Below are 258,655 nucleotides of genomic sequence, written 5' to 3' on the forward strand. Positions count from 1 at the left end.
AGTGCAGTTTAGAAAAATCTCAGGTTGATTCCTTATGCAAACAAACTTAATACTTGAAAATCTCATGGCCATGGCAGTATATGTATTGGGTTCTGTCTAGATTCTTTATCTGAGTCTAAAAGCATTACAGGGGGCAAGTCTTTTGCTAACTGACATACATATTTTGTCACTGACATAGTGCAGTTAGATTTGATTTTTGTTTGAGCATAAATATGTTTCCTAGACAGTTTTCTAAAACAACTTAAGTGATGGGTAAAAGTAGTACGTTCATTGTTAAAAGACAGACCTAAGCTCCTGTCTGGTTTTAGCTGAGAATGGGAAGTAGTGTTTGGCATATACGCTCTAGAGCATAAGACAGTACCTATTACTTGATGGTGTTTGATTGTGAGAATAGGTGGGGCTCTGCCCCATGGGGTTTGGATAAATCTTTTGGCAGAAGAGGGAATGAAAGGTTTCCTGTCAAAGTCAGACCTTCCAACCTCTTATGTCTTTTTTTTAAGTAGAGGAGAAATGGATGAGGATGTAGTTATGATACAGCACCATTTTTAAATTGTTTTCTTGGGAGCATTGTAAAGTCTTATAAACATTATTAAAATCCATAAATGTGTAGCAGCTGTGAACACCTTGATTTGATTTCATTGGAGCTCAATTCTCTTTAAGAACTTTTAGACATCCCTCCTCCCCCGGACTAGAAGTTACCCTACAGTGCTACTGTCCTCCTACAAGGGCCTGGGAATGCAGTCTTCTTCACTCTCCATTCAGAAATTGTCCTCACAGTAGTTGCTTTGGCAATGTGGGATTTTTTCTCTTCTATTGCTGTGATTCTAGCCCTCTGTTGAATTAAAATCCAGGGTTTGACTGCTCCGCAAGTAGTAAATGCCCTAGTAACTCAGGGACAGCTATTTCTGAATTTATATGTGCCACGGTATTGTATTTACCTTGGGATAACCGTGTGGTTCTTTGCTAGATCAAGGACTACTGGAGAGCTAAGAGTGACTGTCTTTCTCCTGAAGGTCTTCCCCTTATGGTGCCCTGACCGTGTTTTACACATGAAACAGAAGCCTAAATGTTATGGCTTACTTTCCTATCAGAGATGTCATCTGTGCCTTTCCTAGTGTTCATCTGACAATGTGGATTTAAATGCCTCTACATTTGATTTAAAACTCACACTCAGGTGGCTTTTGTCCCACTAATGCATCATCATTAGTCTGAGGCAATTCTGTTTTAGAGAAAGTCCCATCACTACCCCAACCCCTGCCACCTATATCAGCCATCAGCTACACCTATAAAGTCCTTTAGATTATAGAACTGTTGGCTGTCACTTAATTTTTTTCAAGTTCTTATAGAGGCTTGCGAATTTCACTCTGTGTTTGTAATGGGATGATATTGGTGGTTTTATGGCCTTATGTGTTTAAAATCCACACAGTGATTTCTTTGTCAATAGAAGGTAATGCTTAAACATTTGGTTTTTTTAATTAGTTTTGTGATGCCTGGGTGTCATAGTATCATTTAATGGCCTTTCTTCCCAGTAGTGAAGTTTTATTTATATGCTCATTCACTCTCTACAAACCTGCCCACCTTGGGTCTTGGTGCCTGTGTATCTTTGTCTGGTCTCTAGTTGGTGGAATTACCTTTTTTTTGTACTGCCACTTCTCAACATTTTTGAAGTTTGACATAATGTTTTGCTTCATTCCAGTTTTTTTTTTTTTTTTTTTTAGTTCTGTAATTTGTTGACTGTATTTAACTATGTGAGTTTTGTTGTGATGTTTACTGTATTGTAAAGCACCTTAATCATGTGATGGGTGCTCTATAAATCAATAAATGATGACTTAGAGGCTGTATTATGAGCTATTTTGGTTTTAGGTGCAGGTCTCAAGCAAGTTACGGGATGCTTTCTATATAAACAGCATATCATACCAAATGATACACACAGAAACCTTGATGGATTTCACAAGCTTTATTTAAAGAAGAAATTTGAAAGCAGGAGTTGACTTACAGTCTGGTAAAATGCTCTTTAAATTTACAATATATGGCCAAACATTTCATCAGAGTTTCTGTTCATGGTGACTTAGAAGCTTAAAGTGAACATATGGCAGAACATTATTTGGGATCTGTCTTGTTTAAACTAGACTGGCTCTACTTTAGATATCAGTTAATCTATGAGGAACCTAAACTCAAAAGTGAACTGGATGAGACCACCTATCCTCTAAGCAGATTGTCATCCCTACTCGATGTGACTTAGTGGCAAAAGAGATAAGACTGAACACCTTTCTTTCTCTTAAAGATAACAGTATCTAGCTTCTTGTCTTGAGTCCTCAGTTTATATGCATTTAGTGTTAGAACTGATAACTGACTTGATGTATTGATGATGATGCTCATAAATTCCTAGTGGCTGTTTGGCCTCTTCTTTACAAACTGAAAAATGTGGAGCCAGATACCATAGAGCTGAATTAGAAACAAGAAGAAAATTCTAACCCTGATAAAAATATTGGAGTGAAATTGCTATAGAAGGGTTTAGATGTTACACATCTGTGAACTCAATTTTACAGTTACTCATCACTAGGTAAATAGAAAGTAGTTCTATTTGCATGTTGCTTCAAATGCAAATGAACAGGTTGTTCATTAGTATGATCTATGTGCTAGGCACTAGGCTTCCAAGGAATTTTTTCTCCCTTGCCCTCAAGAAGATACAGAAGTAACTTCCTTACCCTATTTACATTTTCTGGAAGCCTGCAGAACTCAACAGAATTTAGTTTGCAGAGAAAATTACTTTCTGCCTATGGTATTTTTGGGTGTTTGATTTCAGGTGTGCAGTCTGGCTGCCAAGGTAGGATTAGACTTTTTGCCTTGATGAATTAGTACCTCTACACTGACCTTTAGTGACATGATCACAGACTTTTGAATCCTGTTCACATATGAATCAAACAGCTTTAGACAGCCAGGCACATGTTGCACAGAAAGTCCTAGGCAAGAAAAATGACTCTTTCTGAAGCAGTATATAATAAAAATAATTGTAGGGCTGAGGGTGTTATCCAGTGTCAAAGGACTTGCTTAATGTCCAAAGCCCTGGGTTTAATTTCTAGCATCACAAACACACAGAGTTGGGGAGATGGCTCAGTTTGGTAAAGTGTTTACCATGCAAGCATTAGGACCAGAGTTCAGATCTCCAGCACAGCAGTCCCTAAAATTCCAGTGCCAGGGAGGTGGAGTCAGGAGGTCTCTCCTTGGTCTGTCAGTCCAGTCAAATAAGTCAGTGAGATTTAAAACATGTGAGCTGGGTGTGTTGAGGTACACCTTTAATCCCAGTATTCTGGAGGCAAAGGCCTCCAGTTTGAGGCTAGCCTGGTCTACAGCGAGAGTTCAAGGACAATCAGGGATACATAGACCCTCTCTCAACAAATAAGGTGAAGAGCAAATGAATAAAGTACCTTGAGCTCTGGTCTTCGCAAACAGATGCTACACCTTCACACAAATCCTATAAAAGAAATACAACACTTGAATGCTCACAATACCTCATTCCTAACAACAGTAGAAACCATGTTTCTGTTAATCAGTCTACTCCTTGATAGCAGATTTTGTTATTTGTGCATCTTGGAGGATCTGGTCAAATTCTTAAAAGGATCATCCAAGGTAATAGTATCTTAAGAAGAAACTAATTTGAGCCAGATGTGGTGGATACCTCTGATTCTAGCACTTGGGAAGGCAGGAGGGTCAGGAGCTCTTGGCCAGTCTGGACTACATGAGAACTTTTGTCAGAAAAAGTGAAAAATGAAACAGACTCAGGTTAATTTACGAGGGTTGCAGAGTAAGGCAAAGAAAATATGCTGTAAAGAGATGTCCACTATGACGGCACTTTGCAACCACTTAAGTCATTTTAGTGTTAGGATCTTGAGTTTTTTTAGGGGACTCCCTGTAGAGGAAGGAGTCTGTTTATGCCTGAGGCTGGCTCACCTAGCCACCTGAAGGTCTGACAAGCTCAATATTTGGTGCACCTATGAACTATCCTCAACAGACAGAAGCTTTGAGCTCTGGCAGTTCTATTGAAATTGACAAATACTGCACTGTGTTGTTCTTTACCCACATGCCGCTTACACAGTGCCACTACCCAAACATTGCTCTGCCCATGTTCTCTTCACTTCTGTAGTCTCCTGCTACACCTGGAACATAGTTTTTAGCACATAATTTTTCTTAATGTATTTCAGTGCCCTTCCATCTTCAATTTTCTAGGTGTTTATCAGTCAGGGTTGCCCCCCTTTCAAAATTTTAACCCTCGGCCCTATGTTTTTATGATTTAAATTCCAAATTCCTTCACTCCATTTCACTACCCATCCCAAAATGCTTCAGTTGTGGCAGATCTTCCTAAAATCTGGCTGTCCTCTATAGCATACTTCCTTAACTGTTGATGCATTATTTTTAATTCTCCTGAATTAAATTTTTTCATTGAACCGAAGGCCTCATGTGTTCTAATTATACATGCTAGTTCAGCAAGCCAAGAAAAAAATTTTTAAACCAGGTGTAGTGGTGCTTGCCTTTAATCCCAGCCCTGGAGGCAGAGGCAGGTGGATGTTTATTAGTTCAAGGCCAGCCTGGTCTACATAGTGAGTTCCAGGACAAAGTTATGTGAAGAGACCCTGTCTTAATTCGCCACCCCACCACACCTCCAAAAAAAAAGTTGAGAGGATGTTATCTAGGTTTATTTCTCCTCTATTTTGCTATTATCAAATTATATAATCATTCTCACATTCACCAAAAGTATTACAATCTTCCTTTCCTGTGTTTAATCTCCCAGTATCTAATTACCCTTACTTCTCATTTCTACTCCATGGCCCTGTCCTGGGCGTTTTTTAATAAGCTCCTAATGTTATTTGGCTTTGCCACTTTGACCTCAGGGATCTCACAATTTTCCTCGCACGGCGTTGGTCTTTAATAATTATAGAGCCTTACAGTTACCGCAACCCCTACTTCAGTAGCCAGTGTGCGTGTCATGATTGATGACCTGAGTTGTAGTCTGGTTTTGGCCATAAAATCCCCAAGCCCAGGACCAATGCTGTCATTCAAGATTTCTGACAGCGTCTCATGGTTACAAAGTAACCATGCATCAGAGTAGTCCACGTTCGCTGTTCCCTGACGACCGCCTGGAATATGGGAGATCAGTCAGTGCCTGGCAATAACCCCAAATGTCTAGTGTGTAGAGGGGGGAAGCTCGGTTTCCCCGGGGGTATAGCTTCCCGCTCCACTTTCATTCACTTCTTGTGTGCTCAGGCTCCTCCCTTTGCCGCGCCTCCACCCAGGTCTCGCGAGACTTGTTGACTCCGTTCCGCAGGCACATCTCGCGAGGCTGCAGGCAGGGCAGGGCCCGACATGGCGGAAGGTAGGGTTTTTTGTGGACCGGCGCGGGAAGGCACAGAGGTGTGAGGGCACCATTGGCCTGGCACAGAAGCCCCGAGAGGGGTTGGTCGGGTGTGGTTGCACGGGGCACCGCGTGTCTCGCGAGCCTTCCTGTCTAGCGTCTCGGGGCTTCCCGGGCCGGGGGTTCCTCTGCGCCGTTCCTATGGCAACGCCCCTCCCGCGGTCTGGCCCCTCGGGTCCTAGGTGGGCTGAGAACGCCAGGGGTGGTGATCAGGTGCTAGGAGCAGCCGCAGCAGCGAAGCTCGGCAAGGCTGTCCAGGAAGCTCCTTGTAGTGCCAGCGATGCTGGAACGGCGAGGGAAGTGTCCATCTCCTTAGGAAATCGAAACTGCTGTCATGGCAGGTCCTGCATCCGGAAGGGGTGCATCCCTTGCTTGCGGAAGAGCTTGAGACTCTTCCTTGCAGGAGGTTGGGAGGAATCGGGGCTGCAACTGGGCAACGGGTTTCTTGGGCCAGAGCTGTAGTCTCTGGGCTCTTTCACAGCCCCGGCATGCGGGCGCGCCGAGAGTCTCTGAGGTTTGCAATGGGGGCAGGAGGAGGGCTTTGCTTAGTAAGGGAGTTGACCAAGGCCACACTGCTGGTGAGAGGTGTACTAAAGCCAGACCTGCGTTCCTTTACCTCTTGGTTCCTTACCCTCTTTTGTAGTGTACTCTCTACGACACTGCAGGTAAAGGCATCTGATTTCTCACGTTCAGCTTCCCTTAATGTAGGATCTCTGCTTGTCAAAACTTTACAAGTGGGGAAGGCCAGAGATGGTCAGTTACCTGCCAGGGATCATAGAGTGATATTGGACCTGGCCTGTGTGTTTCTCGAGTGTACCCCATTGTTGGAGAAAAACACTTCTTGTTGGACATTATTGAGTGTTGAAGGGTGCTTGATCAAGACCTTCCCTATTTTGGTTTGTTTGTTTGCTAAGCCTTGGCGGAACCCATCATTTCTTGTTCTGAGATTTGGGTAGCATGACAGTTTGTGTAGGCTTCTCTGATTTGGATTAGGTTTAAGAGTAATAATACGAAGTAGGCCTGCTAGGTATGTTATTTGCCCTTAATAGCTAAGTGAATTGAGGCTAGAGTTATGGCTGGGAACTGGATCCAGTTTTCCTTTTTCCTTTTTCTACCACGTTAAACACCTTGGAGGTGGAACCTCAGGCGAATATTGTCCCAAAGAAGACGAGGAAGCAAAGGGACTTCTGAAAGGGCTGAGTGTGGTGGTACATGCTTGTAGTTCATTCAGAACTTGGAGGTTGGAGGCAGAAGGATCAAGAATTTAAGGTCATTCACAGCTGACCTGGGATACACAAAAGCCTATACAAAAAAGGAGCTAGATCTGTAAACCACAGAAATATTGTATACTGGAGGCAGCCAGTGAATTCTCAGCAGTGAGGTGTGGGAGGAAGGTTCAGGAAGACACTGTGAGATTGTGAGTAGTATAGTGATTTTAGGAAGGGAATTTGAATGTTGGGGAAATACATTACCAAGTTTCAGGGTGTAGTTTTTCTTTTCTTTTTTCATTCAGTAGTTTTAGTGAGCACTTACTGTGTTTGTGCTCCCGGTCCAGTTGTGGGGAGTTCATATGGGCTGAGATCAGTCACTGATTGTTTACTTGTGATTGCCTTGAGGTGATTAGAAACATCTATCTAGCCAGTGGACCATACACCTTAACCACAGACAAGACATACAGGATTAAATTGGTTGGAGGGGTTAAGTGATGGGGGGATGATAGGTAGATACTCTTAGGCTCTGACCTCACAGTTTGCCCTATTTACATTCCAGTTTCCTAAGTTCCAGTTAAGGCTGTTTAAAAATGATGTTGTAAAGTTCAGGTAGGAAAATTTGAGGAAAGCATTCTGGGTCAGTTAGCTCATTAAATGGAAGGCATTTCCTATGCAAGGAAAAACAAAGTCATCTAAAGATATTTTGTGAGATGTTTCTTACGTTGCTTGTATTTTTGTTCTGTTTGTTTTTGCTGCTGCTTGAACTTTAATCGGATTGTCAGAACTGGCTGCTGTTCAGACTAATAGCAGATTTTTGTGAGATGTCACAGTTCAGTTGTCAGCATACTCTGGAGGCTTTCCTAGTAGTTGATCATTTGGTGGTGGTTTGTGTGTGGTTCATTAGTTTCCAGGAATAGTAAGCAGAGTCTTGAGAAACCATATATACTTGCCATACAGTAACTTATCTGCTTATATAGAAAACTTTCTTTTTTCTATGGCTGTTCACTTGACTAAATACAGATCCTTAACTCAGGTCCACTCTAAAAGCAATTTTTTTTTTCTTTTTAATTTTTTAATTTTTTTGAGACTAAAGTCCTGGTTAGCCTGGAACTTGCTGGGTAAATCAGGCTGGCTTAGAACTCACAGAGATCTGCCTGCTTGTGTCTCCTGAATTCTGGGATTAATGAGAGGGGTGTGATACCACACCCAGCCTCTAAAAGCGATTTCTGTTTCCGTTTTGTACACCTTTGCAGCTGTTCTGATTTGTGTTTTCTTGAAACTCAAATGAGCTACTTTAAAGGTGTTCATGTGGTCTTCCTGCTGTTACTTTTTCTCTCCTTTAGTTTGCTCGCCCACAGCCTCTTTTCAGTTTCTTTTGTTCTCTTTAAAACAAATCTGATTTATGCCAGACATGGTGGCTCCCACACTTTGGAGGCAGAAGCAGGAGAAACAACAGTTCAAGGCTATCCTTAGCTATATGGCAGGTTTAAGGCCAGCCAGGGCTACATGAGAGATTGTCTCAAAAAGAATATAAAATTAGTGCCAGGGTAATGGCTCAGTGACTACAGGCTTGCCACCAAGCCTGACTACCTGAATTTGTTATCTGTGACCAGTGCAGTGAAAGTGAGAAATGACTCTCATTACTTGTCACATTAGCCCCACTTCAAGTGCTAACAACCATATGACAGTCCCCCTCCAAATAAATGATTAAATGTAATAAAATGTTAAACGCAAAATCAGATCTTAACTCTCCTTTCAAAAAATTTTATATTTTTAATTTATGTGAATGGATGTTTTGCTTGCCTGTATGTTTTGTACACTACATGCATGCCTGATGGGGGGAAGAGGCCAAAAGAGGGGATCAGATCCTCTGAACTGAACTTAAAATGGTTGTGAGCCTCTCTACAGGGGTTGGGAATTGAACCTAGGTCCTGGGAGAGCAACCTGTGCTCTTAATCACTGATCCATCTCTCCAGCCCCACCTTTCCTGTTCTTAACACTCTCCCCCTCCAACTCCTGTGGTATATTCCAAATAACCTTGAAGTCTCAAAAGAGATCTGGTCCTAGTTCACAATGAAACTTGTTTCTGGCCTCTCGCTTACTGTGCCTCTGTCATACGAACTGTTCTTATATGTTTCCAACATGCTTTTACCTCTGCCTTTGTCCCCGCAAAGCCATTTCTCTGTATGGCTGATGAGCTTTTCTTCCAATAGCTGTTCAGTTGTGACCTAGAGGGTTTTCCTGAATGGAGATCCTGTGAAGCAGGAGCTTTGCTTGTTTCGTTCAGTGCTGTCACTCAACCTAGAATCATGCTTACGCTTGAAGGCCTGGCATTTTGATCATCCCTTAAGTTGCTTGGTGCCTGAGGGTATCACTCCATGGTTGAGCATGTATTGTGTATGCTCTTGACATAGATGAAATACTTAGCACCCAAACAGTTTGCTTGTTATGTCTTTAGTCTCTTGTCACATGTGCTGGTTTGTTTTTGTCAATGTTATACAAATTTACTTTAGACATATCTGGGAAGAGGGAATCTCAATTGAGTAATTGCCTCCATCATACTGACCCGTAGGCAAGTCTGTTGTGTATTTTTTTGATTAATGGTTGATTTGGAAGGGGCCAGATCACTGTGGGCAGTGCCACTTCTGGGCAAATAGTCTTGGGTTGTATAAAAAAGCAGGCTGAGCAAGCCATGGGGAGCAAGCCAGTAAGTAGTGTTCCTGCATGTCTTTCTCCCTCCAGGGGCCCGCTTTGGCTTTCCTCAATAAACTGTGATAGGGAATATGGAAGCCAAATAAATGCTTTGCTTCCCAAATTGCTTTTGGTCACATTGTTTTTTATCTCAGCAATAGAAAGCAAACTAAGACATCATGTAAACTGGTGGGTTTCTACTACATTACTCTGAAAAACATCAGTTTTCTAGGAGTGCCCTAATCAACACCTAGTACTTGGTTTTTAAGATAGTGCCTCCCTTTGTGGCCCATACCTTGAATTCATGATCCTTTTGCCTTTCAGGTATGCAAACCATACCTGGCTTCTTTAAACTACTGTCTTAGTGGCTGTTCTTGCTGTGAAGAGACACCATGACCAAGGCATTTAGTTGGGGCTTGTAGCTGGAGTTTTTTCTAGTCCTGCCCAGCCCGACGGACCCCGCAGCTGCTTATAAAATAATCACTCAGAAGTTTGTATTAATTAAAACTGCTTGGCCATTAGCTCAGGCCTACCACTGACTAGATCTTACACTTAAACTCAGCCCATTTCTGTTAATCTATGTGTTGCCACGTGTTCCGAGGCTTTATGTGGTGCTCCCTGGACAATGGGCTGGCATCTACTGACTCCGCCTTCCTCTCCTAGAATTCTCCTTCTCTGCTTATCCTGCCTATACTTCCTGCCTGGCTACTGGCCAGTCAACATTTTATTTGTCAACCAATCAGCATACAGAGCATATCACATTCACAGCATACAGAGAGAGCAACATCACCCATCAGGGGCTTGCTTACAGTTTCAGAGGCTTAGTCTATTACCATGGACTGCATGGTGGTATGCAGACAGGTGCTGGTGTAGTAGCTGAGAACGCTACATCCTGATCTGCACAGAGAGAGAGCCTGTACCTGGTGTGGGCTTTTGAAACCTCAAAGCCCACCCTCAGCGACACACTGTCTTTAACAAGGCCACACTTCCTAATCCTTGTAATCCTTTCAAACAGTTCCATTCCCGGTGACTAAGCGTTCAGATGTTGTAAGCCTGTGGGGCCATCCTTACTCAAACCGCCACAGCTCCTGTTTTTTCTAGCACATTTAAGTCTTAGCAAATAAAGTGTAGTTCTTGAGCTGGAGATGTAGAGTGCTTGCCTTGGGTCTATTCCCAGCACTTTTTTTTTTTTTTTTGAGATTGTAATTACAACATTTACCCTTTCCTCCTTGTAAAGCCTCCCATATACCCCTTTCTGCTCTGTCTCCAAATTCATGACTATTTTTTCATTAGTTGATACTGTGTGCATATATGTGTACACACATGTACACGCATGTACACACACATACACATTCCTAAATATAGCCTGTTCAGTTTTTATAGTGTTACTTGTATGTATGTTTTTTCTGGGCTGACTGGCACTAGATAATTGGTGTGTTCTTCCTTAGAGAAGACCCTCTCTCCCAGCTTTCCTCAGTTGCCTATAGTTCTTTGTGTAGGGTTGAGGCCTTACAGGCTTTTCCCAGTTTACTTGGGCGTATCCATTGATGTTATCCTTGTTCAGGTCACATTTGGGCAGTCTGTTCATGAGACTTTGTGGGTGTAACTTCTGATAATTACTAGGAGACACAGTCTCACAGCAAACTTACTGATCCTGTGGCTCTTAGAATTCTCTCTGCTCCCCTCTTCCAAAATGTTCTCTGAGCCTTAGATGCAGGAGTGTTTTGTAGATGTATCTATTAGGACTGGGCTCCACAACTCTGCATTTTGATTGTTTGTGATTTTCTGTAGTGGTCTCTTGTTGCAAAGCGGTTTCCTTGATGGTTGTGGAGACTACACTTGTCTGTGGGTATAAGGACAAATGTTCATGCATTCTTAGGAATTATGCTGGGTTAGTAACTTAATGATTGTTGATTCTCCTCCAATAACCATGCCCTAACTAGCACTGAGTGAGTAGTTAGCTAGGTTCCAGTACCCAGCATGGTTTACCTTATATTGAGTGTCTTAAATCCAATTAGAGAGCCGTTGGTTAATGCCAAGGTATTCGTGCCACTGCTGCACCCTTAAGGTTATCTTGCCATGTTGGTGGCTGATGTGATTCATAGATGTCATCATAGTGGGGAGAATTTTTTTTTATTCTTACGTCTGTAGTGTTTTGCCTTCATGTACATATGTGTGTCATGTGCTTGTCTGGTGCCTGAGGACGTTGGAAGAGGGAATTGGATGCCCTGGAACTGCAGTTACAGATACTTGTGAGCTATCATGTAGGTGCTACAGTTGAACCTGGGTTCTCTGTAAGACTGGCCAGTGCGGGGCTGGAAAGATGGCTCAGCAGTTATGAGCACTGGCTGCTCTCCCAGAGGACCTGGGTTCAATTCCCAGCACCACATGACAGCTCACAACTGTCTATAACTCCAGTTCCAGGGCATCTGACATCTTCACGCCAATGCACATGAAATAAAATTAAATAATTTGTGGGCTGGAGAGATGGCTCAGAAGCACTGACTGATCTTTCAGAAGACTTGGGTTCAATCCTCAGCACCCACATGGCATCTAACAGCTGTCTCTAACTCCAAGAACTGAACCCTCACACAGATGTACATGCAGGCTGTTGGTTATGCGGCGGCGCTCGTGGCTGGCTGCCGCCATGCCGACAGAGGAGAAATCACGAGCCATGGTAACCTTTCTAGAGCTTTATTGAGAGAGAGAGAGAGAGAGAGAGAGAGAGAGAGAGAGAGAGAGAGAGAGAGAAACTGCGCAGAGGGGGAGGACAGATGGAAGGAGAGAGAGTGTGGAAAGAGAGAATGCACAGAGGGCACGCCCGCTTTTTAGGCTGGTGATGTAATTAAGGACATAATCCTTACACAGGCAAAATACCAATACAAATAAAATAAAAGTAAATAAATTATTTTTTAAAAAAAAGACTAGCCAATGCTCTTAACCATGAGTCATTGCTCCAGACCCCACAAAATGAAATCAAAATATATATAAGTGGCTTGTTACATAGTTGATTATAGGCTTTTACTAATTTAGTGGAATTTGGTCAGGAAAGTACTTGGGACAATTGAATAACAAGGTGAAGACATTTTTACACTGTCTCTTCACTGGTCAGAACAATAACTGCTAACCACATACGGCCACTTGAACTTAAAATTAAATGCTATTAAACAGTTAGTTCCTGGCCACATTAATCACATTCCAAGTGCTCAGCTGCAGTGTGGCTAATGACTCCCTGGGATAGGCAGATCAGTAGAATATTGTACCACATAGAAAATTCTGCCTGGCGGTGGTGGCGCATGCCTTTAATCCCAGCACTCGGGAGGCAGAGGCAAGCGGATCTTTGTGAGTTCAAGGCCAGCTTGGTCTACAAAGTGAGATCCAGGAAAGGCGCAAAGCTACACAGAGAAACCCTGTCTCGAAAAAAAAAAAAAAAAGAAAGTTCTGTTGGAGAGCACTCTTCTAGAAAGTGTTTTGTTAACATAGGCTGGTAAAACGGGGAGCAAAGAAACTCTCCAAGTTTGAAGTAAAGCTCTACTCATTCAACAAAGGTCCCAGGCCATTATTAATTAATTCATCTAGTCTGTTGATGTGTGGGGCAGTCTTCCTTCCATACTCTCTCCTGTTCTCTGCTGGGACCCTGTCTCGAGAAAGAAAAGAAAAGAAAAGAAAAGAAAGGGTGGGTGGGGAGTGGTGGCACACCTTTAGTTCTAGCACCCTGGAGGCAGAGGCCAGCCTGCTCTCTATATAGCATCTCAGGGCAGGCAGAGTGATAATGGTGATGTGGTGGAAGCCTAGCTCAAGAAAAATTAAATTTAAAAAATATTAATAAAGGTTTATTTTAAGGAAGAATATATGAGTTTGTTTACTTACTTAAAGGATTTCCTTTAGTAAATGGAATTGTAAGGTGGTTTTATAAGGCGTATTTTTTGGGTTTAGGGATAAAAGCATTCATAGGGTTAAACTCAAGGTCACATTCTGGCTGTAAGTAAACAGAATATGGTGTTTTTAGCATCCTTGTTGAAATATCTTGACAAGAAGTATCTGTAGGCCAAAAAAAAAATTTTAGTTTTGTCTTTTGAGACAGGGTTTCTCTGTGTAGCCCTAGCTGTCCTGGAACTCACTCAGCAGGCTGGTTTCAAACTCAGAGATCTGCCTGCCTCTGCCCCTGGAGTGCTGGAATTAAAGGTGTGCAGCACCACTGCCCAGCTTTAAAATTTGGTTTTATTGCTTGTGTGGAATGTAAACTAGATTCTGGTGTGATGGGCCTCTAAATTTTCTCTTTCTGCCCTGCTTCAGTACCTACTCATTCTGTGACGTGGAGTCTGTATTTCCCGTGCTGGTGTTGAGTTCTCTTGCTCAGTATTTCCCTCTCCGAGGTGGAGAGTTGTACTTTCTTGGTTCTTTAGTCTTGAGTCACTAAGAGCTCTTCAGAGTCAGTGACCTGAGTCTAACTCAAGGTGCTTGGTGTAATTTTAAGTTCAACTCCTCTGTTGTTTTCAAAACCAGGTTAATTGTGAGTATTGTTTTCGTCTGTAGGTGGTGGTGGCACACACCTTTAATCCCAGCACTCAGGTTGATCTCTGAGTTGGAGGCCAGCTTGGTCTACAGATAAAGTTCCAGGACAGCTAAGGCTACACAGAGAAACCTGTCTCAAAAAACAACAAACAAAATAAAACAAAAAGTATGTTTTCCTTTAGCCAGCATTTTAAGAGAAATGTTGTTTGGGAGGCTGGAAAGATGGCTCATCAGTAAGAGCAAAATAAATACATGTTTTTTGATTTTTTTGTTTGTTTGTTTTTGTTTTTCGAGACAGGGTTTCTCTGTAGCTTTGGAGCCTGTCATGGACTAGCTCTGTAGAGCAGGCTGGCCTCGAACTCACAGAGATACACCTGCCTCTGCCTCCCCAGTGCTGGGATTACAGGCGTGCGCCACCACCGCCCGGCTTGTTTTGTTTTTTAAAGAAATGTTTGGTTTCAATATTTGTAAGACAAATAATTGCAGAATTAGAGAAAAAAAGTTACTCTTGTCATCTTGTAAGTGCTTTTCAAGTTTATTTTCCTGGGAATATTGATTTCTACCTGAGGCTGGGTGGGCATCCAGTTCTTCACTGCAGGCATTTATTGAATGCCTAGAAGAGGAGAAAAAACAGCCACATATATACATACATGTGTGTATATGTGTGATGATCATAGTACATTAGCATTTAAAGATTTATTTATTTATTATGTATACAGAAGAGGTTGCCAGATCTTATTACAGATGGTTGTGAGCCACCATGTGGTTGCTGGGAATTGAACTCAGGACCTCTGGAAGAGCAGTTGGTGCTCTTAACCTCTGAGCCATCTCTCCAGCCCTACATTAGCATTTAAACACATCTTTTGAAAACCTTTTTCTAATTATGAAAGCAGTACATATTTGTTATAAAATAACAATCAAAGTGCAAAGAAAAATCCTTTTCAGCAAGACTTGCTATTTAGTAGTATTTAATTTGCCTTTTATTTTGCACATATGTGAGTATGTACATTAAATTTGAATTGTAACACATATAGTTTTATATTCTGCTTATTTTTTTTAATATTTTGTGTGCGCACGCGCGTGCAAATGTCCAAGTCCGTGCCACATGAGAAAGTGGAGGTCAGAGGACAACCCAAGGGAATTGGTTCTTTCCTTCTACCGTGTGAGTCCTGGGGATCAAACCCAAGTTGTCAAGTTCAGCGGCAAGCACCTTTATCCGATGAGCCATCTTACTGGGTCTCTTCTTTTCAGTTGTGTTTTTTCTTATTATTTTGTACATGTGTATGTATACGTGTAGGCACATGCATGTCACAATGTGTGTGATGGAGGTCAGAGGACAACTTACAGGAGTAGGTTCTCTCCTTCCGTTATGTCGGTCTAGGAACTGAACTCAGGTCCTCAGGTTTGACAGTAAATACCTTTATATGCTGATCCTTCTTGCCAGCCCACAAAGTCATATTTGAGTCTCTCAGATTATACAGAAATAGTAGATCATATGGCTAGAGAGTGGTGAATGAGATTTGCCTTGCAACTGCCATGTAAACATTCTTTGTTTGCCTTGCAGAGGAGGTGGCCAAGTTGGAGAAGCATTTGATGCTTCTTCGACAAGAGTATGTCAAGCTGCAGAAGAAACTGGCAGAGACAGAGAAAAGATGCACGCTTTTGGCTGCACAGGCAAACAAGGAGAGCAGCAGTGAGTCCTTCATCAGCCGCTTGCTGGCAATAGTGGCAGGTCTCTATGAGCAGGAGCAGTACAGGTAAGCTCCTGGAACCAGAACTGGACCTCTTGCTTCATCCCTAGCCACTTCACACACGTTAGAGTGTCTTCTCATTCTCTCTTATTTTGTACTCCTTGGGGTTGAAACAGGGACTTTGCATATCTAGACAAGTGCTAAGCTGCATCCTCATCCTCAGCTCTTGTTGACCTTGTTCTGAGACAGTCTCACTAGGTTGGCCAGGTTGCCATTGAACTTGTGATTCTCCTGTTTGAGCCTCTCAGGTAGACGGGATTAGACCTATCTGCTCTACTAGGCCTGGCTTCTCTTTCATTTTCTTGTCAAATTTATTTTTCTATAATCCACATTACCAGCACTGAGCCATGTGTGGAAGCTCAGCTTGTAATCTCAGTACTAGGGAGACTGAGAGGAAGGTTATCATGAGTCTGAGGCCAGCCTCAGCTATATAGTGAGGTCCAGTCCAGTGTGGGCTAGGTTAGACGGAGTCCTTATCTATAAAACAAAAGTAAGAGCTAGGCTGATGTCAATAAGGTACATGAGGACCTGAATTTGATCCCAAGAACCCATGTGAAAAAATTTGGGCCTCATGGCAGGCACTTAAAATCCCACTACTAGGAGGACAGAGACTGGCAGTTTCTGGGGCTCCCTGTCCAGCAAGCCTAGCCTAAGTGGTTGTGTTTCAGGCCAATGAGAGACCCAATAACAGGTAGATGGCACCTGAGGAATGGCACCAAAGGTTGTCCTCTGGCTTCCACATGCACACTATCCGTGTGCTCATCTGTGCCCTCAAACCAACACCAAACCAATGAAAAAGATGAGCAATGTGCCTTTGTTACTCAAAATGTCATTCTTTGTTAGAGACCTGTATGCTACTTGCTAGCCCTTTTCCTCAAGCTATGACATTAGGTTCCTGATCTGTAACAAAGGAGGATATATTAGTACTACTCAATTTAGGGTTGGAGTAAAGATTAAGTCATAGATGTTAAGACACTTAGAATAGTGGGCACATACCAAGGATTGATTATTAGCAGTAGTATTTATTTATTTGTTTGTTTGTTTGAGATATGGTTTTACTGTGAAGCCCTGGCTGACTTGGAACCTGCTGTGTAGACCAGGCTGGCCTTGAACTCAGTAGTCCATCTCTTTCCTGAATATTGGAATTAAAGGCATGTGCTACTATACCTAGCTATTTATTTATTTTTGCAACAAGGTGTTCTATAGCCCAGGATGGCCTAGTACTTGGTTGTGGTCAAGGATAACCTTGAATTTTTGATCCTCTTCCCACTGCTTCTCCAATGCTACAGTTTTGCTAAGTGCCACACATTGGCACTTTTCTCTGTTGCCAGCATGGCTGGCCATATGGCCCAATCCTATCGGCACAGAGGGTCATCATTGATGTTTCAGTTAATTGCCTAGAAGCCTTTTTTTCTTAGCATTTGACATTTCAGAGTTAATGTACCTATCTTTTTTGGGGGAATTTTTTAAAATATAATAGTATGTAGGAAATATCCTTACCTCTCTTTCTTGTTTGCTTTTTTGAGACAGTGTCTTGCTATGTACCCCAGATTGATTTCAAACTTGTGATCCCAATATGCTGAGGTTATATGAAAGTGCCACCCAGCCCCAACCTCTTCTCTTGATAAATGGTTGGATATTAAATGATTAATTTAGATATAAATGTTTCTGATGGAGACAGGAGTCCAGGTATTAGGTTTTGTGTTCTTTACTGCTTTGTGTGAACTTATGTGTTCATAGTCTCTCCATTTCACATTGCTTGACATTATTATTATGGAGCAAAGCAATAGCACAGTCTGAGTTTTGTGCTATCCACATTTCTTACTCTGGTGGTTTATTTGATGCATTGTGCATAAGACATCCTATATTTTATGTATGACTTAGTCATCCTGCTTAGCTTGTAAGTTCACCACAAGAATCCTGTTAGATGTCTTTGAGACTAGATCATCCCATGGAATTGAGGTAGAAGTTAAAATATTCCCAGCAACATGTAAGCATGGTCCACCATGTAGAAATGCCATTGTGGTTTATTTTTTTCTTTTGCAGATTCATGTTGATAATCATTATCCATGTATTTGTCAGGTAGAACTCCTAGCTTACCTAGTTATGATGACATTTTTCTTTCTGTATCTCTGGATATTTTCTTCATCAGCGATTTGAAGATCAAGGTTGGGGGCAGGCACATCAATGCTCACAAGTTTGTCCTGGCAGCTCGCAGTGATAGCTGGAGTCTGGCCAACTTGTCTTCCACAGAAGAGCTAGACTTGTCAGGTGAGTCTGACTTCATCAGAACACAGAACTAATGCATAAGACCTCTTGGCAGAAAGTTATAATGCATCACTGTACAACATATGTGGTATGGTAAAAGTAAAATACTTATCAATTGATGGGAACATGAACTATTGAAATAAGATATCACCCTAAGTTGGTTGTTCCATTTTCTTTTAATTTTTTTTTTAATTTTAATTTATATGTGTGGGTGTTTTGCATGCATTTCTGTCTTTGCACCGTATGCATGCAGTGCCCAAGGAGGTCTGAAAAGGATGTCAGATACCTTGGAACTGGAGTTACAGATGGTGGTGCATCATGTGGGTGCTGGTAATGGAATCCAGGTCCTCTGGAAGAGCTGACAGTGCTCTTAACCATTGAGTCATCTCTCCAGCCTCAGGTTGTTCCTTATGATTATATTTAATCCATGGATAACAAATTAAATATTTTGGTATCTATTATGTTCTTATATTTAGAAAGTACAAGAATCTTTCAATAAGCTTATTTCTTTAAAACAAATTATTACTATATGTATGCTTAGCTTGGGAGATCAGAGAACTTTGTGGAGTTCTGGGGATTGAACTGTGGTTGATAGGTTTGTGTGGCAAATGTCTTTATCTGCTTAGTCATCTCTCCAGGCCTGCTTATTTTAGCTTTTGCATGTAGTATATGTACATGTCCTTGTAGATGTGTGTGCTGTGTGTGGAATCCAGAGGCTGATAACTCAGTCATTCTTCCTATTGATTGACTGATTGAAGACAAGAACTCATCATGTAGCCCTAGCTGGCCTGTAACTCAAGATGTAGACCAGGCTGGCCTTGAACTCAGATATGCCTGCCTCTGCTTCTTAAAAGCTAGAATTAAAGGGATATAGCCACCTTTAGTATCTTTTCCTAAAAATATTTTGCATGTATTTTGTGTGTGTGTGTGTGTGTGTGTGTGTATGTACATGAGACTACAAATGCCCTTGGAGCCATTAGATTTCCCTGGAGCTGGAGTAACGGGATTGTTAGTAACTTGATATGGCTTCTGGAAACCTAACTTGGGCCCTCTACAGTAATAATATGTGCTCTTAACACTGATATATCTCTCCAGCTCTATAGCTCTATTTATTTTTTGTGTGTCTGTGTGTTGGTGTGTGTCTATATGCATGGTACCTAAAGAGGCAGATCTCCCTGAAGTTGGAATTAACATGTGGTTGTGAGTCTTTCAATGTGAGTACTGAAAACTAAACTCAGGTGGTCTACAAGAGCAGTATATGCTCTTACCTGCTGAGCCCCACTATATAGTAATTTTTGTATGTGCATCTCTTTATTTATTTGCTTGTTTGTTTGAGATAACATCTTACTGTGTGAATTAGGCTAACCTGGAATTTACAGAGGTCTATCTGCTCTGCCTCCCAAGGGCTAGGATAAGGCATGTGCCATCATGCCCAGCTATATGTGTGTCTCCTAATAACATGTTATATACTTAAACATATGTAGTAAATTTCTTTCAAAACAATTTTAATAGGACTGTGGAGATGGCTCAGTGAGTAAAGGCATTTGCCACCAAGCCTGATGATCTGAATTTGATCCCCAGAATTCACATGTTAGAAGAAAGAAAAATAAATAACTCACCTCCTCAAGTTGTCCTCTAATCTCTACATAGGCATCATGATATGTATGCTCATTACACACACACACACACACACACACACACACACACACACGTAATTTTAAGAAAGGTTTTTAGTAGATACACTAAATTATTTATATTATTGTCTTATGTATATTTGTAGCTTATGACTAAATGGAAGTTTTCAAAAGTTCATTTAAAAATCGTATTGTGTTAGTATTTGCTTAACTACTCTTGAAAACAAGGCATGAAGCAAAATTTTCATTGAACTGTGCTCTTAGTGACTATTGCAAAAAGTATAAAATGGAGACTGTCAGGATATTAAAATAGGACATTGGACTGGGAGTGTAGCTCAGTGGTAGAGTGCTTGCTTAGCATGTATCAATCCCTTGGTTTGATCCTGAAGACTGGGAGAGAGAATGGGGGTGGAGAGTGATTTTCAGAAGTGACTGACTGTGAAAGCTCTACTGAGCTGTCTGTTCAGAGGCTCTCCTGTTTAGAAGGTCTATTTCTGTGTGCTGAGGACTGAGTGATTATGGTGGGTCTCTGCCTCAGAGCTCATGCTCTGGGAGAAGTAATGGACTGTTACTAAATCAGTTCAAACCCGAGCCATGAATGTAACAAAGTAGCAGCTCTATGTGCTGCTGCAGAAGAGATTTGAATGGGGCTGTAAGGAAGATGCCAGGGGTGGCTAACACTTGAGCAGTATTGTACCAGAAGAATAGGTGTTGATCTCCTAGATTTCGGAGAACAGACCTTTCATGTTTTTCTGTTGTGAGTGAACTCTCTTTATGATAATTCCAAAGGTTTAACTTGAAGCCCTCACTTCTTCTTGTAAGCACAAATAAACATACATAAAAGCAGATTCATGTGGACGTGTCATTCATACCTAGGATGAAAATACCTGTATGGAAGGTCTTTACCAGAAAGGCTCCAGTCCATGTGAGTACACTCAGAGCTGTGGCTTCTCTTTTTAAAATGTATCTTTTGAAGCCACATATCTCTGACCACCTGTAGAATAAAATTAGGATAGTTTCTGAGAACCATTTGATTATGAAATGTTCTTCACAAAATGTATGGTAGTATCTTGATTCCACGGTCACATATTTTACAAGGCTAGAAAAGATAATAAAAACAGGAATTATTCAAATTCATTAGAAAGATGTTAAGAGTAGGCTATGATCTTTTGATACTTCCATTATAAAAAATTGGTGATTCCAGCAGTTGTGAGACTTAGGAAATGTACTTTGTTGTACTGTCAGTGACATTTTGGTCAGGGCTGCATGAGACCCTGTTGTTTTATGGCTCAGTGTATATCTGTCTCAGTGAATATACTGTGTGCACATGGAAAGAGAATGTACCGCAGTTGCTGGATATAGTGCTTTGGTTATTTACAGTATTGGTGTTTGAACTCAGGGCCTCTTACATGTTAGGCAAGCACTCCACCACCACCCCACATACACTTCCACCCTACTTATTTTTTATTATGAGGTAGACTCTTGCTATGTTACCCAGGCTGGCTTGGAGCTCACTGTACAGTTCAGGCTGATCGTCTGCTTGCCTTCCTCCTGACTATATTTTGAGTTTATATTATATGATTCAGCACTGTTCCAAGTGCGGGATTACCTATATTCACCAAGACTGGGTGGATGTAGTCTTCTTTAAATACCATATGTCAAGGAGACTGTTCAGTATGTATGTATGTATGTATGTATGTAATCTGTATATATATATGTATTTTCCTTTATGTCTAGTTTATCAATTCTTTAAAATTCAGTGTTACTATTTACTGCAATCTTGAGATAGAAATTTTATCTGGATACGGAGAAAATGGGTGCTAGGGAAGTTCCCAGGAATCCCCAAGGATGACCCCAGCTTAGACTACTAGCAGTAGTGGAGAGGGTGCCTGAACTGCCTTACCCTAGTAATCAGATTGGTGAATACTCTGTCATCATAGAGCCTTCATCCAGTAACTGATGGAAGCAGATGCAGAGATCCAGGAGTCTAGTCGAAGAGAAAGAAGAAAGATTCTATGAGCAAGGGGTATCAAGATCATTATGGGGAACAACAACCAAACCAAACTAGTGGGCACTCATGAAATTTAGATCAACAGCTATGGAGCCTCCATGGGACTGGACTAGGCCCTCTGCATAAGCAAGACAGTCGTGTAGCTTGACCTGCTTAAGAGGCCAAGGGGGCAGTAGGATCAGGATCCATCCTGGGTGCATGAGCTGGCTTTTTGGAGCCCACTACCTATGTTGGGACACCTCACACAGCCTTAAGGCAAGGGGAGAGGCTTGGACCTGCCTCAACTGAATGTGCCAGGCTCTGCTGACTCTCCATGGGAGGCCTTACCTTCTTGTAGGAGGGATTGGGGGTGTGTGGGGGGGGGGGGAAGAGGGGTGGGAGGAGAGAAGAGGGGGATCTGTGGTATGTAAAATGAGTAAAATAATTTCTTTTTTTTTAATACATGAAAACAGGTTATAATTCAAAAGTCCAGGGTTATTTGAAACTGGAAAATATTTTCTCTGTAGAAAGTAGTAAAAATTATAACATTTCCCAATAAACCCTTTTAAGCCAAATAATAGCTGAATTATACATATAAATATTGATTAGGTTCTGGGATACAGAAGAAACCTATCTTCATCTGTTCAGTGAGCTGTGTTTTACTTAAGTTGTGTAAGTGAGATTCCTATTCATCTTCCCCTGCACTGTTTGATTTACGGCAGACATTTTTCTATAGGCTAATCCATAATCTAAAAAGATTTTAGCCTTCCCTCCTGAAAGTACAACCAGCATATTCTTTCATCAGCTTGATATGGTACAAATTCTTATCCTAATAGTGAAATGTTTCACTAAATCTTGCCCAATGATTGGGCAAAACCAAAACTTATTATAAGCCACAGTCATCCTAGGGTCCCCCCTGCTAGGTAGCCTCCCTGGATGTGTGGGCTGTAGTCTGATTGTCCTTTGCTTTATATCCAGTATCCACTTATGAGCGAGTACATAGCATGTTTGTCCTTCTGAGTCTGGGTTACTTCACTCAGGATGATATTTTCTAGTTCCATCCATTTGCCTGCAAATTTCATGATGTCATTGTTTTTCTCTGCTGAGTAGTACTCCATTGTGCATGTAAAATGAATGAAAAATTTCTTAATAATTAAAAAAAAGAAAAAAAAAGTTGTATCCACAAGCCTTAAAATTTTTTTTTTAGCTGGACTGGTGGCATGTTCATGCAATCCTAGGATTTAGGAGACTGAGGTAGGAGGGTTAGGAGCTCCAGGCCATCCTGGATTACCTTGTCATGACCTTGTCTCAGAAAATCAAAAACAAAGCAAAATGAAAACTTTCCACCATTACTATGTTACTCAGGAAGGAAGACAAAGGAAAAAAGAAAAGCCACTGTTTGTTTTTGCCCCACCCTTGTTTGTTTGTTGTTTAGTAGACAACAGTGAATCAGTCTGCTTTGCAAACATCAGGTTTTCAGTTCCACTCAACATCACTCCCTTCAAACCCATCCTCCTCACTGCGGGTAGTTGGAATAGAGGGTTAATCAGAGCTAATCTGTTGTTGCCGCGTTACTAATAATATATTACTGGTCCTTACTGTACTTTTCCTTGATAATTAAGAATTGAATATAGTCTCCTAACCTTAGTGAGCATCACAGTAACATCATGGAATTGTTAAGGTGCAGATGCTGGGTCCATCCCCAGTTCTCTTCGGTTGTCTGGGTGGGCTTGAGAGTTAAACTCTGTTAGGAGTCTGCTTGCTCAGGATTACTCCTAGAGAACTGTTATGCAAACTGTGCCTTTAACTTTTCCTCTGGACATCACTTTCTGTGTTCTGACTAATCGAAAGCTGATTTAATCAGAATAACAGTTTAGGTTTGTTTGTTTGTTTGCTAGTTTGTGTTTTGAGACAGGATCTCAAGTAGTCCAGCTTGGCCTGGAACTCACAGTATGAAGTCAAAGATGACCTTGAACATTGGATCCTTCTGCTTCCCAAATTGCTGGTATTAAAGATACATGCCACCACACCTGGTTTATATCATCTGGGAATTAGCTCAAGGCTTCTTGCAAGTTAGGCAATCAATACTAACTGAGCCTAATCCTCAGCATTAGTTTAGATATTTTATTTATTTATTTTGGTTTTTCAAGACAGGGTTTCTCTATGTAGCACTGGCTGTCCTGTAACTCACTTTGTAGACCAGGCTGGCCTCGAACTCACAGAGATCAGCCTGCCTCTGCCTCCTGAGTGGTGGGATTAAAGGCTTGTACTACCACTGCCCACACCCGGCTAGTTCAGATATTTTAAATGATGATTTTTATAGTAAACATTTCCTTCAAGTAGTTGTATAGTCTTTAAAAATTATATAAATAATATATTTATTAACTAAAAATCAAGGTGCCGATTAGCTAAAAGAAAAATTAATCATGAATAAGTTCTTGAGTTGATATTTTAGTATATATCTTTTCAGGTTCTTGATTAATTGTTAGATGATAGATAGAGCTGTCTATTTAGATATATATGCATATACACAATGGTACATTTATACTCATACATATAGCAAAAATGAGATTATATAAAATATATTCTTAGTTTTTTAAACTTCTGTAAATATATTGTCATGAATGTATCTATATAGTCTTAATTGCTGCAGATTTGCCATTGTGTGTGTGTATATATATATTATATATACATATACATAATATATATTGTTTTTATTAACTTTCTGTTGTACTCTGAAGATTTTGTAAGCAAAATGTGGTGGCTCATACCTTTAGTCCCACAATTTTGGGAGACTGAGGCAAGAGTATTGCTGTTAGTTCTGGGCCAGCCTGGGCTGTAAGAGTGAGAGATCTTATTTCAGAATAAACCAACATTTTATCTCAGTTCTTCATTATTAAAATAACACATTTCTCTGTATTTACCTTATTGTTTGTTTAAGAGTAATTGCTGTGTAAAAATTTATTCAGTCTTTAAAAATCTTGGCTACAGCCGGGCGGTGGTGGCGCACGCCTTTAATCCCAGCACTCGGGAGGCAGAGCCAGGCGGATCTCTGTGAGTTCGAGGCCAGCCTGGACTACCAAGTGAGTCCCAAGAAAGGCGCAAAGCTACACAGAGAAACCCTGTCTCGAAAAACCAAAAAAAAAAAAAAAAAAAAAAAATCTTGGCTACAGACTGGAGAGATGGCTCAGTGGAGCTCTGGCTGCTTTTCTAGAGAATCTGGCTTTTATTCCCAGTACCCATACGGTGGGATGCAACAACCATCTGTAACTCAAGTTCAAAGGATTCAACACCCTCTTCTGGTCTCCATGGGCACCAGGAACACAATTGGTGCATAGCCATACATGTAGGCAAAACATCCATACATAAAATAAAGCCTTTCTAATCTCCAGTACTCCAAATAAATGACTGAAAATAAATAAATAAAGCCTTGACTAGTCTGTATTAGAAATTCTGTTGAGTGTGGTGGTGCCTTTAATGCCTTTAATGAGGCAGAGACAGGCAGAACTCTGTGAGGGCTACGTAGAGAGACCCTGTTTCAAAAGGAAAAAAATAAAAGAATGAAAGATATTCTGAAATTATCTTATGTCTCAGTATTTTCCCAATGAATTTGACCCTATGTTTTCCTCATACAAAATTGTAACATTTTTTTGAGTCAGATGCTGTCCAGACATTGTCACCTTTTTTTTTTTTTTTTTTTTGGTTTTTTGAGACAGGGTTTCTCTGTGTAGCTTTGCACCTTTCCTAGAACTCACTCTGTAGCCCAGGCTGGCCTCGAACTCACAGAGATCCGCCTGGCTCTGCCTCCTGAGTGCTGGGATTAAAGGCGCGCACCATCACCGCCCGGCCTGTCACCATTTTTAATGGCTGTATTGTTAGAAGTATCCACCAGAGAAGACTACTTGGGCACGGGTGTAAACAAATAAAAAGTCTTTCATTAGCTGTCCTGCAGCTACACTGGGTGTTTGGGACCCAAGTGCTGTTCTAAGCCTTTCTCAAGGTGGGATTTTAAACACAAGAAAACATATACTGGGATGACATATCTCAGTTAGCAAGAGTAGTTAGTCAGAAGCGGAATTACAGAAGCCAAAAAGCAAGATTAATAAATTTAGGGACTTTAGCAGAACTATAGATCTTTGTTCTCTTTTTGCAGGTGCTGGTTGCCTAGGTGCTAGGTTCCAAGGCCTGAATGATAGTTGTATCATGGTGTCAATTGTGCTAAGGTCTGGGGACCTACTGAGGGTGGGGGCCTGTTACAGTATATTTGAGTTAGGTGTACTGTAGTTGACTTTTTTAACCACGGGTTTTAGGGTGACTTCTAGAAGGCCTAAGTGTGTCATCTACTTCCTTTTCCTCACTAGATGCGAATCCTGAGGTGACAATGACCATGCTTCGCTGGATCTATACCGATGAGTTAGAGTTCAGAGAGGATGATGTGTTCCTGACTGAGTTGATGAAACTGGCTAATCGCTTTCAACTCCAGCTCCTTAGGGAGAGGCAAGTCACAACAGATGTGCTCAAGCCCCTGCAAGGTGGTGGTGGCTAAGCTTAATTGTGCCAAGCTGTGTGAACAGCTGCTGACATGTGAAGAACTGCAGGGTTCTGTAAAGGTGGTGGGGCAGAGGCTGACTTCTCTCTTGCTTTGTGTCACTGGGAAGCTAATGGAGCCAGTGCTAGTTTGTTGGTCTTCCTTCTCCTGGTTGTTACCTGAGGTCCTGTGTAAACTGACAACTCAATATGGAAAAATAGAATCCAGGGTCCGGAGTCTTGACTTTGCCTTCCATTCTGTGTTCTTCAACAGTTTATTCTGCCTTTGGATAGATCTAGCAAAGGAAGTCTTTGGTTATATACTCCTTTTTGGAAGCACTCTAATGCTTACATTAATCCAGAGAGCTTATGGTTCAGTAGGTTTTGTAGCCAGTATCAGTAAGGGCTTACTTCATTGAAGTTAATTGCCCTTTAGGTCCCAAGGAGCTGGCACAATATGTTTTTATAGTGCGTTTTCTCTGTTCCTCTCCCAAGCTGGTAGAATTATAGGAGACAAAGTGCTCATCAAAGGGTCAGGCAGAATGCGTTGTGCACCTGTTGTAGCCGTGGCTGTTGATGGCCAGCTTGTTTTTTTTTTTAAAGATAGTTATTCTTTTTTTTTTTTTTTTTTTAAGATTTATTTATTTATTAGGTATACAGTGTCCTGTCTGCATGCATGTGTGCATGCCTGAAGAGGGCACCAGAATTCATTATAGATGGTTGTGAGCACCATGTGGTTGCTGGGAATTGAACTCAGGACCTCTGGAAGAACAGCCAGTGCTCTTAACCTCTGAGCCACCTCTCCAGCCCAATGTAGTCTTTTAATAGTACTTCATAATCTCTTTATTCTTATGGGTGCATGAGAAAAAACTGGCTTCTCTCGGGTGATTGAAGGGCTAGTTTCAGCCATCAAGATGGTCTGTTTGTTGCTCTGTTGCTCTCACCCAGGAGATCCAAGAGACTCAGCTACCAGGAGCTGCTTGCTCTGTTTTTACTGTGAGAGGGCTTTTCCTCTTGGATGGCCCCACAGCCCCACAGGAATCCATAGACAGAATCTTCTCAACTATCAGTCAGTGATGTGGGCCTGAGAACTGTTTTAATATCTAAATCTAATTTAAACATAAACAAGTCCAAGGTGTATAGAGCTAGATTATTATTAACACAACTAACTTTAATATTGAGGCCCTCTAATTAACTATTGTGTTTGTTTAGTAAGTTTCTGAACTATGTAGGAGTAAACTCATACTCACTTTAATTAGATTGTTTATATCTTTTCCCCCAGATATCCTGAGCTTTCTCATTGACCATATCAGACTTGCTTATAAATTAAATTGCTTTAATAAAAATGTTCTGGGGTTTGTATGGATTATTTAATTGGTATAATGGATTCTTTAATTAAAATGTTCGTTGTTTATTGATTCATTAGGCCTCATTACGATCAGCATTACCAGATACTCAAATCTGTACTGTTGGATGTGGCTATTAAGTTGTCTGTCACAGCTTTCTTTTTTTTTTTTTTTCAATACAATTCAGTTCTACATATCAGCCACGGATTCCCTTGTTCTCCCCCCCTCCTGCCCCCCTCACCTTCCCCCTAGCCCACTCCCCATTCCCACCTCCTCCAGGGCAAAGCCTCCCCCGAGGACTGAGATCAACCTGGTAGACTCAGTCCAGGCAGGTCGAGTCGCCTCTTCCCAGGCCGAGCCAAGCAATCCTGCATAGGCCCCAGGTTTCAAACAGCCAACTCATGCAATGAGCACAGGACCCGGTCCCATTGCCTGGATGCCTCCCAAACAGATCAAGCCAATCAACTGTCTCACCCATTCAGAGGGCCTGATCCAGTTGGGGACCCCTCAGCCATTGGTTCATAGTTCATATGTTTCCATTCATTTGGCTATTTGTCCCTTTCTTAAGAGCTGGGATGAGAGACCAGGACTAGCTTGAGTGCTGGCTCTTCAGGAAGTCACAAGAGTGCCCCCTGCTGTCAGGCCGAGAAATGGCACATCTAAGATAATAACCCAAGAGGCTTTAGCAAATGCAGGCAGTTCACTGTGAAGTCAGTGGCACCAATTTCTGTGAGAGAGGTCCTGATGATTTAGAAATGTTAATAATTAAATTGATGAAAAAGTAGGTATCTTAGTTACGGTTTCTATTGCTGTGAAGAGACATCATGACCACAGCAACTCTTACAAAGGAAAACATTTAATTGAGGTGGTGGCTCAGTTCAGAGGTTCAGTCGTTTATCATCATGGCAGGGAGCATGGTGGCCTGCAGGCAGACATGGTGCTGGAGAAGGAGCTGAGAGTCCTATATCTTGCAGCCACCAGGAAGTAAACTATGACACTGAGAGAAGCTTAAGCAAAGCCTGCCCCCACAGTGACACACTTCCTTCAACAAGGCCACACCCCCTAATAGTGCCACTTGCTATGAGCTTATGGGGCCCAATTGCATTCAAACTACCACAGAAGGTTTTTATTTTTAATAATATCAGAAAATCTTTTACAAAAGAGTATTATAAAAATGAAAATATTTCTTCTAATTATAAATACACGTTCAGTGTATGTAATTTGGTTTGTTTGTTTGTTTGGTTGGTTGGTTGGTTTTTCGAGACAGGGTTTCTCTGTGTAGCTTTGCACCTTTCCTGGAACTCACGCTGTAGCCCAGGCTGGCCTCGAACTCACATGAGATCAGCCTGCCTCTGCCTCCTGAGTGCTGAGATTAAAGGCGTGCGTCCCCACTGCCCGGCTGAAACTTTTTCTTATTGTAACATGTCTACATATTGATTTTAACTTCTTTTAAAAATGATGTTGGAGGGTTGGTGAAATTGCTCCGCAGGCAAAAGTCCTTACTATACAAACCTGATAACTTGACTTTGGTGCCCAAAACTCACTTTGGAAGGAAAGAACTGACTTGAAATTGTCCTCTGGCCTTTACACCTTGGTGTGTTGTGGCCCGCACGCGCGCGCACACACACACACACACACACACACACACAAATGAATGAGTAAATGAATAAATTGGTGGGGAAGGGGTGGAGACAAGGTCTCACCACTAGCCTTTGCTTCTCAGGTGCTAGGATTAAAGGCATATGCTACCACAACCAGCCCTAAATTAATTCTTAAAGTGCCCTGGGAGAGGTGCTTCTTTGCACCAAGTCTGCAATGTTGATGGAAAATGGCTGTGTTCTTGTTTCTGGCCTAGTCTAACTATAAGGTTTGAAAATTTGCTCTTTGTTTTTCCCATGTCTGTCCTCCCTTCCCCTATCTCCACTCCACGGTCTGTCTCACTGCCTTCCTCCCCTCTTTCGCTACCTCTCTAAATCTTGTGGTCCTCCACTGTTACCTAGTAGCTCATCTGCTGAGATTGAGAATTACCTGCTACTCAGTTATTTACAGTAGTATTGAAGTCCATTAACATTAGCTGTTAAAATTTGCTATGTCCCTTTTCCATTGTCCTTCAGGACAGGAATATTGGGCCTTAGAAGGGAGTGGTGAGCAGAGAGGACATGTAAACTTAGGAGCGTACCTCCAAGTGTGTCTTGTGCTTTGCTGAGTACATCTAACTTTCTTTCATCTTGAAACCCACAGAGTCTCAACACCTCTAAGATCAAGTACCATCCTTATGTCATAGAAGGGGAGACAGGACTACAGAGACTTCATTTTTCTGTCACTACTAAGTTCTGCCATGTGATTAGAAAAGTTTTTGTTAGCGGGGGGTGGTGGTGGTGGTGGTGGTGGTGGTGGCATACACCTTTAATCCCAGCAGAGGCAGAGGCAGGTGGATCTCTTTGAGTTCGAGGCCAGCCTGGTCTATAGAGTGAGTTCTAGGACAGACAGGACTTTTTCACAGAGAAACCCTGTCTTGAAAACAAACAACAACAACAAAAAACACAAAAAAAGGTTTTTATTGAGGGTGAAGGAAAGGAGAAGCAGTGGTAGATTAGATGAGGGGGCTATGAGTACCATTGGGCCTCTGTGGCTCCCCTTGGAGGGGAATCTGATTGAAGGACCATGTCTTAGTCTCCTTTCTCCATAGGCCTCATTCTGCGAGAGGCACAATAAGGTTTCCAGGAATTCTGTCATAGAGTAAATTCTGTATCTTCTGTGCTAGGATGTGAAGACAAGTTTGTGCCACAGGGATGTAGTTGATACTCTCTTGTTAGTCCTTCATCAAGTCTTGTTGCCTGGCTTTGTGGAGATATACATTGTGCCCAATTTTCTCTTGACGTACTGTGGTCTGATTTGTGTGTGGCGCTCGAGATTGAATCCATAGCCTCTTGCACACTAGGTCTGACTCATAATTATTTCACTATCTTATCTATTTTGGGTGGTTCTTTAAAATGTAGTTTATTGAATTATATTTATTTTATTTGTAAAACTTTTATTTATGTGTACGTGTGTGTGTGTGTGTGTGTGTGTGTGTGTGTATTGGGCGGGTATCTGGGGAAACCAGAACAAAGCACCAGATCCCGTGCAACTGGAGTCACAGGCAGTTGGGAACATGTGTTGGGAACCAAACTTAGGTCCTTTGGAAGAACAACTGTTCTTAGCTGCTAAACTATCTATTCAGTCCACATACATCCCCTCTGCTCTCCCGCCACCCACACCCCAATGTTGCTAGGGATTGAACACAGGGCTTCCCAAATACAAATACATCCCAGACACTCTACCACTGTCTTTCTTTCCAGACCCTGAATTACAGTTTATTCACTTATTTTAATCATCATCATCATTATTATTATATATGTATAAGTGTTTTGGCTGCATATGTGTCTGCATACCATGTAAATTCAGTACCCATGAAGGCATTGGATCCCCTAGAACTGGAGTTACAGGTGATTGTCAGCTGCCATGTGGGTGCTGGGAACTGAACCTGGGTCTCTGGAAGAACAGCCAGTACTCTTAACCTCTGAGCCATCTCTCTAGCCATCTGAATTATAATTTATACAAAATAAAAATTTATGTTTTGGGAGGATTTTTAAAGAGGTATTTATTAAGCATAGACCCTCATATTTGAAACTTTGAGTAATAAAGTTAGTATAATAGAATTGTCTGGAATCTGCAGGCATGTTCCATATAATTCATTGCCAAAGAACTGAAGCCAATCTGTTTTGTGTTTGATTGCACAATGGCCTGTGCATGTGATTCAGAAGTTTCAAGTGATTACTTTTGAGGCTATTGAGGTTTTAAGCTTCATAATTTTCTTTTTGCAGGTTATTTTGATTCTACTCAGAACAGTGTGGTGTAATATACTATCTAGTACAAGACTGCAAAGCACAATGTAATCCCAGGCTGAGACAAGAGTAGTCTGACTTCAAAGCTAGCTTGGGCTACATAGTGAGACACCCTGTCTCAAAAATAAAATGTATATGATCAGTTTTAGTAAAATTATAATAAAAATTGAGTTTAGTAAGTAAAAATCTATACATACTTCCTTATGAAACAGTATTCAGTCTTATACCTTAGTTTTATTAGACATAGCTGGTGCCTTAATTATTTTTTGGTTTATTTATTTACGAATGTATTTGCCTTACTAATAGTATTCATCAATAATGAAAAATCTCTTACAGATGTGAGAAAGGTGTTATGTCTCTGGTGAATGTTAGGAACTGTATTCGCTTCTATCAGACTGCCGAGGAGTTAAATGCCAGCACACTGATGAACTACTGTGCAGAAATTATTGCAAGTCACTGGGTGAGTGAGAGATTGAGAGGTGTGGACAGAGCTTCCCCACTGGCAGCCAGAGATCCCAGTGTAAGCCCTGCTTTCTGCAGTCGCCTCTCTGACACATCATCTTTGCTGTTTGCAGTCTTGAAAAATAAGCAGTTGGATTAGATGACCTGTGAGGCTTTTTTTCTGTTCTGAAACTGTTCTGAGGGTTTAGAGTGGACCAGGCAGAAGATAGCTGAGGTTCCGGAGCAGATGTCAAGAAGGAACACCTGCCTTTAGCATCGTCCTTGAGAAGCTGAGACCCAGTGTGTGCTGCCCATGGTAGAGCTTCCTCCACTATAAGAGGCATTCTTAAACTTCAGTGTCTTTTCTTGGGTTTTTATTATAAATAATAGGCTTCACATTTCTTGTTATGGTTTGATTTTGTTTTTTTATGTGTATGCAGGTACACATACGTGCTTGTGGAGGCCAGAGGGACAGCCTCTGGTAGAGTTACTCAGGTAGTAGTCACCATATTTTGAGACAGGGTCCCTCACTGGCCTAGAGCTCACTGATTAGGTGAGTTCAGCTGGCCAGTGAGCCCCAGGGATCCTCCTGTCTCCTCCCAAGCACAGGGTTTACAAGCCGAGCTTTTGTTTTTTCACCCTATTAAATAATAAATAAAACAACAACCAATGTTGTTTTATGAATTAGCTTCTGTGATTGTTTTGTATACAACATTATTGGAAGAACCTTGGAATTTCTACAGAAAGATTTCTAACAACTGGTGCGTGTGTGCTTAGTGCCATGGACCTATAGCCCTAACAACTTGGGAGGCTAAGGCAGGAGGATGCTGAGTTCATGGTCTGAGCTGCAGAGCAAGTTCAAGACCAGCCTGAGGAACTAGCATGACCCTTTCTCACAAACATTTTGAAGTGCTGGGGATACAGTTCAGTGGTCCAGTGCTTCCACATGGCAGCTGACAATCACTGTACAGTGGTACAATGCCTGAAGCCCTCGATTTGATCCCAATAATACTAGAAAAGTGGGGTTATTGTTTTTTGCTTTGAGATAAGATCTCATTCTGTAGCCCAGACTGATCTGGAACCCACTGTGTAATTCAGACTGGCCTCAAACTTAGGGCAAACCTCCTGCCTCAGCCTCTTGAATGTTGGGATTAAAGGCATGTGCTGCTGCTATACCTGCTGAAAACCAGCTTTGAAGAACTGACAGAATGGTGACCTTCCCTTGCTGAGAGGGCTGCAGCTGTGGCTCAGAGAGTTGTTTGCTGCAGTTCCGATTTGTTTTGAAGTAGCCGTCTTCATAGACTTCGTAGGAAAAGGACTCTAAGCTCATGGTAGGGCTCCTACATGGCTTGTTCCTGTTGAAGGTCAGCACTGATAGTCGGCTGTCCAGTCTCTGAGGCCCAGCAGAGCTGTGATGAGTAGAGTGTGGTGGCAAGTGCTTCTTACTACAGATCCTGACTCAGTTGTTTTCTCAGTCAGACGTGTGGGAGCTCTCTAGCCTCCATGGGCTTCACTTTCTTCTGTAAAACAGGCAAAGATAGTTGGGAAATGTTAAGACCTTAAAGTAGGGCTTGACACATGCTTAGTAAATGACAACTAAAATTATTAACACTTTTCATTGTTTTTAATCCCTAGGATGACTTGCGAAAGGAGGACTTCAGTAGCCTGAGTGCTCAGTTGTTATACAAAATGATCAAATCCAAGACAGAGTACCCACTACATAAAGCTATCAAAGTGGAGAGAGAAGATGTAGTCTTCCTGTATCTTATTGAAATGGATTCCCAGGTGTTGTAGAAGCATTCCCATATTTTTCCTATCTCTCCCCAAACCTTAATGCTATCTAGACTCCCTGCTTCTGTCTGTACTGTCACTGGACATTCTAAGAAAGTACTGCTGACATGTTCATTTCGATTTTGAGCATTTTCTGTTCTGTTCGGTTTCTCAGAATTCGTCAGTCTTAGTACAATCTAAAGCCACATTCATATTTCCAGATGGTTGTCACAGCAGTACCTGACTTCAAGCCCCAATCTTTGTTTTTATTTCTTACTAAAACAAGTTTTCACAAATTCAGTGCCCGAAACCAACACATATTCTGGGTTGGTTGAGAGCACTTCTTGCTTTTGCAGAAGACACAGGTTTGGTTCCCAACACCCGCATGGCAGCTCAGAACCATCTGTAATTCCATTCCCAGGGAATCCAACACCCTCTTCTGACCTCTGGATGCACACATGGTCCACACACTACATTGAGACAAAACACTCATGCACATAAAATACTGTTTAAAATAGTAACAGCAACACATCAGTTTATTACCTATCAGCTTTGCCTATTGAGGTCCAAGCCAAAAGTCACAAGACTAAAATCAAGTTGTTTTGTAGACTGTGCTCTTTTATGGAGCTGTGGGCAAGAATCTGTTTCCTGCTCACATAAGTTGTTGGCAGAACTCTCTAGTGGTCCAAGGCCTCCATTTTCTTGTGAGCTGAAGACTGTTCTCAGCTTCCAGATGTTCCCACAGTCCTTAGCTTAAAAGAAGCATTGCTTCTATCTTTAAAGCCAGCAGAGACAGGTCAAGTCCTAATTTCACCCCTAATGGCCTACTCTTCCACTTTCCAGTTTCCCTCCCCCTCCCTCACCCCAGACAGGGTTTGTCTGTATAGCTTTGGAGCCTGTCTTGGAACTCACTGTGTAGACCAGGCTGGCCTCGAATTCACAGAGATCCACCTGCCTCTGTCTCCCGAGTGCTGGTATTAAAGGTGTGCACCACCGCCCGGCCTTCTGTTTCACTTTTAAGAATGAATATTGTTACAAAGTGGGCCCCTGTAGGCTGGTTCAGAATCCTCCCTAGCTCATGGTACTTAGCCTTAACACATCTGCAAAGGTACTTTTTGCCATGTAAGTTGACATGCTTACATCATCTGGTAATTAGGGCATGAACATCTGTGGAGTGGGGGTGGAGGGCATTATTCTACATACCACACTTCAAAGGAGTACAGATGGAAGTATGGTTTATCATTAGTGTCTGTGCTAAAGAGGACTCTGTTAAGCCACCTTTTATGAAAATCTTAACTTCTTCATAAAGTTTTCTATGCTGGCTTGTCTGTGGTGTCTATGTCCTGTGTTGTGTCTGGTGTCTGTCTCCCCCCCCCCCCCTCCCCCCGGTCTCCACTCCCCCAGTGATATCTGCATTTCTCCTGTGGTGGCCTTCAATCACCTTTGTCGCCCTTTGCTCGCTAATTACTATTGTTTTTCTGAGACTGAACGCATGTGCTCTCTGGAAGCCCGATCGGAAATGTGAGTTATGTTGAATCTGAGGACTAAGCAATGCCATTGTGCCAGAGCGTTAGAATTGGCACTTGCGTAGGAAGTGTGGTGACACACACATTTATGGGAGAAAGGCCATGTCTGTGAATTTGAGAGCAGCCTGGTCTACATACTGAGACCCTGTCTCAAAAAGGGTTTTCATCTGGGAACGATTAAAGTTGGTTGTATTTTCTGTCTGAGTGCTGATTTCCAGATTTCTCTGTGCAGCTCCCTGGGAAGCTGAACGAAATGGATCATAATGGAGATCTTGCATTAGATCTGGCTCTTTCACGGCGACTAGAGAGTATTGCTACCACTCTGGTTAGTCATAAAGCTGATGTGGACATGGTAGACAAGAATGGCTGGAGCTTGTTACATAAAGGAATCCAAAGAGGTAAGGAGAAATGAAATTTACATTTTTCTCTGTACACAATGTAACTCTCTGTAGTTATAGTTTTGAAGCTTCATAGACTCCATTCTAGGAATTCCCAAAAGACCTTGAATCTGCACACTTAGCCTGCATGGCTTAGAACTTGTGATTGTTGAGTCAGAGGGTCACTATTGAAACACTATTGGCCTTGTCAGTTTGTCTGTTCATAGTGCCACCAGGGCCTGAGTAAGAGAAGCTAGATAGATGATCTTTAAGAAGTAAGTACCATTGGAGCCAGGTGGTGTTTGTGCATGCCTTTCATCCCAGCACTCAGGAGGCAGAGGCAAGTGGATCTCTGTGAGTTCAAGGCCAGCCTGGTCTACAGAGTAAGTTCGAGGCCAGCCAGGGCTGTGTCTCGGGGGAAAAAAAAAAAAAAAAAAAAAAAGTACCTTTGGAGTAGTGTGGTGGTAATTTCTGTGAGTTCAAAGTCAGTTTAGTTTATATAGTTAGTTTTGGGACAGTCAGGACTACACAGAGAAACCCTGTCTCAACAACAAAAATATAACCAAAACCCAAAAAAAGAAATACCTTTGGGGGCTGAAGCAATAGTTAGTCATTTGAGAGCACTTGCTGCTCTTGCACAGTTCTGGGTTCCCAGTAAGTGGTTCGCAACTGCTTGTAACTCCAGCTCCTGAGGTTCTGACCCCATCTTCCTGTTCTACAGGTACACACCTGATGTTCACCCACACAGTCATTTACACGTTAGGTTTAAAAAAAATTAAAAAGTACCTTTGGCTCACATTGTGAGCAACACATGTCTACTTACTTCATTCCATTTTCTTCAGGAGTTGTGCCCAGAAGTCTGTTAAAATCTTAGGAAAGGCTTAAAGGGCCAGATAGCCAAAGTAATCCTCAGCAGAAAGAGCAGTGCTGAGGTACCAGCAGTCACGCCTGATCTCAGATTATGTTACAGAGACACAGGAACAAAAACAGCAAGTTACCGGCCCAGGAGCAGGCATGTAGACTGATGAAATAAAAAATTGAGAACCCAGAAATAAATGCATAGTTATAGCATCCCAATTTTGAGAAATCTGTCAAAACATACATTGGAGGGAGACTGGAGAGACAGTGCTGTGGTTAAGAGTTTCTCTTGCCAACACCCATTTGGCACCTCACAACTGCCTGTAACTCCAGCTCCAGAGATTCTAACACCTTCTGGACTTCTTGGGCACAGACATAGATGTGGTACACACTCACAAACACATATTAAAAAATAATAAAAGTTAAAAAAACACATTGGAGCAAAGACAACCTCTTTTTTTCTTTCTTTTTTTTTTTTTTGGTTTTTTGAAACAGTGTTTCTCTGTGTAGCCCTGGAGCCTGTCCTGGAACTGACTCTGTAGACTAGGCTGGCCTTGAACTCACAGAGATCCACCTGCCTCTGCCTCCTGAATGCTGAGATTAAAGGCAGGCGCCACCACTGCCAGGCTAGACAACCTCTTTAACCAAGAGTGAACCTAGATCTATACCTCTCACCTTCACAGAAATCATTTCAAAACGGATTAATGACCTTAAATGTAAGTCTAAAACTTAGAAACTGCTAGAGCAGCAGTTCTGAACCTGGGGGTTGGGGGGGTCACAACTCCTTTGAGGTTACATATCAGATATCCTGCATATCAGGTATTTACATTACAATTCATAATAGTAGCAAAATTACAGTTAAGAAGTAACAATGAAATAATTCTATGGTTGGGGTCACCACGACATCCGAGGAACTGTATTAAAGGGTCGCAGCATTAGGAAGACTGAGAACCAGTGTGCTAGAAGAAAGAGGCGTAAATAAAACACCTCAGGGTACAAGCACAGGCAAGAGCTTTCTGAACACTGTTCCAGCAGCAAGGAGATACATCCCAAAGTCAAAATGAAGAGGCTTCTGGACAACAGAGAAAACAGTCACCAGAGGGAAGAGACCTTTGCTGGTCACGTATCAGATGGGGAATATTCAAGGGATGTAAAGAACTGCAAAAATTAAACAGTTTTTTAAAAGCATCCAATCAATAAATGACCTAAACTGTCAGGTCCCAAAAAAGGATATACAGATGGTGAATAAAACCTGAAAGTGTACCACATCTTTAGCCACCAGGAAAATACACATTACAATTCCTTTGAGAGTCTATCTCATTCCAGTTCAGAATGGTTGTCGTCAGGAAAATAAATGACAGGATAAAGACATGATTCAGTAGGTAAAGGCACTTGCTGCCAAGCCTGTTCACCTGAGTTTGATTCCCACGACCTATGTGGTAGAAGGGGAGAATTGACTCTGGAAAGTTGTCTTCTGACCTCCACACTCAGGCCATGGCCATGTGCATGCCTACTTGTCTGCATACACATGAAATAAATACAAAATAAATAAATAAATAAATAAAGGACAAGTGGTTAAGAGTCAATTATGAGGTGTAGAGTTCTAATCCCAGCACACAGGTAACAAGCTGGGTGTTCTGTGTGTACACCTGAATTCCACCTCCAAGGTAGGCCCAAGACAGATCCTCCCAGCTTGCTGCCTCCAGCCTATCAGAGAAAGTGTAAGCCCCGAGGTTCAGGGAGAGACACTGCCTCAGAGGAATAGACAGAGTAGGAGGGGGACACCCAACAGCCTCTTCTGACTCCATGCATGCACACAGACAGGCATGTGCACCTGCACATACGTGCATGCACTCAAAATGGCACATACAAATAAATAACAAAAATATAAAAATCCTCAGATGCTAATGAGGATATGGAGAAAGAGGAATTCTGTTTTGTTTTAATTTTTGAGACAGAGCCTCACTATGTAGACCAGTTGTCTGTGAACTCACAGAGGCTGCCTTTGCCTCCTAAATTCTGGGATTATATTTACTGATAGGAATGTAAACTTGTACAGCCATTATGAAAAATCAGTGTGGAGATTTCTCAAAGTCAAAGTAAAGCTGCTGTGTGGCACAGCTCTTGTTTATACGGGTGAAGGCCTCTAAGTTGGCACACAGAGGTGTTTGCGTATGTTTGGGGTTGCGCTGTCTTAATAGCCAGAAAATGGCTGTTCATCAACAGATGACACTGCTGTCGCTCGGCTGGGGTTTTGTTCTTTAACAGAACGTACTGTGTGAATGTTGATGCTGCTGCTGCAGCTGCAGCTCTCTCCCCGGTCTGGGCAGAGTGTGTAGGGTTAGTGTCCTTCTGAGCTATGTAGAGTGTTGAGCTTGCTGGCTAGTAGAGAGGAAAGTTTTACTCATCACTGGGTAGGAAACCCTTAGAGCAGAGCACTGTGGAGAACAGATGCGTTGTCCCAAGCACACACAGCACTTGGCTCTGGGTTTGTACTCACTGGGGAAAGTTTCTACCACATAGGGAATTGTTCTCTTCCACTCTGTTTAGTATCTGAAGTGTTTATTTTGGAAACAGATTCACTTGTTACTAAAAAAACAATTAAGTTCCTTTCCTCTCTGGGAGCTGAATTCTTCTGTTTCATGAAAAACATCTCTGGTGAGTTATTAAATATTTGGGTGATTGCTTAGTTACAGGAATTGCCAAGACAGTTTTGATGTGTGTTCTAGAGTGATTTAATCTTTCATTCTGAATTTGTGAAATGTCTGGAAGTATGTGGATTCTAGTGTGTATATAGCAGACTTTCAAAGGGTGTGGCACGGGCAGAGCACTGACTTGGGCTTGAATCCTGGCTCACGTGTTGCTTTGACAGTCACTTGTCCACACTTATGTTGACTTTTCTCGTCTATAAAATGGGAAGGGATCTTTCTGCTTCACCAGGCTGTTAGCACAGTGAGACAGGATGGGGATGCACCCCAGTGACTGCCAGTTGACCAGTAGAGTAAACATGGTGGCCTTTATCTTGTCTGGGCATTGGAGTACTATAGCCAGACCCTATAGGAATTGTTTTCTTTTCATTGAGGTCCCACTGAAACACTGGGTGGCCTAGAACACTACATGGTAGAGCCTGGGCTCAGACCTGCAGTAGTCCTCCTGCCTCTGCCTCCTGTGTTCTGGGTTTTAGGTATGTGTCACCCCTTCTGAGGGATTGTTTGACTTTGCCTCCTCCTTCAACTTGCTGTTACTTGGTTAGCATTACCCAATGACTGAGTGCTGCCTTTAAGTTTGGCTATTGACCTTGCTTCTAATTTATTATGAGTGATGGGGTTCGTTAATAGATGAATGAAGTCTAGGTCTACTTGGAGATGCATATTAGAATCCACAAAACATAAGTGGTCATCTTACTAAGGAAATGCATCTGTCAGTCAGAAGAATTTGGTGGTGACAGGATCTGTGAGGCCATAGGAGACCCACATAGGGCATTGTTACCATCTCTTCCGATTAGCCTGACCTAAGCAAGATGATGTGTCCTTTCATAACAATTCTAGTTTTCTACTAACTTAAAAACCTGCAATAGCTGGATGGTGGTGGCGCACGCCTTTAATTTCAGCACTTGGGAGGCAGAGGCAAGCGGATCTCTGTGAGTTCGAGGCCAGCCTGATCTATAGAGCAAGATCCAGGACAGGCACCAAAACTACACAGAGAAACCCTGTCTCGGAAGGAAAAACAAAACAACAACAACAAAAAAAAAAACAACCTTACAATAACCTGGACTCTCCTGACCAATTATTTGTAGTAAATTTTAAAACAAGGACTATTAACTATGGTTTGTATTATCTTAATGATGAAGGTTACTGGCTGTTCCCTGAATAAAACTGTCATAAAACTGAAAGAAAAGTTGTATGTATTGTTTAACATTGATTAGGAATTTTTGTTTGTTTGTTTGTTTGTTTTGTTTTTCAAGACAGGGTTTTTCTGTGTAGCTTTGACACCTTTCCTGGAACTCACCCTGTAGCCCAGGCTGGCCTCTGCCTCCTGAGTGCTGGGATTAAGGGTGTGTGCCGCCACTGCCCAGCTGGTTAGGAATATTTTTATGTGGAAAAATGATGACAGTAATGCCTCGTGTAGCTGGCATTGTTGGTCAGTGAGGAAAGCAAGTGGCTAGAAGTCTTCAGCAGGAGATACTGTTTTTTCTGGTGCTGAGGCTTGAACTCAGGCCTTTAAGCATGCTGAGCAGTGGCTGAGTTCAAACCCCATCCTTGCCCTGTTAGATGGAATGTGTGGAGTGCTGTTTCCTTGTTGGTAAGAACCTTACTAGGGCCTAGCTTCCAGTTCCCTTCTTTGTCCTGTTCTCTGCATGTTTTTTCTTCTTGTTTATTTACCTTCTGGACTCTCTTCCCTTAATTCAGCTTCTAATAATTCCTAAAGAGTGCTTTTTTTTTGTCTAAAGTACATATAAATGAATGATTATAAATTATGAATTGATTTTTGGATCTAACCTTTAAGTAAATTTGACTTAAAGTCAGAAAATCCTTTCAAAAGACTCAAGTCATAAAAATGTTGGCTGGGAATGGTGGTTCCTGCCTGAAATCTCAGCAGTTGGGAGGCTGGACAGGAGAGTGCTGCCAGTTAGAAGCCAGCCTGGGCTACAGAGAAAGACCATTGTCTTTAAAGAAAAACAGGACAGAAGATGGTTTCTATTACACTTTCTGTCAGAGTGTAACCATGCGTAGGTTTTCCTGTGTCCGTGTCCTCATCACTCTCTTTAGAAGGAGACCTAGGACTCTGGTAAGAGAGTCAGTTATCTGAAATCAGAATTGATTGCAGTTAGAGCCTGTCTGTTAAAGTAAAACCCAGTAGCTCTGAAGTTCATCTGTTTTCTTCCCCAATATTTTCCTAAGGCCAATTTTTAAAGACATTGGTGGATGAGTACTAGGTAGAAGCTAATTGGTGCCACCTGGAGGTCACTGAGAAAAATAACTGCTTCCGTCCCCACCAAGTGCTTGCTCTCCTTCTCCTCCTTCTCCTTCTCCTTCTCCTCCTCCTCTTCCCCCCTCCCCCCTTTTCTCTCTCTCTCTCTGTATGAGACTTGATGCCACCTGGAGGTCACTGAGAAAAATAACTGCTTCCAGGCTGGAGAGATGGCTCAAAGGTTAAGAGCACTGGCTGTTCTTTCAGTGGTCCCGAGTTCAATTCCCAGCAACCACATGGTGGCTCACAACCATCTGTAATGAGATCTGCCCTCTTCTGGCCTGCAGGCATACATGTACACATAATAAATAAATAAATGAATCTACAAGGAAAAGAAAAAAAGTATTCAAAAGTCTCTCAAAAAATTAAAAAAAAATAACTGCTTCCACCCCACAGAGACAGAGAGCGGCGGGGGGGGGGGGGGGGGGGAGCGCCCCGGGGATAGGTATGTGTTAATTGGTGCCACCTGGGTATCACTGTGTGTGTGTGTGTGCGTGCGCGCGTGCGTGTGCGCGCACACATACATCCTTGGAATCCATAAGAGGATGTCAGATCCCAGGACCTGGAGTTGCAGGCAGTTGTGAGCCACCATGTTAGTGCTGAGACTCCAACTGGGGTCCTCTAGAAGAGCCACCATTGTACTGTCTTTCCTGCCCAAGTCTGTTACTGTTAGACAGTGAAAGCATCTTAAAGGAAGGAACCAGGGCAGGTCATTATGGGTAATCAAAAGGTGGACAAAAGAGCCTTTTGAAATAAAGTGTAACTTTGTGGACTGTCATGGATTTCCACCTCCAGCTGTCCAAGAGATTGCCTCAGACACCCCCAGATGTCCTTCTCCTATGTCTGCAGTTATCACTTGCTGCCTTCAGAGGAAGTATTGGCCACAGTAACTGGGTGTTGTCATGTCATTGTGTGTTCTGTTCTTTCTTTCAAGGAGATCTCTTTGCTTCTACATTCCTCATTAAGAACGGGGCCCTTGTCAATGCTGCCACATTGGGGGTCCAAGAGACCCCGTTACACCTTGTAGCATTGTATAGTTCAAAGAAATACTCAGCAGATGTGATGTCTGAGATGGCGCAGATTGCAGAGGCCCTCCTACAGGCTGGTGCCAACCCCAACATGCAGGACAGCAAGGGCAGGTGAGTATGCTGCCTCCAGAAGAGGGTTGGCATGGCAGCACATAATCGGCATGCCATAATGGGCATTCTTAAATCTGATGTCTACTGGAGCTGCACACATTTACCTGGCATGCAATTAAGTGTCATGACCAAGACTAGAAGCATTTGGGAAAACATTTGCAGCCTGGCTAAATAAGGTCTGAATTTCTAAGCAATTTATATCATTTTCCTGTTGAAAGTAACCAGAGTGATCATCTAGTCAGTGTTTACAAGGACTTTCTTTAGCATTTTTTAGGGTCACTTGAATAGTTTGAAGAGGAACTACTACCTCAAGACAACCTGTTTTATCTCTCTGAGATCTAATAGTTAGAAAATTCCCTATTTTAAACCCAATTCTGCCTTATACCTATCTTAACTTTTGACAACTCGTTATCTCTAGAGCGTGTCACCTTCGCTGCACAGCCCCTTCCTCTATTTGATAGTGTCTCTGGGTTATGTGTAGGGTTTTACAGTCTTACAAGTTTTTAGTTTTATTTGTTATTTTTTTTTGTTTTGTTGTTTTTTTAGATTTATTTATTTATTATGTATACAATGTTCTGCCTGCATGTATGTCTACAGGCCAGAAGAGGGCACCAGATCTCATTACAGATGGTTGTGAGCCACCATGTGGGTGCTGGGAATTGAACTCAGGACCTCTGGAAGAGCAGTCAGCGCTCTTAACCTCTGAGCCATCTCTCCAGCCCCTTATTTGTTATTTTCTGTGTATGGGAGTTTTGGCTGGATGTGTATCAGTGCTCCACATACATGCAGTGTCTGTAGACAAGAAGTGTGTAGGATTCCCTGGAACTGCAGTAACGGATATTTGTGAGACATCACGTGGGTGATAAGACTCAAACCCAGGTCCTCTAGAAGAGCAAGTAGTGCTCTTAACCACTGAACCATCTCCAGCCCAGTTTCTGTTGTTTTTTGCGTCTTCTCAGAAGGAGTTAGTTTAGGATTCCTTGTGGTTTAGAATTGTGGACAGGGTTGCCTGTCTTGAGGCAGAAGGGTGGGAGGCTCTGAAGTGCAGTTCAGCCCCTTGCCTCAGTTCAAGGCCCAGCAGCCTTGGGCAGGCTATAAGCACCACTCGCCATCAGCTCAGTTCAGGGTTTGAAACCCACCCAGGATGTCAGGAGAGGGTCTGTGCAGTGGGTCATGTGCAGAGATAAGATGGTCCAGGAACTCGGTGTTGCTAGTAATCAATCACTCATTCTGCCAAGCAGTTACATCCTTCCTCCCTCGTGCCGATTCTTTGGGTTTTTTCCCCCTCCAATTGCAGTAAACTTGGGCAGTCTGTCCATCTGAGGTAGAGGCCAGGCTCAGGCCCTGTGCTCCAGTGGCAGCCTTCTCTCAAGGCACTTGAGTACTAAATAAACGTGGTGAAGAACAGGTTCACTTGGACCAGTTCTGTCTTGTCGCTGCTGTGTGTTCCTGTGCTAGTAGAAGATGACAGCGAAGACCAGTTTCTTCTCAGAGTGGTGGGGGATGGGTGAGAAAGTGTGACAGAAGCTCTGTTTAACACACTCCTGCAGGAAGGGGTTAGAAATGGAGGAGAGCCATGGGCCATAAAGCAAATCCATTTTCATGTTTTGATTCTTGGCTGTGGTTTTGGAAAACAGAGTAATGGAATTGGTTGTAGATGGTGATTCTACCAAGGATTCTAGTTCCTGTCTGCTGTGAGTGTCTGGGTTGGTCTGTCTTGAATTGACACTTGTTTTAATTCATTTTATTCTGTTTTACCCTCAGGACTCCTTTACACTTGTCCATCATGGCCAGGAATGAATATGTGTTCAATCAGCTGCTGCAGTGTAAACAGTACGTAGGGCGGCCTGGAGAAATGAAAAGCGGTTTTGAGGGTGGGATTGTGAGTGAAAAATCTTTCCTTATTAAAATTAAAAAAAACAAAAACTATTGTTCATTTGTTTGTTTGACACGAGGTCTTATTATGTAGTCTAGGCAGGCCTAGAATTCAAAGTCCTGCTTTAGTCCCCCAGGTACTGGGATTACTGGCTATCACACCAAGCCTGAAGTTTTCTCTTAAGGTGCTTTACAGTTATAAACCTTAAGTAAAATAAAAATTTGTCCTTTAGAAAGTACAGGGAGAGAGTGAGCTGTTGGCAGCAAAGAGAGGCTTGATATTGTACCTGTCATTCACACGGCCTCTTTATTTTAGGTTAGACTTAGAGCTGAAGGATCATGAGGGCAGTACTGCGCTCTGGCTTGCCGTCCAGTACATCACCGTGTCTTCTGACCAGTCTGTCAACCCCTTTGAAGACCTTCCTGTGCTGAACGGAACGTCCTTCGATGAGAACAGCTTTGCAGCCAGGCTCATCCAACGTGGCAGCAACACCGATGCTCCGGATGCAGTGACAGGTAAACCATGGGCCCAGGGAGTGAGTTTCTTGTTGTGGTTTGATGGCAGGGCTGGGAATGCAATGCTGGCCTCAGACTTGCTAGCTCAGGCTAGCCTTGAATGTGTTGTCTTCCTCCCTTAGCCTGAGTGCTGGGATTACTAGCATGTGCCACCATGCCAGCTTGTAAATGTTTTTAATAATAATACAGAAATGGAATGGCTTACTATTATGAGAATTATTTGTTTTACATTTAATTTTAAGCTCAGTAAAATCCCATTGTGGTTGGTTTGTTTGTTTGTTTGTTTTAATCTCGTGTTCCAAATAATTTAACCAGACATTAGTTTAAGTCTTATAAGCTAAAACATACCTGGTAAGTTAAAACAACGATTCTTAGACTTTGTAGACTCATAATTCCTTTTGCCCTCTTAGAATTTACATTCAGTAAGTTTTTCTTTGGATAGTTATACCTTTAGTATTTACTAGAGTCAGAAAATCAAAATGAGAATTTTTTTTTTTTTTTTTTTTTGGTTTTGAGACAGGTATATGTAGGCCAGCCTGGACCTGAACTGGAGATTCTCCTGCTTCAGCCTCCCAAGTACTGAGATTACGGACACAACCTACAATATCCAGCCTCTAAAACCAAGAAACTTTCGTTTTTAGTTTGATTTTTTGGTTTATCTTCTTTTATGTGTATGAGTGTTTGATGCGTGTATCTTTGCCACGTGCTTGTTTGATGCCCTTGGAGGTTAGAAGAAGTCGTCAGATCTCTGGAAATGGGAATTAGAGATGGTTGTGAGCTGCTATGTAGATGCTGGGAACCTGGGTCCTCTGGAAGAACAGCAAGTGCTTCTAACTGCTAAGCATCTCTCCAGATCCCAAACTGAGAAACTTTGAAGAGCTGTATTAATCAGTTTATAGTATAGAGAATATACTCATTATGAAAATAACTTAAAACAAGTTAGTGAGAAGAGCTGGTAGTTTCTTGTATCTACATTTGTGTTCGGTCTTTCCAGACGTGCTGTTCTGGTTAAAGTGACTGAAGAATGCACATCCTTTGAGACACGTGGAAAGGGGAGGCACATTTTGAGTATCATAGGGAAGTCACACCAGCTTGTGCTTTGAATGGATTGTTTTTCTGTGCATGGTTCTAGAACATTATGCCTTAGTCATTGGAGAGTGTTGGTTCACTGTGTTGTAGATGTCCTGTGTTTCATATTTCAGAACTTCACTCACTGATATCGCTGTTCATCTCATCAGAAGTCTTTCACTGTAAAGAAATATCAAACTTGGGGTTGCAAAGTTTTCCAAGATTCAAATTTTCATATTAAAGTTTAATTTTTATCATTAGGTTAAAAATATTATCAATTATTTTTTCAGTTGTTTTTCTTACAGAGACAGGCTCCTTTTGCTCATTTTCAAGAGAATGTCTACTAAATGTTCAAGTTTGGATAACAGTAGTGTAATGGGAATCATTCTGAGTAAAAACCCTGGCCCATGACCCTGTGCTGAAATTGTTCAGCATGCACCTTAATGCATGTGTGCTTCCTCCAGACAGCATGCTTTGCTGTGGAATAGCGGCTTTGCCGTACTTCTCACGTAGCACACAGGCTCTTGCAAGCTCATGAGCACAACATGCTCAGTGTTGAGAGTTAGTAAAATTAGGTGGTTTTGGTTTTTTTGTTGTTGTTTTGTTTTGTTTTTCAAGACAGGGTTTCTCTGTGTAGTTTGGTGCCTGTCCTGGATCTCTCTCTGTAGGCCAGGCTGGCCTCGAACTCGCAGAGATCCTCCTGGCTCTGCTTCCCGAGTGCTGGGATTAAAGGCGTGCACCACCACCCAGCTAGGAGTTTTTTTGTTTTTTTGTTTTTTTTTTTTTTTGTTTTTTGTTTTTTGTTTTTGTAGCAAAAGTATAGGTTTGTTGACTATGAAAATGAAGGCACAAAGTGCACTCCACAGGAGTGCCCCAGCAGCTTGGCACTGCTGTGATCTGTTAGGCATTTGAATCCCCCTGACACTGATTCGGCAACATCAGTGCCAATGTCAGCACAGTGTAGGGAAAAGTAAAGATTCTGTAAAAATGTTTCTGACCTATTGATGCCCTGCAAGACTCCAGAAACCTACAGGAATCCATAGGCCACACTTAGGATGTCTCTGTTTTCATATATTTCACTGAACTGGCTAAAGAAAAAATGGTAGTGTTTTGTTTGTATTCTTTGTATGTTTTGGTTGTTGTTGTTGTTGTTAAGACAGGGTCTCTTAGCCCTGGCTAGCATGTGCTACCATTCCCAGATCAGCATGGGAGTATTTTAAGGACAAGGATTCCATATATAAGTAGCAAATACTCACAGAAAGCATGAGTTGGGGGCTTCTGAGATGGGTTAGTGGGTAAAGGTGCTTGCCAAGCCTGATGATCTGGTTTGATCCTCAGAGCGCACAGGGTAGGAGAGAACAGTCCCCCACAACTTGTACTCTGAACTCCAGACCTGTTTAATGCATTGTCTTATTCACCCTGTACACATACACTTAACACACACACATAGAATAAATGGATGTCAAGCATGGGTAGAAGCCATTAACAAAGACAGTTGATTCCTAGCTTCCCTTTTTTAAAAAAGATGAATAGTAAACAATACTTTTGTTAAAGTGATAATAACTTTTAATAAAGGTAAAAGGGCTGGGGGTGTAGCTCAGAACCACATACCTGTGACTTTGAATTTAGTTTTAACCCATGATACTAAAAAGAAAGAAAGAAAGAAAGAAAGAAAGAAAGGTCAGATAAAATCACCACTCTAGCTCTAGATGGCTGTCCATGTTTGTAATCCAAGCACAGACTAGGATCACTGCAAGTTCAAGGCCAGCCTGATTTATACAATGGCTTCCAGTCAGCTAGGACATAGCAAGATCTTGTCTGAAAAAAACAGAAGAAAGAGAAATCCCACAGTAGATAACAAAAGCTAAGTTCTACTACACTGTTTTAGACTAAACACCTGGAAATGCCATCATGACTACATAATAATCTATAAATTGTATTGGTTATTTACCATAATTTTTGCTGATTTCTGACTTTAATTACATTGTGTAAGAGTGTGGCATGCAAAAAAGACTGGTTCTTTGGTATTTAGGACTTGAATTTTGTTGTATTATCATTTTCTCTGTAAATTTCCCACCTGCTACCTCCATATCATTGAACTTGCACCCAGGAACTTGCATAAGCTGGCAAAAATATTACTGAGCTGCATTTTCAGCATTAGAACATGTTCTTTTTAGAATGTGATATATTATTTAAAATAACATTCATGGGAATGCAGCATTTTCTTTGTTATTAACTCACAGTTGTCCATTAACACTGTTCAAATCTTCATGTACTCTAATCAGCTTTGCACTACTCTGTCTTTTATCTCCTTGAACCTGTTTCCCATCCTCCCTCCTTCCATTGATAGGGATCAAACCCAGGGCCTTATGCAACTAATAAGTACGCTGCCAGTGAGCTATACCCTGTGCCCCTCCCCCACCATTGATTGGTCTCTTAAATTTTTCTTACTGTTGAGACAGTATTTTACACTATAGCCTAGATTTTTTTGGTTTTGAGGCAGGTTCTAATTTAGCCCAAACTGCTCTCAAATTTGATGTATAGGTAAAGATGACCTCAAACTCCTAAATCTTTCCCTCGTTTTTAGATTTATTTATTTTGTTTAGTCTCAGCTCTCTGAGTAGAACTTACTGCCTTTAGCTTTTGTTACCTATTAGGAGGATTTCTTTTCTTTTCTTTTTGAGTCGAGGTCTTGCTATGTTGTACTAGTTGACAGAGCTACCACACAGAGCTATAGGAACCAAACCTAGGTCCTCTTCAAGAGTATTCAGTGCTCTGAACTGCTAAGCCATCTGTCCGGCTCCCTCTTTATTTTGCCTTCCAATCTCCAAGCGGAGATTCTGGGCATGTATTATACTCAACAGAAGTTGAGATCAGAATGACTACAACTATAGATGAAGTCACTTTCTGTGAAGGGAAAGAAAAAAAATGATATAAAGACCAAGTAGTGTTTTGTCCATTTCCTTTTCTTTCTTTTTAATTGAGGGTGAGTGTTCGTTGGTGTATGTGTGTGCGTGTGTGTTGTGTATAAAACTGAGCATGTGGAAGTCAGGTGACAACTCTTGGTACTTGGTTCTCAAGGCAGAGTCTCTTTCTATGTATTCCAGACTAGCGAGCCCTAGAGTTTCCACTCCTAGCTTCTCCTTCCATCTCACTGTAGAAATGCTGGCATTACAGATGCTTCTCACTACTATTTACATTGTTCTTAATCCCAGCACTCAGGAGGCAAAGGCAGTCAGATCTCTGTGAGTTCATGTCATTCTGGTCTACAGCAAGTTCTGAGTCATCCAGGACTACAATAGTAAGGCCCATCTTAGAAAACTAGAAAAAATGAAACACAGCTCTGGAAATGGAGTGGGCTGTCAGGCAGTGTAGCAAGTATTTTGCCTGATGGAGCCTTCTCCCTGGCACTGCTTTGTCCTGTTTCTCTTATTTTTATTTTTCAGTCTTCATTTTATTCAGATTTTCAAGCACCACAGCTTCAGAATGTGAGATTTTTTAAAAAATATTTATTTTTAGTTTTAATTATGAATATGCCTGTGTGTTTGTATATGGGTATGTGCGAAAGTATGCAGGTGCCTGTTGAGGCCAGAAGAGAGAGAGCATCAGGTCCTGTGGAGCTGGAGTTACAGTGAGCTACCAGACTAAAGTCAGGTTCCCTGTAAGAGCAATACATGCTTTTAACCACCGAGCCAGCTCTGTAGTGCCCAGAACATGAGACTTGATGTTGTGTTTGGAAATGGAGTTGGAAACACTGTTCTGGAGCCAAAAACCATTTGGAGAAGATTTTATTTTCCTAAGTGTTTTATTCAGAAAATAGTTACAGTGCTAAGCAAAAATATTCCTGAGCCAACAAGCTTATAAGGCTGTAGGGCTAGAACTGAAGCATTTGATGGGCATTTTCTAGTATAGCCACAATGATGAGGCCAAGACATTGCTACTTGCACCCGTCTTCCGAAGAACATTTGAAAGCATCTCTAGACATTTTTTTTTTTTTTTTTTTTGATTTTGGTTTTTCAAGACAGGGTTTCTCTGTATAGCCCTGGCTGTCCTAGAACTCACTATGTAGACCAGGCTGGCCTTGAACTCACAGAGACCTGCCTGCCTCTGCCTCCTGAGTGCTGGAATTAAAGGCATGCGCCGCCACTGCCAGCTGTTTTTGCTTTTTTGTTTGTTTTAAACTTAAGATTTATTTGATGTGTTTTGGATGTTTTGCCTGTATGTATGTCTGTGCACCGTGTACATGCCTGGTGCCCATGGAGGCCATAAGAGAATTGGATCCCCTGGAACTGGAGCTATAGACAGTTGCCGTATAGACACGGAGCTGCTGTGAAGGATCTAGTACTGGAAGAGCAGCCAGTGCTCTTAACCTCTGAGCAATATATCTAGTCCCTAGACATTTTTGATTGTTACAGGTTCAGAGCTCCTGGCATCTGGTGGGTAGGAGCCAGGAATATTCAAATGTTATACAACTTACAGAGCAGGCCCTATGGCAAAAGGATTAATTATCTCAGGAAATGTGATCAGCACTGCTATGTGGGAGAAACCTTGCCCCTACTCAAGCCCTATAAGGAAGTACAGTGAGCTGCCAGCAAGGGTGATGTCTGGTGTGGGCTGGCCAGTAGGTGGTGAGGTAGGGCAGGGTGTTGTGCAGGGTGGAACTTAATTTCATGTCCATGTAAAAGGAAGAATGAATATGGCTTCTTTCTTGTAGGAAATTGTTTACTACAGCGGGCAGCCGGGGCAGGAAATGAGGCTGCAGCTCTTTTCCTGGCAACCAGTGGTGCCCATGCCAACCACAGGAACAAATGGGTAAGTTGGCAAGGGCAGCTGGGGGAATGGCTGTGGTCTGTGTAAGAAATGGCAATGCTGGGTATTCAGGAAAAATGAAATAGTCTCTTTTCTTCTTCATTTCTGTGAATGTACATTCATATGACCAGTGTAAAAGGGACTCTTGTGTGTCCTCAAAGATTGTCGGTCAGTAACCATTATCCAGATTTTCCTTGTATAGCCATGTCCTGAACTAGATCCTGTAGACTTTGTAATGGAGTGAAAATTAGCAAACAGGAATGTAAACAAGTGCTGTAATAGCTTCTTGAGTCTTTTGGTTTTGGGACAGTTTGATGTGACCCAGGCTGGACTTACCTTCTGATCCTGTCTTAGCCTCTCCAGTGCTGAGATACAGGCATGTGCTGACCTGTATTCTTCAGGTCTCCCATGTGGCTGCTGCTTCAGTCTGTCTCTAGGCAACAACACTGACCAGATCATGGCCTTCCCTCACCTGCACTTTTACCTTTAGGTTTCAGTTACCTGTGGTCAGTCATGGTCTGACAATAGTAAATGGAAAACTGAGAAATAGTCCATAAATTTTAGGTTGTCCACCAGAATAACATGATGAAATCTCACCCAGTCCTAGTTTGTGGCTCACCCCTCTATCCAGTGTGTGCCTGGTGCACATGCTGCCTGCCTGTCTGTCCCTTAGCAGTTCTCTCCTAAGAGGGACTGACTCAGTATCAGTGCTTATCCTCATTGTCACAGTGCCTGTCTCTTGTCATTACCTTCACACATCATAGACCGTGCATCCTCACAGGAAGAGGGAGTATGGAACAGAAGACATTTGGAAAGGCCGCATTCACATGACTTTATTTGAGTATATTTTTGTAATTGTTTTATCTTATTGTTGCTAATCCCCTTTCTGTGCCTAAATAATAAACTAAATGTTATCATAAGTACTTCATTAGGAAAAAATAGACATAGGGCTTGGTATTCCCCATGGTTTCAGACATCTCTGGAGTGTCAAAGATTCTCTTTCCTGTAATCAGGGCAGTCACTGTTAGGTCAGCAGTAGATCTTTGGGGTTGGATAGTCCTGAGTTTACCAGCTTTCTCACCTCCCGCCTTATTCTTAAGACAATGTACTTTCTGAGCTCCAGCATCAACAGCTGTAAAATGGAGTTCATTTTGATGTCATAGGGAATGTGTAAGATGAAAAGAAATAGGGACTGGAGAGACAACAACTCTGATTAATAGTGCCACCTGCTCTTCTAGAGGACTTGAGCTTGGTCTCCAGCACTCACTGGACAGGTTCACAACTACCTGTGACTCCAACTCTAGGGGCATCTTACACCTGGCCTCTGCAGACACCTGCACTCAATTGCATACACCCACACACAAGTGTGCACAATTAAATATAAAATCTATTTTAAAAAGGAATGCCGGGCTGGGCGGTGGTGGCGCACGCCTTTAATCCCAGCACTCGGGAGGCAGAGCCAAGCGGATCTCTGTGAGTCGAGGCCAGCCTGGTCTACAGAGCAAGATCTAGGACAAGCTCCAAAGCTACACAGAGAAACCCTGTCTTGAAAACAACAACAAAAAAAAGTAAAGGATCTTGGGGTTGGAGGGATGGCTCAGTGGTTAAGAGTACTGGCTGCTCTTCCAGAGGACCCAGGTTCAATTCTCAACACCCATATGGCAGCTCAGAACTCCATTCCCAGGGGACCTGATAACCCTGTTCTGGCCTCTCTGGGCTCTGTGCACCAGAGATATACCAGAATATATTGGGAGTCTAGGGGAGAGGGCAGTGCCATCTTTCTGCCCATGAAATCTACCCATGTATATGCACATGTGGCCAAAGATTTTTTAAAATGATTTTTAATCATGTGTGTGTTTTGTATCTCATGTGGGTATATGCATATGTGTATAGATGCCCAAGGAAGTTAGCAGTGTTGGTTCCCCTGGATCTAGAATTACAAGAAGTTGTAAGTTGCCTGACGTGTGCCAGGATTAAATTCTGGTTCTTTGGAAGAGCTATCCATGCTCTAAACCACTAAGCCTTCTTTCCAGCCCTGCATTACTCATTCTTAGTAAGACAGGCACTCTGTCTCCTAACTTTCAACAGTCCTCCCAGGAGCCCACAGTGTATGGCAGCTCTTGAATGCAGTTCATGGCAAAACCTTAGGAAGCCTACCATGGAAAGGCACAGTGAACCTGACATGAGAGCAAGTGAAAGCAACACTGACGGGCCTGGGTGCTCACTTAGGTGTTTGGCCTTTATCTCGTCCAAGGATGATCCATAGTAGGAAAGGTTTGGGGTAGAAGAGTGGTACAATCATTAGAGACTCAGAAGAGCTACCTGGGTTGGCTAGCATGGTGCGCATTTCAGTGAGTCAAGGCTGGAGCCAGGCTGGAGTTGCCTAGATAATCAGTGACCTGTCCTGACCTCTCACTTGCAAGTCGACAGGTTTCAAAGGAGTAATACCAACGGGTTTATACCTTCTTAGGACTCTCAGGAAGAAGGCAAGAGAATTTAAAGTGTTTTTGATGGACCTATGAATAAAAGGGAGCTGACCAAGAGGAACAACTGGTGTGGGGGAATAAATTCCATTGCAACCATAATCTTTAAAGCCTTGGAGGCAAAGAGATAGGCTGAAGACCTGGTTGTAGGCCCTGGTGAAAGTCACAGGAGTAGAGGGATGTGGTTTAGTTGATAGAGTGCTTGCCTAGTATACATGAATCCTTAGGTTTGATTCTCGGCACTTCATAAACCAGATGTGGTTGTGCATGCCTGAAATATTAGACTCAGAAGTTGAAGACAGGAGGATCAGGAGTTCAGAGTCTTCCTCTGCTACATAATGAATTTGAAGTCAGTCTGGGATGCACAACACCATGTCTCAAAAACAAACAAACAAACAAAAAAGGAAAAGCAAAAGAAAAACCCAGGAATAGACAAGGCCACTGATGAACATGTGTAAGGAGAGGGGCTGAGCAGGAGGATAGGCCTGGTTGGTATATATGGGGCTAGGGAGTAAAAGCACCCGGTCCATCCTTTTGATGGTTCCACTTCTTTGGGTAAAACACATTCAGTCATGTGTTTACATATATCATAAACATACATATACACAGATATGAATAAGTATGTGTGTGTTTTCTTGTAATGTTTAGTCACTGAAGAAAAACATGAAATTCATATTAGCTCCTTTAGAGGAAGAGAATTGTGTGCTAGAGGTCAGGAGGGAGGCAAGACCTGAAGTGTTCTCATATCTTTTGAGTACCAAGTCTGGTATCTGTACCACCATTAAAACGTCGTTAGTGGTGCTCCTCCCTTGCAGCCCGCCCACTCTCAGGAGTTCTCTCTCACCTGTTCCTTCTTAATCCATGTCGGTTCTAAAGAAAATGCCTTTAGTTTTTAAAGTTGGGGAAGGAAGTCTTGATCAGAGTTCACAGTGAGGTTATGTGAGCAGATTAAAGCAACACGTGCTAGTCAAAGAGCTAGCCCTGCTTCCCTCTGGCCACGGGGCTGCTGTTTTCTGCCTGGTAGTTGTCGGCTATTGTTGTTTTATAGAGAAACAGATTCTTTGCATAATTAGGAAAAAATGTGAGAACAAAGTCAAGGGATAACCAAGGTGGTCCTGGGAGAAAAAAGACAGAAAGATGCTTGGGAAGACACTAAACAAACTGAAAGTTGATGGTGCTGAGGGAGTGGAGTCAGCCTCATGAGGTCAGCTGGTGACAGGAGAAACCCAGGGCTGGGGCTGGCAGTGTGGCCTGAGTTTTGGTACTTGTACTTTCCGTATCCCTTTGTGACAGGAACTCCCAACTCCCTTTCATGGTGATTTGGGTTTTTGTTTTATTCAGGGAGAAACTCCTTTGCATACAGCTTGTCGGCATGGCCTGGCCAACCTTACAGCAGAGCTCCTGCAGCAAGGTGCCAATCCAAACCTGCAGACAGAGGAGGCGCTGCCTGTGTCTAAAGAGACTCCGGTCCTAATGGGTTCTGCAGATGGCATCTACCTGCAGACACCGTTGCACATGGCAATTGCCTATAACCATCCAGATGTGGTGTCTGTCATCCTGGAGCAGAAAGGTAGGTGGTTGAGCAGATGCCCATTGTTGTGAGCTGTGGAAAGTAGTGGTTTGGGCAGCTGATTTCAGAGGTTGCTGTTTCCCTTTGTGAGTCTTATACAGCTGTTTCTGTAGTTCTCACAATGCAGTCTCTGCAGTGGAGTCTGTTTTCGTTGTATGGGTAATGTGGAAGTTTTAAGAAAATTAATTTACCTTTAAATTTTTGCTCCCTTTGAAAAGCAATTAATTCTGGCCAGCCAATTAGTTTATAACTGAGTCTTATCCTCTTGAATATCTTAAATGTAATCTCAGGAGCCAGGTGTGGTGGCTCATGCTCGTAATCCCAGCAGTCAGGAATCAGACAGGAAGATCGCCAGAAATTTGAGGCCAATCAGGGCTACCAGTGAGACCCCGTTTTCCTCCTCACCTCCACCTTGATCAAAAAAAAAAGAAAGAAACAAACAAACAAACAAAAAATGATTCTGTCATCCACAGGATGGTGAAATCAAGTTAAGTTTCTTTTCCTTTTAAAAATATTTAGCCAATGCTCTTCATGCCACCAACAACTTACAAATTATTCCGGACTTCAGCCTCAAGGATTCCAGAGACCAAACTGTGCTAGGCCTAGCGTTATGGACTGGTAAGTTATGTCAAAGGCTGTTGATTCTCAGATAGGAGATGAGTAGGTGGGTAGACTAGAGGAGGGCAGGAGGAAGTGGTGGGTAGACTAGAGGGGCAGGAGGAAGTGGTGGGTAGACTAGAGGGGCAGGAGGAAGTGGTGGGTAGACTAGAGGGAGCAGGAGGAAGTGGCAGGTAGACTAGAGGGGGCAGGAGGAAGTGGTGGGTAGACTAGAGGAGGGCAGGAGGAAGTGGTGGGTAGACTAGAGGAGGGCAGGAGGAAGTGGCGGGTAGACTAGAGGGGCAGGAGGAAGTGGCGGGTAGACTAGAGGAGGGCAGGAGGAAGTGGCGGGTAGACTAGAGGGGGCAGGAGGAAGTGGCGGGTAGACTAGAGGGGGCAGGAGGAAGTAGTGGGTAGACTAGAGGGGGCAGGAGGAAGTGGCAGGGCTAATGATTTTGTTGTAAAATAACTTTTTGCCTGTTATGTTCACTGAAAACTTACTGCCTTTGAGAAGCTTGTCTGTCTGTTATCAGGGCCGTGGGAAAAGCCAAGTGCATGACTTGGGCATGTTTATTTCCCAGGCATGCACACAATCGCTGCCCAGCTTCTGGGCTCTGGAGCATCTATCAATGACACCATGTCAGATGGGCAGACTTTGCTGCACATGGCCATACGGAGGCAGGACAGTAAGAGTGCACTCTTCCTCCTGGAGCACCAAGCCGATATAAACGTCAGGTGGGAGGAAGTAGCATGCTCTCTGTAACTCCAGGTCATTTGTAATTGAGATGCTTCAAAATCAGAGCCTGGCTTTTAGATTGGATTGTTTTGTTTTTTTAATTCCTTGTGGCTCTCAGAATGTGTAAATAGAGTCAGGCCTGGGTGGTGCATACCTATAATTCCAACTGCTTAGGAGACAAGGCAAGAGGCTAGTTTAAGGCCTACTTGAGCAAGTTAGAAAGACTGTCTCAAAATGAAAAATTTCAGAAGGGCTAGGAAGTAAGCATGTGGCACACACCCTTAATCCCAGTACTTGAGAGTACAAAGCAGGCAGATCTTAGTGACTTGAAGGCTAGCCTGGTCTCCCCAGTGAGACCCTGCTCCTAAAAACAAAACATAAAAGAGTAGAGTGCAGCACTCTGGTAGAGAGCTTGCCTAAAGTACTTGACTCCTATCCAGGATCTCCAAACAGTCTTGTGTATCCTAGGCTTCCAGCTCTCTGTAGCTGAGTATGACCTTAAATTTCTGATCCTCCTCCCCACCTCTCCCAAGTGCTAGGATTGCAGGCATGTGTGCTGGGAATCAAGGCCAGGGCTTCATGAATGCTGGACAAACATTCCTACAACCAAGTATATCTCCAGCCCTATTTGTTTGCTTTTTGACTACAATATCGAGAAGTGGCTGGGTTTTCTTTAAAGGTGGGAAAGAAAGATACAGCTATTTTAGAGTAAATGTAAGAGATCCAGTGGCAGCTAGGCTTTGGAAAACCTGGATAGTGATGTTTTCTTTGGCTGCCTTTACAAGCATTGGTTTTGATTGTGATGGTTATGTCTTGCTAGGACTCAGGATGGGGAGACTGCCCTTCAGCTGGCTATCAAAAATCAGCTTCCACTAGTAGTTGATGCCATATGTACTCGAGGAGCTGACATGTCTGTGCCAGATGAAAAAGGGAACCCACCACTGTGGCTTGCCTTGGCAAGTAATCTGGAAGACATCGCTTCCACTCTGGTGAGTCATGCATAACAGAGCCTGTGCTCACAGATGAGGATATGTTGTGTCGAAGATGGATTTGATGCCTGTCGTCATAGAAGCAAGAGGTCAGCCAAGTAACAAGCAGGTCAAGGACAAACAGTGGAAAATCACATGAACAAGTCCAAGATTATAGGTCTGGAGAGATGATTTAAGAGTATTTGTTCTCACAGAGGATCCAGATTTCACTTCCAGCACCCACATGATAGTTCACAATCATAACTCCAGTTCAGGGAATGTGATGCCCTCTTCTGACATCAGCAGGCACCAGGCATGCATGTGGTACACAATCATACATGTGGGGAAAAAAACCACTCATATGCATAAAAATAAAACAAGTTTAACAAGGTCTAAGGCTCAGCCAGGCATGGTTGCGTTCACTTTCTCAGCACTGGGTAGGTAAGGCTGTGCATCTCTGAGAGTACAAGGTCAGCCTCAGCTACAAAGCAGGTTCCAGACTATGCAGTGAGACCCTGTCTGGGGCGGGAGGGAGGGTAGTACTTGGTGCTGGCTAGTACTTCTATCTGGGCTGTCTTAAGAGACAACCACAAAGGAGTGCTCGAGTGGAAAGATTGCCTCAGGCATCTCCTGGTGGGGCTGATTTGATGCTGTGACTATCAGCATATTACTAAATTCCCAAATCTCAGGTTTGTCTATATGTTGACAAGACAGATCTAAGAAGTGAGGTAAGCCTGGAGTCTGAGGGCCTGCATAATGACATGGAGGTATGTTGTACCTGAGGATTTTATCAACTGTTTTGAGGGATTACCTATTAATTACAGGTGTGTGTTGCTAGGGGACTTTTTAATAGAACACAACTGTAGAGTACTAATGTGTACTTCTGAAAACATGCTCCTAGGACGCAGTTTAAGATTTTGCACAGAGCAGCTTATATTTAATTATAATTTTTTAATGTGTATGATGTTTTGCCTGCATATATGTCTGTGCACCATGTGCATGCCTAGTGCTCATGGAGGCCCGAAAAGGGCATCAGATCCCCTGGAATTGGAGTTACAGATGGTTGTAAGCCACTGTGTGGGGACTGGAAATCAAACCTGTATCCTCTAGAAGAGCATCCAGTGCTCCTAACCAATGAGCCAGCTCCCAAAGAGCAGATTTTAGTCAGTGTTTATAAGACTAATGAATGGTTATGATTGATAAAATCATCAGTTACTTGTTGACTATGTCTTATCTGAAAAGTAATACACATATTGCTCAGAGTTGAAATTAACATTTTTACTTTTGCTCGACAATGTGAGAAAACTGTGTTTCTCTGCAGGTCAGACATGGCTGTGATGCCACGTGCTGGGGCCCAGGACCCAGTGGGTGTCTTCAGACACTTCTGCACAGAGCCATTGATGAAAACAATGAGTCCACTGCCTGCTTTCTTATTCGAAGGTCTGAGAAGCCCAAGTCTCTCTCTCTCACTCTGCTTACTGCCAACCGCCTCTTCCTCATGTTAAGTCACGTGCATGTAGTTGGCCTTGACTTTCATAATTAAGATTATCAAGGGGCAACTGTTCTGTCATGTCAAGTCAGCTAAGAATCAAGCTAGCTGCGGAGGAGGGAGGGGCTCACATGCCTGGATCAAAACCATCTTCTGCTTTGTTGATTGCATTGACCCCTTTTACCTTCAGACCAGTTCCTGCTGTGGAGTCGAGGCTAGCTTGGAGGAGACCATATGGGCTCATCTGGGCCCCACCACAGCACAGGAACTGGAAAAGCTTGTAGCCCACCGGGCAGCAGTGGTGCATGCCTGTAATCCCAGCCCTCAGGAGGCAGAGGCAGATGGATCTCTATGAGTTCGAGGTCAGCCTGGTCTACAAAGCGAGATCCAGGGCAGGCACCAAAACTACATGAAGAAAACCCTGTCTCGAGAAAAAAAAAAAAAAAAAAAAAGCAAGGTTAATTTGGGAAACTTTGCAAATAGTGTTCCTCAACATTTAAATATGTGCATATCCTTAGGAAGTCTACAACAGTTCTGATTCCCAGGTTGTCCCTAAGACCAATTGCAAGAGAGGCTATGGCAGTGGCACCCAGGCTCTCGAACTTGATGCCAAGGATCAGGGCTAGCAGAATGTGGCAGCGATGGCTTTGTTGTTAGTGGGTAAAGCTGCTGCTCTCTAGCACATGCTGCTAGGCCAGGTGGATGGATGGTGACTCTCTATTTCCCTATTTTAGTGGCTGTGATGCGAATAGTCCCAGACAACCAGGTACTGATGGAGAAGGAGAAGAGGAGGCAAGAGATGGGCAGACCCCCCTGCATTTGGCAGCCTCATGGGGTCTGGAAGAGACAGTTCAGTGTCTTTTGGAATTCGGTGCCAATGTCAATGCACAGGTATATAGTTTTTCTTTTCTGGGGAGGTAAACTTAAAGGAATCTTCTCTTGTGACAAAGGACCTTGTACATTCTCCAATTCTAGACTTCTGTTTTACCAATTGGGCTTTATTATGACAGATAGTGACCTTGAGTCATGTAGGCTGTCTGGTAATTGAATTGATTTCAGGTTAATTCTCTGTGCCTTGCTTTTCAGCATAAAGAAGGTTGTTTGATCTGTCGTACCTTCTTCTTAGTTCCCTTAAAGATTTCCACACAAAATCGGGTTAGTCTCACACTGAGGACTAAGGACTGTATTTAAGACTGTGTCCCATTAATTAGCTCACTGATGCTCTTCAGCGTTCAGACCTGTGGAGAGAGTATCTTTGTGAGCTTCTGTCTGTCTGTCTGTCTGTTAGCAGACAAGAGGACAACCTTGGGTGTTTTTATTCAGGCACTGTCCAACTAATAGATTTTTTAAGATTATTTACTTTTATGTGTATGAGTGTTTTGCCTGCATGTATGTAAAAGTGTACTATGTGTGTGCCTGGTGCCAGAAGAGACCAGAAAAGGGCACTACACCCCCTGAAACTGGAGTTACAGGCAGTTGTAAGCCTTCATATAGGTACTGGAAGCTGGGGTCCTCTGAAAGAGCAGGAGCAGCCAGTGTTCTTAAATGCTGAGCCATCTCCCCAGCCCCAGCGTCCACCTTATTTTAAGACAGGGTCTCCAGTTGGTCTAAGACTGGACAGCTAGGCTGGCTGGCCAGTAAGCCACAGAATCTGCCTGTCTTCTCCAACACTGGAATTACAAGCCCATGCTCTGTACATGGGTCTGAGGATCAAGCCCCAGTTGTCACGTTTGTGAAGCAAATCCTTTACTGCCTGAGCCGGCTCCTCAGCTCTAGAACACTGTATATTTACAGCCGATGCTTCATCAGCAGAGAGTTGTGGAATGGAGAGCTGAGGATGAACCAATGTGTTAGTGCTGGGCTCTTGCTACCACTGGGGCAGTGTGGTCACTGGAACTGTGAGAAGTGTGGTGGAGAGAAGCTGCCAGTCATCTTTATGTTTTACCTCTTTAAAAACTGATTTCAAACACAGGGTCTCATAACTGAAATTTATTTTAAAAGTTGCCTCCCTTGATATTGTTCCTGAGTTTTATCTTTCCATTAGCCATGGGAGTTTGTCTCTTTATCTCCGTAGGATGCAGAAGGAAGAACACCTATCCATGTAGCCATCAGCAACCAGCATAGCGTCATCATTCAGCTGTTGATTTCTCACCCTAACATTGAGTTGAGTGTACGAGACAGACAAGGGCTGACCCCTTTCGCCTGCGCCATGACTTACAAGAACAATAAGGCAGCTGAGGCCATTCTAAAGCGAGAGTCTGGGGCTGCTGAGCAGGTCAGTGACTAGCCACCACCATTCGCCACAGCAGAACTTCTCATATGGAGACTAGCCAGAAGCCACTAACTAAGTAGGTCCCTTCTACACAAAGACACTTGTTTTAAAATTCACTTCCCCCTTTTCTGAAAATGTAGCTGTTCCAGTGTCTGTGTCTGGTGGCTGAGGGCTGACCTGGTGATATGGACAAGGCTGGGGAAGGGAGCTTACTTGAGGGCCTGGCATTAGAGTTCTGTGGGTATGCAGCTGAGCTCACTCTCTGCATTTGCTGGATGCTCTAATAATTAATGCCTCTAAAATACTAACAAACACTGAATATGAGGTACTTGTGTTGTTGGTCAACCTTTTGAGTGTTTTAAAGGCATTGTTACTGAGCGTATGCATTTCCCTGGTTCTTTGCCATTTCTTTATCATTTCCTAAATCCTGGTTACAACTTGTTTACCTACAACAGTGGGTGGGAAATGATAATATGATTTGATGTGTAGTGAAAGCTGGAATACGTTTGTCTGGTCAGTCCCACAGAAACCTGATTCCAGCCAGCTTGTAGAATTTTGCCAAGACTTAGAAGTAGCCATTTATGGCCAGGCGGCGGTGGCACACGCCTTTAATCCCAGCACTCAGGAGGCAGAGCCAGGTGGATCTCTGTAGTTCGAGGCCAGCCTGGTCTACAGACAGAGATCCAGGACAGGCACTAAAACTACACAGAGAAACCCTGTCTCGAAAAAACAAAACAAACAAAAAAAACAACAAAAAAGAAGTAGCCATTTATGATGATGAACAGAGACATGAGACCTGAATGAAATGCAGTCCTGGTACAAAGATGACTGCTTTCTTAGCACAAGCTTTGATACCTTGCCTTTATTATTTTCCTACGTGTGACTGGATATATAGCTTTTAACTTTGCCCATGCTCAGACTGAGTATAAGATAGTCATGAATGGGGTTCTCCATCTAGAATGAAACTGGTACTATTTATTGATCTGAGTCCTGTGCAGATTTTATTTACCCCAGCACACACAGTCGACATGTATGGGGTTGGGGGTGGGGGTAATGCAGAGTGTGGAGTGTGTTGTCCTCCCTTGAACACTTGTACTAATGTATTGATGATTTTCTCTAACTACAGTATATGGTAGGGTTTGATTTGAGGAAGGTGTTCTGGCTACTTCATATCAGCTTGTCTGGGATCTGCCTCCCATTGTGTGTTACTCTAAAGCTTAAGGAAATTTCTGATGCCTGTTTGGCTACTCAGGGAGTGAGATGGGTATCTGGTTTGGTCAAAGCAGAAGCCGTGCAGCTAATCATTAGCTCCTCAAGTGCCTGTCTTTCAGTTTGTCCAGCTCCTACTGTAAGGGTGCCAGGGCAGTGGCTCCCTTCTCTTGACCACATGCATGTGTGTACATGGTTGTGTTGGGGGTGGGGTGGCATTTTCTGTTGGAGCTCTGGAACTGAGGAAGGATGTTCCATGACCTCCCCAGTGACCCACTCAGCTTGTGGGCATGCAAGAGGATCCCACTCTTTAAGGGGAGCTGGCTAATAGTGTGGTTCTTACTTGTTTGTTGTTACAGGTAGATAATAAAGGTCGGAATTTTCTTCACGTGGCAGTTCAGAACTCTGACATCGAAAGTGTCTTGTTCCTGATCAGTGTCCAGGCCAATGTGAACTCCAGAGTCCAGGATGCTTCCAAGTTGACCCCACTGCACCTTGCTGTTCAAGCAGGCTCAGAGATCATTGTCCGAAATCTGGTAAGCAACAGAGCAACATGTGAAGCCAAGCATGCTTCAGGGTATGTGCAGAATTTGTCCTTGGAGCTGTTGTGAATGAAAGGCATAAATCTGGGCAACTAAACCAGGAAGACAGATGTATCAAGAGGTTGCAGGTCCCAAGTGCCCTAGTACACATGCTAGAAGTAGACGTAGAGATGCTGGACTCAGGCCTTGAGGGCCAAGGAGGATTTGACAGACAACAGAAAAAGACTAGAGGTCAGCAGTGTTGTCTGCCTACTATCAGGCTCTCAGCTAAGACTTTTCCCCTCCCTCCCTTACTTTCTGTGTTTGTCCTTTTTTTTTTTTCCCTCACCCTGCTAACCTGGATGACCTGGAACTCTATGCAGATCAATCTGACCTCAGACTAACAGAGATCCACCTGCCTCTGTCTCTGCCTGCCTCCCAAGTTCCACCATTCCCAGATTAGCTAAGACTTTTAAATGAGCTGTCTTTTAATTCTCAGAACTCCAGAAGGAAAACTTTATACATGTGCAATAAAGAGAGTAGGTTAAAAAGAATCCCCCCAGGCTCTTCTATAGTAATTAATGTAACTAGACTTGCACTTAACTCAAAAGCCTGACTTTCCAGCACAGCATAATGTCAGAAAGGGAACAGGCCTGAAAAAGAAAGTGTATGTGGTTAGACAGAATGTATGTGGATATTTTATATAGAGGAATTTGTTTGAAATTTGAGAATTGTAAGCAGTGTGGACATTCCTGTATAATACAGAGAGTTTAATTTGCAGTTTTAGTGTACTAAAGTCTTAGAATTACTGTGTCCTAAGGGACAGCCATTGAACATACTGGTGGATTATTTGCCTTTGCCGCTGGTGTTTGCTTCAGTAGGAATTTCTGCAAGATCCTCTTGCATTCAAGCTCTGCCAGGAGGGTAGATTGTCAGTTTCTATAGATAAGAGAAGACCTGTAGACTTGGCCCTACTAATGGGACCTTGAACTGTGGGAGAGGCTGGTTGAGTAATCAACTTTAACAGCTTCTTGCAGGAGCCAAGGTGAATGAATTAACCAAGCATCGTCAGACCGCCCTCCATCTTGCTGCCCAGCAGGACCTGCCCACCATCTGCTCTGTCCTTCTAGAGAATGGAGTGGACTTTGCTGCTGTGGATGAGAATGGAAATAATGGTAATTGCTAGGCATCACATTATGTGCAGTGCTGTGTGCTTGGGCAGTCCTGCTCTACAGTGGAGTTGCAATGCACCCTTGGGTCTGTTCCCCCTCAGGAAGGTTCACTTAAATACAGGAACAGAGCTCTGGACAGGTCCTGCCACTGAACAGCTTCCCAATTTGATCGTAACCCTGGTAGTCTAAACTATTTAGTTTTCAGTTGCATTTTTAAAAATCATTTAAAAGTAGGTCTGTGTAGGGGAATGTACACGTGAGTGCCAGTGTCCTCAGAGGCCAGAGGTGTTGGATCCTTAGGAACTGGAGTTATAAACTATTGTGAGCTGCCTGGCTTGGGTGCTAGGAATTGAACTAAGGTCCTCTGCAAGAGCAGTGCATGCTCTGAACCATCTCTACAGCCCAGTGACTTTATTTTGTTTTTTATGTACGTTTCTAGAGGATAATTTACAGGAGTCAGTTCTGTCATACATGTGGATCCTGGGGATTAAATTTAGGTCTTCAGGCTTGTTGGCAAGTACCCACTGGTCAGTCTGACTGTCTGAGTTACTTTTCTACTGCTCTGACAATGCGCCATGACTATCATGGTAGGGAGCATGGCAGCAGGTAGGCCAGCATGGTGCTGCAGCAGTAGCTGACAGCTTCTGTCTCAGCCACAATCATGAGGCAGAGAGAGCGCTAACTGAGAATGGCGTGGGCTTTTGAAACCTCAAATCCCACCCTCAGTGACACACCTCCTCCAATAAGACCATGCCTCCTAATCCTTCCCAAACAGCTACACCAAATATACCAAATAGGGAATCATCAAATATATGATCCTATGGGGCCATTCTCATTCAAACAGTGAGAGACGGAAAGCAAACACAGAGACAGAAGCCATTAAGTCTCATCGGTGAAACCACCAGCATAGGAAGCAGAGCTTAAGACATTGCACTGATGACTTAGGGTGGGGTAGGGAGAGGATATGAAAGGATGGCTCTGTACTTGGCTTAGTGCATTTAGATGGGGTCGGGAGGAGACAGAGCTTTCTCTGTGTGCTTCTGGACTCGCACAGTAAGAGGATTTGCTCCCCAGCTCTTCATCTTGCGGTCATGCATGGTCGACTCAACAACATTCGAGCTCTTCTGACAGAGTGCACAGTGGATGCTGAAGCCTTTAATCTGAGGTGAGTGTGACTGGTCCAGGCATAGACTGGGTACCTGGTGGCCTAGCCTATTGCCCCCCCAAGCCCCAGGTGCACTGGAGTAGCTTTTGGTTCATGGTAATTTTGATTTTGTAATGACTACTTTTTAGAAATCTACTTTTGTCTGTTATATGTCCTTTAGATTTAGTTAAGATCACAGAGTTCGGAGTTCACACCTTCTTTGGAGTGACAGTTAAGACAGATACATGTCTAACCTTTGCAACTCGTTTTATCAGAGGCCAGTCACCACTACACATTCTGGGACAATATGGCAAAGAGAATGCAGCAGCCATCTTTGATCTCTTCTTAGAGTGCATGCCTGAATATCCTCTGGACAAACCAGATGCAGAAGGGAACACAGGTATGCAAATAAGGTGTCTGAATCTCAGCAACTGTGGAATGTCTCTACCATGGAATCAGGTGTCTGACATCTGAAGTGCTTCAGGTACTCCAGAACCTCATACCTGTGACCAGGCAGGCCTTTACAGTTGTAATTACCCTTATCTGCCTTTTACTCGGTTAACCAGGCCCCTTCCATGCTTCTGTTTGAGCAGAAATAAGATATAACCAAGACTCAGGGGCTCCAGGAAATATGCCTCAGTACCTGTGACATGCTTTGAAGAAGTGGCAAGTTCTACCTAGGTGCTTTCTTGACAAGGATAATAAGCAGGCCTCTCTAGTGTCTTACTTTTATGTTTTTGACATGCTTTTGCAATCAGTCTACTTAAGCTACTTGCCCAGGTTGTAGCTTAAGAGGCATGTAGGAAGAGACTTTATGTCCAGGGTTCTGATTCATGGAGACTTAGTTTCAAGTGTCTCTTTGTGTTATATTTTAGTAAGGTGATTGAGTAAATTCTTAGCCTTGTACCCATGTCCTCATTTGATGCTAGGATTAAGAGCCCTCATGTTACTGCATCATTTTGAGTTAAAAATTTAATCAAGTGTCAGCTTAAGGGAAGCCAAGGGAGCTGCTGCTAGTTGTAACTGTAGAGAAGAACAGAATAGTTAGATCAGAGCTTAGCTTCCTGCTGGGACAGCATTTCACAAAGAGTGGCTCCTTTGGATGGAAGAACATTCTAGAACATGTTCCTATACTAATTTTACTTCTCTGTATGTACTGAAATCACAAGTCTTTATATTTAGTTACATGGCAAATAGCTTTGTCTTTAGTGGTAAAAGCAGTGATTTTTGACTGGGGAAGCCAACTGAGAAAACTTCTTTTTTTTTTTTTCTTTTTCCCCCGTGTTGGCTCTCTACATTAGTTTTTTATTACAGACCTCAACTCTAGTATCACCTGGTTTCTGGCTGAACCCTTTTTTGGAAGACATACCAGATTCTGCATGGAGTTCTCACTAGCACTTCAAACTCTTCCATGTCTACAGACGACTAACAGTGTCCTGTCAGTGCTCTGCTCTGCCTGCCCTTCGGCACTGGCCAGCTGGACTGGTGGGCAACAGCCTTCCTTACCTGTGGTTTTGTTTTCCAGTGCTGCTCTTAGCATACATGAAAGGGAATGCCAACTTGTGCCGTGCCATCGTTCGGTCTGGGGCTCGCCTTGGGGTGAATAATAACCAAGGAGTCAACATTTTCAATTACCAGGTTGCCACTAAGCAGCTTCTGTTTAGATTATTAGGTAAGCAGCATACTTTCTATACTCTTCTGCAAGCACAGTTATAATGTTGATGTGTAGAAGTACTGGTGATCTTTAAATCTCTGTCTTTTGGGGGGTGGGGTGGTTTTTGAGACAGGGTTTCTCTGTGTAATAGTTCTGGCTGTCCCTGAACTCAGTTTGTTAGCCTCAAACTCACAGAGATCTGCCTGCCTCTGCTTCCCTAGTGCTGGGATTAAAGGCGTGTGCTACCACCACCCGGCTCTAAATCTCGTAATTTTCTCTGAGATCTGAACCTGCTGCTTCCAGGCACCATGTAAGGCTCTTTCTATGAAAGGGGAAGGGCCTCTTTCCAGAGTGCTTGCTGTGACAGCCCTATCGTTTTCCCATTTCCCCTAAACTTTGATGAAGCCCACAAGCTCTCAGCTGGTCATACTGACTATGCCTTTTGGCTGGTTTTATTTATTTAATAATTTTTAAAGACTTATTTTTTTGTATGAGTGTTCTGCTTGAATATATGTCTGTGCACCACATGCATGCTTGGTGCCTGTGCAGATCAGAAGAAGGCATCGGGTCCCTGGAACTGGAGTTAGTTGTGAGCCCCAATGTGGTACCACGGACGAAACCTGGATCATTTGCAAGAAAAACAAATGCTCTTAACTATTGAGCCATTTCTCCAGCCCTCAACTCTTTTTTTCTTGTGTGTTTTTATGCCTTTCTTTTGAGATAGTAGCAAGAATTAGAATATCCTAAGCTGGGTGTGGTGATGGCAAACATGGATTATCCCAGCAAGAAGTTCAAGAGATGAAAGCCAGGGGATGGAGAGACCTGGGTTCTGTTCCCACATGGGAATCCAGTGCTCTCTTCTGGCCTCAAGGGGCACTGCACACATGGTGTACATACATACATGTAGGCGAAACACCCATACGGATAAAATTAAATGTAATTTCAATTAAAAAAATTTGAGGCCGGGCGGTGGTGGCGCACGCCTTTAATCCCAGCACTCGGGAGGCAGAGCCAGGAGGATCTCTGTGAGTTCGAGGCCAGCCTGGGCTACCAAGTGAGTTCCAGGAGAGGCGCAAAGCTACACAGAGAAACCCTGTCTCGAAAAACCAAAAAAAAAAACCAAAAAAAAAAAAAAAAAAAACCAAAAAAAAAAAAATTTTGAAAGCCAAGGGCCATCAAATGGCTGTGTGGGTAAAGGTGCTGAGTTTAGCCCCCAGAATCCATGTAAAGGTGGAGGAGGGACTGATTCTACACAGTTGGCTCTTGACCTCCACAGGCAAGCTGTACTTGTATCGTACCCCACAGCTCCACTAATAAACAACTTTGAAATCTTTCACGGCCAATCTGAGCTACAGAGCAAGTCAGTGGGTGACATGTAATGACAAAGAGAATGAAAATAGCACCAAGAAAGGAAGGAGAGGGGACAGAAGGATGCTGGATGCATCGCCAGCTACAGTTAGTAGAACTAAGGTCTGGTGTTCTCCAGCACATTAGTGCTGCTATGCTAACAATTCCATATTTTATAAAGAACTAGAAAAAGGAATGCATGTGTTTCCAGCACAAAGAATGATAAAGCTTAAAGGAAAGGGGAAGGCTAATTATCTTGATTTGATCATCACATATTGGTACATCATCAGATCTTCATACCATATCTCAGAAATAAAATTTATCAAGTGTCAAATTAAAACTTTTCAGAGGGTCAGCAAGATGGCTCAGCAGGTAAAGTGTGTGCTGCACAAGCCTGATGACCTGGGTTCTATTCCTGAAACCCACATAAAGGTAGGAGAGAAATGACACCGCAAAGTTGTCCTCTGGCTGTCACCTACACACATGCACCCACACATATACTTTATTTTTAAAGATTTTCTTTTCTTTTTCTTTTCAATGGGGCTGGAGAGATGCCTTAGTGCTGGCTTCTCTTTGAAGAACCAGGTTCAATTTCCAGCATCTACGTGGTAGAGCACAGCCATTTGTAACTTCATTCCAAGGGATCTGACACTCATCTTCTGCCACCCTCTATGTATGCATATGGCAAAGACGTATATGCAGACAGAATGCCCATACGTGGAAAAAATAAAATGAGAAGTTTTTTTTCCTTTTTTTTTTTTTTTTAAGAAAAATGCATTCATTTTTAAAGGATTTTTAAATTTCTGTGAATGTATGTGTACCTGTGTGAGTTTATATGTACCTCTTTCATGTAGGTGCCCTCAGAGACCAGAGGGTGTCATACCCCCTGGTATTGGAGTCCTTAACCATTGAGCTATCTCTCCAACCCTACTACTAATACTTACTTACGTATTTACGTTATAAAGAAAGCTTTGTGTTGTTATATATAGTCTTAGTTGTCCCTATGGTATGCACTTGGTCAGCCTTTTCAGCACTCAGTAGGTGCCTGTGGCAATTCTAGCTCCCTGTGTTCAACCCATTTGCTGCCCCTCTCTGTACAGAGCAGCAGCACCCTGCCCAGGATACTTTGCCAATTTACAAAGTGCAACTACAACTTCTCTGCATTAGTTTGTTCTTCAGGCCATCTCTCTGTTGGTCCCACCAGACTGAATCCCGCTATCCAGAACCCCGAGATCCCTTTGTCTCTTTGTTGTTCTCACGTCCCACTTGTCTGTTCAAACAGCCCCTAAATTCAGATTCCTCTTCCTTGTTTCCTTTGTTGTGATTCCCTCTACTGTTTCCAACCCTTGAGCCCCTGGCAGTTTTTCTGTGGTGTGGTCTCTGCTCTCATAGTGTGTTACCCCACACATGCCGCTGATTCACACCTCCAGCTGGGTTTCCTTCTGTTCCAGCATGCCTGGCAAATGCTGATTCTCCAGGCTCCTCTGGGAAGCTTCCCCTGACCAGTTGGAATGTCCTGCTCCTCCTCTGCAGCCTAGTCTGTCCAGCACATCACTGGGTAACAAGTAGTCTTCTGTGTGTGTTACAGATATGCTCTCCAAGGAGCCTCCGTGGTGTGACGGCTCCAACTGCTATGAGTGCACTGCCAAGTTTGGAGTCACAACTCGCAAACATCACTGGTAAGAAAGGCCCCACCGCCATTTGCAGAGAAGCAGGAGCTTCAGCTGTGTCATCACTTCCGTACTTGTCCATGATGTGAGCCATGAGCCCGTCAGGGCCTGAGCCGCTCCTGGGCAGAAGTTAACCAGACAGAATGAGGAGATGGTAGAACTGAGCAGGATCCACTGTGAAGGGAGAATAGGGAAAGCAGGAGCACCCAGACTTGCAGCTTTCCTGGGTGCTAAGGTTCCATCACTGCCTCACAGGGTGCTAAGGACTAGACGGCAGTCTTAGCAAGGTGGGCAGCTTATAGTCTTGCTGTTTGCTTTAGCTTAGCTACTAGTTGGTATTTTGTTAAGAACTAAATATGATATGGGACTTGGTGTGATTTGGCTGGCAGTTGGCAGAGTTGGCCACAGATGCCAGTCAGAGACTGGCTTCGCTGGCCATTTGGGAACAATCTGCTTTTCAGTGCTCCTCACACTTCTTTCTTTGCCTCCACAGTCGTCACTGCGGCCGTCTTCTTTGCCATAAATGCTCAACCAAGGAGATTCCTATTATAAAGTTTGACCTGAACAAGCCTGTGCGGGTTTGCAACATTTGCTTTGATGTACTGACTCTGGGTGGAGTCTCCTAGTGAGCCCCAGGAGGGTCCAGGCCTGCATCCCCTGGTACCTCCCCAGCAGCTGCTCTACTCACCAGCCTGCCTCCTACCCAGAGCAAGAGCTGGCAGTTGTCTTCCTGTGGCAGAAGACTGGAACAATTACAGACCCTGGTGTGATCCCATTTCAGACGATTCTGTATGACTGTGTCAAACTGTGGTCTATTGCACTAGATGTCTCACTGGTTGGACCAGGCCAGTGTAGCCTGGGTGACCCATGTGATAGGCATCGGCTAGCAGCACATAAGGACACTTGGAGTCAATGTTCCCTTCTGATAGTATAGCGTCCATCTCGGAGAATTCAGTCTTCCTGCCTGGGCTGACTCAGAGGCAGAGCCTGACAGAGTAGAGAGCAGCTGCCAGACAGAGCTGATTACTCTAGGGTGGCGGCTCCTCTACGCGGCTGTGGCCTTTAATGCACAGTGTTTTCATAAAGATAATAGGAACCTCTTGCCCTCAAGTCTTTTCTTTCTTTTTTAAGCTAAGCTGTATTTTTTAGTGAGCTGCCCCCTTTAAAAAGGTGAAATCTTTCTAAACAGGGTTCAAAGATGAGAGCTGAAAAATTGTGGCCTTAACAACTGAAGCTTTACCAATGTTGATACTGCTGGGTGTCAGAGTGCAGTGGCAGCTTGACACCTAGCAGCTGTCTCATTCTCTCGTCTTGCTGCGTCCTGTCTGTGGAGTCCTCAGTCGCTGCCACTTGAGTGGTAGAAGAAATGCACTTTGACTGTGCTGCACTTTTTCTAAAGCTGCATCATTGGTGAATCCAACTCAAAAATCCCTTCACATCCCTTCTATAGTGACTCTGATGGCCAGCTCGGACTAAACCTCAGCACACACTGATCTTAAAGGGAAAACTGCCAAGAAGGAAGAAACTCATACTGATGAGAAAGATGAGTATGACTTCAGTCCAGGTCCTCTCTCCCTGACACATCCTTCCTGCTAAAAGCTTGCCGTGCATGCTGAGTGCTGCTGGGGCCAGTTCTGAGTAGTGCCCTGCCCATCAGAGCCAGCAGCCAAGGCCCGGCCAAACTATGAGCAGCCTGTTTTGGAAGTCTGGCTGAAATGTGGAGCAAGGCTCTGAAGCACAGGGCGTTGGTTCTTCCTGCTGCCTGTATTAACCCTGGGATGCTGGGCCTCTTTCTTTTTAATGTTTGGCCAGTGTTTTGGGTTGTTTCTGGCTTGGAATTTAATTTTTTTTCAATTTTATTATATTGCACACTGAAGGAGAAAGTTCTACCACTTTTTTTTTTTTTAAAGAAACAAAAACACAACTACTCTGAGATGAACACTAGTTACACTCAGAGATTAACAGTGTCCATCACACACACTGATCTTTTTGAGACAGTTGATAGCCCCCCATTATCTGCATTAATGGAGTACGGATGTATGAATAAAGGGACTTCTTTTGGCATTGCTCTCTTTCTTGGCTAGTGGGATGTCCTCCATTCTGTAGAGTTAGACTCTTTAACTGCCTACATACGTAGAAAATGTGCTGAGAAACCAGTGTGCTACTTCCTGAAAGTACTTGTGTGATTTATATGTTTAATATTAGCTGGTATGCAGGGGTTGAAAGGAAGAGTTACTTGGAGGAGTGCCACTGTCCCCCAGCCTGTGACTTACTTCATAGGGAATTTTTATGGAAATATTTAGCCAGTCTTGGCCAACAACTATATGAAGGAAGCATGTGGTCTGTTTCCAATTTATTGTTGCCTAAAAGGGATCACAGAGACCTAGAATTTAGTTGGTACCATGATTTTTTTTTAATGAGGAAGGTAATTATGGTTCTGCTATGAACCAAGGTGGTTGGTACACATAAACTTGTTTTTTTATGATCACAGTGGAGAGGGGAAAATAGGAAATCAGGATGAAGCTGACCATTTTGTCCTTGCCCTACAACACCAGTTTCAGTAACAATTTTGCCTATAACTGTACTTAAAACCTGAAGATCATGCCCCAAAATATGTGGGTTCAAGCTTCTGTTCCTTCAGAGGTCAACATAGTGACCAGCTATGGCGGAAAGAGGCTGTGTGACTTGGGCATCGGTACCCATGCTGTAGACATGGCTCAGGCATCCTTCCACAGCCCGACCATGCCATGCTCCCTGCCCTACACTCCTGCTGTGCACTGCCCTGGCCAGGACCAGACTTCCTGTGTCTCTCCTGTGCTCTCTCCATGCTGACCAGACTTCACCATGGAACTGCTTAGCTGTTCTTGTTCAGTCTTAATCAATACCTTGACAACTTGCAGCAAAACTTCATTTTATTAATTCAAAAAGTTGCCAGTTGTGAATGAGCAGAGCAGGAAGAATCAACGTCACTGAAACACAATTGCTGCATCAGTTAGCACTGCTGTGCTTGCCTAGCTGTTTAACTGCCTCTTATGCAGCTCCAGTCTTACTGTGTACTGCATCATTAGGGCTTTTTGTGTTTTTTTAAAGACAGGTACAAACCATGTGCTGAAACTAGTTTGCTATGACCCTCTAACAGCGATGTCCCACCAGCTTAAGTGCCTACACTGAGGACTCCCTTGTTTCCAGTTGTCTTTCACTGGTGTCTCACTCAGTGATGTGTTACAACACTAGTTCTGGGCCTATTCCACCCCAAAAACTAATTCAGTCAAGGCTGAATATTAGACTGCTCAGTTCACCTGCCATAGTCTCTCCAAGGAGTGGGGTCCACATGATGTTTTATCCTCTACCTCAGAGCCCTGAGTTGTTTGACTACCTGTCAGCTTCCTCCTTTTCCTTGAATGGGTCTTTCAGGGAACTGGGTGTGTGGTCTCACTGCCCTTCCCAAGTCGTGCCTGCCCCCCATACTCAACTGTTCCAGCCCTAGGCTTGTTCGCAGACAAGGGGTGGAGGGCAAAGCCTCCATCTAGGATTTCCTTACCTGGAGAAAAGAACTTGGCTGAACTGCCAAATACTTCGGCCTGAGAGGCAGCAATAGCATCATGTACAAGTAAATGTATGCCTCCCCCACAAACACTGGCTTCCTTCAGGTCCAGCCCCCTAGAGCCACCTGAAGCCAAAGAGTTCCCTTGCCAGCCCAACAGAGGAAGCAGCTCAGCAAAGGCCTCTGAGCCATGCTCACTACAGAACTGATCTAATGAAAACCTGAGTGTGTGACTGGTTAACTAAATAGTTAAATTCCCAATGTCAAAGATGCCTTAAAGCCTTTCTCTGGAGGATCACTGCCTATACAGTTCCTCTTTCGTGTGGCATAAATAATATATTAATTGTTACACCTGACAGCATTGGTTTTCTATAGCAAGGGAGTCTGGGGACAGCTGGACTTACTGACTTGCCTGTTTGGGAGCCGTGTGGAGCTGGGTGTTCTGTGACATCCTTGTAGGACCAAGGACAAGGCGGCAGCTGGGCCTTTAAAACTGCAGGCACATGTTTGGATAGATCACTTTGGCTTCCAAACCACTCTGGTGGTGCTCAGTGTGGGAATGACAGCATCATCTGGGACCATGGCGCTTAGCAGCATTGTTTCTTTGGAGTCTGTGTAATGGAATGTATTTTTCAAATATTGATATTTTCATTTTCTGTAATAATTCCTTATAATAAAAATGAGGCAAAATTGTGACTCTTAAGTGGAAGCTTTAATTAAAGATGTTTATGTTATAGCTACTTCTAACCCAGAGGTACCAATGAACATTAAAAAAAAAAATTCTAAAAAATTGAGCCAGGCAGTGGTGGTACACACTTGTTATCACAGAGGCAGGGGGATCTTTGTGAGTTTGTTTCTAGCCTGGTCTGCAGAGCTAGTTCCAGGACAGCCAGAGCTACATAGAGAAACCCTGTTTCAAAGAACTAAAGATATGAGGGCTGGAGAGTAGGCTCAGTAGTTAAAAGCAATTGTTACAAAAGACTTGGGTTCCGTTCCCAGCACCCACATGGAAACTCACAACCTCAAGGACCAGGCATACATGTGATACACAGATATACATGCAGGCAAAGTACTCAAAGTAATAAAAAAGAATATATTTAAAAACATTTAGAGCAGCTACCCTTTACATTTCAAATTCTCTATTTTATGTGACACATATTGGCAGCTGTCACAAAGTAAGTGTTTTGTGTAGAGTGAGCAGCTGCTGCACTCTCCCTGCCTCCCAAGTGCAAGTTTCCATGATGCATGTGAGTGCTGATGGAGTTTCAGCTGTCTGGCCCGTGGAAGTTGTCCAGAGAATCCTGGACTCCTTTATTCCATTATTTCATAAGGAATCACCCATGATGAGCTTACCACTGGCAAATATGAAGAAAAAGGTGGTGGGGGCTGGCACTGTGGGCTTCAGAGAATGTCAAGGAAGGTCTAGTGGCCTGCAGATTAAAATCTGGTCCATAAAGCTGTTCAACTCTAGCATGAAAAAGGAATAAAAATTCTGGTGAGCGGGTCTTCCAGATACTTCCTTGGACGAATGTGTTCTTTTCTCTAGCCCACTTTCCTTTTGCTTGCCCACCCAGACTCAGACTAGCTGTGTGATCTAGCTCATTCTGTGGGGGTTTCTTATGAACTTGGATGTCCCATCCCCTTTAATCCCAGCACTCAGGAACCAGGCTCAGGGCTGTCTAGAATTCAGAACAAGGTCCTTGATTAGTTCACTGTGAGTTCCTGCCCTGGGAGTGCAAACATCATGCTCATGGTCCACGAATGTATGAATCAGTCCAGTCCAGTATGTTCAGTGTGAGGCTGACAGGACTCATCATTCAAGCCCATGAGGGTAAAACTTTTTGTGGGGGTGGGGATGGGATGGTGCGGGGTCTCACTATAGCCCTGGACTGTAGGGAACTTGCTATTCAGATCAAGCTAGTCTCAAAGATCTGCCTGGCTCTGCCTCTAGGATTCAAGGGTTGCACCACCATGCCCACAAGAGTTGAGCAACCAAGTGCTGGTGGAGAGCTGGGCAAGAGTTGAAATCTACTCTGTGGGACTATGGCTAATGAAGGTACTCAGGCAGGGCCTCTGTAGACAGGACTGTTGAAAAATAAACAGGAGACTAATGGAGTGAGGGAGATAGATTCCCCAGAAGGAAGGGTTTGCATGTAGGGATTACATAGAGCAAGACCAGAGAGCATGCATGGCACATAGGGAAGGAATAGCTGCTAGACAGGCAATGCAGGGGACCCCTCTGCCACAGTGCTGCATGTGATCCTCAAAGATCCTCCCCATAGAGCCCCTCTGTACTGGGTGGTTTTGTGTGTCAGCCTGACACAAGCTAGAGTCAGTCCTCAGAGGGGAAGGAGCCTCAGCTGAGGAAATGCTTCCTTGAGATCCAGCTGTAAGGCATTTCCTCATTTAGTGATCAGTAGGGGAGGGTTCAGCCCATGGTGAGTGGTTCCACCCCTGGGCTTCTGGTCCTGGGTTCTATAAGAAAGTGAGCTGAGCAAGCCAGTAAGCAGCTCCCTTCCATGGCCTCTGCATCAGCTCCTGCCTCCAGGTTCTTGCTCTGTTTGAGTTCCTGTCCTGACTTCCTTCAGTGATAAAAAACAATACTGAAGTGTAAGCAAAATAAACCCTTTCCTCCCCAACTTGCCTTTTGGTCATGGTGTTTCTCACAGCAATAGAAACTCTAAGACACTCTGGGAGGTTTAAGTGGGGACTACCCTGATCATCATGAAGAAAGATGACCTACCACAGCAGGGAAGCCAGTGGAATAGCAAGATCTGCCAGCCTAAAAACAGACCAGAAGGAGGAGGGATAAAGAGGAAGAGCTAGCAGATAGGACTCAAGGGTACAGAGCTAGCAGATAGGACTCAAGGGTACAGACTGGCCGGGTGGCAGGAGTTCCGACCACCTGCCAGGCTTCTCCCCGGGAGGAGTAGGGATGGTGGTAGTGGTCATATGGTGTCCTGACCAAAACCAACTTGGGGAGGAAAGAATTTATTTTATCTTACACTTCTAGGTAACAGTTCACCACTGAGGGTGAAACTTCAGCAGAAACTATGGAGCAATGCTGCTAGCTGACTTGCTCAGCTGACATCTTTTTCTTGCTGTGTAGCCCTGGCTGTCCTGGAACTCATTCTTGTAGAACAGACTGGCCTCAAAGCCAGAGATCCACCTGCCTCTGCTGGGATTAAAAGTGTGAACCTCCATGCCTGGCTTCAGCTACCTTTCTTGTACAACCAGGCCCACCTGCTCAGGGGTGACACATCCCACAGCAGACTGGTGCGCACCCCTGCCATGTGCCTTCAATTAGCAATTTAAAAAAAAAACCTAGTCCCCATGTGCACCCACAGGGATATAAAGGGATTAGTCACGGTGCTTCTTCATACTTTTAATCCCAGCACTTGAGAGGCAGAGGCAGATGGAATCTCGATGAGTCTGAGGCCAGCCTGGTCACACAGCAAGTTCCAGGGCAGCCAGGGCTACATAGAGAAACATTGCTTTTTGTTTATTTGTTTTTTAAGAACAAATGAAAGAAAGAAAATGCCTCACAGACACGCCACAGGCTAATGTGATCTGGGCAATTCTTCAGTTGAGATTCTCTTTCCAGGTGACTCTTAAGTTTGTGTCAAGTTGACAGCTGAAGCTAACTATGACATCTGGTGACAGAGAGGATGAAGGCATTAGCAATGTGGGGTTTGTAGGGCTGGGGAGATGATTCAGTTGATAAAGTAGCAGAAGGCCTGGAGTTTGATCTCTGTAAAAAGCCAGTCATGATGATAAGACACCTGGAGCCTAGCACTGGGAAGGAAGTGACAGATTCCTGGAACTTGCTGGCCAACTAGTCTTGTCAAATAAGAGTTACAGGTTCAGTGAGAGACCTTGTCTTATAGAAGGTGGAGAGAAATACAGGAAGACATCTAACGTCACATTTCACCGATACATGCACATGTAGACATCATGTATGCTAAAGAAAAAGGCAATGTGGGATTTGCAGTGCCTCCAGAAAGAGCTCACAGACTTCTTTATTATCGAGCCCTTTGGACTGGGGATACTGCCTAGCAGTGTGCTGCCTGAAGTAGGAGAAAGAAAAGCCAAGGAGAAGGTTCCTGGGGATGAAGCTTTTAGAGACGTGGAGGAGCTTTGGTGGGATCAATGCAGTAAGTGAGGGCTTTATGGGGACCTTGCAGGACATCATGGTCAATAGTCAAGACAAATGAAGATCAAGGGCCTAGGGATGTAGCTCAGTTGGTAATGTGCTTGCCTAGCATGCATACAACTCTGGTTCAATCCCTAGTACTGTATAAACTGGGCATGGTACCACATGCCTACCTACCGAGTTCAAGGCTAGCCTGGATACATGAATCCTGTCTCAAAAAGCCAAGTAAATTTTTAAAAAGTAGCAGAGATCAAAATAGGTAAGAATTAGCAAGCACAGGCAGATGGATCCCTGTGAGTTCCATGTCAGGACAGCCAGAGCTCCAGAAGCAGGTGAGAACAGACCCCTGCCGAGCAGGCAGGGGAATTCTGCAGGGAATGAGCTGAGAAACCTGGGGCAGAAGCCCTTCAACATGTGGGGTAGTTACAGAAACTTCTGGGGGGCAGGGACAACATTTCACTAATGATAGGGAAGTGAGCTGTTTAATGCACACTCGGGCAGGGGGAATCTGCGTGTGCTCCATCTGTGTGAGCAAAAGCTTTCCTATTCCAGAATCAGCCCAAAATGTCTTTATTATCACATCTCACTGTACCAGCCCAGCTCTGATGGAGTCAGTAAATTCAAGTTTGCCAGCTGGGCGGTGGTGGCACACGCCTTTAATCCCAGCACTCAGGAGGCAGAGGCAGGCAGATCTCTGAGTATGAGGCCAGCCTGGGCTACAACGTGAGTTCCAGGACAGCTAGAGCTGTAACACAGAGAAACCCTGTCTTGAAAAACCAAAAAAATAAAATAATAAAAATAAAAATAAAAAAATTCAAGTTTGCCTTGGAGTAGAGGTTTTAGAAATGTCACAAAAGTCAGACATTGGGAACTTAAGTCAATTACCTTGTGACTTAGAACAGTTACCTTGATTCTGCAAGATCTGAGGCTTCTTGGGAAATGCCTGCTTCTCTGCTGAGAGCCACAGTCTTGTTCTGCTACTGCTCCAAGTCTCAGCAGGACTGGCATGATGGCAGAGCCCAAGCTCTGTTTAGGGCAGCAATGAGTCTGTGGGAAGTCCCTTGCTGGAGCTCACAGACTTTCTCCAGGCAGCTCTACGTTGATCACTGTGTTCATGAATGACTGCAGGCTCTGAAGGAAGATGACAGGGGACCAAGGTTCCAAACAGTGTCAAACAAACTGACCATACCAGGTAGGTTATCATGCTCCTGTCTCAGCCAACAGAATTGTGACACACATTTGCAGGGTGAGGGTGGAGTCCTTGACCCTCCTGTTTTCCTGCCAGGAGCCTCCTAGAGCATAAATATTAAGGGCTTTCTGGAGATCTAGGGAAGGTTCTCCATGTGTCATCAACATACAGGACACCATCTTAGGGTGGGAAGGAACACTCGATGGCCAGAGGTGAGCAGCCTGGGTATTCTTCCAAGTTGGGGTTGTCCAAGTCCCCACGATTTAGGTGTCTAGAGTTGTCTTGCTGGTCACTAGAGGGGCCAGTTGTTCTCACACACACACAGTGGGGCTCCTTGGCCCCTGGCTTATACAGCTTCCTGGGGACACCAGTCCAGTCTCTGTTCACACCTCCACTAGGAAAAAGAGAAAGAAGACTTCTTAAAAGCATGAATTCACAAGCCCCCGGGGCAAGAGGAGGGCTTGCAGGGTGTTATGAAAAGAAGCAGCCCTTCATTCTACTTCCTATCTCAAGCTGGCTACAAGCTCTCCTATTCCTCAGGCTTTCCACACACAATACTAATACTCCTGTCTCCAGGAGGAAGCCAGCATCCATGTCCCTTGCCCTGGGCCCTTGCCCCACCCCCTCTTCTTTGTCCCTGCCCTGGGCCCTTGCCCCACCCCCTCTTCTTTGTCCCTGCCCTGGGCCCTTGCCCCACCCCCTCTTCTTTCCCAAGCAGCAGCAGTGCCACTCCCCTGAGCTGGTGCTAGTGACTGAGAGGTCTTCCTGACAAGCCAGTGAGCAGCCCTGGTCCTCTGTCCTTCCCATCCATGCTGAGCAGCATCTTCATCTTTGGGCTTGAACTTGGGTGGGTGGGCTTTGGTATTAGTGTGGCAGCAAGCTGTGCCGGCCCTGCATGGCTCCAACTCCTGAGACTGCTGGGTTGCAGGGAAGGATGATTCCACTCTGGCCCAGCATACCATGGCAACCTCCTATCTTGGGCAGAAGAACCTAACTTACTTCAGGGTACTGCATTTGATAGGTAGCAGACTCAGAGGCCTTGCTGAAGGAGAGTGACAGTTATGAAACTGACCCTGGGCTCCCGTGCTCGGGACCAGGATCACAGGTTGCTAGAGGAGCTGGCACTGTTAGAAACCATTTTACTTGTATCTTATCCATGAGCAGAGCTGCTTAGGCACCAAAATGACTCCTTTCTCAGTCCAGCTGTCCACCCCACCAGGAACCCTTGCTCTACACCTGGTCCCTGATCACAGGGCTCCTTTCAGAGGTACTCAAGTCACCGGGTGAGTCAAACTACACCGGGTGAGGCTGTGGGTGAGGCTCAGGAACAGCCGGAAGGACTCTGTGGGAGACAGGGCCTGAGCAACTCAGTCCTGAATGCAAGAAAGTTCATGAGACAGAAGCATCTGGGGGAGGGGAGGCTCTCAGGGGGTACAGGAGGCATCTAATTGAACACCACAGGCTTCTAGCTCCTCCTATGTCACCAGTGCCTTCTGAGTCTACCTATATCCAAGATTGTGTCGCAAGAAGGACAGCCAGGTCTCAGACTGTCCTATTAGGAGGGAGACCAGGCTCCAATGGTGCCATAAAAGCCATGTCTCTCAAAGTTTTCCTTCTTGAACCCTCACCTTACTGCCCGAAAGTAAAGCAGAGAGGATGGTGCAGTGGCTTCCCCCGGGGAAAGCCGGTGGCTTTGGCTGTTTGCTCTGTCTACTCAATGGATAGATAGATCCCTGGGGGAAGAAGGCAGCTCTACCTGGTGCTGGTGGCGGTGGCGGTGGTGGTGGTGGCGGTGGCACATGCCTTTAATCCCAGTACTGGTCTACAGAGTGTTCAAGGACAGTCAGGACTATTACAAAAAGAAATCCTATCTTCAACAAACAAACAAACAAACAAACAAACAAACAAAAAAAGGCAGCCCTACACAGCTTAGCACACAGGAGTGTGGCCCCTCTTCCCAGTCCTTCTCAGGAAGAGCTTGACTGTTGGTTTGATCCTTTGCATCTAGGAGCTTTGTCTAGTTCTGTTCTCCACTGTCACCTCAGCAGAGCTAAGGGAGATGTGAGAGAGCAGAGCTGAAGTCTGAGTGTGGCTGACCAGGCGGTTACAGCAGACAAAACCACGTCTGCAATCACTTCTATGGCACCACCATAGCAGCCCCTCTCACGGCGCTGTGCTCGTGCAGGAAGAGACTTCTATGCAGCCTGCGCTTCCCGGAAATGCTCAGGGTACTAGGGCTTTTATGTTTTGGTTTTTTATGGTTTGTTGCCTTGCTTGTAACAGTGCTAAGACTGAACCCAGGGCCATGTTCCAGCAAGCGCTCCACCATTAAGCTACACTCCAGCCACCACAGTGCTTTACAAACATCTGGGGATGTCGCTCAATTGGCAGAGCTTGCACAAAGCCCTGGGGTCAAGCCATCGCTAGCACTACATAAACCCAGCATGACGGTGGTGGATGCTGCTAATTCCTGGTCTCAGGAGAGACAGAAGGATCAGAAGGTCAAGGTTATCCTTGAACAGAGAGTTCGAGGTCGATCTAGGATCTCCACATGAGATTGTGTTGCAGAGAAAATACAAATAAAACAGTACCTGAGGGCACCAAAGAATGGGTCCACCTCCCACCCCACTCTCCTGCGGGCGGGCGGGCGGGTGGGAGTAATCTGTGCTGACAAACAGGAAACTGAAAATCATCTCTGGCTGAACAGGCAGAAGTAGTCAAGAAGTAGTACCCGAGCTAGAGAAAGCCCAGCTGTTAAGAGCACATATTGCTCCTCTGGAGTTTGGGTCCCTGCACGCACACTGATAGCTCACAACATTCTCTAACTCCAGTTCCAGGGGACCCAAGACCTTTGGACTCTTGGGCATTTACATTCACATGACTTTTTTAAAAATTTTATATGTATGAGTGCTTTATCTGTGTGTATATATGCGTACCATATGTGTTCCTGGTGCCTGCAGAAGTCCAAAGAGGGCATCAGATCCCCTGGAACTGGAGTTATAAATGGTTGTGAGCCACCAAGTGGGTACTGAATCTCTCTGTAAGAGACACAAGTGCCCTTGACCATTAAGCCATCTCTCCAACCCTGTATATACACACTTAAAAATAAAAATTAAAAAGAAAAGAAAATCATGAAACTTTATGGGCTGGAGAGATGGCTCAGCAGTTAAGAGCACTTGCTACTTTTGCAGAGCATTGGGTTAGGTTCTCAGTATCCACATGGCCATTCACAACTGCCTATAACTCTAGTCCCAGGAAATTCAATGTCCTCTTCTGACCTCTGCAGGCCCTACATATACATACATACACAAACACTCCCAATACACACAAAGTAAAATGAATTTTAAAAAAGAAATAGTACCTGTGCCATCGAATTCCCAGAGCAGTATTTCTCCTTTAGCAGGATCTCTGGGAGACTGAGAGGGGAGGAAGAAGCCCAGGTCTCAGGCCTTTCTCAACCCTAAGGTTTTCTTTCGGTTACTAAAGGTCTTACTATCAGGATTTTCCTTTAATGCCCATCTTGTGGTTTGAATATGACATGTCCCCAACAGGTCCGTATATTTGAAAAACTTGGTCCCTAGATGCTAGAGCAGTTTGGGGAGGTTGTAGAAGTACCCGAGTCCCAGCTAGAAGTAACTCACTGGGGCAGGCCTTAAAGGTTGTGTCTGCTGCTGGTTCTGGCACGACCTCAGCTTCCCCATCTGTAATGATATGAGAACTGGTAGCTACACACCTCCACGGCCACACACCAAGCTGCTCTACCATGCCTTTTCTGCTACGGTGGACTGTACCCTCTACAACCTTCAAATTGGTTAAATCTTTCCCCCCTTAAATTGCTTCATTCAGGTGTTTTCATTACAGTAAGGAAATGAATATAACTCAGAAGATCTAACATGTACAGCAGCACATGTAAGCTCCCTAGCTTAGCAGTCAGGTGTGGATTTCCTGAATAACAAATAAATAGATAATAAAAGGATGGCTTAGAAGCTGGATTCAGGAGAGGTGCGGAGGAGACGGGAAGGCTGCTTACCTCTTCTGGGAGCACCAGACCCGGCTCCCCTTAGCAGAGCTCCACTCGGCATTGCACGGAGGGAACCTACGCTTTTCTTTCTGTTGCTGTTCACTCGCCTCCGCGCCTTTGGCCACCATGGCCTCCACCTGGGTTAGTTCTGGAGTGGGCAGCCCATCCTCTCCGTAGAACCTTCCAACCAGTCTCCCTGAGATAACAAGGAAAAGGGCAGAGCAGCAGAGAGGGTAAGGCAAACCCTTTTCTCCCCAAGTTCCTTGTGGGCATGGTGTTTCGGCACCTCAATAGAAACCCTACAACAGAAACTGGCACCAAAATCACCAGATACTGCTGTGACACACCTGGCCAGTTGTTTTGGGGAGGATTGTAGAAGGACTTTGGAACTTTGGGCTAGAAAAGTCACGGAGTGTTCAAAGCTTGATAAGCTGTTCTATGGGAGGCGAACGGAAGATAAGAGTGTTCAGAGATGCAAATGATGGAGGCCTGGCTTGTGAAATTCCAGAGGATGTCTGAAATCACTTAAAGACTCTATCAGCGCCATTTGCTATTTTGAGTTTAGAATCTGTGATTCTGGTTAGCTGGGGCTAAAGAGTCAGCTAGCTGCCAACATGGAAATGATCACATTTTTATCACCTCCAGACAACATCAGTTCCCTGAAAACAGAATGTGTGTGACACATTTATCAATGCTCTGTAGTGCTTGGGGGAACACTGAGTATTTAGTAATGTTGAGTGAACATACAGTTTATTAGCCCACATTTTTTTGGGTCCATGTCCAATTACTTTGTCTTACAGAACTAGTTAGTTAGTTAGACCAGCTCAGAGCCCATGCTTTCTCCTCCACCACTTTCTTCTCAAGTCCTTGGTGGACATAAGAGAGTGGAGAATAGTTTTTAAAATGGCTTTCAAATTTTCTTAATATTTAAGCTATGAAAGCAACTACCAGTTGGTTGCAGCCTACAGGCCAGTACAAAAAAGGTTTAGTTCTTTAAGTACCACAGCTTGCTGTGTCCAAGGCCTGAGGTCTTAAAAGGTACCACCTTACTAGACGGAGAGGAAGCCCCAGAAAACACTTCAGGGAGGTGTGATCAACTAGGAGGTAGCGTGGGTCCAACCTCTCCAGTCAGTCTGAGAACTGAGCTGAATTTAGGTTCCAATGGAAAGTCTTAGACTTCGTTCATACTCTCAGGTCCCACTCCCTGGCCAACTTTCCTGTGGTTTTCAATTAGGAATGTCCTCTATAGGCTCAGGCACTTGAACACTTGATTCCTAGATGGTGGTGCCATTAGGGGGGTAGTGCAGACTCACTGAAGGAAGTAGGTCACTGAGGGCAGAGACTTGAGCATTTATAGCCTTGCTGCCCTTCCCTTCACATCCTCTCTGCTTTGTGATTATACTTAGAGAAGTGATCTCTCAGCTTCCTGATGAACTGCCTGCTGCCATGCTTCCCTTGACATTACAGACTTTCTTTCTGGAACCATTAAGCCCAAATAAAGCTGCCTTGGTCCTGGCAATTTATCTCAGCAACAGAAACTAGTACCTTCCTCAGGCCTTCTATGTCAAGAGCAGTGGATCTCTCCTGACTCCTTCACATTCAGGTAAGTACTTCCCTTCATTCATGGCTGATGGGTAAACCTTGTCAGTTCTGAAATATATTCTGATTGTCCATTCCTGTCCATTTCCACTGCTGCCACCTTATCCAACCTTGCAGTTGGCCTCTGCTGCAGCTCAGGCTTTCCTATAGTACTTCCTCCACAAAGCATCTGGGGCATTTCCATCCCCCCACCCCACCAGTGCTCAGAGCACAACTAGGGCTCCAAACATGGTGAGTGGGTGTTCTGCCACTAAGGTATGTCCTTACCTAGTAACCTTTAATTTATTTCGAGACAGGCCTCAGTATCTAGCCTGAGGCTTTTGATTCTCCTGTCTCAGTTTTGCAAGTTTTAGAATCATAGGCCTAATTTGGATGCTCTTTTTATTTTTATATTTTTTATGTGTATGAGTGTTTTGACTGGACCTATGTCTGTGCACCACATGTATGCAGTGCCCATGGAGCTCAGAAGGGACACTACATGTTAGAGCCCCTGGAACCAGAATTACAGATGATTGAGAGCTACCATGTGGTACTGGGAACTGAATCTGGTCCTCTGAAAGAGCAGCCAGTGCTTTTAACCACTGAGACATCTAGCTCTCCAGCCCCTTGTGTACTTTTTTTGTTTTTCGAGACAGGGTTTCTCTGTGTAGCTTTGGAGCCTGTCCTGGAACTCGCTCTGTAAAACCAGGCTGGCTTCAAACTTGCAGAGATCCGCCTGCCTCTGCCTCCCAAGTGCTGGGATTAAAGCCATGCAGCACCACCGCCCAGCTGAGTACTCTTTTCAACACGAATCCTACGTCACCTCTATGCCTGACTAAAACCTCCGGTAGCTACTCAAAGCACAAATAACACACAAACTTCCTCTCGAGGCGTCCAAGTCCCACCAGCCGTTCGGCTGTCTACTCTGCCTCTCCCTAAGCCACCTGCTCCTCCTTCCCATGCTCCAGCACAGGGTTTCTGTAGCACCTGAGCAGGCCTTGCTGATACCCACCTCAGGCACCACTCCTCCCTCAGCCTGCTACACTCTCCCCAGATCTCAGTATGGCCACCCTTCCTTCTGCTGGTCCGTTTTCCTGTCATCACAGCCCTGTGTGGAGATGCCTGCTTAGTCAGAAAGTGTCCCGTGAGGCCCAGTACTCAAAACAGCTTCATACAGAGCATCTGTTTTTGTTTTTGTTTTTTCCCAAGACAGGGTTTCTCTGTATTGTTTTGGTGCCTTTCCTGAATCTTGCTCTGTAGACCAGGCTGGCCTCGAACTCACAGAGATCCGCCTGCCTCTGCCTCCTGAGTGCTGGGATTAAAGGTGTGTGCTACTGCTGTCCAGCTCAGAGCATCTGTTTTAAATGTTTGTTAAATGAATAGATGACAGATCATGACCTTAGTGTCAGATTAGACATCTTTAGGTTGGCTTATAACCAAATTTTTGGTACAGAGGGCTTTGTATGGCATGGGATGATTCTATCTTGTTGAGACATAATATCCAAAAAGAGGCTAACAGGAGCAGAGGCAGAGTTTTAGATGCTGTATTATGAGAACAGGTTTACCATCTGGGTCTCTAAATGTGTATCCAGAGCACAACAAAATCTGCCTTATTTCCCCTGAGGTCCAGCTGTACAACTACAATGATAGCTTCTTAACTGTGTCCAAGTTAATACTATCCTTGGAAATTTGTCTTTATCCTCTGATGTCCCCCAAAGTCTTCGATGGTCCTCATGCCAAAGCTTTGGCAGGAATTGCACTGAACACACTCCTGTGTTGTGGAATATTTGTACACTGTGTGAAGATGTATTGTTATTGGTGTAATAAAAAGCCGAATGGCCAATAGCTAGGCATGAGGTATAGGCGGGACTTCTGGACAGAGAGAGAAACTGGGAGGAGGAATCTAGGTTTGAGATTTCAGCAGCAGACTCAGAGCAAGCTGGATGTGCCATAATAAGAACAGGTAACCAAGCCACGTGGCAAAATGTAGATTAAAAAAAAATGGGTTAATTAAGTTATAAGAGCTAGTTGGGGAAAATCCTCAACTAAGGCAAACATTTCATAATTAATAAAAAGTCTTCAGGTCATTATTTGCGGGCTGGAGGTCCAAAGATAGTCTGACAAGAATACTTGCTACACTAGGGGTATTAAAACAGAAGGATCAGGGGCTGGAGAGATGGCTCAGAGGTTAAGAGCACCGACTGCTCTTCCAGAGGTCCTGAGTTCAATTCCCAGCAACCACATGGCAGCTCACAACCATCTGTAATGAGATCTGGCACCCTCTTCTGTATACATAATAAATAAATAAATCTTAAAAAAAAAAAAAAAAAAAAGAAACAGAAGGATCAGGACTTCAATGTCAACATCAGTATGCAACAAGTTTGAGGCCAGCCTGGGTTCTATGAGACCTTGTTTCAAAAAATCAAGAAAAAAAAAAAAAATAAAACAAAACCTCACCATAAAGCACCAACTAGGCCTCAGAATAACTATGACCCATCTGAGCATAAGTGAAGCTGAATACGATCATTTCTGATAAAGACTGAAGTAGAAACAAAGTCTAACCCCAGCCAGTTACAAGCAGCCAACCAACTTAAGGCTCTGTGACCAGGGACTTTCCAACAAACTAACAGAATTTAAAAAGCTAGGGCTAGAGATGAAGCTTGGTCCGTAGGGCTGCTTGCCTAGCATGCAGGACTTCAGTAGATCAGCGACACTTCAACCGTCCCTTGGCAACATCCTGGAGAACAGGGAGAAACAAGTGCACTGAGTAGAGAGGACATATATGGTTGTGACCTTGGGGACATGTAGGGCAGACTAAGGGTATGCTAACTGTGGGAAAAGGAATGGATGTGGGATAAGGAAGGTCAACAATGGACGAAGATGATGAGCAAAGAGGAATGGAATGGAAAGGCACTCACTTCAGATCTTATAAAATCAGAGCTTGAACAAGTGGATGTTGAGTAGAAGAGTTAAGGAAAATATCATGGTTCTCAGAATAAGAAGCCCAAGCAATAAGGAAAGCAAGCCTTTAGAGGCATTAGGGGCAGGAAATTCCAATGGTAAAGGGACACTGGTATCCACAAGAAGCCAGTCAAGCCCACGTGGGGCTCCATGAGAGGTGGGGCTGCACATAGATGAAAGGACTGGCCTCAGCCATCTTAGATTTCAGTGCTCAGGAAAGACTGTAGTGATCACTGTCTGTCAGTTGTCTGCTCATTTAAGAGTTACATCCCTCATGTATCACCAGTAAGCAATAAGTGCAGGACCACACACAACTGGCATTAATACATGAGATGGAGGCAGTAGGATCAGGAATTCAAGGCTAGCCTCATCTACATAGTGAGTTTGAGACCAGTCAGGCTGCATGAAACCCTGAATGAATGAATACATGAATGTGTGATTGGCACATCTTCCATCTCAGAAACAGTTCACTCAAGATGTCTGCTTCATCAGAGAGCAATCAAAAGGAAGCCTCAGAACCACACACAAGTGGCTTCAAGCCTTCCTAACTGTACTGGAGCCACAGGGCGGATGCCTCTTGGAGCTGGCTGTTCATATCCAACGCAGATGATACTGACTGGGGGCCACTGACATCAAAGTACAAGGCCTGGCAATCCTCTCCCAGGACTATCCACAATTTCATCTTCTTCTGAGGATTACTGTGGAGACCCACAGAGGTTTCCTAGTGAGATCCGAGCTTGCTTTACCCAGCAGGTCTACATAGGGGAATGACTGGACCACGGGCATGGTTACCAGGTGTTTGGAAGGGTCTGCACTTGGCTTTGCAGTATGCTTTGATCTAGCAAGGGGGTCTTTTGCCCTGTCCCTTGGCATTGTTATAAAAAGCCCATTTGAAGAGACAGAAGGAGCCAGGTCCTCCAAAAGCTATCCTGTGTTTCTGTCTGTCTCATTTCTGCTATCTTTCTATATACAAATTCCTTTTTCCTGTCTCCTCTTCATAGGAACCCTGAAAAAGGTGGGAGCTGGCCTCCTACAGATTACTCCTACACTACCAGCAAGAACCTAATGTGAAAAACCTGGGGCTGGTTTCAAATTTTTACCTTGAGCCCAGTTCCTAAAGAATTCAGGTACCCTGAAAAACACGGCAAGATAAGCAACTGAAATCTACAGTCAAGGACTACATACCGACAAATACATAATTTTTCTCGTAGAATGAAATCCAATTTTGAAGTATCAGTATCTCAGAGGAGGACAAGCCAGTTACATCATCCACGAGTCCAGCTTCAGAAAAGTCTCCTGTCACAAACGCTCTAGATGCATCCCGGCCTTCAGGAAAGAAGTTGCCAAAGATTTGGTTATAAATCACATATTTTTTTTTAAAGATTTATTTGTTTATTTTGTATACAGCATGTATGACTACAGGTCAGAAGAGGGCACCAGATCTCATTACAGATGGTTGTGAGCCATCATGTGGTTGCTGGGAATTGAACTCAGGACCTCTGGAAGAGCAGTCAGTGCTCTTAACCTCTGAGCCATCTCTCCAGCCCAAATCATAGTATTTTACGAAGTAAAATTTCTTTCTTTCTTTTTTTTTTCAAGACAGGGTTTCTCTGTGTAGCCCTGGCTGTCCAGGAACTCACAGACTAGGCTGGCTTAACTCACAGAGATCTGCCTGTTTCTGCCTCCCAGGGACCTCTTGGACCAGGAACAAGAATTTTTGGTGTAACTGTCATCCACTTGGTTTTTTGAGATCTGCCTGCCTTCCAAGTTCTGGGAATAAAGGCATGAACCACCACACCTAGCCCGTCAGCTTTTATTTAACTTCAATAATATTCAATTGATAAATTTAAAATGGTAACTTCTGGCTTCCATGACACTCCACTCCTGGTTTTCCCAGCACCTGTCTACTTAGCCCTAGGGATCAGTTATTATCTGCACCTTCTCACTTGACCATCTTATCCACCTGTGTGGTTTCAGATCCTCCATCTAGGCTGTATGTTTAGCCCAGGCATTTCCTGAGCACTAGACCTGTATATCCAACTTCTACTCAATGTCACTTAGCTGTCTCACTGCCATCACAAGTTCAAAAGCCTATTTTGAGCTACTGGTCATCAGTCCCAGGAAATGGTCACTTAATCTCCTCTAGTGTTCCTTATCACCAGTTGCTCAATCTATAAATGCAGACTTGATACCTCTTTTATGCCCCCATCTAATTAGTGCCAGAGTATTTTCTTCCTAAATAGTTCCTGTATTCATTCACTTGTCTCTACCTGCTACCCAGTATGCCATCATCTCTCAGGTGAACTACCACAGAGGACCCCTAGTGGGACCACATTTCATTCTACCAAACTATTCTTCAGGTAACACTCAGACTAGCATTTTATTTTATTGCTATAAACTTTGTGTGCGTGTGTGTGTGTGTGTGTGTGTGTGTGTGTGTGTGTATGCCACATGTGTATGCATGTCTGTGTTTATGTGCATAAACACTTGAGGGGGCCATCCAACATCAGTGCTAAGATCTGAATTCAGGTGCTCTGGAACAGCAGCAAGCACTTTTAACTGATGAGTGAGTCTCTAGAACTACACTGTTTTTTATTGGTTTTGTTTTTTGAGACAGGATCTTACTATGTTATGTAGCTCTGACTGACCTATAACTTGCTATATAGACCAGGCTGGCCTAGAACTCAGATACTGGCCTATCTGTCTCTGAGTACTGGGATTAAAGGTGCATGGCATCATGCCCAGCTCCCTAGACTGATATTTTATATTTTGTTTTTTTCAAGACAGTATTTCTCTGTATAGTCCTGGCTGTCCTGGAACTTGCTCTGTAGACCAGAGTGGCTTTGAACACAGATCTGCTTGTTTCTGCCACCAGAGTGCTGGGATTAAAGGCATATGCCATCTTACCTGGCTCTAGACAAAAAAACCCAAAAAACAAAAAAAAAAAAACCTTGTTGCTGGACAGTGGTGGCACATGTTTTTAATCCTAGTAACTCAGCAGATGCAGGAGGATCTCTGTGAGTTCAAGACCAGCCTGATCTACAGAGCAAATTTCAGAACAGTCAACGCTACACAGAAAAACCCTGTTTCCAAAAACCAAAACCAAAACAAACAAAAAAGACAAATCACCATGTCATTTTCTGCCAAAATCCTCAGAGCCTCCCTTTGCCTTATGAGAATATCCAAAATCCTTACCTCAGTCGCATTTGCCACCAACCTTATCTAGTCACTTTCTCATGGTGCTGTCTTCCACTTTCCTCCTCCCTGACTAGGTTAGAGGCTTTGGTAAACTTACTTTTCCCCTTAAAAAACATATCACAAAACTGGGCTTTAGTAAGAGATGCTAGGTCAATGAAGTACTTGCTTTGCAAATTGGAGGGCCTGAGTTTGGATTCCTGGCACCCAGGGAGACACAAAGACACAGCAGGGCATGCTCGTCATCTCCGCATGGAGAGGCATACAGAGGAGACAGCGCTTTACACCCAGGAGGATCACTACAATAAAAAGACATTAAGAGCCAGGATTGCTGTGGATTCATGGACTGCCTGGGCTATAGGAGACTTCACCTAAAAAATGAAGTAGGAGGAGAAACTGGGGATGTATTTTAGCAATAAAATGCTCACCTAGCTGTTGGAGAATATTACTTTAAGATGTGTTACATTTGTTTACGCTCTGGAACACTTGTTTAATGATGCAAAGATATGTCGTACTTGTTTATGTTGCATTTGTTTAACTCTGTGAAGCTGTGTTACTGTGCCTGTCTAAAACACCTGATGGTCTAATAAAGAGCTGAACAGCCAACAGTGAAGCAGGAGAAAGGATGGGTGGGGTTGGCAGGCAGAGAGAATAAATAGAAGGAGAATCTGGGAAGAAGAGAGATCAAGGAGGAGCAAGAGAAGAAGGAACAAGAGAACAAGGAGAGCAGAACTTCAGGGGCCAGCCACCCAGCTACACAGCCAGGCACAGAGTAAGAAGGAAAGGAAAGGTGTACAGGAGTAGAGAAATATAAAAGCCCCAAGGCCAAAGACAGATGGGATAATTTAAGAAAACCTGGCAAGAAACAAGCCAAGCTAAGGCCGGGCATTTATTACTAAGAACAAGCCTCCGTGTGTGATTTATTTGGGAGCTGCCAAAGAACAGAAAGGTCAAAAACACCCAGCATGTATGACGCTCTGCATCCAATCCCTAACATTAGAAAACAAAACTTTTAACAAGTTTAACAAATCAGATGTGTGGAGAAACTGAAACTCACATGCATTCCTTGTGGGGATATACAGTGGTACAGAGACATGAAAGGGTAACAATCACCATATGAGTCAGCAGATCCACATCCAGATGAATACTAGGGGAACGGACATCATATTCACCAATTTAATACTAGAGATCTCTATAAGAGGTGGAAATAGGGCCAGCAAGATGGTGAAGTGGATACAAATGCTGGTTGTAGGAGCCTGACAACTGGAGTCTAATCAGTGGAACAAAGGTATCAAAGCCAAAAGCAGTGGTGTGCATCTGTAATCCCTACACTCCCACAGCAAGGGCAGAGGCAGAAGAATCAGCTTAGACGCTTGCAGGCCAGCCAGCCTCAGATACACAGCTAGGGAGAGACAAGAACAAGGAGGGAACTGACTCCAAATTTTCTCCCCATCTCCGTATGTCCAAGCTGTGGCACACACACTGTGAGCATATACACTGACCAAATAAAAATTTTAAAGTGGAAATAACCCAAAAGTCTATCAAATGCAGTTTAGTATTTAAACATGCAATTATTATTTGGTCATAAAAAAGAATAAATGCAGAGTGTGGTGGCAAGCCTTTAATCTTTATGAGTTCCAGGCCAACCAGGGCAATGTAGTAAGACCTGATCCTTTAAAAAAAAAAAAAAAAAACTATCGGCCACATGCTGATACACTACGGATGAGTAAAAGCCAGACCAAAAAAGAACGTGTGTGAGGTGTGTGATTCTACTTACAGAAGGCGCAATCAGTAGGAACAGAATGTACACAGGAATTGCCAGGGGCTGTGGGGAGGTAGAGAATGGAGAGGGGCTGCTAATGGGTAGTTTCCTTTGGGGATGGGCAAAATGTTCTGAAATTCGATGGTGGTAATGTTTGCATACATAAAAACACTTGTACACTTTAAAATAAGTTTTCTGTGAATTATATCTCAATAAAAATAAATACTGACTGCATAAATGAACAAATCTGCTTCTCTAGTAGCCTGTGTGGGCAGTCAGAGACATCTGGGATTTCTCAGCACCTGGCCGAGGTAGGACCCACAGTAGCAGTCAATCAATGGAGGTCAAATATTGTATACACAGAACTCAACAGACACCAGCACATATTGTGTAAGGATCCTCCCTGAAGTGGAAGTGTTCATGCCAAAACCTGTTCGTACATCCATGACAGAGGTTATCAGATGTTGGTAAGACAGTGTCCTAAAGTGCAGTCAACTGGCAAGAAGAAAAAGAAAAAAAGCCTGGATTCCAGTCCAGCTTTGCTTCTGACTCTCTATGTCCCTGAGTAGGTCCCTTCCTCTTCTGGACTGTTTGAAGTTTGGAGAGAAGGAAGTGATTTGCATTTAAATGCAGCTTCCTAATTCTCCTAAATGACCAGTGGAAAGTTTGAAATTTTTGTCAACCTAGTCACCAGCCTTAGGCTCGCCCTGCATTTTTCTTCCCCAAACAGTGAGAGGTAGTCTCCTCGGCTAGAAAAGCAACATTTTTTAAATTACTAGCTTGGGAGCTGGAGAGTTGGCTCAGTGGTCAAGAGGAGGGGTTGCTCCCCGAGAGGACCCAGGTTCCCAGCACCCTATTGCACATCACAACCATCCACACCTCCAGATACAGGGGATTCGAAAGCCTCTCCTGGCTTCCCTGGGCACCAGGCACACAGGTGGTTCCGAGATGTACAAGCAGGTAAAACACTCACACATAAAATAAAATTTAAAGACCATAAAAATTACTAGGCTGGACATTATACCCATATCTTGTAAGGACTTTAGTCAAATGACATCTTTCTGTCCCCTCAGTTGTTAAAAGGGGGAGGGTGGGCAGCAGAATAAAGTTAATTTGATAAATGTTCTTAGGAGGGCAAACATACCCCATTTTATTCTAAGATTTGTTTCGTCTTGTTTTTGAGCCAGCCTGGCCACAAATTCCTGGCCCAATGGATCTTCCTAGCTCAAAGAATCTCAGCCACTCCAATAGCTGGGACCACAAAACACCACCACTTCTGGCTTATCGTAGGTATTAAAAAAGACGGTTAAGAGTTACTTGCTTCCCTGTGTTCTAACTTCATTCTCCCCGTTCTTTTTCACTATCTTTTCAGAAAAGCAGACAAGTGCATCTACTAGAACCAAAGTGGGGGGAGGGGAAACCGACTCAAATACTGTTTTTTTAGGGGAAACGGGATGGGCGAAGCAAAGGTTAGCTCGGATCAGTCTAAAGTGACGGAAAGCACCGTAGCTATATTGACCAGGTAGACTTCTGAATGAATGTAAGCAGTAGCTAGCGAGACACATCTTTCTCCAAATCAGTCACACACAGCGGCGGACAGAAAGCGTGCGGCTATATTAACTAGCATAGCTGCGCCCGGGGCGCAAACCAGGATCGTGCAGCCGTGTCCTTCCTGCCACAGCAGTCAGGAACGTGGGGTGACGGGGCGCGGATGAATAAACCAATGGACGAACGCATGCCGCTCGGGTGGCTACGGCCCCGCGCGGGAGGAAAAGGTGTGAGAGCCTCGCTGATACCTGCGAAGCCGCTATAGTGCGCCCCAGGCTCGTAGTGCCTCCGGCCAGAGGACACGTCGTAGACGCGGCCGAGCAACGCCAAGTACAGACCCGGGTCTCCCGGGCCGCCGCGATAGCGGGCTAGCTCCTCGGGTACGAAGAGGCGAAGGCCAGGGCGGGGACCCCACCAGTCCATCAACCACATGGCCACGACCGCCGCCGCCGCCGCGACCAGGCTCAGCACCACGCCAAGCCCACATAGTCTCAGCATCTACACAGCAGCACACACGCCGCACTTCCGAAATCGCCACCTCTTTAAGCCACAACTAAGATGGCGGAGACGCCGGTCGTGACGTCAGCGGCGCGACGCTCGACAAGCTTCAGCGTAAAGTTCACCCTTCGGCTCCGTCTCTTTCTCATACTTTTCCAGCATAGCTTGAGAACGTGAAGCGTGGAGGAGAAAGTGGAATTGCACCGAAAGACCATCTGGGCTTACACGTTGTGTGCCCTCAACAAAGATGGCGGCAAAGGAGGCTGGACGTTGACTTACACATAACAGGCGTGCTCTTAGGCCTTCACCTACCTGTCGTGAGCTGGTAAAAATCCGCTTGACGGCTCCGTTGCGACATCAGGCCTCGCTCCACGGCCAGGAAGCCGGAAGTGGCTGCCGCCGCCGTCGTCCCCACCCCGTCCCCGCCCGCCTGGAGCTGTCGGAGGTTGACAGGTCGTGGCTGGGAGGCGGCGGCGGCAGCACCTCCTAGCACCCAAGACGGAGTCCCCATGGGGAACGCTCCGAGTAACAGCAGCGAAGACGAAGCGGCGGCCGCCGGGGGTGAGGGCTGGAGCCCACATCAGGACTGGGCTGCCGACTCTGGCACGACCCCCAGCCCCGGCCCGGCGGCCGCGGTGCTGCCGTCCGCCGCTGCACTGCTGGAACCCGCCCGGCTGCGAGAGGCTGCGGCTGCGTTGCGGCCCGCACCTCCCTGCGAATCCCTGGTGTCGAGGCACCACGGCGCGCTATTGCGCTGGCTGGAAGAGCGGCTGGGCCGCGGCGAAGAGTCCGTCACCCTGGAGCAGTTCCGGGAGTTGCTGGAAGCTCGTGGCGCTGGCTGTTCGGGCGAGCAGTTCGAGGAGGTCAGGGTGGGCTGGCGACTGCCGGCCGGGGGCAGGGTGGTGGCCGATAAAGTCGTGAAGAGGTGGGCGGTTGCTTTGCGGATGTCAGCCAGGAAGCCATTGGGTCCTCGGGTTCTTAGAATGGAAGCATGGGGTTACCGGAACCCATTCGGAGTGCATCACTCCAGACTTTTGCTACGGCTCTCACCTTTACTAGAGGTGTGGAAAGTCCAGGCTACATGGCTTTGCTCCAAAAAGAGGAACAAGCCGAAATGTCTCTGCATGTGGTAGTAGGCAGACATTTGTGCAGTTGACAGGCAGGCTTAGTTGCTTGATGGAGCTTATCAGGGTATAAGACAATTATGAGAAAGGATGTGCAAAGATCAAGGGAGTGGCCGTAAAGACCATTCTGTTTTACTGACCTATGCAGATCTTGCAGAGAACCATTGGAGTACAATGTGGCAGGAGGGTAGCATTACACTGAAGAGACTCTACAAGCTATCCTCACCTATAGCATACTAGTTTTTCCAAAGTACACACTTGATTTTAGATCATTGAAGAACTTGCTCCAGACTCATTTAAACCGTTATAAGACCTGAAGTTGATAGGGAAGTATTAGTTTTCTTCACTTACACAATTTCTCCTTATATCTGTACCGAACTCTTCAGTTTAGAGTTTGGAGAAAAACTGACCCAGAATTACCATGTAAATAATTTCATTGGCAAAATTGAGAGTATCACACAAACCTCTTGATTTTTTTTCTTGTATCTTTATTACCCTGCTCCCCGAAGCCTTATTGATTCCACAATGTTAGGACAAAAGGATGTTTAATGAGTAAGCCATACAAAATTGTCAGTCATTGAATGGTTAATTCATAAAACAAGAAACCAACAATCACTTGTAGCATCATTATAAGTTCTGTTTCCCCTAAAGCTTTTGAAATATTTCAAAGATGTTGCCTGCAAATGATGAAATTGTGTACCTAATATGTTTGGTAAGTTTCCCTCTAAAAACTGCCTCTAATGTGTTCTAACTCTCAAGACATGGTGGTACAAACCTGTTACATCAGAATTTGAAAGGTAGTAGCAGGAGAATCAATTCAAGGTCATCTTTGGCTACATAGTCAGTTTGAGTACAGCCTGGGCTACATAGAGTAGCACTGTCTCAAAAGTGTGAAACATGTATGCATTCATATTGTATATACACATACAGTCAATTAATTAGTAAAAATGTCTCCATTAAAATAAAATTCTCCAAGCTGTTCATGGTAAGCACACACATGATTCTAGTACTTGAGAGGTTGAGGCAGGCAAGTCCCTGGCTCAAAAAAAAAAACCAACCAAACCTAGAATATTCATAATACTTTCACTCTAGTGCCTACATCTTTTATGAAAATATGAAGCCTTGGTAGAAAGAACTATGCAGATTTTATTAAGAAGGTGACACTTTTCAGGTTTGTTTAAAGGCAAATGACAAGAAACAGCTTTTATGTGGTGAGACCAACAGGAACAGAATTATCCATTGGATTTATAGAAATCATGTAATAGAAGGCCAAGAAATCCAGAGAGCCGCCCTAGAAAGATCTCTCAAGGGTTGTGGCACTATTCATTGTTTTCAGGGCCTAACTGAACACCAGCCTTCTAGATGGTGGTTCAAAAAGCAGATAGAGTATGTAGTATAGCAGAACAGCTAGATTGTAATTTACCAGTGAAAGGTGTGGGGACTGTCAGCCAAAAGAAAGCATAAAGAATAAGTAGGAAGTGTATTTAACTCATCTAAGGTCTTAAGTTGGAGGTTCCTAACAGAGATAACATTTCAGTGGAGGTCTGAAAGTGCAAGAAGACAAGGAGCAGGAAGAAGAGCAGTACTTTCAGGCAGAGAGGTAGTTACACCTTCAGATGTCTACTAAATGGAGAATCCAGTGGTACTGTGTGGTCAGTGAGCTAGAAAAAACTGCTGCTCTTTTAGAGGACTGGAAACACATGCTGCCTTGTAACTTCAGCTCCAGGGGATCCAAACACCCACTTCTGGCTTCCAAGGGCACCTCCACTCAGGTACACACACACACACACACACACACACACACACACACACACACACACACGTAAATAAATAAATAGCAAATCTCTTTTTAAAAACCCAAGGAGACAAAACCTAATGTATCAGTGGTTTAAATTATTTAAATATTATTTAAATTATTAAATTATTTAAATAATATAAAAAATTATATTATTTTATATGTATAGATGTTTTGACATCATGTATGTATGTCAGTACCCTAGTGCATGCCTAGTGACCTCGGAGGCCAGAAGAGAGTGTCAGAATCTCCTGGAACTGGAGTTACGGTGGTTTGTGAGCTGTCTTGTGGATGCTAGGAATATAATGTGGTTCCTAGCACTTAACTGTTGAGCTATCCCTCCAGCTCTCTATATTGGTACTTTAAACAAAATTTGATTTTGAGTCAGGGTCTCATTATAGCCACCACTGGCCTAAAACTCCCTGTGTAAGCCAAAGTGGCTTTAAACTCATTTTAATCCTCCTGCTTCAATTTTTTGAATTCTGAGACTACTGGTGTTCATCACTGCAACCAGCTAGGAAACTGCTTTCTTATGTAAAGGTCCAGGTGGGCAATCAAGGCAGATGTGGTATTTCCAAATTACTAGGGACCTGCCTGTATCCTTCTTTTGCTGTGCACTCCATAGGCAACTTCCATTTAGTGACCCAGTTTATTCCTTCCATTACTTTTCACTTCCCAACAAGTAGGAAAGAGAAAGGGGAAGGACATGACCTTGCCATTCTCTTAGGTAGAGCTTACCTCCCACAGGCTCAGACTTAGTCTAGTGGCCACACTTAGTTGTAAGGAAAGCTAGGAAGGATCTTCATTCCATGGCCTTATATTTAGCTAAATTTGAGGTTTAATTACCAAAGAAGAAAGCAAATGTAATACTAGTTTTGGCTAGATCATAAATGTAGAAGAATGGATGAGGATGAAGGAGAGGGGCCAAGAATCTGAGTCTTCAACAACCTAGCAAAGAGTTTGTAAATTGGAGTTTTGTTATTGTTTTTGTTTTTTGTTTGTTTGTTTTTGAGACAGGTTCTCTGTAGTCCTGGCTGTCTTGAACTCACAGAGATTTGCCTGCCTCTGCCTCCCAAATGCTGGAATCAAAGGAGTGTGCCACCACATGGGGCTGGTTATTAAGAAAGTCATAATCATGTTACATAGATGACAGAAATTAACACTAAAGAATCCTCAACCCAACACCAAGAACTGATGATTTATAAAATACTGGATATTGCTATTTTTATGTGTGTAAAAATCCCTATGATAATCTAGAGCTTTGTCACAGGCTCCTAAAAGTATGTGCACCACGCTCCCAAAGGGTGCTTGAGAGTCACGTTTTACAATCCTACCATTCATCAGCTCACCTCCTTCTTTATAACATGTTCAAATACATAGTATCTGATGACTGACACCAGTCAGCTCTGTGAGGCAGATGGATGACAGCCACCAAACGGAGAACTCAGCAAGATTCAGTGACTCACATAAAATAAATTCATTTTGGAGCTGGGCAGAGTGGTTCACACCTGTAATCCCAGCATTTGGGAAACTGAAACAGGTAGAATACTGCAAGTTTGAGGCCAGCCTGGGTTACAGAGTGAAACCCCACCTTGAGAGCTCCTTTGAACATTCTAGTAGGAGCCTTCAGCCACTGCTAAACCCTTAACTGAAGAACAGTCTTCCATTGCGGAAAGTGGTCCTCTTTGACCCAGTGGACAACTTCAGGAGGGACACGCATGGGCCCAGTCAGTTCAGTTGAGTCAACTCTAGCCATCAATGGGGTGACAGATGTCATAGCCAAGTCACCCTCCAAGAACCTGTCTTTAAAAAGGGGGTATTAGCCGGGCGTTGGTGGCGCATGCCTTTAATCCCAGTACTCGGGAGGCAGAGCCAGGTGGATCAATGTGAGTTCGAGGCCAGCCTGGGCTACCAAGTGAGTTCCAGGAAAGGCGCAAAGCTACACAGAGAAACCCTGTCTCGAAAAACCAAAAAAAAAAAGGGGGGGGGTATTAAAATTCAGTTTCAGTACTAGCTCTCAAGTGTGGGTCTTCTCACCCCAGAACTATTGCCCTTTTCCCATAAGGATCTGTTTCTCTGGGATTAATCTTTTAACTCCAAGGATAAGTAATAAAGTCTTTAAGTTTCCCTTCATTCTATAGAAAGCCAGGATGTTGTAGTCCCAGGAGGATAAAAAACAAAAAACCACAAAGTCTTTTTCTTGAAGCCTGTATACCTTTTTCAGATTTGAGAGGGAGGAGTTGTGATTTGGGTTGATAACCAAAATCTTGCGGGGGGCCGCCCCCCCCCCCCCCCCCCCCCCCCGTGATTAATTGAAGAGAGCAGTTCTAACTCAAAGTAAAAACAGAGCCAAAGTTTGAAAACAGGATGGTGACAATCTCATGTGGGTATCCTTTTATCCTGTCTAGAAATAAGGCATAATTATATTAAAGTTAATATTAGCTGTGTGGTTGATTCTGTGCCTTCAAAACAGTCCTGGCTTTAGACCTGAGGAAGTATATACTTGTGTGTGTATACTTAGGTATTTAATTCTCTATTTTATACCAAAGATTTGAAAATGTATTGTGACATTTAATATGTTGAAAGGTTTTATGAAATAATAATAAAATATCTTTGTAGGAACAATTAAGATGACAAATTATTTCCCTTCATTTCTTTTTACCGACGCAGGTCACCATGGCTGTGCGTGGTTCATCTTCTAATGTAGGAATCTCCAAGTACAGCTCATTTGTTCCTTGGCCGGCCTTTAACTTGTGTTGCTGGCCGTGCCCACCACCTGTCTTACTTCACTGCAGTGACTTTAGTGCTCTGAGGTGGTGTCATAAAGATGGCCTTAGAGTTGGACCATGGACCAAAGTCTTCGAGATTATCATTTTATAATACAACACACCTTTTCCTCTTACTGGGTGTGGTCTAGGCAAAGGACTCCTGGGTTTGTTTGAAAGAAGCAGTGTCTAATTATCTAATAGTCACCTATGTAGAAGGAAGAGAGAAAGAAGGGGGAGAGGGAGAAATGAAATTCTTATTTGACTTCAGAGGTTAGTTATTTCTGCTCTTAACATAAGCACACTTCTAGAAAGTCACATAAGCTTTAGGGCAGGACAAAGTGATCATTACAGGGAAGTGATACAGATGACTTGTTTGTTTGGTTTTGAAAACAGGATCTCATTATGTAGTCCTAGCTGGCCTAGAACTCGATATATAGTCCAGGCTGGCCTTATCTTATAGAGATTTACTTCCCTCTGTTTCCCCAAGTGCTAGGATTAAAGGCTTGTGCCACCACATGTAGCAGATAACTTTGAGGTGAGAAGTTAAGATGACTGGTTCTCATTTTTATTCATTTACCTTGTTGTGAAACTCTGAAGGGCCATTTTGGCTGTGTGATTTTGTTTTGTTTTGTTTTGAGACAGAGTCTGAAGCCCAGGTCAAACTCAAAACAATCCTCCTGCCTTAGTCTCTTCAGTACTAGCTACCATGCCTGCCTTTGGAAGGACTGTTTTGATTCATTTTCTGTTTGTGGTTCTGGCACATAGCTAGTGCCTGGTAACTGTTCCACCTGTGGCTTCAGTGTGCTTGAGCAAGCTAAGACACAGTCTTCACACGGCAACTTGGTGTTTCATACTTGGCTTGTGGCCTTTCATTAACTAGCTATTTCTTGGTGTTGGAGGGAACAATTGAATATAGTTTTAGTGGAAACTGAAAACAGTCACTGTTGGGTTTAGGAGAATCTGGAGAAAAAGTTCTAATGCCCACTTTGGTATTATCATATCAAAGCACTAGTTGACTGGCTTAGAGTGGCTTTGAGCCTAAGAACTATGTGCATAGAATCACGCACATGTTATTATCCACCCCTACACCAGATGTGTCTATGCACCATAACGTTGTAGCCAACTACAAATATTGTAACCCCGTTCAGCACCCTCAGCTCCCCACTGCCCAGGAGCTAGATATATGCTCTTCAAATGGGTAGGAGTCCACAGGCTAGCCTGTCTCCCTGACCTCATCTGTCTCTTCCCACTGCCTAAGCCAGTGGTTCTCAATCTGTGGGTTGTGACTCCTTTGACAAACCTATATCTCCAAAAATATTTATATTACAATTCATAACAGTAGCAAACTTATAGTTATAAAGTAGCAATGAAAATAATGTTATGGTGGGGATCATCACAACATGAGAAACTGTATTAAAGGATCACAGCATAAGGAAAGTGCTGTGCTCCTAGCTGGAGGGACAGCTACTTTGTCCTGTGCTAGCCTAGCTCTTCCAGGTTTCCCATCTTGGCATCATCCTGTGGTTAGCGCCAAGTCTTCCAGAGCAGGATTCAGATAGCTCTCTGCTCTGTTCCAAGCCCTGTCCACTTTCAAGTCCACAGAGCAGTACTTAATAGTAGCATGAAATCTGAGACTGCTTCACCAAACCTAAGACATGAGAGTTGAAAAGAATTTGCTTGGCAAAGGAAGAAAGAGATATTCCAGTTAAGGCAGAGCATGCGCAAATATAGAGAGAGCTTTGGCAAGTGGGCACAGAGAAGAGATTCTGAGCGGACTGACTCTCAGTGCAGTCTCACTGTGTAGTCTGTTAATGGCTTAACAAGTCTGTGCTTTATGAGACAGCACATTCTATTGCTCTTCTTTAGGCTAAGCAGGAAGTGAGCCTGGAGCCAGCCTGCTTCTGGGTAAAGCCAAGGTTCACTGTTCTCTAGACAGGTGATTTTTATTTTATTTTAGTTAATTAATTTGAGACAGAACCTCACTGTGAAGCCCTGGCTGACCTGGAATGTGGTAGTTTGATCACACTGGCCTCTAGCTCCGAGAGATCTGCCTGCCTCTGTTTTCTGAGTCCTGGGATTAAAGATACATGTAACCACCCTGGCATCTTGCCGGGTGATCTTTATCACCTCACTTGACCACTCAGTGTCTCAGCCTCCTCACTGGTTAAATAAGCAGAATAATGGCATCTGCCTTATGTGATGGTATGGTCATTAAATGAGTTCCTGTAAAGTGCCTGGAAGAGTCCCTAGAGTGCTAAATGCTCAGACAGGTAAGGAGTCATGTTATTCTTCATGTGGGTATTTTCTCCAACAGCTGTGCAGCAGCCACTTAAATACTTTGTTTAGACAAGGAATGTGAGATCATCTTACAGATGAGCAAACTGAGGCCTTCAGTGGGTAGGTAACCTGCCCAGGCAACCAGTGGCAGACGTGAGACGAGATTCAGACTTTTAAATGCCCCATGGAGGTTATCTGTGGAGGATGTCATGGAAGAGAAAGGAGAGTGAGAGGTCACACGATGCCACCTTCATATTTAAGCCAGTGTAATGTCTGCTGGGCTAAGTCCACAGTTCTGTTCTCTGATTATTTCAGCGTCCGTGTTCATGTGTACAGTGTCTGTTGTTGTTTGTTCTGTTTTGCAGTTCTGGAGGTTAAACCAAGGGCATGCTGGGCAAGCACTGTACCACTGAGCTCTATCTATGACTTTTGATGTGTCTTGATCACAGTGGCAGTAAAAGAGTTGAAAATGGATAAGGCTAAACACTTAAATCAGGTTTCCCTTCTTAGTCTGCTTCTGTTATACTTCTTCTCGTTGTTGCTGTTGTTTTGTTTGTTTGCTTGAGACAGGGTCTTACTAGGTAGCCTAGCTGGCCTTGAACTCATGATCCTACTGATTCAGCCTTCAGAGTGTAGGGATTATGGGCATGTGCCACTACACCTGCCTTTGATTCTGCTGTACTTATTATCTCCTGATTCTACTTCTTGTCTCCCACATGAAGCCGTCAAAGTGCCTTGCCCCTGCAACTGTGAATGGTTACCTTGTGGATGCAAGCGCATAGGAGAAATATTATAGAGAGAGACATCAGGGGCTGGGGAGATAGTTTAATTGGTAGAGCATTTGCCTTCCATGCGTGAGACCATGGATTAATTCTCAGCAAAAAAAAAAAAAAAAAAAAAAAAAAAGACAATTCAGGGCTGGAGAGATCACTCAGTGGTTAAGAATACTCTTGTGGAGAACCTGGATTCAGTTCCCAGAGCACATAGTAGCTCACTACTGTGAATAATTTCTGTTCCAGAGTACCTGGCATCCTCAGGCACAGACACATACACAGTACACTTACATACATGCAGGCAAAACCATCATACACATTAAAATATAAAATAAATTTTAAAAAGAGAATTCAGGAGGTTTTTCCAGGATAGTGGCACACACCTTTGATCCCAGCACTTCAGAGGCAGAGGCAGGTTACTCTATGAGTATGAGGCTAACTTGGTCTATATAGTTAAAGGCCAGCAAATGCTACATAATGAGACAATGGTCTCAAAACAAACAAAAAAGAGGCTTGAGTCAGGAAGAGAAGGTGTGGCAGACCAGGTTGCCATCTTTGTGGAGATGAGTTTTAGCCGAATTTGTTTGTTAGAGAGGCAAAAGGTGTAAGAAGCCCCGACGAGTCAAGTCCTGAGTGAATGTGTGCTGTTGACACGGGCACATCATGTCAAGGATCCTAGCCTCAGATCCATGGGGAAAAGCCTTCCCCACCCCTCTAAGGCTCAGAGGGCAAAGCCTTCCTCTGGGCCATGTGTGGATGCTGATAGTGTGTGCAGAAAATGTGCACCATAGCTGACCCCCTCCATTGTTTATGGCATGAAGACTGCTTGCCTACAAAGACTGCTCACACCCCACAGAGACTGCTCCTGCTGAGATTATCCAAACTTGACATCTTGATCCATCTATATATCATAAACCCTGCCACCTCTTTGTTTATCTGTATGTAATAACCCTACCTCCTTGTTAAGCTGGATATAATAACTCTACTGAGCTTCCTGAATGCTGAACTTCTCAATCAGAGAGCCCAGGCCACAGAGAGAGGTGGGAGGGATGTGGAGGAGAGGAGAATAGGAGAGGGAGGGAGGTTGGTGTGTGTGTGTGTGTGTGTGTGTGTGTGTGTGTGTGTGTGTGTGTGTGTGTGTCTGTGTCTGTGTGTCTTTTCTTAATTCCCTTCCAACCCCCAGTAGGGTCCATCCCTGAGGCCTTACACAGATGCAGCAGGCATGACATGCCATATTTTGGAATATGGACTAGAATATTGAGTTTCGGATGCCTCTTTTCAAGGCAATGTTTTTCAAATTGCCCCTCAGTATGTTAGAAATCTACTTAGAGTCTAATCTTGTTGTTTAAGAGAAACAGAATAGAAAATTCTCATAATACAACCTATCTGATGAAGGAAGGTGTTACATTATTTCATAAAATTTTCTACATCAGTTATATGTATCCTCAGTCTCTTAGAATGCAATTGAATGTTTCTGTTTTGGTGGATCAGCCAATAAAACTTGAACATTACTATGAATTTCACTGGCAAGCTACAGGGATACCAAAGGGAATGGGAATGAGACTAAGGCCTTCCCAAATAGAGAACTGGCTGAATGGAGGGGGACATAGGACTTAGAGGACCTGATCCCTGCTCTCTCTGATCTACAGGCTACCTTTGGACAGAAGGAACAAGAACAGGTGTGTTCTGAATGGCCTCCCCAAGGGGTTTTCTATTGACTATAGGAAAGAGACTGACTCAGAGGACATTAGCTGCTTCTCACTGATACTTGTATGAGAAAGTGGCTGACCACTCAGAGAAGCTGGAGAAGAGTTCAGATGGTATAAGTCACACCCTACCCCACCCCAAGTACTGGGGACTGAACCTTGGACCTAATACAAGGCAAGTGCTTTCTCACAGAACTGCAGCCCCAAGGCACATGCATTAAAACTTTGTAGGTCCTTTCAATATGAGGGCTCTCTAAACTTGGGATGGTCAGCTTCCTCTGCCCTTACTACTCTGCAGTGGCCTCATGTGCCCTTACGATAATACTTTAGCTTCAGTAGTTCTCTCATCTCTTTATTCTGACCTTTGTCCATCTCTTCATTTTCTGCCTTACTTCCTTCTCAGCTACACCAGTCTGCCATGCACTCTGTTTCTACACCCACATTCTGTCTCTTCTATCTGGAATAGCCTATACCTCTTCATAGGCTTTCCAACCCCCCTTAAAGTTCATATAAGAGTTACTTTCTGTGAGTATTTCCCTGTCTTCTCCTTGGTTTCTGATCTCTGCAGTGTTGGTTGGCTTGTGGGATAATGGTTGGTAGTGTAGAGGTCCAGAATATATAGACCAGAATTCAAATCTCAGCCATTATTTACCATTACTAACCTATGTGGCCTTGAACAAAATACTGTCTTTGCTCCTCACCACTGGAAAGATAGCATGGCCTGTAGGATTATTGTGACAAGTTGAGGTAGGTCTGTGTGAAGTGCTCAGAACTCTCTTGATGTATAGTAAAGGCTCTGTGTATATGAGCTGTTATGGGAGTTAATGCTGTCACTTCTCTTGTTCTTGTGATCATGTCTAAGACACTGCTGCTGTTAGTTATAGATCTGTCTTTTAGGCTGTGAGGGGTTTGGAGGGCAAGTCGTACCCTGTTCATCTTTATATCCACAGCTCCAAGCACAGGATCAGGCATGTGTATAATGGCTTCTTAAGAGCTAGCATTGAATGAGTGTGTGCATGGTTAGATGCTGCGTCCTGTAAAGCATGGAATGTGAACATTTTAAGAACAACTTGTAGGTGTTGGGAAATTAAGTATTAATTTGAAGAAACTGTTAACAAAGCTGTTGTGATTTTTTTCTCAGCCCAAATGCTTTTATGTTTTATATAAAAATTCTTTATTATATTCATTACCTATTGGCAGATGAACAGAATTGTTAAAAATAGCAAAAATGTCACTATTTTTGGTTTTGGTAGGTCTTTTCCTGACGATATGTGGTAGGAGTTGTATGTGAAGTGGCGAGCTGTGCAGCAGAGGGTGCCGGCAGCACCTGAGGGGTGAAGCGTGGGTGGGAATGGGGCTTGGCTGCCGCTTCAAGCTTTAGAGTGTGAGCCTCACTTGCAAGACTGATAGGCTTAGCCTGGGCAGCAGGACATGATGGAGGACAGGGATGGAGCTGAGAGAAGTTTTAAGCATCTGGTCCACAGACTGCAAGGAGCCCCAGTGCTTACCTGATGAAAGGAAGGGGAATAGAGTTGACTCATTGGCAGCTGAGTGACCTGGGACAAGTTTTCTGGCCTCTCTATAGGGCTCTAGAATAGTTAATAGTATCATTACTGTTATGAGAATTAATGCTATAATGCATATAAACTGTTATGAGAATTAATGATATGCATATAAAACATTTTCACAATACTTGGAATTCATTAAGTCCTCAAACATTACTTAAAAGCTTCCCAACCCATATGTCATTCCCAACTGAATTATTGCTGCATATACCTTAGAGTCATACAAGTATCATTTTCTTAGTATGTCATAATATCAGGAAGAAGAAAGTAGCTATTGTCTGGTCCTGTTGTAGTCACACCTGGACACTCAGGGTTCCATGCCACCTCCCTCCTCACTCCCATGTCCACCTTTTATATTTGGGATATGCTTTGAATCTTGTGGAACTACCAGTGGAATTCAGGCCTTGTGCAAGCTACACAAGTGCTGAAGAAATATGTTATACCTCCAACCCTTAAGGAAATGCAGATAAGTGAAATTTTGGAAACTATAAAACTATTACCACTATTTTGTTGTTATTATTTTGTTTTTGTTTTGTTTTTGAGACAGGATTTCTTAGTGTAGCCCTGGCTGTCCTGGAACTAGCTCTGTAGACCAGGTAGCCTCGAACTCACAGAGATCTGCCTGCCTCTGCCTCCGGAGTGCTGGCATGTGCCACCACTGCCTGGAACCTATTACCACTATTAACACCCAAATATTTACTTTTTCTGGTCTTTTAAACACATATACATACATTAAAACATGTGTTTACTAATATGGAAAGTACACAGATACTTTTTCTTCAAACAATATTCTTTTTTAAATGTACTTTATTTAAATTACATTTTTATTTCATTTTTTTTATGTGTGCATGTGGGAAGTACATGTGTGTACATGTGGAGGTGAGAGGACAACTGTGAGAATTGGTTCCTTCCTTCCACCATGTGGGTCCCAGAGATTGAGCTTGGCTCATCAGAATTGGCAGCAAGTACCTTTATTCTATGAGCCGTCTCTCCAGCCTACCTAATTTTTTGTAGTTAATGATCTTCAGTTTTCCATGTCTGTTTAATCACATACCCAGTCCGTATTCAAAGTTATCCAGTTGTTCAGACAATCTCATTCATGGTTGCTGTCTCCAGTGTGTATAAAATGTCACCTAAAGGAGAGGAAACATTACATTGCTTTTTAGAAGGGGGCTGCAAAACTGGGTGTGATAGTGCAGGCCTTTAGTCCCAGTGTCCAGCAGATGAATCTCTTAGTTTGAGGCCAGCCTGGTCTACACAGAATTCCAGGCTAGCCAGTGCTACATAATGAGACTCTATCTCAAAAAACAAAAATGTGTCGGGGTCAGAGGGTGAGGGTGGGAGTGCTGGCAGGATTCAGTGGGTAGAATTGCTTGCTGCTGGAGCCCGATGACCTAACTTTGATCTGCAAAACAATAACTAAAAAAAAATTAAAAGTCCTCGTCCATTCCATGCTTGAAGTAGATACTTCCACTTTTTGGTTTTTAGTTCACCTTTAATTCCAGCATTCGAGTGGCAAAGACAGGTGGATCTCTAAGACTTCAAGGCCAGTATGATCTACATAGTGAATTCGAGGCCAGTCAAAGCTACATAGTGAGACCCTGTCTTAAAAAAAACAAAATTGGAGGGGGCTGTTTTCACTAGTGATATGTGTGCAGTGCCCTGTTCTCTTTATCTGGTGTCTTATATTCCCAAACAGTTATTTTTCAGCAACTTGACTATTTCCTGGTTATTCATCATGTTATCACTTACCAAATAACACGCTTATATCACTTCTTTGAGATTTAAAAAATGTATTTATTTACTTTATATGTATTGTGTGTGTGAATGTATATCTGTGCACTATGTGTGTGCAGAAGTCCAAGAAGTCCAGAAGAGGTGTTGGAATCCTTGGAACGGGGGTTAGAGATGGTTATTAACCACCATGTAGGTGCTGGGAATCGAACTCAGGTCCTCTAGAAGAGCAGCCAGCGCTCTTAATCAATGAGACATCTCTCCAGCTCCACTTCTTTGAGTTTTTTCTTTTCTTTTTAATTTATTTAACTTTTATTTATGTGCATTGGTGTCAGATCCCCCAGAACTGTAGTTACAGACAGTTGTGAGCTGCCATGTGGGTGCTGGGAATTGAACCCGGGTCTTCTAGAAGAGCAGCCAGTGCTCTTAACTGCTGGGTCATCTTTCCAGCCATTTTGAGGTTTTTTTTAGTATTGGGTTCCATCCATTTTATTCCAGCCACAAAGGAGATGAGCCCTTGCCCTTCCTGACCTCACATGCACACCTGCTGTTCTTGGGATGGTATCAGTTTTGTTTGGGTTGCCCTTTGATGTTTGCATAACAAAGATTAGGTAAATTTTTTTTCAGTAGCTGAATTCAGGAGTATCCCAGTATAACTTTCCCTTACTTAGAGATCTTTTTACTTTTTCTGGTGTTAACAATTGACTTGGTACTTTAAAAAAAGATTTTGCTGTGTGAGGGATCAATCCAGGCCACCTTCTGTGTGCTACGAAAGCACTGATTGCTGTGCCCCAAATGCAGCCCTAGTACTGTTATCATCCTTAATTTTTAGGTCTTTAATCGTTAGTTGAGCTACAGATTCTCTGTGATTTGTCTAAACGTCATCAAACAAAAATGGTCAACATATTCTGACACATGGATATTCTATCAGCAGCTTCTTTGATTTTTGAGGCTATATTACTATGTAGTGTTGGCTGTCCTGGAACTTACTGTGTAGGCCAGGCTGGCCTCAGACTCATAAAGCTCCACCTGCCTCTGCTTCCCTGGTGCTGGGACTAAAGGCATGTGTTACCATGCCTAGCCTACCTTCTTAAAAAATATATTTGTGGGACTGGAGAGATGGCTCAGCAGTTAAGAACACTGGCTGCTCTTCCAGAGGACCCAGGTTCAAATCCCAGTACCTTCATAACAGCTCACAACTGTCTGTAACTCCAGTTCCAGAGGATCTGACATCCTCACACCATTGCACATAAAAAAATAAAATTAAATAAATTATAAAAAAAAAACCTTTTAAAAATATATTTGTATTTTATTTATGTGCATTTGTGTGAATGCATGTTATGTGTGTAAAGGAGTCCTCACAGACCAGAAGACAGTGTTGGATCCCTTGGAACTGGAGTTACTGGTGATTGGTGGCCACCTAGGTGAATGCTGGGAACCAAACTCAGATCCTCCGGAAGAGCAGCAAGTGTCCTTAACCACTGAGCCACCTTTCCAGCCCCAGCTTTCTAGATGTCTTTCTTTTCTTCCTTCCTTCCTTCCTTCCTTCCTTCCTTCCTTCCTTCCTTCCTTCCCTCCCTCCCTCCCTCCCTCCCTCCCTCCCTCCCTCCCTCCCTCCCTCCCTCCCTTCCTTCCTTCCCTCCCTTCCTTCCTTCCTTCCTTTCGGTTTTGGTTTGTTTTTGGTTTTTGAGACAGGGTTTCTCTGTATAGTCCTGACTGGCCTGGAACTCACTATATAGACCAGGCTAGCCTTAAACTCACAAGAGATCCACCTGTCTCTCCTCCCAAGTGCTGAGATTAAAGGCGTGGGTCACCATCACCCAGTTCTTTATTTTTTGAGACGGAGTTTTACGTGAAACTCTGGCTGGTGTTGAATTCACAGAGGTCCACCTCTTCCACCTCTACACCCTGCTCACTTTGTCTTCTTAAAGGAACATTTTCCCTAAGCCTTGTGATGTGCTGTGAGGTGGATTTGTTACCCTCCAGATTGCTGTACTGTGCCTCAGTCTCCACCATGCTGAGGATTCCTTTCTGTCTTGGTTGGATTCTCTTCTTCCTGTTCTTGTGCTCTTCCGTCACTCTGGTTCCAGTCCTCTAGGCACCTTCTGAAAAGGCAGCTTTTTTCTTTCTTTTTTCTTTTTTTGAGCATGTATGTATAAGAATGTCTTTATTCTACTCTCACATTATCATGGCTGAGTATTGATTTCTGGGCTAGAAAGGCCCCTCCAAAAGATGCCTTCTTCCCACCGTCCTCTGTCTCCACTGTGTCCACTGAACTGGTCCCTTTCTGATTCTTGACCTTTTACTTGGAAACTCTTTCTTCCTCCTAGAGATAAGAACTTCTCTTTCCCTCATTGTTAGGGCATTTCTTCTCTTTTTTTGAGACAGGGTCTCACTTTCTAGCCCAGGCTGGCCTTAGACTTAGTCTTCCTGCCTCAGCCTCTCAAGTGATGGGATTGCAGTTGTGTGCTGTGGTGCCTGGCTCCTGTTAGGAAGTGTCCTTGTGGTGCACTGTCGGTCATTATGTAGGTCATTCTGCCTTTGAATCGTCAAATGTGCGTGCTTTGGTGTGGGGAAGTCTACATCGTCACTGTTGTGATTCCCCCTGCTGCATTTGGTGTCCCATCTTTCTGGAACTCATGTCGTTTCGAAGTTGACCTTCGAAGTCAGTCTTCTAAATTTTCCTTTTCCCTCCTAGTTTCTATCATTTCTTCGTGTACTCTACTTTCTGGTCCCTTTGGTAATCTTTACTTTTCAACCTTTGTAATGGGAGGTTTTTTCCTTAGTTTTTTGAGACAGGGTCTTAGTGTATAGTGTAGCTCTGACTGGCTGGTGCTTGATGTTTAGTCCCAGCCTGGCTTCAAACCCATAGCACTTGTCCTGCCTTAGTCTCCCAAGGGCTGAGATTATACGCCCAGGTAAGATTCTATTAGTAGCTCAGGACAGCCTGGAACTCAATATATAAGTCGGGGGCTGGACTTGAACTCCAGAGCCTCCTGCCTTAGCCTTCTGAGTGCTGGGATTACAGGCATTTGCAGCACACCCAGCAGGTACCTAAGCTTCAGAAGTGTTTGGGAACGTTCTCACTCTCCTGTTTCTAGCAATAGTACCCTGTTCTTTTTTTAAATCTCTCTTTAGCATTTTACTTATTATTTTTATGTGTATGGGTGTTTTGCAGCATTTATGTATACAACATGTGTGCAGTGCACAGTGGAGGCCAGAAGAGGGCATCAGATTCTCCTGGGACTGGAGATATAGACCGTTGTGAGCTGCCATGTAGGTGCTGGGAATTGAACCCTGATCTTTTGGAAGAGCAGCCAGGTGCTCCTAACTGCTAAACAATCTCTTCAGCCCAGTATCCTGTTCTTTTGTGGTTGCAGTATTTACCTTTCTCAGGTACTGGGTGATATTTGCACAACGCTGATTATACTAATACCCACTGAACTGTTCATTTTAATAGGGTGGATTTTATGGGAAATGGGATAGGCACCTCAGTAAAGCCAGGGTTAAAATATCTTTAAGCATTTCTGTGAAGATATTAATCATTCTTTTGATGTTTTCTTCTCCCTGCATACTCTTTGTTTTCTCTTCGTGTTTTGTAGTAGGTTTTTCTCAAGTGTCTAGTGGTTCTGGGCTATCCACTCACCAGAGAATGAGGGACTAGACCCAATATTCAGGATACAGAGACAAGAGACTTAGTAGGTGTTTGAGACTAACTTGAGCTACATAGCAAGTTTCCAGGCACTATCTCAAAATAAAACACAAATAACAGTAAGAATGACAGACTAGAGCTGGACCTGGTGAGCAGGCCTGTAATCCTCCTGCTCAAGAGGCAGAGGCAGGATCACAAGTAAAAGACCTGCCTGTGCTACAGGTTCAAGGTTAGCCTGAGTAAGACTCTGAAGGGATGGGGATGGGGTGGGGTGCTTAAAAGCCTAGATGCTCTGTGCGTCTGACTATGGCTGTAAGATGAATTGGCTGGGCACTTTTGTGAGGTGATTCTGTGTCATCTATTCTCTTAGGCTTATCAGCTTCCCCAGGGAAGACCCTTCTGTCTCCTTCTGGAAGGATATGAAACTGGATGCTAGCATTCTAGGAGCCCTGGAGAAGGTTGTGCTTAACCATGTATTTAGCAAGTAGACACCAACCTCCCATTTTCAGTGTGACATTCTCACTTTCAGCTGTGCCTGCCTTTTTCCAGTCTATACTCTACAACTCTCTAGAGATCAAGTCCTAGGCCTCTGCTAAGATGGAGGAAGAGAATCTCTATTTTTGTTTGTTTGTTTTTAATAAATGGGAACTTTTAAACATAGGATGATGGAGACAATAGTGAACTGATTTCCTATATACTTTAGCCAGTTCAACAAGTACCAACTCAAGGCAAATTTTATTTGATCTAAATACAATCAACTTTCTCTTGTCCAAATTATTTAAAAGCAAATCTTGACATATTTTATCTGTCATTGTGCATTTTTAAAAAAAGATTGATTTATTTGTTATTTTATTAGTATGGGTGTTTGCCTGTATGTGTGTATACACACCATGTGCATGCAGTGCCTAAGGAGGCCAGAAGAGGGCATCAGATACCCTGGAACTGGAGTTATAGATGGTTGTAAGTTACCATCAGGTGCTGGGAATAGAACCCAGGTCCTCTGTAAGAACAACCACAAACCTGCTGTTAACTGCTGAGCTATCTCTCCAGCCCCACCCATAATACTACTATTATTCTTTCTACTTAAAAGCAAACCAACAAAACCCCAGCAATTCTTTAAGATGATTGTTGACCCAATAATTTCTAACTGCTTTCTAAACGGGCTTTTCACCAGACACCTCCACTCTAGCAGGACCTATTTCTACCAACTCCAAAGTTTTTGCAAGACTTCTGCAGTGTAGGGCTTGTGTCGCTTCTTTGACTCTGCCCTCTGCCGCACACACAGATTGTACCCTAGGCTCAGGCCAGCTTAGCTCCACACCTGCTGTTGTCCTTGGTGGTTGTCCCATGGGGTCGTTTACTGCAACTGTGCTGCACTTTCACCAATAGCCTCTCCTGGGCCCCTTTCAAGGACTCCAGCCCTGCCACACAGTGCCAACCAAGCCTCAGTTGCTCTTCGTGACCTCTTCATTCTTCATGCCTTCAAAAAACCAGTACCACCTGATGACTCTTAAACTACCAAGTTCAGCTGCCAGCACAAGGTACAACCTTGGCCACCTCTGGGACACAGCTTCTGTGTGCTAATTCTGTGGAAGTTAGTCTCAGAAGATTCTGCCTAAATGATGCTGCTCTCTTAATCGCTGCTAATTTTTCAGCTCCAACTGACTAGCATCCATTGTCCTAGCAAAGCAAAGGTTTCACTTTAGTGGTTCTGATAGCTTGTTAATCACAGCCGATCCTTCATCCCCACCTGACCAGAACCACAAATTCTTAACTCAGAATTTGTAATGGCCCAATTGAGGCTTTGAGTGACCCTCAAACTTCCCTCTGGAACTTCACTAGCCAGGCCCCCATGCTCTGCTTTTGAGAGACTTTTGGTTTTAAAAGAGACGTACTGTTTTTATAAAAAGACTGAACTTTTAAAGTGTTTGAATTTGTAAGACTGTGGGACTTTTTAAGTTTGTAAAATGTTTTTATATCGTGATATCAATATTAATGGGTGATTTGGGGAATGAACAAGTAAGGAAAGGTTGTGGTTTAACAGTGATGTGTGTGAGTTGACAAGATGTCACTTGTGCTGGCTAGTTTTGTGTCAGCTTGACACAAGTGCTATCGTCATTTGAGAGGAAGAAATGCCTTCATAAGGCTGGGCTGTAGGCAAGCCTGCAGGGCATTTTCTTAACTAGTGATTGATGTGGGGGGCCTAGTTCAATGTGGGGCTATACTTGGGCTGGTGGTCCTGTGGTCTATAAGAAAGCAGGCTGGGCAAGCAATGTAATGGCTTAGAGTAATCTAGTAAGCAGCACCCCTCCATGGCCTCTGCATCAACTTCTGCCTCCAGGTTCCTGCCCTGTTTGAGTCCCTGTCCTGGTTTCCTTCAATGATGAACTATGATGTAGAAGTGTCAGCCAAATGAATCTTTTGCTCCCCAACTTGCTTTTGGTCATGGTGTTTTATCACAGCAATAGTAACCCCAACTAAGACACTCCCACTTACCATTTTCCACTGTAAAGATTCCATGGTCTGCAGATGTGGTGCAGTGGTAAAGCAATTGCCTGGTATGAGCAAGACCCTGCGTTTAATCTCTAGAACCACCTCTACCAACACACATACCCCACAAAAACCTGTTCTCCACAGGGTATAGGACAGAGCTCTCCTCTTGTACATTGTACTTCAACTAGTGTAATCTTTGATCCTGTTCACTTTTTGAATAGTCTTGGCAGGCTGAATAGAGGCAAAAATAATGCTGTGCTCTCCTCAGAGTTTCTGGTTACAAATGTGGGAATCTGTATTTGTTACTTTTGAATATTGTACTGTTCAGATAGCTGTGATGGGATGGAAATGGGAGCATCGTGCCCATCATGGAACCTTGGTGGGTTATTTCCCTGTTTCATGGAGCAGAGGAGTAAAGAAAGGGGACAGTTTTGAGGAAGAGAGGCTCATGTGGAAAGGTCAGGTCAGGAGACTCTAGCAATGAGGAGGTATGTGAGTGCATGTATCCACAACAGGACAGAAAAACCAGAGCACAGGAAGTGAGACTGGGTGAAAGGACAGTTCTGTGAGGACATCTTGTAGAATGTGATGGGTCAGAGGTTATAGATTAGAAAACGAACATTGTTCTGCTAGTGGCTTTACATTGTACAGGACTCTGTTCCTGTGTACCTTGTCTAGGCAGCAGCTCGTGAATGTGAGAACTCCCTTATTTTTCAAGTCAGTAAGCTCAGATACACACAGCTCTAGGGACAGACTAGTAGTCAAATCAAGTCCCGTGCTGAACCAAGTTTCCCAAATCATCCAGTATGGGCAAAGGGTGTGGTCCACATTGATTAAAAGTAATGAAGCAGTAGACCAGAGTAGTACTTGTGTTGAGTACCCAGTTCTTTCACATTTTTGCTTTGTGTTTGACATTGTCTGTACTTTACATCTCTTGTTGCTATGACCAGATTTCCTGTCAAGAAAGGACTTAAGTGGGGAAGGTTTGGAGGGTTTGTTTTGATTCAGTCTGAGAAAGGCTACAGTCCATCCTGGCAGGGAATACCTGTCAGTAAACACATGAGGTCACATTAAGTCTACAATCAGGAAGCAAAAAATGAACAGAAAGTAGGGCCAGGCCTGTAAAGTTCAGGGCCTACTCACAGTGACCCACATTCCACAACCTTCCAAAACAGCAACACCAGCCAGTGGCCAAATGTTCAAACACATGGGCCTATAGGGGACATTTTCTATTCAGACCACAACAATTTACAACTATTGAAAAATTTTGCAGTGAATACTTTCTTCTGAAATTATTTGGAGATATCAAAGAATTACTGCCTTGGAGGAGAAATGATGTTGTAAAATTACGCATACATATATCTTACAAAACACAAAGAGCCTACTATCCTGAATTTGTTTGTTCTTTGAATGAAATATACATATACACATAAACACACACATATGTGTACATATATATGTCTCTTATCTTGTAGGCCTTTGCCCAGTTTGATGCTGAGGGAGATGGGACAGTTGATGCAGAGAATATGTTGGAGGCCCTCAAGAACTCCAGTGGAGCCAATCTGCAGGGGGAGCTGAGCCATGTCATCAGACAACTACAAGCCTGCTCCCTTGTTCCAGGTAGGTGCTCACATGAGTCCTGAAGGCTGAAGATGTTCTCTTAGAACCAAAAAGTTTTCAGTTACTATTAATGGCACTTAGGCTAAGCCTCATTGGCTGTTGGCACTGCCACACACAAAGCTTAGAACCACAATGAGCTTTGTTGTGCTTTAGGTGCTGAGATTGGCCCAGCTGTGGTGCTGTGAGTTCCTCTGAAAGCATTTATTAGACACATGAGCTGGACAAAATTAGTGAAATCGACACTTTCATTCCTCAGCAGTGATGACTGGGCAGTTTTCTGTTTTTCTGCCCCTTGGTCAAGAGGCTGCCTTCCAGTAGATCTGCTTGTTTACTTCCTTAAGAAGCATGCCTGGCCCATGCTGCATGTTCTCATAGCATCCTGCCTCTCTCTTCTGCATCACTGTTCTTTTCTTTTTTCTGTTTTTTTTTTTTGCAATGTGATATCATTGTAATAAATAAACTGATTTCATTTTTGTCTGTCTGTCTTTCCAATACTGTGAACTCCATCAGAGCAGTGACCTTCTCTTATTTTGGCTGTGTCCTCTCATTTTATTTTGGGCATGTATTAAACATTTTACTGTTGTTTTCTAAAGCTTTTACTTTGAAATTTTAGTAATTTTTGTAAAGTAAGAATTGCTAAAAATTAAGCCATGGTGCTTCTACCTGTTGTACATTTAAAAAATATTTGCTTTAATTTCTTTGCTGATTTCTTTTGTTTTCTTTGTGTTCATGTTCTTGTATTCTCTCTCTCTCTCTCTCTCTCTCCCCTCTTTTTCTCTCTCTGCCTGCCCCCCCCCAATGTGTGTACTGAGGATTGAACCTAGGGCCTTGTACGTGTTAGGCAAGTACTGTACATCACTATATACCCAGTCGGTCTGTGTGGTTAGATGATTTCCTTGGTGACTCAGACTTATGTAAAGATAGCATCAGAATAAATTTGCCCTTAGTTTTTTTTCCAAGTGAGATGACAGTTCAATTTGAAAGGGAAATAGCATTGTACATCATTTGACCTAAGAACTTTGCCTGCTCTGTACACCAAGTGACAATACTTAGTGTCTCTAGGCAGGAGTAAAGGCAGGATAGACTTGGCAGACTGTGAATCTGATTGCTGTTGAACCCTCTGACCTACTGCCAAGTGATGTACTGAGCCAGGGAAGGATAATGTCTGCATCTTAATGGAGAATGAATGTTTTGTTTTCTTTCATTATGTAATTCTTATAGGGCATTGTAGGTAGCCTATACATAGTACTGTTCTTCCTAGTGTCATGGCAGTTAAGATGAACTTTGAACTTCATTTAGCTAACATATCATAATATTTATAGTCACTCCCACCTTTGCATTACAAGTATGTGGGTGGCATTATTTGGATTCCTCAGATTATGCATATGTGCATTAGTGTTCTGAGGATCACATCAGGAACTCACCAATGCTAGGCAAGCATTGTACCCCTGAGCTATCCCCTGAGTCTCAGAGGAGTTTTGCAGGTGGGTAGGGAAGGGAGTTCACCAGTAGGTGATACCTGCTGCACTGGGTGCCTGATGGAGGAAAGGGGTGTTGGAGAAAGACCAGAGTCCAGATCCCCAAGTGCTCACATAATATACACTCATCACTTAAAGTTTTCAACTCAAAAATATGTAGTAATATCCAACATAAGAGAATTGTCACAGTCTCAAGCCTTTGAAAGCTGAGGTCATTTCTGTGATGACATCGAATAGTTTCCTAGTCCTCCTCTCAAATGTCTTTCCACACTGAAATTTGTTCTTGTTGTATCTCACTGTTGATGCATTGAATTCGTTGAAATCATTCCTTTGCAGAACCTTTCTAAAACTGAAAACATTTTCCATTACAGAATTGCTCTGGATGTGTGCGAGTGCATGTGCGTGTGTGCATGTGTGCGTGTGTGTGTGTGTGTGTGTGTGTGTGTGTGTGTGTGTGTGTGTATGTTCGTGTTCAGCAGCCTGCTGTTTGGTGTGGATTCTGAACAAATCCATGCAGTCTCAGCAGCCTCATGGATATGAGGCCTTGTCCGCCTGTGGGAGTAGGTGGGTGTTGCCTAGATTTTAAATCTTTAGAAATCAGCTTCTCTGGGGTTTGAGTAGGGCATATAACCAAAATAGGCTACTTTAAGCACAAAATTTCTTCTTAGCCTATTGCTTTATCTAAAAAGTTGCTTCATAGTTTTATTCTCTTCTAATGACACAAGTTCCCTAAAGACTGGTGGGTGATACCTTGATCTGAGGCTGTTTACATATGTCTCTTGAACTTGGGAAAATTTGTCAAATAATACCATTATGTGAACTTTTTGTCATACATTATGACTCATTTAAAAAGTGGGGATAAAATAGGACACCAAATCTACAAATATGTCTCTGCTTCCAGAGAAGCTGCCATGCTTATTCTTGCTTCACCTAACCTGGTGCTCCTGTATTATAGTGACCTCAGGTTGAGACTCATTAGTTTAGGTTGTAATGTGTTGTTGGTCGTTTTTAGTCTTTTACTCTTTGACTCTTTTGGAGGGCCTGCCACCCAGCTCCCAAATAAATCACACAGAGACTTATTATTTCTTATGAATGCCCGGCCTTAGGTTGGCTTGTTTCTAGCCAGCTTTTCTTAAATTATTCCATCTACCTTTTGCCTCTGGGCTTTTTCCTTTTCTTACTTCTGTGTATCTTACTTTCATTCTTACTCTGTGACTGGCTGAGTAGCTGGGTGGCTGGCCCCTAGCATCCTCTCCTCTTTTTCTTGCTCCTTGATTTCTTCCCAGATTTTTTCTCCCATTTATTCTCTCTGCCAGCCAGCCCTGCCAATCCTTTCCTGCCAAGATATTGGCCATTCAGCTCTTTATTAAACCAATCAGATGTTTTAGACAGGCAAAGTATCACAGCTTCACAGAGTTAAACAGATGCAACATAAACAAATACAACAGATCTTTGCATCATAAAACAAATGTTCCACAGCATAAACAAATGTAACACATCTTAAAATAATATTCCACAACAATAAGGAGCCAGTAAAGGATTCTAAACAGTGGCAAGTGTGTGGCCTGTGTCATGTCTTCATAAGGTTACTTGGGATAATGGTACATGAGAGGTTGGTGACATTTGGGGAGTCACTTAGAGCACCCAAGTGGGCATCTGAGCAGGAGTGTTGAGGTTGAAGAAAAGATGGAGGAGCAGGCTTCAAATGAGTCATGCATGGGGGAGAAGGACTTAGAATGGCAGGAGGAGCATGACAGGGGAGTGGAGGAGTGTCCCCACTCTGCCTTCTTCTCGATCTCTTGTGAGTCACAGGAGCTCCATTTCCACCCTGTTGTAAAGCAAGGCTGCCTGGACCTTTGCCACCCCTGGACAACATACACCTTGTCATATTGTGAGGGCCAAGAGAAACAGTATATGTCAAATACCTTACATCTCATAAAATTCTTCCAGAAACTGGCAACAGCAGTGGATGTTTTATTGTTAGGACCTAAGCATAAGCACTAACTTCTAAGGGATTAACACCCTCTTCTGGCCTCTGCGGGCACCAGACATACACACATTGCACATATGTACACAAAAGCAAAACTTGTACATGTAAGATAAAAATGACTATATAAAAAAAGATTTATTTTTTTTCTAACTGCTAAGCTATCCAGTCCCTAAAATAAGTTCTTAAATTGAGATTGCTACTGGTTCATTTCTTTAAAACCAATTTATATTTTTAAATAGTTGAAGCTCAGAATTTCAGTAAAGTTAGTGGCTGCGTTTACTTTAGCCACTTCAGAGGGAGTAGCAGGCACAGGATTTGGGAACTGTTGTGGTGGCTTCATGAAAACATCAAAAATGAATTTTATGTCTTTAGGTTTCATCGACATATTTTCAGAGTCAAAGGAGGGCCTTGGTATTCACTCATCAATGATATTGCGCTTCCTGCATCGCAATCGGATCTCTAGCATGGTGATTCCCTACCCAATGCTGGACCACTGCAATAACATGTGCACCATGCGATCATCAGTTCTGAAGGAGTCTCTGGATCAGCTGGTACAAAAAGAAAAAGGTATGTACATGAGAGAGTCTCCTGAAAATACTCTCCCATTATTTCTTCTAATGTTTAGTAATAGAGTGAGCCAGTTCTCCTTTGTGCCTGTATTTCTGAAAATACATAACCAGTTTGTAGCCTAAGAATGTTCTCCCTGCCCCTTGCCTGTGCATGTCTGATGACTTGAGTTTGATCCCCAGAATTTGTATAGAAGGCCAGATACAGTGGTACACATCTGTATTCCCAGCATTCCAGTGTTGAGGTGGGAAGCACAGACAGGAGAATCAGCTGGAAGCTTGTAGGCTAGCTAGCCTGAGTATCCAGTGCAACAGGAGAAACAAGAGACCTTGCCTCTCAGAAAGGTGGAAAGTGAGAACTGACTCTTGAAATGTATTGTCTGACCTCCACATAACCACCTCTACTCATCAGAGGAAAAAAAAAGATTAGTGGGGTATACTGTATAAAACTTTAAAGTTTCTCCCAGCTAAAATATAAGCAGTCAAAAATAGACATCCCAGGAGCAAAATATGTTTTCTAGCATATTAATGACCCATTGTTTTCTAGCATATTAATGACCCATTTGGCTGAGCTTTTTTTTTTTTTTTATAACTGTTCTTGGTCAATTACTTAACTCTTTCTCCACATCAGTAAACATCCAAGTAAATATTAGTTATTTTAGGTGCATATGTATGTATACACTACAAATGTATAAACAGTAAATGACTTGATTTTTCAAAAACAGGCTATTGCTGGGCAGTGGTGGCACATACCTTTAAAACAAGCATTTGGGAGGCAGAGGCAGGTGGATCTCTGTGAGTTCAAGGCCAGCCTGGTCTACAGAGCAAATTCCAGGACAGCCAGGACAGAGAAACCCTGTTTTAAAAAACCAAAACCAAAAAAAAAACCTAAACAAACCAACCAACCAACCAACCAAACAAACCCAGACTATTAACCAGGAAGAAAATTGGGAGAGGGTAGGACCAGAAAATACTCAGAATTTGTAAGTGGCTTCAAAAGCCTCATTTGGGCCAGCAAGATGACTCAGCAGCTGAAGGCACTTGTGACCAAGATTGATGACCTGAGTTTCATCCCCAGAACCCACATAGTAGAAAGAGAAAATCAACTCTTGCAATTTGTCCTCTGATTGTCCTTACCCGCACATGCACACACACTACTTCAAATAAGTAAATAAATATGATTAAAAAATAAAAGCATAATTAAAGAAATTTAAGTGCAAACTACTCATCCTTTGGCATAGCTTTATAAAGATAGGAGTGATTTGGCATCATGGTGTAATTAATGAGAGATGGGGCAGTCATTGGGCAATGGGGTTTTTGGAAGGAGCCTTTTAAGGAATGTTTGATTTTGCTGCCAAAGTGTTAAGCATGTTTCTGTTAGATATTTTAAATGACCATTTTTTCCCCTTTGTGAAATAGCTAAGCTCTGGTGTTTTCCTGCAGAAAGCCCTGGAGACCTAGCCAGAAGCCCAGAAATGGATAAACTCAAGTCGGTAACAAAGTGCTATGCTTATATAGAAACATCCTCCAACCCTGCAGACATCTACAGGATGACAAACGGAGAAACATCATCCTACTGGCAGTCGGACGGTAGTGCCCGATCACACTGGATACGGTGAGTAGTACATGTTTTATTCTTTCAAAATCTAGAATGTGGCCTGAGGAGATGGCTCTTCCAGGTGGTACAAATAGAAATCTTCACCTTGTTTCCTCTTAGCTCACCTATAAATGAGAGGCATACTCAGTTTTTTTAATGCAGTTTAAAATTGCTTCTTGGCTAGTAAAGGATTTTATTAGAATGCTCATGTTGTCCATTCCTGCTTATACTAATTCTTACAAGGAAATATAAGATTAGTCTAACAGAATGGCTTTGTAGAGATTTAGGGAGGTCATACATACAACCTTTGAATACATAGCTAGCATCTCTGGTTAGTCATTTAGAAATCTATCTTAGCCAGGTGATGGTGGCACATGGGATTAAAGAATCCCAGCACTCAGGAGGCAGAGGCAGGTGGTTCTCTGTGAGTTTGAGACTAATCTGGTCTCCAGAGCAAGTTCCAGGTCAGCTAGAGCTATACAGAGAAACTCTCTGTCCAAAAACTAAAAAAAAAAAAAAAAAAAAAAATAGAAATCCATCTTTACATATACCAAATAAAGCCGGGCAGTGGTGGCGCACACCTTTAATCCCAGCACTCAGGAGGCAGAGGCAGGCGGATCTCTGTGAATTCGAGGCCAGCCTGGGCTACAAAGCAAGATCCAGGACAGGCACCAAAACTACACAGAGAAACCCTGTCTTTAAAAAAAAAAAAAAAGAAAAAAAATATATATGAAACAAATGGAAGGTCCAAAGATGGGGCCTGTGGCTCCACCAGCGCTTGGGCCATGCAAACATGGGTGGTTTCTGTGCTCTGTTTTCCAGTTTGAAGATGAAGCCAGATGTCGTGCTTAGGCATCTGTCCATTGCAGTGGCTGCCACTGACCAGAGCTACATGCCACAGCAAGTGACAGTGGCTGTGGGAAGGAGTGCCAGTGATCTGCAGGAAGTACGAGACGTGCACATCCCTAGCAATGTCACTGGCTATGTGACACTGCTGGAAAATGCCAACATCAGTCAGCTCTGTGAGTCCAAGAGGAGTGGGTGAGGGAGGGTGGTGGTGGTGATCTTTGCTAAGTCTTAAGGCCTCTGAAGTCTTGAGATTTGATTTGCTTCTATTACACCCAGAGCAAAATCACCATTATTTTATCTATTAAGTAATTCTAAAAACTATAGAAGAGTAATGAAGCTTTTTTGTAATTAAAAGTGTATTGTTATTTTCTTACTCGAAAACTAGCAAATATGGACAAACAAAAAATATTCAAAATCTTGCTACACAGAGGTTGTCAAGTCACAGCTGCTTTGGTGTGGCTCTTTCCAGACCACTTCTTGTGTTTATGAATTTGTATGTGTGTATTTATACATACACACATATAAAAAGCACTCTTTAATAAAAAAAATAGAATTATATATATTTACATGTAGTATACATAGCATTTCCCAAAGATTATAATATTCTGCTCACATTCTTTTGTATTTTTATTGTTTATTGTTTTTTGGGGTTTTTTTTTTTTTTTTGAGATAGGATCTCACCATGTAACTCTGGCTGTCCTGGAACTGTCTGTGTAGTTCAGGTTGGCCTCGAACTCACAGAGATCTACCTGCCACTGCCTCCCAAGTACTGGGATTAAAGGCGTGTGCTGCCATGCTAGGCTCTTTTTTTTTTTTTTGGTTTTTCGAGACAGGATTTCTCTGTGTAGTTTTGGTGCCTGTCCTGGATCTCGCTCTGTAGACCAGGCTGGCCTCAAACTCACAGAGATCCGCCTGGCTCTGCCTCTCGAGTGCTGGATTAAAGGTGTGCACCACCACCACCGCCTGACTCTCTTTTGTATTTTTAATGTGTTGACATCTCATATAGTTGTAGGTGGATTTTACTGTCCTGCAGCCAGCTTTCAAATCATGATATGGAGACTTATTATTAATTATGAAAGCTTGGCCGATAGCTTAGGCTTGTCCCACTAGCTCTTTTTTTTTTAATATTTACTTATTTATTATGTACGCAATTTTGTGCCCACATGTATGCCTGCATGCCAGAAGAGGCACTAGCTCTTATAACTTAAATTAACCCATTTCTATTCATCTATGTGTTGCCACGTAACTTGTGGCATTTATCTGTCCTCCTGAATGTCTTGCTCCCTATCCCTCTGGCTGGTGACTGTCCCTTCTTCTTCCCAGAATCCTCTCTGCCCTGAAAATCCTGTCTAACTATTGACCATTCAGCTTTTTATTAAACCAATCCGAGTGACACATCTTCACAGTATTCAAAAAGATTATTCCACAACATATAGTGTGATGCCTTTTTTTTTTTTTTTTTTTGGTTTTTCGAGACAGGGTTTCTCTGTGTAGCTTTGCGCCTTTCCTGGAACTCACTTGGTAGCCCAGGCTGGCCTCGAACTCACAGAGATCCGCCTGGCTCTGCCTCCCGAGTGCTGGGATTAAAGGCGTGCGCCACCACCGCCCGGCTATGATGCCTTTTTTTAAGAGTTATAAAAATCTCTCAGTTCTAACCTACCCTTTATTCTTGGACATTTATGTTTTTTATATATATATATTATAAAGTTGTTCGTATATAGCATTTTGGAAATAACAGTCTTGAGATATTTTTTTTCTACCTTTATTTCATTTAGGGAGCCAGAATGCTTCATGTCTTATTTCTTTTAATGCTTTCCTGGGCTGAAAGTGCTTTTACTTTGCTCAAAGGAACTGAGGCTAGGGAGCTAGTGTCTTTGTGTCTCACCCCTACACAAAGAAATAGTAATGCTTGTAGAGTAGAAGCTCTCTGCCTTAGGCTGTGGTGCTCTTCCTCTAAGATGTGACCTTTCAAACGTCTTCCCTTCTTCAGCCGCCTAAGCAGTTTTAACATCTGAAAATGAATCATGTCTGCATCCTCTATTTGGACTTGGTTGTTAAAAAGACCTTCTCACAACTGTCTATAAGTCAGATACTGAAACAAAACTCTAGAAAGAAGCCGGGCGGTGGTGGCGCACGCCTTTAATCCCAGCACTCGGGAGGCAGAGCCAGGTGGATCTCTGTGAGTTCGAGGCCAGCCTGGGCTACCAAGTGAGTTCCAGGAGAGGCGCAAAGCTACCCAGAGAAACCCTGTCTCGAAAAACAAAACAAAACAAAACAAAAACAAAAAAAACAAAAAAAAAACTCTAGAAAGAATTCCAGAAATGTTCAAACCATACATTATGTGAAAGTTTATAAATTCTGTGTAATTTTCAAAATTCATAAAGTTCTGAAGAAGTTTTATTATACCTCATTCCTAAGTTTACACATTATTCTTATGATTTCTCAGATTCGTCAGTGTTTTTGTGATAGGTTAATTCTATGCTAGTTCCATTGCACACATAATTTATTTCTGTTACTGAAATATATCTTTACAATTTTCTATTTTGCTTTTAGTTGAGAGCCTACCATTTCCTGCCCCTTTAAAGATGTGACTCTACTGCTGACCCTGTTGTTTGTGCTCCACAGATGTCCAGATAAACATAAAGCGCTGTCTTAGTGATGGGTGTGACACTAGGATTCACGGTCTGAGGGCTGTTGGCTTTCAGAGAGTTAAGAAATCGGGAGTCTCAGTCTCTGATGCCTCTGCAATCTGGTACTGGTCTCTGCTGACATCTCTGGTGACAGCTTCAATGGAGACAAATCCTGCCTTCGTCCAGACAGTGCTGCACAATACTCAGTAAGTCACTCTGGTGCCCATACTGTCAAGGTGGGAGCATCTTGACTAACCCTGCCTCAGGGCTCTGCTCCACTCTGATTGATCTGACTTTGTAGACTGAGGAAGTGTCTGTTCCACCCTCTGCCCCGCTAACACAGTTCCTCCAGTGTCTTTCTTCATTAACTCATTAGTTCCCTGACCTGAAGTCAGCCATGCTATCTCTACTCTTTATTCATCGGGAACAGTTACTCATTGTGTAACATTTACTATTAGACTATTTTCAAATGTTGGTTCTTGTTTTACCTGTACACACTCAAGTGCTTCTGTAAGACATCCTCATTTTGTAGATGAGGATCTAGTGATCTTCCAGAGTCACACAACCAGCCAGAGATGAGTCAGTGTGGATCTAGGTCTTTGGACTCCCATGTTGGGAGCTCTTTTCACTAGTGAGTTAAAGATTTTCAAAGATACTTATTTATTCTCTTGTTGAAGGGGCCCCACAGTCAAGTAGCAACATGTTGAACAAAAGCTACAGCTTCCTCCTAGCACTGGGGAGGTGTCGGTGGGATTCCTGCAAGTTTAAAGTGAGTCTCCTCTTCATGGAAAGTTCCAGCCAGCCAGAGCTACTTAGTAAGACCTTGTTTTTTAAAAAGGTAGTTCTGTAGTAATGAATTGCTAGTGTATTGCATGTGGGTTCAATAACAGAATGTATCATTAGTATCGCTCTCAAGTGTGGGCATGAAGGAGGCATCTAGTATTTATTCTCCTGTCCACTTTTGAGATTAGTGTTATTTGTACAACTTTCAGTAAGTGACACTACTGCCGATGCTGACTCTGTAGGGAAGGGTGGCCACCCCCCCCTCTTTAATCCTGTCTTAAAATCATTTGTATTGCTGGGTGTGTACACACAGTGTACACATAGACAAACAGGCACACAAAAATAAAAACAAAGATTTTTTTTAAAACTGTGGTTTAGAGTGGTGGTGCACAAATTTAATCCCAGCACTCGGGAGGCAAAGGCAGGCAGATGTCTGAGTTCAAAGCCAATTTGGTCTACAGAGCTGGTTCCAGGACAGCCAGGGCTACACAGAGAAACCCTGTCTCTAAAATCATTTTTATTAAACCTTCTAAACTTAGGGAAACATGGCAAGAATAATCAAATTTTATCCGGCCATATGGGAGTAATTTGTTACCCTGTTGTTCCTGAATACTTTAATAACATGCTCCCTATAAACATTTCTGAAAACCACCAAATGAGGACATTAATATATGTGTAACCCTAAAATTCCATTTGGGTTTTTCAAGTTGTCCCAATAAAGTCCTTTAGCAAGAGGATCTAGTCCTGAGTTGTATTTTGCATTTCCTTGGCATACCTCTTTAGTTTCTCGAAGTCTAGAACATTTCCTCATTCTTTCCTTGACTTTAATGATCTTGACTGTAGAGTTCCCAGAGTTTTGCAGCACCTGGCTTTGACCTACCTTTTGTGTCCCATACCTTCTGTTTGACTTATGTAATTTTTTTTATTAGATTTTTAAAATTTATTTACTATGTGTACGGTGTTCTGCTTGCCTGTATGCTTGTAGGCCAGAAGGCCAGAAGAGGGCACCAGATTTCATTATAGATGGTTGTGAGCGACCATGTGGTTGCTGGGAATTAAACTCAGGTCCTCTGGAAGAGCAGCCAGTGCTCTTAACCACTGAGCCATCTCTCCAGCCCCCAAGTATGTAAATCTTTTCTGAGTGTTTCCTAAAAGGTTCAAAGCCTATGCAAAACTTGGTTGTGGGAAGACTCAGAAAACCATGTCCTGTGACTAGAAATTGCTTTGGCATTTTTCTCTTTGGAGAGCTTCAGATAAGAGGTTTGGGTATGCAGAAATTGACTTGCTAAGGTATAAATTGTATAACAATAAAGAAAAATTTAAAAAGTCAGTCAGTTCACCAGAAGCTAATTGCCCTTAGCTGCAAAGGCTAAAAATCATCCTTGAGTTGACCCTGTTTCTTCCACAGACCTATATGAACCAAACATCCAACACAACACTTGACCCCTCTGAAAATTACAAGTCAGTTATTTTGAAGAGTGCCTATGATTCTGGTGCATCTGATGTCTCATCACAAACAGATTTGGGTTTTTTATTTCATTTTGCTTGATTGAGAGTCTTACTGTGTAGCCAGGCTAGCCTGCAACTCACAATCTTCCCAAGTGCTGGCATCCCAAGTGTGTGCCACCAGGCCTGGTTATGTTTTGTATCTTGAGCAGGAATGTCCTAGAAGTGGTTCTCTGCTCTCATTGCATTTCATCTGGTAGCACAGCTGCAGTTGTCCTATTCTTAGAACTGCTGGGTCAACTTTGACCTTTGCCAGATTTTTCAACTCTAGAATTACATTTTTCTTTATAATTGATTATTTGGTAAGGAGGTGCTTAATGGCTATGTAAATCCCACCCCTATGAAACTTTCTGTTTATATTAGTAAGGATTCACAGATCCCTGTTTTTATACACTGACTTAGAGTTAACCACAGTTTTTTGTTTGTTTGTTTTTCTTTTAGTTTTTCAAGACAGGGTTTCTCTGTTTAGCCCTGGCTGTCCTAGAACTCTCTCTGTAGACCAGGCTGGCCTTCAACTCACTGAGATCCACCTGCCTCTGCCTCCTGAGTGCTGGGATTAAAGACACGCACCACCACTACCCTTAACCACAGTTCTTAAAACATCTTTGTTTTTTGTGTGCCTGTTTGTCTCTGTGTATACCACATGTGTGCAGTACCCGCAGATGCCAGGAGAGATTCTTGGATCTCTTGGAACTGGAGTTGTAGGCAGTTGTAAGCCACCCAGTGTAGGTGCCAGGAACCAGACCCAGCACATTGACAAAAACAGCAAGTGCTTTTAAGCCCTGAACCATCTCTCTAGCTCCAATCACAGTTTTGATGCTCACACAGTCCCGGATTTGGTTGGTGGCAACCCCTTCAGTCTGAGTTTGTGTGTCCTTTTGTATTATATCTCTATTTATTTCTATCTGTCTGTCTGTCTAGCTCCCCATTGTTTTTAGAATTGTCATTATAAACTAGTTCCCTTTCTTCACCTTTTTCTTTTCAGATAGGGCTGTGCTATTACTGTCCAAGCAAAGTCCTTGGAGAGTGTTATTTTGAAACTCAGCTCATTGCTGTAAGGTTATTACTTCTCCCAGGTCCTTTCAGTAAACACAGCCAGTAAACTCAAATTTACATTAAAATAAAACATAGGCACATACATATATTCACACTTATATTTCTGCATCTCTAATACTAAGAACCAAATGTACATGAGTATTTCCACCTCCAATTCAGCACCATGGGATCTATTGTAGTTTTCTGGTTTTGGATGTGTCATTTCTTCCTCTAATAGTAAGAAGTGGCTCCTGTTGTTTCTCATGCATTAGCTTACTTATTTCCTTAGTCTTCCTCTATACAACCAGGTTCCTTGCCCCTGCCCTTGCAGACACCCTCCACATGTCCTTTCCTGCTGCAGTGCCATTAATTGAGCCACTGCTGTGAGCACCCTTGCCCAGGTGCCTTTTTGTCCCTCAAGTTCCTATACCCTGTGTCATGCCACCCTCCTTATTCTGATTGGCACCTTTATTCCATTACTGGTCTGTCCCTTTGTTGCAGATACCTCACTCACTCTGCTCAGGCTCCATACCCAAGTATAGGCCACCCACAGCGCCTCTGTCACCCACAGCTCCACCAGGGTGCACTGGGTTTCCAGGAAGGGAGAGAGAAAGAGCTTTCTATCTTAGTTTTTGTTGTTTGTTTCTTTGCTTGTTTTGAGAAAGGGTCTTTTACATAGCCCTGGCTGTCCTGGAACTCACCATGTAGACCAGGCTGGCCTTGAATTCATAGGGACCTGCCTGCCTCTGCCTCCTGAGCACTGGGACTAAGGGCGTGCGCCACCACACCCGGCCCCATATCTTTTTTTTTTTTTTTTGATGATGTATCAGTTTGTTGCAAAATATTTCTGCTCCATTGTCTTAGTACATATGCAATAGTACTTTCTTTTCCCCTGACTTTTAAAGATCAGTTATCTAAAAGCATTACAAAATAAAAAATGTGCTTTGAGGAGAAATAATTACAAATATATTTAGGGCAAAGTGAATGTTTACTTGAATGGGAGAAAACGAATCCCATAAATGACTCTGTGATTTTGCCTTTATGATACCTGCATCTGAGCATAGTTGCCAGCACAGCTCCAAATGACTGGCAGGCAGGCAGGGGAAACCAGAGCAGAGGGGAAGCTGACATAGTGTTAGGATGCTATATGGTCTGTATTTTGAAATGCAGAAAAATTATCAGGCATGGTGACATACATCTATAATTCCAGCGCTCCTGAGGCCAGGCAAGAGGATTGCCATGAGTTTAAGCCCAGCCTGGGCTACATAGCAAGACCCTGTCCCAAGAAAAACAAAGGGCTGATACTTTGCTAGCATGTAAGAGGCCCTAGGTCCATTCCCCAGGACTGCCAAAAACCAAATAAACAAATAAAAACCCTCTACCCAAAATAAATAAAATAAATAATAATAGACTAAAGAGATGCCTTAGTGGTGCATATGCATGCACACAAAAATAAAAATGAAATCTATAAAAATAATAATAAAGGATGATCAAGTCTAGAATTTTGGGGGTGGGTTCTTTGTTTGAGACCAAGTCTCACCATGTAACCCAGGCTGACATCAAACTTGTGATCCCCCTGCTTCAGATTATATAATTCTGGTGTGAGCCACCATGCTTGGCTTACGATGTTTTTGTGCGTTCCTGGTATACCTTCAAGTGTTTCATGGTTCACCCACATACTCAGTGCACCATTAGCACCCAGTCAGTGATCACCTGTTAAATAAATTTAAAACAAACATTAAGGTAGAAGGCCAAAAGACCACAACAGGCACAGGAAACATGATGGTGCTGATCTCCCCAGGAATCAGTAAAATTTGTGACACCTGTTTAGATGCTGTAGCTCCTCAGGTCCTGGTACAAAGCAAACTTTCTCCTAAACCACACAGCTCTATCTTGGGGCCAGTTTTCATGCGTCTGTGTCTTTTATTCTTAGCACTTAACTTGAGTTCCAGGGAGCCAAGGAAGTTTTTACACAGTGGGAAAGAACTCTTCCAAAAAAGGAAAAAAGTGAAACCCTGCTAAACCGCTTAGCATATGACTATTGGGGACACAAGTTTAGTTTATATTGTGCACCAGGCTCTCCACAGGAATACTCTCTACTAGCTCAAAAGATTCTTCAGCACAGAGTTGATGATGTGCTTTCGTCTGCTGTCATGTCTGGCTTTGCTCTGATTGCACACGTTACTTCCCTAGGAAGGCACTGCAGCACATGCCACCACTGTCCCTCTCCCCAGGATCCACAGACTTCTCAACTTTCCTGTCTCCCAATGTTCTGGAAGAAGTGGACAGCTTCCTCATAAGGATAACTAGGTAAAATCAAGGATGCTGAGGTGAACAACTTGTGTGGGGAGGGCAGATATGCTCATTCAATTCTTAAGAAAAATTTAGAAGAATGTTTCCCCAAATAATGACTCATTTCTAGTAACCAAAGAGAAAGTGAAATAATCCATTCTAATTTAATTAACCCTGGTAACCTCCAATATCACCTGACTTTAAGAATTGGGGTGCAGAGGAAGTTGGTCTCTGATTTATTTAGAAGAGATGTGTCCAAGTCTAAGATGCAGGCCTCTTAATTCATTCTTCTCCCCAGCCTGTGGCCTTCAGTCAGCTTGCTTACATGCAGGACTAACAAGCCTAGTTGCCTATAGAACTGGGAAAGGGTGCCTTGGCAACTTGATAGAACGGAACACTTGGTGTGAAGATAGTTGGCTCTCCACAGCAAGCCCTCAGGACATTGACCATTCCCTGAGAGACACAGATAGCTTTAAGTTTCTGTTATGGCGTGTTTGGAAAGACAGAGAAGTGTATCTAAGAGTTTTCGTGCTTCTCAAGTAATACAGTGTCAGCTCTGTATCCAGCCCAGCTCATTCCCAAGGGTTCCTGATGGAGACTGGCTGCAGTAGTTCATTTATCTTTGGCTTAATAAATTGCTCTGTATTATTAAAGTTTCAAAGGTAGGATTTAATTTTCTGACCCTTGGGTTGATTCCGCTTTTCCTTGGGTTAGATTAAGGATTTTGAAACCGCATTTCTGGTAAACATCTGGACAGCACATGACTGGCTTATTTTACTTATAGGGATTGATTACATAGGTTTGAGCTGTCTGGGTTTTTGTCTTTTAGGAAGTGAAAAGTTTTTTGCTTATTCTTTGTAGCTGCTGTTCTACTCCAGAGGTAGAACTGACTCTTCTGGCTTTTGCACTAGCAAGAGGAAGTATTGCCAAAGTGATGAGCTCTCTGTGTACCATCACTGACCACTTGGACACACGCTATGATGCCTCATCCCTCATCTCATCCATGGCATCTGTCAGGCAGAACCTGCTCCTGAAATATGGTAAATGACCTGGGCATGATGGAAATGCTAGCAGTGGACAAATCAATGCTACCCTTTCCAGGTGCCCTTTGGCCTCTTCTGGTCTTTCTGGATAGTGTGTAGGCTGGGTTGTAATAGTAGTGCCCTGGTCCCTGGATGAGCACATCCTCTGACTACTAGCTTTTCTCTGGAATTGATAGGAGAAGGAGGGTATCCATGGGTCATTTATGGCATGTTGGCAGAAGACATTCAAGTATCCCCTGATGGTTCTTAGATTTTCTAGTACAATGACTTGGGTTATTAGCCATTTTGAGCACAGCCATCTTTGGTGAAGTGTGTGTCATCGTGTAAGTAGAGAGACTTGGGAAGTTAGAGCATTTCTCATCTGGAGGGAGGGAGCTCACTGAGACCTGGTGCAGAGGGATCATTGCACCCACAACTGGCTGCTCAGGAACATGTGTATGCCTGCCATTGCTTTCCCTGCGTAGGCCCATCTCAGCACTTTGTTGATGACCTAGCATAAGACCCCAGTACATCTCAACCCAGTTCCCATAAAGCTGTTCACAGTGATTGCAACCTGGCTGTGAGGAGCAACGGATTTGTCATACCAGCCTCTGGTGGCAAAATTGTCTTCACTAAGTTCAGTGATTGATCTTCTTCAGTATTAAAGGCATTACTGGGATATTCCCACCGTGATGTTTGCACAACATAATACAACTTGATGATTTATTTTATGTTTAACTTTTAAAGTTAGACAATAGTCATATAAATCCAGTTTCTCTCTACACTGGCAAAGTCTCTGGAGAAACTGTGGGCCAAGAACAGGCATGGCTGGGTAGGAAGTTGAGGTGGCATCTTAAAGTGTTTTCAAGAAATGTTTTCCATTCATATTGGGGTTGTTGGGATAGGGAGCAGAGGAAAGATGAATGTGAAAAGGACTGCACATGACTAACAATGATTAGTTCTGAGCTATTCTAGAGGTTACTAGGTATTTGCTATTTTCTTATTTTTTTTATTTAGAGACAGGGTCTCACTATATATCTCTGGCTGGCCTGAAACTTGATATGTAGACCAGGCTGGCCTCAGAGTCACTGCCTTTGCCTCCTGCATCCTGGGAGTAAATGTATGTGCCACTGCATCCAGCTGGTTATTAAAAACAACCATTTTTCAGTTCGTTGTAGCAAAATTTGATTTTTTTCTTCAGACTTTCCAATTTTGCTTGGATTTATTTATTTATATTATATTTATTATCATTGTATGATATGGGGATGTGCACATATGCTACAGTGCCTGTGTGGAGGTCAGAGGACAGCTCTGAGGATTCAGTTCTCCTTCCTCCATGGGCTCCAGGGATGGGCTCCAGGGATGGGCTCCAGGGATGGGCTCCAGGGATGGGCTCCAGGGATGGGCTCCAGGGATGGGCTCCAGCTCTTTAGATTTGCCCTCATCGAGCTGTCTTCCCACCCTCCCGCAGATAGTTCAAAGAGAGCTGAAACATATATACTTAAATACACTTCCAATCAAACGGACTTTTTACTTCAAACAGTATCCTAGGAATCCTTCCATATGTTGAGTCTATAGTATTAATCTATATATTGTGATGTTTGTTTCTGAAAAGTGATTTTTCTAGAGACTGCTCCTTAAACTAACTCAGAAACATAGGCTATGCTTTTTCTCTTTCAGGAAAGCTCATAGTGGTAGTATCAACTTTTGTCTACTATTACCATCCTATTTGACCTTTTATTTATCTATTTAAAATATTTCAAGGTTTATTTTTATTATTCTTTACTTATGTGAGTGTAGTGTGTCTTTGTTTGGGTATGCGTACATGAGTGCAGACACTCTGGAGTCCAGAAAAAAAGTATCAGATCCCCAGGGCTTAGTTATAGACAGTTGTGAGCCATCTGATGTGTGTGCTGGAAACTGGGCTCAGGTTCTCTGGAAGTATGCTGAGCCATCTCTCAGCACTTCCTCCCCCAGTTTTTTAAAATTACATTTGCGTGTGTGTGTGTGTGTGTGTGTGTGTGTGTGTGTGTGTGTGTGTGTACCATGTGAGAGTCAGAAACAGCTTGGAGGAATCAGTTCTTCTTTCTTCTTGCACTGTGTAGATCCTGAGGATCAAACTTAGGTCATCAGATTTGGCAGCATCTTGCTGGCCCCTACTTTGCCTTTTATACATGAAAGCTTTAGCAGTCTGGGTGGGCATAGGCCCTACATTTCTGCCAGTTTTATCTTTTTGTGGACCTAGCTTAAAACTTGCTCTATCTTTTCTTTGGTTAGGTAAACCTCTCCAGTTGACTCTTCAAGCTTGTGATGTCAAAGGAAAAGAAGATAAGTCAGGACCTGAAAACCTCCTTGTGGAGCCATGGACAAGGGATGGTAAGTGCTAGATGATCTATTGCTAGTATGCATAGGAGGCAGCTATGTGAACTCACTCTGACCTTGAACATTTTCAGATGTTGGTGTTTTGGGTATGTGTGTGAAAATAAAAAATTTTAAATGTGTATTAGTGTTTTGCCCATGTGTATGTATGTGTACTGTTTGTGTGCCTAGTGCCCTAGGAGGCCAGTTTGAGGGCATCATACCCTCTGAATAGTTGTGAGCCCACATGTAGGTGCTGGGAACAGAATCTAAGTCCTCTGTAAAAACAGCAAGTGCTGTAATTACAGTCGTCTCTTCTGCCCCTAGATGTTAGTGGATTTTGTTGTTTTGAAACAGGGTCTCACTGTGTAGCCCAGGCTAGCCTTTTTTTTTTTTTCAATTTTTTTTTTTAAGATTTATTTATTTATTATGTGTACAGAAGAGGGCACCAGATCTCATTACAGATGGTTGTGAGCCACCATATGGTTGCTGGGAATTGAATTTGGGACCTCTGGAAGAGCAGTCGGTACTCTTAACCTCTGAGCCATCTCTCCAGCCCCAAGCTAGCCTTTAACTCAAGGCAGTACTTACGTACTTTCCCTCTCTATCTTGGTGGCCACCTGGTCAGTGCTTGCGTGTGTCTCTTTCCTGTTCACTGTAATGCTTTGAATCTTATGATTCAGTGAAGTGGGATGTTCTAGTGGCTGTAACCACTGGCCTGGCCTTCCTGCTGTAGATTTGGTTTTGCTGTAGCCTTCCTTGGAGGCTGCAGGCTTTCATTTCTTCAGCCTTGCCCTTTCCCCTCCTGTTTCCACCAGTGAGGCTCCCCATTACACCTCCTGTCCTTGGGGACCTCTCAAGAAATGGACTTTGCACAAGATGGTTCCTTACACTCCTGAGCTCGTAGCCTCCCCAAAGAGCTTTCCTTCACTGAATCTATATATCTTCCACACTGAAATCCACAGTAGGCCATTAACTTACCTGCCACCCAAAGATGGGGGTGTGGTGGGATATGAGAAGAAGGTGGTGGCAGCTCTTTGCCCCTTAATCATCCCTTCACCCAACCAAATCAAATGGCTTTGCAAAAGATCCTCTGCATTTTCCCTCTACTCTAAAGAATTGGAATTTTTGTCTTTGTTACATGTGGAAGTAGAATTTTCTGGCATCAGAATGTGGACTTCTTGGCTTAGTTTTGTTTTGAATGAGGGTCTTACTATGTTACAGCCCAAGCTGACCTCAAACTCATGATCCTCCTGTCCTGGCCTCCTGTGATTGCTGGGTCTATAGGTGTATTCTCTGCCTGTATATACTGCCTTTACAGTATCCCCCAACTGCTTTACAGTATCCCCCACTTGCTTTACAGCATCCTCCACCTGCTTTACAGTATCCCTCCACATGCTTTATAGTATCCCCCACCTGCTTTACAGTATCCTCCACCTGTTTTACAGTATCCCTCCACATGCTTTATAGTATCCCCCACCTGCTTTACAGTATCCTCCACCTGTTTTACAGTATCCCTCCACATGCTTTACAGTATCCCCCACCTGCTTTACAATATCCCTCCACATGCTTTATAGTATCCCCCACCTGCTTTACAGTATCCCCCACCTGCTTTACAGTATCCCTCCACATGCTTTATAGTATCCCCCACCTGCTTTACAGTATCCTCCACCTGTTTTACAGTATCCCTCCACATGCTTTATAGTATCCCCCACCTGCTTTACAGTATCCTCCACCTGTTTTACAGTATCCCTCCACATGCTTTACAGTGCCCCCCACATGCTTTACAGTATCCCTCCACATGCTTTATAGTATCCCCCACCTGCTTTACAGTATCCCCCACCTGCTTTACAGTATCCTCCACCTGCTTTACAGTATCCCTCCACATGCTTTATAGTATCCCCCACCTGCTTTACAGTATCCTCCACCTGTTTTACAGTATCCCTCCACATGCTTTATAGTATCCCCCACCTGCTTTACAGTATCCCCCACCTGCTTTACAGTATCCCTCCACATGCTTTATAGTGCCCCCCACATGCTTTACAGTGTACCTCCAAACTGCTGTAAAGTATCGTTCCACATGCTTTTACAGTATTTCCTGCCTGCTTTACAGTGTGGGCTTTCAGCACTGTTCAGTCTGAAAATCTACACAGGCTTCCCTATCTGTAAGACCTGTAAGAGGCCTTGCCCCTTGCCTGATTTGAATACTTCCTTATTCTCCCTGGATCCTTTGCTAGCCACCTCCCCTTCCTACACTCTTCACTTTGGATGGGTGAAGTTTTAGATTAGGGCTATGGCGGTAGATTTTCTGTTTCTTGTTGTGGTTTAGAGTATGGGGTGTGGACAGAAGCCCTTGACTTCTCCTAAACACTGCTCACCCAGCTCTGGCTGTCTGGAAACTTGGGCCATATGTGGATTTCTTAGCTGAAGAAATGAGCCTAAAGAGCCAGCGCAAGAGGAATGGCTTTTTCTCTTTCCCTTAGAACAGTAAAAGCTCTCTGATTGGTACACTTCTAGTTCCTCTTGTCTAGGATGTTCCAGTTTTAGACAAATGCCACTAGAGTGCCCAAGAATGCTCAGGGAAAGAATCTTGACATTTGAGACAGCTGATGTTCCTTAACTTCTGAATGGAAGTTATTGCTACTAGTGCTTGGGTCTTTAAAGGATAATTGACCAGTAGGAGCTGGAGGGACAGATGCATTAAATCCTTCAAGTCTGTGACTGGCTAAGTGTTTACTTCTGTCATTGGCAGGTAGGGAGCAACTGACCGGGCAAGGTAGTGCACACCTATAATCTTAGCATTCAGCAGTGTGAGGCAGGAATATCAGATGTTCAAGGCCAGCCTAGGCTATATAGTAATAACCTGTCTCAAAGAAAGAAAAAAAAGTTAAAGGCAAGACAAGGAAACACAGAGTTATTTGTTTTTCAGTGTGTATGCTCGTATATGTGAGTATGAGTGTGTGAACACAGGTGTACATGTGCCACAAGCAGGCATGTGTAAATTAGAGAACAGTCTATTTCAGCCTATACAATGTATTCCTTCTTTAAAAAAACTAAATTATTTTGGGGATGCAGAGGTGGTTTTGCAGCTAAGAAGACTTTCTGCTTTTGGAGAGGACCTGGATTCAGTTCCCAGCACTCATATCAGGTGGTCTTAGATCACTTGTAACTCCAGATCCAGGGAATCTAATGCCCTCTTCTGGCCTCTGTAAGCACCTATATACATACATGTGGCACACATGTGTACATTCAGGCACACATACAAACACATAAAATTAAATTAGCAAGTAATTAAAATCTTTAAAAGTATTTATTTTGGCCTAGTGTGGTGGTACACCTTCAATCCCACCCAGCAGTAGAGAAGCAGAGACTGACAAATATCTGTGAGTTTATGGCCAGTCTTGGTTTACATAGTGAGTTCCAAGCCAACTAGGCTACATTGTGAGACTCTGTCAGGAAGGAAGGAAGGAAGGTAAGAAAGAAGAAAGAAAGAAAATAAATCAGCAGGACATGATGGTGAACACCTTTAATCCCAGTACCTGGAAGGCAGAGGCAGGGCATCTTTGAGTCCAAGGCTAGCCTGGTCTACAGAATGAAATCCAGGACAGCCAGGGCTACACAGAAACCCTGATTCTAAAAACCAGAAAACAGTTTTATACAATAAATTCCCATAAATAGATTCATTCAGGACTCTGGAAACAATTAGGATTGTCTGGGTGTATTACTCTTAAAATTGTGTGTATTTCTGGCACCATGCTTCCTTAAAATTGTAGGCAGAATAGCTATTTGATAATATCGGTTGTAGTTTTAAGGGTTTTTGCCATTGTACTACTTCTCAGCCCTAATAAAATCAGATCATGTGATGAATTAGTAAAGGCTCCTTTGGATTCATTTTCTTGGTCTTGGTGATACATTTTTCACATTGTCTTGTGGAAACCCAGTCTATGAATGTTTGTATTACTAAACTCAGGTATGAAATACATGGACTTCATTGGGCGGTGATGGCCCATGCCTTTGATCCTATCACTTGGGAGGCAGAGGCAGGAGGATCTCTGTGAGTTCGAAGCCAGCCTGGTCTACAGAGCGAGTTCCAGGACAGCCAGAGTTGTTATACAAAGAAACCCTGTCTCAAACAAACAAACAAACAAACAGCAACAACAACAAAAAACCCGAGAGAGTGAGAGAACATGAGCTTCATTTCAATGTGTTGACTTTACAAGAGAATGGTTGAAAGCAGCTCAGGGTCCCAGGAGGGTGTTCATGTCGCACTGACTTGAGCATGTCCTTGCATTACAGTGTTGCACATTGTGTAGCAGCAGATCTTCTTGTGAGTTGAGAGACAAAATGCAACCCAAAACAGTCTATGACTCTCATACAACGATAGATGAATAACTCTGACTTTTAATGAAGGAAAGAATTAATAAGTTACTATCAACAGTAAAAAGGAAAATTCATAAAACACACAAAGACCAATAGGAATGGTGGAATTTGCTTACAATTAGTAATCAGCTACATCTCTATAGAATTTTAATTATTTTTTCATTTTTATTTCTTTGGGCAAAAATCACTTGCATTACCCTCAATATTCAACTTACAGAATTGTAAAATAGCTTAGAGACAGGAAAAGCTGGCGATAACTCAGAATGTGTTAGACAGGAGACCCGGTAATCCCCCTCCCATTTCGTTGTCTTTCGTAATCTTTCCTGACAGAATGTTCTAGAAGCTGGCTAGTCTTTTTCTCAGCTGCTAAACCTACTTGTCTTTTGTCAGCCCAGTAAAACATTAGTCGTGGCTTTAGGGGTGATTCAGGGAGATGATTGATCTTGCAGTTTTCTGTCTCTTTGATTTAAAATCACAGTCTGAGGAGGTTGCACTGTGTGTGTGTGTGTGTGTGTGTGTGTGTGTGTGTATGCTTAGCTAGTGCTCTTATTGCAGGGGGAGAGGTGTGGGGGAGGGAGTCATATCTGCCCAAAGAGGTATTGTTTTTCTAATTGTCACAAAGGTACCAGATAGGCTAGTTACCCTTGTTTTTGTTGATTCTTGATCTTAGGACTATAAAAATGATTCAGACATCTTAACTTTCTTTTCATTTTTCTTAGGTTTTCTTACAGAGACTGGAAAAACCAGAGCAAGTACTATTTTTTCTGCAGGGACTGAGTCTGCCTTCCAAGTTACACAGATCAGAATTATGGTAATTTTCCTTCTACCTTCTTTAAGTAGTGGTACTTCTTTTTAAAAGTAAATTAGGGCTGGGCGGTGGTGGCGCACGCCTTTAATCCCAGCACTCGGGAGGCAGAGCCAGGGGAATCTCTGTGAGTTTGAGGCCAGCCTAGTCTATAGAGCAAGATCCAGGACAGGCACCAAAACTACACAGAGAAACCCTGTCTCAAAAAAACAAAAAAGAGGAAGGAAGGAAGGAAGGAAGGAAGGAAGGAAGGAAGGAAGGAAGGAAGGAAGGAAAGAGAAAGAAAGAAAGAAAGAAAGAAAGAAAGAAAGAAAGAAAGAAAGAAAGAAAGAAAGAAAAGAAACGAAACAAAAAGTGAACTAGGGTCTGGGGAGAGAGCTTAGCAGTTAAGAGCCCTGGGTGCTCTTCTAGAGGACCTGAGTTCCATTCCCAGCAACCACGTGGTGACTCACTATGTGGTATCAAGCATGGGTGTGGTGCACAGACATATATGCAAGCAAAACGCCCCCACACATAAAATAATAATAATAATAATAATAATAATAATAATAATAATAATAATAAATTTTAAGTGAATTGAGCTGGGCAGTAGTGGTACACGCCTTTAATCCCAGCACTCAGGAGGCAGAGGCAATGGGTCTCTGTGCATCCAAAGCCAGCTTGATCTATAGAGTGAATTCTGGGACAACCAGGGCAAAACAGAGAAACCCTGTCTCGGGGGGAAGAAGTGATTTGGATTATGTTTCCAGAGGTCCTTGCCTTTCACTGGGTATGCAGTGATTATTTTTCTCTTTTTCCGTCCTCTAGCAGAGGGCAGGGTACAAATTTGGATCCAGTTATGTAAGTCTCTGAATGGTGGGACTGTAAGGATGGAGAAAGCCAAGCTAACATTTTGTAGGATAGCTTTCTTACCTTATAGGACATAATATGTTTGAATATTGCTTCATTGGTTTCACTGGGCTGTAAGCTGTTAGAACTTAACCATATCAACTGGAGAAAATAGCCACAGAATTTTTGCCTCTGTTTCCAGGTTCGCCGCGGTGGCATCGGTGCTCAGTGTGGGCTGGTATTTGCCTATAATTCACCTTCTGATAAGTTTCATGCAGAAGAGCACTTCAAACGGTTTGAAAAATATGACAAGTGGAAGCTCCAGGAACTGAGGCAGTTTGTAAAAAGCAGGTACAGAGCAGAGGGAAAGTCCATGTGGTCAGTAAGAATGTATCTGTTCTCTTGCTGGGTGTGATACCACACGCCTTTAACCCCAGAGTTTGGGAAACAGAAGCAAGTGGACCTTTGTGAGTTTGAGGCTAGCCTGTTCTACATAGTAAGTTCTAGGCCAGCAAGCACTACATAGTAAGACTTGGTCTTTTAAAAAAAAAAAAAAAAGATGTATTCTTATTGTCAAATTATGCTCATTGAAAAGGTACCAGTAACCTACCACAGAGGCCAGAGGCCTTTGTTACTTTCTAAAAGCATTTGAAAAGAGGGGTGTTAATTTGTTCATAATTTCTTACTTGGCCCTTTCTGTGACAAGGGTCACAGGTCTTCAGAATGGCTGGGGAGTGATACATGCCTTAGTTGGCAGCAGCCTGAGTTTCACCTGGCCACTGGGAATTTATCCTTTCCTGAACCCTTCTCCTGCCACTCAAGCTTTAAAACAGTTTTAAAAATTTCTTTAGATTTATTGATTTAATGTGTGACTGTTTTTCAGTGTGTGTATGTATATGCACCGCGTGTGTGCCTGGTGCCTATGAAGGTCAGAACACATTGGATCCTTTAGAACTGGAGTTATGAATGAATGATTGTGAGCCACCATGTTGTGCTAGGCCTGAGTCTTCTGGAAGAACAAGTGCTGTTGATTCCGATCCTTCCCTCCAGCCCCACTGTTCAAACTTCCATTGAAAATATTTATTAAGCATTTATTATATGCCAGGCCTGATGCATTGAAGATCTCGCAGTGGAGAAAGTACTAGAGAGGGTACTGTAGTGACTACAGAGAGCTTCCTGCAAGGAGATAGTGTCAACCGTGTAGTGAGTGCAGTGCAGGAGACCTCTGGGAGCAGATAGCAGGCCTCCCTTGATGGGAAACGTAACCTGGAGCCAGTGAGCAGTGCTGTGTTCTTTCTGAAGAGTGACTTACATACTAAATAGCTGCTTGAGGAAGTAGTGGGTGCCTTGGGCAGAGACAAGAGTAGGCACTAGGGCCCAGAGGTGGAGTATGGCATAGTGAAGGAGCTGGTGGTTATGTGGCTGAGCTGTACTGTTGGGGAGAGCTGGGAGAGACAGGTCAGTAGAAGTGTCTCTGTTTGTTTCAGGTCTTAGGTTATCTTTAAAGCACATGTATGTGGTAGGGGAGGCAAGCAGGCAGAGGGTGGAGCATGTTATGGGGGAGTTAAGAGGAAGGTGAAAGAAATCACATGTGTGTTCTAGAACTACTTAGGCGTGTGCTGCAGCACCGTGGATAGAGGAAAACAAGCATAGAGGCAGAGACTGGAGGAAGCTGTTGCCAGGAAGCTGAAGGGAAGAGTGGCCTAGACCAGCGCAACAACCTTTGTAGCCAGCAGTGGAGCAAGGTGACCTGATGCAGTAGGGCCTGGGGATGACCGACTAGAGAGCAGGAGAGGAAAGAAGGCTTGAGCAGCACCAAGTTCATGGCGTGGGCCAAGGGCAGGTGAGGAACTTGGTAGTGCCTTTCTCTGAGATAGAAAATGTCCCAGGGAGAAGCAGGTTTGTGGGAAGACTCTGAGATGTGTTATAGCCAGTAGGACAAACAGGTCAGCAGCCTAGAAGAGACTCCTATATTGTGGGGACAGACATGTCAATCTTTGACATGGTCATTAAAAATATTAGATCCAGGTGTGGTGCCTCATGCTTTTAATCCCAGCATTCAGGAGGCTGAGGTAGGATTGCTGAGAGTTCAAGGCCAGCCTGAATTACAGGCTGAGGCCCTGTCTCAATCGAACAAAACTAAATGAAGAGGTGGAGATAGACGAGCCGGCTTTAGAGGACTGTGGACTAGGAAGACAGGTCATCTTGATGAGCAGCACTAGTTAGAGACAACAGAAAACTCAGAGAATAGGGGGCAAGCCAGGCTATACCTTGGCTGTTGGTTTGTTTTTTGAGATAGTCTTATTAGCCTGGATAGCCTAGAACTCACTATGTAGCCCAGGCTAGCCTGAACTTGTGGCAGTCTTCCTGTCTTAGCTTTATATGTGCTGCTTTTATAGGTGTCTGCCACCACACCCAACATAATTTCTCTTTTAATAATGGCTACAGGTGCCACCTAATTTTACACTCTTGGGATATTAAAATAGGTCTTTTCCTATAAATTTTCTGTCAAACAAGGTCTTTCATATCTTATACAGGATGAATTTTTTTTAACCTAAATACAAGCTTATTTATGAATCCCTTAATGATTTGATCTGGTTCTAGCATGAGTTATTCTTCAATATAGGCCAACTTCGTTGGCCTACATATATAATCCATTTCTCTCCAATTGGAAATAAAAATGACCTGCCTGTTTTGTTGTGTCCTTCTGGCACTCTGCTCCCCAGTCAGCACCTGCCTGCTGTAAAGTGTGGTTTAGTGTGAGAGCATGCTTCTACAGTCCCTGACTCTTTGCCAGCTTTCTATGTTGCAGACTTTCTTGAGAAGACTTTTTGCCAGGCTTGGTGACAGGGGGATAGGAAGATTGAGAACTCAAGGCCAGCCTGGGCTACATAGCCGAGGATGGAACCAGGGTCTCACACACTCTAGGCAAACGCTATGCCACTGAATTATATCCCTAGTCCTCAAAGAATACATTTAAAAGTCCTCAAACATGTATTATGGATGAGACTCATTAGAGCTTAGGAAATTCTACCTGTTCTGTTGTGGTCAGTTGTATCACAAAAGATTTCTACCAAGAAAGACTTATGTGAGGAAGAGAACAAAACTTTTCAAAACTTTGTTCCAGAACCTATTCTGGATTTTCTTTACTTTTCCCTGTAGTTGTCTGTAGTTGCTTTTCATGCTTGTACAGACACTCTTGTGCTGTTAGTGCGATGGTTGAGTCATAGGCCAAGTAGTGTGAGGTTTTAAAAATGGAACTTGAAGCCAGGCATGGTGGCCTTTAATCTCAGCATTTGGGAGGCAGAGGCAGGCAAATCTCTTACGAGTTCAAGGCCAACCTGGTCTATATAGTGAGTTTTGAGGTAGCCATGGCTACATAGTGAGACTCTGTCTCAAACAAACAAAGAATGGTATTTGAAAAGAATGCCTGCTCCTTAGTTAGTTACTTAATTGCTGAAGAGGGAGCAGCATTTACCCATCCAGCTTTTAAAGAGCAGCCTGCAATTATGCTTTAGTTTTAAGGATGGAATGCATCCTTTAGAGAACTTGCTAATCAACAGAGACCCGTGAAGGCTGAGATTTTCCTGTTTGAGAGCTCCAGGATCTGAAGCATCTATCCTTCATCTGTTTGTACATGGCTCAAACCTCAGGCTAGACATACAGAAGTTAGCCAGTTCTAGGGAAGGGAAGCTACTCCTGCCTCTCCCTCAATGCTCACCAGAAGTTCCCATCTTGGTGCATCACTCCTGCATCTTACCGGAAATGCCTGACTTAAGTGCCATTTGGATGAGGCCTTACCTGTCAGGCTCTGAAGAAACTGAAAAGTAGGAAAATGTTTATGATTACACTCGTATTCACAGGATTGGTTGCTCATCTGATGACCTTGGAGAGGATGATCCCGTTGGCTGGTTTGAGCTAGAAGAAGAGTGGGATGAAGCAGATGTCAAGTTGCAACAGTGCAGAGTTGCCAAAGTAAGCAGTAACCCGTTTGCACTTCACTCGTTCACCTGCCCTCCCCTTCCACAAACACTGCTCACTGCACCAGCCCTGAGCCAGCACCGGGGCTGTAGAGGGCGTGGAGAGACAGATGTAATATGGCTGTGACAAAGGAGGTTTAACCCAGCCTGGGGTTCACCAGAGAAGACTTCATTTGAAAGAGGGTGTGAAATCATCCCAAGTGCTGGAAGAGGATTGGGCCATAATCTTTAGCTTGACTGAGATTTGTCAGCAAGGCCCACTACAGCGAGTAGTACACAGGCATAAATGCAAGAGGAATGGGTAACTGCCTTCCCTTGTAATTTATTTTTCTTCAGAGTAAATCTTAAGAGTAAAAGTAAGAGAATTCAGAACTTTCTTCAGAGTTCATAAATAGTATGTGCTCAATACATATCTGTACAGTTGAGTGATAGGTGCAGAAAGGCTTTCTTTCCAGTGAGATGGCTCAGTGGGTAAAGAGGCTTGCTGTCAAGCCTGAGGCCTGAGTTTAAGCCCTGGGACCGACACAAAAGGAGAGAACCAACTCTTTCAGTTTGTCCTCTGACCTCCACAAGCATGCTGTGAGATACACACATGAAATAAATAAGTAAAATGTAAAACTGGAAATAAGAGAAGATAGCAAGGCCTTTATGAAAGGAATTTTCCCTTTGAGAAGCAGTTTGCACCAAAGCTGAGCTTTTGAAATGCCTTTGCTTTGTTTGCACAGACAAGGCTGTCTCTTTGCTTCCAGTGTATGAGTTGCACGTGCTGGTTGAGAACTTGAAGAGATTCCGTAGGGAATTGACTGTTTTCATCAACTATCTGGTTTTTGTTTTTGTTCTTTCTCAAAATGACTGCCAAGAAGCAAACCTAGTTCTCTCACTCCTACCTGGCTTTGGCCTTTCATAAAGCCATTGTTCTTAGTATGGTCTTTACAAAAGCTCACTTGTCCAGTGTTTGTATTCTTTTTTCTGTTGGCTGAAGATACCGAACTTATTTTGTGTCCCCAGTATTGGGCATGGTGACTCTTTATAAAATACTTAACTAAAACCAAGGGGGACTTTCCTAAAAAGCCCTCTGAGTCATCTTTCATTGCACTTAGGGACTCCAAGTCCTTCTCTTAGGTCTCTTTTATCCTTTCTAGTACTTGATGGTGAAGTTCCTGTGCACCCGCCAGGAGTCAGCAGAGCGCTTGGGTGTACAAGGCTTGAGTATCTGCGGGTACCTCCGGCCTGCAAGGGCAGAAGCTGAACAAAGTATCCTCTGTGCCCACTGCAGAAAGGACACAGAGAATATCTATGGGGCCACCCTGCTCCTCAGGACCCTGCAGTTCATCCAGCAGCTCGCCCATGACCTGGTAGGGCTTTTTCCCATTGTTATACAACATTCCTCTAGGAGAAATGAATGACAATGTTAAGGGAGGTAGGCACCTTTAAAACCTGGCCTCTCTGAAGCGATGGCAATATCAGTGAACACAACAGCTCTCATACTGCATGATAATTCAAAAAGGCTGGGGAGAGTGGGCTCGGTGACACCAGTCTGTGGAATACTACATGGCATGTGGCCATTGTGAGGTCCCTTGGAATAGACCTACAGATATGTGGTTCTGTACCTATCTGTGCTTGCCCAGGGGCACCAAACAAAGCAGCATCACAAGATTTGTTAAGTCTTAGAATTGCTTCTCACGTCTACAGGTGAATTTCATTTACTAAATAGACAAAACTGTCAGGGTTTGAATTTGAAATATTTGGGGTTTTGATGCTGACTTTTACAATTACTAGTAAGTCACAGTGTCAGTTCACTCAAGGGCCTCTTACCATGGAGTGCTTGGCTTACTTCAGGGGAGCCCTCGGGTGTGTATAGCAGTGTCTACCCTTAGCTTCCTTTCCCTTCAGTGACAAGGGGCTCTTGAGCCAGTGCGCATATGGCGTTTGGGTCTCTGTCAGCCAAGAACTCTTATCACAGCAGAGAGAGAGAAAGGCCTAGGAGTAGTGGCTAGGTTACAGCAGAAGCGCAGCCCACATGTAGGGAGGTCAAATAGACTGCAGGACGGTCCTGAGCATCATTTTCATGTTCGCCTTGATGTGTGTGTTAGTGTCACAGTTATCTGTGTATGCACATGCGTGTATTTCTGGGTTGTGTGGGAGTTTCACTCAGGTGGATCATCTCACTTCTTAACAATGACAAGTAAATGAGACATCCCAGTATTTCTCTAAATATATTTTTTAATTTTACTTTTTTCTGGTCTTTATCATTTTTTAGGTGCAGCAGAAGGAAAGTGGCTTAAAATATAAGTCTTTCCTGGACTTCACAGGTCTTGATTTGCAGATCTTCTGGAATTTTTACAGTAAATTAAAGCAAAAGTAGGTCAAAATTTGTTATAAATTGACAATCATAAAAGCTAAACTGGATATTTTTTTCTAAATTTTTTTTCTTATAGGTATTCTTCTGATTTGAAATATTTGATTGTTGAAAATGGTACCTCAGATTTCTATAAAATGTTTAGGAAGCACTTCCCCAAACATTTCCTTATGATTGTCCTGCTAAGTAAACAGGTCAGGTATTACAGTGATACAAGTTGGACATCTCTTATCCAAAATCCCAAAGCTGGAAAAAAATTTTGTATGTTACAAGTATTCACTTCATGAATCACAGTCAAAATGCAGCTGAGCTAAAAATACTGTATGGCTGGGAGTCGTAGCCCAGAGACATAGTGCTGACTTAGCATGCGTAAGGCCCTGGCTTCAGTCCCCAGCACTGCAAACAAAAGGGAAAGAAGTTGTATACAAAACAAATTAATTTCATATTTAAAAATTATTCACTTGTTTATTTATTTATTTATTTATTTATTTATTTATTTATTTGTGTGTGTGTGTGTGTGTGTGTGTGTGAGAGAGAGAGAGAGAGAGACACTTGATGCTCATAAGGGTGGGTACATGGACCTGTGTATATGTGGAGGCCAGAAGAGGCATTGGGTATCACATTTTCTTAGTTAGGCTGGAAGCCAGTAAGCCCTAGAAATCCTGTCTCTGATCCCCCACCTCCTCCCCAGACACACACACACACACACACACACACACACACACCTTGGAGCTGGGTTACTGCATTCACAGGGATGCCTAGCTTGTTACATGAGAAGTGGAATCTGAATACCAGTTTTTATGATTGTGGAGCAAGTCATCTCCCCAACTCTATGAATTTCATATTTAAACTTGGGTCTCAACTCCAAGAGAGCTCTCTTCCCTCCCCCCTCCCCTCTCTTCTCCTCACTTCCCCTCTCCTCCCCCTTTCTGCCCCTCCCCTCCCCTCCTGTCCCCCTCCTCCCCTCCGCTCCACTCCACTCCACTCCCCTCCACTCCACTCCCCTCCCCTCCCCTCCCCTCCACTCCCCTCCACTCCACTTCCCTCCACTCCACTCCCCTCCACTCCACTCCCCTCCCCTCCTCTCCCCTCCCCTCCCTTCCTTCCCTTTCCCTCTCTGATGCATGCATGCATGTGCTGATATTCCAAAATCATGGGAAAAAATCCAAAGTTTAAGCCTCTTGTGTTGTGACCCCAGCTGTTTAGATAAAGGACATGATTTGTCTCCTCATCTTACAGGTGAAGACACCAATCGTAACTATGCTTCCCTCCCCAGTGGGCAGTCAGACAGGGCCTGTTTTCACGTGTTTGGTAGTGTTCCTCCCAGCTGCCTCTGGCTTGGCATTCCTTTACTGAACTGAACCTGATGGCTTGAGGGAACTCGGTTGTAGACAGCTGTATGGCTTTGGAGGGTGAAATGAACCTGCCCTTCTGTTCTCTGACGTTCTTTGTCCTTCTGAAGCCCAAGGGAAGAATGCATTTGTGCACAGACCCTGCTGCTGCAGCTTCTGCAGAGCTGCTTCTCAGTGCTGCAGAGTGACCCACCAGCTGCTTCTGAGGAGGAGAAGCCTGCCGCACAGTGCCCTGAGGGAATTCAGGCGGCCAAGGAGCTCTACACACACTTATGTGATGGTAGGGACTGGGGTGTGCCTTGAATGTGACTTTGTACAGTGGCCACTTGCCTATAGAAGTGTGAGGGGTCCAGTGATTGTGTGAGCCAGAGATTGGCACTGTGGGACATGAACCTGCCTCCCTCCCTCCCTCCCTCCTTCCTTTTCTTTCTTTTTTCCTTGAGAATAGGTCTTATGTATCCTAACTGGCTTCCTACTCACTAAGCAGTTGAGAATGGCCTTGAACTTCTGATCTTCCTGTCTTTACCTCCTGGGTACCAGAATTATAAGCAAGTGCCATTGCACTGTTTTATGTGATCCTGAACCTCAAACCCGAAGCATCACAAATGCTAGGCAAGGCCAGGCGGTGGTGGCACACGCCTTTAATCCCAGCACTCGGGAGGCAGAGCCAGGCGGATCTCTGTGAGTTCGAGGCCAGCCTGGGCTACCAAGTGAGTTCCAGGAAAGGCGCAAAGCTACACAGAGAAACCCTGTCTCGAAAAACCAAAAAAAAAAACCAAAAAAAAAAAAAAAAAAAAAAAACAAATGCTAGGCAAGCATTCTGCCAACTGGTTTACCTCCCTAACATAACAGGAGCATTTTGTTTGATGCCTTTTGGGTTACTGTTTTGAATTGAGGATTTGTTCTTTTACAGCCAGCTTCCTGCTAGTTTCAGATGCAGTTCTATTATATTGGGGGTAATTACTATCACACTGTTCAGCCTTATCTTCATTCAAGACACTGGGATGAGGCCAGTAGATGAGAGTGAGAGATTGTAATAACAGATTGTGGATGAAACACATACCACATCTGAGAATATTTTTAAGGCTTTGCCAAGTGTGTCTGAAGAGAACAAACAAAGACAAAAACTTGTCCATATAGTCTTTGTTTTAGTTACATGTAAACAAAAACTAAATTACTTATACTACCTAATGTATATACAGAAATAGCTCACTTTGATACGAAGTACAACATGGAGAGTAGTGAACCTGTAATCAGTTCTAGCAGGTTAGTGAGTGAATAGATGGAGTGTGGTAGAGCTGACCCATTGCTCTTTCTCCGTTAGTGGTAGATAGAGCTGATGGAGATTCCATGCCCATGGAGATCCTAAAACAAGAAGTCAGGAACACCCTTCTCAATGGGGCTGCCATCTTTTTTCCTGATCGACAGACCCGGCGGGACCAGCTCTTCACCATGATGGTAACTATGTACCGAAAGTGTGGGTGTCATGACTGAGTTAGTCTTTATCTTCTCTAAATACATGACAGTGTTTTCTGACACAGTCACTATCTGCCAGGCTTTGCATGAGCAGTAGAAGGACGTGTGCATACTCAGTCTGGATTTCACAGCCTGTCCTCTTCATAGTCACAGTGTAGTCTCACCCTCATGACTTGCCTACAACCAAATATTCTTACCTTTCTTTCCCACGAAGAAATTAAAGCAATTACAAGAAAAAATTAAAGCAGTAATATAGTGAATCCTTATCACTCAGGCTAATCTTGTTTCATCTGTGATATACCTCACTCTCCAGTTCTCCCACCCACCCAGTGTCATTTTGAAGTAAACCCCTGACCTATTGTAATAATAACCAGCTTAATATATGACTGTGAAGAAAACATAACCAGGTTTTAATCCTCAGTTGGTCTTCTTACCCTCCTAGGGCCCTTCTCCATGTTACTGAGAGTCAGTACTGTGGTAAAAGGTACTTTTCATAGTTAAAAGCACTGTATTGCCAAATGGAACATTTTATACCAAAAACTTCCCCATTTGTTTGCTGGAAGCATTCATCAGGTAGCTGAATGATGATTTGTTGTTGATGTTGTTGTTAGCATGTGTCCCATATGAAACAGGAGACATCTGACCACTTGAATGGTGTGTCTGTTAGCAAAGCAGCCTTGTCTCTCTGTTCATCCCTTCAGAAAGGGATCAGGTTGCTTTTTTCCCTTCACACTCTAGTGAATTGAACAGCACTGCTAACTTTGATGTTGCTAAACAATTCTCTTCAGGTAACTGTGTTCGTTGTGACCATCTCTTATCTTCCCACTGTTTTGTTCCTTGCAGAGGCCTAGGTCTTAAGTCCTCTGGAATCTCCCTCAGTGCCTTACATAGAAATAGGTGCTCAAGGGCTGGTGACCCCTTGTCATCTTGACACATAAATATATCACTGTTAATCCATAACATTTCCTTTCATGTTTATCTCCAAGATCACACATGATATCAACATTACAACATAAGCATTTCAAGTTTTGAAAGTCCTACAGTCTTTAAAAATTCAGTCTCTTTTAAAATCCAATCTTTGTAAAATTCCAAAATCTCTTTAAAAGTTAAAAGTGTCTCAACTGTGGGCTCCTGTAAAATCAAGACTAAGTTAAATAATTTCTTACTTCAAGAGGGAAGAACCAGGGTACAGTCACCATCAAAGTGAAACCAAATCAAACTCCAAGTGTAGAAATAACTCAGTGTCAGTACTGGCACTCACTCATCTTCTGGGTTCCTCCAAAGGGCTCCGGTCACTTCTCCAGCTCTGCTCTCTGCAGAACACACAGCTTGTCTCCTAAGCTCAGGCCAGCTCCGCTCCACACCTGTTGCTATGGTTGATGGTCGTCCCATGGTACTGGACTCTCCAAAACACTGGGCTCTCTTGCTGCAGCTGGGCTGCACTCTTTCCAATAGCCTCTCATGGGCTCCCTTCATGGTGCTGAGTCTCAGCTTCTCTGCATGACCCTTTAGTTCTGGGCCTTCAACTGCTCCTGAAGCTGTCCTTTCTCCAGTAGCCTTGCCTGGCCTCTCACAGTGCCAAGCCTCAGCCGTTCTCTATGACTCCTTTATGCCTTCAAAACCAGCACCACCTGAATGATTCTTATATAGTACCAAGTTTGGTTGCCAGTGTGAGGTACAACCTTGGCTGCCTCTGGAACACAGTTTCTGTGTGCTGACTTTGAGGAAATACTTCTCAGAAGATTTCTGTGGTGATACATTGTGTACTCTAATAAAATTTGCCTGAAGATTAGAGAACAGAACAAGCCACTAGATTAAACATACCCCAATAATGCTGATCTCTTCTTAATCACTGCTAATTTCTTAGCTCCAGCTGATCAGTGTCAATTGTCCCAGGAAAGCAACAGCTTTACTTTAGTGGTTCTGGTCTCTTGTTAATCACAGCTGATTCTTCAACCCCAGCTAACCAGAACCACAGATTCATAACTCAAAATATGCAATGGTCATAATAGATTCTTTAGGTGACTCTGAAACTCCCCTCTGGACCTTCATAAGCCAGGCCTTTATCATCTGCATTTCTCTCAACACTCTTATCTTCTAAGCTCTCATAGAACAGCTCACCAACTAAGCTTTGAACACTCAATGGCTTTTCTAGCCTGAATTTCCAGAGTCCTTTTACAGTCCTCAAAAAACAACATGGTCAGGTCTCTCACAGCAATACACCATGACCCAGGTACCAATTTCTGTCTTAGTTGGGGTTTCTGTTGTTATGATGAGAAACCATGACCAAAGCAACTTGGAGAGAGAAGAGCTTATTTAAAGGAAGTCAGGGCAGGAACCTGGAGGCAGGAGCTGATGCAAAAGCCATGGAGAAGTGCTGCTTACAGGCTTAGTTGGATGCTATGAGATGGTCCAGTGGGGGGGTGGTGTTCTGTGGTGTTCTGTGCTGCTCTAAGGTCTCAAGAATGTTATGGAATCAATTTTCTAAATGTACAGTTTCTGGTTTCCTAGAAGAATGTCACTGAGCATGAACACAAGCAGTCTCTGCAACTCACTTTCCGTTCACTCTGCACATATTTTAGGTAAGTTCACTTCTCTTTATCTAGTCAAGTACTTTGAATCTTTGCAAAATTATTATTATTATTTTAGCTATTTCTTGTTTCTCATGTCTTTTGGAATTATGCTTTCTCTGCTAATCTAAAAAGATCAGTTTGTGAAGTTCCTACTAGGTATAAGAGTGATTGGAATAGTGATGTACCCCAAGTCCCAGTCATTATAAAACCAGTTGTAGTTGGGCCCCTTGTGAATTACTTTCTGAGTGCTTCAGTTTCTAAGGGAATTTTAAAGAAAAAAAACTATAACTAAAGAAGGTTCAGGTCTTATATTTAAATCTATAGACCCAACTACTTAAAAACTAACTACAATCCAGTGTAGTGGCACATGCCTGTAATTCCAGCATTTAGGCAACAGAAACAGGAGAATCTCTGGGAGTTTGAGGCCAACCTGGGTCACATACATAGTGAGTTCCAGGTCTGTCTAGGTTACATAGAAAAGCCCTGTCTCAAAAACGAAAACAAGGCTGGGGAGATGGCTTAGCTGGTAAAGTGCTTGCCTTACAAGAAGACTTGAGTTCAATCCCCAGAATCCACATTTAAAGAAGAAAAAAAAAAAAAAAAAAGCTAGGCATGGTGGTGGTATGACTTGTAATCCTAGTGCTGGGGAGACAGAGACAGATGGATCCCTAGGGCTTGCTGACCAGTCAGCCAAGGTGGCAGGTCCCTGGCCAATGAGTGACCCTTTCTCAAACACAGTGGGTAGTTCCTAAAGAACAATACACAAATACACAAAGTTATCTTCTGGCCTCCATACACATGTACACACACACACACACACACACACACACACACACACACACAAGCACAGAATAGTAGTTTGCAGAAACGAGAAGCGGGAATAGGGAGGACTTGAAGATGTGTTGTTATCCAAGATGCTAATGGATTTGCATATGATATAATGGACCCATGTAGCTTGTCTTTTGGACCCCTGACATTGAAATCTGTCTACATTCTTTTTTGGAACCTTCAGGGTCAAAAACATGAAAATCCTTTTCTGTAACCAGGTGTTTGACAAGTTTGTGTCCTTTCAGTGATAAAGATCCAGGAGGTCTTCTGCTTTTACCTGAGAAAAGTGACCTGACCAACACAAACACCAGTGAAGTCCTGGCGGTTATGAACACCCTCCTCTCTGTTGCTGCTCGAGAGGTACCTAGTGACAGCGACCTGTTGTCTTTCCTTCCTGCTTTCAGGAGCATGATTATGCCAGTCACTGTGCCCTCCTTGTAGCCCTCATTTGCAATGGATTAGACTTTGATATTGACTGCTTCACATGGACACAGAGGTTCCCAGCCAGCCTCTGCAGTCAAATTAGCGGCTTTTTGTTTACCTCAGCAAGAAGCAAAAACGTAAGAGTCCTTGCTTGCTAAGACTTCTATGAGCAGAGGGATGAAGTCATCAAGTGCCCGGGGAGTACCGGTCAGTGAGCCCAGCAAGGTCTGATTTTTTATATTTTTTTTCTAATTTTAAACTGATTTGACTTTTTAAAAACTTAAGATCAGTTCATGAATTTTCTGCCCTAATAACTATGATATTATGATCTCTTTATCTTGTGCTGGTGATATATTTATATTTTGTACTTCTCAGAATGCAGCCCATACTGCTACCAAATAAGCACTGCCTGACAGAAATATGGTTTCCAGGCCTTACCCCATGCTGCTGTTTTCAAAATCTTAAGCATTTTTACCAAGCACCCCAGGAGACTCTGAGATAGCCTCCTTGGCTAACTCTAGGAACCTGAGATTTCAAGGTGCTCGCATAGTAGGAGAAAGGTATTTGGAAATGTGGACTTCAGAATCTTGTACCTTGTGGTTGAGTGTCTTTAAGTCGATTTGTTTATTTATTTATTTAATTGTTTATTTTTGGTGCTTTTGTTTTTTTATACAGTCTCATCTATCCCAGTCTAGCCTACCCAGAATGACTAAGTCTGTGATTCTTCTGCCTCCACCCGCTGTGTGCCTTGACTAGAGGTGGTGTGTGCCACCATACCCAGTTTTTACAGTGCTGGGATAAAATGCAGGGCTTCCTATATGTTAGGCAACATACCAACTGAGCCGCATCCCTGGCCCTGGTCTCCTCCAGTTGTTCGTGCTTTCCTGTTGTCAGGTTGTTGGTAGAGCCACCGCAGGAGTGGGCTATTGAGCAGCCCCTCCACTTCTCTTGTAGCCCTTACTTACAGAGCACTTAGGCTAACTAAGTCACCAGTGGTCACAGGCCCACTGAGGCTGACTGCTGTCTAGCTACCATGTCTTCAAACTAACATGACTTTTGTATTACATTTACTCTCTGTTTTTGACTTTGTGCTCTCTATCATGTTTCTGGACTCTTTTGCTCTTCTCTGAGTCTTCCTTATAATGCTCACTCTAACTAATTCTTACCTACGTGTGCTCTCTACCCCAGCTGGCCACTGCTCATTCTAGTCTCCATCTTGTTTCTGCCATTCCCATGCCTTAAACCTCATCGCCATCCTGTATGTTCCTCAAGTGCAAGTCTTTCTAAGCTCTCCCAGGTCCCTCTGCAGTCACATGCTGATGTAGAAAACTTCAGGGATCCCACTGGGCTTCACTCTGGCTGTTTATGCTTTCTGTCGGAGGAGTTGCTAAATGCTGGAACCGGGACTAAATTCTGGGCCACTCTGTCTTGTCCTCTTCCCACAGGGTCACACTTGTAAACTGTAACTAGAGAAATGAGGTGGCATTTGTGCTTGAGAATTTCCCATAAGCCTTAGCATTTGGAGATGAAGCACTTATCCTGTCACCCCTGTCTCATCTGAACACAGGGGAAGTTAGATCTGCGTTGAACCACCTAGCAGAGATCATTCCGCCTCTAACACAGTTCCCTGAGATACTGGTGATTACACAAGAGAGGTAGAGTTGGATTAGGAAAAAGTGTAAAAATGGTCAGAATGGCTTGCCTGAAAGTTTTCTCCTGAGTTTGTTAATTCACGGGTATCCACTGGATGCCTACTGTGTACAAGGCCCTGTGCCAGGCACAGAGGGTACAGTGATAGAGAAACCCAGTCTGGAGAGCAGAAGACATGTGATCACATGTGATCAGACACTTCTCACTATGTAGTCATGCCATCAGAGGGTGGGCATGATGGTCCTTGGAGAGCTGGGGAGCACACGTAGCCCTTTCTAAAGGAGTTCAGGAAAGGCGTTTTGAAGAAGGTGGTGCTGGAGCCTGGGAGAGGCATAAATAAGGTCTTGTCTAGCAGAGATGAAGATGGAGGCAGTGTAGATTGAGGGAGCCCGTGACAAGATGGGAAGGAACAGGTGCTTAAAGAGAAGAATAGCAATGAGTGGACTCTGGACATGTAGAGCCTTAGGAGGTAAGATCTGGCTGCACACTCCAGAAAGGAGTCAGTGCCGGGGACCATAATGTATAACACACCAATGGTTGTCGAAGCTCTGGCTGGCAGCTGGCACTTGGAAGGCATCTACAAAGAAAGGACAGCTGGAAGAGCAGAAAGGATGTGGGCAGGATTTCAAGAGAACTGCAGCTCAGCAGGGAGGAAAAGTGAGGGGATGGGTGAGCAGAGCATCTGAGGTGCAGGGAGAAGCTTTGACCTCCAGGTGATAACTGATACCTGTGAGGAATGGTGTCCCCAGAAACAAAAAAATGAGAGGCAGAAGTAAAACCACAATAAATGAAGGCACCTTTAAGTTTTTTAAGTTTATTTTTATTTTATGTGTGTAAGTATTTTGCCTGCATGTATGTATGTATGTATGTGCATGACATGCATGCCTGGTGCCTTTGGAGGACAGAAGAGGGTATAGGATCCCTTGGAACTGGAGTTACAGATGGTTGTGAGCCACCATGTGGGTATTGGGTACTGAATCCAGGCCCTCTGCAAAAGTAATAAGTGCTCTCAACCTCTGAACCAATTTAGCTCTCCATCCTTTTTTTCCCCCTTAAAAAAAAAATAGAGCCAGATGTGGTGGTGTACACTTTTAGTCCCAGCACTCGGGAGGCAGGGACAGGCAGCTCTCTGAGTTTGAGCCAGTCTGATCTACAGAGCGAGTTCAAGGACATCCATGGCTACACAGAGAAACTGTATCTCAAAAAACTAAATAAGTAAATAAATAAATAAATAAATAAATAAATAAATAAATAAATAAATAAATGAATGAATAAGTGAATGAATGAATGAAGCAGGGCCTCACACCCTAATGGCCTGGAACTCAATATATAGAACAGTCTGGCCTTGAACTCACAGAAATCTCCCTACCTCTGCCTCCTGAGTGCTAGAATTTAAAGTATGTACCACTATGCCCAGCTATGTAACTACCTTTTACGATGAGGTACACATGCAGAAGAGGATGGGTGGATGGATAACACACACACACACACACACACACACACACACACACACACACACACAATTTAAAAATCAAAACTCTCTTTAAGGACTGGTCTCTCTGAAGTCCAGGCTCCCTGCCACTGGTCCTTGGTGGCCTAGCTCCCTCACCTCTCTCTAAATAATTTCATTTGGGTTTGCTGGTTCCCTGTTTTTCCTTTCTCATTATTCTTACACAGGGTGTTTGTTTTGCCTTACAGAATCATGTGCATGTAATCCTCTGGGACACATTTGCTTTAATGAGCATTGTTTTTGAGATTCATTCATGTTGACATATGTGCTATCTTTCATCTGTGTACAATAGCCTTTTTGACATGTTGTAATTCAACTGATGACTTAGTTCCAGCTTGGGGAAGTTATTCCACAATGGTGCCGATATAAATTATACCTATAATTCTTATGTGCAAGAGTTTATCTCTAGCGGTCAAGTGACCCCCTCAAGGGTTCAAGAACAAAGATGGTGGTTAGACATCCATAGAGAGATGAACAGTTATTTTAGGGTAGGAGGAATTTGATCAAATACTTGGGAAGAGCCACAAAGAGAGAAGAAATGTGAACATATAAGAGAAGACAGAGATCGGCAGTGGGATGGGTTCCTTGGGGTGCAGAAATAGATGTCTTATGGAGGAAAACCTTTTGAAGAAGGGAGTCTTCATAAAGCCATCTTTCTTGGCTTGCTACTGGATTGACTATTCCCCATGTGCATGGTGTTTGTTTTGTTTTCTAGTGATAGTTGCTCTGGTAGAGATCTCTCTGAATAGTCTTGTTTGGACACTTTGTCTGCTTTCTTGCAGTGTGAGTTGTTGATGCTCAGCCGGGCCCATGGGGAGGTTGGCTCCGTGCTCTTCTCCCTGTTCTGGTCTGTGCAAGGCAGCTTGCTCTCCTGGTGCTTCCTGCAGCTCAAGAGCACAGACACCACAGCCAAAGAGCTTGCAATGGATCTTATTGAAAAATGTGAGTGTCAGTAATCCATGGCCACAGACACGTGTCTGAGTTTGACCTGGCGAGAATGCCCTTCCTTAGTAACTTACGTCCTCACATATCAGGCATGCATATGGCTTCCTGTATTATGGCCCTGTAACAGGGCTGATTTTTATCTTTCTTCTTCTTTGAGACAGAGTCTCATTACTAGCCCAGGCTGACCTCAAACTCAACAATTTTCCTACCTCAGTTCCATAGTGCTAGGATTATAGGCATGTGCCTCCGGAACTGGCACAGCTTCACTTAAAGAAATGTTATCTCCACTTCTCTGAAAAGTAACAAAAACAAAGGCATCACTCACTTTAATGGCAGCCTTTTACTGAAATCTGTACTGCTTTCCCCTCCCAGAAGCATTTGCACAGTGGCTAATAGTCTCATCTGATCTAGAACCCCTGCTTCTGTATCCTTGTATAAGGTGGTTCTCAGCCTTCCTAATGCTGAGCCCCTTTAATACATGTTGTGGTGACCCCCAACCATAAAGTTATTTCCTTGCTACTTCATAACTGTAATTTTGCTACTGTTATGAATCATAATGTAAATATCTGTGTTTTCTGATGGTCTTAGTCCACCCCTGTGAAAGGGGTCATTTGACCCCCAAAAGGGTCATGGCCTACAGGTTGAGAACCACTGCTCTGTAGCTTCATCTTTGGTGACAATTAAGCAAGTAATGTTTCTCCTATATAAAGTATTAACTACTCTCTTTATGTTTTGGTAGATGTGGGACAGTTTCTGGCAAGCATGAGAATGATTTTGGAATCCCTTTTGTCACAGTATAGTGGAAAGACCATAGTAGAAAAATTATGTAATTCGGTGTTTTCCATGGCAGCTCGTCAACTGGTAAGAGAAAATGGGAGCTGTCTGTAATAAGTTGGGAGGGGTGCTCAGCCCAGAGAGAGCCTAGAGTAGATGCTAAGTCCTCCCTCTGTTCATCCTCCTGCAGGTCATCTTCCTACTAGACTTCTGCACTTTAGATGTTTCCCACTGCACACTCCTGAGAGAGTTCAGTACCCTCACAGAGCTGTTGAAGAAGCTATGCAGTGACCCTGAAGGAGGCCTGAGCAAGGTGACTCAAGGTGGCCCTTGAACCTGCATTTTCCTCTCCTGGGAGACAGTGACTGCTCTGACTGATGCCTCAACATATAGATCAGTTCTTCCAACAAGGGTAGTAAATGCTGACCCTAGTAGATTTGTTATCATCGGTATCAGAAAAGAGACCCAAAGGAAGTCATGCAATTAATAGCATGTGAAATTGTATAAAATTCATAGGGGTGAATACTCAGCTGAAGTTTAGAAGACTTCAAAGGCAAATTATTTTTCAGTAAACAAAGTTTCTAATGGTCAGCATCCCACAATAGCCCTATGGCAATAGAAAATACATTTAGTAAGTTTAAAAGGTGGTCAGGGAAGAAGGGAGAAACCTCAGACTTGCCAACGTCTCAGATAATAATGTTAAGCCTTGTTTTGTTAAATCTCAAATTAATTTTTTTGTTTTTTTCTCCACTGAAAAGTCATACTTGTAATCATTTGTAAGAAATAGTTCTGTTATAGCTGAAAGACAGAAGCTGGTCACAGCCCTTGGAATATAGTAAAAGCAGGTGTATGCTGTACTAAGTGATGAGCAGATGTTGATGTCTATATGGACTGCAAGGTCAAACATTCCCTTTAGGCCCACACAGGGCCTTTCCAGAGCTGTCAGAGCCCATATCCCTGCAGCACTGATAAGCACCCTGTTGTACCAGCTGGAGTGAAGTGATCTGAGCTGTTTTCTTGACTCATTTGTCTTCCTAGCTGGACGTGGAGACCTGGCAGCAGGAACAGCCTGTGGTATTGCATACATGGACCAAGGAATCCACCCACAACTATGAAAACAACTGCCATGAAGTGTCTGTCTTTGTTAGCCCAGGGGCAACTTATTTTGAGGTGGAATTTGATGAAAGATGTGAAACTGAAAAAAGGTGAGGCTCATAGGTTCTTTTCTCAAGACACAGTGGGTCAAAAACAGGAGATGGAAGTAACAGGGACTGTGCTTTCACAGGTATGATTATTTGGAATTTACTGACTCTAGAGGTGGGAAGACACGCTATGACACCAAAGTTGGCACTTATAAATGGCCCAAGGTGAGTGACATTCCCAGAAGGAGGTGAAGTGCCCCTTTCTGCAGTTTTTCTCCTTCACTAGTCCTCGCTCAGGACAGTAGAACTATCATTCTGGGCTAGTGGATCCAGGAGAAGGGCCCAGAATCCAGCTCTGAGTTAGTTCTGCGTGATCTCTGGCTAGAGGTTGGGAGCTGCCTCCAGCTGTTGATGGCTGCTGTCAGGAGTCTTGGTTGGTAGCGTAGGCCTATGTACGTATGATCGCTGCCTGGGAAGGTTGCAGACAGGTGGTCAGCCAAGGTCTGTAAAGATGAGCAGCCTCTTTTCTGCTCACTTTGCTTCTTTGTGAGGACAGTTATAAACATGGGGGCTCAGTTGTACCTTTGTACATTTCTCCTTTAGTAGTTTGAACTTTTGGAAATAGAGACTCCTTAAAAGTTTCAAGCTGCTTGTTGACTACTGAGGTGCAGCCTCCTGCCATCTCTTTGACCACATGACTTTGTTTGTCTCTAGAAAGTGACCTTTAAGGACGGTCCTCGGCTGCAGTTCCTCTTTCATTCTGACAGCAGTAACAATGAGTGGGGCTACAAGTTCACTGTCACTGCGTATGGCCTGCCTGATGTTGCTGTGTCTTGGGGTTTGGACTTGCAGCTCCTTGTCTCCCGACTGATGGGGCGTCTTGCTTCCCAGTGCATGGCACTCAAGTCAGTACATCGTAAGTCCACAGCCCTGATTCCTTTTCATCAGAACCATGTTGAAGAGCAAGCTGGGGCTCTCTTCTAGGTGGTCCTTGCATAGGGACAGAGCAAGGTACTAATAACATTGACACCGTTGTCAGGAAATTTCCTGACTTGGGCTTTAGCCCTCATCACAGAAGGTGCCTGGAATCTGTCTATGGAGGATAAGTGGGTGAGGAGCCAGGTTTTAGCAAGCATGGTGATTTTTCTTTTGTAAATAGACTTAGATATACTCTAGCCAGAGGGCAGAGATACAGAATCAAATAACTGCGTGTCCTGTAAGTGGATATTTATGTAGTCTGTAGATATAGACATATGCCTTTATATTAAAATAATTTAACTTGTTATTAAACTCTTCCAAGATTTAGAATAAACCTTTATAACACTCGCAGAATAAATCTTTCTGTTTTCAGGCCTGATGGCGCATGCTTTAAATCCCAGCACTCGGGAGGTAGAGACAGGTGGATCTCTATAAGTTTGGGGTCTACCTGGTCTTCATAGTGAGTTCTGGGCCATATAGTGAAACCCTGTCTAAACAAACTTTTTTTCTGTTTTATTATCCTTCTATATCATTTCTCAAGTTTTTCCAATTGTAAAAGTAAAATATCAGAGACAAATGGCATTTGGGAAAACAAAACAAACAAAAACCCCAGAACAATAGAAACCTCTTCCGCCCTAACACCTGGAGACGACTGTGCCCAGCACCTTTATGTCTCCCTAGACTTGGCTTCTGTTCTTATTTAGATCTCGGGTGAGTGTTTAATTATTTTGTGTGAAAACAGCTTCCTAAATGGTGAGTGTTTTCACCTGAGAGGTGGCTCCCCGTGCTTCCCTGCTTACTGAGTCTCTGCTGCACCCGCCCATAGCAGAGCAGCAGTCAGGCCTGAGGCTCCAGGTTGATCCATGGTGTATGTTCATGAGGTGTCACATTCGTTCTCAGAAGTGTAGGTGAATTTCCTCCAAAAAGTTTTTAACATTTTCTTTGTCAGCTCAAAGAGTTTTGTGTACTGAATTAAAAATAGAAGTCTCATGAGCCACCTTTTCTCTACAGAATTAGGCAGTAACATGGCAGTATCACAGGCAAAACTGGCTTCAGTCCTGAATTCTCCATTGTGGAAACCTGTCTTCAGGCATCAGATTTGTCCAGAGTTAGAATTAGAAGCAAGCTGGCCCACTCACCCACACCAGGATGGGAAGGAGGTATTTACTCCTCTGTCACCTTTCTGTTTATGTGGAAACTTGTGGCTTGTATCTGTTGCCTTAAGTTAAAAACACTGTGTTTATGTCTTAGCACCTCTGTGGGGCTGTGAGCTCCTTGAGGCTGGAGCTGCTGTGGTTATTTTTATCCTCACTGGTACAGCAGGGGCCTGAATACAATGAGTGTTGGCAAGTGTGGATGAATGACTGTGAACTAGTCGTGCTCAGTGAATCCTTGGTGTCACCACACAGTGGACTGTGCTTCTTGTGCCCGCAGGGTCACACTTGAAATGATCTGTGTTGTCTCTCTTGTTCCCCCACTGAACTGTAGCACTCAGTTTAGGTATATAACATTTTTAAACAAGTTTGCTCTGTCTCTATTTCTCCCTCTTTTCCCATTCTTCTCTTTTCCTTCCTTCTTCTCCACTTTTCTCTCTCCCTCCCAAGTTATCCCATGATTGATTTCCAAACCCAGTGGCTCTTTCTCTTCTGGTCTTCATTCTGTCTGTTAAATCTACCGCTCTTCAGGCCATGCCCTTCTGTCCATGGTAGTCGAGTATCTTTCCTCACTAACTGTCCTTTCTCCCTCTTTGTTGCCCTTCCCCTCCTTCTCTAAAGGGTAGGCTTCCTTTGCTTTCCCATAACCCCCCAAGACATCGTCTTCTGTCCTCTCTTACTGTCTCGCCTATGGGAATAATCCCATAATCCTCCTGGCCCTAGTTCTTCTCCAAACTCCAGTCTTCTCTTAGGTATTTCCATTTCAACATCCTGCCTCTCGTTAAGTCCAAAGTGTGAAACCAGAATGTCTCCCCAACAGACTGTTCAGTGGTCATTTTTGCCCAGCCCTCGGCCACTGCTCCATAGCTTTCTTCATTCGTGCCCTGTTCTTGCCCTTCCTATGCAGTCAACTACAAACCCAATAGATTCTTCCTTATGATGTGCATCTCTGTCCTCCCCTTGGTCTCCATCTTTACCCAAGCCCTCTCTTTGCACCTGCATTATTACATCAGGACCTACCAAGTTTTTTTGTTTTTGTTTTTAATCACTGCATTATCTTGTCATTCCACTGCCAAGCACCATTAATGGCTCCCCATTGCTCACAGGGTGAAGTCTAAACTCCTCAGTGTGACAGTCAAGGCTCTCTACAGTCTCCTTTCACCTTACCTATCTGACTCTAGTTCCCACCACTCCCCAGCTGAGACTTCAGGCCAGGTCAGTCTCCCCGCTGACTCTTAACCTCTGCAAATGGTTGTATCTCAGGGCCAAGGCATCCCTTCCTTCAGTGTCCATCCCTAAGCCTGTGTTCTTCAGGAGGCTTTTCTTAATTACTTTGACCTGCCAGGAGCTCTGTGAATTCTCAGCACTGGGTACCCCTCTAGGTATTTGGCACTGGGTGATTTTTTGCTTTATGGTAGTGCTAGTTTTAATGCTCTTAGGTTTTATTTGTGTTTACTTTTTTAAACCTGTATATCTGTCTGGTCTCCCAAATAGATTGAAGCTTCCTGAGAGCTTGCACCGTGTTGTGTTTTTACTTCTGCTTTGTCCTAGTAGGTGCTCGTTGCGTTTGTTTGTTTATTTGTTTGTTTGCAAATGAGTGTGTTAAATGTGATGGTTTTCCTCTTGTTCCCAGGTCAAGAACATCCCTGATGATCCCTGCCGCCATTTTCTCCTTGATTTTGCCCAATCAGAGCCTGCTCAGAACTTCTGTGGGCCATATTCAGAACTTTTCAAAGGATTCATACAGGCATGTAGAAAACAGGCCCCAAAGACAGATATAGTTGCTGGTTCCACTATTGATCAAGCTGTGAACGCCACCTTTGCCGCTCTGGTGTATCGCACTCCAGATTTATATGAGAAGCTGCAAAAATATGGTAACTCATATTACAGGGAATATGTTTGATCTGAAGGCTAATTGCTAAGGTTTAAGAAGGCCCATCTAATGAGGATCTAGAAACACTTAAAGATACTACTCCATGCCTGCAATTTAATCTTGTCAGTTCTACTTTGGCGGTCAAGAGATTAATGGTTAATTTACAGTTAGCACTTAGCAGCTTACAGTATGTGTCAGGTAACCTTGATCTGCAGAATTAGCAGGTACTTTATCCAGAACTCCCATGGAAAACTACAACCAAGAAGTTTAACGGAAGGAACATAGCTCATAGCCCCAGATTCAGCATGCTCAGACAACCTTTCTGCACCTCCTTTCCTCATTGTCCACAGGGAGGGAGGGAGGGAGGGTTTCTACATTCATCTTTATTCAGGGAAAAGCATTTCAAACCCTACATAAAGCTGAGGTATGGGTTTCCCAAACTCTTTGGCAGGGTAAATGTTCTTTCAAGTGCAGATAAAATAAGTAGGAACAGATGTGTCCCCAGATTAGAGCAGGTGATTGGCTTGTGTCATTATTACATATTATGATCTCTGTAACCTGTGTGGCTCAGCCCTTTTGTTCTTGTTTTATTTCCTGTTTTCCAAATATCTCAATTTCTCCTCCTCAAATCTTACCTATTTTTAGAAAGCTACTTAAATAAACCTACATTAAGACATGAGTGATAAATGGAAGAATATATTTTCACTGAACAATGGGGGAGGGGTCATCTGCATGGTTTTGGGAAAGAAATTATATGTTTTTGTAGTCAAATTATGGTAAAGTAGCTGAATCATCTTTGTTACTTGAGGGACTTTTTGTTAGAGGGATAAAGGCCTCATGGACCAAAAGCTGAACACAGAAGATGTCCTTATAGGGAGTGGTCAAATCATATCTCTATGTCATATTTATTTGCAATAGAGAAACACTTAATCAAAATAAGGGAACAAGAAGTATCTTGGTATATACAGGTTATTCCTACATCATCTTCCCTTGTTCGTTGTTTTGGTTTTGGGGGAGCTAGGAATCAAGCACAGGGCCTTGTAATGCTAAGCAATCACTCTACCACTGAGCTGTACCCTTAGCCTTCCTTACCAGTTTGAAAGGGACAAGTTTTGTCTCAGTTCTCTCTGTAACTGTCTTTTTTTTTTTTTTTTTTTTTTTTTTTTTTTTTTTAAAGACAGGGTCACACTATGTAGCCCTGGCTGGCCTGGAGCTTTCTATGTAGACCAGGCTGGCCTCAAACTCACAAATATCCACCTGCCTAGGCAGATACCACCACTCCTGGCCCTTTACCGTTGTCTTTATGATACATATATCATGTCTAGGAACCATTCAAGAGTTCTTCAAAACTGAACTACATTGAGAATGGCCTTTTGTAACTTTTCTTCATTGTTGTCTAAAACTTGGGTTATTACTAATCTTTTGAGTTGCCTTAATTCCATCATATTATGGTATGACCTCTTTAGACTCAGGAAAATGAGAGATTTCAACTAAACTGTAAGCTGCGTGAGGGCCAGGATCATGTCTTTTTCCCAGCCTTGCACTCCTGGTGCCCGATGTAGAGCCTGCTTTACCCTGTTCTAGGATATTAGCTTTTGCTTTTGATGAGGAGAAGGGATAGGCTTCAGAGATTATTTTAAAATGCGAGTTGGAATTTTTCTAGTCAGAAAAATTGTATCCATTCTTTTAGAGGCTTACAAAGTAAAGGAAAGATAAAGTAATTGTGACCTATAATCTTATCATAGTACTTCTGCCAACATTTTTCTGCATATCTACCTGGCCTTAGATATCTTCATGTGCATATGTATTTATCCATCCATGTTTTAGAGGTAGTCTTTTTAAAAGTCAGATCATTTATACTGTTTCATAACCTGCTTTCTTATTAATGTACCATAAACTGCTTTTCATGTCAGAGTGCTTTTTTTCCCTAACTCTTGTCTAAGCTGGCTGACTAGCTAAGGAGCCCAAGGAATCCTCCCATCTCTGCCCCCTAGAATGCTGGGGTTATAGGTGCTTATGTAGGTGTTGGAGATCCAAAATCCCTGTGCTAACCATCTCCCCAGTCACCATGTGAAAGATTTTTAAATTCAATCTCAATATTAAAGTTTTTTATTTTCAGTTTTCTTTATATTTTTGTCTACATTTTGTGCACTTAATAATACTGCTGTTTCATAAATTGTTAGATGGAAATGACATGGAGAACCCAACTAGGTTTTGTGCCTTTCCTCTTTTGCCATCCCCAGTGTGTGTCAGAAGGGTGTTAGGATTCAGAGGCTTAATGCTGCAGGAGTGAATTGTGCCAGCCGAATGTAATCTCTCCCTTTCTTCTTCTTTCCCTAGTAAACAGCGGGGGCAAGATAGCCCTGAGTGAAGAGTTCTCTCAGGTGTATTCTCTGGCAGATGGAATTCGAATATGGATGGTAAGGTGTTCCTTCCCATGAAGCTGTGATATGCCTTAGATTTCCCCACTGTGATAAACTAACTTCAGTCAGAGTCATGAATAGATATAAACTATTTTAGAGCCCTTGGATATAATTTGATGAAGTGTTGAAAATGCTGAGGAAATGGTGTTCAGCTGGGCCCTCTCTGTCCTTTTGTAACTCTAAAGACTTCTTTATGGTACTGAACAGCAGTGCCTGTGTCAGGGAGAGGACAGGCCCCCCGGCATGTTACAGGAACGGTTCTGCAGCAGTAACGTGGAAGAACCAATGTTGGTGTGTGTGTGTCTTCTATTTTTTGAGACGGGGCTCCTGTAGCCCTGGATAGCCTCTAATTTCCTATGTAGCTGAGGCTGGTATTGAACTTCCTATCCTTCTACTTCCACCTCCCAAGAGCAAAAACTATAGGCATGAGCCACCATGCCTGATTTATGTTTCACTAAGAATCAATCCCAGGGCTTCGTGCATGCTTGGTAAGCACTCTATCAACTGAGCCACATCCCCAGCCATGTATGTGATAATTATATAATACTGTGTCACAATGTAGTATGATAATGTGGTATTATATTACAATAAAAGTGAATGAAGTAGAGCTACATGTATCAGTACGGGTGACTCTCACAGATTTGATAATGAGCTCTACCCCCGAAAAAGCGGATTGCAGATGAATTGGTAAATATGAAAGGCTTTGTGTTCATTTGTCTGTCTGTTTAGATGCTAGGGTTTCATATGTGCTAGGCAAATGTTCTACTTCTGAGCTATCATGTATCTTAAATATTGGATAGTAAGTAATTGAGAAGAATCTTTAAATAACCAGAAAGAGAATAGGTAATGAAATTGAAAGCTGGGGATTAATCTCAGTAGTTAGGTAAGGATGACTTGGTGATGGATGTGATTGATGAATGGAAGGAGTTGATCAAGTTAGTTACAGCTTCCTGGCAAGATAGTAGAAGTGTTGGGAATTATTTTCTGAGACATCTAGCTAGATAATTCAGTGAAGGAAGTAATCTAAATGGATTCCCAGAAATATCAAGCTGAGATAAAGATAACCTCAAATCATTTATAATAGTTCTTTCAAAAACATGTGGATTTACCTAGGAACAGACAACTTTGGACAAAATAGGATCTACATGGGTTAGAACATGGTTAATGCCTCAAATATACTGGATGGGTAGAGACCAAGGTCAATAGAATCTCTCAAAAGAAACGCCTTTTAGTTTCCTTTAGGAAATGAATGGAATGAGGAGAACTATCTGGAGGTGTGGCTTAGTGGCAGAGTGCTTGCCAAATGCGTGCAAGACCTTAGATTCAAGCTCCAACATTGCCCCCCCCCCCAAAAAAAAGTGTGGTGTGAATCTGGCAATATGACTCAGTGCATAAGGCACTTGCTGCTAAGTCTGACGACCTAAGTTCTGTCCCTGGGAGAAGCAAGAACTCCCCCTCACCACTTGTCTTTGAACCTCCATGTGTATACTATAGTACACGTACTTCCCCCTAAAAATGTAATTAAAATAAAAGAATGGTAGGAGGAGAATCAAGAGTACCTGCAGAGGAAACAAAGCACTCCTAATGAAAATTGAAAGGCAGATAGTATCTGAGAAAGTCGGCTACCACAAGTAGTTGTGTTTAAAAGGGTTTTGACTAGATACTTGTAGATTATTGCTTCTGATACCCATAGCTTGTGACTGATGACAGCTGGATAAGATGCCGTTCTTTTCTTTGAGACCTTAGTCTTCCATCAGATATGCCCTTTTTCGTGACTCTCTGAATTATGGACCATGCTATAACCATTGCTGGGGCTGGCCCTCAACACCCTTCTTTGGAAGGGGGCATCACCCTTGTGTTCAGGGTAGAATAGACTTCAGATTGTTGTCTGACCTTTGTAGCAGACTGTATATGTGACCCTCCCAAGACCCCATTTCCCCAGACCTCTACTTTTTTGTCTCTACTAGTGGCTTTAAAGGAAGGCTCCTCCAGCCTCAGTGTTCTAGTTATTTGTTGTAGTTGTGAGGTTCTGGGGATTGAACCTAGGACCTCATACCTGCAGGGTAAGTGCTCTATCATTGAGTTATAGGTCTCCAGTTCTCAGTTTTTAAAGTAATGAGGTCACAGATGCAGACCCCTTTCAGATACCACATAGTGAAGAGACTCTAAAGACAAACAAAAACAGCTCAGTGCTGTTGCCATACTGGGTGATGGCTATGATGTCCTCCACTGCCGTAGCACCATGTGCCTTTAAAGTAGTTTTCCATGGCTACACTTGCTACTCTGTCTGACAGCGTAATTGTGTGGCTCTTGTCATCTCCCCAGTTAGAGATGAAGCAGAAGTCCTTGGTGAGCCTGGGGAGTGACGCAGAAGAAAAACGTGGTTTGGAAGCTGCAGAGGTGAACCCAGAGAGCCTGGGTGAGTGTGCCAATACCAGCTACCACAGCTGGGCCATTGTGTTTCCTTTTTGAACCTGGGAATAGGTGTCCTGCCTTCCAGGTTATCTTAATTGAGCTGTGTTGACCTAGGGATGTAAGGAAGGAAATGGAGAAGATGCCAGAGAGGAGTTATTGTTCACCCCCATGCTTCAAGTGGAGTGTCTTTGTAGTGGCTTCTCTCATAGGAATTGTTAAGTGCTTTTTTTTTTTTTTTTTTTTTTTTTTGGTTTTTCAAGACAGGGTTTCTCTGTGTAGCTTTGTGCCTCTCCTGGAACTCACTTGGTAGCCCAGGCTGGCCTCGAACTCACAGAGATCCTCCTGGCTCTGCCTCCCGAGTGCTGGGATTAAAGGCGTGCGCCACCACCGCCCGGCTGTTAAGTGCTTTTTGAGCTATATCTTGTTCTGTTTTTAAAGTATATGCACATTGACTAGCCATGAAAATTAAATAACTACCATTTTTAAAATGCTATCATGCTATGATACTTTTTAAGATTTTTTTAAAATAATGTATATATATGTGCATCTGTGTGTGAGTATGTGCACATGAGTGCAGTGCCCATGGAGTGTTTCTGATGTCCTGGAACTAGAGTTACAGGAAGTTGTAAGCTGCGTAATGTCAGTCTGAGAGTCAAACTCTGATCTTCTGCAAGAACAGTTTGCACTCTTAACCACTGAGCCGTCTCTCCAGCCTGGTTGTACTATGTCTTAAAGCTCTAGTTGTATAAAATATTTGCAGATGAAAGTGCAATGCCTGGAAGCTGTATGCAGACCATCAGCGATTGGGAGTGGGGCACCAGATTGGCTGTGAGTTGATAATTATTGAGGCTGAATGTTGAGTATATGGCAGGGTCCTTCTTCTGCTATATCTATAAGTGTTTGAAATAATCATTTCTGTAAAACTTTAGAAAGTGCGCTGTCCTCATGGCAAGATCCTGATTTGTACAGTGAGAGAAGATCTGATTCTGTTCTGTAGGTGCACATGTCACAGCATTCAGGAAGGCATTTCTTACCATAAATCATGGAGTTGAAATAGATTATTTTATCCAAAAGTAGATTGTAAGTTTAATTTTGACTTTTTCTTGTGTTTCTTCATTTGTTTTCATTTAGCAAAAGAATGTATTCAGAAAAGTCTCTTATTACTGAAATTTTTGCCCACAAGCAAAAGTTCAAGAGAAAACTGTGACAGTTTGGTGCCTGTTGATGAGACTGATCATCTCCAGCCACTTGACAGGCGCCAGAGGACAAGCTCTGTGGTGGAAGAGCATTTCCAGGCTTCAGCGTCCTCTGCAGAAGCACCAGCCCCAACGACAGGCAACAAGAGTCCTGCCTCGGAGACCCAGCCACAGCTGCCACCCAGCAGTGGCCCCTCCGCTGCAGAAGCGTCCACAGCTGAAGAGCCCTCATCCCCGTCCACCCCTACCCGGAGGCCTCCCTTCACCCGAGGGCGACTCCGGCTGCTCTCCTTCAGGTCCATGGAGGAGAGCAGGCCAGTCCCCACCGTGAAAGAGAAATACCCGGTGCTGAAGGAGGTCATGGACTTCATTAAAGATCAGTCGCTCTCACATGAGAGGTGAGCCAGTCATTTTCTTCCAACACTTATCCTTTTCAAGCTGTAGGTACCCACTCTAGTCAAAGGCATGAAGTTCTTGTTTAAAATGAACAAATAAGGGATAAGGGAAAGGATAAAATCAAAATATAGTGTATAAAGTTTTTAAGTAAATAAAATGAATCAATAATATTTAGGGTACATCCAGATTTGTTTTAAAATATTCAGGATAAAAACTTGGTTGTGTGGGTTTTTTTTTTTTCCTCCTTAAGGAAATACTACAATTGGTACACTGAGGGCTGTTGATATAGCTCAGTTGGTAGAATGCTCACTCCACGTGAAGAAGCTCTGGGTTTGACCCCTGTACTGTGTTAAAACTTTGTGTGGTGGTGTATCTGTGATTCCTGCACTTGGGAGGTGGAGCACAAGAATAAAAAGGTCATCCTGAGTTCACACACAACCTGGGGTATATGAGACCTGTCTTAGGAAAAAATTATAGCTGGACATCTTCACACACACCTTTAATCTCTGTGCTTAGGAGGCAAAGGGAGGTGGACCTCTGTGCATTCCTGGACAGCTGGGGCTAATAGACCTGTGTCAAAAAACAAACAAAGTGTACCCTTCGTTGTATATAACATGTATCTCAGTAATGTTTGCATGGATCTTTAAAATGGAATCATTTCTTTAATTAATTCCTTCCTTTCTTCCCTCCTTCCTTCCTTCTTTCCTTCCTTCCTTCCCCTCCCCCTCTTTCTTTCCTCCCTCCTCCTCCTCCTCCTCCTCCTCCTCCTCCTCCTTTTCCTCCTTATCCTTTCCCTCTTCTGGTTTTTTGATACTAATCTTACTCTGCAGCCCAGACTGACCAGGAACTCATAACAATCCCCATGCCTCAGCTTCCTGAGTACTGCTATTATAGGCATTAACCACCACACCTGGCTTAAAAAGACACTACCTTCAAATTTTTTTCATATTGCAAGGGAGAAATTTAGGGTTTGATATTTTCTGAAAAAATTATTTGTCCACAGGCCTATGTTAGTGAAAAATTTTCTGCCTAAGAATTAAAGCTTTGCCTCCTTAAGGGGAAGTAAAGACCCTGAAGTTCTTTTTTAACTACTTATTAAAAATAAATAATAAACTGTTGCATTCTGCATAGTTGGTGCACACTGGTTTGTGGTGCTGCCTAGTGCTGACTATAGGTAGCACTCATTCTGACACGCCCAGTCCCTCACAACAGGACTGACTTTGGTTCACGTGGTTTCAGAATGTGGGGGAAGGGTTTGTTTTCGGACGTTCCTGACTTGAACTGTGTCTCCAGTGTTGTGAAGGTTCTTTCTTTGCGGAAAGCCCAAGCACAGAGCATCCTTGAAGTCCTGAGGATAATTCAGTATTGTACAGAATCCCTTGGGCAGCCTCACTGCTTCCATCCACCGTATATACTTTTCCTACTGGAACTTCTGACCTGCCAGAAAGATTTTACGAAGTAAGTACAAATTTGCCAGAAAAGCCAGCAGAGGCCATTTTACAGAAATCCTAGTTGGCCTCAGTATTGATAATGCCATAATTGCCATATATGATGCAAATTTACATTTTTGGTTAGCATGTTCTCTCATCTCAAGAAAATGGGTTATATCCTGTTAGTAAGAAGCAAGAATATGATTATTCCTCTTATGACTTTATCTGCTTTACCTGACAGTAAGAATTATGAGAGTGTTCCCACATTCTCATAAGGTTTCTAGAAGCTGTATGCTAAATGCAGTGCTCATTTAAGGAATGACTATGACCTTTCAAGGTGATTCTGACCTTCACTTGACAATTTGTTTTCTGCTGTGCCTGATACCTTTCTAAGCATTGTGTATACAAACGTGCCATGACAGGCAAGGCCTCTTTCTAATGGAGCCTTACATTCTCTTGGAGAGTAAGAGAACATTCAAAATAAATAAGCGAGACAGTCTCTGGTAGTTGTATAGAGTGTGGTGATTCCATGTGCGGTGACACAGCTTGGGTGGTCAAGGAAAGTGAGCCAAGGGAACGGCCTGTAAACCAAGAGGTGACTGACTTGCTGAGACTAGTAGAGTGCTAGGGGCAGAAGGAACTCTTGGTGGGTAATCAGGCCAAGGGACAGAGAAAAAGAGCATGGCTAGGTGAGAGCGGGAAGCGTGTGAGCCAATCAGAGCATGAGACAAGACCCTATCCTACAAGGTGTTTGTATTTTTTACAGAGTTGGAGGTGGGGAACCTTGGGAGATTTTGAAGCCCAGAAGGAGGAGCACAGTGGGTTTAAGTATATTAAAGATGCGTCTGGCTGCTCTGTGGGGAAGTGAGAAAAGCAGTTAGGAGATTGTTGGAGTGATGCAGGCAAGAGAGGATGGTTTGGACCAGGGAGAAAGGGAAGGAGAAAAAGGATGGCATTTGGGATTTATTTGGAAGATAGAATTGTGTAAGACAGAAAAGATGAATGAAAGGTACCAGAAACATGGGGAAAGAAACTTAGGATTTTGGTTGGAGCAGCTGTGTGGATGGTGTCATATTTTACTGAGAGAAGGGATATAAAAGACACAGATGGGGACAAAATTTTAAATTCTGTTTTGGTGATATGTTTGAACTATTTTTTTATTATTTTAATATTTTTTTGACAAATACTTTTGGAAAATATTGTTGTTTCCCGGCTGTCCTGGAACTCACTAGTAGACCAGGCTGGCCTGGAACTCAGAGATTCACCTGCCTCTTCTTGAGTGCTAGGATTAAAGGCATGTGTCAACCACTGCCCTATTTATTTTTATTTTATGTGTATGAGTGTTTTGTCTGTATGTATGTCTGTGCACTCCGACCCCAACCTCCACTTGAGTGCCTGATGCTTGTGGAGGTCAGAATCGGATATTGGATCTCCTAGAACAAGACTTGTGGAACTGGAGTAAGACACCATATGGAAGCTGGGCAGTGGTGGTGCACGCCTTTAATCCCAGCACTGGGGAGGCAGAGCCAGGCGGATCTCTGTGAGTTCGAGGCCAGCCTGGGCTACCAAGTGAGTTCCAGGAAAGGCGCAAAGCTACACAGAGAAACCCTGTCTTGAAAAACAAAAAAACAAAAAACAAAACAAAACAAAAAAAAAGACACCATATGGGTGCTGGAAATTGAGCATGTGTTCTTAACTGCTGAGCCATCTCTCCATTACCTGTTTTAACTGCTTCTTTGATATTTAAGTAAAGATAAATACAAAGATGAGGATCAGAATCTAAAGTACTGGAAGTAAGTCAGGACTAGGGATAGAATTTGTTTATCATGAACATGTGGATAATATTTAAAACCATGGACCAGAGGAAACCTAGACAGGCAGTGGTCCAGAGTTGAGCCTTCATCTAGAAGTCAAGAGAAAGAGGGGTCAGCTAAGGCCATCAAGGTGTAGAGGGGCCCTTGGGACAGATTGACAACCTGTAGGTGCTGGTATCATAAAAAGCAAGAGAAGACTATGTCTTCAACCTCAAAAATGGTCACTTGAGTCAGATGCTGATGTGAGAGTTTGAGATTGAAGCAATGGATTGAAATGGTGACGACAGTCTTGGTGAATTGTGGCCTGAAGCCCAGTTGGATGAAAGATGATGGGATGGTAAAGTGGAAAGACAAGATTAGAAAGAAGAAGAGCAAGAAATATGGTGGCTATTGGAAGAGAGGGTGGGCATCAAAGGGTTGTATTGTTTCACAGTGTTGGTCACTGAGCCGGAGGCTTGCTCAAACTCAGCATATGCTTTGCCATGAAGCCTGCACCCGCAGGTGTGAAGATACTGGAGCATAGTGGGGATGAGTCAGCAAAGGTCAGAGGAGTGCTGTCAGTGTCAACAGGAAGAAGGAGGACATTCCAGTAGTCAGTACAGACACAGGTTGGCTGGTAGATGGAGTGCTACAAACGTGATGGGTTCCCATGGGATCATTCTGTTTTTAAAAATAAGACATGAGTGGTGGTAGTGCACGCCTTTAATCCCAGCACTCAGAGGCAGAGGTAGGTGGATCTCTGTGAGTTCGAGGCCGGCCTGATCTATAGTACTAGTTCCAGAACAGCCAAGGACGTTACACAGTGAAACTCTGTTTCAAAAAATCAAAATAAATAAATAAATACGTAAATAAATAAAAGATATGAGTAGAACCATCAGTGAAATGAGGTAGAGAAGAAGGTAGTGAGAATTATGTTTGTAAGCTGTGTGTGGTGAAACACTTCTGTATTCCTAGTATTCGGGAGGCAGAAGCAGGAGGATTGTTTTGGGTTTGAGACCAGCATGGGTAGCATAGTAACTTCAGAGCCAACTTGGTCTATGTGGGACTTTGTCTCAAAAGAAAAAAAAAAAAGGTGAGAGGCTAGAGTTGGCCTGGATGTTAGGAGCACTTGTTCTTACAGGGGACCTGAGTTTAGTTTCCAGCACCCACCTGGTGGCTCACATCTGTAACTCCAGTTCCAGGGGAACTCCCAATACCCTCTTCTGACCAGGCACACACATGCTACACATACATACGTGTAGGCAAAATACTCATACACATAAAATTAAAAAAAATCTTTTTTTTTTTAATTTTTTGAAACATAGTCTCTCTTTAGTCCTGGCTGCCCTGGAACTTGCTATGTAGACCAGGCTAGCTTCAAACTCATGGAGATCCTCTTACCTCTGCCTCTTGAGTGCTGAGATTAAAGGTGTGTGCCACCATGCCCAGCCTAAAAGAAATAGTATTTTTAAAGAGAAAGAAGAAAAACTGATGGTTATAAATTTAAAGTGATGTTAGTCAGCTCAATTGCATGATGTTCCTTCCACCTACATTCAGCTGTTTTGGAATTGTAAGATTCCTTATACAAGAGGAATTCCTCATAGAAGGAGAGAGAGGCCAAGGAGCTGATGCTTGCTAACAGAGGAGTATGATGGTGGGCTATGAAATTCAAGCTGAGAAGAGAGCAGAGAAAAAGCATGGTGGGTGTAGTTAGTTGATGGTGACATTCCTCAGCTGGGGCTCATTAGGATTGAAAAAAGGCTGTGTGGAAGTCCATAGTAGAAGAGGACAAGAGATTGTAGGCAGAGTAGCATGTTCTGAAGCCTTCACCGGATGACAAGGTTAAGGGAGGACCATCAAATTGGGCTAGTTAAGGAAGGAAATGGAAGTGAAAATCCTTGGCAGTGAAGTGGGCAGAGAATCAAGAGAAAAAGAATCAGAGACATCATTCCCATGGATGTTGAAGTCACTAGGTACCAAGAATCAAGGTATGAAAAGCCAGTGAATCAGCGCTTGGAATGCATACGAATTCCTGTGAGTTCCAGGACAGCCAAGACGACACAGAGACTTTCTCTATCTCAAAAGAAAAGAAACAAACAAGAAAAGGAAAACTTAATACTAAAGTTATCAATGAAGGAAGAACAGATTGGAGGCATGTTGGTGTAGAGAGGGCTAAATGAGGTTACTTATGGAAAGCATGTGACATAGCGTGGCACACTCCTGCAGTGAGAATGGGTGCTTTGTTTGATTGACAAAGAGAGATGAGTAGTTGTCACCTTTATACTTCTGCTGGGCTGCTGTCTTGACCCAACTGGACTTCCGCTCAAAAGTCACTGTGCTTGTTTTTATTCCAGTCTCTGCTGCTTTGTCCAGCTGGCTGCTGTAGCCGAAAGTTTTTTCAGATCTCACCCAGCCCCACAGTCCCGTGTTAAACCTCAGGTGACTGTCCAGGCAGCCAGCTGTTTCTGTCATTCCTCACATTTTTTGGAAGTTACTTGTTTGTACTTCCTGTTTAACTAGGTAATATCATTTCCTTCTTGGTTCTCTGAGGGAGTTGAAGATTAGATAGTTATAGTTTTCCTTGTTAAGAAATTCAGAAAAGAAACTCACTAAAGGGGTGTAAAGTGTATAAGTTTGAAAGACATCAAAAGATAGTTTTTGGTTGGTAATACAAGTTAGGATAGAAAGTGAAATTAGGTGCATTTTGGACTCACCAAAATAGGATAGATAATGGAATATTTTCATTGAATTTGTCAAATGCAAATGGACTAGACATTGTTGATGTATTTATTGCCTGTATATATTGTATATAATTATTATACTTACTGTATATAGTTTTTCTTATATTAGTTATAATTTTTTTATTTTAGACAAAAAAATGGGAAATGTAGTATTTTATCTGTGCTCTAACAAATAAAGCTTGACTGGGGATTTGAGGTAAAAGCCAGCCACTATATTAAACATAGATGTCAGGCGTGGTGGCTCACACCTTTAATCCCAGCACTAGTTAACCATAGAGGTCTGGAGGTCTGTATAGACAAACAGGAAGTGATAGAGCTGGGCAGAAAGAGGAAGTAATGTAGCTGGGTGGAGAGAGGAAGTAAGATGGCAGGGCACAGAAAGGTATATGAGCGTGAGTATTCAGGAAGTAGCTCTCTCTTGGGCTGAGGATTCCTAGCAGTAAGAACTTGTGGCTGGCTTGTTCTATCCCTCTGATCTTTCAGCTTTCATCCCAATATCTGGCTCTGAGTTTTGTATTAATAAGACCATTTAGCAATTTGTGTTACATCCTGCTTCTTGGCTATTTTGTGTGAGGTATAAAGATTAATAAGTCGAAGTTGTCCTGGATGTTAAGCTAGTGGTTTTCTCTTGTTTCTAGTTACTTTGGACACTTGGAAGGCTGCGGTGCTGATCTGCATAAAGAAATTCGAGACACCTACTACCAACTTGTTCTATTTTTGGTCAAAGCGATTAAAGGATTTAATAGCATCAATGACAGGTACTGGATTGCCTTTGCATTTCTTGATGAAAAATGTATTCTTTTTTCTGATTATAAATGAAACACATTTGATGTTGAAAATCCAGAAAAGCACAAAATTAACCACAAATATTCACTTACTAGTATATTCTGTGTGTTGGGAGCGGGGGAATGTGTGCATTGGATAGGTTTTTGGAAATCTAAGAGTTTATAGCCTGCTATCTTCAGTGTTTGATGTATTATGTGCAGATTAAAACTTAAGTACAAAGCAGATTCTCATCTCCTCTGTAGTAAGTTGTTCAGATATAATCCTTAAAGCAGACGCTTCTTCCATAACTAGCCTTAGTGAATCTGGGACTGCCCTAATGTTGCTGTTCATCGGTGCATGATGTCATTGCTCTTTCCCTCACTGTCAGGTGCTCCAAACTCACTTTCCACCTTTCAGAGTTCGTGGGTTTTTTGTTTTTTGGGTTTTTTTCTAAGCTTTAAAGGATATTTGTGTTGAGTCCTTCCTTACAAATTAGTACCAAATCAGCCTGCCAACTTACGCTGTCCCTGTTGGCAGTGGGCAGCTTTGATAATTGTCACCTGTGTGATCTCTTTAGGTCTCTGCTCCCTGCTTTATCCTGTGTTCAGACAGCCCTGCTTCATCTTTTGGATATGGGCTGGGAACCCAGTGATCTTGCCTTCTTTGTTGACATTCAGTTACCAGATCTCCTCATGAACATGTCACAAGAAAATATCAGCATCCATGACAGTGTGATCAGGTAAGAGCACAGTCCCGCCTTTGCTGTTGAGTGGGGGCATGGGTAGAGTGGGGACAAGGGAATGGGCTTGGCAGCTAGTCTGTAACATATCCTGGCTTTACCACATGTGAACTGGGTGACCTTGCAAGTTTTTTAACCTTTCTGGGCCTCCATTTCTTCATCTTTAGAGCTACCCTGAGACTTGTGGAAAATGCATAAGTTCTATTTTTGAATGTCTAGAACAGTGCCTGGTACACAGTGGGGCAGGGTAAATGGGCAGTAGTAGTGCTGTGAACTTGGAAGATGAGGATGGTCTTCATTTTGGTGGTCCTAATAGCCTGTGGAATTGGAGAATCTTTTTATTTTACACTAGCCACTATAGTGTCCTGCACATTGTAAGCACTACAATAAATTGATTACAATAAAAAATAGTATACAGAATTTGCCTGGCAGAGAAGATCCTATAATCAAGAAGATGATTTTCCCAGGGTGAGGCTCAACCATGACCCTTGGGATGCACTGACCCCTTCAATTTTCCCACACATGGGAAATTTGACTAAAGAATTTATGATAATGGGGGACTGTGTTTATACTCTCCCCTACATTAAAAGAAAATAGTATACAGTGGTTTTTTTGGGTGTTTTTTTTTTTTTTGATAATTTTTGGTTTTGTTATAAAACGAGGTTGGGAGTTTATTGAGACAATATTTTAATATAGCTTTAAACATGGGTATTAAGAGAGTGGGGCTTCAGAAAAGGACATTATTATACACCTCATAGATGTGGGCTTCTCAAGAGGGAGGTACTTTATTCCACTTTGACCCATGTGCCTCTACCTGCTTAAACCCACTTAACCATTTATGACTTTGTATGGAGAGGAATGAAACAGAAGAATAGGTGTTAAGAGGAGAATTGAGACATAAGTGAATGAGACAACACTCACTATTTTCACTCTCAAAGGAGATCTTCTGGGAAGGCGGGGGACAATTAAAGCTGTCTCCTTGGGCCAGTGAGGTAGCTCCATAGATAAAGCTGTCTCTATCACTTTATCTGCTGGCAGAGGGCAGACGGGGTCATGGCACTGGGTGACAACTGGCTCTTCAGCTGTCAGTCAGCCCAGTGTTCCAAGCTTTGTGTGTGCTAGTATGATACAGCCCTGGAGGAGAGAGGGAACACATGCCCTTCACACCAGTCCCTCAGAACCAGCCCAAGACTGTGTAAGAGCAGGCCTAAAACCGTTTCATTTGAATGCATAAATAACGGATGAATGAGGTTTTTGTTGTTTGTTTGTTTTGCATTTTGAGATGGGGTTTTACTCTGTAGCCTTGGCTGTTCTGAAACTTACTTATAGAGTAGGATGGCTTTGAACTCATAGAGATCCTCCTGCCTCTGCCTCCTGAGTGCTGGTATTGAAGATATGTGCCACCACTGCCTGGCATGTTTAAAATTTTTTAAGGATTTATTATTTTTATTTATATGTGTATGTCTATGTGAGTGTATGCCATATGTATGTGGGTGCCATAGAAAGCCAGAAGAGGATGTCTGATCTCTCAGAACTAAAGTTACAGGTGCTTATGAGCTGCCTGGTGTGGGTGCTGGCAACTGAACTTGACTCTCTTGAAGAACAGCAACTACTCTTAGCCATTGAGCTGTTTCTCCAGCCTGTGTTTAAGTTCCCATTGCTGAAGCAAACTGTAAACAGACTGTAGAAAGGTATAACTTTCATGAGAAGAGTCTGTGATGTTACCACCTGGAACCTTGTATGTGAAATGAGGAGTCAGGAGCAGTGCCGGGTAAAGGTCAGTCATCCCTGTCCCTGTGACTCTTGGTGGATTGGTTCTATTTTTTTGTTTGTTTGTTTTGGTTTGTTTTTTGTTGTTGTTGTTGTTGTTTTTGTTTGGTTTTTTCAAGACAGGGTTTCTCTGTGTAGTTTTGGTACCTGTCCTGGATCTTGCTCTGTAGACCAGGCTGGCCTTGAACTCACAGAGATCTGCCTAGCTCTGCCTCCCGAGTGCTGGGATTAAAACCCACACACATCCTCTTACATACATTGAATCATCTCAGGTGACCATATGATACCTTATGAATCACTGTAAACGCTTGGTAAGTAGCTCTCACATTGTGTTATTTAGGGAGTGATGAAAAAAGGATCTACACATGTTCAATACAGATTTAAAGATTTATTTTATTTTTAATTATATGTGTCTGTGTGTATCTCTGTGTGGTCATGTACATGTGAGTGCAGGTGTCCTCAGAGACCAGAGATGTTGGATCTTCCTGAAGTAGGAGTAATAGGCAGTTGGGAGCTTCTGACATGGGTTCTGGGAACTGAACTCCAGTCCTCTGGAAGAGCAATAAGGACTCTTAACTTCTAAGTCACCTCTCCAGTCCCAGAGACAATTTTTTAAAAGATATCTTTGATATGATATTGGCTGAATCCAAAGATATGGAGCCCATGTATGTGGAGACCACAGATGCAGAGGCTGACTATGTTTCATGGTCTCATAGCAACTAGTTGGTACAGCTGAAGTCACAGGATCTCCTGACCCCTTCCTGTGCTGATTGCATTAGTCTCTTCTAACCATGTGCACACTGAATTTATTTTAGACAAAGTCATGTTTAGTTCAGGCTGGCCTCAGACATTCTGTATAGCCAAGAATTGTCTCTGATCCTCCTGCCTAGGGTTACAGGTGTGTGATGTTTATGACATGCTGGAGATCAAACACAAGGTTTCTTGCATTCTACCAACCAGTCTACATCCTCAGCCCAAACTTTATCATTGTTGTTGTTGTTGTTGTTATTGAGACAGGGTCTCACTGTATAGCTCTAGCTGGCTTGGAACTAACTCATTGTATAGTTCAGGCTGACCTCTTAACTCACAGAGATCTACCTGCCTCTGCCTTCTGAGCATGTGTCACTTATGCCTGACTCAACTTTTTTTAATCATCATTTTTGACTCTAGTACCTGACACATGATAGGCTTGCCCTACTCAATCTAGTCTGCTCAAGAAAGGATTTTTCTATTATTTATTTATCTATCTACTCATTTATTTATTTATTTATTTATTTTTCTGAGCATAAATCTATCAAATAGCAGATAAACTCTGAGGCTTTGAAAAGCAATTCCCATTGTTTCAAAATGCCCAGTCTGTTAAACGTATGGGACACAACATCTGCTAACTAGCACTTCCTTGGGTATTGTAAGAAGCATGCTTTTCTCTCATTACATCCTTCTTTCAGCCAATGGAGTGAAGAAGATGAGCTCGCTGATGCCAAGCAGAATTCAGAGTGGATGGATGAGTGTCAGGATGGCATGTTTGAGGCCTGGTATGAAAAAATAGCTCAAGAGGATCCAGAGAAGCAGAGGAAAGTAAGACCTCTCAGCTAGAGCAATCTGGGTGACTTGCTAGGAGTTTGGAGAGGAGGGTGTCCCTGGGGTACACTTGGATGATGTCTCCCAGAGGGCTTCTGGGAACATTCAGGACCAATGTCTGGTCTTCATCCTGATGTGATCCATTACCATGGCTTACTTCCATAGAACTAGGCTCACAGCAGAGTGTCTCATCAGGCTGATGTACGTTATTAGATTCCAGTGTATTAATTTAGTTCAAAATGGAATTGCTAAAGCGTTGGGACTCTCATGCTCTGGACTGGCACACTATCTTCCTGTAGGTAAGCACCATTCCAATTACAAGGTTGACAATCAAGTGAGCTTAGAAGCAGCTCCTGTTTATCATATGAGAGTTAAGTGACCCACACAGTAATGCAATCAACTTAGGTAGCCTATCTGTCTTTATGTAAGGTGTCCCATCTGCCACTACTACATGTGCCAGGCATCTGCTGCCTTGAAGCCACTAATTTTCCCCATATTAAGTACCTTCTGTTGCCAGCCACTCTGTCCACTATAGTACCTTTGTGATGCTTAAGAGGAACATACCACCTGGTACTTGTGACTTCTCTCTTGTAAGTTAATGTCTGAATGAGAGCATCCTGTAGCACTCAGGTGACCTGGCAGATTTCCTTTCTTACAACATACCATCTACTACCAAACAGTGACTTTCTGACTTGGCTTCCTCATATGCAGACTCTAAAATAAACTTAACTTATAGCCACCAAGTACTTTCAGTAACCCAATAGCTTGCTCGTGTAACAGTCCCTTACTCTCTGCTCCCAGGAAGTAAATTAGCTAGATAATATAATAGAAAGCCTGTTGACTAGTTGTGTGGCTAGCTAGCTAGTTAGCTAGTTTGTTAATTAGTTAAAGATGAAAGACTTTTATGATCTGAGGAGAAACCAGAGCATTGTTTGTTTGTTTGTTTATAGAGAAGTCCAGGCTGGCCCAAAACTTACAATCCTCCTGCCTCAGTCTCCTGAATGCTGGAATCATGGGGAAGTACCACCATGCCCTGCTATTTTAATGTGCCAGAATCAAGAGTCTTCTTTCGATGTTTGTTAGCACTGCCATTGTCTAACAAGTACCCAAGCCAAACATCTGGATGTCATTCTTGATGGTCTCTTTATTAATTTGATCACCAAGGCTTCTCATTTTGCCTCCTTAATACTTCTCAAATCTGTCTGCTTTCCACATCTTCCTGATTACAACTCAGCCCCTGCCCTTATTACCACCATGGAGTTACTTGAACAGCTGTGTGATAGTCAGCTTCCCTAACCCTTGTCTTGGTCCAAAAAAAATCCGTTCTTTGCTCTGCAACCAGAGGAACCTTCAGAGTGCCCAAATCTATTGCCTTTACTTTTCTGTTTAAAAACTGTTTTTAAACACTGACAATTTACTCTCCTTGGAGTTTACCTTTCTAACTTCACCTGCTTATTCCTCCTCTCTACTCCATTATACATGCTATATTGTTGCCCATTTCAAAAGCCCTGGAGCTAGAGAGGTGGTTTAGTGGTTAAGAGCACGTGTTGCTCTTTCAAAAGACCCAAGTTTGATTCCTAGCCACTGATGCTGGGTGGCTCACAACCACCTGTAACTCTGGCTCTAGGGAGTCCAATGCTTACTTCTGCAGGCACACACACACAGGAGGCATGCACATACACAGGCACACACATGCACAGAAATGAACATCTTTTTAAAAAGCAAACCAAAAAACCCTTGTCCTTTTTCTTTTCTTTCTGTTTCTCTGTGCCTTGTGCCTGCCAAGCAAGTGCTCTCACACACAGCTGCATCCCCAGCCTGTATTATGCTCCCTTTTTGCAGGAGCAAAGCTTCTGTAGACTTTGCTGTTCCTTCTGTCTGACATTCCTGTCACCTTTATTTTTATCTATTTATTTTTGGTTTTAACTGAGGAATTGTCTTTCTTGAAAAGCCTTCCTTGACCCTCACCATACCTTTGATAGTGTCCTTTGTGTTCTCTGAACTTCCTGAATTTGCCTGTCAAAGCATTCCCCACACTGTATGACTATCATCTGTTTGGTTGAAGGAGTTCCCAAATGGGTACTTGCTTATCCAACTTCAAATTCTAGCACCTGGTACAAAGTTTGGGCTATCTTAGGTACCTACTGAGTGAATGAATTGATAAACAGTGGCCACAGTAGAAAGTCTGTTGGCTAATTGTGTTCATTTCACCTTACAGATGCACATGTTTATTGCTCGCTACTGTGACCTGTTAAATGTGGACATCTCTTGTGATGGGTGTGATGAGATTGCCCCCTGGCATCGCTACCGATGTCTGCAATGCAGTGACATGGACCTCTGCAAGACTTGCTTCCTTGGTGAGCTTCAGGGGGAATCCCATGACCACAAGTAACAGTCGTTTCTGCTTTCTATAAGTTTGCCAGTTTTAAACTCATTGTGCTAAATAGAGACATTGTCCAGTGACAGTCTCTGGTTCACTGGCAAATAAGAATTATCTCCCTCAACTCGATGATGACCTCTACTGCTCCTATCTGACATCCTTCCATCTCTCATCCTGCTGGGGAGGCACTTGATAAACTATCAGGACTAATGAATACAGACTCAGCTAAGTTTCTAAGAAATTTTGCTTCTGAATCATGCAGTGTTTCCAAATAGCAACATATATGAACAAGCAAAATAAACTTGAAATATTCTTTGATATACTTGACTCATGGGTGCTAGGGCAGAGCTCTTCCACAGTAGTGAGCACTGGAGGGCTCTATTTAAAGTCTAGCCGTAAACACAGTTCCTGTCCTGGAAATATATATATCTAGCAGAGAGACCAAACATATCCACGTAATGAATGCATATGCTGTTATAAATGAGCAATGCAGAGTATTTCCAGGAAATTTTGGAAATATAGCAGCACTCTCCAGAGAAGCCTTGTGGAGGAGATAGGGTAAGAATTGTTCTTTGAAGGAAGTTCGAACTGGGTGACATCACAAAACTCTGAAGATGGCATTACCATCAAGAGCAGAGCAAGCTCAGGGACAGGAATGAATGAGTGCTTCCAATGAGTTTAGATAGATACCCTCGAGTGTCTAGTTAAGTGATGGACTAAAACAGATAGGGTCCAGGTTGTGGGACCCTGAGATGTTAGGCTAAGGAATCTGAATAGTCTGAAGACAGGAGGGAAGGTTTACAATTAGGATGTTACTGTGATGAAAGCTATGCTCAGGGAAGACTGTCTGTGTCATTCTTCTTTAGGAGACTCTAGTCACAGGGTGTTTGGGCCTACACCAGGTTTACAGCACTTACAGAAGTGGCCAGCTGTGAGGAGTATTGAGCAGGGACTTGGAGTGAGATCAGAGTAGCCTGTCCATGTCTGTCATTCTCTTACTCACCGGGTCTGGGGTTCTGAGGTCTGTTTTCACCTATAATTCTGCAGTGACAAAGGAAGAACAGAAAAGTGATCATTGGTGTGCTCCATAGGAACATGGAGTGTAACTTCTGTCTGAGATGGGGTGTAGGAGGCAGCTCACAAAGTACAGGGCCTGTTTCTCCAAATAGCAGTCATGGTAGGAATTTGGCGTGTATTTGATCTCGTGTGACACTGAAGAATGCGGATCAGTCAGCTGGACCATTGCCAAAGAGTTCCATGCTGAGAATATCATTGATATGCTCATGGCCACCAGGGCATTCTGGTCTTCAAAGGAACCCCTGCCTTCTGGAGTAGTAAATGCGAAATGGCTCTGGTGCTGGGATCAGTTTGCTAGCCCTTTGGTGGACCCTCTACCCCATCCACCTCACACTGCTGGTTTTTCTTCAGGTGGAGTGAAGCCTGAGGGCCATGGAGATGATCATGAAATGGTCAACATGGAGTTTACCTGTGACCACTGCCAGGGTTTGATCATAGGCCGGAGAATGAATTGCAATGTATGTGATGACTTTGATCTTTGCTATGGATGCTATGCAGCAAAGAAATACTCCTACGGGTACGTCAGATATCCTGCTGCTACCATGACCTTTTGGGGTGTATGTCTTCACTTAAAGGGGGTGTCTTGCTTTTTCTGTGGTGCTAGGGACTGAACCCAGGACTTGACAGATGCTAGGCAAGCACTCTACACCTGGGCTATACTACTAGCCTTCCTTACTTTAAAAAAACTTTTATTGTTAATAGGGAGGGGTGTGTGCATGTGCATGCATGCACGTGTGTGCACATGTGGAGGTCAGAAGACAGTTTTTTGGTGTCATTTCTCTCTTTTCTCCTTTCTGTGGGTTCTAGAGATTAAACTCAGGTCACCAGGTGTGCTAAATGTCTTTACTTGCTAAGCTGGCTTGCAACCCCTTCCTTACTTTTTTAAAGAAAGGTTTTGTTTTGTATAAGACAATTTTTTTTTTAACATATTAGAAGAAGAGAAAGCAGTACAGTGCACCCTGTGTCCTCGCAGTCATCCGTTAGGGAGATGGCGTCCTGTGTGCTTACTCCAAGCCCATTTCAGACCTTAAGTCATTTCTTTCCTAACCTTATAATTCATCTGTTTAAATTAGGGGCATTACCTTGCATTACCAAACTTGAGTGAGCACACCGTCAGAATTCTCTGACCTTTCTCTTCCTCAGCATGGTTTCCATGTGCAGGCTTCAGGCTGTAAAGTGCTAATGTGAGATGCCCAGCATCTGTGTTTGTTCAGTTCTCTGGGGAAAGAATTGATACTGTTCTTTAAAGCTTCAACAGCCACAGCCTATCAGTAACTAATGCCCAGCATGATCAAACACATACTCCCCTGAGGTCAAGGGATCTTTTTCAGAGTCTCACAAATGCTATAGGCCTTAAAACTCTCATGTCTTTGCAGCCATTTGCCGACCCACAGCATCACAGCCCACCCAATGGTGACCATCAGAATCAGTGACCGGCAGAGGCTCATCCAGCCCTATATCCACAACTACTCCTGGCTGCTCTTTGCTGCCCTGGCTCTCTATAGTGCCCACTTGACCAGCACGGAACACGTGGATGGGGAGCAGCTGGACCCCCAGGCCCGCAGCAATGCTGCCACCCTGAGGAGCCAGTGCATGCAGCTGGTTGGGGACTGTCTGATGAAGGCCCACCAGGGTAAAGGTAACTGTTCCTTAGGTAGCACCCCAGGCCCTGCCTCTGCTTGCTGTTGGACAAAAAGCCCAGGCAGCCATAAAAGACCATGCTTGACTCAGAGGTAGTACATAAGAGAGATTCAGCCTAGCCTGGAACTTAAGTCCCAGTTTCTCTTGAGAGGACTGTTGGCATAAATTAGCATTTAGTTAGTCAAAGTGTTTCCCTGACAATGTGATACAGTATTAATAATCAAAACTCTGGAAGTCCATGGACCTGTAGTATTTGAATCTTTCACTTTGCTCAGGAATCCATGCCTTTTTTTTTTTTTTTAACCTGAAGTGCAAATCTACGTGTACTTGAATCCCAGATGAAAGCTGCTTACAAATAATGGTGTTTGGGGCTGGAGAGATGGCTCAGAGGTTAAGAGCACTGGCTGCTCTTCCAGAGGTTCTGAGTTCAATTCCCAGCAACCACATGGTGGCTCACAACCATCTGTAATGAGATCTGATGCCCTCTTCTGGCCATGCAGACACAGCACTGTATACATAATAAATAAATAAATCTAGAAAAATAAAATAAATAAATCCTTTTAAAAAAAAAAAAAATAAATAATGGTGTTTATGGGTGTGATCATGCACACCCAAATCCAGTTCTATGGAGGTTAGGTGGGGCTACATAGATGCTCTGTCTCAAAATAACAAAATAACAAGGTAATTCTGATGTCACTAAAGGGTATTAGTAAGAAGGTAATGCAAATGTTAAACTTCTGAGACATTTAAGTTTCTCTCAGACCATAGACTCCCCATCCTAACTGACATCAGGGAATCATACTTATCTTAGGGAGAAGAAGGGTGATGTCTCTATCTGCCAGTGGAAATTTAAAAATCTAGTTGCAGGCTGGACGGTGGTGGCGCACGCCTTTAATCCCAGCACTTGGGAGGCAGAGGCAGGCAGATCTTTGTGAGTTCGAGGCCAGCCTGGTCTCCAAAGCGAGTCCCAGGAAAGGCGCAAAGCTACACAGAGAAACCCTGTCTCGAAAAACAAAAAAAAAAAAAAAAAAAAAAAAAAAAAAAATCTAGTTGCTAGCCAGGTATAGTGCAGTACATGCCTTTAATTTTAGTGCTTAGACAGCTCTGTGAGTTCAAGGCCACCCTGGTCTACATAGCAAGTTCCAGGCAAGCCAGAGAGATACACAGTAAGACCCTGTCTCAAAAAAAAAAAAAAAAAAAAAAAATTTTCTTGACACTATCAGAAAAAAAAATTTCTAATTTTCAAAACAATCCTGTCACCTGTTGTATTTTCAGTGTTTCATTGTGCTTAAAGTGCAGGTTCCCTTTGCTGTTATCTTTTCTGTCTGAGATCAGGAGTGGAATGGATGTAGGCTGTCAGGGATGCTGCTGTGTGGTTTGTGTAAGCCCCCAGCCATCTGTTTCTGTACAGTAGTTAAGCTTTGTCGTACTTACCAGAAATATCCCTGTTGTGACTGTTTAACCATATTGCTGTTTCTTCCCGTTCCAGGTCTTAAAGCTCTAGCTCTTCTTGGTGTATTGCCAGATGGTGACCCGACCTCAGAAAATCAAGCCCTGCCAGTCACGATGTCCATCCAGACATCGGAGGAGCAGCTAGAGAAGAAAACAGTTCAGCTTGCTGAGGAGCCAGCAGATGTGGGCCTGTTTGTGCCTAGCAATGTAAGTAGTGTGTCTTTACCATGTGGTCAAAGCTTGTGTTCAGGGAGCCAGTCATATAAGGAGGTACAACAGGGAAGCTAAGAACATGGATTATGCAACTGAAGACGTTAGTGCCCAGCTTTGGTTTATATTCAGCCAACAAATAGATGATATCAGAAGTTTCCTGTTTTAACAGGTAGACACTATAATTTACAGGTAGGTGAACAGACAGAAAAACCTTTAGAGGTCCAAATATGATCTGTGTTTGTGGCACACACATAAAGATCCTTTTGTGAATTTAAAATAAGATTAAATAACAAGATTGTTTTTGTACAAGTTTGCCTTCAGAGCTGAGCCCAGGCTGTAAATGTTCCCTCCTTTGCTGCAGGGGCCACTGGTGTTTCTCTTCTAGCCCCACCAAGGTATCAGGTCAGGGTAATCTCAAGCTGCCTGTCTCTCACCATCAACGTTGTGGCCACACAGCACTAACCTGCCACAGATTACCTTGCACAAGGAGGGGACACAGTCAGTCCGTCCAGTCAGGAGGGACAGCAGTCCTTGCCTCTTTCCCTGTATTTGTGAGCCCTCAGCGTCTTGTAGCAAGCTGCCCACAGCACTGTGGTCCCCATCTATCAATGTGGTCATTTATTTACACCGAAGTGGACTTAATTTTTTTTTATTTGCTAAAATCTAAGTCTTTTACTTTTTGTTTATTTTGATGCTCAGATTGACTCCATGTTTGGCCACTCCTGCTTGACTTTTGTATTCTGTGTGTGTGTGTGTGTGTGTGTGTGTGTGTGTGTGTGTGTGTGTGTGTATGTGTGCACGCAGGTGCAGGTGCATTCTGTAAAAGGGATGATAATAACAGTGACTGTAACACAGGGCTGTTGTAGGAATTATGTACTGTCCACATTTGAAAGAAACATGTAAGTACTTAGAACATGCTCACAGTAAGCTTCATATCAGAAGAGGACATTGCATTCATGCTCTATTACTCTGCCATATTCCTTGAGACAGAGTTTCTCCCAGAACCTGGAACTAATGTGAACTACAAGCCCCAGCAATCTCCCTGCCTCTTCCCTGGACAGCAGTTACAGGCATAACACATATGTGTCCACATCCAGCCTTTTTTTTAATTAAATTTGTTCATTTACTTTATATCCCGACCACAGTTTCCCCTCCCTTCTTCCCTCCCATATCCTTTCTCCGTCTTCTCCCCACCCCCATCCACTCCTCTGTTTCTGCCAAGGGGCAGGCCTCCCGTGGGTGTCAACAAAGCATGTGTATGAGTGCTGGGATCTGACTCATCCTCATGCTTGTATACTAAGGTCTCTTACCCTCTGAGCTCACAGTTCCGTCCTATACCCTTAGGATATTCATTTCTATATTAATAAAATACATGCATCTGTGGCATTAGAAACATTATTATGTGTAAATTTGATGTAACCTTATCTTTATAATAGCATTAGAGATAATAGTAGATATAATACTTTTCTGATTGTAAATAAAGATGGATTTCATTTTTCTATGTGTGTGTATGCTGTATGCATGTGTACATTTTCATGTGTTTGTGCACGTGTGTGAAAGTCAGAAGTCAACATCAAGAGTCTTCCTCTCTCACTCTTCACCTTGTTTTTTTGAGGCAGGATCTCTTACTGAACATGAATACCAGTTCAACAATACTAACTGGCCAGTAAGCTCCAGGGATCTTCCTGTCTCTGCCTCCTCCCACGCTAGATTATAGGCACTCTCTACCACATCTGACTTTTTACATAGTTGCTAGAGATCCAAATTTAGGTCCTCGTGCTTATGTAGTGAGCACTTTACTGATTGAGACATCTCCTAGCCTGTGGGAAAGTATCTAGAGACGATCACTGTATTGTACTAGAAGGAAATCAACAACTTCATCTTTTTCCCAAAAGAAGAACTTTGCATTCTTGGCTTCTGGAAGCCAAATAGAATATACTGAAGATTTGGTATGAGCTTATGTGACCTAGAAGCTCTGACGGCACTTCAAAGATGATCAGGGGGATGTGGTGGGAGAATCATCATAGAGTACTGTTTTATTCTAAGAAATTAATGGCATTTGTCTAAAGAAATTCAAAAGATTGTTGGTTTATGAAAGACTAGTTAACATAATTGTATACACTATATATGGAGTACATTTTTGTTATATTCTTTTACATTTACCTCCTGTTTTTAGGGAAAGAAAGCTGCAGATAAAGAAGTCAGACCTTTGGATTATAAGCAAAGTAAAACGGCAGCTGAAGGTCTCTCCTTAACGAAGGACCCTTCCTACCAGACCCAAACTTCAGATGCACCTGGAAGTACTCACGTGCCTCCAGGACCTCCAGGACCTCCAGGTCAGGAACATGTGACCATTAACTCCGTCTCCCTCCTCTTGAAGTGCATGCGTCATCACGTCTGCACTGTCACATACAATTTGAAATTGTCCAGTAACTAAGGTTTCTCCACTCTGTTCAGCTGTGGCTGGTAACTTTGTATCATCTAGCCTTTACTTTAGCTTATCTAGTGCATGTGTTTCCCAAGTGCCTTCTCTTAGTTGAGCACCATGCTGGATCCCAGGGATGAAATCTGCCAACATAGCAAAGGGACACATGGCCTCTGACCTCCTGGAACTCGCGATCCAGGAAGGTTTCAGACAGAGGTACAAATAACTGTCATTTGAGGTGACCTGTGATTCTGGTCCCAGGAGAAGGGTGACAAGTGTTAGCCCTGATTAGGATCTAGAGCAGATTGTATCTGCATAAAGCCATGTAAAAGGAGAGATGTAAGGGCCTTAAATGTGCCAGGATATGTAGTAGGAATGGACATTCAGGCAGAAATCACTGTGAGAAAAGGCTTCCTAGTAGATTCCAGAACTAACATGAGAAGTCCTCATGCCAGGTGTGCAGGGCCAGCGCAGAGCACCAGAAGATGACACGGAAGAGCTACTGTGGTACTCTGCTGCATGCCTGTGACGTTCAGGCCTCAGCCTGTCAGAGGATGGAAATGGTGGGGTCAGAGCTGGGCTTTTGGAGGATGGAGCTGTAGTGATGGGTTGAAGGAGGTGCTTCAGGCAGCCCAGGGAGTCAGGTTCTATCTCATTGGCTGTTCTGGAATAGAAGTGGAAGTGAGTATGTTGTACACTATCTTCAGGGCAAGGTCCACATCATGCCATCTCCTCAAAGTCTACCAAAGTTAGGCTCCCCTGAGGATCAGCATTCTGGTTCATAGGCGCAAATATCTGTCAGGTGCCCCCATGTTCTGGGGCATTGTACAAGGTATATCACAAAAGAGGCAAAACACAGAAGGTAGGTGATGAGCAGCAAACACAAATGTGCAGAATGTTAAAGGGTAGTCAAATGCTGGAGAGCATCTAGCTTAAGAGCAGGGCAGAGAATGGGGAGGGAGGTTCCCTGTTCAATCAGGGAGCAGGAAGGCCTCCTTGAGGAGGTGACTGTAAAAAGTGTTCAGCAATTGTTTGTTATTGTTCTGGGTTTTGATGTTGTTTTTAAAAAGGTTATTTTTATTTTATGTGTATGTGTGTTTTGTCCATGTGTATATGTGTGCAAGGTAGGGGCAGAGGCCAGAGAGGGAGTCAAGTCCCCTGAGATTGGAGTTTTAGGTGGTTGTGAGCCACCATATGGATGCTGGGATCAAACCCAGGTCCTCTGGAAGAGCAGCCAGTGCTCGTAACCACTGAGGAAACTGTCCAGCCCCTTGGTTCTTTTTGAAACAGTCTTGCTGTGTAGCCCAGGCTGGCCTCAAACTCTTGATTAGCCACCCTGTCAAGTACTAGGATTCCAAGCATTCATTACCACGCCTAGCTTCAGCAATGGGATATTATCCAGTTGCCTTCTACAGGAGCACAAGGACAGTGTCATGGTTTAGTTGCCTTTTACATGTGTGGAGCCTGGCAAAATCCGAAAGTGTCTGGTGTTTTCCCACACAGATGCTGAACATCCGGAAGTGTCGTCTCAGACACCAGTGGAAGAGAAGGCAATTACTCCAAACCCTGAGCAAGTGTTTGCAGAGTGTTCCCAGAAGAGGATTTTAGGATTGCTGGCAGCCATGTTACCTCCCATCAAGTCGGTAAGAGGCAGGCAGTGTTTTCTTTGTGAAAGAGTGGGCGGTTGTACTCACAGAGAAAAATGGTGGTAAGACATAAGCAGAAACCAACTATTATCAACAGCTCTGTGTCCTGAGGGAGGGACAACTATTAATTAAAGTTATTTTCTTCTTTGAACTTATATTTTATATGAGTATGATTGGCTGTTTTTAATTATTTTTTTGTTCTTATAGTTACTTTATGTTTTTATTTTGAAAGTTTTTAACCTCATTGAAAATTTGGAAGTACAATGAATGAAGATCTTCAACTAGATTTTTTAATTACTAGTGTTGTTTTATATCTGCTTATTTATATATTTATTACATTTTTCCTGAAATTGAAAAAGAACAAATTGAAAGTTTACAGGCACATCATTCTCATTTCTCCTGAAAGTGCAATCTTCTGAGTACCATGTTACTACCATATTAAACACTCGGGCCAGACAGCTCACACTGTAGTCCCAGCACTGTGTAGGCAGGAGGTCAAGGCCATACTGGGTTACAGAGTGAGACTATATATATATATATATACACACACACACAATTTTAAAAGTTCAATTAAACCAATAAAAATTTAACATTGATAATTTTATCTCATGTAGAGCAGAACCTAGATACAGATTTTCCCAGTTATTTCTAGAATGCCCCTTGAAGCTTTTTTTTTTTTTAAAAAATCAGTATCCGTTTAAGAATGTGTTAGATTCAGAGGACATGCTTATTTGGTCCCCTTTAGTATACCTACCTTGCTTTGATGTTTGTTATAACTTCTTTAAGATCTTTCCTTGCCCTCCCCCGAGACAGGGTATCTCTGTTTAACAGCTCAGGCTGTCCTGGAATTCACTTTATGGACCAGGTTTGCCTCGAACTCGCAGAGATCCACCTGCCTCTGAAGATCGTGTGTATGTGTGTGTGTGTGTGTGTGTGTGTGTGTGCGTGCACACCTACTTGAGTTTATATACACCACATGCTTGCAGATGCCATGGGCCAGAGGACATTGGATCCCCTGGAACTAGAGTTAGAGGTGGCTATGAGCTGTCTGGTGTGGGTCCTGGAAACAACCGCATCTTGTCTTTTCCAAGAGCAACAAGTGCTCTTAACCACTGAGCCATCTGTCCAGCCCTATTTTGGTAACTTTCATAATATTGATATCTTCAAAGAATCTAGACAGCTTAGCTATGTCCTTAGTATTCTTTATAATTTTCTGGACTCTTCATTTGTGCGTATTTTATGTGAATTTTAGTATTATTTTTTATCAAGCCCCTGTCAAACTGCCCCTTTAAGATCTGGTGAGTTAGTTTCTTTGGAATGGCATTGACTATATATCAATTTAGGAATAACTGACATCTTTAACAATACTGTTTTTTTTCTCATGGCTAAGAATCAACAGCTAGCAAAATGTGGAAACAAGTTTTTCAGAGTTTGCAAAGCTCTAGGGAAGGGGATATCCTTGTAAACCAAGGTTTGGTCTTCAGATCTCTGAGTCCAGGGACATTTTAAAAAGCAGTTTGCCAAGAGACGCTTGGACTAAGAAATCACCTTGTGTGTGGGAACTGAGGCTGACTTATGAGTCAGTCACAGTACCTGGTAGGAGAGTCATTGTGTGCTCTCTCAGCATAGAGGTTCAGAGAATGTGAGAATGAATTATGAGTTCACAGCAGTCCCTGCAGTTCACACCCAATGGCACAAGATTCATTCAGTCTTGTCTTTTTGTGTTTGCACCTCTGATCTTTAACTTGAGGTCCTGGATCCCATGACCCTTGGTATAATTACTTATTTGATCAGCCTCCCATCACAGCCATTATTCTTTGAAGAATGTTCTCCTCTTCATCTTTTTACTCTATACAGAGGCCTTCCCAACCTCACTTGCTCCACACTGTGTCTGTCTTTATGCCAATTCCTAGGTACCCTTATTACATGAGAACTTGTAGCCCACACCACATGAGCCCCTTTCTATACACCTTCTTTGTTCTTCGTGGTCTCCAGCAGCCTTATCAGCCATCCCTTGAAGGGAATGCCTCCTGAGGTTCAGTTTTTATTTCTAAGAGCTTTAGGTGCTTCGGTTGCTTTGTTTTCTAGTCTGTATACAGTGCTGTCTTGAATCACACTCAACATACTCACAATTATTAAAGAGGGTCTCTGGTTTTCTGTTTTTTCCTATGGAAAATAATAACTGGTTTAAGCATGTAGAAATGTAGTCAGCTGTTTTCCAAATGGCATTTTTAATAATAAGCATTGGAAGCCAAGTAAAATGCAGACAGTATTTAAAGAAAGAAAAATAGGGCTGAGAAGATGACTTGGTGGGTGAAGCACTTACCATGCAAGCTTGAGGACCCCAGAACCCACTCAGAGTTGGATACAATAACTAACATGCATCTCTTCATGGAGAGTGGGGTGGGTGGAGACAGAAGAATCCCCAGAAGCCCATAGGCAAGCCAGCCTGACATACACAGAAGCAAACAACAAAGAGACCCTGTCTCAAACAAGGTACAAGGCAAGGACCAACACTGGAGATTTTCCCTTGGCCCCCACATGTGCTATGGTACATGCATTTGCACACACACACACACACACACACACACACACACACACACTCCATGTGGGAGGGAGGAAGAGGGGGAAGGAGGGAGGGAGGGAAAATAATTTACAGGCATTACCTATAAATGTGTATTAAGAGAGGTTGACAAACTGTCTATCCAACTGTTAATACTTGTTACTTCTTTGGCATTGGTGGGTCAGAAGGGGACTATGATGGACAGTCTGAATTTTATTTATTTTTTAATTCTTTGAATTCTTTATATGGGACATTATCAGGAAAGGAAGAAAAGAGCAGATGTTTTGTTTACTTTAAGGGTAAAGGAATATTAGAAGTGGGATAAGAAGGGGGTTGGAGACAGGGCTCAGCAGTTAAGAGTGCTTCCTACTCTTGAAGAGGACCAGAGTTTGGTTCCCAGCACTCGTGTCCAGAGGTTCAACACCTCCTGTAACTCCGGCTCTAGGGGATCTAGTGCCATCTTCTGGGCTCCAGAAGTACCAGCACATACATATGCATGATCACATATACACACAAAAAAATTAAATTTAAAAAGTAGGATAAGATGATACCTGAGCATATTTATTTTCGTTACAGTTGATTTTACACACGACGTTTTTGAAACTGGAGTTAGGCAGTTGTAACACTTGACTAGGTGGCGTGTGTAGATCCTGTAGCTGACTGGATTTTGTACTAAGGAGATTTCTCCTCTCTGTTGACAGGGTCCCACAGTCCCCCTGATAGACCTGGAGCACGTCCTTCCACTCATGTTTCAGGTCGTCATCTCTAACGCAGGCCACCTGAATGAAACCTACCACCTCACCCTGGGTCTTCTGGGCCAGTTAATTGTCCGTCTTTTGCCAGCAGAGGTAGACACTGCAGTCATCAAGGTCCTTTCAGCCAAACACAACCTGTTTGCTACAGCAGACAATGGCATTGTACCAGACGGCTGGAAGACCACCCACCTGCTCTTCAGCCTGGGAGCTGTCTGCCTGGACAGGTAACATGGGTTTTCACATACCAGCTTCCACTCCGCCTTGGTGCTGCTCACTGAGAGCACAGGGCTAGTGGTGAGGAGTGTGCTGCAGTGCTGAGGCTCTCCTCTGAGAATTCAACTAGGAACTCCACACTAAAGTGGCTGAGAAGCCTCAGCATCAGTACCTGCCAGTCAGCTCTGAAGAGATCTATTCTGGTAGATTTTTCCTGAGAAAAGTAAGTATAGGCATTGAGGTTGAAAAATCTGTTTTCATATAAAAATAACAATCATAATACCAAATTTGAAATGAGATGAAGAAGGAAAAGTGACCTTGATTTGTACCACATACATCTCTAAGCTCCTTTCTGAGTATGACTGTGAATATGAATGTATTTGTATATGGTATGTGAAGATAACACTCTAGAGCAGTGGTTCTCAACCTAGGTTCCTAGTGCTGCAGTCCTTTAATACAGTTCCTCGTGTTGTGCTGACCCCAACCATAAAATTACTTTCATTACTACTTTATAACTGTCATTTTGCTGCTGTTATAAATCATAATGTAAATATCTTTATTTTATGAAAAAAACCTTTTCAGATGGTCTTTTTTTTTTTAAATGTGCATTGGTGTTTTGCCTGCATGTACGTCTCTGTGAGGGTTTTTGATCCCCTGGACCTATAGTCACAGACAGTTGTGAACTGCCATGTGGTTGCTGGGAATTGAACCTGAGTCCTCTGGAAGAATAGCCAGTGCTCTTAACCTCTGAGCCGTCTCTCCAGCCCTTCAGATGGTCTTAGATGACCTCTGTGAAAGGGTCAGTTAACTCCCCCCAACTGGTGCTTGTCGGCTTCCCCCAGGTACAGCATCTGAAGGCCTGTTCTCCCAGGTCTCTAGAGTGTATGTGTGCATACACACACACACACACACTCTCACACTCACACTCACATACATACAGATGTGTCTGTAATGGTTTTGGAAAATTTTTCAGAATTGTGCGGTTGTTAGACTTGTGTTGTCAATAGTTAGGGGTCATGACCCACAGGTTGAGAACCACTGTTTTAGAGATATTTGAGAATGTAGTTGTAGATTGAGTTTGTAGGCTGAGTATATAAGTAACAGATCTTGGGCTGGAGAGATGGCTCAACTGTTAAGAGCACTGGCTGCTCTTCCAGAGGTCATGAGTTCAATTCCCAGCAACCACATAGTGGCTCACAACCATCTGTAATGATATCTGGCGCCCTCTTCTGGCATGCAGACAGAACACTATATACATAATAAATAAACCTTTAAAAAAAAAGTAACAGATCTTGATTTTGTTGTTTTCACTTACCTGTATGTGAAAAGCATCATTCTGGTAATTTTTAAGCTAAGTAATGGATGATTCTTTGCATGAGTCTGACTCTTCCTAGGACACTGAGCTGTGGTGTTTGTGAAGGTGTAGCCTCACACTGCCACCTAACATTGGAAATCTTGTCTTCTAGCCGTGTGGGCTTGGACTGGGCCTGCTCCATGGCAGAGATCCTTCGGTCACTCAACAATGCCCCATTGTGGCGGGACGTCATTGCCACCTTCACAGATCACTGCATCAAGCAGCTGCCTTTCCAGCTGAAGCACACCAACATCTTTACCCTGCTGGTGCTTGTCGGCTTCCCCCAGGTACAGCATCTGAAGGCCTGTTCTCCCAGGTCTCTAGAGTGTATGTGTGCATACACACACACACACACACTCTCACACTCACACTCACATACATACAGATGTGTCTGTAATGGTTTTGGAAAATTTTTCAGAATTGTGCGGTTGTTAGACTTGTGTTGTCAATAGTTAGACATTTGATTAATTTTACTAGCTTTGAATAGTAGGTAACTAGAATGTATTCAGTTATAAAGAACTTCAGAGAACTTCACTCTGGCACTCATGTTGATCTTCCTCATTTTGTATGCCTCATCTGACTGGGATGAGGAGCTGTAAAGCTATGACAAGCACCTAAACTAATTGTGTGCCAGCTGTGCACACAATCCTTTGGACTTGGGGATGAGAAGACCCCCTATCCATGTGTGCTTGTAGAAGAGCATGCAAAAGGGACTGAGCTTGTGCCTAACTGCCTCTTCCTGCATCAATGCCCTAGGTCCTCTGTGTGGGAACCCGCTGTGTTTATATGGATAACGCCAATGAGCCCCATAATGTGATCATCTTGAAGCACTTCACTGAGAAGAATAGAGCTGTAATTGTCGACGTCAAAACCAGGAAAAGGAAAACAGGTCCTAAGCATAATTATGTCTTCTAAGAATGGAAGAAAATAGTCTAATCCTTGTGTGCTATGAACCAATGAAGATGCCTCAGTTCTTGTTCCTGCATGTGATTGTTTAATCTTTTTAAATTACATTTATTTATTTGTGTGTGCATACACACATATGTGGAGATCAGAGGACAAACTTGTGAGAGTCACTTCTCATTTACCATATCCTGAGGCCCTAGAGATTGAACTCAGATTATCAGGCTTGGTGGCAAATGCCGTTATCCATTGAGTCCTCTCAACAGCTCAAATCTTTCAATTAAGTGGATTTCTTATGCAGAGTGTCTTGGTATATGTCTGTAACCTCAGCACTGAGGCAGGAGAATCACACAATCAAAATCAGCCTGCAAGTGAGTTTGAGGCCAGTCTGGACTGTGTAATGAGACCCTGTCTCAGATAAAATAGTAATAAATAAGCATAGTGAACACATAAATTGATTTTTTATAGATAGCACATGGTCAGTCTTCTTTTTAATCGGTGTGACGGTCCCTTCCTTTCAATACTTATTCAGGCATTTGATGGCTGATTGAGTTTAAGTCTGCTGTCTCCTTGCTTATTCTCCATTTGTCTCTGCTCTTGGTTCTTTGTTCTCCTGCCTTCTTTTGGATTGACTTTTCCTATTTTCTAAAGATTCATTTCATGTCTGCTATTGGTGCTAACTCTGTTGCTCTGGTGTCACAGCAGTGAGTACTTTAGTCAGCACTTGGGAGATGGCCCTGTGGTTTGTTCTGCACACCTGTACTGTCTGTCTTCAGGTGTTATTTCACTTTGCAACTGTGTAGAAATAGTGCATTTGTGCCCCATGTCTGCCTCACTCTGTGTTATTGTAGTCATACTGTTTATTCTACATGATGTAAATCTCACAGTACATAATGTTTTCTTTGCAATGTGAGTTATTATTACAGATATTTTTAAGTGAAAACAGTGCATACTCAATTACACATTTACTATTTCTGGTGTTCTTCATTGCTTTTGTAGATTCAGAAGTCCGTCTAGTATAATTTTCCCTGGTGTGAAACACTTCCTTAGCATTTCTTTTAGTCCATGTCCTTTGCCACAGAAATCTGTCTGGAAAGTATTTATTCTGACCCCGGCCTTGTTTTTAAGACTGACTCTCACCAGATAGCCTGGTTGGCCTTGAAGTTGGAGTCCTCCTGCCTTTCTCTCCCAAGTGCTGGTATCGCAGGTGCACACTGCCACTCCCGGCTCTGACTTTGTCTTGGAAAGACTATTTTTCTGGTGCTGGAGAAATGGTTCAGCAGTTAAGAGCTCATGCAGAGGACCAGGTTTAGTTCCCAGCACCCACATCCAATGGCTCACAACCACCTGTAACTCCAGCTCCAGGGGACCAGCACTCTCTCCTGGTCTCCATGAACACTGTACTTATATATACAAACCCTCACACTGGCAGACGTGTATACGCATAATTAAAAGTAAAATCTTTATGAAACGTAACTTTTCTGGATAAAAATATTCTGAGAAATATTTTGTTATTTGTTATGCTATTCTCTCTCTCTCTCTCTCTCTCTCTCTGTGTGTGTGTGTGTGTGTGTGTGTGTGTGTGTGTGTGTGTGTGTGTGTGTGTAGATCTCACATAGCACAGGCTGCCTTGAACTTGTTATATAACCAACTATGACTTTGGACTTGTAGTCCTTCTGCCTTTGCCTCCAGTGCTGGGGTTACAGCGTGTACCACCACCCCTGGTTAATGTGCTGGAGACCAAACCCTAGGCCTTGTGGTTGTTAAGCAAACAGTCTACCGTCACAGCTACTCCCCAGCCCCTAATAGTTTTTTCTTTGAATTCTTTAAAGATGTCTCTCTGTTGTTCTCTGGCTTGCACTCATTCTGCTGTGAATTGGCATGAGGCCTGCTGTTGTTATCTTTGTTGCTGTCTGTAGTATATATTTCTCTGGCTGCTGAGGGATTATTTGAATACCATGATAGTGGAGAAGGCATTCTGTAAGTCCATGGATGGTAGTTTTGGCAGAAGCACATGCAGGAAAGGCAAATCCATAACCAGAATAAGTATCTACTCCAGTAAGGACAAAGCATTGTCCTTTGCATAGAGGAAGAGGTCCAATGTAGTCAACCTGCCCCCAGATTGCTGGCTGACTTACTCTGGGGAATGGTGCCATTTCTGGGGCTCAGTGTTGGTCTTTGTTGTTGGCAGATCTGGCACTCAGCAGCAGTGTAGCCAGGTCAGCCTTGGTGAGTGGAAGTCCATGTTGTTGAGCCCATGCATAGCCTCCATTTCTCCACCGTGGTCACTTTGTTCATGGGCCCATGACAGAGATGTCTGGGGGAAGAGGCTGACTATCCACAGAATGGGTCATCCTACCTACTTGATTACTGAACTCCTCCTCTGCTGAAGTCACCCTTACATGGTGACTTACATGACTTACTCCCATGATTTATTTGGGGCACAAGTATCTTCACATCCTTCTCCATTTGGAGAGATCTATCCATACACTTCTTCCTCCAATGTGTTTCTCACCAATTTTTCAATCTTGCTCTTTCTAAGTTCCTAGTAAATAATCACACATCTGGCTATTTCTCCTTCCAAGAAAAATGTATGACCATGTGTACTGCCTAAAGTTCTGCCCACTGTGAAGATTTCCCTTCACCAGTATCTTTTAGGGTTGTCCCAGAAAGGTGGTGTAATGCTGTAGCTGTCCGCTTCTGGGTGGTACCTAAATAACGTGCAGAACCATCAGTAACCCAGGCTCTAGTCTTCTCTTCCTCAGTCAGCTGATCATAAGGCATACCTCTTAGACTGTAGGTACATGCTTGGCAGCAGACAGCATTGTAATGGGAATATAAACCATTGGCATTTAGGCAACCTCTTCACATAACTTGCTTGTGCCTTCAGGACCTGCTCTGGCCCAGTCATGTATATACCACCTCCATTTGATAATGGATTGCTACTGTGCACATCCTACTTTATGGCTTGGTGGGTCAGATAATACCCAGTTCACGATGGGCAGCTCAGGTCACAGAAATTTGGTGTCCCATTGTCAAATGTTCAGTTTCCACTAAGTCACAACAGTAGGCCAAGAGCTGTCTCTCAAAGGGAGAGTGGTTGTCTGCAGATGATGGTAGAGCCTTGTTCCAAAATCCCAAGGGCCTCCGCTGTGGTTCACTATAGGGGCCTGCCAGAGACTCCACACAGCATCCCTATCTGCCACTGACACCTCAAGTACCATCAGGTCTGCTGGATTATATGGTCCAAGTGGTAGATCAGCCCGCACAGCAGCCTGGACCTGTTGAAGAGCCTCCTCCTTTCCAGGCCTCTCTTAAAGCTAGCAGCTTTCCAAGTCACTTGGTATATGGGCCAGAGTAACACACCCAAGTGAGGAATGTGCTGTCTCCAGAATCCAAACAGGCCAACCAAACATTGTGCTTCTTTCTTGGTGGTGGGAAGGGCCAGGTGCTATAACTTATCCTTCACCTTAGAAGGAATATCTCTGCATACCCCACACCACTGGACTCTTAAAATTTCACTGAAATAGAAAGCCCTTGAATTTTGGTTGGATTTATTTGCCATCCTTTGATGTACATATGTGTTATTACCAATAAGTCCAAAGTAGTTATTACCTCCTGCTTACTTGGTCCAGTCAACATAATGTCGTCAATCTTTTGCCCCAATGTGGTGTTTTGTTTGTTTGTTTGTTTGTTTGTTTTGTTTTTGTGGAAGAGAAAGGTGATCAAGATTCCTTCTAAGTTATGACACAGGGCTAGAGAGTTAATATGTATTGAGGTAAAACTGTGAAGGTATACTGCTGGCCTTACCAACTGAAAGCAAGTTGTTTCTGGTGGTTTTTATGGACAGGTACCAAGAAAAAGGCATTTACTAAATCAATAGCTGCATACCATGTACCAGGAGATGTGTTAATTTGCTCAAGAACACCACATATGGTACAGCAGCTGCAATTGGAGTCACTACTTGATTGAATTTTCGATAGTCAGCTGTCATTCTCCCCAATCCATCTGTCTTCTGCACTGGACAAACAGGAGAGTTAAAGGGATATGTGGTGGGAACCACCACCCCTGCGTCTTTCAAGTTCTTGATGGTGGCAATCATTTCTGCAGTTCCTCCAGGGATATGATACTGTTTTTGGTTCACTATTTTCTCTGGCAGAGGCAATTCTAAAGGTTTCTATTTAGCCTTTTCAATGATAATAACCCCCATTCCACAGATCAGGGAACCAATGTGAGAATCTTGCTAACTTCTAAGTATATCTATCCCAATTATATATTCTGGAACTGGGGAAATAACCACAGGATGAGTTCAGGGACCCACTGAACCTACTGTTGAGTTTGATTTCAGCCAAAACTCCAGTGGTCACCTGACCCAAAAGCCCCCACTTGTACTGGAGGGCCACAGTGTTTCTTGGGGGCCTCCCAGAATCAGCGTCTATTCAGATTCAGTATCCAGTAGACCCTGGGAAGTCCGATTGTGTCCTTTCCCCCAGTGAACAGTTACCCTTGTAAAGGACAAGAGGCCCCTTGGGGAAGGGCTGGAAGGAGGCTAACAGTAAAACTTTTAGGTTATTTTATCAAGGTCCTTCCTCAGGGGAACTGGCAGTGCCTTCATCCAAGGGGATCTGGGTCTGCAAACTGGCTCATCTGGAAATTGGTTTATGGGCTGAGATTCCCTTTTGCCACAATCCAATGTAGCTTTTCTTTCATTTGTTTGAGATTTTTTCCCCCTCTTTATACAGATCAAACAAGAATGCAGTAGGCTTCTTAACTATCTGATGCCTAGAAACACCATGATTGACTAGCCAGTATCAAAGGTCCATACAAGTCATGCCACTATAAAAATCACTTTGCCTGTGCTGCCCATTATGGATCAGGCCATTATCAACACTGCTTTGTCAATGTTGCCCATTATAATAACTACCATCACCTTGCCTTTGGTCATTCAGTACTGCCACCTGGCCCCTGCTGCTTCAGGGGCCCAGTTAAACCCATAACATTTGATTCAACCAACTGAGCAGCAGCATCTCTAACCCCAAGGTCCGGCACAAGGAAAAGGGGACAACAAAGCTCTTCAGTGTGCTGGTGCCTCTCACCATTTCACATCTTACAGGATCCCTGAAGGGCGTGTCTTCTCAGCCTCCCTTGTGGAGGATTGGGTTTACACAGCGTACCCACTCCAGCACTGCACTTTCCCCGAGTCTTAAAATCCTTTCATCTGCCAGGCGTGGTGCACGCCTTTAATCCCAGCACTCGGGAGGCAGAGCCAGGCCGATCTCTGTGAGTTCGAGGCCAGCCTGGGCTACAGAGCGAGATCCAGGACAGGCTCCAAAGCTACACAGAGAAACCCTGTCTCGAAAAACCAAAAAAAAAATCCTTTCATCAACACTAAGCCAAGGGTTAGCCGGCATCTCCATCTCCTCCTCAGTAGGCCATCTCTTGTTAAATGCTTCAGCCAACCATTAAAACAAACTTGAGATGCCTTTAACTGTCTGAGCATCCATATTAAGCCTAGATTCTCCACTCAGTGGACCCTATCAGTGCTCAGCCTAATCCACTTTTGTTCCTTCTGCCATTAGCCCACACCCTTAAAATCCATTCCTGCACACACTCCCAAGGCTTCTGCTTGAATGAATTAGCAAACTGAGTTCTTTAGTATTGTAGCACACTTACTTATAGACTACACTTTCTATCTCCCCTCTAGGAACCTGCTTAGCCTTAAGTCTGGTTATAGGTCTAGAGGCAGCTGTTGATAGACCCTGAGGACATTAGTGTTGCCTTTCCTGCATCTTCAGAGAAAGCCACTGCTGGTTTAGCAGACAATGAAGGATTAATTTCCTCAGTCAAACGTGAAAAGGGCAGTATTTCAGGGGGTGGGAGTGAAATCTGCTGAGGGTGGAGAGACTACTTCTTCAGGTGAGACAAACCCTTCTGAGGATTCAAAGTTCTCAGCTTCAATGGGGGTCTTCCTACATGTCTCCACCCCAAGTTACAGTATCCCATTTTTTACCAATTAATGCCCTAACTTTAACTACCAACACCCTCTGAGGCTGGGACTTGAATTTTTGCCGTAATTCAGCCAAGCTTATAGTGAGGGCTTTGTTCTGATTTTCTGTAACAAACTCTGTGGCTGCTGGAGAGACAATTCACTTTCAGGGCACACTTAGAAATTTCTAGACTGTTTATGCACCTCTGGAAATGGTCCGTTGTATCACTAAGTTCATTGGTGTCCCTCACCATATTTTGAGATGCTAGGAGCTGGTTAATTTTATCATGGGGCTCATTCTTTTCCTCTGTCAGTTTATCCAGAGATGCAGGAGCAACCAACCAGCATCATTTTCCTTATGTTTTTACAGATTGTCAAAAGTTTTATATACAGAGTCACCAAATCTGTGGCCTTTACCATCACAGTTGTTGAATTAGGATAATCAAGTGCACTTGTCTCCTTTAGTTTGTAAAATAGTTCACACCATAGGCTTTCAGTACTCTGAGCTTCTAGGAGGGGCTTCAGTAACTGTAGGTATTGGCAAATTGGAAAGCCTAGTCTAGATACTTAAATTCATCCTTATACTTCTGTTGCTCTAGAACCACTTCTGGTACCAAAATCTGCATTGATCAGGGTCTCTAGAGGAACAGAACTGATAGGATGAAATGGGGAGAGGAGGCAGGGTTTATGAGAATGACTTACAGGCTGTGGTCCAGCTAGTCCAACAATGGTTCTCTATCAATAGAAGGTCCAAGAATCTAGTAGTTGTTCAGTCAATGAGACTGGATGTCTCAGCTGATCTTCAGTATATACCAGAATCCCAAAGAAGCAGGCTCTAATGCCAGTAAAGGGATGATGGACATGCCAGGGAGACTGAGGGCCAGCAGACAAAGAGAGCAAGCTTCCTTCTTCCTTGTCCTTTTATAGGCTGCCAGCAGAGGGTGTGGCCCAGATTAAAGGTGTATCGTCCTACCTCAAAAGATCTGAATTTAAAGTAGTTCTTCCCACTTCAGATGATTTAATTAAGAAAAAAAGTCCCTCACAGGTGTGCCCAGCCACTTGGGTTTTAGTTAATTCCAAATGTAATCAAATTGACAACCAAGAACAGCCATCACAACACCTTTGATGATGACCTGCTTGTACATAGTAATAAGAATTTTGCATTGTGACTTGTCCCTCATGGTTTCCCCATGGACAAGTACCACTTTTGTGCTCACCTGCAAACTGGGCTTAAATACAGTGGCTACACCTGAGGCTGGGAGATTGTTTCTGCAGTCCTTGCTTAAGTGAGGCCTGTGGAGAAGCCTGGCTGCAGAGGACACTAACTGTACTCTTTGTGCCTTTCTTTTCCTTTGTGACATGATGCTTCAGTGAAGGACTACCAGCTGGTCCAGAAGGGAGGAGGACAAGAGTGTGGCACCTCGCAGGCCCAGCTGAGCCAGTACTCCCAACACTTTGCCTTTATTGCCAGTCACCTTCTGCAAACCAACATGGACAGCCATTGTCCCGAGGCAGTGGAAGCAACCTGGGTCCTGTCCTTGGCCCTCAAAGGTTTATATAAAACACTAAAGGTAATGGTGAGCCTCTACCATCTGCACAAGCCTACCTGTGATTTGACATCTGCAGGGGATTAACAAGGAGGAAATGCCAACTGATTTGGATGAATGGTTAACAATGGGTTCTTTTTAGAAATGCTTGAGACCTTATACAAGGATAACTTTAAGGAAGAAAGAATTTTCCCAGTGTTTTGAGTCTCAGTTTTTATTTTGTTTGTTTGTTTGTTGTTGTTGTTTTTGAGACAGAATTTATCCTGTATAGCTTTGGCTGTCCTAGCACTCACTTTGTAGACCAGGCTGACCTTGAACTCACAGAGATCCACCTGCCTCTGCCTCCAGAGTTCTGGGATTAAAAACATGTTCCACCACCACCTGGCAAGTCTCAGTTTTTTTGTTTTTTGTTTTTTAATTTTATTTCTATTTTATGTGCATTGGTGTTTTGCCATGGGTGTCAGGTCCCTTGGAACTGGAGTTACAGACAGTTGTGAACTTCCATGTGGGTGCTGGGAATTGAACCTGGGTCCATCTGGAAGAGCAGTCAGTGCGCTTAACTGCTGAGCCATCTCTCCAGCCCTCTCAGTTTTTTAAAATATTGTTTCATGGACTCTGATACTGTGGCTTCATGGAAACATAATCCTGTCTGGGGGGAAGAAAACTGGGCTGAAATGTTTTTCACTTCATGCCCAACAGGAACTCCTCTAGGTTATCACAGGAATTGAGGGAGGAATAAAGGGAGCCAGCATCCCAAGGAGCTTCAAGGGATCAATGTGACCATTAGGCTGGGAGGAAGCAGCTAGGTGAGAGTTGAGTGGTATTTGGGGTGGAGAGAAGCCCTGACCCCTGATGACTTTGGGGGCCTTAGTGGGCTGGAGGGCTGTGAGGATCTTTCAAGGAAATACATTGAGGTTACTTGCAGGATGCTCTTCCTTACAGAGCTGTCCTGGAAAGGGTCTCAGCTGAAGTTTGTTGCCCCTTGACATTGAAGTGTTCAGTGATGACTCTGGTAGGGAGGTCATTGGATGGTGGCCAGGGGGACAACTCAGGCACCACCAGAGACTTGCCTGCTTGGCTCTCTAGCTGTGGGCGGCCCTGAGAAGGTGTCATTGTCAGCTGAGACCATTCATCTGCTAGTTGTTTAGTTTCTGACATGTTTCACAGTGTGGTGTGTTTCACTGTTTCCACTATAATAGAGAAGGGAAATGAACTTCCTGGTGGCAGAGCTCCGAAATCCTTATTCAGTTTCATTTGTTTGTTGAGACAGGTATTCGTTAGGTAGCCCTGGCTGGACTGGAACTTACTATGTGAACCAGCTTGACCTCATACTCAGAGTCTGCCTGCCTCTACTTCCCAAATGCTAGGATTAAGGTGTGCACCACCACGAGTACTCAGTCAGTTGATATTGTTGCACACCAAGAGCCAAGTACAGTGGTGAGCTGGAAAGAAGGGTCGTGCTCTCATGAGGCTTGGAATCTCCCAAGCCAGAGGAGGCATCGCCTCCATACAGTCATCAGAAAGCCTTTGGAAAGGGGGAAATTGGAGGTGGCAGATATGGAGCTAGCCTTGGGTAACATGGATAGAAAGAATAGCAAGTTTCGGGCCTTGAAGTGGACCAGGCATGATGGTCACAGAGCAGAAGGACCTCTAGATCTTTAAGATAGTGCAGCCAAGGGGATGAGGCCAAAGAAGCAGGCAGAGAGCCTTGTAGGACCCCATCAGCCATGGTTAGGGCTTGGACTTCAGCCTCAAGCCTTTTTGGAAAGGAAAGAGGGAAGTGACATAAAAATGGGTTTCAGAAGCGTTTGTTTAGTGAAAGAACACAGAGTGAACGAGGTGCAGTGGCTCCTGGGGAAGATTCAAGTGCTTTCTTACTGACTGGAATTTTCCCTGAAGGTCAGTTGGACCGTCAGCTCTGGAAAAGGCTGGCTCGGCCGGCGTTAGCCTTCTCTCTGTAGCACCTGCAAATCCCTCTCTCGGCAGGCTCACGGTTTCCAAGAGACCCATGCCACCTTCCTCCAGAGCGACCTGCTGAAGCTGCTGGTGAAGAAGTGCAGCAAAGGGACCGGCTTCAGTAAGACCTGGCTTCTCCGGGACCTGGAGGTAAGGGAGGGCTGCCCTGTCGTCTGTCACACCCTGGAGCAGAGCTAGCTTGTTCCGGCCAGTTCCTCCCTGTGCACTCTCATTCTGTGCAGCTCTTAAACCCAGCCTTGATTCTCTCTTCCTGAATTAGGGATCCTGACACCTGTCCTCCCCTGGCAGGAAAATGAATTGGGTGTTTGTTCAAAGAACCTTGGAGAAGTATTTTGTGGAAACACATAATTGACCATTAAATCATGATAATAAAATGTGTTTTTGAATTATTATTTCCCTATAAAGTTCCTTTGAGCTAAAATCGGTTTCTAAATATGACCACACGTTTATCTTATGTAGGATTTCAGTCGATAATTTCATTTTATTGTTCCTCCTTTGAGGCCTCAGATGTTTCTTAGTGGAATTCTTATGGTTCCCAGAGGCTTTTCAAGGTCAGGTGCTAGCTTCTAGTGTATGGGGCAGTGCTACAAGGCTGTGCCGTGCCCCTCACCCTCACTTCACAGATGCCTGCATTTGAAGAACCAGCTCTGACTGCTACAGGCTCTGCTTAGGTCTAAGGGAAATTGTATGTGTGGTGGTGTGCCTGCAACTATGTATGCACTGCTTGAGTGCCTGGTGCCCACAGAGGCCAGAAGAGGACATCAGCTCCCCTGGACTTCGGTTACACATGGTTGTGAGCTGCCATGTGGGTTCTAGGAATTGAACTCAAGTCCTATTATAAGTATAGTTGAACATGCTTTCATGTCCCTTTACTAATCACATACTCTCCATGTGAACTCTGCTATCTTAAAGTTAGGATAAATCTCATAGACCCTTACAGGATTAAAGAACTATGTCATATAGCACGAATCTTAAATGGTCTTATTAATAAAAACAAACCCAGAGTCAGATATTGGGGTGAATGCTGGAAGATCAGAGAAGCAGAACAAGCCACAGCTTCCTCACCTCGCCAGTTTCTCAGCTGATCCTGTTTCCTCAGACTGGAAGCCTCTGTGTCCTTATCCAAATGAATCTCAGCTGAACTGTGCTGCTCAAAAGCCTAAAAGCTTAACCAGCTCTAGTTCCTGGTCCTTATGCCTTATATACCTTTCTGCTTTCTGTCCTCACTTCCTGGGATTAAAGGCGTGAGTCACCATGCCTGGGTGTTTCCAGTGTGGCTTTAAACTCACAGAGATCCACATGGATCTCTGCCTCCCAAGTGATAAGATTAAAGACATGTGCTACCACTGCCTAATCTCAATGTTTAATATTGTGGCTATTCTGTTCTCTGGCCCCAGATAAGTTTATTAGAGTGCACAATATTTTGGGGAACACAATATCACACAATGTCATCTTCTTGCTCACTGAACTCATCTCCCTGCTCTGCTTGCCTGACTGTGTGTAGATTCTGTCCATCATGCTGTACTCCTCAAAAAAGGAGATCAACACTCTGACTGAACATGGAGACCTGGAGCTGGATGAGCGAGGGGACCAAGAGGAAGAAGTGGACCGGCCAGTTAGTAGCCCTGGAGAACCAGAGCAGAAAAAACTAGACCCTCTTGAAAGCTTGGACGAACCCACCAGAATATGCTTCTTGGTATGTTCACTGGTCATCATGGGAATGGGGCAGAGGTGTCAGAGGAGTGGCTTCCCTTTGGCTCAGCTGGGCGTCAACCTAAACAAGTCCAGGGACTGGAGAGAGAGCTTAGTGGTTAAAGAGCTTAGTGGTACTGCTGTTCTTCAGAGGACCCAGGCTGGATTCCCAGCACTCAAATGAGAGCTCACAACTGTTTGTTAACTTCAGTTCCAGGGGACCTGACACCCTTTAATGCCTTCTACGGGTACTAGGCACACACATGGGGCACAGACAGGCATGCAGGTACAATATCCATTCACATAAATAAATTAAAAACCTTTTTTTTTGTTGTTTTTTTTTTGAGACAGGGTTTCCTCTGTGTAGTTTTGGTACGTGTCCTGGATCTCGCTCTGTAGACCAGGCTGGCCTCAAATTCACAGAGATCCGCCTGCCTCTGCCTCCCGAGTGCTGAGATTAAAGGCATGCTCCACCACCACCACCACCACCACCACCACCACCACCACCACCACCACCCAGCTAAATAACCTTTTTAACTGCTTAGTCTGTTGCATACAGAAAAGATCCAAAAGGATAGTAGAGCCCTATCTTTGTAGTGGCTTTAAGATTTATTTATTTATTTTATGTGCATGGTGTGTACTTATGTGATTTTATATGCACCATATGCATGCAGGAGCCTGCGGAGGCCCAGAAAGGGTAGTGAATCGCCTGAAACTGGAGTTACAGGTAGTTCTGAGCCACCATATGGGTACTGGGAACTGAACCCAGGTCCTCTGAAAGAGCAATAAGTATTTTTAACCACTGAGCCATTTCTCTAGCCCCTAAAGTGGTAATGCATATTTTATAGTTCATATCTTAGTACTCACAATTTGCCATGCTTTTTTCAAGTACCCACATAGTGTTCTTCAGCTGCAACCTGGGGTAACTTGAAATTCTGTTTTGTCACTTTCAGAGTGCATGTTGTTCATGTTTTAAGGCACTTATCCTTGTCTGTGTTTTGCCTTCTCCCATGCCTCCAGATGGCTCATGACGCCCTCAACGCTCCTCTGCACATTCTCCGGGCCATATATGAACTGCAGATGAAAAAGACCGATTCTTTCTTCCTGGAAGTTCAGAAGAGGTAAAGACCATTCAGATGCACTGAAGTGTGCCAAGTGAGGGTAGGGGACCCTCACCTGCTACCATGGGATCGGAGAGAGGCCCTGGTAGGCCAGGCAGCCACAGGGACCAGCCTGGAGTTCTTCCTGAGGCCCCTGGAAAGGCAGCTGTGCCACTTTGACTGAGTCATCTCTAAGAGTGTGACAGTTTCCTGTGAGACTATGATGTGTGCAGCCTTAAAGGTGCAGACTCTGGGATGCTTCAGAGGGTCCAGAGCAGAGCAGCTGCTGTGGTTCAAGAGGGGTCTGGGCTCTTACATTTCATCAGTGTAAATTATTTTCAGGACTTTTTCACAGGGATGATTATATAATCAACAGTGTATCCTTCTCTTGGCTAGGAAGTTCAGAGGTGGCTCCAGAATCCATCTCCTCTTCTGTCCCCATGGCCTGGCTGTGCTCTCTCTCTCTCCTCCTACACACACATCTTTCCCTCCCACTTCTTCTCCTTTCCCTTCTGTCTATCCCCTCCCTCCCTCCCTTTTTGCTGTGCTAGTGAGTCAAACCCAGAGCCTTGTACATGCTAAGCTACCTCCCTAGCCCTTTAGCTTCTTGTTCTAATGTGGAGTGAATTTCAATTAACTTATCCATGTTTCTGTTTTACCCTACGTATTATCTAAAATCCTATATGAAATAGAGCAGGTACTATGAGAAGAAGATGGTCAGGGTACAGTCTAAGCTACTTTAACAACAACAAAAAAAATAGTAGAACCTCAGACTGGGGCAGGTAGAATTTGTGGTTTTCTCACGTAAGCATCCAGAGGCAGACAGAGAAAGGGAAGGGAAGACAGAGTTGAGTTGGGAAGACACTTGACCTGAGTTTGGATCCCCAGTACCTATGTAAAGCTAGGCATGGCAGTGCCCATCTATAACTCCAGTACTAGGGATGTGGGGTGGAGACAAGTGGATTCAGCTTGAATCAGTAAGCTCCGCTTCAGTGAGAGACCCTGTCTCTAAAACTAAGGTGGAAAACAACTGGAGAGAGAGAGAGAGGTCAACCTCCCATACACACATCCTAAATTAAGAAAGAAATAGAAACAGGCTGAGAAATTCTCAGTGGTTAAGAACACTGGTTGTTCTCACAGAGGACCTGGGTTTGATATCTAGCACCTTCTTTTGACCCCTGAGGGAACTAGGCCTGCATATGATGCACAGACATGCATGTAGACAAAACATATACACAAAAAGTAGTTTTTATTTGTTGGTTTTGTTTTTTGAGACAGAGTTTCTCTGTGTACAGCCCTAGCTGTCCTGGAACTCACTCTGTAGACTAGCCTGGCCTCGAACTCACAAAGATCTGCCTGTCTCTGTCTCTCGAGTGCTGGGATTAAAGGCACGCGCCAACACCGCCTAGCTACAAAAAGTAATTTTTTAAAAATAAAGAAACATAAAGAGAAAAGTGGTTCCTAAGAGACAGTTTGTGTCTCTGCCATGAGGATATTCTTAGAAGTCTACATGTTTGGGTGAATGGATGAAAGCTGTGACTATAGTTTGCAAGTATAGCAAGTGATGATATAATTGGGTGCATGACAGAGTCTGGTCACCTTTCTGACAGTGTATTTTAAGTTCTTCTCTCCTCCACTTTTTGTGCCCATTACTGGCTCCCCTTCAGGTTTGATGGGGATGAGCTCACCACAGATGAGAGGATTCGCTCCCTGGCACAGAGGTGGCAACCCAGTAGGAGTCTGAGACTGGAGGAGCAGAGTGCCAAAGCCGTGGACACAGACATGATTATCTTGCCATGTTTGGTATGTCTCCTACCTTGGGATCAGTGTTTACACTTCTGCCCCCTAGTAAGAAGGCCAGGCCTCTGTAATGGTGGTCTTGGCTTTGCAGTCCCGGCCTGTGCGTTCTGACCAAGCCACTGCCGAATCGAACCCTGTGACCCAGAAGCTGATTTCCAGCACAGAGAGTGAACTGCAGCAGAGCTACGCCAAGCAACGCCGGAGCAAGAGCGCTGCCCTCCTGCACAAGGAGCTGAACTGCAAGAGCAAGAGGGCTGTCCGGGACTACCTCTTCCGTGTGAACGAGGCCACAGCAGTCCTCTATGCTCGCCATGTGCTCGCCTCCCTGCTGGCTGAGTGGCCAGGGCACGTGCCAGTGAGTGAGGACATCCTAGAGCTCAGCGGCCCTGCACATATGACCTACATTTTGGATATGTTCATGCAGCTGGAAGAAAAGCACCAGTGGGAGAAGGTAGCTAACTCTCTGCTCATCCCAGGCTCCTCTCTGCCCATCTTCTTTATCTCTGTGGCCCCAGGGTGTTTGGGTAATGTAGTCCCCTGACAGGTATGAGTACAGCAGAGGCAAGGGCTGCTCTTGACTGCCCAGACCTGAATGCAGGAAACATTTGCAGCAGTAGTCTCTGAAAACATGCCTTGGCCTTCTGCCTTGCTTGTTTCACACTTACAGGTCGTACAGCTCTGCTAACCAGCCTGTGTCTTCTCAGGTCCCTAGAATTTGACATGATGCAAAGTCAGGGGACAGGTAATACTCATAGGCTGCCCAGCTAGCCTGTTCCCGTAATACAGGAAAGCTTCTGGTGAGGTTTTGTCCTCTGTCTTAAACTGTCATTTCTAGACTGTCTATGCAGGTCAAGTGATCTGCCCTCATACCTTGGTTGTGCCATGACCCTAGTGGTGTACATAGAGGCCTATCCAAGACTCTGGCTTCTGGGTGACAGGGATTTCACTAACATCCATGCCATTCTCTAAAGCCTGCTTCTCCAGTTTGGAGTTTTAAGTTGGAGGCCATGTTGTATTTTGTTTTTTTCTTTTCTAATTTATTTTTATTTTACGGGTATAATGTTGTGCCTGCTTGTATGAAGTACATCATGTGTGTGTTGTGCCCTCAAAGGCCAAAAGAGGTGTCATATGAAACTGTAGCTGCAAATGGTTGTGAGCCTTCGTGTGCATGCTGGGAACTCAACTGGGGTCCTCTGTCAGAGCACCCAGCGCACTTAACCACCGAGCTGTCTCCACCTCATCTTTTCCTTTTTGGTTTTCGAGACAGGGTTTCTCCGTACAGTTTTGGTGCCTGTCCTGGATCTCACTCCATAGACCAGGCTGGCCTCCAACTCACAGAGATCGGTCTGCCTCAGCCTCAGCCTCAGCCTCCCAAGTGCTGGGATTAAAGGCGTGTGCCACCACTGCCCAGCATCTGTTTTATTTTTATATCAGATCTTCCTTGTTTTCTTTTAAAATAGTACTGTGAGGCCAGAGAGATGGCTGAGCAGTTAAGAGCACTTGCTGCCCCTGCAGAGGATAAGAGTTTAGTCCCAGTACTCATGCTGGGCAGCTCACAATCTCCTGCAACTCCAATTTCAGGGGATCCAACGCCTTCTTCTGGCCTCCACAGACCCATACACAGTGTGCATACATATCTTCAAGCCACATACATACACATAAAATAAATAAATAATAGTGCTGGGCTGCAATCTGTTTTCACTTCCTGGTCTCCACCTTCACATCCCTGCGCACTCACTCCTTGTGGTGCAGGGCTGGTCCCTCTCTCCTCAGTTCCAGGTGCAGAAATCATGGGTCAGATTTCCCCCTTAATCCTCTGCCTCCTGTCCAGTGTGCTGAGCATGGAGAGGTTGGTATGTTCTCTGGCCCTTGTTTTGCCCCCCAGGACCACTGGTTTCTACATATCCTAGACTGTTTGCCAGCATCACAGTCCTGCAGGCCCTGGCAGAGTGCTCTCGCCAGATCCACCTTCCACGAAGCACAGTGGCAAGCACTGCCTCTGCAGACCCCTGCTTGGACATGTGCTTCTCCTCCGCCCTGGTCCTCAGAGCTTCTCATTTTGGCCATTTCTCCCTGTGTGCTGTCGTTTTACTTATAGCTTCTTTTCTTTTCTTCTTCTTTTTTTTTTTTTGTCGGAGCTGAGGACCGAACCCAGGGCCTTGTGCTTGCTAGGCAAGCACTCTACCACTGAGCTAAATCCCTAACCCATGCTTATAGCTTCTTCTACCTACTTAGTGATGAGCACTTCGGGGGCCTGGAACATCTCCGGCTGGTTCTTTTATTGTGGGCCTTTTAGAAGTGGCATTATTCTGATTCAGAACAGGGCCTGGTTGAGAGGTGGCCGCTGGGCTTGCATTTGGGGGCAGGTTGGATGGTGCCAGTGCCTTCAGGTGAATTTCAGACTGAAGTAGGCTCTCTTCTTCCTCCTGATGACACTGGCTGGCCCTGCGCTTACCCACCTTCTATCTTTGCAGATCCTGCAAAAAGTGCTCCAGGGCTGCCGAGAGGGCATGCTGGGGACCATGGCCCTGGCTGCCTGTCAGTTCATGGAGGAGCCAGGAATGGAGGTGCAAGTGAGGGAATCAAAACACCCCTATAACAACAACACCAGCTTTGAGGTACGGCTGCGCATCAGAGACCTTCTCTTCCCTCTTCTTACCAACCCTGACTAAGAACACATTTCCTCATCTCCTGTCTGAAGCCATGAGTCCTGGGCAGCAGGTTTCCCCTTCTCCAGATAGAGCTGTATTAATAGGGAAAAGTGGGCTCCTGGCCCTAGAGGAGAGTATCCTTTTCCCATTGAAAGCTCCTCTGAGTGAATCCTCAGCTTCTCCCAACAGTGAGTTTGTGTGGGGCTCCATAGTCAACTTCTCTGTCTCCTGATGATCAGGCCACACCTTGGAGACACTAGCTCCCTTTTTAATTACCCAGCCCTCACAGCCTCATCTTCTCCATCCTGAATTTGTGTCTAAATAGAGAGCCATAGGAGTTTGGCGTGGGCCACCCCAGCTACTCTCTGACTTGATTTCTTGCACCTTTCTTTAGCCCTTTGGAGATGCTAGAGCTGGCAAGGCCAGAGCTTCTAGGTGGGAGTAGTCTACAGCAGTTGGGACAGGGACACAGAGGCTGGTTCAGAAGTTGACTTGATCAGCTGAGACGTTATTTCTCAGAGGTGTACACCTCCTCACCCTCTTCCGTCCAAGCTTCTTCTCTCCCTGCCTCATTCTCTCAGCTGCCAAGTTGTACCCTCAGAAGGGATCATCCTGCCTTCCTGACGGTCCCAGACTGGCCTGTCCTCTGGGGCTACTCTTGTACTTCCTCCCAATCCCACCCCCACCCCCTGTCTGGCCCCTCAGCAGGCCCCTCAGCAGCTGTGACCCTTCTTCAAGATGTGATCAGAGCGCCTGTCTCCAAAAATCTGGACACCTCTTCTTAGTACACATGATCATAGCCCCTCCTGTAAAATCTCCAAGCCACACTCCTTGCCACTCTCAGAGCATGCAGACCTTCTTCCAGTGCTGCTCCTTACTTGAAAGGCACTCATGTGTCCCTTCCCCTGAGGAGCTCCCTGTAAGCACCCTGCTCTGGACCTTTCCTTGCTGCCCACTGTGATCCCGACCCCCAACCCCCCACCCCCCAGAGCTGGAAGAAGGGACTGTGGCTTGCTCATGCTCCATGCCGCTGGTTACAGAAACAGCCACAGTGGTAGCTAGTGACAGTGATAGAAGTATTCTCTGTCTCCCTCCCTAGGATAAAGTTCACATTCCTGGTGCAATCTACCTCTCAATCAAATTTGATCCTCAGTGCAACACGGAAGAAGGCTGTGATGAATTAGCCATGTCCAGCAGTAGCGACTTTCAGCAGGACCGACACAACTTCAGCGGATCCCAACAGAAATGGAAAGATTTTGAGCTTCCAGGTCTATAGACTTTTCCTTTAAAATGTTGCTTCTGTTTATTTCCTTATTTACTTGTTTGAGGGGCTGAGTATGTGTCATAGTGCCCCTGTGGAGATCAGAGGACAGCTTGGAGTCAGTTCTCTCCACATGGATCCTAGGGATGGAACTAGATTGGCAGGTTGGTCAGCAAGCACTTTTGCCCACTGAGCCAGCTCAGCAGCCCTGTAGAGATGTCACAGGAAGCATTTAACATCACAGTAAGGCCAGTGAGATGGCTCAATGGTAGGGGCACTTGCTGCCAAGCCTGTCAACCTAAGTTCAAGCCCCAGGACCCATCTGGTGGAAAGAGAACCGACTACACATATATACCTTGGCATGTACATGCCTATCATACATACTTCTCACCCCAAAATAATTACCCCAAATAAAGGTAGAACAAAATTTTAAAAAGCATAAAGTTGAGAAATTATTAGAGGATTTTAAAAAGAGTTTAAAGTATTTCATCAGAAACACCCCAGCTGCCATCTTTGCTTCCATGTCCTGACCTGTGTCTGGTTTTTGTAACCCAGGAGATACTCTGTATTACCGATTTACCTCTGACATGAGCAACACGGAGTGGGGCTACCGATTCACTGTGACGGCCGGACACCTGGGGCGTTTCCAGACAGGTGTGTGCTCTGCCTTTCTGTTTGCATGTTCTGTCCACCAGACACGCTCTAGCCAGAGGTGCCATTGTTAAATGGCATTCTGTTAAAATCAAAGCAAGTATTGTCTCTTAAGGCCTTCCAAAAGTGTCTCCCAACCCCCATGCTTGGCTTTCTTCACCAGGACATGGTTGGCTACTTGTAAACTTGAGTGATCAGATAAAAGCCTCTGTCAGGATCTAAAAGAAGACACTGGGGATTTTGTTTGTTTGTTTGTTTTGCCAGGGTATTATTTTATCTTCGGCACAGTGGCTGCACCTTAATCTACTGCTATTTCAGCCAGTAATTTCAACTCTGCAGTTATTGGCCTGCTTATCTGGCAGCTGCCTGGATGGGAATTCTGTTAAAAATAAAACTCGAGACCTAAAGGCTGAGGTGAAAACCTGCTGGCTTAGAGAGGTTGAGTAGCACCTAACTAACCTTCTCTCCTTGCTGGCTCTCCCGAAAAGACCGTCCTATCACTCTGCAAAAAAAAAAAAAAAAAGCCGTGCCACTCAAAACACCTCCCTACTACTTCCGGTGCATCTCTCTATCTCTTCCAGATGCCCTCTCATGCTCTATGATTACTTTGTGTCAACTAGTTGCTAACTGAGCCTCCTGACCCACAATTAATTTTATTTAATTAATGTGAATGCAGACTTGGAGTTCACAGTGTGATTGAATATCCCCCAACACCAGGGCCTTTTGCAAAAATGAGGAACTAAGAGTTTTGTTCTTGTGTTTTATTTTACAAAAAGAAATTTGGTTTTGTCAGGCAGTAGTGGCACATGCCTTTAATCCCAGCATTGGAGAGGCAGAGGCAGGTGGATCTCTGAGTTTGATGCCAGCCTGATCTACAGAGTGAGTTCAGGGACAGCCAGGACTACACAGAGAAACCCTGTATCAAAGAAAGAAAACAAAAAGAAATTTGTTTTCAGCCAAAATGTAAATGATCACAATGATTTCACCCTATCAAAATATGAACAGTTTACAAAATGTGAATCTTTTAATGCTAATAATTGTTTTTAAAATGTCTGTGTTTGGGGGTGGTGCCAGGGTTTGAGATCTTGAAGCAGATGTTGTCTGAAGAAAGGGTTGTACCTCACCTCCCATTGGCCAAGATTTGGGAATGGCTGGTGGGTGTGGCCTGCCGCCAGACTGGTCATCAGCGACTGAAAGCCATCCACTTGCTGCTGAGGATTGTGCGGTGCTGCACCCACAGGTAGGCAGTGCCAGCCGGGCTCAGTCCCTAAAGACACCTCCTCCTACTCTGTTCCCTAGTTACTTTGTTAATGGCATCTTTGAGGAAAAAAGACTAGTGTAATTTTAGTGTTTCTGAGTTCATCCATCATTTCCTGTAAGTAATTTTTGCCTCATTCAAAGGTCATTTCTTTCTAGAAGCTTAATGGCTTTCCCTTTAACACGACATCTGTCATCCACCTGGGATGAATGACAGTATACAAGTTTGAGTTTCTAGTGTCATGTTTTTGCTTTGGATTTCTGCTTGTTCTGAGTCTACCTTTGCCCTGAGCATTCTGCATTGTTACTTTAGGTCCTATGTATTCATAACTTTGGGTATTTCCTTATCTGTAAGCCAGTGCTGTATTAATGACTGTAGCTCTATGACTGATTTACATATCTAATAATTTAATTGTGGAAGTCCTTCAGCCTAGTTCTTTAATTCAAGATTGTCTTGGGTTTTGGTTTTGTTTAAGACAAGGGTTCAATATGTAGCCCAGGCTAGCCTAGAGCTCTGAGTCTTCCAACCACAGCTTTCTGAGCACTGGGACTACAGGTATACACCACCATTCCTGACCGGTGTTGGTGTGTTTTTCTACTTTTGGTTTGTTTGTTTGTTTGTTTGTTTGTAGATAGGATCTTACTATGTAGCTCTGGCTAACCTGGAACTTACTATATAGATCAGACTGTCCTCAAACTCAGAGATCTGCCTGCATACTCCACTGGCTGTGTTGGGTATTTATTTATTTATTTATTTTTATTTATTTATTTATTTATTTATTTATTTATTTATTTAGGTTTTTCGAGACAGGGTTTCTCCGTGTAGCTTTGCGCCTTTCCTGGAACTCACTCGGTAGCCCAGGCTGGCCTCGAACTCACAGAGATCCGCCTGGCTCTGCCTCCCAAGTGCTGGGATTAAAGGCCTGTGTTGGGTATTTATAACCTTAATGTGACTGACCATTTTTTTCTAATGATTTATAAATCTTTTTACCCAAAAGTTACCTATCCATTTTTATATTAGCATGTTAATTTCTCCATGTTCAGAAGATGAGGGTCATCCTCAACTATAGTGAGTTCTGGGGCAGCCCAGGATACATGAGACCCTGTCTCAAAAAAAGAAAAAGGGGGGGGGGCTAGAGAGATGGTTCAGTCTATAGTGTCTGCAGAAGAATGAGGACCTGAGTGTAGGTCTTCAGCACTTGGAGAAGGAGGGCAACAGGTAGGTCCTTGTAACTCACTGGCCAACCAGCCTAGACGATTCAGTGAGATCTGAACTCAGCTCAAAAAAAAAGAAAAGAAAAAGTGCATGGGGCCAGAGAGATGGCTCAGCAGTTGAGAACGCTTATTATTCTTGCACAGGACTTCAATTCCCAGCATGCACATGAAGGTTCTCTATCCATAACTCTAGTTCCAGGGAATCCAGTACCTTCTTTTGACCTCCAAAGACATCATACATGCAGGATGATTCACATACATACATTCAGGCAAAACAGTTATACATAAAATAACATGAATATATCTAATAAAAATGTTTTAATGTAAGGTACAGAGCAACTGAGAAAGACCCTGATATTGACCTCTGGCTCCACATGCACACTCACAGCATCTTCACACACAAACACATGAATACATACATGACCACACACAAACACATACAACCAAAGACTTAAAAAAATTTCAGCCTGGTGTGATGGCACACACCTTTAATCCCAGCAAGGAGGCAGAGCAATTATATCTCTGAGTTGGAGACCATCCTGATCTACATAATAAATTCCAGGTTACATAAGGAGGCCCTGTCTCAAATTGAAAAAGAAAAACAATTTTCTCTGTTGTTTTCTCTGTTTCCCCACCACCCTTTTATGTACATATGTGCTCTCTTGTTCACACTTCCCAACCTCTGTCTTGGCCAGTGATACTTTTTTTGTGGTACTGGGATTTATCCCATGGCTTTCCACATGGGAGGAAGAGCCTTCCACCCTCTACCACTGAGCCACACCCCCAGCCTCCTAATGGGATCCTTAGAAAGTTGAATCCTCTAATCCATAGCCATTTTATAAACTTCCATACACATTTCTATAGACAATTCATACAGCATTTTGTTTGGTACATTCCTAGGTATTTAATGTTTTTATTCTTTTATAACTATTATTTAAAATTTTTGTTGGGTATGGTGGTATGTGCTTATAATCTCAGCACCCAGAAGGCTAAGGCATTTCAAGGCCAGCCTGGGCTACATTGGTAAGGCCATCTCAGACAAAAGAAGGGGACTTTTGTTCTGCTACTGTGTTATTCTGTCCTGCTGTCCTTATATCCACCATCTGCTCTGAGTGAGTGTGAGAGTCATCCAGCGCTCAGTCATGACATCTGTGATAGTGAGCTTTAGTTCTTCGTCTCAAGCACAGGAGCAGGGTTTGGCATTTTACTCTGGCAGAACTTCCACTACAGTGTTGAATAGAAATAGGAATGTGGTGTAGCGTCATAGTACTCATCCCAGAGGAAAGGGTTGGTGGTGTCTGTGCTAATTATGCAGCAGCCATGCATTCCACCCACACCCCTTGTTCAGACCCCTGACCAGTAGGAGTTGCTCTTTCCTGCATTTTTAAGGCCTATAGATACACAGAGTACAAGTCAATGTGGGGTGATGATATGCAAAGTGAAAGGTAATAGGAAGTTGTTATTTTTAAAATCTTAAAGCAATCTTTAAGTCAGGAAGAAAAAGTGATGGATGACTGTCAGTCCCTAGGCTGACAGACAGCAAGGGAGGGGTGAGAGAAAGCTGGGTGTGCTTCCTGTCAGTACCACGTCCTCATATGCAGACATTCTGTGTGGTTAGCTCTACGTGGGCTTCCAGTAGAGCACCCAGATGGTATGCTGTCTAAGCAGTATGTCACATTGCCAGGGTCTTCGGGCTGGCAGACCTTCCTGGCTGTGGTTCAGATGTCTTTCCACAATTTGCTGGCTTCTGCCAGTCTTCTTTCTAATAAGGACTTCCTGCACTCCTGAGCCTGGGAAGAACTCTCCATGTGCCTCCACTGGCCCTTGCATACCAGTGTAATACCCCTGTACTCCTCCATATGAGCCTGGAGGGAGACCTGGGGGGCGTGAGGGTAGAGGACATACCACATACTCCCAGAATGCCTTGCTACAATAGCTCCTTGGAAAGTTAAAGATTTTCTGGCCTGAGGGTGATGGAGACCAGAGTAGAGGGCCAATCCCAGAGGAGGACTGTCCAGCAGATACCTCTTACCTCACTCTCCAATGCTCTCCTGAAAGCTAGCAATGAAACATGTTTATAAGTCCAACTGAATTTGCCCATCTGTTTACTTTGTGAACATGTGCTCCTTTTGGGGGAAATGACTGACTCTAAGACAACACTCAAAGGGAAGATTCTTTTTCAAGTTATAGAAGAAAAAGTAAATTAAAGAGAATGGCAGAATCATTACATAGATGCATATTACCCTATAGTGAGCCCAGAGTATTGTTGAGTTCCTAATTTTCTCTTCTGAGGGGTTTTGAACTAGGATCCTAGCCCCATCCACTCCAGGTTCAGACACTCAGGGTTCTCTACACAGGTCTGAGGATTAGGCTCCTCCTAGAAGCAAGATCTCAGGTCCAGCAAGCTTGCAAGTCTGTTTTCTTTTTGTAACTGAATATCAAAATAATATTTGTCTTCCCATCCATTTAGTAGTTCTCTTTTTTATTTGTAAGTTTTATTTTGTATATGATGTGTCATATCTTGCTTTTTTGCCATTTAACATTTAGCTTAAGGTGGCATGGTAACTTACACCTGTGATCCCAGTGCATGAGAGACGACTAAGGCAGGAGGATTACCGTGACTTCAAGGACAGCCTAGGCTTCCTAGTGAAACAAAACAGAACACATTTGTCTGGAGGTTTTCCCACTGTCACTGGAAGGACTTCATAGGGACCATTTTTAAAAACACGCAGTAGGGGCCAATGAGCTAGCCCAGTGGGTCAAGATGCTTTCCATTGAGTCCGATGACCTGAGTTTTCACAGAACCCACATGGTGGGTAGGGAGACCCAACTCCTTTGCCTGCCGTATGCATGCTGTGGTACACACACACACACACACACACACACACACACTCACACACACTCACACACACACTCACACACACACACTCACTCACACACTCACACACACACACTCACACACACACTCACTCACACACACACTCTCTCTCTAAATAAGTAAATAGATAAATAAATAAATGTAAAAACAAAAGAAAAATGCAATAATTCCTGTGAACATACTTGAAGTTCTCTGGATTTCTTAGAATCATTTTGGGGGTTTGGCTCTGTCTCTTTCTTCCTGCTGTTGGTGCTGTTGGTGACTGTGTGTGTGCCTGTTTTGGAGAGAAGTGGGTGTGGCTGCTTTAGGATGGGGTGGGAAAGGAAAAGCCTGGCCTGCAGTTTCTTTCCACCGTCCCCCTTGGGTGGCCTACTTCTCAGTAAACTGACCCCATGCTTTCCTCCTACTTCCAGTGACCTCTGTGACCTTGCGCTGTTGAAGCCTCTGTGGCAGCTCTTTACCCACATGGAGTACGGCCTATTCGAGGATGTGACACAGCCTGGCATCCTCTTGCCCCTGCACCGCGCCCTCACTGAGCTCTTCTTTGTCACCGAGAACCGTGCCCAGGTAAAGACATGTCCGCCTCTTGCCCTTCAATCTGGGCAGGAAGGATCGTGCCTCTGTATGCTTTTACCCATTCCTACTCATGGCAGGACTAGAGTTACACCCAGCCCCCAAGCCCAGCGTGTCCAGGCTGCACAAGAGGCAGGCCTCGGCCTACATCCAGCAGCATCCCCCCAACACGTACCCATACTCCAAGTCCTGGGAAGAGAAAAACCTCAGGTCAGCCTAGTTGCTTATTTTGTCAGGCCTATAGCCAAAGGGGGGTAGAGACCGCCTTGAACCAGGTCTCAACAACAGAGGTTTCTGGAAAATCAAACAGTTAGGTTCCTCTTCCTCGTCTTCTCTGCCTAAGCACAATAGACTTATTGAATTGCCACATGAAAGGGCCTTTCACAGATCCTTTGCTTGTCCTCCTCAGGAGACATGAGAAAAGTCCCCTGCCTGGTTACCCTGTGGGCCATCAGGGCTAGCTCTGGAACCAGGTTCCTATTCTTTCCAGTTAGGCTTCTTCATGACTGTAGAGTGTGTGGTGTCATAGGTGCCAGCAGTGAGCAGTGCTTACCCCCTTGGGGCCCCTGTTTGCTTGGTGGGTGTCCTTTGGTCAGCCCTGCTGCCTTCCGTCACTCAAGGAGCCCATGCCCTCTTCACAGGAGCTTGGCCTGCTGCAGGAGTACCTGCTGGCCCTAACCACCGAGGACCACCTTCTACGATGTGCAGCACAGGTACCTCTCCCCTGTCCCCAGAGAGCCGGACTAAAGGACCGTGGGGGAGTGGGTGCAGAAGAGAGAGGAGAGAGAGAGAGTTGCGTGACAAGCCCAGACCCTCCCAGAGTTTACATGGAGCTCAGTTGCAGTTCAGTCACTTCCTTCTGGCTCTCACAGAGAGCAGGCGAGCCCCATTTATCACTGTCACTCATATTAAACTGTGGGGTCAGAAGACACTAGCAAGAATTTGTGTCTGTAAAACCAAAACAACCAGTGCCTTCACTTTAGTTTGGCTGATCCTGGAAGTTTCCATAGAGTTAGATTTCAGATATTTTTGGACGTACTTTGCTTCCCTGGTAGGAAAACTCCTCTTCTAACATCTGTGCTTCTAAATGATGGCGGGCCCAGGAAAGCTGTTCATTATGCACACTGTATACAGTGTACAACATTAGAAATTAGACCGCAGTGTCAAAATTCAAACGTTCAAAATGTCTCAACATTTAGGTATCAGTTCAGTTTTTAAGACAATAGAACATTCCGTGTTAATGTGTTTTGGGTAAACTCTTTTTTTTTTTTTTTTTTTTTTTTGGTTTTTCGAGACAGGGTTTCTCTGTGTAGCTTTGCGCCTTTCCTGGAACTCGCTTTGGAGACCAGGCTGGCCTCAAACTCACAGAGATCCGCCTGGCTCTGCCTCCCGAGTGCTGGGATTAAAGGCATGCTCCACCACCACCCGGCGCGGGTAAACTCTTTTTAAAACAAAATAATTTTTGAGGAGGGTAGCCCTAGCTCCATTTTTGCAGACTTCTTTAATGTCTGGCCCAACAGAAGACAGCTGGATTCTTGTGTCTGCCCTGCACTCACCCCTAAAAAGGCACTGTACTGTGTGCTCAGGAAATGGTGAAAGTGAAGTTTGAACCTGTGACTCGTCCCCAAAGGCCTGGGATCCTCAGGCCCCAGCCTGCATTTGAGAACTGGACTTGCCCTCAATACGTACTATTGACTTTGTGCCGTAACCCTAGAGCAGACAGATGGGGACTCAGGTGGGCATCCACCTGGGACTCTTCCCAGAGCCCAGTCCTTTAAGGAAGGACTAGGTTAGAGAGATCTGCTCAGGAATGGGGCTTCTCCACCAAAGCAGGGGAGAAGAGCAGGTAGGACTCTCCTGAGACCTCTAGACAGAGTACGAACTCCCTTCCATCTTAGCAACCACCTGCACCAGCTGCCGTGGCCCTTGCTTTCTTCATGTGCTGTAAGAGATTTTGATGTGTGCCTGCTTTGGCTCCAACTTTCTTTCCTATGGGCTTGACTGACCCTCATGCCTGCCCCATGCACGTCTAGTCCCCTCTCCCCCGTGACCCTCCCCACAGCTGTCCCGTTCCCTCACTGGTATTCTGCCTCCTAGCCATGTCCTTCTGGGACAGCTGCTTTCCCAGCGCTATTTATGGGCTTCCTGTGGGTACTCTCCTCTGTCACTGGCTGTTCATCTCTTGTGTGTACTATGTGATTCCCTTCCATATCTTTGTATGGCTTTCCCAGCCCCCCTGCCTCAGCAACTAGACTGCTACCATAGCCAACGGCTTCTTCCTGCCTATCTCAGCTTTCCTGTGGGCTTTTGGTTTTGTCTCCTTTCTCACTCTACCTGTGAGTCTCTGGGTGAGGGGCACCCTCCAGCTGAGGGACTTAGGGGTGAGCCAGTAAATAGCCCTTGATGTTGGTGACTGCTCTTTCCCTCCACAGGCTCTGCAAAACATCGCTGCTATCAGCCTGGCCATCAACTACCCAAACAAGGCCACCCGCCTCTGGAATGTGGAGTGTTAGCCTCACTGTGGCATGCATGGACCCAATAATTTGTCTACAAGGGTTTACAGCAGACCTCCAACCTTGCTCAGGAAACCCCTGCAGCGTCTTCACCCAGCTCTTTGAGTCCACCCTCTGCTCCCGTTTGGATGCCAGGCAGCAGCCTCATCAAGAAGGCCCACTGTGTAGGTTCCACGTGTGCAAGACAGCACAGCAGCGCTGAGTGGCTCAGAAAGGGCCGTCAAGAGGCCTTGGGAAAGTTACTCAGAGAATAGAGACCAGAGACCAGTCTCTTCCAGGGCTGCCCCAGGGGAGGAGGCACAGCACTGAAGACCTAGAAGTAGTCTCTGGAAGGATTCTGTCTCCACTGAGCGGGAGCTGCCCCGGCTTGCCATCGGGGAAGGCGCCATCTGTCAGAGCCGCCCTTGCAGTGAGACTAGAGCTTGCAGCAGCAGTGGCCCAGCTGGGAACCAACCCCCAACCAACACGAGCACCTCCCCACCATCGCTGATTCCCAAGCTGTCTTCATGGCACGGGTCAGATGGCCACCTCCCCAGTGCCCTTGGGAACAGCCGACAGGCCTGCCTGTCCCCCGTGCAACAGCTCCCAGCTCACGCGTCTGGGTTTCTTCACTTCTTTAGTATGTATTGGTTTCTCCTGTGTTTTTAGAAGAGAACCACACTGACCTTCAGAGGGCCCCTAGGGAATGCCTAGGGACAAACTGGTGTGTGGAAGTGACAGAAATGGAGGACTCTCCAGCACCTGCAGTGCCAGCAGGGCCCTCGGAGGAGCCCTTGTTCAGGAGTCAGGACAGACTTGATGACACTTGGGCTCCAAGGTCATGGTGATGGGCATACCTGCCACCTTGGGCCTCTTGCCTGGCTATTTAGCCATCACCTGTCTAGCAATAATTACATTAGTTCTAGTGAATGCTTTTGCATTTTCCCGTGTATGGCTTTAGCATTGCCCTGAAGTGCTGATGATTTTCTTTCCAGAGCCACCGTGAGTGGGAAGCTGGGTCGGCATCAGGCCAAGGACTTTCAGGAAGAAAGAATCCTAAGGCACCTCCTACTGAAGGGCAGGTGTCTGGGCCAGAGGCAAGTCCCACCTCACAGGCCCAGTGCAAAAACGGTTCATCACAGCCAGGGCCACACTTGGCCAGCTTGGGTTGCTATGGCCCAGTATGCCCCTTGGCCTCCGAAGACGCTTCTGGGAGTAGGCAAGGGACTGGATTGGAAGAGACCAAGCCTGCAGGTCTAGAAGCATCTTCTGCAAAGGTGCTGTGCCTTCTGGCACCACTACCTGCCCGGCCCTTGAATTAGGTTCTCTGACGAACCCCAGCATACAGGAAAAATGGTCACAGAGTAGGAGGGGACAGATTGCAAACCACAGGAACAAATGGAGTGGTGACCCGTGGTCCACCACCCGGACATCAAAGAAGTCCTAGTCCAGTTCCCATGGTGTGGGACATGGTGCCAACCCATAGGAACCTTTTCCTCATCTTTTGCTCTTTGCCAAAGCACCTGGACTTTGCAAGCTGCCTAAGCCCCAGAGAAGGCCCTGATGCATGCCGCTCCCTCCAAGTAGATCTCAGGTGAGAGACAAGTCTCAGTGCTTGGTGAAGAAGCCTCACGGTGGCTCAGATCAGATAGCAGTTAGAAGATGGGGGAGGAGGTGGCACACTCACCCTTCCACACTTGAGACTGACTCAGTAGAGGGAGCAGATGGGCGGGGTAGGGCAGGGCTGGAGGCCTCCCTTGGGACAGTGACCCCAGCTCTCCTCCCACCTTCCATCAGGAAGAGTAATTGTAAATAAACGCTGGACCCCATAGCTTCTCTGCGCTCACTGCTTGCTGTTTCCTCTCCCTGTGCTTCAGTTTGCCCTCCTTCACACACCACGCTGCTCTCTGACAGGCCCCTCCTGACCCGGCCACCTGCAGCCCACTGCCTCTGCTTCTCTAGGCCACTGGGTGGCACTGCTGAGCCAGGCCCATCTCTCCTGACCCCAACCTGGGCAGGAGGTCCCAAAGGAGTTCCATCAAGGCCAACGTCCCCTTGACCCTTCTTAGGAGGCAAGACTGCCTGGACCGAGACAAAACTGGCAGGAATAAGGGGTCGTGGAAACATGTGCCTAATCTATAAAGAATTCTGTTCCAAATCATATATATTGTACAGACACTGTTCTAATGAGAGGAGTGACTTATTTTCATCATTGTTTTTAATTTGTTTTCTTACGGGTTTACGATTTTGAATTTTTATTATTTGGTTGAGAGAAAGAATTTTGATTATATCAGCTGAGTGAGTTCAGCCTGTAAAAAGAATGTTTTAAGTTGTGGATAAGATATGCAAATGAAGAGAAATATATTGTACAAATTCTATATAAAAAAAAAAAAAGTACAACTCTGTGTGGATTTCTCCCTTTCTCTTCCCTTCCCTGCCCCCATCCCCCTGTGGAAGGGTCTCACCGTACCCCCCACACCAGCCTGAAACCCACAATCTTTGCCCATGTCTCTCACCCCTGGCCCTTCAGTTTCTCTATTGAAATATACTTTGGAGTTTCTGCCCAGCCAGACAGATGGGCTCTACAGAACCTCTTCACCACCTCCTTGTGGGAAGAAGTCCAGCAGATCCCTCAGGCCGCAGCCTCTGAGTGTTGACGGAACGGTGAGCCTTGCCCTTCACTGTGGCCACCCAGGGAATCCAGGGGTTCACCTCAGTCGCCCCTTTCTACAGTGTATCTCTCAGGTTTAACACACAAATAGTGTCCCCAGGTTCACTCCTCTCCAGTCACATATCCCAACGCGGCCCTACCGTCTCTGAGCCTCTTGTAGCTCAGGCCTTGCTGCTGTCCTGGGACTGCTTCCCCTGCCAGCCTCACCCAGCTCACCTGAGGCTGACGCCTGTTCCTCCTCAGGGCCGAGTTCCCACTTACCATGCTGTACCTTTCTCAGACATTGGGCCCCGTGCCATCGTGCAAGGTGGAGGATCTCGCCTTCTCAGTGGAATCTGGGCCTAACCCACCTTTGAGGCCTCACAGTCTACACATCTCCCCCAAACCTGAGACTCTAGGGGAGCCCCAGGCAGGGCCTGGACCCAGCCTCAGCTTCTCCGGTAAGAAGCTTGAGTTAGCATGGTGCTCAGGGGAACTGGGTGATCCAGGGCTCTGAGTCTCCCTCGAAGGCTAATGAGTACTGCTTTCTTCACCTTGACTTCCGAGAATCAGGGGCTTAATTCTGAAAAGGAAGGCTCCAAGTCTTTCCTGTTGATGTCACTGACAGCCTTTATTCAGCTGCACTGGAGCAGCTGTGCAGAAGTTCCCTGCTGAGATGCCCGTCACAGCAGCACTGGGTGACTCCAACCCAAGCCTTCCGCAAGCCTGAAGAGAAAGCTAGAGAGAGGCCCAGCATTCCTCATTTGTGCATATCAGGGCCAAATCCTTTGGCGTGGGAGGAAACGGAGACGTGTCAGGGCTCAGCCCCAGTGCCCAGTGCCATAGCCTCTCTCCCACACCCCAGTTCCCCCAGCATGCCAGCCAGGTGGTCACACCGCATGGAACAGCCCGGTGGAAAACCCAGACTTAGACTAAGCCCACATCCACGCATGACTGAGCACCTCTGTGGACCCTGTTGATTTCTCACTGCCACTTCCTGCCCATTTCCCTCCTTCTCTGCTCATAGAATCCAGAGTCTCTTTTTCAGGATTCAGTCTTTTTTGCTTTTCCATTATGTGTGCATGTGGGTGCACATGTATAGAGGTCAGAGGACCATTTGCGGGAACCGGTCCCCGCCCTATACTCTCAGGTCGTCAGGCGTGGCAGCAAGCCCTGTAGCCTGCCGAGCCATCTCCCCTGCCCCGGAATCCAGTCTGTTTGTGGGTGACAACTAGATTCTTCCATCTCAGGAAAACTATCTTTTTACTGGCTCATAGGGAGAGTCATCCTTGGAGGGTACCATCCAAGGAATCTCATTTCTGTTCAGAGGACGCTTCCTTTCCCATCTCCTCTTGCAATCAGGGTGGCTGTGAGCCATCAGGGTGGCTGTGAGCCATTTCCTGCCACAGACAGTGATGCTTGCTAGGAGGCTCTAGGGCATCAGTTCTCAACCTGTGGGTCATGACCCCTTTGGGGGTCAAATGACCCTTTCACGGGGGTCACATATCAGATATCCTGTGTGTAATGTAGTTATATTCCGTTTCGTAACAATAGCCAAATTACGGTTTTGAAGTAGCAATGAAAATAATTCTGTGGTTGGGGGTCACCACAACGTGAGGAACTGTGTTAAAGGGTTGAGTTAGGAAGGTTGAGAACCACTGCTGAAGGTGAAGGATTCTTGCTCACATTGAGCTGACAAAGCACTGGCCTTGGAGACCCCACTGTAGCCTGCTGCCATAAGGTAGTGAAAAGCAGGTGGCCGGAGAGCCAGTACGCAGCCGCAGAAGCAGGCATTGGGATCGGAGTGGGGTTCCTAACTGCAGGGTTTGAGCACCTGTTCAGGATCCCTGGGAGCATAGAGGAGGTGGATAAGGGAGCATGTGCTTGGCTGGTCTCTGCTCACTTGCAAATGAAAACATTTTCTAGCCCAAATTTAGGTCACAGTTGGCCCCAGTGGGTTGAAATTAGGTGATAGCCCTCTTGCCATATTAATATCAAAATACATTGTATGAAAAAATTAATTTATAAAAAAAAATCTGTTTCAGGAAGAACTAAGACTACCTACATGTCTGATTCTCAACCTTCCTAATGCTGAGACCCTTTAATACAGCTCCTCATGTTGTGGTGACCCCAACCATAAAATCATTTTACTGCTGCTTCATAACTGTAATTTTGCTACTGTTATAAATTGTAATGTAATTATCTGTTTTCTAATAGTCGTAGGAGACCCCTGGGAAAGGGTCATTTGACCTCCAAAGGGGTTGTGACCCACAGGTTGAGAACCACTGCTCTAAACAGTCCTATTAAATAGATATTTTTCTAAAAATACAAAATGGTTTCACTAAAGTTTTTCAAGCCTTCAAGAATTTAGGGGCCACTGAGCTGTCTCAATAGATGAAGAGGCACAGTCCAGCGGGATGACCTGAATGACCTGATGACCCAGAAAGAGGAGAGAATGGAGTCTTAAAGGTTGCCTTCTATTTCCGGGCAGTGAGGGCCCATGCTTTTAATCCCAGCGCTTGGGAGACAGAGGCAGATGCAGATGGATCTCTTATGAGTTCAAGGCCAGCCTGGTCTACAGAGCAGGTTCCAGGACAGCCAGAGACACACAGAGAAACCCTATCCAAAAAAAAAAAAAAAGTTGTCTTCTAACATCTACAGATACACAGAGACACACAAAATAAATAAACAAACAAATATATGTGATTTTTAAAATATCAGCAGTGTACGGGAAGGAAATGTATAAACATTTCCTGAAGTAGAAAGGCCACTGACGGCCCAGTCAAGCTGATGGCAGTCAATTTGATTAGCAAATTCTCCTTTCTGGGATTCTTGGCTGTTGAAGCTTCCCTCAGCACAAAAGGAGTTGAGACTAAATTTGGAGGCACTGTCCCAGAATTCAGTGAGATTTCTCCAACTGGTGTACGTGTGTGTGTGTGTGTGTGTGTGTGTGTGTGTGTGTGTGTGTGTACACAAGCATGCCGCCCCACTGCATTTGTGGATGTCAGAGGACAACGTAAGAGAATCTGTTCTCCCTTACCATGTGGGTCCCAGGGAGTGAACTCAGGTGGGTGAGCAGCTCATTGGCAAGCGCCTTTACCCGACCACACCACCTTGCTGGCCCTAAACTGACTAAATTTAAAAGATGAATTCACCAGCTCACATACTAAGAAGCCTGAGGGTTGCATCTGCCTCTGAACAAAGAGAAATTCCATGCCTTGAAGATGTGAGGTCAGTCTGTCTGTCTCTCCTTGCCCTCCCCTGTCCTGCTCTTCCTGGACTTTTACTCACGAGAAGGAGCCACCTGCTCCTTCCTGGGCAGTCCCTGCTCCCTGTGGAGAGCCACCCCGGTGCTTCTTCATGCCAGGCTTCCCTGAACTATCACCTTCATGTTTAAAAAGCTGCTTGGGAGACCCATGTCCTTATGGTTGCCATCCCAGAACTGCTGAGCAGTGTGCATCCATGACAACTGGACAGATGGCATGCCTGGGGAATCCCCACACAGCCACTGTGAATCCTGTCAACACAGCTGCTCAGCCACTCGTCAGGTGAGACACCCCTGAAATAGGGTGGGAGACTGCTTATTAGGGCAGAAAATCACAGCAGGAGTGAGGAGAGAGAGAGAACTAAAGTTCCTTTTACCTTTTTTTTTTTTTTTACTTTTTTAAACTGATAACATTATTGTACATATTTATCAGGTATATGCGGTGTTCATGTTTTTTGGTTTTTGTTTTTGTTTTTGTTTGTTTGTTTGTTTGTTTGTTTGTTTTTCAAGACAGGGTTTCTCTGTGTAGTTTTGGTGCCTGTCCTGGATCTTGTTCTATAGACCAGGCTGGCCTTGAACTCAGAGATCCACCTGGCTCTGCCTCCCAAGTGCTAGGATTAAAAGGCGTGCACCACCACCGCCCAGCATGATATTCATGTTTTGTTTACAGTACTACGGACTTAACCTAGGGCCTCCCACACAATCACCCTACCACTGAACTTCTCTATTTTTTATTTTAAGGTCTAAGGGCTCCCGGATGGAGTTTGCAATCCTCCTGCCTCAACCTTCCAAGTAGTGAAGATTATTGCAGTCCTGTCCCTCCAGGTCCTACTTAACATTTTATTGCATTGGGAACCTTCAGAATCGTTCTAGGGAGTATAGCTCAGGGGTATGCATGTGCTTAGCATTACTCATTATCAGACTCTTTATCCAGTACTTCCTCAAAAAAATGGTCTCTAACCTCTATCTTCAAAAATCAGTTGTCAGCCATTGTTATTCTGTGCTAGTGAACATCAGACACTTTCCCTCTTGTACAGTTTCACCTCTTCACTTGGTGACAACTCTTTTTAACTCCCCCTTTCCAGACTTAAAAAAAAAAAAATTGTGCTTTGCCTGCATGCAGTGTCTGAAGAAGCCAGAAAAGGGCATCAGATCTCCTAGCACTGGAGTTACAGAGCTGTTAACCATCATATGGGTGCTGGAAACTAAACCCTGGTCCTCACCACGAACAGCCAATGGGCCACCACACCCAGCTTGATCTCCTTCTTTCAGCTCAGCCTCACCTCCTAAAGTTCCTGCCACATCCCCAAACAGTCCCATCAGCTGGGGACCAAGCCTGTGGGAGACATTTCATACTCAAACCGTTCATAACATTGAGATGTCTTGTTCACCAAAAGCTCATGCCCATCTCCTCATGAAAAACTCTTTAGTACATCTCTAAGACTCCTCAACATCTCAACAGTCCCAGTGTTGCTCAAAAACCCAAGTCCAAAGCCTCTTCAAAGATTCAAAACAAACTCATACCTGTGAGCCTCCCATAAAACTGAAAAAGATAGACTTGCAATATGCAGTAACACAGTTTAAATATTCCCATCCCAGAAGGAAGGGGAAGGAAAACCCAGCAAGACAAACATTAAATCCTGTGCCTCTGGCATCTGGGGCTTATGATAGGATGATGTGAGCCCTAAAGGGCTCAGGCAATCTTGGCTCTGACCATGCTGGCTTTAGCACATGTGGCCTCTCCTGGGCTGGCTCTGCTCACTGCTTGCAACTTTCCTAAGCAGATGTTCCGTGTTCCCGGCATCCTCGGCTTCCTGAGTTCTGTTGCAGCTTAGGCTTCTCTCTCTCAGCTCCATACGGTTCTTTCCTAGGCTGTTGACAGGAATTCTGACCCCGGAACACAGTACTGAGTCTCCTAAGCTTGCTTTCAGAATCTGGGTAAAGTCTCTAAGGCTCATAGCATTTATATTCTACATGCCTACAAAAACCAGTCATGCAGATGACATCAAGTTCTGTCACCAACTTGAGCAATAGCCAGGCCTCACTAGACGTGGATGCTGTGGCCTCTGAGGGCCTGAAGCCAGTGCTCCTGTCAAAACAAAGTTTTTCATAGGATTTTACTTCTTCACACCTTTGAGCCTTTGAGCCTCTGATGGGTGGTGTCTGGCTAACTCTTGAGGAGTACCTGTGGTCCAGGTACAAAGTACTTGTTTTCTTTTAATCTTTTTGTTTTGTTTTGGTTTTTGGTTTTTCGAGGCAGGGTTTCTATGTGCAGTTTTGGTGCCTGTCCTGGATCTCACTCTGTAGACCAGGCCTCGAACTCACAGAGATCCGCCTAGCTCTGCCTCCTAAGTGCTGGGATTAAAGGCGTGCACCACCACCGCCCGGCTCTTTTAATCTTTTTAACCATCTCTTCCTTGGGGGCAACTTTAACCATATGGCTTTTCTGACAAAATTGCAAGTTTTTCAAGTCTTTCCACTCTGTTTTTTCTGCTCTTGATTCTTACTGTAAACCTGGCTAAAAGCAGCCAGCAACAGCCTACGTTCCAAACTGTCATAAAATTTTCTCATCTGGGCTGGGTGTGATGGTGTATACCTTTAATCCCAGCACTTGGGAGGCAGAGGCAGGTGGATCTCTGTGAGTTCAAGGCCAGCCTGGTCTACAGAGCAAATTCCTGGGCAGCTAGGGCTATATATAGAGAGACCCTGCCTCAAAAAAACTTTTTTTTCTCCATCTGATTAGCTTTCTACAAAGTCTGGGCAAAATATAGACAAGTTCTTTGCCACAATGCAGCATTGTCTTAGTTACTGTACTATTTCTGTGAAGAGAAACCATGACCAAGGCAACTCTTAAAAAAAAAAAGAAAGCATCTTTAAATTTTATTTTTTATTTATGGTTTTTCAAGACAGGGTTTCTCTTTTAGCCTTGGCTGTCCTGGAACTAAGTAGACCAGGCTGGCCTTGAACTCAGAGGTCTACCTGCCTCTGCCTCTGCCTCTGAGTGCTGGTATTAAAAGTGTGTGCCACCACACCCAGCTAAAAGAAAGAATTTAATTGGGGCTTGCTTTCCATTTTAGAAGGTTAGTCCATGGTCATCATGGCAGGAAGCAGACAGGCATGGGATTGTAGCTGAGAACTGTACAGCCTGATCCACTGGTAATAGGCAGAGAGAGAGAGAGACTGGGGCTGTTGAGGTTTTTGAAACCTCAAAGCCCGCCCCCAGTGACACACTTCCTCCAACAAGGCCACACCTCCTAATCCTTCCCAAATAGTTCCATTAACTGGAGATCAAGCATTCAAACACTGAGCCTATGGGGCCATTTTCATTCAAACCACCACAGACATGAATGGCCTCTAGTGCTATGTGAGTCACGTTCCTGCTGAAACCTGAACACTCTTTACTGTTCACAATTCTATCAGCGTGCTGGACTTCTGAGCTCCCAATAGAATTACCCACTAAACTTTGCTTACAGCATCCTGGGGCTTCTCTAGCACCACATCTCCAAACTTTTCCAGATTCCCTCCACAAGTCCATTCCAGAGGTTTCTGAACCACATGGTCAGACAGCTGGCAACACCACCACCTCACAGGTACCAAAATTCTGTCTTGGTCAAAGTTTTCGTCACTGTGATAAGTACTCCAGAGAAACAGCTTACAAGAGGAAAGGCGGGCTCATAGCTTCCGAGTTTCCCTCCCCTGGTTGGCTGGCTCCTTCTTTGGAGCCCCATGGCAGTTGAATTGTGAAGCAGCAGCCCATCGCATGGTGGCCAGGAAGAGACAGGAAGAAGGGTCCAGGGGTGAGGTAGAACATTCAAAGGCATGTGCCCAGGGACCTGTTGTGATGGCTTGAATAAGATGTCCCCCATAAATCTCAGGCCTTTGAATACTGGTTTCCAGGTGGTGGCTGTTTGGGAAGAATTAGGAGCATGTAGCCTTGTTAGAGGACTAGGGGCGGACTTAAAGAGGTTTCAAAGGCCTCCCACCATCCCCACTGTGCTCTCTGCCTCCTGCTTTTGGATCAAGATGTGAGCTCTCAGCTGTTCCTGCCTCCTTGCTTTTGGTCTGCCATCATGGACACTAGTCCTCTGAAGCAGTAGCCCACTTAAATTCTTTCTTTTGAAAGTTGCCTTGACCATGATGCAAGAGAAAAGTAACTATGACACCTGTGTCATACAGGAAGGCTTCATGTCCTGAAGTTTCCATTATCTCCCAAAATAGTGCCACAACTAAGCACCAGGCCTTTGGCACCTGGGCCTGCGAAGGACATTTCATGTTGAAACCAAAATAGAATGAAGTTGGAAACCCACTGTTACTCTGTTGACACTTTATTCTATTAATTATTTGATAATTTTATGCAGTGTATTTTGATTATATTCACCCTTCAATCCTCTCCCCAATTCCTCCTAGGTCCACCCCCACATCCCCATCTTGCACTTCGACTTTGTGCTCTCTTCTCTTCTCTTCTCTTCTCTTCTCTTCTCTTCTCTTCTCTTCTCTTCTCTTCTCTTCTCTTCTCTTCTCTTCTCATAACCCATCCAGTCAATTTGTGCTGCCCGTATACTCCTGGATATGGGACCACTCACTGGAGTGTGGTCAGCCTACCAGGACCAAACCCTTAAAGAAAACCTACTCTCCATCACTGAGAAGCCATTAACTGGCCATAACTCTTCAGTGAGGGGTGGGGACTCCCTTTCCCCCTCCATGCTTGAATGATGATGGCTTGATCTTGGACGGGCACCCACAGCTGCTGTGAGTTTAAGTGCAATATTGCTGTTAGTTTCACTCTGGCTCTGTCAAACCTCGGCTCTCTCTCTCTCTCTCTCTCTCTCTCTCTCTCTCTCTCTCTCTCTCTCTCTCTCTCTCTCTCCTCTCTCTCTCCTCTCTCTCTCTCTTGGTTTTTCGAGACAGGGTTTCTCTGTGTAGCTTTGGAGCCTATCCTGGAACTTGCTTTGTAGACCAGGCTGGCCTCGAACTCACAGAGATCCGCCTGGCTCTGCCTCCTGAGTGCTGGGATTAAAGGCGTATGCCACCACCGCCCGGCCAACCTCCGGCTCTTAAAATCTTTCTGCAACTTCTTCTACAATGGTCCCTAAGCCTTGACTGGGATATGAGACAGATGTCCCATACACTGGCCAAATTTAAGAAACTCAATACATACATGTAAAAACACTTCTTAAGAAAAATAGAAAAAAAAAAAAAAGGAGGAGGAGGAGAAGAGGAGGAGGTGTTCTGGCTGGATATAGTGGCACCTACCTCTACAACCCCAGATAGACAGCTCAAGCTCAGGATTTTGGAGCAAGTCTGAACAAGACAGACCCTGTGTCTTAAAAAAACAAGCATTTTTAGAGAATATTCCCAAATAACCAGAGCATAAGAGGAAAAGTTAAGAAATATCTTGAGATGGATGAAAACGAAGACACAGAATGCCAAAACGTATGGAACACACCTCAGTTGTGCTTAGGAGGAGATCTAGAGTTTAATATGGACACGTTCAAAGACGCATGCCTTAAGACCGTGACTAAAGGGAAGCAGAGCACAAATTAGCGAGTTTCAGACCAGCATGGGCTACATAGATCCTGAGAGGGGGTGTGGGTAGAATGGTGGGTGAAGAAAGAACAAATGAAGAGGAGAAGGAGAGGGAGGGTTAAGGGAGGAGGTAAAGAAAAGGGAAGAAAAACAGACTAGAAAAATGCAAAGAAACTAAATGTTGGTTCTCTGATGTACTTTTCATTTTGTAACACGGTCTCATGTAGCCCAGGATAGCCTCCGACTTACTGAGTCCCTAAGGATGACCTTAAGCTCCTCATTTCCTATCTGAATTCTGGGATTGCAGATATGTGTCACCATGCCTGGGGTGGTGACAATCAAGCTCATTGCTTCAGAGGGTTCAACCCATAGGCCCTGATGTCTTCTATGAGGTAGAGGATCATGGGAACAGGTATGTGTGGAAGAGAAGGGAGAAAACTGAAAATGCTTTGCTGTGTTGACCAAGAAAGTAAGAGAGAAGACTCAAATGGCCACAATCAGAAGTGAATGGGAGGTGGGGGCATGGTAGTTCATACCTATGATCCTAACATGTGGCTGAAACAGAAGATTAGCCCAGGAGTTGGGAACCAGCCTGAACAATATGTGAGACCCCACCTCAAAAGAAAAGAAAAAACAGAGAGAGAGAGAGAGAGGGAGAGAGAGAGAGAGAGAGAGAGAGAGAGAGAGAGAACTGGCTGATTCTGAAGTGTTCTCTACAGGCCCATATACTGAACTCTTGGCTCCCTGGTAGCACTATTTTAGGAGGTCCTAGAAGCTTCAGGAAATAGGGCCTAGCTAAAGGATGTAAGTCACTAAGAGACCTTAGGGCTGTTGTTTTTAATCTCAGGCCTCTCTCCTTCCTAAGGTAAACAGGCTTCTCTTCCACACTTGCCTGTTCCCATGATGCTCTGCCCTACAGAAGACTAGGAACATGGAGCCGAGGCCCATGGGTTGAACCTTCTCAGGCCATGAGCTAAAGCAAACCCTCTCTCCTAAGCTATTTCTGTCAGGTATTTGGGGACAGTGATGACAAGGTAACCAAGGTAGAATGGCAGATTACTACCATCCTTAAGGAAATAAACTATGAAGGAATACCATGAACAACTATATGACAACAGAAGAGAAAACTTACATAAAATGAGCAGATTTTTAGAAGACATTATCAAAACTGACTGGGGAAGAAATATGAGTCTAGATAATCTGCAGCAAGTAAAGAGACTGGAGTAGGAATCAAATCATGTCCCGCCCAGCCAAATGACTGCAGACTGGTAAGAGTGGGTGACACCAATTCTTCAGACTCTTCCAAAATCAGCAGAAGGAGGCTCTTCTCACTTGTTGTGCTGAGGCCAATGTTAAATTGATGCCCAAACCAGAAGACTCCAGAAATAAGAAAACCGTAGCCCACACCTCCATGCATGTGGTTACTAAAATCCTAGCAAACCAGTTCTAGATCACAGAACTCTTCTACGCTGAGACCAAGGTCAGTGAAATTTGCCACAGGAATTCAAGGTAGGCTCAATATCTACATATCAGACATTACCTCCACCAACCTGGATCTGACACATGCTATCAACACAATAAGAACAAAAACGTCTTGCTCCTTTCAAAAAATACAGACCAAGCTTTTGGCAAGATGGCCAAACTCATCTGAAGACAGTGAGGAGGACCAGAGGGTGGGTCCCCAGTGTGATGCAGGGATCTAGGAAAACCCACTAACACCTCACTTACTGGTGGAAAATGGGTGTTTCCTTCCTAAATCAGCAGGAGCCACAGCAGGTGTATACCACACCACTTCTACCCAGCATTACACAGGGAGTCCAGTCAGAGAGCTGGGCAAGCAATGATAGCCTGTAGCTCCCAGTCTGGAAAGGGAAGGATCCATCTACAAATCAGGGTCTCACACAAGTCAGATCCTAAAGAGTCAACTATGACAACAAAAACCAGTAAGCCACAAATGAGTTCATCCAAATTGCACTCTACACAGCTAATATAAAAATCTAGCAGAAATGTGTGGCACACCTTCACTGGAAGGGGTAGCAGCAGGAGAGAGAGGCCGGCTGGACTACTTACTATAACTCCATTTCAAAACAGTAACAAGTCCCCAAAAAACTTAGGAGTAAATTATCAAAAGAAGTGTGTTGTAGAATATTTGTTTAACTAGGCAAAGATGTGTTACATTTGTTTATGCTGCATTTTTTTAACTATGTAAAGATGTGTTGCATTTGTTTGTGTTATAGAATAATTATTTAACTATGTAAAGATGTGTTGCATTTGTTAATGCTGCATTGTTTAACTATGTAAAGATGTGTTACATTTGTTTATGCTGCAGTTGTTTAACTATGTAAATATGTGTTGCATTTGTTTTACCTTGCCTGCACAAGGCACTTGATTGATCTAATTAAAATGGCCAATAGCTAGGCAGTAGAGGGATAGGCGGGGCTGGAGGGCAGAGAGAATAAGTAGGAAGAGGAATCTAGGCTCTGCAGAGAACAGAGTGTGTGTGGGGGGGTGGGGGAAAGAGGCAGATGAGAGCCAGACACAGAGGAAGCAGGGAAGTAGGACATACAGAATAAAAGAAAGGTAAAAAGCCCTGAGGCAAAACGAAGGTGAAGAGAAACAGGTTAAATTAAGTTACGAGAACTCGTGGGACAAGCATAAGATAAGGCTGAGCCTTTATTTAGGAGCTGGTTGGCAGCCCAAAAAGAAAGCCTGCTACAGAAGTGCAAACCTTAGAGTGTGGAAACAAAACAGGACACTCAAAGAAACTGAAGATCTGAGAAATGGACGGAGGGTCGTATGCATTTGCCGGGGGAGTTTGTCAGAACGCTGTTACTGTGCACTTGGACCTACACAGGGAAATGTGCTCAACCAAGGACTTCTTGATGCCCTGAATTCACTGTTTACTATCTCAGTTCCTATGGGGCAGGAATCCCCACAGCTTAGCTGCTTCCTGCAGCTCAAGGTCTCACGTGGATTACAGGCATCTCAAGATCTGACCAGAGCAAAACGATCCTCCGGCTGCTGTGTGATTGACTGGCAGCAGGCTTTGTTTCCTCTTTGGCTGTTGAAATGAGGCCCTCAGGTCCTTCCTGTGCCAGCCAGATTTCTCCGCAGATCCATTCACAGCAGGAGTCACTCAAGAGAAGGAGCCATGGACTTAGTGGTTGCTATTTTGTTTTGTTTTGAGACAGGGTCTCACTCAGCATGCAGCCTTGGCTGTCTTGGAACTCACTCTGTAGACCAGGCTAGCCTCGAACTCACAGAGATGCCCTGCTTCTGCCTCCAGAGTGCTGGGATTAAAGGCGTGCGCCACCACTACTCAGGCGAATATTTCTACAAGCTTTGTTTTGTTTGTCTTTGCCGCAGGGCCTCTGTGACCCAGTTTCAGACAGTCATCTCATCACCTGGACTTCACTATTGACTTTAAGCAAGTCAGGCATCCCTCCCCCACTCAAGGGGAAGGGATTGCGGTCCACTTGAATTCTGGGAGAGAGGGATCATAGGCCACCCTGGAGGCTGCCCTTGATGACACACCTGTTACTCCCCTCCTCACAGCCAGGGTGACAAGGTGTACGGATGCAGGCATATGACTTCATTTGCTCTGTCAGCATCTTCCTATTGAGCTGTAAGCTCCACACATACACACAGGTAACGGGCCACTCAACCAAATGGTAGTTGAATATATATATATATATATATATATATATATATATATATATATATATATATATATATATATATATTGTAGCTGGAAGTTTTTCTGTGCCCTACAGTCGGGACGAATCTCTCCCACCCACGTCCCACAGCCACTTGGTCTCAAATAAACACACAGAGGCTTATATTATTTTTAAACGATATGGCCTAATGGCTCAGGCTTCTCACTAGCTAGTTCTTACATCTTACATTAACCCATTTCTATAAATCTATACCTTGCCAAGTGGCTTGTGGCTTACCAGTACTTTTACATCTTGCTTCTCCCGGCGGCAGCTGGCAGCGTCTCCTTCCTCTCCTTTCTCCTCCCACTCTCTCTCTTGGATTTTCCCGCCTGGCTCTTGGGACGTGGGACTGTGGGGCCTGGGCAAGACCAGAGATAACTTCCAACTACAATATATAAATTTTGTTATATTTTTATTGATTGTGCACGCCATGGCACACATGTGGAGATCAGAGGACAACTTCTAGAAGCCGGTTCTTTCTTTCCACTTTAGTGGTCTTAGGAATTGAACTTGAGTTTCCCAGTCTTGACAGCAAGCACCTTTATCCACGGAGCCATCTCCTTGGCCCTGTAACTATTTTTTAATTAAATTATATATTGTACAGTGACAGGGAGCCCACCCAGGGCCTCACACATAATGGACAGCACTCTACCACTGAGCGATACCCCATCCCTATAAACGTTGGTTTCTGAACACACAGTGAAAACTCCTGGTGGGATAGGTAAGGAAGTGCAGAGCACTTTGTGATTTGATGTTTGTTTTTGTTTTTGTTTGTTTTGAGACCTAATGTCTGTGAGACTATGAACCCACTCCCACAACACCACATTAATCCTTTCATGGGGATGGATCCCTCACCAGCCTCTTACACTATGACACTGAGGACCAAACTCCTCATGAGCACACACACCCGGGGGGGGGGGGGGGAGGTCACATTCAAACGGCACCACAGGTGCAGCATTCTGTTAAACACTTGCAGAGAATGACCACATTTCATGAGGTATTTAATGTGGCTCTTTTCTGAGTTCTCTGACTCTCAGCACCATGAACAATTATTTCATGGATAAATTCTTACCAGGGGAAGGGTGGTGTGAAGGGCTTGCCCCTCTAAGGCTCTGATCACCTGGCCAGTGCCACTCCAGAGAAGGAACTGGACACCCTGGCTCCTTCCTGCTGCCCAGCTGGTGCCTGGCAAGTCCCATCCACTGTGCTTGGCTCTGCCCTGTTTTCCACCCTTGCCCGTCTGGTAGGTGACGTTTTTCTTTGTCTTTGTATTGTTTTGCCGTGTGTTTCTTTGATTATTTATGCAAATGAACATTTGTCACCTGCTTGTGGTTTTTTGGGTTTTTTTTTGTGGAGGAGATTGTCGGCTTCTGGCTCTATCCTCTCTCCTATTGGCAGGTTGATTTTAATCTTATTGATCTGTAAGGGTTCCCTATAGACTATGAAAAACAAGCTAGTGTGTATGTTACAGATGCCTCCTCCACTCTGCCCTCCGTCTGTTGTTCATGACTTTATAAACCATTTGTTCCCATAGGAATTTCAATTATAAAAAATATCATTTGCTTGTGGTGAGGGATTCACACAGCACAGAGAGATAGGAGAACACAAAGGCCTTTCTTCTCCCTACCTTCATGTTCTTTCCTCAAGTTAGGCAAGATGATACATACCTAGACCCCTAGGCTGAAGCAGGAGGATGCAGAGTTTGGGACCCGTCCAGGCAAGCCACTGACATTAGTGAGCACATTAGAGATCACAGGACAGGGAGGCTGGATCGACCAACCTGACGCCCATGTCTCTTTCCCATCTGCCCCTCTGGGCTGAACGAAGAGTTGAAGGAACAAGAGCTGTCCACCTGCCGTGGCAGACTCTGGAACTGTGAGCCAATAAACCTCTCCAGTTACCAGTCTCAGGTAGTCTGTCATAGCGACAGAAAACGGACCGTGGTGATGTGCACCTATGGATATGGAAAAAAAGGTCCACCGAACACTACGAAGGGAAAATCTGTAAATAATGTCCACATTCTGACCAGACTTGTCAGCATAGAGAAAAGCCTGAGAAACAGAGAGTAAAATCTATCATCAGTTGTTCCTGGAAGTGAGTGAGATCATGAACATTTTATCCTTTTCACTTATCTGTGTTTTAAAGCTTTGCTACAGTAATGTGTGCTACTTGTAGAAATAAAAAAGTGTGTGTGTGTGTGTGTGTGTGTGTATGTGTGTGTGTGTGTGTATGTGTGTGTGTGTGTGTGTGTGTGTGTGTGTGCGCGTGTTTTCTTTTAATGTTCTATTGTGAGGGTTGCCTTTTGCGAGTTTTGTTTTTACACTTGTCACAAGATTTGGCTTTCTGCGCTGCAGGCTGGAATACATGGCCGTTTCCTGCTGGAAGGAAGGGTTGTTTTTTTCCAGGTTGCCTGAGAGGCTGAGGGTTGGGAACAAACAGGAGCTGCCCACTTCTCACCGGGCAGCCCCCTGGGTCTGAGTCACACACAGCGCTGGACTCCCAGCCTCACACGCCAGCTCTGCACCCATGCAGCCCCACCCCCACCCCCATGCAGGCTGAACAGAGCCTCTGGGCCTATGCACGTGATAAGCTGTTTCTAAGATGGAGCTTCCAGGAGCCAGTCCTCAGGCCTGCAAGAGCCTAAGGCCACAGTGCACCAACATTTTGTCTTCTGAGCAGTCAGCCTGTCTGACAGTGGCATGAGTTAAGATGGCCCCATTTGTGCTCATCAGATGATAGATCATCTCTTTGGGTTTCTCTCATTTACCACTAAACGAGATCTAACTGATAAATGAGCTTGGAGCCTGGACCCCTGTGAGGCCCACAGGTCTCCAGTAACCATAGTCCTGCTCTGCTGTGAAGAGTGGAAGCCAGGGGTCGGCCATCTCCAGACTGCTTCCTACTGGCCAGGCGCTGTAGTCCCCGCCCAGGCCACCCAGCAAGCCAGGTCTGCTGATCTTGCCCTCTCTCTGCAAAGTCCCTGCAGACTTTTTAAAGTCCCCCATGCAAGTCTGTCACTGAGAGGAGAGCAAACTGTGGGACTTAATGTTCCCTGGAAGTGCTTAGCTTCCTCTTCCAAACACCGTGTTTCTCCTTATGGCATAACCTGCGTGTAACTTCTGCCCTCTCTACCAATATGCTGCAACATTTAAAGAATGCTTTCTCAAGCCCCATGTCATGGTGCACACCTGTAATCCCAGCATTAGGGATGCTGAGGAAGGAGGCGCCAAGGTCCAAGGCCAACCTGGGCTACACAGCATGAAACTGTAAGTAATAATAATAATAATATAATAATAATAAATATATATTTTAAAAGCCTTTTCAAAGGATTAGAAACAAGACTTATCCACAATATGGACTGTAGGTCTTTTCTCTCATTCTGAGCCTGTCCTTTACTCTCTTGATACCGTCTTTTTTTTAAAAAATCAACAATGACTTTGACCTTCAGCTCCTTCTGCCTCTTCCTCCAGAACGCTGGGGTTAAAGGCCCATGCCACCACATCTGGTCTAAGCAGTGCTGAGGCTCAAAATCAGGGCTTCGTGTACTCCGCCAGCTGAGCTACATCCCAACCCTCAATAACGTCCTTTGTAACACAGAGTGTTTTGAATTTTAGAGAAGTCCAGTTTATCTAGTCTTTCACTTATGGCGTGTGACTTCAGCGTCCTAAGAAACCATTGTCAAAGTCAAGGTCATGGAGAGGTATTTCCATAGCTCTGGGGGAAAAAGAATATCCTGAGACTGGAGACACCAAAGCAAAAGGGGAAATAAATGGGGAGCAGACAGGGGACTGAACACCAGGAGACATCATAGGCAAGCTGCCTGAGAGGTCAGCCCACTACTGACAGAACCCCCAAGAACCCAGAGCCTGGAATTGGGGTGAGGCAGAGACAGGAAGACCCTGGAGCCTAGGGTACTTCACATGCCCCAGAACGGCCCTTGAAGATAGCGACCCCCACAGGGTGATAGCGACTGGCTGACTGGTCTCAATTTGCCTATCTGCACCTCCAAGCCCCTGACAAATTGTCAAAGGAAAGAAACATCAGGATGTGCCTCTCACGGACTATACGCCAAGGTCCCGCTACCATCACATGCCCAGGGGAATCTAGGGGCAGGTGTCTGCAATGCTTGATGACGGTATCTAACTGTTTGTACATTTAAATTTCTTACTCTGAGATACGTGCAATTGTGAGTGAACCTGGTGAAGCTCTAGATTCACATGGTGCTTTAAATCCCAACTTTGTTCCCACTGCAGGACCGGAAGCTGAGGGCGAAGGCCACACGATTGCTTTGACCTGAGCATGGCCATGCTGTGCTTGGCTTATAGCCGGTTTGGGCAGGAAACACTTGTTGCTGGGAGTCCCAGACTCTTTGTGTCTGGGTTGCCAGGACAAGGGCTTCCAGGAGTACCTCTCTGGGAACAGCCATGCAGGTCCCTCCATGAGGTGGATTTGGGGACTAACATATGGGTCTCACTCATTGGACAGCCCCTGGATATCTTAGAAGGAAAGCCCATTTTCATGCATTTGTTTTTCAGTTTGGAACCCCAGCAGCCCTGGCTGTCTGCTTCACCCCTTAGCAGGCTCAAGTCCCAGGAGCTGTGGGAGCCTAAAGCGTGTTGCTAGGTTCTGACCCACGCTAGAGAGTCATATCCACTGTTTGGCTGGGATGTGAGCTCGGCTCTGTGTACCTCCTTGAGGGAAGGCTGGAATTGTGTTGTCAACAGCCACTTGTGGAAAAATCACACACAGAGAAGAAAGCAAACAGAACCCCAGGGACAGGGCTGTCGACAGCAGTAAGACTGTAGAGGCTAGTGCCAGGGCTGAGCTCGGTTTAAGCTTTGAGGAAGAATCTGACAACAGTGAGCTAAGAGGGCTGTGGGATAGTCCAAGGAGGTCAGAAGTCCACCACATTCCTCAAGGTTATCTGGTGAAGCAGGGCCAGAGCCAAGGGCAGCGCCCAGGCCTCTCAGCCCTCAGCCCTTTAGTGTCTCAGAAGCATTTCTTCCCCCTCCAAAAAACAGGTTTATTTCTTTTTACTTTATATGTGTATTTTGCCTACGTGTGTGTCTGTGCACCATGTGCATGCAATGCCTATGAAGGCCATAAGATGGTTGGGTCACCTGGAACTATGTGCTACTACGTGTGGGTACTAGGAGTTGAATCTGGGTCCTCTGAAAGAGCAGCCAGTGTTCTAACCACTGAGCTCTGCCCCGCCCCCCGCCCCCAGTATTTCTTTTTGAATTATCATTTTGAGGACAGCCAATATCCTTCCTCTTTTAGACTCTGACTGTGGCTGATGCCCGAAGAAAGAAGCAAGCATCAATATCCAAAACTGTGCTCGTTCTAAGAACTGCTTTGTGCTGTTTAGTTTAAACCCCTCAGAGTTCCCAGGAAGATGTTAGAACTTGGAAAACACTGGTACATAATGAATGAGCACATGGGAGGGATGAGAGCAAGAGAGGGATTAGCACATGGGAGGGATTAGCACATGGGAAGAATGAGCACATGGGAGAAATCAGAACCAGGAAGATTCAGTGAATGAAGCTTCTGACCCTACCAGTACCAAGGGCCTGTAGTCAAGGACAGCCTTGTAGGATGGCGGTTCACACGGTTCACACGGAGGATAAAAGTGTGGTGAGAATAGAGAGGGAGGCCTGAGAGGCAAGCTGCAGACTGACTTTGTTTCTCTGCATGAGGTGTTAGCCATAATCCTTTGGAAGTGGCATAGGGCCCCTGAGCCACCCCGGGGCTTGTGGATGACATCAGCTTGCTTTCAGGAAGCTCCCACTTCCTGCTTCTAAGAATAAGTGTAAACAGTGTTGCTTCAAGAATCTCCGGGCTGCCCAGGACTCAGGCTCAGGCCTTGTGCACCCCAGCTGCTGTGACATTGAGTTGAGCCTCCTGGCTGTTGCGGACACTTGTAGCTGTTGGTGCTCCTTGGGGGTCTGGGCCGGGCACTCAGGGACCTCCTGACCTCCCCTTTGGGCTGTCACAGCTGCTCAGAAAGAGCTGAACCCTCTTCTTGACATCTCCAGCCAGCAATGGGCAGCCCCTGTGTCCCTGCATGTTCATAGTCCTTCCTTCGCTTCTGAACCTTGACCGTCCACTGGCGAGACTCCCCTCTGCTTTCAGAGAACAGCCTCCCTGTACCAGCTGGAGCAGGAAAGTCCCACACCCGGAAGGCCTGATGGCTCTTGGTTAAAAGCTGGCAAGGAGGCCGAGCAGTGATGGCACACGCCTTTAATCCCAGCACTTGGGAGGCAGAGGCAGGCGGATCTGTGTGAGTTCGAGGCCAGCCTGGGCTACAGAGTGAATTCCAGGACAGCCCGGACTGTTACAGGGCTGTCTTGGAAAAGAGAGAGAGAGAGAGGGAGAGAGAGAGGGAGAGAGAGAGGGAGAGAGAGAGAGAGAGAGAGAGAGAGAGAGAGAGAGAGAGAGAGAAGCTGGCAAAAGAATCTCCTCTTTCTGAGATGGTCACATAGGTGAGGTAGCAAGTGAAGTTGCTGGCAGCGGTTTTACCAGCATGAGGGTAGAGTCCTCCTGAAGATGAAGCCTGCAGTCAGAGAGGGAGCGGGAAGGGGATTCTGAAAGTCATTCTTTGAGAACTCTTCATTCAGCCATTACTGAGGCAATGTGTGCCCGGGACTTCTCGGTGGAATGAGCCAGTGATCTCCTGTTGGCCTGCCAGCCGTTTGAACAGGGTTTCCATCCCCAGGTGGACCCAGGGAGCCCCTTTCTGCTGGAAGACTGCCAGAGTGTTGGTTGCTGCTGGCCTGTTTGCCAACACTAAGATGTGAGGGAGCTAGGGGTGAGCCTGGCAGCTAGGTGGAGGCGGGGAGCTGGTGGGTGCTCTTTGAGGTGGTCCAAATATAGCTGTAGATTTCCTGAGGCCCAAACTGAGCAAGACTCACAGGGTTGGTGAGCCCAATCCTACTGCACTGATACTGGTCCCTGAGGCCCAAAGGGACAGGCATTGCCCAGGACCCAGTCATCAGACAGGCTCTGTCCATCAGCAGTATAGGGAAATAAATGAGGCCCCTTCTCCTGCCCCAGCGCCTGCCTCAGACCCCTCAGCCACAGCAGTGGGCTGCTTCCCCAGGAAGCCTCCCATGGACAAAGATTCTGCCTAAAACATAGGAATTTCATCCGTTTGGAATGCAGCAAGAGGCCCTTGGTTCTGTTTGTACATCCCCGGGGGCCGCGGTGCAAGAGGAGACGCTGAGGTCTAGAGAGGGGTCGTGTTTTGTCAGAATTTGCTGTGGCCTGTGGTGTGACAGCAGCAGGGATTGGGGTCCTAGGCCAGGCTCTGCCTCAGCAAAGCCCACTCCTGAGGCCTGCCGTGGAGAGTGGTGGCTGGTGGCTAGATGAGCCACCCAGATTAGGGGCCTGTGTGTCTGTTCATCACATGCCAGTGTGTTTGTCCTCAGTCGGGGTAAAGGATTTGAACATTCTGACAAGAGCTCCCAGTTCCCAAGGTACAGGAGGTACCTTAAAAGGAAGACAGCCCCAAGGCAGGCAGGATGTGTTGAGCCGAGCGCCATTCTGCAGGTGGGTGTCTGTGCTGTGGCCGGAGCTCACTAGCTCCATCACAGGCTCTGAGCCTCACATCCCATTGCAGGGCAAGGTGGTGGTGGGACTGTTGTGGGTGCCCTCCCTTCCTTCACAACTCTACCTTCTGGATGTGTCCCTCCAGGTCTCTTGCTGGGGAACATTCTAAATGAGGTGCCAAGGCAAGGAGTCTGTGAATGGAGTCGCAGACTTTGGCAGGGGGATGACTGTGAACACAGGCCTAACTTAGGATACTACTAAGAGGATGCTTCAAAACCCCTCAGCCCCCCTCACCCACTGGTCCATCCAGGCTGAGCTCCCAAGAAGCTCTAGTCCTGCATCCTGCAGGTGCCCACTCCAGGGGGCCACAGGCAGGGCAGGGCAGGGCATGGCAGGGCGGGCACTTCCCAGGCAGGTACAGCTGCATCTTCCTCAGCTTCTGATTATCTGAAGAGGCCTGGAAGCCCCTGGGGACTTTGTCCTTACTGTCTGGTTGTCCATGTCTGGGCTGGCTGAGGTTAGTTGGGTTGGATACAGGGTCCCCAGTGGTGACACTATTTTGGGAGATTCTCAAAGCTTTGGAAGGTGGGGCCTATTGATCCTTAGTATGTTATTCCTGAGTGCTTCTTGTCATTCTGTTTTCTGGCCCACTGTGATGTGAGCAGCCTCTACCACACACTCCTGCCTCCATGAACTGAGCTTCCCTCCCATGCCTTCCCAGCCATGACAGGCAGAAACCTCTGAAACTGTGAGCCAAAACCAAATCTTTCATCCTTTCGGTTGTTTTGTCAGGAATTCTGTCCAAACAATGCAAAATAACTGGGCCAAGTATGGCAGCACACACCTTTGATCCCAGTACTCTAGAGGCAGAGTTAGAGGCAGAGGCAGGTGGATCTTTGTGAGTTCGAGGCTAGCCTTGTCTACATGGTGAGTTCCAGGTCATCCAGGGCTACACAGTGAGAACCTGTGTCTTAGTTAGGGTTTCTATTGCTGTGATGAAACACCATGACCAAATGCAACTTGGGGAGGGAGAAAAAGGTTCATTTCACTTCCTCTCCCATATAACAGCTCATCATCAAAGGCAGCGAGGGCAGGAACTCAAGGCAGAAACCTGGAGGCAGGAGCTGATGCAGAGGTCATGGAGGAGTGTTGCTTACTGGCTTGCTCACATTTCTTGCTCAGTCTGTTTTCTTATAGCACCCAGGATCACCAGCCCAGGAGTGTGCTGGGCCCTCTCTCATCAATCACTAATTAAGAAAATGCCCTACAGGCTTGCCTACAGCCTGATCTTATGGAGGCATTTTCTCAACTGAAGTTCCTTCTTCTCAGATGACTCTAGCCTGTGTTAAGTTGACATAAAACTAGCCAGTATACCCTTTCTCAAACAAAGCAAAATGAAACAACAACAACAAAGAATTAACACTCTAGTATACAGTTCACAATGATATGGCCATGGCTGGGCTGTCCAGGCAGGACCCATGGTGTCCACACTTGGCCTATGGCTACCACATTACTGTGAATCCCTAGGGCTGATGTTTGAGGCAACATCACGTGGACTCTTCCTGCCCCCCGCCACACACACACACACACACACACACACACACACACACACACACATTTTCACACCACCCTGCTTCATCTGGGCTGGGATGTGGTTCAGTAGTAGAGCATTTCCATAGCGTCTGCGAGACTCCAGATTAACCCCCAGCACTATAAAAAATAAATAAGAGAGAGGGAAGCAGGGAGAGAGGGCAAATACACAATGCAGAACCCACCCAGAAGACGCGCAGACAGGTGTGTGGGGAGGAGCAAGGGTCAGTCGGCAACCGCCCATGGGCTTGGTGCTCTAGGCTCAACTCCATGCTCTCCTCTCTCCACTGATGCTCAGTATAGAGCCTCACAGGTCCTGTGTGTCGTGCCCCCCCCTGCTCTCTTCACTGTACTTTATCTCTCGAAGTCACATGTCTGTTTACACACAGAGGCCACGGGAAGCACTCAGGCTCTAAGCTGGCTGTAGGATCGCTCCTGCCTGCAGCTTCCAGGCAGCTGGGGTTATGCGCACCACATCTAAAATTCTGGCTCACACACAGGCCCACTGTGCTCCTTCCTTACAGGGCTTCAAAGTTGGGGCATCAGGTAAAAATCAGGATGGAATCCCAGTGTTTTGGGGGCTGGAGCAGGAGGATTGTGATTTTGAGGGCAGCCAGCATGGCGAGATCTTGTATCAAGAAACCAAATGAAATCACAATAAAATCACGATGGGCAAAATGACCTTTTGAGACTATCCAAGAACTGTGGTGACAGGTACCACCGCCTGTCAGTTGGTCCAGCCTCTACCATTCCTGCCATGTCAGGGTGGATCCTGGTGTCTCCAGTGCCTCTCCATCTCTCTACCCTGAGGTCCTGAGAGACACTTGGTCCCTAGCCCTATCACACTCACCTACGGAGTGGGAAGACCAGGGAAAGCATGGCCTTCAAGCTTGTGTGTCCTGTCTGCCTCCTGGCCCGGACAGCAGACAGCGCGGCCAGGAATGTGACGTCACAGCTAGAGGCATCAGGCATAGACTATGGGCCAAACATACAGTCCTGAGAAGCAGACCCTGCAGATTCTGGTGGCTTTGAATAAGTGCATGAGAACCAGCAGGCAGAATAAGAAGCCCGGGGGTCACCGGGCGGTGGTGGCGCACACCTTTAATCCCAGCACTCGGGAGGCAGAGCCAGGCAGACCTTTGTGAGTTCGAGGCCAGCCTGGTCTATAGAGTGAGTTCCAGGACAGCCAGTACTGTTTCACAGAGAAACCCTGTCTTGACAAAAACAAACAAAACAAACAAACAACAACAACAAAAGAAACCCGGAGGTCAGCCATTTCAGGAGGCGCTGTTCTGTCATCCAGCAGCACCCCTACCCTGCTCCTTCCTCAACCAATGTTAGTCTGTTTTACAGTCTCACACTGGATGCCTCACGACACAAAGCAGCTGCTGCAGCCCCCAGACATCATAGCATGTCACGGGCAGGAAGCATCAATATTAAAGTCCTCTCATTCTCAGTATTTTATTAAAAAAAAAAAATGCCCCAGCAAACGTCCTATTATACCTCATTGGCTAGAGTTTAGTGACATGGTCAGTCTGGGCTGCTGGAAAGCTGGGAAAAGCAGTTTTTGGCAAAGAAGAAGGACACTTGGCTGAGACCATTCATGACTCATGCCTGGACACTTTTGCTACCTGAAGCAAATTCAAGCCTGTTAGCAAAAGGTGTGTCTGTTGTCAGCAGTGGGGAGTGACCCCTGTTAGGTGGCCAGCTGGCAATGCCTCTCATTTCCTCAATAAAATGAGACATTCCACTGAGGTGGTACCTGTTATTACTCCCATTTTACAGATGATAATACTGAGACTCAGAGACATTTAGGAACTTTCCTGAGGTAACACAGGCACATAGGGGGTTCACCCTGGGTCTGTCTCCCATCCAGCATGCTCCTAACTGTCTTTGGTAGATATGCTGCTTGCTGTCCAGGGGCCCCCTCACAATTGTGGCCCTCCTGAAGGAAGGGCCTCATTCTTTTTTTCGTCTTTGTATTTCACCAGTGTCTTGAAATTGAGAAGAGATCCGCCGAGGTGATTTAAGCAACCATTCGGTTTTGATGCTTGCTGCCTTGCAGTGTATTTGAAAGCGCACAAACCTGCTGCCACCTTTAGTAATCCACCCACAAGCTCTGTATTGTTTTTCCACTGGTTCCTGCAGGTTCCCGAAGTCCTGGGCACGCTTCCAACATAAATATCAGCAATGATGGAAATTTGGGGGAAGGAGAGGAGGGTGAAAGACCAGTCGAGGCCCAAGAGTGTCAGTTCCTCATTAACTGTGGAGCCATGGAAAGTTCTTTGTTCCCGCTTGCTGGCCTCGTGCCTCCAGGATCTGGGTGGGTATTACCCTGGGCCAGCTTCCTGCTCAGATCACAGACAGTCTGGCGAACAGAGGCCAGAGCCAAGCTGGGTTCTTGAGAATAGACTTGGAGCCAGGGGGTCACTGCTCAGGAGCAACAGCCTGGTCCCCTCTGTGGGCATCCCCATAGTCAGCTCCAGGGTGACTATGACAGGGAACTCCTGCAGTTCTCACTTCGCATAAAGAAAACTGGGGTTCGGGGACACAAAGCCTCTGTTCAAGGCCGCACCGTAGAGTTTCGGCGATGGCCTTTGCAGGTGGAGCACACACACACACACACACACACACACACACACACACACACACACACACCCCGTGGCTGGTAGGGTTCTTGGCAACCTCAAAGAGGGTGCCAAGGACATTGCTGGGAGCCCAGCCTCAGCACTTTCCCAGGCTGTAACTCAGGGCTGAGGAAAGAAGTGTATTTGACGCAGATAGGGTTAACAGCCCAGCCTCACAGGACCCAGTGCTCTGTGGCCCATAGCCGGCTCTTTCCATCCCCAGCTCTGCAGCCACAGAAGTCTGGGCGAGCTCCTGCTCTGCTCTTCACCAGGCTGTGCCTTTGCCTCATCTGTAGAGAGAAGGTGTCTTTCGAAGGATACAGTTGAAGAACTTGGTATGATGGCACAGGCATGTGATCTCAGCTCTTCTGAGGTGGGAGAATAGCAGGGGTCAGGCCAGCCTGGTTAAGGAGAACCTATCTCACAACAAGGTAGTTAGCTAACTAACTAGCCAACCTGCATCGGCTTAGGGTCAGCCCCTGGTAGCTCTTGTTCTTTCCACCCCGAGAGCCTGCTTAGCGGGGCGTTCCCCACCCCACCTCCAGCAGCCACCTTTGTGAATAATCAACCAGGAGGGCCTGTACTGATTTGAATATGCAACTGAGGGGTGTGGCTCCAGGAAATTTGAGGCAAATAGAACTCAGCTTGCAAATTCTAGTATTTTCATGGAGTGCAGTTGTTGGAAGCCAAGGAACACAGCCCCACCGAAATTCCCTTCCACCCTAGGATCCAGCGACACCCACAGTGGCTAACCACTCCAGGAGTCACCATCAGTGGTAACAGATTCCCCTAGTCTCCTGAGTGAGCCAGGGTTGGGTTAGCCATAAATTGTGGCATCAGGGAAGTCCCCCCAAAGAGGTAGATGACATTCTGAGATCACCTACAGGGCCAGCTCTGGGTCAGGTAAGAGAGTCCTCCATGTATCTGCTCTGAGGTGGCCAGAACCCAGGCCATCAAGTGTCTTAGACACAGAGCTTGGCCCTGTCACGCTGAGGACCTGGCTGCCTTTGTCAACCTTGCCCACATCTCTGAACTCCCAGGCTCTACCTGGGGACCTGGAAAGGACCCAGGGCACTGGGGGTGACCTGGCAGAAACAGAGCCCAGGCACTGGGCCACAATGACAGGATATCCCCAGGGAGCTGGGCTGGCTGCCCACACAGGGCACACAGGGGTGGAGACCCGTTGTAGCTGGACCCAAGGCCCCAAAGGGCATGGAGGGGGAACAGTCAGGACAACTGGTCCCTCCAGGCAGTGAATGGCCCAGCATTGTCATGGAAAGTGTGACCACAAGCAAGAGTGAGGCAGAGGAAGTCGGGTGCCCACAAATAGAGATGTGAGTGTTTCCACTGCTCCAGTCTGAAAGCCAAAGGCGCCACTTTTTCCTGGGGGGCCACATGACCACAGTCCACTAGCAATCTTAGAATTAGACATGGGTCTGTCTCACCTACTATCTGGCTACAGGTCTAGAGTGCAGGGGGCTTCCCCGGACTCTGTAGCTAGGGCAATCCAGACTGGCCTGAGGACTTGACCAGCCACCTGAACTCAGCTCTAGCCTGGAAGAACCCAGAGGAAGGCCCACCCTAAGCCCCTTCCCAACCATGCACACAGGGCCTGGCTCTTAGGCTCCTCAGTGGCCTCTTCTCTGTTCCATGGGGATTAATCCCACTTAAAGCCCTGACTTAAGGACCACATACAAGCTTGGCTGGTATACAATTTCCAAGGCAAATCAGGGTTCTTTGTTAACTCGGCCTCCCGCCGAGGCTGTCCAGGCAGGCTGGCCCGATGTGCCCCCTGCCAGCCAGCCAGCCCACTCCTCTCATTGCCAAGGTTCTGGTAGTCGGAGCACACAACTGGCCAAGAGACTATGCCTTTGTGCCAGACACTGCGTTACGTAAAGTAATGTGGAGCTAGGAGGGAAGCCCACGAGATGTGCGGACATGGGCAGACTCCAGCTCCTCTCTGGGCCTTAAACCCCTGACTGCACGATATGAACGCTGATAGACACCATGCTCGCTCCTTTTCTTCCTCCTGTGTTGGCATCTCATCTGCTTTTCCTGCCTGCCCTACTGCACTGGCAAGAACTGCATTTACCCAATATCACTGAGGGTCTAAGGCAACCCTCCTTACCCTTCAAAGCTCTAACAGCGTCACCCCCACCTCTTGAGCTCCTAATTAACCAGTGCCCTGGGCTTCTGTGTTCGCCCGAATTCTTGCTGGCAGTCTCCAATTAGTGTGTCCCTCCACAATGAATACCATCTGAACCATCAAAGGTTGTTTCAGGGGCATCCTGTGCTAAAGGTCATTCATTACAAAATCACCCTCCTAGCTGGGGATGTCCTAAGAGGGTTGGGATGGCAGAGAAGAGTAGCCTTCCCAGAGAAGGTAACGGTGTGGATAAGGACAAGGAGAAAGCAAATCTTGGAGAAGGAATGGAGATGGGTTGATGTGACCGGACTCTGAGGTGGTGGAAGGTTAAGAGCATGAGATAAGCCTGACAAGTTGGCCGTGATCTTACTGGAGAAGATCACAGGGGGTCATGGAAGGCTCTTGGCAAGGGAGAGGCTACGCAGCTGCTTAGCAAGAGGACTGTAGTCACAGCAGACACAGGAAGAGGAGGGCCTTAGAAGTAGGCCAACCTTCTCATGACATGCTACTCTTCCTGAGGTCCAGGGTGCCTCTGGAGGGAGAGTACGACTTCCTTTCCTTGGTCTGGCTGGGGAGATAAGGGGGTGAGGACAGGAAGTTGCCTTAAGGAGTTAGCAGCATGGCCTGATGTCCCGGGCCTGGCCACAGCAGGGCCAACCCAGATGCGAGAGGAAGAGGCACAAAATGCACAAGTGTCCTGCCCTGGGCTGGCCTGGGTACCCTGAGTGCTTCTCTGTGTCCCCTGACGACAAGCCCCATTTCTGTGGCCCAGTAGGTGACGTGTGCTTCTTCTAGGGCAAGCCTCATGTGTCCCCGCAGTGGACATTCTATGCGTGCCTTCTGGATACCTCCACCTAGCACCCTCTGTGGGATAGCTCAGGTGGCCACTCTCAAGAGTGTCCACCAGGTAGAGGATCAGGGGACGAACAACAGTCAGGGGGCTAGTGGGGGTCACATGGGGCTGTGGGAGCCCTTGTGGCCTCAGGAACTCCCAGGAATGAGACAGCTACAAGGGGATTGCCAAGAGGGACAGAATGAGCAAGAATCCAGAGGCCAGTCTCCTGCTGGGAGGAGAGAACCAGATGTGAACTCAGGGGTTCCCCGATGGAGGCAGGCAGTGGTTAGAAAAGGTTTGGAGAGATGAGAACAAAGCGGGAGGGGTAGCCAGAAGAAGTGATAGGTGATGTGGGGACTCCTTGGAGGACCATCTCAGAGACAGAGAAAGAGATGAAGGTGACTCCAGACCAAGGGGCTGATCCCAGGAGGACTGATGAGATATGCTAGGGGCTGGTACAGAGTCCCTAAGCCTGAACATTCAAACAATACACCTAGGGTAGGGTTGGGTACCAGATGACTTAGGGATCTCCCACTCTGAACAGCAAAGGGCTTCCCACTTGTCCCCCAAAGGTAGCTATCCAAGAGGAGGATTGGGAGCTTAAGATAATAGACTCGGCCGGATGGTGGTGGTGCACGCCTTTAATCCCAGCATTTGAGAGGCAGAGGCGGGTGGATCTCTGTGAGTTCAAGGCCAGCCTGGTCTACAGAGTGAGTTCCAGGACAGCCAGGGCTACACAGAGAAACCCCGTCTCAAATAAGAAACAAGCAAAGAAAAAAGACAATAAACTCAGAGACTCAGAACAGGGCTCAGCTGTGAGACTGAGGATCCCTGAGCTGCCTGCAACCAGATGCTTCTCATCCCCCAAAAGAAATTAAGGTTCTCAAGCCTACAAGCCTGAGGGTATTTTGGTTTGGTTTGGTTTTATAGGACATAGCAGGAGGCTGGTCTTAAACTCAAGAACCCCCTGTCCCAGCCTCTTGAGTGAAGGGATTGAAGAAATGTACTACCCCACCTGGGTGAAAAGGAGCAGATCTAAAAGGAGTTTAGTGCAAACCCTGGCTCATGGTGTAGGTCCTCCTCAGTTGTTCTGACGACAGACACATCCCTGCCTGGTATGGAAGCTCCTCCCATCTCAGGCCATGAGTCTGGGGCTCGTGGGAGTCTACTGTATGTATCTAAGAGAAACTAGTGGGCTGGAGTGTGGCCCCAGTGCCAGCCACAGGGCTTACGTGGAAGCCCGTTCTCTCCGGGAAGCATGTTTTCCATCTCTCTCTGCAGGGCTGTGCACTGATGGCCACCACAGGTCCCTCTGCAGTTCCCATCATAATTTGGCTTAATTAACCTCAGTAGGTCTCTGCTGAACACATCCTGGTTCCCAACCCAACCGTTAGCCTCTAACGCTACCAAAGCCCAACAAGCCTTCTACTTTCAAATAACAGAAACTCCAAAAGACCCCCAGCTGGGATTTTATTGACTCTTGAGCTCTGGCAGATGAAGGTGCTCTTACCGATCCATCAGAAACCCAGCTCTTAGTTAATAAACTCTCTGCAGTACTGGGGATCAAAGCCAGGCTTTGTATATACCAGGCAAGAAGTACTCCATCTTCTCACTGCTGGGGCCCCTTCTCCTCCTCGTCTCCTGCCTCCCTTCACCGCACTTTGCATAACTCAGCTGATCTCAAACTCCCAATCATCTTGTCTCAGGTGTCCTGAGTGCTGGGTTTCCGAGTTTGTGCTGCCATTGCCCACTGAAATCCAAATGCTATCCTTGCGGTGACAAGATGGCTGTCAGCCATCAATAGCTGATAGCGTAAAAATATTTTCCCCAATATTTTAACAAAAATCCAAGTCAATATATCCGGTTGGCTGAGTTCTAGTCAAGGCTACTTCTGAGCCAATCCTGTGGCCGGGGAACTACAGGCTGTCTCATTTTCTAGGACACTCATACACCAGCCTCTGGATCTCAGAAACGGGATCATTTCTGGGGCGGCCAGAGAGCAGGACGGAAAAGGGAAGAGTCCCAGAATTAAAACTGAGGAAGACAGAACGCTGATTATGGTCCATTTCCTGCACCCTGGGAGTAGGCTATTATGTCCATGTGTGGGTAAGAACACTGTCTTTTCCTCCTTCTTCCTCCTCTTCCTTTCTAAGCATGGACTACATTTCCCAGCTCCCCTTGCAGACAGGTGGGGCCATGTGGCCAAACTGCTGGTACAGACTATAAGAGGAACTGACATCACCACCAGGATTGGTTCATGAAAGCCCCCCTGTGACTGGGGCCATGTTCTTCCTCCCTCCCTGGCTCCATGAAGCTAGTGTGGTGACCTTGTCACCACAGTGAAGAAAGCAGAGCCACAAAAAGGAAAGAGTTTGGGTCTTGGGGTCACCTCCTTGCCGAGTGTTCCGTAGGCTGCACCACTACACCATTAGAAGTAAACTTCTGTAGACTGTAACCACGACGACGTGTTTATTTGGGGCTGACTTTGTGGTGGCAGTTGGTTTGCCCTGGCAATTGGCTGTGAGCAAAGTGGGACTCAGAGGTGAGAAGCACCTTGCCCAAGCTCACACAGCCTAGAAGAGGCAGAGCTCAGAGAGGAAGCTGGACTTATATCCAGTCACACACAGCTCCTTGCCTCAAAAACCAAACCAAAAAAGGACTACAAATCTCCAGAAATTTGTTCAAATACAGGCACATCTATATAGAACATTACCTTAGGCGCCAAGAAAAGGGTGGAAACGCTCTCTCTCCCAGACTCTCTCTCTTCCCCACTCCCTCTCCCCGGCTCAGCTCCCTGCTTGTCCCACACTGGACTTGCCCTTGCTTCCCTGCCGTTCCACCTGAGACAACACTGAACCTGAAGCTGTGAACTCTGGTCTGATCACTGGTCCCCTTCCCAGTAGGACCTCCGGCCTAAGGCGAGAAGCTTCTAGGCTCTGTTCACCCTGTTTGAACAGTTGGGCCTGGGCTTGTTTCCTTGGTGTGTGTGTTGGGGGTGGGGGCAGGTTATACAGGTGGCTTGTGTGTGTGTGGGGGTATACAGGTGGCTTCCCCTTGGTGTGTGTGTTGGGGGGGTTATACAGGTGGCTTGTGGGGGGTATACAGGTGGCTTATGTGTGGGGCAGTACACAAGTGGCTTAGGCTGCCTCCCAGGATTTCTCTTTAGTCCCAAATAGAGAAGTGTTCTTTAACACCTTCCCTGCCACACTTCAGGCCCCTAACACCCACATGGTCTTCAATGACTCCTCTTTCTACCTCACCCTCCTGCCCTTCCCCCAGGCCTGACCCCTACCCCCCTACCCAGCAAGCTGAAGCAGAAACTCTGGCTCAGGTGACTCTACTTTCCCTTGCCCCCATCTGTCACTTCCCCATATTAGCTCCATGGAAGATTTTTCTAGAAGGCAAATCTGATCCTATCTCTCATTGCTTAAAAGCCTTCAGGATAAGGACCGGGGCATTCAAGGCTTGATGTCCAAGCTTAGGTTCCTGATCTATCTTCCAGATATCCATCTTCTGCTCCCATGATGCAGCTGTGCTGGAACTGGATCTCTGTCCACGACACAAGGCTGGTGTTTCTTGCATTTAATTCAAACAGCTTGTGACTGCTTGCAACACCCTCTTCATGTGTCCAAACCCTCCCAGGGAACACCTGCCTCTCCTGACTGTCCTGGCCCCTCACGTGAGGCAGCCAGGCAAGATCCTGCTGGCAAATTGCCACTATCTGCCCTGTGGGAGAGTTAGAAAAATCTGGGACTAGCTAGGCCTGGAGCTGTGAGACCGTGATAGCTGCTGGGGCGTAGGGAGAACAGAGCTGCCCTTCGGACAGCCTGCTAGTGACCATGTCACCCTAGCCTCCAGCTGTCTAAGTGCAGGCAGAGGACATGATTGGGAGCATAGAAGCGATGGACAGAGAGTCAGAGTGTGAAATGACTGTGTGGGACTTGGGGAAAGTGTGCAGGGGTGCTCAGACGTCCTGATGAGGACAGCTGAGCGGGCGGGGCATGCCGACAGGTGTATCCACCTGTGAGGTAGGAACCACAGTTTTGCTCTACCCATGGTGGTTTGAAGGCAGGGTGGAGTGGGCTGGAGTAAGGGGTAGGGCTGCCAGAGCAAACCATGAGGCCTCCAGGCCTGCCTTCCAGCAAACACCAACTCACAGTTATGGATGGGGAGAGTGGAAGAGGCTTGGGGTTCATGTCTCCGAGGCTGGCAGAGGAGGTGTCAGCCCCCCTGGACGTGTGTGTTTGGGAGGAAGGAGGGAGGTCTGCTGCTCAAATGCCTACAGCTCCATGTCTCAGGGAGCAAGGTCTCTAGTGGGGAACCATCCCTGGATGGCTCTGTCTCCAGCAGAGTCCTAACAAGTTTCCTAGCAACTCACAAATGGAGAGACTGTCTGTGTACCGTCCTGGTCAGAGGGAAAGGGATGGAGGAAGATGTCTGGGGATATTGGAGTCAAAACTTAAAATGTCAGAATAGGAGCTCAGGCCTGATAGCATATACTCGTAATCCTAGCACTCTGGAAGCTGAGGCAGGAGGATTGCCAAGAATTTGAAGACAGCCTGGACTATGTAGCAAGACCCTGTCTCAAAAAAGAAAAAAATCCAAAGTAAACAAATAAAATGTCAATTGGAAGGAGACACAGCCATAAAAACAGCATTCCTTTATCTCTATGCCAGCTGAGACCCAACTGATGTCACAGAGTCTGGACAGCCCTTCAAAAGCCGCTAAAAGGCGCAACTTGTCCCTGTCCTCACTAGTCAATATTCTGAGGGCATAGAGAGGTGGAAGCAGAGGATGAAAAAACCCCGATTCTGGGGTGCCCAGGTCAGGGCGGGAAACTTCAGGTTGCATGGGTGCTGTGGGGCCCACGTGCCAAGAAGCACCATCCTGGCAGCCTTGGTGATCCAGAGATCGCACTGAGTTCAAGAAGGGGAAGGTGGTGATGAGATCACACTGTTCTCTTGGCTCCCCCTCTAGGAAGGTGAGTGGTCTCTGCCTTCCCCCACCTCCTCGGGCCTGCAACCGGTTGGCACTCCCTGGCAATGTTGACACAGAGGAGTTTCCTCTGTCCCCGCTGCTCCCTCAGTCAAGGTCACTCCCGCCGGGCACCCTAAGCAAGGAAACCCTTCTGCCTAGCTCCTGCTCCCAGGGGATCTCCACTCACCAGCGGGGGAACGCTTAGGTAACAAACGCTTAGGTGCCTTTCTTCTACACTGAACCACTCTTAGGGTCTTAAAGATGTGGGTGCATGAGCAATGAACACTCATCGCAGGACCTTTGGGAAAGAATAAAGCGCG

General features: G+C 44.4%; 3 protein-coding genes, 1 long non-coding RNA gene and 1 other non-coding gene across 7 annotated transcripts; 3 read left to right on the plus strand and 2 right to left on the minus strand.

Annotated features, from left to right (window-relative positions):
* The first annotated feature begins 5,261 nt into the window (after window positions 1–5,261).
* Ankfy1 (ankyrin repeat and FYVE domain containing 1) lies at window positions 5,262–71,331 on the plus strand. The gene is made up of 25 exons (XM_059271138.1): window positions 5,262–5,371; window positions 15,392–15,584; window positions 17,731–17,849; window positions 25,832–25,967; window positions 31,567–31,690; window positions 33,307–33,456; window positions 35,200–35,365; window positions 42,108–42,312; window positions 44,077–44,145; window positions 44,504–44,703; window positions 50,486–50,583; window positions 54,405–54,633; window positions 55,153–55,251; window positions 55,812–55,965; window positions 56,787–56,955; window positions 58,256–58,374; window positions 59,158–59,314; window positions 60,498–60,698; window positions 62,264–62,440; window positions 63,453–63,600; window positions 64,672–64,762; window positions 65,017–65,141; window positions 66,267–66,413; window positions 69,331–69,421; window positions 69,906–71,331. Exons 1-25 carry the CDS (start codon window positions 5,362–5,364, stop codon window positions 70,036–70,038), a joined length of 3,510 nt encoding a protein of 1,169 aa, XP_059127121.1. The 5' UTR covers window positions 5,262–5,361; the 3' UTR covers window positions 70,039–71,331.
* LOC131917362 (neuferricin) lies at window positions 68,552–94,115 on the minus strand. Of its 2 annotated transcripts, XR_009380664.1 has the most exons (6): window positions 93,612–94,115; window positions 88,044–88,184; window positions 82,329–82,515; window positions 78,016–78,692; window positions 74,310–74,423; window positions 68,552–73,567 (listed from the first exon to the last, which is right to left on the minus strand). XR_009380664.1 is itself a non-coding variant. In XM_059271135.1 (4 exons), exons 1-4 carry the CDS (start codon window positions 93,859–93,861, stop codon window positions 78,479–78,481), a joined length of 792 nt encoding a protein of 263 aa, XP_059127118.1. In that variant the 5' UTR covers window positions 93,862–94,115; the 3' UTR covers window positions 77,389–78,478. The 2 variants fall into 2 exon arrangements, 1 of the variants encoding a protein (XP_059127118.1); XM_059271135.1 differs by lacking the exons at window positions 68,552–73,567; window positions 74,310–74,423 and having other exon boundaries at window positions 77,389–78,692.
* A 158-nt stretch (window positions 94,116–94,273) lies between these two features.
* On the plus strand, window positions 94,274–225,807 carry Zzef1 (zinc finger ZZ-type and EF-hand domain containing 1). Its single transcript, XM_059271136.1, has 55 exons — window positions 94,274–94,724; window positions 115,224–115,368; window positions 119,209–119,403; window positions 120,846–121,017; window positions 121,822–122,021; window positions 124,474–124,684; window positions 129,996–130,112; window positions 130,956–131,134; window positions 133,394–133,492; window positions 138,574–138,665; window positions 139,690–139,838; window positions 143,351–143,462; window positions 144,610–144,822; window positions 145,728–145,828; window positions 147,289–147,458; window positions 148,503–148,636; window positions 151,166–151,236; window positions 152,301–152,415; window positions 156,421–156,580; window positions 157,323–157,444; window positions 157,548–157,670; window positions 158,396–158,562; window positions 158,643–158,724; window positions 159,214–159,415; window positions 160,489–160,637; window positions 162,265–162,505; window positions 164,845–164,924; window positions 167,253–167,346; window positions 168,474–168,936; window positions 170,228–170,392; window positions 175,537–175,656; window positions 176,241–176,402; window positions 179,621–179,750; window positions 181,972–182,110; window positions 183,562–183,727; window positions 184,587–184,849; window positions 186,341–186,510; window positions 188,693–188,852; window positions 190,445–190,584; window positions 193,852–194,129; window positions 195,585–195,759; window positions 196,229–196,361; window positions 203,733–203,932; window positions 205,895–206,014; window positions 207,390–207,581; window positions 208,598–208,698; window positions 210,345–210,480; window positions 210,569–210,928; window positions 212,952–213,095; window positions 214,228–214,396; window positions 214,945–215,043; window positions 216,115–216,280; window positions 220,804–220,957; window positions 221,605–221,676; window positions 223,396–225,807. Exons 1-55 carry the CDS (start codon window positions 94,371–94,373, stop codon window positions 223,474–223,476), a joined length of 8,907 nt encoding a protein of 2,968 aa, XP_059127119.1. The 5' UTR covers window positions 94,274–94,370; the 3' UTR covers window positions 223,477–225,807.
* On the minus strand, window positions 106,723–134,574 carry LOC131917365 (uncharacterized). 2 transcript variants are annotated; one of them, XR_009380666.1, is made up of 3 exons: window positions 134,456–134,574; window positions 129,427–129,515; window positions 106,723–107,002 (listed from the first exon to the last, which is right to left on the minus strand). It is a non-coding gene; the product is annotated as an uncharacterized LOC131917365 (long non-coding RNA). The 2 variants fall into 2 exon arrangements; XR_009380665.1 differs by lacking the exon at window positions 106,723–107,002 and adding an exon at window positions 121,014–121,124.
* LOC131918173 (U1 spliceosomal RNA) lies at window positions 176,820–176,983 on the plus strand. The gene has a single exon (XR_009380908.1). It is a non-coding gene; the product is annotated as a U1 spliceosomal RNA (small nuclear RNA).
* Window positions 225,808–258,655: the final 32,848 nt, after the last annotated feature.

Source organism: Peromyscus eremicus, chromosome 8a (assembly GCF_949786415.1).
Source record: "Peromyscus eremicus chromosome 8a, PerEre_H2_v1, whole genome shotgun sequence".
Lineage (NCBI taxonomy): Eukaryota > Metazoa > Chordata > Mammalia > Rodentia > Cricetidae > Peromyscus > Peromyscus eremicus.

Excerpts from the sequence above, each read along its gene's own strand:
- LOC131917362 (XM_059271135.1), bottom strand. The coding sequence starts at position 93,861 with ATGCTGAGACTATGTGGGCTTGGCGTGGTGCTGAGCCTGGTCGCGGCG. Across the intron at positions 88,185-93,611 it reads GCACTATAGCGGCTTCGCAG|GCCGGGATGCATCTAGAGCG; the intron begins GTATCAGCGAGG and ends TCTTTCCTGAAG. Across the intron at positions 82,516-88,043 it reads GAAAAATTATGTATTTGTCG|GGAGACTGGTTGGAAGGTTC; the intron begins GTATGTAGTCCT and ends TTGTTATCTCAG.
- Zzef1 (XM_059271136.1), top strand. The coding sequence starts at position 94,371 with ATGGGGAACGCTCCGAGTAACAGCAGCGAAGACGAAGCGGCGGCCGCC. Across the intron at positions 122,022-124,473 it reads TGCCAACATCAGTCAGCTCT|ATGTCCAGATAAACATAAAG; the intron begins GTGAGTCCAAGA and ends TGTGCTCCACAG. Across the intron at positions 167,347-168,473 it reads GGTGAACCCAGAGAGCCTGG|CAAAAGAATGTATTCAGAAA; the intron begins GTGAGTGTGCCA and ends GTTTTCATTTAG.
- Ankfy1 (XM_059271138.1), top strand. Across the intron at positions 55,966-56,786 it reads CAAGCCGATATAAACGTCAG|GACTCAGGATGGGGAGACTG; the intron begins GTGGGAGGAAGT and ends ATGTCTTGCTAG. Across the intron at positions 64,763-65,016 it reads GCTGAAGCCTTTAATCTGAG|AGGCCAGTCACCACTACACA; the intron begins GTGAGTGTGACT and ends TCGTTTTATCAG.